The following is a 223,561-nucleotide window of genomic DNA, read 5'->3' as shown; positions in this document are numbered from 1 at the left end:
CTGGGTCCCTGCGCAGCTGGATCCTGGTAAAGGGGATCCCTGCACAGCTGGATCCCTGTAACATGGGGCCCTGCACATCTGGATCCCCGCGTCGCTGGATCCCGGTAAAAGGGACCACTGCGCAGCTGGATTCTGGTAAAGGGCATTCCCGCACAGCTGGATCCCGGCGAAACGAACCCCTGCGCAGCTGGATCCCCGCGCAGCTGGATCCCCGTGACATGGGACCCTCCACAGCTGGATCCCCGCACAGCTGGATCCCCGTGACATGGGACCCTCCACAGCTGGATCCCCGCACAGCTGGATCCCCGCACAGCTGGATCCCGCTCACTCGGGTCGCGCCGCCCCTCCCCCGCCTCCGTCACGGCGCGGGGAGGGCGGGGCCGTACGTGCGCGCTCCCGCCGGGCCGGGCCGGAAGCGGAAGCGCGTGGGCTCGTGCCCGGAAGTGTGTGGGCGGTGGCGGCGGTTCCGGTTCCGGCGGCCGTGCGGGGGAGGCAGCGGCGGCGGCGGCGGCAGCAGCGAGGCGAGCGGCGCGTTCCCCGCATCGGCACCGCGGCCCCGGGCGCGCTGCGCCGGCCCCCCCCCCCCCCCCCCCCGCTGCACCCGCCGGACCCGGCCCGGCCCGCGCCGCCCCCGCAGGTGGGTCCCGCCACCGGGCGCGGCCGAACCGCCGCCGACGCCGCCCCGTACGCGCAGGCTCGGTCCCGCCGGGGCCCGGCTGCCGGCGAGGCCTTGGCGGGTGGGGGGGGGGGGGGGGGGTCGGTTACCGGAGCGGGGAGGCCAACCGGGAGGCTCTCGGTCTCGGTTAGCGCCGCGGCGATGCTGCGGATGGAGGGGGGAGGATTAACGGGGAGCTCCCGGTTACCGGGCAGGGTTAGGGCGAACCGTAGCGGGAAATCCTCCCGGTAAACGTAGGAAGCGGGTCGGGGGAGGGGGGGGGCCGGGCCCGGTAACCGGGAGGGGGCGGGGGGAGGCCCGGGGGTGGAGGGAGGGGGCGGGCGGCGGTGCCGCGGCTGCCCCGCCCGGGGCAGGGGCGGGAGCGGCGGGCAGGCCGGGGCAGGCCGGCGGCGGGGGGGGGGGGGGGGGCTGTAACGGGAGCCCGGGCCCGGCCGCCGCCGCGGCGCCTCCATCTCCTCCCGGCAGCCATTTACATACTTTGAACATTTCCAAGCAGGAAAGGCCGGCGGGGCCGCAGCGGGGCCGGTTCCTCCGGAGGAGGGTGGCTCGGGATCCCGCTGTTGCTCCCGGAGCCTCTTTTTTTTTTTTTTTTTTTTTTTTCTTTTTTTTTTCTTTTTTTTTTCGGGGGGGGGGGGTTACAGACACGCGCACCCCTTGCTCCGTTTCCGCGGCGCTGCCAGGTAGCGCTTCCAGCCGATCCCCCCCTAAAGCGATTGGAATCAGATGTGCCGCCTCCAACGGGGATCGGGAACCGGGATTTTCTCTTCCCCCACCCCCCCCCCCCCCGTCCCCCCTTTTTTTTTTTTCCCCTCGCTGGTACATCTGGGCGAGCTCAGCAGCTTGTGTATTTTGGCAGCGGAGCCCGTCTAGGAACAGAAGACAAACTGTGTTTGGCTTGTTTTGTCTGTCTGACGGCCCCGCCGCGCTGCCGCGGTTCGTTCGCGGGCTTTAACGGCCGGGCAGGAGGGAGGCAGGGATTAAACGCCGGCTTTTTGGAAAGACAGACGGGGCTGATTATGGTCCCGGAGAGCCCGGGCGGCGTCTCTGGGGACGGGCAGGGTTACGGCTGGAGGTGGCCTCTCCGGAGAAATTCCAAGTGCCGCCTGCGATAATGGCGTGTCGATGTCGCTGATGCCGATTTCCTTCTGTTTTGCAGTCAGCAGGAGGGAGAAAATGAAAGCAGGCTGCAGCATTGTGGATAAGCCAGAAGGAGGAGGAGGTAAGGAAGTCTAAAGGCTGAGTTGTTCAGCTGTTACGAATTCTTTTCCCAGGATAAAGGAGCTCAGGCGGGATTAATTCCACCTCTCCCCGAAGCTCTCGTACGTGGGCAAAAGCCGCGTGCGAGCGAGGGTCGGTCAGATGCCCGGCCGATGGGTTGTCAGCGCGGGTTTAAGAGCACTGGGTTTAATATACAAATAAATCTCCCTGGGGCTGTTCTATTCGTAAGGATTCGGGATCTCTGAGGTGGATCCCCTCCAGTCTGGCAGAGCTCGTGCCTGGTTTTGTCTCCCTCGCAGCCTGCGATAGCGGGGTGGGTGGCGTCGGAGCGTGATGCGACTTCTTCCACGCTGCTGGAGCCTGAAATCGTGGCCACGATGATTTGGGGGGAGGAGAGAAGGGGGTGGGGGGGGAGGGGGGGCGGAATTAAAAAAAAAAAATATATATATACCCTTGCGTTAGTAGTTGTGCTGGGAAACTATTCTGAGAAAGCCGAACTTGGCAGTCGCTCAGAAACATCTGCCGACGCAGGCGAAGCTGGAGCGGGCTGCCGTGCTCTGAAATAAGGGGAGCTGGAGGCCCTGAGAGCCCCCCGCCCTCACCCCCCCTCGACATGGGCGCACCGAATGCTCAAATCGGGATTCTTTGTGTTATTTCAGCCACCTGGAGTCCAAATTGTAGCAGCGTCTCAAGCTTTTGGGCTCCTTTCCACTGCTGCTCACGCTTACGGCCCTTTCGGTTTTACCATTTTTTTTTTGCGGTGTTTGGGGATTCTCCAAGGAGAGGGGGCTAAAAGGAGTAAGAAAATGAGCAGCTAGAGTAGGAGAGCCAGGTTTCTCTGCTTCCACACTGAATGTTTAATAGAATTACAGCCCCCGGCGATGCTCTGTGGTCTTGCTCTGGAGAAAACATGATAAACACCCAGTAGAGCTTGGCAGTTGTAAGCTTCTGTTGCTGTCTGAATTACTTTTTATTTATTTATTTATTTATTTTTAAATTTTTTTTTATTTTTAATTTTTGACCCTTTCCAAGGTTATCATTTCCCAGAGTGGGCTTACAAGACCGAGTCCAGCCCCGGCTCCCGGCAGATCCAGTTATGGCATTTCATCCTGGAGCTGCTGCAGAAGGAGGAGTTTCGCCATGTCATCGCCTGGCAGCAGGGCGAGTACGGGGAGTTTGTCATCAAGGACCCCGATGAAGTGGCCCGGCTGTGGGGCAGAAGAAAATGCAAACCCCAGATGAACTACGACAAGCTGAGCCGGGCGCTCAGGTGAGCAGAAATTTCCACAGAGGTGAGGGGCTGGTAACGAGCCCTCCTTCCCTCCTTCCCTGCCTCATTTGGGGAACTGATTTAAATATTCAGACCCTTTTTCGGTGGCATCTGCATTTCTGGGGGGGGGGGGTTGTATCAAATTTTGAGCTGTGGGATGCCGGATTGCTCGGGTAGGTCTGACTGTACCAGGGTGTGATTAGAGACACGGGGGAGGGAGTCCTGGGTTCACCGTGCCGTGTTCTGCGTCACCGTGTAAATTTGCACCTCCAGTTCAGGTGGTTATTATCAGGATGGCTTCCTTCCGGGGAGCTTTTCTGTCTCTTTTCTCAGCTTCCATTGCTGCTGCTGGCTTGAGCAATGAAGGTGTGGGAGGAAACCAGAGGTGTTACTCTGTTATCACACCATCAAGGGTACCGTTTCAGAGAAAGCAACTCCCCTTTCTAACATAACTTGTACTTGGCCTCTCTACCACTAAATCTGTGCGAGGCAGAGGTTTGGTGCCAGTCCCATGGCGAGGGCCTGGACTGGGTGTTTCCCGAGCCCCGATGACACGAATTTGGGTTAATCTTAAGGATGCACCTTGTGCGAGACAGGGGCTTGCGCATTCCTCGCTTCACAACTCCACAGCCTCCAGTACAACTTTGCCCTCTTTTCTTTAGACCCTCCCCTAGCTGGTTTTATTTTTCAGTTATCTCTGTGTATTTTGAAGTCGGGCAGTGGAAAACTAGCGTGACCCTCTGAAGTATTTCAGCATTTCAAGCCTGTCACCTGCAGGAGTGGCTGGGTTCCCGACAGGTTCTGGCATTATCAGTCTGTAACGTGGACTTCGCTGCCTTACGCCCTCTGATACCTCCTGGGTGGAGCTGACAAAGACAAACAAGGCAGCAAACACCAGAGCCTGTGCTGGAACAGGAAGGAAACAATAAATTGAATGGCACCGAGGCTGTAATTGGTGCATGGGAGGGGAAAAATAGCCTCCACCTGCCGACACTGATCATGTCTTGGCATCTGGGTGCCGGGGGTGACAGCGGCGGGGCGAGAGCGCTGCGGGTACCGGCAGCTGCTTCGGCTCGGGGCTGCCTCGTTGGGTTGCGAGCTGTGGCAACGGGGCAGCATGTGTGTGTGTTAATCTGCCTCCCGAACACGGCGTGTGGTGGCGATGAGCCGCCCGTAACGCCTTTGTTTGTACACCAGGATGAGGAGGCTGAGGACAAACAGTGTCGGCGTAAGCGGGGAGGAGGCTGCGGTGGGGATTATACCCCGCTGTCTCCGTGGCCGAGTTTTTTCTGCCGTGTAGGTGAGGAAGGGAGGCTGACCAGCGACCAGGGCCGGCTCCGAGCGCCTCCAGCCCTGCCTGCAAAAGCGAGGGAGTGTTTTTAATCCGAAGGGGTGAACAGAAGGGAAGGAACTTGCTCGCAGGCATGGGAACAGCACAAACCAGCTCTCCCGATTTCCAGCCTGATGCCCTGTGCGCTGTTACAATACCCTGGGTCTGGAAGATTGCAGAAATAAAAAACAAATCTGAGGCTATGGTCCCTTTTGCTCAGCTCTGCCATCGCATTGAGTTTTCTTCTGCCCCAGCCCGGGTACACGTTTCCCTCTTTCAGGTTCTGTGTCTTAGCACAGGTCCACCTGAATTTTCCCCTCTTGTTTTGGGTCCTGTAATGCTCCCCTGGCAGTCACAGCCCACGTGGAGTGACCGTGCGTGTGTCACTGGCTGTGGGGCACTGGGGCAGGTGGGAATAGGGAGGGAGCGCCAACACCATGTGAGGGGCTCGTACGAGACCCCCCCAGCCCGTGGCACCAGTCCCAGTTTGGACAGGGGTAAGAACAGCATGTACAGGCTTGGCCTGTTGTTCAGCTTTCACTTCCCTTCAGGATCTCACCTTTTCCCACATGTTCTAAGGAACATAATGACCTGTAAAATGGTTTGAAACCTGCTGCTGAAGAATGTGTTATAAAAGGAGTGGGTGTAATTTGGAAACTTCCCGATTTTCTTGTATTAATAACATAAATTCTCTGGGCAACTTCATTTTTGTAGCTACGGCAGAGGTGGATGTGGATGGCGCTAAAAGAAACACGAGGCCTTTTAACAGGTCACCACGTGCTTTGATCGATCTCTAACTTTCCTTAACAGATACTATTACAACAAGAGGATTCTCCACAAGACAAAGGGCAAAAGGTTTACCTACAAGTTCAACTTCAACAAGCTGGTGATGCCCAACTACCCGTTCATTAACATTCGCCCTAATGGTGAGTTGGGGGGGGGGGGGGGTCGGGGCTGCTGGTTTTAACTGTGGCTGCTCCTGGAACGGGGGCAGCCCCTGCAGCTCCCCTATCACTCATCTACACTTGAAAGACCGCCGGGGCAATCAGCGCTGCTGTGGTGGGAATGGCTGGACAGTGATAAAGCCTTATCTGGAGCGTTCTTTCCCTGGGGTTTGTCTTCAGGGGAGACTGGAGGCATTTTGGTTTCCTTTTTGAGCTCGCTTGTTGGACTGTCTTTACAAGCGCCGTGGGTTTGCTCTGCTTTGCTGTTGGGGGGGGGGGGGGGCGGGTGTCCTTGGGATAAGAGGGTTTTAGCTCTGTTGCAGGGACCTTGCCTCACTCACATGCTTGTAACGTAAGTTTATGGTGCCATATAAATGTGACCCTTCTCGACAAGGAGCTTAGAGGTGCATGCATGTGAGCACTATCAGAAAGTTCGCAGCTTAACAGCAGTTTGCTCTCCTCCCTGCATCTGCAAAGGCCCCTTGTTTGCTTCAGTTCTGCTCCTTTTACATCAAAAAGAATGTCCTTTTCTCAACCGACTTCTATCTAGAGTTCAGAGGAACGTAACAGCCAGCACAGAGCAGTTTTCAGAGCGTAGTAACTCATCTGAGTTTGACTAAAATCACAGGTATTTCTCGATTCTCCCTGTGGCAGAACAGCGTGCTGACGTTCAGGATAAGGAGAAAGAGTTTGGGAACGGAGCGTAATTGTTCCCTTCTCGTCCTAAAAGGCCTTTGAGTCTCTTGCCAGGAGCAGTAGCAGGAGTTCAGTCTGGGTTTGTCCCAGAGTCAGCAGTACTGCTGTGGTTTCTCTGGAAGAGGGTCCTTTGTTCACAAGATCCTTTTTGGTGGAGTTGAGTACCCCCGTAGCTAGATTTCTACAGCTGGGGTGATTGCCTCCATAACTGCACAGCCACCACGCAACCAGGGAAATTAGCGGCCATCGAGTCCATCAAAAAAAAAAAAAAAAAAAAAAAAAAAAAAAAACCAACAAACCTTCTGGAAGTCATTACGGCGAGGCCCGAGACTGCAAACTCTCCACAGCAAAGAAAGCGCGAACGCAGAGGCGCCTGAACCAGCCTTTCTCACAGCACTGTGCGCTTAGTTCTCACCTCATGAAGAGTGCCCCAGGGGAAGCCTTGAAGATTCGTCTAGCAGGGAGAGAGCAGGGGAAAGTGGGGTTTGAATGTTGACTCTGAAACCCCGGCGGCTGAGAAAAACAGGTTACGTGTGGGCAAGAGTATTTCTCATCGGTGCGGTGCTCGTGTAGCCTGTGCCTACGGTACGGCGGTGGCTGCTCGTTGATCTTGGCAGTTGAAGCGACCTGCATCCCTCCCCGCCCCTGGGGAGTCCCAGCCCGGCTCGAGCACAAATGTGATTTCAAGGCATTGTCTTCGAAGCAAAGAGTAACCCCCAAACCGGGGCTGGGAGAATAGAAATACTCATCAAGGCGTTCTGCTTCACCTGAGTGAGACACGTTGCCTGTGTGGCAGTGGGGAGAAGGAAATGTATTCTTCAGGAGTCCTTAGCCAAAGCATGGGGGTGTAAGATGTAGTATGAAGCTGCACTGCAGATCTATAATTACTTGCAGCAACGAGTCTGGGCAGTTCCAGCTCAATATTGCTCACTGCTGTTCCTTTTCCCTGTTTGCAGCCACTCCCTCCTATCTCTGGGGCATGCATTTAAAAAAAGAAGTTTGGAGAACTGGAATGCACTTGTCTAATTACAACCTGTTTTCTTTCCTTCTGGCTGGGATGGGGGTTGGGATATCAAACCTGTTTGGGGCACTGGAATCAGGTTTCTTCTCTCTCTCGCGCAGTTTTGAAGGGAAGGGGCGGGGGGGGGGGGGGGGAAGAGGAAAAAAAAAAAAAATCAACGGGTGTGTTGTGGAGGTGAAAAAGCGGGTGGCAGAATTTGCCTCAATATGGCTCATTATGGCAGGAGTAAGTTGTAGACAGGCGGCTCCGTAGGCACGGAGGTGGAAGAGGAGCCAGCGAGAGCTGGCAGCGTTACTGGCAGGAACGTTGGAGAGGAGACATCTTCCCAGAAAAGCACAAATCGGTGCCTTTTCAGTCAGCCCCGAGAGCTTGAGGTTTACCAGCAGCGCTTCTGCCGGTGGCGTTGGAGCGCGATTGCTTAACCAACCGTGCTCCTAACGCACCAGCGTCGAGACGTTTTCTGGTTAAACCAGAGCGGGGAGGTCAGGGGAGGGCATCCGAAAGTGGAAGTTGTTTCAGTGGCACTGGAGGTTCACGAAACCTCAGCCGGGGCGGCGAGAGGAGCTTCACCCCCAGCAGTGGCGAGGTTTTGAGGTGGGCAGAGGAGACTGGAGCTATGCAGGGGAAGGGAGCAGATGGGGAAGGCACCTCCCATCTAATCGTCGTCTGCCAGCGCGTGGTATTTTTGTGTTACTCTTCCAGACGCCTGCGGGTGCAGCCCTCTTTACCTGTGATTTAACTCCCTGCGCTCTTAACTCGCTGGTGCTCTTTCTCTTCCCACCCACCCCCCCATCCCCCCCCCCCTTTTCCCTGTCCCAGGTGTCGTGCCGCAGAGCGCTCCTCCTGTCCCCACGGCTTCGTCCCGTTTCCATTTCCCCCCGCTGGACAGCCACTCTCCCACCGAAGATGCCCAGCCCGGCCGGTTCTCCGGCGGGTCCCTGGTCCCATCCAACCCCGAAGCGTTGGGTGACGGCGGCGAGAGGAAGCCGGACATGCCGGAGCTGGAGGACGGCTCCTCGGATTGGCGCCGTGGCGTGGATCTCATGGCCTCGCGCAACGCCGTGGGCGCTGGCAGCGTCAACCACCAGAAACGCAAGCCCGACATCATGCTCCCGCTCTTCACCAGGCCCGGGATCTACCCGGATCCTCACAGCCCCTTTGCCGTGTCCCCTCTGCCGGGGCGCGGCGGGGTCCTCAACGTCCCCATCTCTCCTGCGTTGTCCCTGACTCCCACCCTTTTCTCCTACAGCCCTTCTCCGGGCCTCAGCCCCTTCACAGGTAGCAGCTGCTTCTCTTTCAACCCCGAGGAAATGAAACACTACCTGCATTCGCAAGCTTGCTCCGTCTTCAACTACCACCTGAGTCCGCGGACTTTCCCCCGCTACCCGCTCATGGTGCCACCACTACAGTGCCAAATGCCCCTCGAGGAGCAGCCCCAGTTCCCCATCAAGCTACAGCCTCCGCCCGTGGGGCGCAAAAACAGAGAGAGACTGGAAAGCGCTGAGGAGCCGGCGGCCCCCCAGCTAGCTACTCCTCCTCCCAGGGTCAAGGTCGAGCCCGCGATGGACAAGGAGGCAGAGTCCGAAGAGCCACCGCTGAAAGGAAAAGACAAAAGTGAGAGAGAGGAAGGCTCCGGAGTGGCAGCCAGCCTGGAAGAGGAGAAGGGGCCTGTGTTTGCCCGCCCAGCTGCCCCGTCGTGGCACCCAGCCCCACCGGTGCCCAGCCAGGCTGGCTTCTCGGCTGAAGAAGCCCAGGAGCAAGGGGAGAGCAGCGGGGAAAAGTCATCTGCCGGAGAACCGGGGGCTCAGGAGAAGAGAGAGGACGCCCTGATGCCTCCCAAGCTGCGTCTCAAGCGCCGCTGGAACGGTGACCGGCAGGCCGACGGCCCCGAGGAACGCCCCAACGGCCGAGTCCACTGGAACGGGGCGCTGGGCAGCCCGCACCTCGCAGCGGGGCCCAAGGCCGTGCCGGCCACGGCTGCCTCCGACACCTAAACCCGGGGGGGGGGGAGTGGGGGGGCCTCGCCGGCCGGCTGTGCTGAAAACATCTGTGTATTTATGTAGCAAGGTTGCAGAGCGTGGGGGGGGGGCGGGCGGGGGGGGGCTGGGGCTAGCCTGGTTTGGTAATTCTAGAAATTAGGGGGGGAGGGGGGGGGTTGGGGGGAGGGGGGGTGTTGGGGGGGGGGTTGTGTTCTTTGTTTTCGTTGTTGAATTGCAGGTGAGACGCGGTTGTCTTGCTCCGATCAGGAGAGGCGAGGGAAGCCGGCCGCCCTTGCGCGCGAGCTTCAGACCTTGCACGAACTCCAGCGGGGTCGAGGCCTCCACCGGGACGGAGGAACTCCAGACACGGTCTATTTTATATACGCTCTAGTATTTATAGAAGCAGGAATCTCCAAATTCATCTAGTTCCCTTTTATTTTTATTTTATTTTATTTTTTTTTTTGGTTATATACGGAGCCTGGTGCGATGGTGGGAGAGGATTTCCTGCCCGTTCGCGGCGTGCCGTGCGTCAGCCTCGGAAGCCGTCTGTATTTTTGGGGGGGGGGGGGGGGGGTTGTGGAGCGGTTTGTGTGTGGAACGGGAATTTTGCACCGTCTGCGGAGCGGGGAAAGTTGCAGAAAGACACAACCCGGCAAATCACCGGCGCGCCAGCGAGGTGGGACGCTGCTGGAGAGGGCGCCGCGTTCCCGGCCGGCGGATCTCGGTAGCGCTTCGGGATGCGTTAGTCGTCCTTTTCGCCTTTCTGAAATACTGCAGAAGCCATGAGCAAAATATTAAAAAAAAAAAAAACAAAAAAACAAAAAAAAAACTTTCAGGGAAGGGAGTGGGGTGGGAAAAAAAAATAACCTAATGCCTTTAATATACGCATTAAAATGTACCCTAGGTTTTTTTTTTTTATTTTTATTTTTATTTTTTTCCCCCCTAATTGTATGGGTGGAGTTGGGAGTGATTGGAAGATTAACACTGAACTGATTGTGGTGAGTTCATAGAGAAGGAATGACAGGAGCTTTGTTAAACCTTATTTCCCTTTGTTTGGTTCCCCTATCACTTTGACTCATGCCTTAACTACGTGTACACTTTATGCGAGCGGGGTCTGTTGACAGAAGCAGCCTGGGCGAGGGCCGGGTGCGCTGGGCCGAGGTTGGCTGTCGCGGAGGTTTGGGATTTTGCCCGGTGAGACGGAAGGAGCGACGGAGAGCGCGGTGGTTGCAGGAGGGGCGGCCGTGCCGGCCGGGCTCCCTTTCCCCACGCCGGGTTCGAGGTGTAAATCTCGGCTGTGTTTTTGCTGTAAATCTGCCGTTTCCCTCCGCGGCTCCGTTTCTCATTAGGCTGATGAACTTTCGGCTCCGGATTATGCCGAGGGAAGCGCTTGTCTCCCGCTGCGTCGGGATGAATCCCGAAGGAACGATTCCTTGAAAGGAGCTTGGAAACAACCCACCTCCACGGGGTTGGAGCTGTATCCAGAGGGAGCGGCTGATTTTTTCAGGCGGTTGTAGGCGAGGGGCCGTGCGCGGGCAGATTTCTCCGGTCGAGGGCTCGGTAACCGTTGGAGGAGGGCAGGGAGCGTTGCGTGAGCACAAGGTTATTTGCAAACTCGATTAGGCGGGTGGTCGGGCCTCGCCGAATCGAGCTGTCATACCAGGAGCGATCCCGGGGGGGGGGGGGATGCGGGAGCTGGAATCTGTTTTCATGGGTGAGCGTGGGGCTTCCCCTCCTCAGCCCGGCACCTGGATGTATCCCCCCCCCCCGCCACGGGCGGAGCTGAGCGCGGAGTAAAGTGTGGGGGGGGGGGGGAAGGAGCCCCTCGATCCCGGCCCCGGAGAAGGGGAGGGGGAAATCAGTGAGTGAACTCAGGAATTAGAAACACGAGGCCTTTCCCATCAGTAATGCATATCGTCACCCCTCCAAGTGCCGGAGCCCGCGGGCGCCGCTCCCCGATGGGGAGGGGGGCTGAGGTTTGGGGGGGGGGGGGGGGAGCCGCCCTTCTCGCCCTTCATTTAAGGCAAAAAAAAAAAAAAAACAAAAAACCAAACCCAAACCACAAAACAAACAAACAAAAAAAAATGGAACTGTTGTTTGGCTTTAAAAGTTTGTAATCGGTTTGGGGTGGGGGGGGGGGGAAGCTGGGGAGGGGGAGGGAGGGAGGGAGGGGGTGTTGTCTTCATAGCCATTGCACTGCAAACCGGGAGCTCCGCGTTCAGGGATAAAGGACTCAGGTTCTCAGGACAACGGACCAGAGAGCGGCTGCGGGTGATGGGCTCCGCTTCGGAGGGGCTGGGGGGCTGGGGGGGGCAACAACTGGGGCGTTTCTGTGTGTGCACGCGTGTGTGCACGCGTGTGTGTCCCCCGCCACCGTCACCCGCGTCCCCGCCGGCTCAGGGGGTCCCCTCGGTGCGAGGCAGGGGCTCCTCCCGACCAGACTTCACATTGCCTAGCAGCAGCCTCGGAGGAGGGCGCTTATAAATACATTTTAAATAATAAATGAGAAGAAAAAGGAAAAAAAAAAAATATATATATTCCGATGTGCCAAAATATTTAAACTTGTAAAGTTTAAATGGTTGAAATCTCAACGTCCACCTGTATTAATTAATCAAGAGCATGTTAATGTTTAAACCATTTTTTTGCTTTGTTTAGTCATAGAGAATCTGTAGGAAAGAGACTTTAATCGGACAACCAGCAGTAAGCCAAGATTTGGGGGGGGGGGGGGGGGGGGGGGGAAGAAAAACAAAAAAACCCCAAACCAAACGATGAAGACGGGGCGGGGAGGGTTAGCCACCCATCTCCCCGCAGCGGTGAGCGAGCCTGGCAGAACTTAACGAGCTGCGGAACTTAACGAACCACCGTGCCCGTCCCCTCCCCAAATCCAGGGGAGGAGGAGGAGGAGGAGGAGGAGGAGGAAGAGCCCCTCTCCAGAAGCATTAACCTCGGCGCCCGATCGCGTCGCCCTCGTCGCCTGCGGGAGGTTCTACCCGTTGCTCGGTTGTCCCTTGTTTTTATTTATTCCATAATTATGTTTTTGTTTTTAAAGTAACTTTTTTTGTTGTTGTTTTTTTTTTCCTCTTTTTGTCTTCTGGATCCTGGTGGGTTTAAGAAAAAAAAAAAAATGAATTTCTTTTGGTTTGAAATAATCGTAATCAGATTGTTTTAACAAAAAAAAAAAAAAAAGTTCGATTTTTTTAGAGTGCTTTTAAGGAGAAAGTATTTACTGATAGAAAGTTGTTTTTTCTTTTTTAAAAACAAATCACTTTTCCTGAGGCATGTTCTTTGACTTTACTAGAATTGATTCAGCAGGGATTAGTGTGGATGCATACACGTACGGCGGGGACGTGGTTAGCTTGGGCTGTCTGTCCAGGGAGAGCAGGATTGAACGTGTGTGTATATGTACATAACAATGTAAAGTAGTCTTTAAATACTCCATTGTGCAGTGCCTTTAGACGTTCCACTTTCTATAAAGTCTTCAAAAAAAAAAAAGTTTGCATATATATATTATATATATATGATGTAATGTTATAGAAATATATGTATAATATACATATTTTTTCCAGGGGTATCTGATAGCTCTGTATTTTGTTATGGAAGTCGAAACTAAAAAAAAAAAAAAAAAAAAAAAAAAAAAGTATTTTACCTCAAATTAAAAAGTTAAATAAACCTTTTAAATAAGCATTTCTGCTGGTAGCTCGGTTCTTGGCGGGTTTCACTCCCCGAGTGTTTCCTGGAGCTGAGGCTGCGTCCGGAGCCAGCGCGGATTGAGATGCTCCCGGCTCGATGAGCGGGGACAGGCGGACAGACGGACAGACAGACAGAGCTTTTTGCCCGGGTTTGGCAAAACCTCAAGTGCCGCCGAGCGGGATGGGGGGGGGGGGCTGGGACCGCCCCAGCCGCGCTCTTGTAAAGTCAAGTTTAAATGGAATTCACCTAAAGCCGGCTTAAATCCCCACCCCGAGACCAGCACAGCTTTCCCCTTGGCCGGACCCGCTACCGCCGGGGCCTTTTTTACAGGATTTCTCCAGTGGAAAGGGGCTGGGATGGAGGGGGACGGGGACGTGCTGGCGTGGGGGACCCCGCTCGGGGCTTTTTTTTTTTTTTTATTTCTTTTTTTTTTTATTTTCTTTCCGAGCGCGGAAAGGGAGAAGATCAGAGGATGGTGCCCCTGGCGCTCGGCCATGTGCTTACACCACGGGGCTCTGCTCCACGGCCATCGCCTTTCCGGACCTTCCTTAGTAGTAGTAGTGGTATTATTATTATTATTATTATCACTATTATTATTTTATTATTCTCTTGCAAACAGGGATGGCTGGCACAGGGTGGCTCGAGCCCCCAGCACCCTCGTGTTCAGGCCGTGCTTTTGGAGGGACGGAGCTGCCCGGCGAGAGCTTTCCGCTCCCTTCCTCAGACACACAATTAATCTAACAAGAAGGATATTTAATTAAACACCCATTAATTCCAAGGACGCGTGCGCGCTAGGGTCCTGACAGCTGGCTAATCCCCGCGGAGGATTATTTTTTATTTATCAATCAGTACTTCGCAACTAGGTGTGAATTCAAGACCCTGGTTTCGCTGTTGCAGGTGGCCGGGCCGAGCGCGGTGGTTCTGGTGGGGCAATCCCAGGCCCATCTTCGGGGGGGGGGGGGTTGGATTTTGAGACAATCTGGGGGAAAACCAAGGTCCTGTTTGGAAGTTTGCAAAACGGTCGTTGCAAAAAAATAATCCCGTTGCCCAACGAGGCACCGGGCGCAGGAGCCGGAGGAGTCGTGTTCCCCTCCCTGGGGATGCTGCCAGCCCCTGCGCAGGATCAGGCCCCTCCTGGGGAGGGAGCAGCCAGGAAAATAAGGGGAAAAAAAAAAACGCACTTTTGCAGACGCTGTTCCAGCTTCTTGATTAAAAGGGAAAACTGCGAACGCCCTTCCAACTTCATGATGAAGACGAGCCCCCTTCCCGCCCCGCTGCGGATTCCTCTGGAGCAGAACGCTGTCTGCTTTCCAGGGAAAAATCAGAGAGATTTGAGCCCAAACTGGAAAAACGAATCTTCAGAAATTTCCAGCGACGTCCGAGCGGGATTTTTCCAAAGCGGCCCCGGCAGCTCGTGCCGGGAGCTGAGGGCGAAGCTGACGAAGAGCCTGACCCCGCTCAAACGCCGGCACGGCCGGAGAGCCCAGCTCCGAGCCTCGTGCTGGGGGAGCGATGCGGGGGCCGGGGGAAGCATCGCTCGCTTCGCACCCCCTCCCGGGGCGGGGGCGATACCGCAGCCTCTTGGGGTGGAGGTTTTGAGGGGTGGAGGTTTTGAGGGGGGGGGGGGGGTGGGGTGCGGGCAGCTTGTGATTTGGGACTCCCCAGCCTCATCCCAGCCCGTTTCTCTTCATCTCTTTCCCCTCCTTCACCCTCCTTTTCCCTCCTCCTCCTCGCTTGCCGGGGGGGGGGAGCTGCCAGCATTGATCTGTGCCGTTCCTCCATTTCACCTGCATTTGATCAGGCTTTATCTCTTATTCGGCCACTGTGTTATCTGCTCACACTTCGGCTCCCAGCCGGCCCCCCCCCCCAGTTCCCTGGGTGGGGGGGGGGGGGGGGGGGGGCTGCAAAACCACGCCAGGGGTCGTGTGCCTTCATCTCTTGCTCCCAGCATCGGGCCTCGTGTCGTCGTGTGTGTCCCCCCCCCCCCCCATGGTTACGCCAAGCCGACGGCATCCGCTGTGACCCAACGGGAGCGGAGTCTTCCTCCCCGGAGGAGCTGGTGAAGGCTCCGGCCCCTCAGCCCCTGCCCGCGGCCGCCTTTCGCCTGCGCCACCCTGCAGCAGGTTTGGGACGAGGCGATCCGCGGGGACACAGGACAGGCGTCCCCACCGCACCCCCCTCGGCTCCCAGGGCTGATGCGCCGGGAACCTGCAGCTCCAGCTCCTCAGGGCGTCAAAGAAAAGGACAAACGGGTTTAGAGAAAGAACCCCGCAGGGTTTTCCCTTCGCCGGCGGGGTCTGGGATGGGGGTCCCCAACTCCCCGTCACCCCGCGACCAGTGCTGGCCCCACGCTCGCCGGCGAAGATGAACTGGGAATGGGGGGGACGGGGCTCTGCACCCTGTGGCTGTCGGGGGGGGGGGGGGGGACCTGGACCGGCACAACCAGCCCGGGAGCCGCTCCCCACACGCCGTGGCCGAGCGTGTGTGTCCCCCCCCCCCCGATGCCAGGGTGCCCCCCCCCCCCCGATGCCAGCGTGACCCTCCACCATGCCAGAACATCACGCTACCTGGCTCACGGGAGGCTGGATAACGCAGCACAGGCCGGGCGAAATCTCTCCGGGACTTTCCAAAACCTTTTTGGGGAGGGATGCCCAGCTCGGCGGGGCGGGGGGGATGCTCGTGTGCAGCTGGGCGCGTGGGAGGTTTCCCCCCCCCACACACCTCCCCGAGGGCAGCGAGCCTGCAGACCCACTGGGGATTTCCCCACGCTCACAAGTCCCCTTGGTCTCTTCTTGGCATCTCCACCCCCCCACCCCCCCCAAATTTATCGCGGGGGTCTCTGCTCCCCACGGGGACCTGGCCGGGAGCAGCCTGCGGCTCAGCGGGAGCCTGCTGCTGTTGGAACCACCCGAATTCGCAGGTGCAATAAAACCCCAGAGCTCTTTCATCCAGTCCCAGCCTCCTCTTAATGGCAATTAAAACCACCTCCAGCCCCATTCCTGCCCGGGGTGCTGTTAATCCTCCCTTGGCACCCGAAAAGCACCTCGGAGAGGCAGAGCGAGCAGCTCCCGCCCGGCCGGGAGGAGGGATGAGCCGCACAGCCCCGGCTCTGCAAAGCCCCAGGGCCCGATCCTGCCCGGCACGTGGGCTTTGCACGACATGGGCTGCAGGCAAAAAGGGGCCTGGAGGCAGCCGTGGGCTGGGGTGGGGTGGGGGGGGGCTCGTGGGCGCTGGAGGGGGCTGGGGCATGTGAAAACGTAATAAATGGGTTTATTACTGGGAAGCTGTCAGCGCGATTGCTATCGATCGGTAGCTGTCACCTTCCATCCCCACTAATGGGACCTGAGGAGGCTTTGGGAGCCTGCACCCGCACGCCGGCCTCATCCTGCTCCCGGCACGGTCCCCCCAGCACCCCTCGCCTGGCTCCTGCCTCCTTCCTCCCTCTTCCTTTCCTCCTCTTGCTCGTTGATAATTTTCTACCAATTCTGCCCTCCCTCCTCTCTCCCCGTCTCCGATTTACCGTGTCCTGTCACTCTTCATCTCCCCTTCACACCCCGTCCCTCATCCTCATCTCAGATGAGCGTCCCGCATCCTCAGCTGAGCCCCCTCCTCTTGTCCCCTCCATCCCCCTTCCCTTTTCAACCCTTTTCTCCTCTTTTATTCCCCTCCCCAATCGCTCCCCAAGTTTGGCTGCTTCCCTCCACTCCGACCGATGCTCAGCCGCCGACGTCCACGACCATCCCTCAGCTCAGCTCGCCACTCCTGCCCCACCGCTTGCTTTTACCCCCTTCCCTCCCAACTTCATCAAAGATTATTTTAATTCGCGAGGTCTCCTGGCAGGGTGGGGGGATTCGTCTGCGAGAAATGCCTTTTCGATCCCAGCTCATGCTTTGTGGGTCCATCCCGGGGGGGGGAAGACGGGGATGTCTCGGTGGGTTATCCACGAGATGCCGGGGCTGGACCGGGAGCATCCCCCGGCTCTGTGCCGGTGCAACGGGCAGGGCAAAGCCCGGTGGGACGCGGGTCCGGCACCACCGCTGCCGCCTCCTCATCCCGCTCGCTCCCCGGCGCGCTCCAGCCCTTCAAGTCTGAACAGATACGGAGCCGCCTGGGCCTTTCCTCCCCAGTACAAGGAGGGAAAGCAAAGGAGCGGGAACTCGCCCGGCGCTTTGGTAGGCAAAGCGCTCGGCGCCCGGGGCCCTGGCACCGTGCCGCCGCGGCTGACGGTGTCGCAATGGGTGGGCAGCCGGCTACACCCTGCGGGATTCGCAGCGAGCTCCTGGATCGGCAAGAAACGTTCACCGGCTCCACCCGGCCTCCGCGCTGCCGGGACGCGTCTGGCTGGCTCCGGCTGGGCTCGGGCCGCGGGCAGGACCGGTGCCGGCGGAGCTGTGCCGGCTGGGAGCGGGCAAAGCTCGGCCTGGGTGCCAGGGATTTTTTGGGGAGGGGGGGTGGGAGGTGGGGGGGTGGGTCACGCTTGCCGCCGGGGGGTTGTATCCCAGCGGGAACCGGCGGAGAGAGATGGGTGGCTGGCTAGGGTGGGGGTGCTCAGCACCGGAGATGGATGCGGCACGGAGGGCCGGGAGATTTTCACTCCAGCTTTGATGCCCGGGTGATTCGGACCCGGCTAATTTTGCAGCATCCCTGTGGCTTCTGAGGGGATGAGCACCCCCACCATGAACATCCCACCCCCCCCCAGCTCTCGCACACCCCCTTGCTGACCCGCACCATCCCCACCCCCATCCATCAGTCACACACACACACACACACCCCAGCCTCTATCGCTTTCCAACGCATTGGCCTCGCTTGATTTAACCAGCAAACAGCCCCGGGTTTTAATTCCCTGGCAGCGGGCGGAGCGGGGTGCGCGGGGAGGGATGCTGCTCCCCTCTATCACCAACCGACTCCCCGGGATGGTTGAGCTGAGTGGGGCTCGTCCCCACGGCTGACGTGGGGGCATGTGGCTCTGTGCCCCTTTCGGGTCCCGGTTTTGCCCTGTGGCCAAATCCCTCCCGGCTTGGATGTGACCCTGCGCCACTGGAGGAGATAAACTGGGGAGGATCCCATCACCTTCCCAACTGCCCGGCATCACCTGCTCCTCACGGATCACGGGGACGGGCAGCGCAGGCAGGGACGGGCTGCTGGCCCTTTTGGTTCCCCTGGGCTTCGTGGGTGGCTCCGGGAGGGTTTTCCAGAGGCCCCCCGGGGCTGGTGAAACCCCGTCCTGACCAAAACATCCCCCGCCACATCCCTGCTTCTCCAGTGGGACGCTGCTGGCAGAGAGCTCGGTGCCCGTTCTGGCTGTCCCCATCCCTGTCACCAGCCGGTGTCCCATAGGGACCAGTGCACAGGGAGCTGCATCCCCGCCGCTCGCAGGGACCGGCTGCGAGGAAGAGGAGGAGGAGGAGGATGGCGACGGCAGCGGCCAGCAGCCCGCAGTTGGTGAGGGGTTAACGCAATTGTCTGTGCAGCCACGGCAGCAGGACTGGGGGTTTCATTTGAAGTGACCCTAAACGCATTGAAATTCATCGGGCCGGGTGTGCCGGCGGCGAGGAGCGCGCGGGCGAGACGGACACCGGGCACCGGCGGGAGGTGGGAGACCCCTGAGCGAGCCGGGAGAGGCAGCGTGAGCCCTTCCCTCGCAGGGACCCGGGGATCCCAGCACCCCTCGGAGCCCCTCTCGCTCCCAGTGTGGGTCGGATGCCCACCCTGACGGCACCGGCGCCGGCACGGGGCAGGGCCGGTGACACCCCGCTTGCCCCACAGCTCCCACCCATGTGCTGGGTTGTCCCTTTGCAGATGTTCGGGGCAGGACGGGGGGGGGTGACTCGCTGCAGGCAGGGCCCGGCGCGGGCAAGGAACGGGGGTTCGATTTCCATTTTCACCAATTTCACCAAAAGCAAGGGTGGCGTTTCACCCTGTTTGCTCAGGTTGGTGCCCCTGCGCCAGCCCCGCCTTGCCGCCGGCTCCAAAGAGGATTTAGGCAGCGAGGGAAAACCCCAAAGAGCTTTGAGGATTAGGGCTGGGCTCAGGGGATGAAGCAGACGATATCCCAGCCCAAATTCCAACCCTGCTCCTGGCGGCGGCTGTAAGAGCTTCATGGTCAGAGCTGGATCCAGTGCCCTCCTCTCCTCCAGCACCCAGCACGGCCAGCCCCGGAACAGCCGTATCCAGCCCAGGATGGATGTACCCGACCCTGAAATGGCCATATCCAGCCCCAGGCTGGCCATATTCAAACCCTAAAAAAAACATATCCAGCTCTGGGATGGCCGTATCCAGCCCCGAAATGACTGTATCCAGCCCGGGAATGGTCGTATCCAGCCTCAGGATGGCTGTACCCAGCCCTGGGATGGATGTATCCAGCCCTGAAATGGCTGTATCCAGCCTCAGATGGCCATATCCAGCCCAGGATGGCTGTATCCAGCCCCGGGATGGTCGTACCCAGCCTGGGAATGGCAATATCCAGCCCCAGAATGGATGTATTGAGTCCTGGGATGGGCTGTATCCAGCCCTGGGATAGAGGAGGGGACCAAGAGGGGGACAGGGGATGCCACTGTCCCAGGACACAGCATGCCCAGGGACCAGCCCAGCCCCCCAGGAACCCCCCTCAGCCCCTCTTCTGGCTGCTTCCAGGGCTGTGACTTTCCGATGTGACCTTCACCCCCTTGTCATCCTCTCCCCCCGCCACCCCAGCCCGGTTAGAGTTTCTGTTTGAAACCTTTTAAATCCCACAGTCCCGGGAGACCGAAGGATGGGAATGAGCGGGGCCAGGGAGGGAGGGAGGAAGGAAAAGCACCGTGAGCATCGGGGGATGCTCTGAGCCCGGGATGGGGGTCCCCGATGGGGTGCAGGTTAGACCCTCCAAAACAAGGAGGGGGCGGGGGGGCTCCCAGCCCCGGGAAATGAAGGGGTGACGTGCCACCGAGGGTGGCTGCAGTGATGCTCCTTCCCCATCCCTCTGCCCCATACCTGGGATGAGCCCCGGGATCTGCCCCCCCTCCCTGGGGTCCCCCCTGGCTCCTGGCTGTTCCGATGTTCCCTAATCCGCTTGTTTTAATAGCATTAAATGCTTTTAAACAAACAGGCCCTTCACCTCTGCCTGCCCGGGGTGGGGGGGGGATGCCCCAGCAGGGCCCGGGGGGGGGGGTTGGGGAGGGAGGGAGGCAGCTAAGGAGATTGAAGCGAGATTTGGGAGAGATAAAGGGGCAGGAACCTGGCCAAAACTCACCCCTGTGGGATCAGCCCCAAATTCTCCCCCTGCGCCCCGCTCGCTGTCCCCCTCGCCCCATCCTGGGGGGGACTCGGGCATGCTGGCTCCCTGCCCACCCCCAGAGCAGGGCACCAGGGACCCCCTGCCCCAATTCGGAGCCCCCCCGCCACCGCCTCCATGTTTGTGGTCCCCACTTGGCTCCTCTCCCCCCAACACTTGGGGGTCCCTCACCTGGAGACGGGGCACCCCGGGGCTCAACAGCCCCCGTAGGGCTCACAGGGACCCTGGCCCCCCCCCCCTCATAACAGAGACTTGAACAAGGTGTTGAGGCCCTTGCTAATGAGAGATGGAGAATAAACAAGGAGAGAAAATGGGTATGGAGCTCTTCCATGGGCGCCTGAGCCCTCGAGGGGGGGTTGCAGCTTCCTGCCCTTTGGATCTGCTGCTCTCGGAGCCCTGTTTGCCTTCCTGCTCCAATCCAAATATCCCAAATTGCCCCATTTGTATTTACCCGGCTGGGACACGGGGCCAGGGAAGTGCCTCAGGCGAGGGAGAGGAGGGAGTAGGGAGGGACAAAGGTGCCATCACCCTGTTCCATCCACTCCCATCTCTTTTTTTTCCTGCTTTTTTTGGCTGAATCTGGCCTCACACTCAGATAAAACGGAGGAGGAAGGGGGGAGCACGGGGGATCACTCACCTCCGGGCACCTGCAGCCAAAGGGGCAAAAACCAGTCGGGGTTTTCGGCAGCGGCTCCTTTGCCACGTCGAACGGGGACCCCCCAAACCTCCACCCTGAACCCCAAACCTCCTCTCGCCCCTCTCCCTCCCAGCCAGGTCTCGCTCCCTCTCCTCCCTGCTGGGGTGTAAGCAGATTTAAGCTCCCTTTATATACCCAGGTGATGCTCCCTAAGACCCTCAAAGGGTTTCTCCTGCCCAGCACCTCCCACTCGGGAAGACCCCCCCGGCAGGGCCACACGCGAGTGGGGTAGGGGGGGCTGGGGTCCCCCCCACCCCAGGACCCCCCGTGAAGCGGTCACGGCTGGCGGGTTTGGGGTTTTTTGGCGATGCTGAACCCAGTGTGAGTGAGGACGCGACTGTCCCCATGAGTGGTGGTGGCGTGGCCTGTCCCGGCCGTGGCGGGGGGGTCATGGGCAGCATCATCCTCTGGTGCTGGGTGCATCCAGGGGGTGCTGGGTGAATCCAGGGGGTGCTGGGTGCATCCAGGGGGTGCTGGGTGCATCCTGGGTGCTGGGTGCTGACCACAGGGCTCCTCTGCTTTCTGCTCGCAGGCTGGAGGATGCAGCGTGGCCGTCTGTCCCAAGGGCTGTCCGTCCTGCCCGGCTCCTCCTGGGTATCTTGTGAGCACCCAGCACGTGGGGGCAAAACCTTGGGGAGGGAAGGTCCCCCCTCAGCCCCCCGCTTTCCTCCCTGACTGCCCCCCGGCTCAGTCCCCCCTTTGCAGCCCCACAACCACTCCGGGATGGGGCACAGATCTCATCACCATCCTCCCCGGAGCTAAAAATCAGCTGCCTTTGAGGGGGAGCAGTGATCTTGGGGTGATGTCCCCCTGGTCCCCCGAGAGCCCTAAGAGTGCCCCGCTCGCTCGGCGTACAAAGCTGAGTCCAGCCCCGGCTCCCGGCAGATCCAGTTATGGCATTTCATCCTGGAGCTGCTGCAGAAGGAGGAGTTTCGCCATGTCATCGCCTGGCAGCAGGGCGAGTACGGGGAGTTTGTCATCAAGGACCCCGATGAAGTGGCCCGGCTGTGGGGCAGAAGAAAATGCAAACCCCAGATGAACTACGACAAGCTGAGCCGGGCGCTCAGGTGCCGCAGGGGATGGGGGGGCGGGGACGGGACAGGACAGGGGGACAGAGCCCTCGCCGTCCCAGGGGACCCCACGGGGTGGCATCTGCAATCCCAGTGGGACCCCTCAGCTCCCCCATTAACACACACACACACCCCCCTCCAGGTACTACTACAACAAGCGCATCCTGCACAAGACCAAGGGCAAACGCTTCACCTACAAGTTCAACTTCAGCAAACTCCTCTTCCTCAGCTGCCCGCTGTGGGATGCTCGCTGCCCGGCCCACCCCCACCCCCACCCCCCCCTGCCGTGCCCCCCAGCAATGCCAAGCCACAGGTAGGGGGTCCTGGGGACCCGTGGGGACAGGCTGCCCTTCCCCGGCACTGCCACATCCCCTTTTGTCCCCCCCCAGTTGGTGCCGAGCGTGCTGCTGAGCCGGCGAGTGCTGGCGGAGCCGCTGGCCTGGCGTTGGGGTCCCCAGCACCCCGACATGCTGGAGAAGAGCCTCACTAGTAAGTGTGGGGGCAGCGGGGCTGGTGGGCACGGCCAGTGCCAGCATGCGCTGGGGACAGGCAGGGCAGGGAGGGGGCTGCAGGGAGGTGGGGAGCAGTGGGCGCCAGGGTTTTTGTGGGTGCCGGGGCTTTTGTGGGTGCAGGGTACGGTGGGGTTCAGGGGCCCCCGGTGCTGCCTACGGCCCCAGCGCAGGCAGGGACGCGGCCGTTGCTGGTCCCACAGCAGCACCCAGTGGCTGTGACTGGGAGGGAGGACGGGGCACCCACCCGCAGGGTGCTGAGCCCACTGGAGAGCACCCCGGGGTGCTGCCCGCACCCCTCAGCCTGACCCCGGCCGGGATGTGCCGTTGGCCCTGCTCACCGCGCGTCCCATCTCTTGCTGCCCGCAGGCCTCGGCTCCTTGTCCCCCCCAAACCTGGGGGGGGTCCTGTTGCTGTCTGGGGGTCCCAGAGGAGCTTCCCCATCTGGCTGCCATCCCCCCACCGCTGCCAGCCCCGGGCCTCCCTGGCACCTGCCTGGGCCACCTTCCCCAGCCACCTCCTGGCCCCCCCAAACTGGGGGTCCCCGGACACGCAGGGCTTCTGTACCCCGGTTTCCCCCCCCCCAAACCCTTCCCCAGGCTCCCGCTCATGGTCGAGGGGCCGGTGGCGGAGCCCCCATCATCCCAGCCTGGGGAGGAAGGCGAGGAGGAGGAAGGCCGGCGTGATGCCACCATTGCGCAAAGCTGCCTCAGGGTGAAGCTGGAGCTCAAAGGCGGGGGGGGGGGGAACGGGCAAAAGTGGGGTGCTCCCAGCCACAGCAGCTTCGCACCCCCCCCGGCTGGTCCCTCCAGCCGCCCTAGGGTGGGCTGTGCATCGGGGCAGGGGGGGTGGGCAGCCGCGACACCCCCTCATCCCCCCCATCCCGCCCCTGCAGCACCCCTGGATGCGGCCGACATCCCCAGCGCAGCCCCCGGGGTCTGGCTGAGCCTCCCGCCCGTGGTTTGGGGTGCCCCCCATGGCCCCCAGGCTCAGCCCTTTGTCCCCCCCCTCCCAGCCATCGGACCCTGCCTGCACGCAGCTGCCGGTCTCAAAGGGCAGGAACCAGCTCACACCACACACCCCCCCCCCCAAGATAAACCAGTTTGCAGAGAGGGGTCTGGCTGTGCTCGCCCCGGGTGGCACCCCAAATCCAGTGGCACCCCAAAGCCACCGTCACCGCAGAGGGGAGGCTGCGTCCACGACCCCAAAACCGCCCACCCCCAGGGGTACGTAAAGGGGATTTGGGGGGGACGGCAGCGCAGGGGAATGCAGGTAGGACGGGCTGGCCCCCCCAAAAAGCCGATTGGGTCCTGGGGGCAGTGGGGGGCTGGGAGCTGGTTGGGGGGTTCAGGATTTGGGGTGAAGAGGAACGAGCCACGCAGCCGCCGCTCACTTGCAGGGATTCCCAGAAAACGGCCCATTTTCATTTTCGCTTTTCCATGTTTTCCATGCTGGGAAATCTGCAAGGGCAGGAAGAGGGGGGGAAAGCACCTCGCTCTCCTTTTTGGGGACACCCCCCCCCCCCCCCCGCCCTTACCCTCATGGCACCGGACACCCGTGGGGGCTCAAGGGGAGGCGGCGAGGCTTTGGGGGGGCTCCTCGCAGGGCACCCCTCAGTGGGGTGCCAGGGGGTGAGCCCCCCAAATCCCCGCTGCGGCTCAGGACCCCCCCATGCCTGGGGTACGGCTGGGACCCCTAAAACCGGGCTGTGTCTGTGGATCCCCCCCCCCCCCCCCCCCCGCCCCCAGCCAGGCTGTGCCAACGGGTCCCCCAATACCTCTGTCTATAGATCACCCCGTCTGTGGGTCCCTCCCCATACCCGCGCTCTGCGTCCCCAACACTGCGTGGGTGTGCGTGTGCGTGTCCCCCCCCCACCAGCCCCGCCCCACGCTGTCCCCCCGTGGGTCCTCTATACCCAAGTGGGTCCCCCCCCTCCCCGTGGCTCCCCGTGGCTCCCCCCCATCCCCACACATCCCCCCCCCCCACCCCACCCGTGTCCCCTCAGGCCGTGTCTGTGCGTGTGCGCGTCCCCCCCCGCACACACTCTTCCACCACCCTCCTCCCCTCCGCCGGCGCTGCCCCCACCGGCGGCGGCGGCGGGGGCCGGGCGAGCCCGGGGATTGGGAGCGGGCGTAGGCCTCTCCCTCGGCCCGGCCCCCAGCGCTGCCGGGCGGGTCGGGGCCGGGGGGGGGGGGGGGGGGTTGTGCCGGGGGGGGGGGGCAGCCGCCGCCGCCGCCGCCGCCGAGCCGGGATCAAGGCCGGAGCTGGGGGTCGGGCCCCGCCGCCGCCGAGGCCGCCGCCGGGGCTCCCGGGGATGGTGGCGGCCGGAGCGGGGCGGCGGCTCCCCGCGCCCTGAGCGCCGAGGGGCCGCGGGCGAGGCACCATGAGCGTGCGGCCTCCGCAGGCCCTCGACAGGTAGGTCTGGGGGGGCCGGGGGGGGGTCCCCGCCGCAGCCGCTCACCGCGGCCTCCGGGTGGGTGTCAGCCGAGGGGAGCGGGGCGGTGGGCGGCAGGGAGACCACCCCCCCCCCCCCGCGCTGCAGCCGGAGGGTCCCCTCTGAACGAGGCAGCGTTTTGGGGTGAAACTGTGGTTTGGTTTTTTGTTTTTTTTTTTTTTGGGGGGGGGGCGTGGGTAGCGCAGGCCGCAGGGCCTCCAGCTCCGTGGTGGAGGGGGGGGGTGGGGGGGTCCCTGTCGTCCCCCCCCCCCCCCCCTTTGGCCCATCCCTCCGTTACCCCAAGGTGGTCGCATCCCGCCACGATGCTCAGGTTTACGCTGGTGTGTGTGTGTGTATCCCCACCACCCACCCCCCCCCCCCCCAAAAAAAAAAAAAAAAAAAAAAAAAATCACTACCCCAAAACCAGCCCATGTGTGACCGGTGGGAAAATGTGGCCGAAATTAGAAATGGGGAAGCACCCAGGCTCGCTCCTGCGCTGTTAAATCGCTTTCCTCGGGGCGCAGCGGGAGCGTTTTGCCCCTAACAGCCTCAGTTTTAACCAGAAATCTCTTCAGGTGGGCTTTTGGGGGGGGGGGGGGGGGGCGTGCCCCTGGGGTGGATGGGGCGCCTCACCGCCCTCCTATCCTCTCCAGAGCTCAGTCCCTTGCAGGCAATTAAGCTAATTAACCCCCAGCGGGAGGATATTCCCCCTTCTGCCGCAGGAATGGGGGGGCTGGTGGGGGTCCCGCTTGTGCGTGTGTGTATCCCCCCCGTCTTTGGACAGCGTGGTCCCGGGTAGGCAGCGCTGTCTGCATCTTCCCCGCTCTGTGCGTAGAAAGATGGGAGACCTGCTCACATTCGGGAGCTGGAAACGGGCATCTTGCTCCTCGGCAGCCGGCTCAGACCCCTCTTGGCACCCATGTGCGGGGTCCGAGCAGACCAGCATGGCAGAGGGATGGGAGCCAAGGGAATAAGCCCCAGAAAAACCCCATTTGCTTTTGGGGGGACTTGAGGGAACGGAGGCGGATTGTGACTGCTGTGTCTTGGGGCGAGGAGCTTCCCGGTGTCCCTGGCACGGCCAGGCTCGTGGACTGGGACACCCCCCCCCCCCCCCACCCCGTCCAGCCGTAGGGATGCGACAGCGTTTATTCCACCTGGAGCTCGCCCACTCGTGCCCCTGGCATGGCTTTCTGCTGAAAACAAGGTTTTGTGGTCGCTCCCCATGCTCCAGGAGAAGCCGATTCAGGGCGTTGGGGTGCCGTGGCCGCTGGAGGCGTCCCTGGCCGACGGCGTTGAGGATGCTCAACGTGGGCTCCCGGCGCATCGGCACACGCTGCTGGCCCGAAATGTGGTTTGGTGCGTTCGTGGGCAGGGTGGGCGACGTGTTTCCACCTCCTTCGCCAGCGAGCCCTTTGCGCGGCTTTCTCCTGGTTTGGGGGAAAGATCGGGTGGGCGAGGCAGGGGCTGGGGTGGAGTACAAAACCACCCCGCCACGCTTTCCCTCTGCGTAACTCTTAATTAGGCAGAGAACCCGGCCACGAGGCCAGCGACAAGGCTCTGCCTGTTCACAGCTAGCCCCCCTGGAGCAGAAATTAAGGAGCTGCCGAATTTTGCTCCCATCCTGGGTGGGGAAGTGCCAGGACCAGGTCCCGGCAGCGTGTCGGAGCAGGGACGCACCGCGTGAGCCTGGCTGCCCGACTTCCCCACCTCGGGGAGCTGCGGGGCGTCATTACCGGGCTTAAGACTTCTCTCTGCTCTTTAAATAGCCGCGGTCTCCTCCGCTCTTTAAGGTCAGGCGCCTGAAGTGCCCTGGCAGAGCTGGGAGTCACTCGTTGCTGGGTGGCACGGCTCTGCAGCAATAAAAATGACTTGAAAATAGATTAATGTGAGGGCTCTCCCGGCCAAAACACCCCAGCAGCCGCCACCACTGAGCAAACAGTGGCTTTGGGGTGAGCACAGGGCTTCTGCCCGCTGGTCCATGCAGCCCATCCCAGTCCAGCAGGCTCCCAGGAGAGGCAGACCAGTGCAAACCAGTACAGATCCTCCTCCTCCAGTGTTAGGAGATGCAGAAGGAGCTGCGCATTGATCATCAGTGAGCACCGTCCAGCCGTAGGGACTTGACTTGTCCGTGGCTTTAGTCATCCCTCTCTAACCTCTTGTATTGCCACGGTTTTAATTGCGGAAGGAGCCCAGGGGAAGGCTGGAGGAAAGCGTTTCGAGAGCGGCTGTTCCTGAGCTGCACTGGTGGAAAGAGGCGCGATCTTCCCCACTCTGAGGTGTGTGGCTTTTATTTAGGAGGAAGGTCAGGGAGAAAACGTCCCTTCGGGGTAGGTTATTCCGTATCTCACTCGCTGCTCCAGATCTCGCACCCCAAAAGCGCCGTGAGTGCCGGACAAACCAGATCTGCCAGTCTGTGTTTTCCAGGAGATGAGTGGCACCGTTAATGATTACACCGCCCTGCACGGGCAGAGCTCGGGAGCGATTTGAGGTTGCTCACATCCTTGCTGCACGCTCCGGCACCATTCCTGGAAAATCTGGGCCCCGCGCTGCGTGTGAACCGCATCTTCCTTGGCGGGGAATTCGGATCTCGGCTCCGCTTTCCCCATCGGGCTCCCTCCACGCTCCCATGCCGTGGTTTTCTTGCAGGCAGGCAGGGCAAGGATGGCACACACTTTTGAAAACAAAACTTTGTGGGAGGAAAGGGCTTTCGGTGCGCAGGATTGCTGCTGATCCGGCCTAACTTTGTTGGTAACGGTCGTGAGGCTTAGCATTTATGCAGCAGAGACTGTGTGCAAAGTGCTTTGCAAACATGATCTAATTAAGATGTAAATACTTGCTGGCCCCTTCCTCGGCTCCCTCCTTGGCTCCCACAGCCCCTCCATGCTCTTCCCCAGCTCTTGCTGGTCTCTACTGGGCAGAGAGCTCCACTCTGTGTCCCTTTTTGGGTCTAATCCTGCTGTGGAGCTCCCACAGCCATCTCTGGGAGCGGAGCTGGGGTTGTTTAGGGTCTTCTTTCCCCGGCTGCCCCCTCGTAGAGGCTGCGGGGGGTGTTTCGGGAGGGAGCGGTGCGGGAGGGCCCCGGCCCAGTGAGCCGGGCAGGCATCGCGACTGCAAAACCCAACAAATTTTGCGTAACCGACTGGCTGCCCGAAATCGCAGCTGTCCCCGCGCTCAGCCTCCGTTCCTCCCCGTGGGGAATTGGCATTGCAAAAATTTGCAGCACACAGACAATTAGAAATGTGGGGAATGGAGTCTGCTGCGCCATTAAACAACCGGGGCTGCTGTGCTTGTCGTGTTAATTTTTATTTTTTTTTTTTTTTTCCCCCCCCATTTAATTAAAAGTCTTAATTTAAACAAAGCTTTTGCAAAATCCCCTGTCTGCTGCAACAAAGTTGCTGGAGGAATCCGGGGATTTAAATTCAGTTTGCTGTGGCGCGTACACGGGACTTTGCATCTGATTTGCAAAATGAAATTTGCTACCAGCCGCCTCCTGAGGGCTGAGGCTTTGCTTTGCTTTTCTCCCTTGGAGAAAAAAAAATAATACCCAAAAAAAAAAAAAAAATGCAGAGAGAGAGAGAGAGAGAAGGAAAAGCTTTGCTGCATAAAGCTCAGATGGATCCGGGATGACTCCAGCCTCGTGGATTCGCGGGCGGCCGGGCAGCAGCTGCGGGGCGGCTTGGCAGTCGCGCGTAGCCCGCGTGCCACGGGGACGCGCCGGATCTCGGCCGGCTGCCGCGGTGCCGGCGGTGTTGCCGAACCGCCGGGGTCGGAAGCCCGCTGGACGGTCCCGGCTCCGCTGCCGGGAAGAAGGAGCTGGGTTATACAAACACACCAGGATCGGCACGGCGGGGACGGAGGCGGCGGGTTCTTGGCCAAAAGTCCCCGGGGAGCTGCCCTCGTCCCGCGCTTCAAGTGACGTGCTTCCCCGGCTGGGAGACGGAAACTTGTTGTGCGTTCTCGTGTGGGAAAAGATGTTTTGAAAACCAGATCTCGTCGGGGATTCGGGGGGGGGGGGGGGCGTCGTCACGAGCTGCGTCTGCAGGCGGCCATAAATGTCGAGAACTGATTTTTATATTTTTTCCCTCTTTCTTTCATTTGCTCGCAACACCCTAGCGAGGTTCAAATCTGCCTCGCCGTGCAAACTTAGACGCAGACGCGTAATCACAAGCTTCCCCGATGCGTCATGGTGCAGCGGTGGATGGCTCGGCCACGGAGGGCAGGAGCGGCTTTGAGCCTCGAGCCCTCCGTCCCCTGCGGCGGAGAGGCGGGAGGCATTCCCCGGGGGGGGGACACACAGACACACACGGGGACACACACACCCCCCCCCCCTGCTCCCGGGGAAGCGGGGAGCGGGGCGGGGGGATGCGGAGGGACATCCCCGTTTGCGGCGCATCCTCGGCACGGCCGGCTTTCCGCTGCGAGGCTGGAGCCGCTCCAGCGCGAGGAGCGTCGGGGCTGGACGCAGCCGATTTCCCTCTGCCCTGCCACGGGGAGGGGGGAAGGGGAGGAAGCTGAATCATTTTTATGTTTGGGGGTTTTTTGTTTGGTTTTGGGTTTTGTTTGTTTGGTTGGTTGGTTTTTTTTTGTTGTTGTTGTTGTTTTGGTTTTTTTTTTTTTTCCTAGCTGAAATTCCTTCCTTCCTGTCCCCAGAATACCAGTATGTGAGGGCTGTGGCCCGGGAGAGCGGCCGGCGGCAGGGTTTGGCACGGGAGGTGATCCTGGTGCTACCAGCAGCTCAGACCGTTAACGTCAGGCTGCAGTGGAAGCAGTGACTCAATTGCGAGAGGAATCCCACCAAGACACTGATTTCCCTTTTCATGTCGTTGGTTTTCTTGTTTGTTTGGCTGTTTTTGTTTTTTTTTCTTTTTGCCATATATATTTCAATTTGTTTGCAACTTTTCCTGCTGATGGGCTGGCTCTGGCCCCACCTGCCTCCTCTCTCACTTCAAAAGGCAGCGGGTTTCCAGGCTTGCCAGCGCAGGCTCCGGCTACTCGCAAAACATTTTCTCTCCCCCGGAGCTGCGATCGCAGGGAGCCACCGTTTGGAGACCTGGGAAGGAAAAAAAAATAAAGCTCCCAGTCTCGGAGAGAGAGTTTTCCAAAGCTCCAGCTGGAGACTGACCCGCTTTGAGGATTTGATCCTGTTCTTCTCTTAATCTTTTAATTGTGGCGTTTGCTCTGCGTGGACTCCCGAGGTGGCAGTGCCTGGGCTGTGCTTTGCTCTTGAGCGTGCGTGTTGGTTTTATTTTTGTCCTTGGTTTTCCTTTTTTTCCCTCTGCTGTGCCCACCTCTGCCTGGCTGGGTGCTTCTCAGGGGGATGCCCAGTGTGTGCTGCCCTCTCCCATCCTGCCCCCATTTACAGGCAGGCCGCGCAGAGCATCTTGCTCCCGTCGCGTGATCCTGAAAAGCAGACAGCCGCGATTTAACTGAGAGTAGCCAAAATCAGGGAAAATAACCTCAGAGCTGAAACATCCGTGGTGTAGGATGTGGCTACAGGTGCCGGTTTGGAGACTGGCACCGGCGCTGGGACTGGGTGAGTCAAGGGCGGTTGGAGGATTTGGGGAATGTACAAGGGCTCTGGAGTTAAAAGTTATAGGAAAATTGGAGGGCTGGTCTTTCCGGGCACCGAAAGCAGCTTCCCCAGCTGGAAACAGGCGTCGGGGTCAGGTCTCCGTCAAGCCGGCAGCGTTTGGTTTGAAATGGCAGGTTTTGGCTCTCCGTAAGTCAATTAGGAAGGAGCTTATGCAAAGCCGAATTAAACTCCTCTTTTAGACAGCAATAAGCCAGCGCTGGCCCGGCTCCTTCAAGCGGGATGGAAACAGGCTCCTGCCACGGGCGTGGGGTTGGCATCTCCCAGCGCGGTGCTGGTGTTGGACTGGTGGCCCCTGGCCGGGCTGTGGGCTCAGCCACGCGTGGTCCCGGCACCGCCGGGCACTGGGGAGCTTGCCCTAACGAAGAGGCTTAACGACTGTCCCGCTGTGCAGCAGCACCTTAAATCCTGGCATCCGGGGCAATGCGGAAAGAGGAGCCGATCCTTCCTTGGCCTGGATAAGCGACGGGTCTGACCTGCCCCGAGCACCCTGAGCCCGGCTGCCGGGTAATCCCGCGGGGTTAATCCTGCGCCTACCCATCGACTGGCAACAGTGCTCTGAAATGGGGAGGGGGGAGAGTGGTTCCAGCTTCGGCCGTCTCCCCCCTTCCACAGCCCCCATCCCAGGCTGCGACCGTGCCTGGGCTCCTTCGCGCCGAGGTCCTGGTTTATCCCTCGCTTCAGCGAGCGAGGGTTGTAGTCGAGTAAATTAAGAGGCTGTGGCGTAACGGTTGTGCAGGTCGGGTCTGGATTAAGATTGTCCAGGCAACCTTAAAGGAGGCGTTTCCTAATATTTGCTTCCTGGATCAGGGAAGGAGAGGGGGAGTTGTTGGGTTTACGCCGCTGCGGGCTCCGACTTTGCATCCCCATGGGGTGGTTTTGGGGGGGACCCTCTTGCTCGACGCCTCCTTCTCCGTGTCGTCCAGAGGAAGGTGTGAAACCAGGAGGAGGATTTGTCCCAGCGAAGGTGAACCCTGCCCCGAGCCTGGTGGGCGCTGCGAGGCCGTGCCGGGCTCGGGGGGGTGTTTTTGGGTCCTGCCACCCTCCCCAAGGGGTGTAAGCGTGCTGTCACCATGCTGCCTGTCACACCTCTGCCTCTTGATCTGTTTGTCTTTCCCCGCCTCCCGCTGTCCTCCCGGTGTCCCTTGTGCCACCTCTCACGGCCACCACCCCTGTCTCTGTCCTCTCCGGCAGCCGACCGGGCAGCAAGAGGCAGCCTCACCTGCCCAGGTAAGCGGGCACAGGGACGGGGCTGCTTGTGCTCTCATCCTGCACCCTCGCTTCATCGCAGCCTTCGGGGTGGAAGGCAGAGACCGGCTGCTCTTCCCAACGGAAGCACCTTCATTTTTTCCCTCTTCCCGTTGCTTTCCAGCCCTGCCCCAACAGGGGAGAGCTGTGGCTGGTTAGGAGGAGAGACAGGGCTTTCATCCCTGGGGTGGCGTGGGATCGTGGAGGGGGACAGGGAAGAGGAGGCAGCACTCCGGGGCCCTCGTTTTGTGGATGGAGCCAGTTTGGAGGCAGAGTCAGGCCCCTGAGGAGGGGTAAAAGCTGAGGGCTGCTCTGGCATGCCGTCCCCTCTGGCCACAGCTCGTGGGTCTCCTGCCCACACACTGAGCCTGCCGGCACCATCTTCCTCAAGGAGTGTTTGCAGGGATGGCTGCCCAGCCTGGACTTCCCCAGACCCCCATTAGCTGGAGAATAAACGCCGGGGCTAGAAAGAGCCGTGCAGATGAGCTCCCCCTTTCAGCACGGCAGCGAGGGGATGCGCTGTGCCCCTTGGATGCACAGAAAGCCCCAGTCCACGTGCCCATCCAGCATCCAAAACCTTCCTGCAGGACTAGCGAAGCTCAGTGAGAGGACAGCACCATAAAGTAACTGCCTGTTGTCTGTCTGTCTGTGTCTCTCACCCATCCTTTGCTGCTTCGTGTCTCTCCTTCCATCAGCCCCGTTGCTGCCTGGTACAGACCTGCCGCTGAGCTCCATCCTGTCCGCGCTGCATGATGCATCCCTCCCCTCACCCACCACCTTCGCCGCTCTCCTTGAGCCCCGCTCGTCCCGGGCAGCCCCCGCCGTTCCTCCCTGCCAGCAAACGCGGGACCTCGGGGTCCTGGCCCCGAGCGGGGTCTCTTTTGGGGGCTCTCCCTGGAGCCCCGTGGTGGTGAAGGGAGAGGAGCCTTTTCCCAAGGCGGTTTGGGGACAGGCAACGGGAGGGATGGGCAGCATTCGCCCGTGCTGGCTGCTGTCACCTCCCAGCTCCGTGCATTTGTTTTTCCGAAGCCTGAGAAGGAGCCGTGGCTGCAGGATGGCTCCGTCCAGCTGTCCCCCTCCCTGAGTAATCTTTCTCCTCCGCAGGTTAAGCAGCCTGTCTTCCTTGGGTGACTCGTCTTCAGAGCGGAGGTCTCCCGGGCACCACCGCCAGCCCTCCGACTCTTCCGAAACCACAGGTAGGGTTTTCCTGCCCCCCTCCTCTGCTTTTCTTGCACTTGAGGACTGCGTTTAGCGCCCTGTCCACACCGGGAGCTTGGGGGCACGTTGCCACCTCCCTCAGTCCTTGCAGCACCCTTGGGGACAGGGCTGCTGCGCCCCTTCACAGCACCCAAAGTCACCCAGCCGAGGCTGCAGGTGTCTGGGGAGGGCAGGGCGCTTCCTCGGCTGCTGGCAAAGCAGCCCAGCGGGGCCAGGGATGATGCTCCAGCTGCCTGCAGCCAGAAGCTACTTCCCACCCTGCCTGTGCTCCCCGGGGGCACCCCGTTTTTAGGAGAAGGGCTCCAAAGCAGGGACATCGCGCGAGGGGTTTGCGGGGTGAGGACGAATTAGCCGTGCCCTTGGGGTCTGGCAGCAGCAGGGGGGGCTGACACCGGGGGCTCTGCACGGGGCTGTGGCTCAGGAGAGCTGGTGGGAGCCGCAGGCCCTGAAACTGAGAGCAGCAGGAGGGGGTCCCCACAAGCCAAGGCTGCGCCCCACTGTTTTTTTCCTTCTCTTCCCCCCCACCCAGGTCTGGTCCAGCGCTGCGTCATCATCCAGAAGGACCAGCATGGCTTCGGCTTCACCGTCAGCGGGGACCGCGTCGTCCTGGTGCAGTCGGTGCGGCCAGGTGAGAGGGCCCGGCGCTGGCGGCATGTGGGGTGAGGGCAGGGGGGGCAGGAGTTAACCTCGGGGCTCCCCTCACCTGCCCAAAGCCACATCCCTTTGTGAGGAAACGTGGGAAAAAGGGGTTTTCCTTCCTAAACGTGGCCAGCTCGGGATCTCGCTACGGCATCACCCAAGGTGGGCAGGACGTGATTGCTGGGGGGGAAGTAAGGCAGTTTTGGGGGAAGTGTTTTGGGGAAGCGCCCCAAAATCACCGTGCTCTCCCTGCTCCTTGTACAACCCGGGGAGCTGCTGACCGTGGGTGGGTGGGGAATTCCCTTTTGGAGCCCTGGGTAAACACAGATTCAGCAGCTCGCTGCTCTTGGCGCTGTGCTGCAGGAGACGCTGCCGGTTTTGCTGTATAATGACTTTGCGGGGTGGCAGGGCTTGGAGCAGCAATTTAAATAGACAATGAGCTGCTTATTTTACAGCGGATGTTCCCACCTCCTCCCCCTTCCCCCCCCTCTAGCCCGAAAGCCAGGAAAAATGAGAATATAGGAAAGGGAAAATGCTGCAAGTTTCAAGGGCAGGTTAGGGCTGGAGTGCCTCTCTCCTGCAACTGGAGCTATGTGGGGAGCCCCCCGCGTCGGCCCCCTCACCCCAGGGAGCATCCCCAGGTGCAGGACAGCCCAGAGTGCTGTCCCCCCTCTTCCCACTCACTTAATTTGCCAATAATGAGACCGTTAAAGCTGAAAGAATCCGAACAATCCGGTGTACTTTCCACTCTCGGAGCTCGCTGCCATGTGTCAGACCCTTGGCTTGAAGTTGAACCTAATGGAAACATTTTCCTCTCGGTTTTGGCTTTAGGAAAAGCAAATTTTTCATGTATTCCAACCTCGGCAGCTTTGTTAAAGAGCAGGCAAGGGTAGAGGCGGCAGAGCCGTGCTGCTCTTCCTGGGCCCCGCTCCTGCCTTTGGATCCAGGCACGTGGTGGCTCTCTGGATGTGTCGGAGCCAACCCGGATGGTGGGATAACAGGTTGGGGCCCCCTCTTCCATCCCCGAGACGGATGGAAAAGGCTGGGGTCTGGCTGGGTGAGCAGAGGAGGGCTTGTCTGGATGAGCTGTGAGCTGAAGGTCTGCTGGGTGTTGTGTGTAAAGCACCCACGGCTGGTCGCAAGCCTCGTCCCGTGGGAAATATGTGCCTGGCCGTCCCCGTGTCCCCACCCTGGCAGGATGAGTGGCACAGAATGTGCCAGGCTGAACTGGGCCTGGTGGGAGCGGAGCCCCTGGCTCGGTGCGTCTCCCCTCCGTCCCTCCTGATGTCTGTCTCTCCTCCCTGTGTCGCAGGGGGGGCAGCCATGAGAGCCGGGGTGCAGGAGGGGGACCGAATAGTCAAGGTGAGCACCCCCCCCGGCTGTCCCCTCCGCTGCTTTTCCACGCAGGGCCGCGTGCCCCGCTCCCCCCCTGCCACCCCTTGTCTGACCCCCCCCCCCCCCCCCGCCCCTTCTCCCCTCTCCCAGGTGAACGGCACGATGGTGACCAACTGCTCTCACCTCGAAGTGGTGAAATTAATCAAGTGTGAGTACGACCGGGGAGCCGGAGCGGCTCCTTCTCGCCCCGGGTGACCAGCAGCCCTGCTCCCCACTAGCCGGCTGCTCTGCCCAGCCACCCCGCTCCATCGTGCCCGGGGTTGAACAGGAGCACGAAGCACGCTTCCATCGGGCTATTAGGGAGATGGCTGGCACCCAACCCCCACCTCGCGCACCCACGGGGTGACGGCCCGCCCCGCAGCAGGGTCCTAAAAAGACAAATCAGTGTTCACAGCCTCAGCCACGAGCCTTGCAGCACGGCGAGGGGCACCTCGTTCATCCCCAGCCTGGGAGGCCACAGCATCCCACCCAAGGGCAGGTCTCAATTCTTGGGAAAAGATGGGGAAAATCTGTCTCGATCCTTTCAGCGTTCGCAGGGGTGGGCCAGCGTGGCACCCGCCACGGCAGAGGGGGCCTTGCTGCTTAGAGGGACGGGGACGTGCCCACCCCGATGCCGTGATGCCCGTCGGCTGGTTTAGGTTCGAAAGAGTGAATAGCGAAAGTCTTTCTCACCCTCCGTTTCCCCGCTCCCCCAATTTTTTTTCCAGCCGGTGCCTACGTCGCTCTGACCCTCCTGGGCTCTCCCCCTCCCTCGGTGGGGCTCTCTGCTTCTCAGCAAGACGTGAGCACGGCGGGGGCTCCCCGCATCACCCCCGCCTGTCCCCCGCCGCCTCCCCCGCCGCCGCTCCCCCCGCCGCAGCGCATCACCGACCCCAAGCCCTTGCAGGTAGCGATTCGCGGGGCGCCCCCACCCAGCCACCCTGCCCTGTCCCCGCTGCCGCCGCTCAACCCATCTCTTTGCACCCATCGGGAATTGCAGGACCCCGAAGTCCAGAAGCACGCGACGCAGATTCTCCGCAACATGCTGCGGCAGGAGGAGGCAGAGTTACAGGTATTGGTGGTGGCACGTTTTATTTTTTTATTTTGGTTTTTTTTTTTTTTTTTCTGCCGCGGTGCTGTTCCTGGCTTCTCAGCCCTTACAGCGCACAGTGGCGTGCTTCAGCCCGTCGTCCCACTCAGCCCCGTTTCCCCGTGGGCGGCGGGATGGGGTTGGGGCCGGTGTGAGCGTCCCCTTTTGTCTCTCCTCTCAGCGCTTCTACGAGGCGTACAGCCGAAACCCTGCCACGGCGGTGGAGGAGCAGATCGAGGGAGCGCGCCGGCGGGTCAGCCAGCTGCAGCTCAAAATCCTCCAGGAGACTGGTGGCTCCATGGTACGTGAAATTAGCGGGGTTACCTCCAGTTCGGGGGGGCCTGCCATCCCTCCTGGCTCCCTCCAAGCCTGGCTGGAGCCTGGGGAGACCCGAGGCGGTGGGCACAGCGGTGGAGATACCCCTGATTTCCCAAACCTGCTGCGGTGGGAGCCGCTGTGGCTGACCCATCCCTGGGCCCGTGGCCGGGTGTCCCCACGTGGCCGGGGAATGTCCCACCGGTCCAACACACCTCCTCACATTGCAGGATTCGGGGCGGCTCTGCGGCGACTCCGGCTTGGCCGGGTTCAGGGTGGTGGAAGGTGAGTTGTGCTGCCGGTTCGGACTGTCCCCTCGTCCCCGTCTCCTGAACACAGGGGTCAATCTCTCTCCTCTGCTCCCAGGACGCCTCTCCCTGGACTCACAGGATGGTGACAGCGGGTTGGAGTCCGGGCCGGAGCGGTTCCCTTCCCTGAGCGAGGTGAGAGCGGGGTTATTGCAGCCGTGGGGAGCCCACCCCAATTTCTGCTGGGCCTTGGGAGTGGGGAGGTGGACAAGTCCGCGCCTCCTTGGGTCAAGGACCTGCTGTTGTAATTACAATTGTTTGTCTGGCGTCTGAACAAACTGAATTTCTTGTCATGCGGCCTCAGCTCTGAATTCGTAACACTTAGCCCGGTGTGACTGCCCCCAAAGTGAAGGCTACCCCAAAAGTTTGTGGTCCTAATCTTAAAAGTTTTTCTGATGACCCTGGGGGGTTTTTGTGGTTCCTGGGCCTGCCTCCCTTTGTGCCGTTCTGACCTGGGAACTGCTCTGGAGACGGCCCCGAGTGCCTCTGCTGGGTGGGTGAGCGGTGGCGGCAGCCCCCTGGCCGTCCCCATGCCCCGTGTCCCCCTGACACCCGCGCTGCCACCCCCAGCAGACCTCCCTGAACCGCAACTCCGTCCTCTCCGACCACGGCCTGGACAGCCCACGAACCTCCCCGGTCATCACCGCCCGCCTCTTCCAGCACCATCGCCGGCAGGGCTCCGACACCCCCTTCACCCCCTCCGCCGACCAGGTGGGCTGGGGCCGGGTGGGGGGGTCCCGCCGCACCCCCCGGGGTGTCTGATGGGGGCTCGACCCGATCACACGTGGTCCGAGCTCCCCTCGGGAGCTGGCGGGGTGGGTGCTGCAGGGAGGGTAGAGGCATCCCCCCCCATCCCAGAGCCGGGTGTCTGGCTCCTAACTCTGTCCCCTCTCCCTGGCAGGGGTCGGACCGGACAGGACGACCCCTCATCATCGGGCCGGAGGAGGATTACGACCCGGGATATTTCAATAACGAGGTAACGGGGTCCAAAGTATTCTTGGCTTTTGTCCCCTCCCCTTAGGGGACGTCCCCTTCCCTTTGTGGGTGCTCCGGCACCTGGCAGAATTCAGAAATCCTCCCAGGGGACATCCAGGGACAGGCTGGTCTGGGGGAGGCGAGTGCCCTGCGGGGGTGAGGAAATGGGGGTGGGAGCTGGGGGTTTACCCCGGTGCTGAGCCGTGGGACGGGGCTGATCCGGAGGAGTTAATTCTTTTCCTTCCTGACTGGCTCTTTCTGCTCTGGTCCCTTCTCTGCGCAGTGCGACTTCCTCTTCCAGGACCTGGGCAAGCTGAAATCCCGACCGGCGCATCTGGGGGTCTTCTTGCGCTACATTTTCTCCCAGGCAGATCCCAGCCCCCTGGTAAGGGACCGGCCGGTGTCACCGACGCAGGACAGGGAGCGGGGAGCCGGGGGACGCAGACGGGGCGGCGTATTTGACACCATCCCCTCCTCGGGCTGAGCGCGGGGTGGTGCTGGTTTGCCGAGCCCATCCGCAGAGCTCTGGGTTGCCCTTCTGCCGGAGGCTGCCTGCTGCTGGCAGCTGCCAGCCAGTGGTTTCCACAGCTGTGTGCGTGTGTGCACGTGAGAGGGAAACACAGCGTAGGGTTACACTTCCTCCCCTTCCTCCCAGGCGTGGCACGGTGCGGGGGGGGGGGGGTGCTGCCCTCCCCAGACCCCAGTGATCGTTTCCTGTTTCATGGCCGTACGGGGCACCACTTCACTGAGCTTTTCCCCTCCCTGCTTCTAAACTTCCCCCCTCCTTCGCTGCCCACCTCTGCTCTCCCCTCCTTGCAGCTCTTCTACTTATGCGCGGATGTTTGCCAGCAGACGACAGCCAAGGATTCCCGGGTTTTGGGGAAGGACATCTGGAACATCTTCTTAGACAGGAACGCGGTAAGGGCTGGGAGCCTGCACCCGAGTCCTTGTCCCTGCAGAGGATCAGCTGGAAAGCCAGCGCTGGGTGTCGTGTCCCTTGCATGGGGGTACTTCCATAATATTTTTTTTTGCCACTGGTTCAAGCGGTTGCGTAAGGCACATACCCCGTCGTTGCACAACTGCAGCTGCCCCCGTGCCTGGAAACTCGGCACAGGCGGGGAGAGGGGGGTCCTGGCAGCGAGGACGGGGCACCAGGCGCTCCCGTTAGTGCTTCTGGGGCTCAGTGCCCCCTCGGAGGGAGTGGGGTCCCGTTGTGCTGCTCCAGAGGGGGGTTGTCTGTTGGGTGCTGGGTGCTCGGTGTGTGACATCCCCAGCTCTGGCCTCAGAAATTGCCGCGGGGTGATGGTGCAGGAGCGCGGGGCACCCTCTCCATGCTGGCTTGAGCGTGGCTCTGGCGCGTGCGCCGTATCCCCAGCTCCTTCCAGCCCTGTTCGCTGCACGGGGAGGGTGAAGCGGTGCTGAGCCGCTCTTCTGTTCTGCCTTCCCTTCCCAGCCTCTCCGAGTGAAAGTGTCTGAGCAGCTCCTGGCTGAGATCGGTGAGTGAGGGGCTCTCGGGTCCTGTGCCTGCTGCAGCAGGACCGTGCTAAATGGGAGACGGGTTGTCCCAGCCTGGACACCGACTAGCAAGGGGACTCTGCGGTCTCCCTGCCTGCCCCGCTCTGCCCAAGGGCCTGGAGCTGCCAGAAGATCCCCTGTGCCCTTCCTTGCAAGCTGAGCGTGGTTGGTGACACCGATCCTCCTCTCCCGTTCCCCAGAGACTCGCCTCAGGAATGGGGACGATGTCCGAGCCACCCTCTTTGAAGCTCAGGAGATGGTGATGCCCGAGATACAGGAGCAGATCCAGGACTACAGGTAACGCAGCTGCCCGGGTGCCCCGCAGAGCGCGACGGGCTCCTGCCTGTCGGGTGGCCCTGACCCTTGTCGTCCCGCAGAACAAAGCGCACCATGGGCCTGGGGAGTCTGTATGGGGAGAACGACCTCTTGGACCTGGATGGGGACCCCCAGAAGGAGCGGCAAGTAGCCGAGAAGCAGCTGGCCCAACTGGGCGACATACTGTGAGTGCTGGGCTGCCGGGGAGGCTCCCTGCCCTGCCTGTGGGGGAGCGCCTGTCTGCCTGGATTTGGGGCAAGGGTGTGGGGAAGGGGTTTGGACACAGGTTTAGCTCCGCTCCTTGATCTTGCTTGATCCACGCATTTGTTATTGGAGGCGGGAAGGAGAGTTTGGAGCAGGCGCTGGGTGCAGTGAGGGGCAGGGGGACGCGGTGGGGTGGAGGGCTTGGGGCTGCGCTGAGTAGAGAAGCCTGTTCCAAACAAGCTCTTTTATCCCTCCCCATCTCTCTCTCCAGGTCAAAATATGAAGAGGACAGGAGGTGAGTGGACCAGGGGCGCAGCGGGAGCACGTCCAGATGCGACTGCCTTACAGTTGTTAGCTGAGGAGGCAAAAGGAGAGCAGTTGCAGGAGCATCCCCTTCCCGCGCTGGCCTCCAGCACGCTCTCCCCGTGCCAGGCGCACCCCCGTGGGCTCTCAGGCTGGCCCTGGGGAAGGTTGAACTGGGTGCAGCCCCCCCCGCCAGCCCCTGCCACCCCAGCTCGCCCTCATGAACCGCCTCTTGCCTTTCTTCCCTTCTCACTTGCCCTGCATCCCAGCCTGGGCATCCTCTCCTGCCTGGGGAGGGATGGACCCTCTCTCCCCTCAGAGCCCTGCGGGGTATCCCGGCCTCCCCCACCATCTCCCCTGGCCTGCTGTCGGATCTCCAGCCTCACGCTTTCCTCTTTTCCAGCTCCCCCATGGCCTTTGCCCTCAGCACGTATATGAACCACACAGGCATCCGCAGCCGGGAGCCCCGGGTGGCCGGCACCAGCGAGAAAGCCCAGTCGCTCCCGGACAGGGACAAGTGGCTGCCTTTCTTCCCCAAGACCAAGAAGGTGGGTGGCTTGCTGGCAGCCTCTCCTCTGCCCCCGGGGCCAGGGTTTTGCTGCTGGAGGGAGGGGCTTCTCCGGAGATCCCCGTCTCCCCCCATGCCTTGGAGAGCCACTTAGTGCCAGGGCAGAGCCGGCTCCCGGCCCCATCCCTCCCCCGAAGGCTCGTGCGGCGGCGGTCACCCAGCGGGGTGAAGGTTGGGGACACCCCCGGGGCCCGCGTGGTGACCTGTGTTTTTATCAGTGCTCCTCTCGGGCGTCCCAACAGAGCAGCAGCACGAAGAAGGACAAGGACGCCATGGAAGACAAGAAGCGCAACCCTATCCTCAAGTACATTGGGAAGCCCAAAATCTCCTCCCAGAGCAGTGAGTGTCGGGACTTTCTGGGGTGCTGTACCCGCCAGCCTCCCTGCTGCCTGGAGATGGGCAGCCGTCTGCGTGGCCGGGGCTGGTGGGGCACCCGTGGGACTCCCGTTTGCCGGGTGGCAGGCACTTCACATCAGCCACCCTCCGCTCTCCTCCAGCTGCTCGTTGGAAACCCGTTGTCTCACCCGTCCGTGCTCCCACGTGGCTTTGAGGGGAGCTGGAAGGGAGCAGAGCCGGGCTCTGCCCCCAGATTTATCTCCTCTACCCAATCCCACAGGCTTCCAGGCTGCTCGATGTGTCGTAAAAGTGCCACAGCCCCTGAGGGGGGTCTGAAGTGGCAGAGAGCAAGTGTGTACACGTGTGTGTGTGTGTGCGCACGCACATGTGTGTGTACACGTGTGTGCTTGTGTTCCTCTTCCTCCCCTTCCGCTTTGAGTTCTCATGCCGTTAGCTCACACGTTCCCTCTTTGCCTCCTTCGTTGCTGAAATGCAGGATTGATTTGACATCTCATTTTTGTTTTTCCTTTCAGCATTTCATGTCCCTTTGTCCCCTGTTGAAGGTAAAAGGCCTCTTCTTTTGTTTGCCATTCACCTCCCATGCTTAGTTTTATTTTCTCCCCCTCCCCCAGCTACCCCAGCGTTGGTTGCACCGGGTGTTGGGGTGGGCTCGGTTGGGTGCCGTGGGGTCTGGGAGGAGGGCTGCCTGCCCTGGCCGTTCCCACCCAGCGCTCGGGCGTCCCGGGCGCCCGCCCAGCACATCTCCCCGAGGAAGCTGCCAGTCCCCTCGGTGAGCGGGCGCGATGCCACTGACACCTTCACCTCCGCAGCCCGGGCTGGATGGCACAGCCCGCTCTCACTGGGGTTCCTTCCTCTCTTGGCGCCCCAGCAGTCAAACCCGGCAACGTGAGGAACATCATCCAGCACTTTGAGAACAACCAGCATTACGAGAGCCAGGAGCCCGGCACCCAGCGCCTCTCCACCGGCAGCTTCCCCGAGGACCTGCTGGAGTCGGACGGGTAAGGCAGAGGGATGCGTGGGGGCCAGCCCGTGTTTTTGAGGGTCCCGCCGCAGGTTTTGGTGGGGTTGTGCGCGTGGGGCTGTCCCTGCCTGTCCCACCAGGCTCAGCCTGTTCTCGGCTTTGTCTCCTTGCCGCAGTTCCCGCGCCGAGGTCAAGCTGGGCCGCTCGGAGAGCTTGAAAGGCCGGGAGGAGATGAAGAAATCCCGGAAAGTGGAAAACGTGCCTCGGTCCCGTAGCGATGTGGACATGGATGCGGCGGCCGAGGCCACGAGGCTTCACCAGTCGGCATCATCTTCTGCTTCCAGCTTGTCTACAAGGTGGGAGACGCCGTCCGAGCCCCGGGCAGGGAGGGCCTGGGTTCCCCTGGGCATGTTTGGCCTCGAAGGAGAGCTGGGACAGCCGCGGGTCTGAAAGCTGAACCCCTTGGGCTGAGACACTCTCTTGGGAAAGCTTTTGCTAAGCCTGTGGCCAAGCCCCAGCCACGCAGAACTGGGTGGTCCTGGCCCCACAGCACCCAGCAGAGCCTCCTAGCCAACGTTTGCCAAGAGAAAAACGGAGAGAATTAGGGTTTAATCCCCATTTGTGCCCCTAACGCCTCTCGCCGCCGACCCACGTCTGGAGGGGCTTATGGAAACTCTGCTGGGTGCTGTCCCGCGGGGTGCAGTGATGGGTGGAGGGGGGGGGTCAGGACATCAGGACACGAGGATGACTCTCCCATCTCTCCCCAGGTCGCTGGAAAATCCCACCCCTCCATACACGCCGAAGATGGGACGCAGGTGAGTGGCCCAGCCCTGGTCTCTGCCGTCTCTACCGCGCCGCCCCGAGCCGGCCGGGGTCCCCGGGGCCAGTTTTCCTTCAGAGCAGGAGCGTCACTGTAGGGGTGTGCCGGGGCTGTGCCCCCCACTTTTGGGGGGGTCAGAGGGGCTCCATCTGTGCCTTCCTAGCTTTTCCTTCCCCGTAAGTGAGCCTTGACAGAGCACAAGGGGAGGCGATGCCCAGGGCTGCCCCGGGAGGGAGTCCCCTGTTAGTTCTTCATCCTCCTGGGGCGAGGGGGCACCTCTGTTCCCTTGTGTCTCACACAGGAGCTTAAAGGACCTATATAGATGTCTGCTGGGGGACGTAGTCTTTTAGCTCAAGAGTCAGAGGCTTGTACTTCTTGTGCTGAAGGCCCCGGGTTCAAGCCGAAATAGGGCCCAGGTAGATATTGGCTGTACTGGGAGCGCTGCGGGGTGGGCTGGCTGGATGCGGGTGGCTGCAGACTACTCCCACCGCCGCCTTTCACCCTCCCAGGAGCATCGAGTCGCCCAGCCTGGGTTTCGGTGTGGACCCCTTCCTGCCTCATCTCCTGGAGGACGAGCAAGGCCAGCTCTCCGACTTAGAGCCCGAGCTGGACTCCCAAAACTGGCAGCACACGGTCAGCCGGGAGCTGGTGGCCAACCTGCCGCAGAAGGAGATCGACCGGCAAGAGGTGATCAACGGTAAGGAGCACGGGGCACCCCGGGGACGTGAGGGAACCACCCCCCACCCCCCCCCAACCCCGGCAGCGCGCCCCAGCACCGTGGGACTCCCCTGGGCACTTCTCCACCCCTGTGCCTTTCGCACAGAGCTCTTTGCCACCGAAGGGTCTCACCTCCGCATCCTCCGAGTCCTCGACCTCCTCTTCTACCAGCGGATGAAGAAGGAGAACCTGCTGTCCCGGGAAGAGCTGGCGCTCCTCTTCCCCAACCTCCCTGACCTGATAGAAATCCACAGTAAGCTTCTTCCCGCTCGGATCCTGCTTTTCCCTGGAAATACCCGCCCTGCGCTGGGGAGCAGAGGGCGGCCCACGGCTGCCCGGGGCTCCTGAGTGATCACCCACGATTCGGACCAGCCGTGCCGAGGGCATCAAACCGCGTTGTCACGCCGGCCTCTCCTTTCCCTCTCCTGGGAGCAATCCAGAGCCTGTTTTTTTCCGGGCTCTGCCCACGTCCCGTGTCTGGGACACCCGCTGCGTACCAGCCCTTGGTGTAGCACACTTTGAGGACACGCTTTTGGTGTCACACTCCTTGACACACTGCGTCCATGACGGCAGCAGTCGAAGCCCATTCAGCTCTTGGCCCCTCCTGCCTGCACCGGTGCCGGAGAGCTGGCAGGGACCCTCCGGGACAGGCTGGGGCTTGCACAGACAAGTGGTGGATGGCCCCAGCACCCCGTTCACATGAATCCTGTCTGTCCCTCACATCCTCATTCAGATTCTCTCTCCGAATCCATGAAGAAGCTCCGGGAAGAAGGACCAATCATCAAAGAAATTGGGGATCTCATGCTGTCTCGGGTAAGGCCGAGGGGACAGGGGTGGTAGAGCCCTCGGGGACATTTTGTTCTCCAGCGTTGTCATCTTTAAGGGGAGGTGGAGGTGACCCCACTGTCACGCTGTCCTCTGGCCGTGGCTCCCCTCGGAGCTCAGGGAGACTCGGGGCTCAGGACTGAGCCCCGGGGGTGCCTGAGCCTCGTTCTCCCCTGCACACCCCCCCCCCAGTTCGACGGCCTGGCCAAAGAGGAAATCCAGCAGGTCGCTGCTGACTTCTGCTCTTACCAATCCATCGCCCTAGAGCTGATCAAAACCAAGCAGCGCAAGGAGACCCGTTTCCAGATCTTCATGCAGGTTTGTCCCTCTCCTGGGCAGTTCCTCGCCCCGGTGCTCCCCGGCTTCCCCCGATCCCACCTCGGGGCTTTCGCCCTCTTCCCTCCACCCCAGGAAGCAGAAAGCAATCCGCAGTGCCGGCGCCTGCAGCTCAAGGATTTGATCATCTCCGAAATGCAGCGCCTGACCAAGTACCCGCTGCTGCTGGAGAACATCATCAAGCACACTGAGGGTAGGGGCTGGGGGGGGGCCCACGGGGGGGGCTTGTCCCCAGGGTCACTCGGATGAGTGCTCCCACCTCCAGCACGTCCTTCGGCTGGCGGGAGGCGATGGCTTTCTGCCGTGGGGCTCGTGCCTCTGCGTTGCCATCCAGAGCAAAATCCCAGGGCGGTGGGGAGGGTGTGCTGCCTTTCCAGCAGAAAGAGCCAGATCAGGGCGGGTCTTGGGGGTGGGAAAATCTCCCCTCTCCTCATCAGGGAGCTCTGGGCCGGTGATGTTTTGTGCCTGGGGTGCAGCTGGGAGCTTGTCGCAGTGGGATGGGGACAGCCCCATCTCCTCTGCGTCCTGCTGACCCCGCTCTCCGCCGTGCCCAGCGGGCACCTCGGAGCACGACAAGCTGTGCCGAGCCCGGGATCAGTGCCGGGACATCCTCAAGTACGTGAACGAGGCGGTGAAGCGAGCGGAGAACCGGCACCGGCTGGAGGGCTACCAGAAACGCCTGGATGCCACCTCGCTGGAGAGGACCAGCAACCCCCTGGCTGCTGAGTTCAAGGTAGCCCCAGCTCCCGAGCAGTCTGGGGGAGGCGGGGGGGCTGGTGTGGGGGGGCTGCCCGGCCCCGGCCCACGCTCCCCACTGCCCTCGGCTTCCCGCAGAGCCTGGACCTCACCTCCCGGCGCATGATCCACGAAGGGCCGCTCACCTGGCGCATCGGCAAGGACAAGACAGTGGGTACGGACCTTCCCCATTGCCTGGTGCTGGGAGCGCTGGGAGACCTGCCTCAGCGTCCCCCCAGGACGTGGGCGTTGAACCCCCAGCCCCAGTGGCATTTACAGGGACCCTCTTAGTCACCTTTTTGCCATATCTGCCAGGTCGTCATCCCCTCTCGAGCTGCAAGGAGGGAGCTTTCCCTGGCTTGCGAGCGCATCCCCGGCTTGAGCCTCCACTCTCTTGTCTCCTCTCCCACCCCCCAGACCTGCACGTGCTGCTCCTCGAGGACCTCTTGGTGCTGCTGCAGAAGCAGGACGAGAAACTGGTGCTCAAGTGCCACAGCAAGACGGCGCTGGGCTCTTCGGACAACAAGCAGACCTTCAGCCCCGTCCTCAAGCTCAACTCAGTGCTCATCCGCTCTGTGGCCACAGGTGGGGAGGAGCCGGGGGGGGGCTGGCAGTGTCCCACGTCACCGGCCGGTGTGACAGAGGTGCCGGTGGGTCGGGTTAAAGCCTTTGCTGTGCTCTGACCTTCCTCGTCGCTCTGCGTCACCCCACACGCAGATAAACGAGCCCTCTTCATCATCTGCACGTCGGAGTTGGGACCCCAGATCTATGAGCTGGTGGCGCTGACATCCTCGGAGAAAAACACGTAAGGCGCGGCGGGACGGGTCCTGGCAGCGAGGGGCAGTGCCTGCCCCGGGGCAGGGGCTTCTCTGGCGGGGAAGCAGCCCCCCCACCCCGCCAGGGAGCTGATACGGGGCTCTGGGCCGGGCAGGTGGATGGAGGTGCTAGAGGAGGCGGTGCAGAGTGCCACGAGGAATGCCACCTTCCCCCCCCAAGCGCCGGACGCCGGAGCCCACCCGCGCAGCACCCTCCGGGTGAGCAACCCAGCCCTCGCTGGGAGCCAGGATCCTAACCCCAGTCCTGTGCTGGTGGGCGCTGGGGGAGGAGAGCAACTGGCTTTTCCTGGAAGGCGTTTGGGCTGGAGACAAGGATCCTCCTTGGTCACTGGGGACCTGGGTGTGGCTGTCGGGGCGCCCAGCACCTTGTGGCGGGGTTTGGGCAACCCCTGGCTCCTGCCTAACACCCCTTCTCCCTCGCAGCCTGGTGTTACAGGACCCCGACGTCTCCCCCATTTTGTCCCGAGGCACCAGCTCTGGAGCGGAGGCAGAGGACTCCTCCTCAGGTGAGCGACACCCCCCCCCCCCCCCCCCGCAGCCCCCCAGCCCTGCCTGCTGCTCGCTGCCTGCACCTTGCCCATCTTTCAGGGCCAGGCCGTAGGTCTGAGCTCCCCGCTTCTCCCCGCAGCAGACGACAATCCCTCCACGCTCCTGGGCAGGGAGAAGCCCCCCACGCTGCTGGAGGAGCCGGTGAGCAGCGAGGTAGAGGAAGAAGAGGAAGAGCTGCCCACAGCCCCCCCGCCCGATGTGGAGGCAGCTGACACCCTCCCAGCCAAACGCCCGGGACCCCCCACCCGCCTGCTGCTCCCGGGGCCCGTCGGCATGGAGGGGCTGGCCGAGGCAGCGCTGGAGGATGGTGAGTGCTATGGGGGGGGGGGGGGGGGGGGCTCTGGCAGGGAACCCACCCCTGCCACGTTTCCAGAGGGGGGAGCTGAAGCCCAAAACCACCTCTTCCTCCCCGCCCCCCCCATCCCAGTGGAGAACCTGCGGCTCCTGATCCTTCGGAGGCTCCTGCCGTGCCGGGACGCAGAGCCTGAGGATGACCTGACGCCCACGCCGTCGGTCATCGGGGGTGCTGGCCAGGCCTGGGACTCGGTGCTTTCCAGTCAGGATTCGGCCTCCCAGGAGGTGCTGGCAGAACCCCCGAGCGCCGCCGAGGACGCCAAACCCCGGTCGAGCCGGGAGGAGATGGACGAGACGGGTCCAGCAGCCGAAGAGCCGAGCGGCTACAAAGTCGTCCGAAAAGGTAGAGGGGTGACGGCGAGGGTCCTCGGCCGGGCAGGGTGGGGGGGCCAGGCGCTGGGGACCCCCTCTCCTCTCCTTGAGCTCCCCCTCGCTGGGATTTGGGGTCTCGCTCCCTGCTTGCCTGCATGAGCTTCGCTGGGTCAGAGCTGGGGGGTTTCATGGGGGGGGGGGGGGCCAAGGGGTGCGGGTGAACACACCCCCACACACCCACCCCCCCCCTCTTGTGTGCACCCCAGGGATCTGGGGGCTCTGATGGGTGCTGGTATTGGGGTGCTGGTGGCAGGATGCTGTTGGGTGCTGGTGATGGGTGCCGGTGGCGGGGCCTGCTCACCCCTTCCCTCTCCCTCCCCCCTCTCTTTTCGGGGTGCACAGCCCAGGCGGAGGGTGCTAAGGAGGCCACGCCCTTGCCAGGCAGCAGCCAATCAGAAACTGAGCTGCAGGAAGGAGGCGGAGCTAATGTAGATGGTAAAGAGTCATGTCCCCCCCCCCCCCATCCCCTCCCGAGACCTCGCAGGGTGTCCCCGTGTCCCCAGGAGGGCCAGGGTCCCTTTTCCCCACGAAGGGGATGCCCTCGTGTCCCTTGAGGGGGACATGTGTCCCTGGCAGGGGGGACAGTGTCATTTGGGAGGAACTGTCCCCGTGCGAGGCGGGTTGGGGGGGCGGGGGGGGGGGACACACCCAGACAGGACCACGTCCCTGAGGACTGTCCCCATGGCCGAGGACACCCAGTGCCACCAACACCCACCCGAGCAGGTCCCTGCGCCACTAACGCTGCTCGTCCCCTCTGCAGGCAACTACTTCTACGTCAGCATGCCGGCGGGACCCCCCCAGCCCGCGGCCCCCGCGCCACCCCCCAGCCCCCCACAGGAGGCACCCGCCCGTCCCAGCCCCACCGAGGGGTCCCCGGACCCCCCAGCTCCCCTCCGCGACGTGGACCTCATCTTCCGCACCATCGAGCAGCTGACGCTGAAGCTCAACAGGCTCAAAGTGAGCACCCCCCACCCCCCTTTTCCCCCCACACACCCCCCCCCCCCCAAATTAGGGGCGGGGGGGGGGAGCCCATGAGGGTGTCGTGGAGGTGGGGGCTGTGACCCCAACCCTGCGCCCACCCCTCTGACCTGGCACCCTTTCTCCCGGGCACCCTCCAGGCTGTGGAATCAGCCCACCGGGAGCTGCTGCGGTCCCTGGGGCGCAGCTCCTCGGCCGACGTCACCCCCCTGGGGGGCTCAGCCCCGGAGGTGGACGGGTGGGCCCAGCGGCCCCCCAGCCCCGACGGTGACAGCCCCTTGTCCCGCGCCCTCCGGACCCTGCAGGGCCCCATCACCAACGCCCCAGGTAAGACCCACACCCACGCAGCGCTCGTGTTCCCCTGCCCCCCCCCCCCAGCCCCTCCAAACCGTGCCCCCTCCAGCCCCTCACCCCATTTTCCACCCCCCCCCCCCCCGCTCTCTTCCAGGCTCCAGAGCCCCCCTCGCCGAGGACCCCGCTCACGACGCCGGCCTTTAGCCACAGCGGGGAGGGGGGGGGGAGGTGGGGTGTCTTCCCCCCTCCCCTACAGAGTCTCTCAAAGCCAGGGAGCTGCCCAACAGCCCCCACTGTGCCCCGGCAGCCGTGGGAGCCTCCCCCCCCCGCCCAAAATCGCTGGGGGCTTCAGCTGGAAGGAGGGAGCACAATCCGGCGGGGCCAGCAGCCGGGGTGTGTGTGTCCCCCCCCTCACTCCTTCGCATGGCAGCCCTGGCTCGGCCCCCCCACCCCACCCCACGCCCCCCCCCACCCCCCCCGGCCGTGAGAGCTGGATCTAGTCTGTATAAATGCACTTTGTTCTGTTCCTCTCCGTGCTGCGGCCCCCTCCCCGCTCCCCGCTGCCTATAAATATGTACGTACGTGCACCCCTCCTGTAAATAACCACCGCCGGCCCCCCCCCCCACCCGCCCCCCCCCCCCCAGCCAGAGACGGGGATGGGGTGGGGGTGGGGGGGGACAGCGAGGACGCCCCAAGCACCGGGCTCTCCTCCCTGGCTGCCGCCGGTGACAATCGGTGACCCGAGGGGGCGGCTGGGGAGCCAGGGCGACGGCCGGGGCGCGTCCCACCTCCGCTCCCCCCCCCAGCCCTTCTCCCCCTCCCAGGGCGTCACGGCGAGGCCAGCGCTGGGGTGTCTGATATATATATTATATATAATAGAGCCAAGACTGACCAGTTGCTGTTCGATGCTGTATAATCTGGTTTGTTTTCCTTCCCGTGGTAAAACTTTTTTTTACGCCCCCGACTCCCGCTCCTCCTCTTGGCTTTTGAGGAGGGGGTCGAGCGGCGGCAGCAGCTCCTGGAGCCGCGCGAAAGCCGGGCTGGGGGGAGGGATGCGGTTTTTCTGCGAGGAAGCGGGGTGTCAGGCCCTGCCCCACACGGAGCTGCCAGCCCCACGGCCGGCCCCACAACTCACCTCCAGCGACAGGCACAGCAGCCCCTCTTTCCCCGGCACTTTCGGCTGCTTCTCCTGCTGCTGCCTCTCCAGCGCTGCCAGGAACGCGCCCAGGCCCCGCTCGGTGATGTGGTTGTCTGCAAAAGGAGGGGGGTGGGGGGGTCACAGACAAGCCCGGCAGAGCTTGGGGGGGGGGGAAAAGGGGGCATTAATGGGGCTGAGCCCCCCACCTCCCTCCCTCACAGGTCAGGTTGAGGTTGAGGAGCGCCCGGTTTCCCGGCAGGACGACGCTGCCCTGGCTCTGCCTGGCTTCATCCAGCAGCGGCCGCGGCGGCGCGGCCGGATCCGGCGCCTGGACACGGGAGGGGGTGTGGGACCCCAAAGTTGGGCACACCCCCCCCCCACCCTCCACCCCATCCCCCCAGCATCCCCCCCACCTCCGGGCTCAGCTTCTCCTGGCTGCTCAGTTTCGCTTCTCTGCCACGGGCGCCTCTCGGCTCCGGCGCTGCCGGGAGGGGGACAGCAGGGAGGGAGCTGAGCCGGGCACAGCCCCCCCTCCATGCCACCCCCCCCAGCCCCTGGGACCCTCACTCACCCTTCTTGGGCTGCCTGGCCTCCTCCTTCCGCGCCGGCTCCTGCAATGGAGGGGGCAGTTGGGGACCCCCTGCCTCCCCCCTCCCTGCACCGAAGAGCTGGAAGGGTGGGGAAACTGAGGCACGCCTAGGGGCAGGCCCCCCCCCCCCCCCCCCAACTTCCTCACCTTCTTTTTGGAGGGGGGTTTGCCAGACTTGGCCGGGGGCAGCTTGTCGTTGGTCATGCTGCTGCGGCGGCTGGAAAATTGCTCGCTCTGGCTCTCGGTTTCTTTTGAGGTCTGGGGGTTGGGGAGGGGGCGGGGGAGAGGGGTGCTCAGGGTGCTGGCAGCCCTCCCCCCCCCCCCCCCCCACCCGGAGCCACCGGCCTTTTCTGGAAAGGAGGGGTCGGGGCGGGGAGGTGGGGGTCTCACCGTGCGGGACCGTCCCAGCGCCTCCGCCAAGAGCAGCCGCCTCCGCTCCACCACTTCGGCGTGCGTCAGCGCGAAGGGGCCCAGCACCTGGCAGGCAGCGGGGCTGGGGTCAGGGCAGGATCCGGCCCCCAGCCCATGCACCCCACTCCCCAGAAATTATTGGGGAGGGGGGGGGGACGACGACGGCACACCCACCTCAGCGAGCTTGATGGCCCCCGCGTCCCCGATGTCGTTGCTCGCCAGGGACAGGGAGAGCAGGGAGCGGTTCAAGCGCAAGCCCTGGAGGAGCGAGCGAGGGGTGCTGGGGTGCTGAGCACCCAGCTGTGCCCCCCCCCCCAGCCCCCCCCCCAGCCCACCTCGGCGATGTAGCCGGCTCCCAGGTCCGAGATGCGGTTGAAACTGAGGACGAGCGAGACGAGGCTGCGGTTGGAGGAGCTCGGGGTGGAAAGGCTCTGCCCGATGAGCCGGGCGGCCGCGTCCCCGATGCTGTTGTTGCGCAGCGAGAGGTGGGCCAGCCTGCAGGACGGGGGTTGGGGGGGGGGGGGGGGGGTCACGATGGGTTTGGGGACCCTGCGGCGGGGGTTCTGGGGTGGGACACACACACACACACACACACGATCTGGCTCTGACTCACGTGCTGTCGCTCCCCATCAGCGTGTGGAAGGCGGGTTCGGGCAAAGGGTTCCCCTCTAAGCTGAGCGTCCTGCGGAGGGAAACCCCGTTAACCATCCTCCCCGGCACCCCCGTTCCTTAATTGGCGCTAACGAGGGGGGCCCCCCCCCTCAACAGGCTGCGTACCGCAGGCGGGGACAACGTGCCAGCAGTGCCACCAGCGCCGGGAGCAGCCGCTCCGTCAGCCCGACTTTCCAGAGGCTGCGGGAGGACAAAACGACCTGGGGATGCGCTGCCGGGGATGGGGGGGGGGACACACCCTGGTGGTTTTGGGGGGGAAGGGGGGGGGGGGGCGCTGCCTGCACCCCCATCCCTGCCTGCACTCACTGCAATGCCTGCAGGCCGGCCAGGGCGGGCAGGCACTGGCTCAGGACCCCCAGCATGTCCTCCTCGATCTTCCAGCCTGCCGGAGACGGGGAGGTCAAAGCCGCGTGTGATGGGATACAGAGCAGGGGGGGAGAGCCCCCAAATATTGCCTCACCCGACGGTGCTGACAAAACCAAGGGGGATCCCCCCCCCCAGGCTGGTTTCCAAGGGCTCCTGGGGTGCCAGGGAGATGGGGGACGGGGGGATACCCAGCACCCACCTCGCAGGAAGACGGCTGCGGACGCTGCGGGGATCCTCGTGCTCCCGCTCCGCCTGGACGCAGGGCTGGAAGTAGCTGTACTTGCGCTCGATGCCAGCCAGGACCTCCGCCAGCGTGGGCTCGGGGGGCTCCTCTGCGGGACGGGGACCCCACTGGCACATTGAGTCTTTCCCCCCCCAGCCCCCCTGTACCCCAGTATCCCCCCCCGGCCCCGCTCACCGTCCTCGGGGAAGCTCGGGGATGGCCGCGGGGTGACTTTGGGGACGGCGGCGATGCCAGCCCGGGCGCAGAGCTCGGGAAAATCCTGCTCCAAGAGGCCGGTGCACTGGTACTCCTCTGCGGGCGGGGCAGGCAGGAGGTGGAGCGGGGGGGACCCTCCCCACGGACCCCCCAACCCACTCCAGGCGCTCACCTGCGCCCTGCTCGGCCTTCCTCCCCGCGCTCTTCATCTCCTCCTCCGCAGCCGCCACCGCCACCTTCTCCCTGGGCGCCCGCTCCCCCCGCCGCCTCATGACCCACAGCTGGGGGGGGAGGTGGGGGGGCTCAGCGCCCCCTTCACCCCCCTCCAGCACCCACCGGACCCAGGGCTGGCCCTACCCGGCACCCCGACCCCCTGCATCCCGGTGGGGTCCCTGTATGGGTGATGGGGGGGGGTCCCAGGGCTTGGGGGCCCTATGGGGATCCCTGTGTGGGTATGGGGGGGGGGTCTCTCTTGGTTGGGAGTGCCTATGGGGTGGGGGTCCCTGGAAGGGGATAGGGGTGTCCCAGTGGCAGGGGGTGATGGAGGGACACCCTTTGGGGGGGGTGTTCCTATGGGAGTCTCCCTGGGGGGTGTCTAAGGGGGTCCCTATAGAGGCCTCCCTGGGGGTTCTCAGGCCTGGGGGCACTATGCGGGGGGGGGGGAGGGAGTGTTTGTCCTTATGGGGGGCCTAGAGGGGGGTCCCGGGCGCGGAGGGGTCCCTATGGGGGGGGTGTCTCCCTTGAGGAGCCCCGGGGGGGGGTCCCGGGGCTGGAAGGATCCCTATGGGGGGGGGGGTGGTTCCCCGGGGGGTCCCGGTCCCGGTTGTACCCTCGGTCCCTCGGGCTCGGCCCGACCCCAACCGGCACCGCCGCGGGGGGGCGGGGCCTGGGGTTGCTGTGGCGCCGGCGCGGGGCGGGGCCTGGGCGGGGCCGGGGGGCGCAGTGGGCGGGGTTATCCCGGAACGGGCGGGGTGTGGAAGAAGAGGCGGGGCCCGTGAGGAAAGGGGCGGGGTCTGCGCCGAAGGGGCGGGGCCTCCACCGCGACCACCCGGGCACTGGGCAGCGATGCGGGGAGCACTGGGACCTTACTGGGGACATCCCTGGGACCTGACTGGGGACATCCCTGGGACCTGACTGGGGACATCCCTGGGACCTTACTGGGGCCATCCCTGGGACCTGACTGGGGACATCCCTGGGACCTTGCTGGGGACATCCCTGGGACCTTGCTGGGGACATCCCTGGGACCTTACTGGGGCCTCACTGGGACCTGACTGGGGACATCCCTGGGACCTTACTGGGGACATCCCTGGGACCTTACTGGGGACATCCCTGGGACCTTACTGGGGCCTCACTGGGACCTGACTGGGGACATCCCTGGGACCTTACTGGGGCCTCACTGGGACCTGACTGGGGACATCCCTGGGACCTTACTGGGGACATCCCTGGGACCTTACTGGGGACATCCCTGGGACCTTACTGGGGCCTCACTGGGACCTGACTGGGGACATCCCTGGGACCTTACTGGGGACATCCCTGGGACCTTACTGGGGCCGCACTGGGACCTTACTGGGGCCTCACTGGGACCTTACTGGGGACATCACTGGGACCTTACTGGGGCCTCACTGGGACCTTACTGGGGCCGCACTGGGACCTGACTGGGGCCGCACTGGGACCTGACTGGGGCCGTCATTGGACTGTCCCTGGATCTTTACTGGGGCCGTCACTGGGCCTTTACTGGTGCTTTTCTCATCCCGTCACTGGGCCCAGCACCGAGTCTGTCCCTGCTGCCACCCCCGGCCCCACCCCTGGGCCCACCCTGGCCCCGTCCCGCTCCCCGGCCACAGGCAGCCCCGGCTCATTCCGCACCGACAACCCCTTTATTCACCGCCCGCACCCCCGAGCTCGGGGACAGGGACAGGCCTGGGGCACCCCGGCCCCTCCCGGGGGGGGGGGGGGGCGGGGGGGTCCCCCTGTCCCTTGTCCCCACGGTCCCTCAGCGGTCCTTCCTGCGCAGCGGGGGGGACGGCGGGCAGTGGCGGACGGGTGGCATGTCGTAGTGGCTGGGGATGTGGCTGTTCTTGGGGGAGTCGTAGTGGCTGGGGGGGGCTGGGGGGGTGACACCTTCGGCCCCGCCGGGACAACTCTCTGCAGGGACAAGGGGAGGCTGCAAGGGGCCGTGTGTGTCGTCGTCCCCCCCCCCCCCAGGGCCATATGACCTCTGGCACTGAGGCCATGTCCCCCCCATGCAGGCAGTGTCCCCCCCCAGGGCCATGTCAACCCCATCACCATGGCTGTATCCCCCCCCCCGTGCCACCACCATCACAGGGGCCATGTCCCCCCCATAGCCAGGGCCATGTCCCCCCTCTCGCCAAGGCCAAGCCCCCCCCATCACTGGGGCCATGCCCTCCCCATGTCCCCCTTGTCACTGTGGCCATGTCCCCCCCATGTAGCCCCCATCACCAAGGCCATGTCCCCCGCCATGTCCCCCCTGTCACTTTGGCCATGTCCCCTCCGTCACCATGGTCATGTCCCCCCCCATATGCTCCCTGTCACTGAGGCTGTGTTCTCCCCATGTCCCCCCCATCATCGTGGCCATGTCCCCCCATGTCCCCTCCCCCCACCGAGGCCATGTCCCCCCCATGTCCCCCCTGTCACTTTGGCCATGTCCCCCCCATGTAGCCCCCAACACCAGGGCCATGTCCCCCCCATATCCCCCCTGTCACTGTGGCCATGTCACCCCCATGTCCCCCCCATCACCGAGGCCATGTCCCCTCTGTCACCGTGGCCATGTCCCCCCCATGTAGCCCCCATCACCAAGGCCATGTCCCCCCCATATCCCCCCTGTCACTGTGGCCATGTCCTCCCCATGTCCTCCCCATCACCGAGGCCATGTCCCCCCCACCCCCCATGTTCCCCCTGACACTTTGGCCATGTCCCCCCCATCACCATGGTCATGTCCCCCATGGGGCCATGCCCCCCCATCACCAGGGCCGTGGCCCTCCCCAGGCCGGGCTCAGGGGGGCCAGGGGACCCCCCCGGCCGTACCCTCCTGGGGCGGCTCCTCCAGGACCCCGATCTCGGCGTAGGACATCTCCCGCCGGACTGGGGATTTCATCTCCATGTAGCTGCCCTCGGGGGCCCTCCCGGGGCCGGGGGGCAGCTCCTTGATGGTGGCGTAGGGGTTCTCACTGGCCAGGGAGCTGGTGCTGATCCCCAGCCCCTCCGGGGAGGGTTCTGGGGGGAGAAACACTTGGGGGGGCTCCCCATGGCAGGGGGCGCAGGGGAGGGAGCAGCCGTGGCCAGCTGTGGCCCAGGCAAGTCCTGGCCCTTCCCCACCCCAGCCCTGTCCCTTCCCCAGCCCACCCCCGCCTCTTCCTCATCCCCATCCCTTCCCATTTTCCCCCTCATCCCACCCCCTAGCCCATCCCATCCCTATCCCCATTCCCTCCGCATCCAATTCCAGCCCAGTTCCATCCCATTCCACCTCTGCCTCTTCCTCAGCCCACCCCCCTCCCTTCCCCACCCCACCCCAAGCCCATCCCCACCCTTTTCCCATTCCCATCCCTTCCCTGTAGCTCCCTCATCGCACCCCCATCCCATCCCCATCCCCATCCCATCCACACCCAATCCCAGACATGTTTCATTCCCATCCTTTTCCCATCCCCATCCCCATCCCTTCCCTGTATCTTCCTCATCCCATCCCCATCCCATCCCCATCCCATCCTTTTCCCATCCCATCCCCATCCCATCCTTTTCCCATCCCATCCCATCCCATCCTTTTCCCATCCCATCCCCATCCCATCCTTTTCCCATCCCATTCCCCCCCCCAGCCCACCCCGTACCTTTGCCCTTGTACTTCCCCAGGCTGCAGCTGTAGCTCCGGTCCAGCTGCCCCCCTGGAACGGGGCACGTTTGGGGTCCCCCCCCCTTTTGCTCCACCCCATGAACATCCTCCACCCACCTCAGCACCTTCCCAGTGGATCCTGCGGGGTCCCAGCTGTGCACCCCACTCCCTCCAAGGTCCCCACCAGCTCCCAGGGAGCTGCCCCCAACTTGATCCCCCCCCCCCCTCCCTTCCCCTTACCCCGGGGGGCCAGAGCCGGTGCCCCGAGGTGCTTCCAGTCGGGAGGCAGCGTGGCGTTGCCTTCGGGGCCGGGGGGTCTCTCTGTGCCGGGGAAGAGCGGGGTGCCGGGTGCCTGGAGCCCAAAGGGGACAGGCTGGCTACGAGGCTGCGGGTAGCCGTGCCGTGCTGCACCGTGCAACACCATGCTGCGCCTCGGTACACTGTGCAACACCACATGCACAGCCATGCAGCACTGTGCTGTGCCACAGCACACGGTGCAACACCACGGCACGCCGCGCAACACCGTGCTGCGCCACGACGCGTTCTGCCAGACCATTATGGTGCACCGTGCAACACCCTCCGGCACCGTGGTGCGCTGTGCAACACCGCGCCGTGCTGCACCATCACGGTGCACCGTGCAACACCATGCAGCACCGTGCAACAACCCAGTGCACCCTGCAACACCGTGCAGCAGCATCACGGTACACTGTGCAACACCGTGCTGCACCACACAACACCACAGTGCACCGTGCAACACCGTGCTGCGCCACGACACATTCTGCCAGATCATTATGGTGCACCGTGCAACACCCTCCGGCACCGTGGTGCGCTGTGCAACACCGCGCCGTGCTGCACCATCACGGTGCACTGTGCGACACCATGCAGCACCGTGCAACACCCCAGTGCACACTGCAACACCGTGCAGCAGCATCACGGTACACTGTGCAACACCGTGCTGCACCACACAACACCACAGTGCACCGTGCAACACCGTGCTGCGCCACGACGCGTTCTGCCAGACCATTACGGTGCACCATGCAACACCCTCCGGCACCGTGGTGCGTTGTGCAACACCGCGCCGTGCTGCACCATCACGGTGCACCGGGCAACACCATGCACCACCGTGCAACAACCCAGTGCACCCTGCAACACCGTGCAGCACCATCACGGTACAATGTGCAACACTGTGCTGCACCATGCAACACCACAGTGCACCCTGCAACACCGTGCAGCACCATCACGGTACAATGTGCAACACCGTGCTGCACCACACACCACCACAGTGCACCGTGCAACACCGTGCTGCGCCACGACGCGTTCTGCCAGACCATTATGGTGCACCGTGCAACACCCTCCGGCACCGTGGTGCGCTGTGCAACACCGCGCCGTGCTGCACCATCACGGTGCACCGGGCAACACCATGCAGCACCGTGCAACACCCCAGTGCACCCTGCAACACCGTGCAGCACCATCACGGTACAATGTGATACACCATGCTGCACCACACAACACCACAGTGCACTGCGTGGCACCATGCTGTGTGATGCCACACCGTGCCACGCAGCACCATCGTGGTGCACTGTGCAACACCATAGTGAACCGTGCAACACCACGACGCATTCTGCCAGACCATTATGGTGCACCGTGCAACACCCTCCGGCACCGTGGTGCGTTGTGCAACACCGCGCCGTGCTGCACCATCACGGTGCACCGGGCAACACCATGCAGCACCGTGCAACACCCCAGTGCACCCTGCAACACCGTGCAGCACCATCACGGTACAATGTGCAACACCGTGCTGCACCACACACCACCACAGTGCACCGTGCAACACCGTGCTGCGCCACGACGCGTTCTGCCAGACCATTATGCTGCACCGTGCAACACCCTCCGGCACCGTGGTGCGCTGTGCAACACCGCGCCGCGCCGCACCATCACCGTGCACCGGGCAACACCTCGGTGGTGCCGGTGGTGCCGGTTCAGGCCGTACCTTGCGGGCGCCGGGGGCCGGCAGCGGGCAGCGGGACAGCGTGGTATAGCTGGGGTTGGAGTAGTGGTGCGCGTGGTGGCTCAGTGGCACGTCTGCGGGGACAGGCATCAGCCCGGTGCCGCGGGGCCACTGAAGCCAGGGCCGCGTCCCCCGCCGCCAGCGCTCACCCGGCACCACGTAGTCCGAGGTGTCCGTCTGTCCTGCCGTGTAGGCCACGGCCAGGTGCCGGCCCTCCTTGCCCTTCTGGCGGTGGCGGTAGCACAGCGCCAGGGCCACCGCGGCCACCAGCAGGGCCACCAGGGCCACCAGGCTGAGCACCACCCCCAGCGAGCTGTAGGCTGCCGGGGGGGCCGGCACGATGGTGTAGGGCTGCTCGGGGGTCCCTGGGGACACACAGACACACACACACACACACACAGAGTCCTTAGGGGGGCACAGGGACACACACCCCCCATGTTGTGTGTGTGTGTGTCCCCCCCCCGGCTCTGCACCCACTCACCGGGCTCGCAGAGGGGCCCGATCCTGCCCGGGGCGCAAGGGCAGGTCCCGCTGGCCGGGTGGCAGGTGACGTTGTGGGGACAGCGGCAGAGCTGGTGACACTGGAGCCCGAAGGTCCCGGGGGGGCAGACTGGGGGCACAGCGGGTGGGGGAGCCAGAGCCATAGTGCCCGCGACCCTATAGCTCCATACTGGGACCCTATAGCTCCGTACTGGGACCATATAGCCCCGTACTGGGACCCTATAGCTCCATACTGGGACCGTATAGCCCTGTACTGGGACTATACAGCCCCATAGTGCCCAGGACCATGTAGCTCTATACTGGGACCATATAGCTCCATACTGCCTGGAACTGCATAGCTCCATACTGGGACCATATAGCTCCATACTGGGACCATATAGCCCCATGGTTCCCAGGACTGTATAGCTTTATATTGGGACCATATAGCTCCATACTGGTACCATATGCCTTCACACTGGGACCGTACAGCCCCATAGCACCCAGGACCATATAGCTCTATATTGGGACCATATAGCTCCGTACTGTGCAGGACTGCACGGATCCATACTGAGACCATATAGCTCCATACTGGGACCGTATTACTTCACAGTGGAACCATATAGCTCCATACTGGGACTACATGGCTTCATAGTTCCCAGGACTACGGAGCCCCATAGTGGGCCACTATAACTCCATACTGGGCCCCTATAACTCCATAGTGGGCCCCTATATCTCCATAGTGGGCCCCTATAACTCCATAGTGGGCCCCTATATCTCCATAGTGGCCCCCTATATCTCCATACTGGGCCCCTGTATCTCCACACCACCCAGAATGGAGCTGGGGTTCCCCATACAGCCCCGGGCACTTCCCTCCATCCCCAGACCCCCGGGCTCGAGCCGGGGGGTGCAGACCCAAGGAGGGGGGTGTGTTGGGGGGGGGGGGGGGGGTGTCCGTGCCAGGCTCTACCTTCCCCGCAGAACGTCCCCGTCCAGCCCGGCGGGCAGCGGCAGGTCCCCTCGGCGGGGTGACACGTCCCCCCGTGCTGGCACAGGCAGGGCTGGGCGCAGGCTTCCCCCCATGAGCCGGGGTCGCAGGCTGGAGATGTTGGGGAGTCGGCGAGGGGTGTCGGATGAAGCCAGCCCCCTTCCCCACATCACACCCCCCCCCCTCAAAAAAAAAAGGGGGGACGGGACAGGATGGGACTCACGCTGGGCGCAGCGGGGGCCGCGCCAGCCCGGGGCGCAGAGGCAGGAGCCGTTGGCGGGGTGGCAGGAGGAGCCGTTGGCGCAGGAGCAGCTCAGGGAGCAGCGCTTGCCGTAGCGGCCGGGTGGGCAGGCTGGGGTGAGATGAGTGCGCCGGGTCTCAGCCCCCGGGGAGGCCGGGGTGGGGTGGGGGGGGTGTGGAGATCAGTGAGGTTTTTTTTTAGGGGGACACACACTTACGGCGCTGGCAGGTGGGGCCGCGGTACCCCGGGGCGCAAGCGCAGGCTCCGTCTTGGGGTGAGCAAGTGGCCCCATTGCGGCAGGAGCAGGGCGTGCGGCAACCCCGGCCCCAAAAACCGGGGGGGCAGCCCTGCTTGCACTGCGGCCCTGTGAGGAGGATGAGGAGGGATGAAGGCCGAGGGCACAGCAGGGTTTTCCCCCCCCCCCCCCCGCCCCATCTTTTCCCTGGTTGCGTGTGTGTGTGTGTGTCCCCCCTCACCCCTTACCCGTCCAGCCGGGGAGGCAGCGGCACGCTCCCGTCACCGGATCGCAGCCGTCGGCGTGAGCGCAGTCGCAGCGCTGCCCGCAGCCCGCTCCGAATGTCCCGTTCTGGGGGGGTACGGGGACAGGTCAGGGAAGGGGGGGGGTGGGGGGGGCAGTACTGGAACTGATTCTGCCCCCCCCCCCCCCCCCAAGCCCCCGGTGCAGGCGGGACTCACCGCGCAGGGCTGCAGGCAGCGGGGGCCCTGCCAGCCCGGCGGGCAACTGCAGGTCCCGCTTTGGGGGTCACAAGCTGCCCCGTGGGCGCAGGCACAGGTCCGGTTGCAGCCGGGACCCCAAATACCAGCGGGACACGGGGTCGAGCAGTCGGGTCCGTGCCAGCCTGTGGGATGAAGGGACAGCGGGGTGGGCGGGGGGGGGGGGGATGACAAGGACAGGGACCACCCCCCCCCCTAAACCCCTGCGTGCACCCACCTTCCTTGCAGAGGCAGGAGCCGTCGAGGGGGGAGCAGGAGAGGGCGTGCTGGCAGGAGCAGCGCCCCGAGCAGTTCGTCCCGAAAGTGTCAGGGGGGCACAGGGAGGAGCAGTGCTCATCCTGGTGGGGGGGGGGGGGGGGAGGAGGGAGGACGGACGGGGTTGAGGGGAGACTTCAGGACAGCCAGGACCCCCACCCAGGGCTGGGGAAAGAAGCCAGGAGTTTGGGGGACCACCCAACCCTCTTGGCATCCTGGGGCTGGAGGGTGAGTGACCCCAAAACCCCATCCTCCCGTGGCACTCCTAAGCCGTCTTCAAGGTTGCCCAGACGCCCCCAATCTGCCCCCCCAAGGATGCACAATACCCATCCCCTCTCCCCAAACCCCCCCCACAAGGGATGCCCAGACCCCAAAACCACCCTAGAGATAACAAGACCCCCCAACTCAGACCCAAGGGCTGCCCAGCCCCCACACTCCCCCAAGGACCACCCAGACCCCCCCAGACCCTCATGATCCTCCAAGGACCACCCAGACCGCCCCCCCAGAACCATTCAGAACCCCATCCTCCCTCAAGGACCACCCAGACCCCCCCTCAGATCCCCCATGTTCCCCTCAGGACCACCCAGATCCCCATCCTCCCTCAAGGACCACCCAGATCCCCCCCCCCCCAGATCCCCCCTGATCCTCCATGTTCCCCTCAGTACCACCCAGACCCCCCCCCCCAGAATCACCCAGAACCCCATCCTCCCTCAAGGACCACCCAGATCCCCCCCCCCCAGATCCCCCCTGATCCCCCATGTTCCCCTCAGGACCACCCAGACCCCCCCCCCCCAGAATCACCCAGAACCCCATCCTCCCTCAAGGACCACCCAGATCCCCCCCCCCCAGATCCCCCCTGATCCTCCATGTTCCCCTCAGGACCACCCAGACCCCCCCACAGAACCATCCAGACCCCCATCCTCCCTCAAGGACCACCCAGATCCCCCCCCCCAGATCCCCCCTGATCCCCCATGTTCCCCTCAGGACCACCCAGACCCCCCCCCAGAATCACCCAGAACCCCATCCTCCCTCAAGGACCACCCAGATCCTCTCCCCCCCCAGATTCCCCCACACCCCCCATGTTCCCCTCAGGACCACCCACACCCCTACTCTCCCCCCAGGGATGCCCACACCTTGTGTGTCCCCCCCCCCCATGTTGCTCCAGGACCACCAGCCCCCCCGTGCCCCCCCGTGCCCCCGCACCGTGTAGCCGGGGGGGCAGCGGCAGTGGCCGGTGGTCCCGTCGCAGACCCCCCCGTGGAGGCAGAGGCAGGCCTGCAGGCAGCCGGCCCCGAAGGAGCCGGGGGGGCAACTCTCGTTGCAGAAAAGCCCGGCCCAACCAGGGTGACACACGCACTCCCCGAGCAACGGGTGGCAGCTGGGGGGGGGAAGGGGGGGCAGGGTACACACTCAGCACACCAGTGGGGTACTGGGTGTGATGGGAGGGGGCTTTGTAAATATGGGGGGGCACAAAGCACGTCCCTTGGGGAGGTGGGGGGCGGGGATTAACCTCTTCCAGGCTACCCAGCCAGGGTCCTGGCTTGCTTGGCAAGGATGCTGGGGGAGGTGAGGGTGTTGGGGGGGGGCAAGGATGTTGGGGGGAGGCGAGAATGTTGGGGGAAGGTGAGGATGTTGGGAGGGAGACGAGGGTGTTGGGGGGAGCAAGGATGTGGGGAGATGAGGATGCTGGGGTGGAGGTGAGGATTTGGGGGGGGGGTTGTGAGGGTGTTGGGGGGCAGGTGAGGGTGTTGAGGGGGAGGCAAAGGTGTTGGGGGGAGCAAGGATGTTGGGGGAGGCAAGAACGTTGGGGAGAGATGAGAATTTGGGGGGCAGACGAGGGCGTTGGGGGGAGGAGAGAATGCTGGGGGGATGCAACGATGTTGTGGGGAGCAAGGATGTGGGGAGATGAGGATGCTGGGGTAGAGGTGAGGATTTGGGGGGCAGGTGAGGGTGTTGAGGGGGAGGCAAAGGTGTTGGGGGGAGCAAGGATGTTGGGGGAGGCAAGAATGTTGGGGAGAGATGAGAATTTGGGGGGCAGACAAGGGCGTTGGGGGGGAGGAGAGAATGTTGGGGGGATGCAATGATGTTGGGGGGGGATGAGGATGTTGAGGGGAGCAAGGATGTGGGGAGATGAGGATGCTGGGGTGGAGGTGAGGATATTGGGGGGGGGATGTGAGGGTGTTGAGGGGCAGGCGAAGGTGTTGGCGGGAGCAAGGAAGTTGGGGGGAGATGAGAATTTTGGGGTCAGACAAGGGCGTTGGGGGGGGAGGAGAGAATGCTGGGGGGGATGCAGCGACGTTGGGGAGGAGGGGTGAGGACGCTGAGAGGATGCAGAGATGTTGGGGGGGGAGGCGAGGGTTTTGGGAAGGCGAGGGTGCTGGGGGGCATGCGAGGACGCTGAGGGGAGGCGAGGGGGTGTGTGGGAGGGGGGGGTCCCACCTCTGGCTGTGCTGGGGGTGGCAGAGGCAGCGGCTCTGGCAGCGGAGGCCGAAGAGGCCGGGCAGGCAGTGGCGGTCCTGGCAGCGGCTGCCCTGGAAGCCGGCCTCGCACAGGCAGCTCCCGTCCACGTGGAAGCACTGCCCGCCGTTGGCACAGTCGCAGCTCTCCCGGCAGTCCTGCCCGTACCGACCCACCGGGCACCTCTCCCGGCACCTGCGTACGGTGAGGGGTGGGGGGGGGACACACAAACACACACAGAGGGGTGACACAGCCCCACCAGAAGCCGAGGTGGCTCCAGGACACACACCCGCCGCAAGCTGAGGCCGGCCAGCTCGTTGCATGCCAGGCTGGGAGAGCTGGGGTGGCCCTGGGCAGCAGCGGGGCTTGGTGGCCCCGTCGCCCTGTACCCCCCCGCTATCCGTTATATCCCCATGTGCGCCCCCCCCCCTCCCCTTCCCGTGCACCCTCAGCCCCATGTATCCCTGACCCCCCAGCCCTACGCGCCCTGTCCCCAAGTGTCACAGCCCCCTGGCCCCCGTCCCCCTGTGCCCCCAACTTCCCACCCCCCCCCCAGAACTGCTCTGTCCCCCCTGTCCCCCCAACTTCCCACACCCCCCCCAGAACTGCTCTGTCCCACCTGTCCCCCCAACTTCCCACACCCCCCCAGAACTGCTCTGTCCCACCTGTCCCCCCAACTTCCCACACCCCCCTAGAACTGCTCTGTCCCCTCATCCCCCTGTGCCCCCAACTTCCCACCCCCTCCCCAGAACTGCTCTGTCCCGCCTGTCCCCCCAACTTCCCACCCCCCCCCAGAACTGCTCTGTCCCGCCTGTCCCCCCAACTTCCCCCCCACCCCAAACTGCTCTGTCCCCCCTGTCCCCCCAACTTCCCACACCCCCCCAGAACTGCTCTGTCCCACCTGTCCCCCCCAACTTCCCACACCCCCCTAGAACTGCTCTGTCCTCTCATCCCCCTGTGCCCCCAACTTCCCACCCCCCCCCCAGAACTGCTCTGTCCCGCCTGTCCCCCCAATTTCCCACACCCCCCTAGAACTGCTCTGTCCCCTCATCCCCCTGTCCCCCCAACCTCCTGTCCCCAGCCCCCCTGTTTCCCCGCCCCCCTCACTGCTCTCCGGTGAATCCAGGGGCACACTGGCACTGCCCCCCCCAGGGGTCACAGTGGCCCCCGTTGTGGCAGCGACACTCGCCCTGGCAGCCGGGGCCGAAGCGCCCGGGGGGGCACGGCATGGAGCAGATCTCCCCCTGCGAAGGAGCACGGGGGTCAGCAGGGGAAACTGAGGCAGGGACCACATTGCGGGGGGGGGGGGGGGGAGTCTCAGCCCACCTACCATCCATCCGTGGGGGCAGACGCAGGTGCTGGTGTTGGGGGGGTGACAGATGCCCCCGTTCTGGCAGGGGCAGGAGGTGTCGCAGGGTGTCCCCTTGGGGCAGGGCACCTCGCAGCTGGTGGGGGGGGTGAGGGGTGAGTGGGACCCCTGCCCAGTGCAGGGGAGGGGGGTGCTGGCGTTGGGGGGGCGCAGAGTGAGGAGCCCCTACTCACAGGGGGCCGGCCAGCCCCGGGGGGCAGAGGCAGGCACCGGTGGAGGCGTTGCAGGGGGCCCGGTGGTGACAGGGGCAGGACAGGCGGCAGCCCGGGCCGTAGGTGCCCGGTGGGCACGGCTGGTGGCACAGCGGGTCGGCAAAGCCGGGGGGGCAGGAACAGGCCCCGCTCAGGGGGTCGCAGGGGGCCCCGTGGTGGCAGGAGCAGCGGTGCCCACAGCCCGGCCCCCACGACTGCTCGTCACACTCTGCACGGGGGAGACCACCGGTCCCTCCCCATCCCACGCCATCGCATCCCATCCATCTTCATCCCCACCCATCCCATCCCATCCATCCCCTTTCCCCATCCCCATCCAACCCCATCCCATCAGTCCATCCATCCATCCCCATCCCATCCATCCATCCCCATCCCATCCCATCCCTCCATCCATCCATCCATCCACTCCATCCATCCCCATCCCATCTGTCCGTCCATCCATCCATCCATCCATCCATCCATCCACCCATCCATCCATCCATCCATCCATCCATCCATCCATCCTTCCTTCCCCATCCATCCCATCCCTCCATCCATCCATCCATCCATCCCATCCATCCATCCATCCATCCATCCCCATCCCATCTGTCCATCCATCCATCCATCCATCCATCCATCCATCCATCCATCCATCCATCCTTCCCCATCCATCCCATCCCTCCATCCATCCATCCATCCATCCCATCCATCCATCCATCCATCCATCCATCCATCCATCCCCATCCCATCCATCCATCCATCCATCCATCCATCCATCCATCCATCCATCCATCCCCATCCCATCTGTCCATCCATCCATCCATCCATCCATCCATCCATCCATCCATCCCCATCCCATCCATCCATCTATCCATCCATCCATCCATCCATCCCCATCCCATCTGTCCATCCATCCATCTATCCATCCGTCCATCCATCCTTCCCCATCCATCCCATCTCATCCATCCATCCATCCATCCATCCCCATCTTATCTCCATCTGAACCCCCATCCCCGTCCCACACATAATCCCATCCCAATTTCCCCATCCCATTCCCCATCCCCATTCTATTCTCCATCCCTCTCCCCATCCCCATTAACCACCAGGACATGCCCCGCCCCCCCCCCCCCCAGGCTACCCAGTCCTCCAAAGAAACCCCTTCCCCCACCCTGTCACCCCCACGTGGGGGTCCCCAGCTCCATGCCCCCCCCCCCCAGCACCCCTACACCCGTCCCTCACCGCTGGAGCAGTCGGTACCCCGCCAGCCCGGCTCGCACTGGCAAAGGTCGGGAGCCACGCACCGGCCGTGGACACACTCGTGGGTGCAGCGCGCTGTGGGGGCACGACCCGGGGAGGAGGGGGGGGTGAGCCAGGAACGCGGCCCCCGGGGGCCCCCCCCCCCCCCATCTCGCCCCACTCACGGATGCAGGAGTTCTGGCTCTCGTAGTAGCCCAGGCAGCACTGGTAACGCCTCCGGTAGTCGGTCCGGACTGCCTGCCGGTACTCAGTGCGGTACACGATCCTGCGCCCCCCGCACCAGCACCCTCAGGATGGGGACACCCCGCCCCAGCCCCCCCCCAACCCCACCCCCCCAAAACCCTGGGGACACCCTGCAGGGGGGACAGCCCCACCCAAACCCCCCCATAACCATGGGGACACCCTGCAGGGGGGACAGCCCACCCAAACCCCCCCATAACCATGGGGACACCCTGCAGTGGGACACCCTGTCCTAGCTCCCCCATAACTGTGGGGGCACCCCACCCCAGCCTCCCCATAACCATGGGGACACCCCACCCCAGTCCCCCCATATCCATGGGGACAGGCCCAGTCCAGCCCCCCCATAACCATGGGGACACCCTGCAGTGGAACACCCTGTCCCAGCTTCCCCATAACTGTGGGGGCACCCCACCCCAGCCCCCCCATAACCATGGGGACACCCTGCCCCAGTCCCCCCATATCCATGGGGACAACCTGCCCCAGTCCCCCCATATCCATGGGGACAGCCCCAGTCCAGCACCCCATATCCATGGGGAAACCCCCACCCCAGCCCCCCCATAACCATGGGGACACCCTGCCCCAGTCCCCCCATATCCATGGGGACAACCTGCCCCAGCCCCCCCATATCCATGGGGACACCCTGCAGCGGGCCACCCTAACCCAGCCCCACCATGGCTTTGGGGGCACCCTGCAGACCCCAAGGGGGGGCCGGGGTTGCTCCCACCTCTGCTGCAGGCAGGGCAGGGGGGGCCCCAGCACCCCGGGACAGGCCTCGGCAGAAGACACAACATGGGGTTTGGTGTAGGATTCCTTCACCGCCGCCGTGAAGCTGCCGAAGGAGGGGACGCGGGGTGACAACAGCTCCCGGGGTGGAGAGGGGGACACCCCACCGCCATCACCACCCAGTGCCCCCCCCCCCCCCCCCCCAAGTCCTACCTCTCCCAGTAGCTGCAGACGTTGGGGTCGCTGGGGCGGAGGGCGGCCAGGAGGCAGAGGTGCGTGGCCAGCGCCGCGGCCCGCAGCACCATCCTGCGCGGGGAGAAGGCGAGAAAACGGTGTCGCCCTCGGAACTCGCCCGCGTTCCAGCTCCCCCCACCCACCGCCCCCCCGGCATAGGATCCCACCTCCTCGGGGGGGGGGCCCAGCCTCACATTCCTCCTGGCGCCAGGAACAGCCTCAACCCCGGCTCACGCTGCTCCCCACCCCCAGCACCGCTGTGCCAAGGGGAAACTGAGGCACGGCCACCCAGCAGCCTGGGGGACCCTCCTGCGTGACCTCTCCTGCCGCACCCCACCCTGGTGTGGGATGTCGGTGTGCTGGGGGGGGGGGGGGGACGGGACCCGGGGTGGGGTTCGGCACGGCGGTTCCCGACCCTGGCGCGGCGCCTCGTGGCCCCGTTTCAACCCGTTTCGTGTTTATTCCCGGTTGAGTTTCCTGGATCCGGCGGCTTCTTGCTCAACTTCAGAGAGGGTCCAGCTTGGCCGGGGCGGCTCCAGGATCCCCGCCAGCCTGGGGGGCTGGGATGGGGGGGGGGGGCAGGGGGAGGGAACAGCGAGCCCCCCTCTCCCCAAAACCTCAGTGCCGCGTTTGCCGGGACGCGGGTTTTACGGTTAAACACACACGTGCCGGGGGGAGGAAACAGAGGTTTCCTGGTCGGCACAGCTGGATTTATGGCTGCTTCCGCGCCACTCCAGCCATGAGACACCCCAAAGGTGCCACCCCCGGCACCCCCCGAGTCCATCCTCCCCCTCGCCGAGGCCTGAACTGCGGTTTGGGACCAAATAAAGGGGTTGAGGGAGGGACTGACCCCCCCACCCCCTCCCTCCTCATCCTGGAGCGGCCAGTTTCAAGTGGAAAAAACAGTTTAGTGGGAAAGTTTCCCCCTATTTCCCTTCAGCTCCCAGCGGTGAGGAATTAATTGCTCATCCGCAGGCAAAATTCCCTCCCCTGGACCCTCCCGGGGGGGCAGAGATAGGGGGACCCCCCCTCAGCCCTCCCCGTGTCCTGCTGCCGGCCCCATCCCCTGCTCCAGCAATGGGGTTGGGGGGGGGGTGGGGGGTGGTCCCAGCGCTGCTGCAAACAACAGGAATCGCTGGGAGATGCTGGCAGGAAAAGCGAGGAGTCATCAAAATGCGCTGGCGGGCCCCATCTGCTCCTCGCTGGGGGGGGGGCCCAGCGGCAGGGAAGAGCACCCCCCCCCCCCTCAAGCTTGCTATAATGGCAAGAGACCCCCCCAAGAGCCGGTGCTCCCCACCCCATGGGGGCCCCTGAGCACCCCCTGAGTGGGATGGGGAGCATCAGCCACTGGTGACAAGGCACAGAATTGAGGGGGGGGGAGGCTGGGGTGAGGGCAGGGGGGGACACGGTGCTGGGCACTCCCCCCCCCCCCGCCCCGAGCCACTATCTCTGTCCCGATGCTTCCTCGGCCGCAGCCCGAGAGCTGACGCTTTTCCTCCAGGGACCACGAACCCGCAGGGATGGGGCTGGGTGAGGGTGAGGGGGGGGAGGATGAAGGTCAGGGTCAGGGTTAGGGTCAGCAACGGGGTCACCGCGAGGTGCCACAGCACCGTCCCATCCCCCATCTGATGTGTCCCCCCCACCATCCCCTCACCTCGGCTGCGGCAACCCGCCAGGTCCCCAAGCCCCCCCGCCACGGCGCTGGGGGACCGTCCCCTCCTGTACCACCCCAGCAGGACACAGCAAAACCCCAACCAAAACCCACCCCCCCCCGGGGAGCCGGGGTGCCCCAGGCTGGGGACGATGGCACTCACCTGGCCGGGGGCCGCGGCGGTGGGCAGGGTCGGGGTGCGACACCCCCAAGGCGAGGGCTCGGCCGGCCGGGACGGCGCAGCGCGGCCGTCGGAAGCGGAGGGAGGGCCAGAGCCACTCTCAGGAAGTTTGGACATGGAGACGACTACGGAAAGGAGAAAAAAAAAAAAAAAAAAAAAAAGACCCGTAGGGTTTTTTTATTATTATTATTTTATTTTTTTCTTTTTTCTTTTCTGGCCTGAAACCAGCTGATTTTGGAACATCGCCGGGGCCGCTCACACACGGTGCTGGGTGGGGAGAGAGTCCATGGGGACGTCCCGGCACAGCCCCTTCGACCGTGTCCCAGTGCTGGAGGGTGTCCCCATCCCCCGGGGGCTCTGTGGGGACTGGTGACCCCCTCGGCAGTGGGGCCAGCCCTGCCCACCAGCCGTGGGACTCTGCGTGGGAGCAGATGGAGAGCGTGGCACCGCCGAGGGCGGGAGCTTTGTGCCCACCCCTGGGTTCTCCTCCCTTGAGGTCCCCAGCCGGTGCTGGCACCCATGGGTGCAGGCTTTGATCCAGGGTGTCCTGTAGGGCTGGGGCGAGTGGACAGGACCCCCAGCCGAGGGGCTGCAGGGACTTTGGGGTTCCTTTGGCTTAACAGCAGCATCTGGTGGCAACGGGGAGCAGAGCCCGGGGCTGGTACCCAGCACCCTGGGCACAGCATCCCTGCATCCCGGTCATGGCATCCCCCCATCCCAGGCACACATCATCCCCGTGTCCCAGGCGCAGCATCCCAGCCTCCTAGATACACTTTGTCCCCACATCCCAGCATCCCAGGCACACGTCTTCCCCACATCCCGGGCACGCCTCATTCCTGCATCCCAAAATCCAGGGTAAGCATCATCCCAGGATCCCAGGCACACGTCATCCCCACATCCCAGGATCACATCGTCCCCACATCCCGGGCGCAGATTATCCCTGCCTCTCAAATCCCAAGCACACATCATCCCAAATCCCCATCCCTACATCTCAGGATCCCCGGCCAGCCGTCACCCCCATATCCTGGGACCCCTGGCCTTGCATCACCCCGATATCCTGGGTTCCTCAGCCATCCATCACTCCCCACATCCCAGGATCCTGACCATATATCCCACTGACATCCCGGGACCCCCAGCCACGTGTCACCCCCATCCCAGGACCCCCGGCCAGGCAGCTCAGCACCATGTGTGTCCCCTCCATGCCCAGCTGCCCCCTGCTCCCAGCGAGCACAACTTACATTAACCGGCCTCAACTGATGTCAAGGCGCCGTTAATTGCCTCTCCTCGTTACAGTAATAGCTCTAATCACTCGTAACGATTTTCACATCCCAGGGTGGCTCAGCTTCCCCCTCACCCCCACCCGCTCCCCACTCCCGGGGGTCCATTAGGATCAAGCCCACCCGCAGTGGGGGGTCCGCTGTGACCACCCCGAAACGGCGCTTCCCGGAGCAGGGATGGGCACCGAGGTCATGGGGCGGCAGGTTGGTGGGGGGGGATCCCCGAGGTGGGGACATGGGGGCTGGGACAAGCCAGGGACATCCAGAGCCAGGGACCTGCTGTGGAAGTGACAGCCCCCCCCCCCCCCCCACCTCCGCCCGCCCCCTCACCTCTGATGCTCTTAAATAAGGTGTCCCCAAGGTGGTGGGGAAATATTGCTCGGGGACATTTCAGCAGCACTTCAGCTGCGTCTCAACGCCGAGATGCCTTTGCAGCCCCCCCGGGACCCCCGTTGCCAGAGGGGATGGGGACCCCCAAGTGCACTTAGGGGCAACCAGGGGCTGCATGGGGTCTGGCCAGCGCTCAGCCCCCTCCTCCCCTGGGAGCCATAGGAGTGGGACGCAGCTGCATCCCCAGCCCCGATGTCCCCCCCAAACCATCCACCCCATCCTTGGGAAGAGGCGGGGGGGGGAACCCTAAAACACACAGCTGTTCCCCTTAGCGGGGACCTGAGGGTCCTTTTAGGGGCTTGCTGGTGGAGGGGTGGGACCCCCCAGGGAACACCCCCAGCCCCACCAGCGTCTCAGCCAGCAGCATTGGGGGAGCACAGTGGGACCCCCCCACCCATGCAGGATGCGGCCATGGACCACCAGCGGCTCTTGGCAGCTGCGTTGGCTGCAAGAGGCAGAATCGGGCCCGGGACCCCAAAACCCTCCTCAACCCCCGTTAGCGGGGCCAGGCCGCGGTGCCGCTGGGGCGGGCGGCTTTGCCAGGGAGCGGAGCCGTTAATTACCTCATTGCCAGAGTCCATTACCGCTCCCCCCGGAGCCGGTGAAATGGAGAAACTGCGGCAGGAGAGGGGGGGAATAAAATCAATCGGGGCTGAACCCTTCAGGGAGAGGGGCTGGGGGGGATTAACTCTTCCCTGACTGTCTTTAAGGGGGGAAACTGAGGCACAGCCACTCGCCCGTGGGGGGAAACTGAGGCACGGCTGCGGGGAAGCCCACCCAGCATGGCGAGGAGGGTCACCACGGCGCACCGTCCCTCTTGGGGCGCTGGGCTGCGGCAATCTGCGGCGCGGGGCTGGAAAAGCTCAAGGTTGTAATCTTGTTCCTTCCTCAAATTAGATAACAGGGGGGGGAAAAAAAAGGTCATAAATCAGCGCGGGCAGCGATTAGAGACCCCGAGGAAGCAGGTGGGGGGGCTCCACCGGCCGGGCTGCGCTCGAGCGGGGCCGGATCCTGCCCATGCCAGCTCGGTGAAGATTTGGGGCCAGACGGAGGGACCGGAGCCGCGGGCTGGGGGCTGGATCCGGCCCCGCCGCGGGGTTTGGGCTGGATTACAGCCTGGGAGCCGCAGGGCACTGGGGACGGCTCCAGTTTCCTCCAGTTCTCATCGTGTCACACCCAGGCCCCGGCACCCGGCACAGCCCCGAGCCCCTCAGCACCCGCTGCAGCTCCCCCCCTACCCCGTCCCCTCGGCCGCTCCCGCTGTGCCTCAGTTTCCCCTACGAGCCCGCTTTCCTCACGCTTATCTCAGGTCACCGTGGGTAACAAAGGAGCTGCCAGGGCCCTGCCTGCGCTGCCTAATTAGCCAGATGAAATCAATTCAGCTCCATTACGGTCAGATCCAGGTCTCAACCATTACCAAGGCGGCCGGAGAGCCCAGGGAAGGATGATGGAGTGGACGCTACAGGGCATGCGATAACCCCCTGGCTCCGGTGAGGGGGTGCGGGGAAGGGAGGGCTTTGCCCTTTGGGGGTGAAGGGGGGGTTTGGTTTTGTGCTACAAAGTCTTACCCTCCCCCCCCGGCACCTTGGCGAGGGGACCCAGGTGTCCAGGCCGGGGTGTGGCATAAGCATCCCTGGAGGGATGCTCAAGGTGGTCTCCATGGCACAGCCAAAAAAATTCCTCTCAGGGATGGGGACGGGGATGTCAGCCCTGCATCTCGGGCACACATCATCCCTGCATCCCAGGATCTCGTCCCTGCATCTCGGGCACACATCATCCCTGCATCCCAGGATCACATCCCTGCATCCCGGGCACACATCATCCCTGCATCCCAGGATCTCGTCCCTGCATCTCGGGCACACATCATCCCTGCATCCCAGGATCACATCCCTGCATCCCGGGCACACATCATCCCTGCATCCCAGGATCTCGTCCCTGCATCCCGGGCACACATCATCCCTGCATCCCGGGATCTCATCCCTGCATCCCGGGAACACATCATCCCTGCATCCGGGATCTCATCCTTGCATCCCAGGCACACATCATCCCTGCATCCCAGGATCTCATCTCATCCCTGCATCCCAGGCACACATCATCCCTGCATCCTGGGATCTCATCCCTGCGTCTCGGGCACACATCATCCCTGCATCCCAGGATCTCACCCCTGCATCCCGGGAACACATCATCCCTGCATCCGGGATCTCATCCCTGCATCCTGGGCACACATCATCCCTGCATCTGGGATCTCATCCCTGCATCCCAGGCACACATCATCCCTGCATCCGGGATCTCATCTCATCCCTGCATCCCAGGCACACATCATCCCTGCATCCTGGAATCTCATCTCATCCCTGCATCCCAGGCACACACCATCCCCACATCCTGAGATCTCTGGGGCAGCACATGCCCTCCAGCTCCTCTTCCCCAGCATAGAGCCTCCCAGGTCCAAAAAAAAACCCTTTTTCTCCCCAAAAACCTTCCATCCTGCCCCGTGCCCGGCAGATGCCCCGGAGCAGGCGGGTCCCAGCAAGGGGGGGGAGAGATGGACAGTTTTATTCTCGACCAGTTTCACTGCAGAGTGGACGAGCGCAGGGTGTCCCCGCCAGCCGGGGACCAGGACAGGGGACAGAGGAGCAGCCAAGCCACGGGGTGCCCCCAACCCCCCCCCGGAGAGCTGATCCCCCCCAGCTCCTGTACCAGCATGGACCCAGTGCTGGGGTGGGGGGGTGTCTCTGCTGTACCCCCCCCCCCCACCCACCCGAGCCAACCCACATCAGCCAAGCGCCTCCATCCTGGCACACGGGGGGAAAAGCCAAGGAGCCTGGGGGCACAGCCACAATCCCGGGGGGCAAAGCCTCGGGGGGCCCCCAGCCCAGCCCTACAGCCCCCTGGGGGGGGGGGGGGGCCGGTATTTTCCACTATAAATAAGATTTCAGCCCTCTCCCCCTATTGCATCGAGGCATCAGTCCGGGGGGGCTCCGTTGGGGCAGGGGGAGCCACATCCCCTGGGGCAGCGGGGAGGGCTGGGGGGGGGGGGGGGGGACACACAACGGGGAGCAGAGGAGGGATGGGGGGGGGGGGGGGGCTCAGCCCAGGATGTCAAGGTAGACGGGGGGGTTCTTGAGGAGGGCCTGGAGGCGGCTGTGGATGTCCTTGATGGGCCGGCGCTGCTGGGGCTCCCGCTGCCAGCAGCTCTGCATGACGGCGTACACCTCGGAGGGACACGTGCGAGGACGCTCCAGCTCCCTCCCCTGCGTGATGCACTCGATGGCCTGCGGGAACGGGGGGTTGGAGATGGTGTACCCCGCCCTGGGTACCTCCCCCCCTGCCTCGAGAAGGGGGTCATGCCCCCCCCCAGCTTTACTCGCTCACCTCCGTGTTGGAAAGCTGGTACCAGGGCTGCTTCCCGTAGGTGAAGATCTCCCAGAGCACCACACCGAAGCTCCAGATATCGCTCTCGGTGGTGAATTTACGGTAGAGGATGCTCTCGGGGGGCATCCAACGGATGGGCAGCATGGTCCTGCCCCCCACCTGCCCGCAGCGGGGCTGTCAGTGGGGCAGGGCCCCCCTCCCCCCCTACCATTTATCCCCTAGCCCTGCTCATTAACACCTTCAGACTAGATAGAACAAAGAAATTTTTGACGCTGGGGCGGGGTGGGGGGGTGAGACACTGGAGCAGGCTGCCCAGAGAGGTGGCGGATGTCCCGACTCTGGAAATATTCAAGGTCAAGTTCAACGGGGATCTGAGCAACCTGAGGTGGTTGAAGATGTCCCTGCTCGTGGCGGGGGGTTGGACTAGATGAGCTTGAAAGGTCCCATCCAACCTGAACCACCCTGTGATTAAATATGGATGGAGACGAGGTGGGAGGCAGCAGCTAAGAGGGAAAATTAAGAGTGACACCCCCACCACCACCCCCACCCCGCAGCCTGCTCACCCGGTAATAATCAGTGCTGTAGATGTCCCGGGACATGCCGAAATCCCCGATTTTCACCACCAGGTCGTGGCCCACCAGGCAGTTGCGGGTGGCCAGGTCACGGTGGACGAAGTGGAGGGAGGCGAGGTAGACCATGCCCGAGGCGATCTGCGTGGCGATGTGCAGCATGTGGCTGAGCGTGAGCTGCCCCCGGGGCTGCCCCTGCCCCTGGTCCAGGATCTTGGCGTCGGGGCCGTGGGACCTGCCGGGGCAAAAAGGGGGGGGGGTGCTCGGAGAAGGGCAGGGGGTGTGCAAAGGCTGGGCACACACGCGGCAGGAAGGGTGTGCATGTGTGTACGCATGTGCATGCGTGCCCGGGAAGGGAGCGCACGTGTGCGTGCATGCAAAGAGAGGAAGGGTATGCACAAGTGTGCACATGTGCCAGGAAAGGGGGGGGGGTGTGCACAGGGGAGGGGCGTGCACGTGTGTGCATGTGTGCCAGGGAAGGGGGTGCACATGTGTGCATGCACACAGAGGAAGGGCACACGCATATGCACACACATGCCAGGGAAGGGTATGCATACGTGCCAGGGAAGCGGGTGCATGTGTGTGCGTGCACGCAGGGGAAGTGCACATGCATACATGCACACGTGCCAGGGAAGGGTGTGCACGTGTGTGTACATGCACGAAGGAAAGGGATGCATGTGTGTGCGTGCATGCAGGGGAAGTGCACACACATACATGCACATGTGCCAGGGAAGGGTGTGCATATGTGCCAGGGAAGGGTGTGCACGTGTGTGTACATGCACAAAGGAATGGGATGCACGTGTGTGCATGCACGCAGGGGAAGTGCACACACATACATGCACACGTGCCAGGGAAGGGTGTGCACGTGTGTGTGTATGCACAGGGGAAAGGCATGCACGTGTGTGCAGGCATGCTAGGGAAGAGCGTAAACATGAATGCATGCACACAGGGGAATTACATGCACATATATGCACACATGCCAGAGAAGAATGTGCACATGTGTGTACATGCATGAGGGAAAGGGATGCAGGTGTGTGCATGCATGCAGGGGAAGTGCACACACGTACATGCACACGTGCCAGGGAAGGGTGTGCACGTGTGTGTGTATGCACAAGGGAAGGGTGTGCACATATGTGTGCACAGGGAAAGGGTGTGCACATATGTGTGCACACAGGGGAAGGGTGTGGACATGTGAGTGCACACAGGGGAAGGGTGTGCACATGTGTGTACACAGGGGAAGGGTGTGCACATGTGAGTGCACACAGGGGAAGGGTATGCACATGTGTGTGCACAGGTACCAGGGACAGGCATGCACTTGTGTGCACGCATGCCAGAGGAGGGTGTGCACATCTGTGTGCACGTGCAGGAGGAAGGCATGCAGACGCACGGGGAAAAGGCATGCTCTTGCGTGCACACATGCCAGGGAAGGGTGTGCACATGTGTGCGTGCCCAGGGAGAAGGTGTACATGTGTGTGCCAGGACGCCAGGGAAGGGAGTGCACGCGTGTGCATGGACCAGCACGCCGGGGAAGCCTGCGTGTCAGGGCGTGCGAGCCCACACAGGCCAGGCACGAAAGCGCGGTGGTGCGTGTGAAATGACACGTGTGAAGCGGCGCGTGCGAGGCAGCACGCGTGAAGCGGGGCATACGAGGCGGGCCGGGGGCCAGCAAGGCTCCAGCCACTCTGCCTTTGATGCCGAGCGCGGCTGACAACCGTGCTGGGGAGGCCGGGATTTTTTTTATTTTTTTTTTTTTTTTTTTTTTTTTTTTTTGCTCGGCAGAACCATTAATGCCAACTCCCATAACAATAATCATAAAAGCCACGTCTCAGAGCTCATCGTGCGGCCACTAAAGCGATGCCTCTGGCAGCGCCCCCCCCCCCCCCCCCCTCGTCTAGCAGCAATACCTGGGGGGGCAATCGAAAAGTCTCTGCTTATTCCAGTTGATGGCCAATCTCTCTCTATTTAAGCCTCTCAGACAGCTAATCTAATCAATATTGCAAGGAGGGCTGCATTAGCAGGGAGCAGGCTGGCTGTGCTGATGGAGCAGAGGGGGGGGCTGGGGCCACAGGACCCCCACCCCCCCCCCCCACCCCACCTGAGGAAGCGGTTGAGGTCGCCGTGCTTCATGTACTCGAAGACCATGATGAGGGGTTCGCCCTCGGTGCAGACGCCGTAGAACTTGACGATGTGCTCGTGCTGCAGCACCGTCAGCAGCTCGGCTTCGCGTTGGAAATCCAAGCGGGCGCTTTCCGTCACCTCCTTCAGCGCCTGCCAGCACAGGGCGTCAAACCACCCCCCCCGCGACATCATCCCCCCCCCCCCCCCACCACCTCCTCCTCCTCCTCCTCACCTTCACGGCCACCAGCATCTTCTCCTGCTCGGGGAGGAGGTTGTAGCACTCGGCCAAGAAAACCTTCCCGAAGGCGCCTTCGCCCAGCTCCCACTTCAGCACGATGTCCCGCCGCTGCACGTGGTGCACGCCTGGGGGGGGGCCCCCACCCGTCACCGCCCCCCTCAAGGGGAGGACGCTTGGGGATCACGGTGGCGTGTGCCGTCCCGTCCTGTCCCAGTCCCAGCACTTACAGGCATCGCAGAAATACTGCGGGTTCTCGATGAAGTTGCTCTTCAGCCCCTCCAGCTTGCTCTCGGCCGAGGAGAGGGGGCTGCTGCCCAAGTTCATGAAGTGCAAGGACATGGCCAGGTCGTCCTCTTGGGCCAGCACCGCCGAGCCTTGAGGGGACAAGGACAAGGCCATCGGGGGGGGGGTGTCCCACGGCCCTCCCCGCCCCCCCCCCCCCCCCCCCAGCCAGTGAAGCCAGTGCCAGGCTCTGCCGAGCATCCCCCCGCCCCAACTGGCCCCCGGGGGGCCAGGCAGCCCGATCAAACCCATTTAGAGGCTGAATCCATTCCAGGAGTGAATTAGCAGCTGCTGCCTGTGCTGCCGGGGGTGGTGATGGTGGGGGGAATCGGCACACCCCCACCCCCCCCCACCCCCCCCCCCCAGTCCCCACTCATTGTCCCAACCTCGGCCACCCCACAGATGCGGGAACCGGGGTGTCCCCGTGCTCGGCTCGAATCCCCCCGCGGCGCCGGGCGAGGCGAGGGGACTCACGGTTAATGCCGAACTTGGACCGGCGCCCGCACTTGTTGAGCACGAGGAGCATGATGGAGAGGAAGAGGCAGGCAAACACGGCCAGCGCCACGGCCACCGAGACCTGGTGACAGCAGGGACGGGGCTCAGGCTGGGGTCCCACCAAGTCCCTTTCCTCCAGCCTTTGGGAAGGGCTGAAGGTGGCCCCAGGTCCCAGGATCTGCCCCGCAGGGGAAACTGAGGCACCAGGGCTCTGTCCTTCATCCCCAGCACATGTCCCCATCCCACTCGGCTCTGGTTCGGCTGTCCCCTGAGGGTCTGTGCCACCCTCCCAAAGATGTCCTGGTCCCCCCCATCCCAATCCACAGAGTATCCCCCTCACCCCAAACGTGTGCTCATCCTTCGTCTCCACAGGGCCCTCCAGCGAGCTGTTCCTGGTGCCTGGGGCAGGGAGAAGGGCACAGGCTGAGCGTGGGGCAGGGGGTCCCCCCCAGCAAGGCAGGGGGGTAACCCCAGAATGTAGGGGGGATGCCGGGGCAGGGGGTTGTGCCCGTGGGGAGCTGCGTGCCCGCTCACTCACCCAGCGGAGACAGAGACACTGGTGCAGCCCAAAGGGAGAGAGAAAGGAGAAACACTCATTCCCCCCAGGCGAGAGCACCCCGTCCTCCCTCCACACCCCTGGGGAAACTGAGGCACGCCGAGGCTTGCTCGGAGCCAGTGGGCAGAGCCAGATCCAACTGGTTTTGCACACCAGAGCGAGGAGAGACGCGGCGCATCACCTCCACCGAGGCCGGGGAGAGCCCCCAGACCCTCCCCACCCCCAACCATGCCCGGCCTTTGTCGGCACCCACCGGGGATGGGCTCCTCGGGGCTGAAGCTGAAGGGGTTTTCCATGAAACGCCCCTGGATGCTGCGGGTGGCGAAACCCAGGGGGTTGTGGACCAGGAGGGTGTAGTTGCCGTTGTTGACGTGCGTGGGGCGGTTGAGCTGGAGGCAGCCGTGGAGGACGGTGGAGTTGTGCTCGTACTCCACGATGCGGGTGTGGATGTAGGGACCCTCGGCCAGGGCCGTGCCGTTGAAGAGCCAGCGGATGCTGGGGACCGGGTTGCCATCCACCGAGAAGGGGATGCACCAGAAGTGCTGGGGGATGGCTTCGTGCAGGAGCAGGATCACGGGTGGGACTGGGGGGGAAGACAGAGCCGGGTGGGTCCCCAAGATGGACCCCTCAACCCCAGAGACCCCCACGCCGGTCCCCTCCGGGCTGCTCACAGGTGACATTTAGCATCACGCTGTCCTCCCCTGGCCCCGCCGTGTTCTCCGCCCGGCACGTCAGCTCTTTGTGGTTGAGGTTGGCGGAGACGTTGCTGATCTCCAGGACAATCTCCCAGTCCGAGAGCTGCAGGTGATGGGGTGAGCAAACAGCCCCCCGGAGCTGAGCTCCCCCACACACACGCCCACTCCACCAGCGAGACGATGCTGTGGCAGGGACGGTGCTGCTGGGAAGGTCCCCGGCCGTGCCCCGGCGAGGCTGAGCTTGCCTTGGTGATGACGGGTGGCTCGGGTCCCACCTCGGGGACCACCCATTCCCCGGTGGCCGGTGGCTCGGCAGCGATGTGGCAGGTGAGGTTGACGCTGTCCCCTTGGCGCAGCACCGCTTCGGGGTGCTCGATGCGGACGGTCGGGGGCTCTACCGAGGAGGAGGAGGAGGTCAGAGGGGGCCACATCCCCCCCTTCCCCACGTCCCACGTTGTCCCCAGCCAAGTGACTCAGGAGCAGGGGGGGGGGGGGGACGGGACACACAAGCACCCAAACCCGGCGGGGTCCCCTGCCACGTACCGCAGGCGCGGAGGGGCTGGCTGCCCAGAGGGACCAGCACGCTGCCCTCCCAGCAGCCCAGCGACTGGTTGCCCAGTTCGGCCCGGCTCCCGTTCTGCCAGAGCTGCAGCCAGCGGAGGCCGCAGGAGCAGTTGAAGGGATTTCCCACCAGGATGCTGAGACGGGGCAGGGAAGGGGACAAGGGGTCAAACGGGTCACCTCGAGCCGTCCCCGCCTCCGCATCACCCCGGGGGTGCATCCCAGGCTGGGGATGCGCCGCACCCACCTTCCCCCCCCTCCCCGCAGCATCACTCACAGCTCTTGCAGGGGCAGATGTTGGAAGGTCTTCCAGGAAAGACTGTGCAGCGCGTTGGAGGAGAGATTCCTGCAAGGACAGTCCCCATCAGCCCACACCCCACCCCCCCTTCCCACTGCAGACCCCCATCCCACATCACCCCACCCTTGCAGAGGGTCTGGCCGTGACACTGGGCAGCACCGGGGCCACCGCTGTCACACCGTGACCAAGCAAAGCCACCTCTGCCAGGGGGTCAGGCACCTCCCTGCAAGGAGGGGAGCCCCACGCACCCCAAGACAGGGTTTTGTGTGTCGTCGTGTGTCGTCCCCCCCCCCCCGCCTTGATTTCTGGGGTCCCTTCCCACACTGGGGGGGGCCAGCAGCTGCCTGTGCTCCTGCCGGTCGATGGGTGATGGGCAGCGGGACACCATCAATCCTGCCTGGGTGCAGGGACCAGCCGCCCTGCACCACGGCCAAGTGCCTGCAGGGATGGGGGGACCTGAACCCCCAAACTGGGGGGGGGGGGATACTCACACATGGCTCAGCCTGGGGGTGTCCAGGAAGGCGTCGGCAGAGACGTGCTGCAGCCCCGACCTGAAGATGGTGCTGGAGAAAGGGAAGGGCTGAGCACCCGCACTGGGGACCCTGAATCCCCATCCTGGGAGCACCACCACCCCCCCCTTTCATCTCCCTGCAGCGGGATGAAGCTCTGGGGTTGCCCACATCCACCAGCGCGCCCCCCCCCCCCCCCCCCCCATTTCCCTGTGCAGGGAACCCCCCCCCCTGCCCCGGGTGCTCACAGGCTCCTGAGGTCCCGCAGCATCCTGGTGTCAGCCCGGGTCAAGGTCGTCAGTGTCTGCTGGTTCTCGATGATGCTGGAAGGGAAACGAGGCGGGGGGGGGGGTGGTCGGGGGAGCAGCCCCAGGACCCCCCATGCCAGGGGCTGCCAGCAAAGCGTGGGGCGATTTAGGAGTGGGGGCCCACGGCTCTTCCCCTCCCCACGCCAGCCCATGGATGGGGACGGGGACAGGGACAGAGCTGAGCTGTCCCACCGTGCCTCAGTTTCCCTCTGGGCAGAGAGGGAGGAGCTGGGGGGGGGGGGAGGGGGGCGGGGGGCACGGATCAGGTGGAGCTGAGGATGGCAGCAGCGGATCCCAACAGTGCGGAGGCTGAGCCGCTGCTTGGAGCCCACAGTCTCACCCAGAGAGCGAGTTTGCAGGGTCTCAGCCCCACGCCTTCATAGGTCCCCACCTTTCCTCACACCCCACAGTGTCCTGCGATGTAACGGGGGGCACCGAGTGTGTGTGTCCCCCCCCACTTCCCCTTTTCCCAAGGCAGGGTGTGAAGGGAAAGACCTTTGGGAGAGGGTACAGGGTTTTCCCACCTGCCCCACCCCACAGGCTGCTCCTGAGAACCCCAAATTGCCAGGGGTTAATTAAGGATTCAGACACACATGGAGGGGGTTTTGGTCCCACCGACCTCCGTGCGGGGAGGGGGGGTGGGGGTGTCCCTACCACCACCCCCTGGATGAGGCTGTGGGGATAGGAGGGAATCCAGGGCAGCAGGATGGCCGGGGGTCTCTCGGGGACCTCCACCCCCCACCCCCCCACCTCAGCAGCCAGCAAACAAAGAGCTGGCAGCGCCCCGCGGCGCAGCATCCCCCGGCACATGGGGGGAAACTGAGGCACAGAGACATGCCGCAGCCAGTCCCCCCCCCCCGGCAATGCGGCACAGCCAGGGCTGTGGCGGGGGGAGGACCCAGGAGTCTGGGCACCCCAACATCACTCAGCACCCCCCACACACACCTCTGCTCACTCCAGCCCCCCTCTCCCCACCATGCATCTTGGAGCAGGAGGATGAGGAAGAACAGAGATCCCCCAATCCAGTAAATTCGGGGTACCCCCCCCCCCCCCCCGCCCTCAGAATGCCAACCCACAGGCCCTGGGGCAACGTGACAGCCCTGCTGGGGTGGGGACGAGGGGGTCCGTCCCTCCCTGCACCCATGGCTTGGGTGCTCCCTGCCCGGGCACCCCGCCGTGCCCTTAGCCCATAGCTCCCACTGGCATCGCTGCGGGAGGGGGCAAAGAGTTGCCCCCAGTCCCTCACTCGCTCCTTGGGGGGATGCAGCAGGGCTCCCCTGCCCCCCGCTGTCTCTGCAGCCCCCCCAGCGCCTCCCACCAAGCAACCCCGTTCCCCACAGAGATCCCAGCCCCACAGCGGATCCCTGCTCCACCACCCCCATCATCACCGTCCCCCAGCCTCATCACCCCTGAGCCCCATCACCCCTGAGCCCCATCACCCCTGAGCCCCATCACCCCTGAGCCCCATCACCCCCCAGCCCCACCACCCTGTCCCTGAGGTCCGTCACCCCCGAGCCCTGTCACCCCATCCCCCAGCTCCACCACCCCCAGCCCCACTGCCCCGTCACCGCGCCCTTCACCCCCCATCATCATCAGCCCCATCACTCCCAGCCCCTCTGCTGGGTGTCCCTGAGCTCCAGCACCCCCAGCCCCAGCACCCCCACCTCCACCACCCTGTCCCCCAGCCCCATCACCCCCAAGCCCTGTCCCCCAAGCTCCATCACCCCCCCCCCCTCCATCACCCTGTCCCCCCCGCCCCCCCCCCCCCCCGGCCCCAGCCCCACTCACACGTCGGTGAAGCCGCCGGTCCCCAGCAGCCGGGCCAGGCTGCCCACGGTACCGGGCTCCCGGCAGACCAGGCTACCGGCCCGGGGGCAACGGCAGGACCGGGGGCAGGGACCGGCAGCGCCCGGGACGGGCAGGGGAAGCAGCAGCAGCAGCAGCAGCGCGGCCAGGCAGAGCCAGGCGGGCAGCGGCGGCATCGCGGGGCCGGTGCCCGGGGCCCGGTGCCCGGTGCCCGGTGCCGCCCTCCCTCGCACTTGCCCGGCAGCCCGAGCACGGGACCGTGCGGGGCTTAAAAGCAACGTAGGGACCGGCCTCCCGGGAGGGGCCGGCCGCTCCCCCCGCCCCGGCACCGCCCCGGCCCCGGCGACCCCCCCAACCCCGGCCGTGACTCACCGGCACTCGACACCCGGGAAGCCCCTGGACCGGGGAGGGGGGGGGGGGGGGGCGGGGGGCTCGGCCGCAGCCTTGCCCGGAACTCCCCGACCCACGGAGAGGGTGTCCCGCCGCACACGGGCACCGAGCAGGGGGCCTGCCTGCACCCCTCCCTGCACCCCTGCCTGCACCCCTGCACCCTGCCTGCACCCCTGCCTGCAACCTGCCTGCACTCTGGCACCCTACACCTGCACCCCCCAGCCCCAAACCTGCCCCCCCAAGCCCACAGAGCAGCATCCTGGCACCCCCAACCACACCGGGACACACACATGTACACACACATGTACACACACATGTACACACACACATACACACGCACGTCCCCGCTCCAGGACCTGGCTCCTGCCCAGAGCTGGCTGCACGTGAGGGACAGGAGCCATCACACCAGCACCCCCGGGCTCAGGGGGGCCACCAAGAGCCCCCCAACCTGTCACACCCCTCCAGGCCTCCAAAATCTCAACACGCAACGGAGCTGCCCTGGCTCAGGCTCTTCCCCCAGCACCCCGTTATTTTGGGGTGCAGAGAGGCTGGAGACGAGGAGGGGGGGGATGTTTGGTGACCAGGACTCTCTTCCTCCTCCCCTGGTGGGTCCCCCTCCCCACCCAGCTGCTGCCTGTCCCCAAAGCACCTCGGGGCGGGGGGGGCTCATTTGTGCACTGAGTTTAGCACGTTCTCAGCCTGCATTCCCCCTGCATGGCTCAGCCCCGGACCCATCTCCCACACCAGCCCCCCAGCGGCACCCAGCGGGGCCACAGTTCCCCTTTGCAGTGACACACACACCCCCCCCACCCCACCTTGAGACCCCTCTGGCCACCCTCAGCAGCCCCCCCTCCAGAGCAGGCCGGTGGCTGCCGCCTGCCACATCCTCCCAGATTCCACTGCTTTGACGTTTTTCCCCAGAAACGCCCCCGGTTCGGGCACCGCAGGGTAAAGCCGCAGCCGGGGCGCGTAGGAAGCGGATGGGGTTGAGGGGGGTGGGGGGGAGTGGAAAGCCCCGTGTGCCACCCCCCCCCACAAACCAGGCACCGCCGCGGCCGAGCTTCGTCCCCCTTTATTCATGCGCGTCCCACGGCCATGGATTAGACAGTGAAGCCCCTTCTGTGGACCAGCACAGCCCCAACGCTGGTCCCAGTGCCAGGGACTGGGGGGAAGTGTGAAGGCAGCCCCAGGTGTCTCCCCGCTGCAGAGCTGCCCCGTGCCTCAGTTTCCCCACCTGTAAAAGTAGGTGGGGGGGGTGGGGGGGGGGTGTCACACTACTGACCTGTTTGCCGGGCAGCTGGGGGGCAGCGGAGGAGGCAGGTTGGTGGGGAGACCCCGAACCCCACTCCCCACCCCCAGAAACCCATTTCCCCCCCCTCCAAAAAAAAAAACAACATAAGGAAATACCAGCGTGGTCTTCTCCCAACCAGCAGCCCTCCCACTCCCTCCCCCCGATTTGGGGCACCCCAATTTATTCCCAGGGGAGATGCACCCTATGGAGCATCCTTGCTTTGCCTGCCACCCCCTTCCCAAGGCGCCCACTCCTCGGCCAGGCCCTTGGAAGCAATAAATAACATGGAGGGGGGGGGGGGGGGGCGGGTCCCGGCGGTGGGGGGGGCAGCCAGAGGAGGGAGGGGGGGGTGGGGGTGCAGAGTCCGGCGCGGATCCGAGGACAACCCCGGGGTCAGAGTCAGGCTGTCCCGTTGGGGAGCCGGCCGGGGCTGCGGTCCTTGCGGGCGGGCAGGGGGGACGCGGGGGGCTCGTCCCCCTCCCCGGGGGGCTGCTCCGTCTCGGCGTCGGAGGGCTCTCCCGAGCCGCGCCGGCGGTTCTCGGGGCTGTAGAAGAAGGAGAGGGTGCGGAAAGCGGGCGCCATGTGGTCCTTGATGCTCTCCAGGAGCTGGACGAAGGAGGGACGCTGGCGCGGGTTCTGCTGCCAGCACAGGCACATCAGCTCGTGGCTGCGGGAGAGAGGGTACCCGCTGGGTTTGGGGGGGGGGGGGGCCTGGCACCCCACGGCCACCCCAACACCGCAGAGACCAGATGCCAGGGTGATGGGCTCGGTGCCAGTTTCCCCCTCCCCAGCCTTTCCCGCAGCGGGGCGAGGGTCTGGGGTGAGGTGGGGGGGGGGGGGGGGAGGGTGTGTGTGGCGGGGGTCTCCCTTCTTCTCACTCACAGTTTGTCGGGGCAGTTTTCGGGCCGCTCCAGGACGCCGTTGTCCATGACGAAGCGCAGGACCTGCTCGTTGGACATGCCCTGGTAGGGCTGCTCAGCCAGCGTGGCGATCTCCCACAGCACCACACCGAAGGACCTGCCAGCACGCCGCTGCTCAGCCTGGGAACAACACCCCCACCCCCCCACCCCCCGGCCCCGACCCCCCCCAAACCCCACCCCCCCACCCCCCTCCCCGCACCCCAACACCCACCAGACGTCGGACTGCGTGTTGAAGATGCCGTCCTTGAGGGCCTCGGGGGACATCCAGCGAACGGGGAGCAGCCCCTTGCCGCCTTTCCGATAATAATCCGTCTCGTAGATATCCCGGGTCATTCCGAAATCTGGTGGAGGAGGAAGAGGAGGAGGAAGGCATGAGCGCGGAGAGGTGGGGGGGGGGGGGGGGCTGGCAGCCAGCCTGCCCGCCGCTGCCCACCCACCTCCGATCTTGACGGTGAAATCCTCGGAGACCATGCAGTTGCGGGCGGCCAGGTCCCGGTGCACGAACTTGTTGGCGTTGAGGTACGCCATGCCGTCGGCGATCTCCCCCGCCATCTGGATCATGTCCTTGAGCGACGGCGGCGGCAGCCCGGGGTTGTTCTGCACCGCGCACAGACAGTCGGGGCTGGGGAGGAAACACCGCGACACCCCCCCACCCCCCACCCCAAAATAGACACCCCTTCGCCCTCCCTCACCTCGGCGTCAGGCCTCAGCGAGCGCAGGTAGCTCTTCAGGTCCCCGCGTGTCATCAGCTCCATGATGACCAAAGCTGGCTGACCCTGGGACACGACGCCGAGCAGACGGACCTGTGGGGACAAAGAGGGGTGGCGGGTGAGTGGCCGGATCCCCCCCCCCACCACCACCACCGTTTTCCCCTCCCTCCCTCCCCCTTGGCCGCCCACCTACCACGTGGTGGCACTTGAAGGCTTTCATGACGGAGGCCTCGTTGAGGAACTCGATGCGTTCCCGCATGGTGGCCAACTCATTGACCGTCTTCAAGGCCACCTTGGTCTCCTCGCCCTCAGCGGCCAGCCCCAGCGCCAGCCCCTCGTACACCATCCCGAAGGAGCCCTGCCCCAGCTCCCGGATCACCGTGATCTTCTCCCGCGACACCTCCCACTCATCGGGCATGTACACTGCGGGGCGAGGGGGAACCACCCCGTCCCCGTCACCATCCTCATCCCCATCACTGTCACCATCACGATCGCTGTCACCATCCCAATCCCCCACCCGCTGTCACCATCTCAATCCCCATCTCCATCCCCGTCACCATCCCCCTCCCACTCTACCCCCATCCCCGCCACCATCCCCATCTCTGTCACCATCCCCATCACCCGCTCATCCCCTTCCCATCTTCATCCCTGTCCCCGTCCCCATCTCTGTCTCCATCATCCTCCCATCTCCATCCCATCCCATCCCATCCCCATCATCCTCCCATCATCCTCACACCCTATCCCGCTTACTTTCCCATCACTTTCCCATCCTCATCCCCATTCCATCCCCATCCCGTCCCATCCCCATTATCCCCACATCCCATCGCCATCACCTTCCCATCTCCATACCCATCATCCTCCCATCCCATCCCATCCCATCCCATCCCATCCCATCCCATCCCCATCATCCTCCCATCATCCTCTCACCCCATCCCCATTACCTTCCCATCACTTTCCCATCCTCATCCCCATCCCATCCCCATCTCTATCCCCATTCCATCCCCATCCCGTCCCATCCCCATTATCCTCCCATCCCATCCCACCCCACCCCATCCCCACCCTCATCTCAATCCCCTCCCAACCCCATCCACATCTCTATCCCCTTCCCATCCAATCCCCATCCCTTCCCCATCATCCTCCCATCATCCTCACACCCCATCCCATCCCCATCTCCATCCCCATTCCATCCCGTCCCATCCCCATTTTCCTCCCATCCCATCCCATCCCATCCCACCCCATCCCCATCCCCACCCTCATCTCATCCCCCTCCCAACCCCATCCCCATCTCTATCCCCTTCCCATCCAATCCCCATCCCATCCCCATCACCTTCCCATCCCCTTCCCACCCCCTCCCCCCAGCACAGCCCAGCAGACCCCCCCGGGGACCCCCCTGCCCGTCTCCACATACTGTCTGAGGCGCTGAAGTACTCGGGGTTGACGGAGGCGTAGAGGGTCCCGCTGGGGTACCCGTCATTGCTCCTGCGAGGGGTGGGCAGCCCTCAGAGGACGGGGGGGGCCAGAGCACGGTGCCACCCCCACCCATGACCCTTCCCCAGCCCTGGCATGGCCGGATCGGGCCCCAGCCCAGCTCTGGGGGTGCAGGGGTGGGGGGGGGTCCCTACCTCTTCTTGTTGTAGAAGAAGACGAAGACAGCGAGGCAGGAGATGAGCACCATGAGGACCACGGGTGTGACGGTGAGCAGGACGTAGAAGCTGCCGGACTCTTCCTCAGCTGCCGGGAGCAGGTGGCCGTGGGCCAGGGCCCACTGGTGTCCCCAGCTCCCCAGACCAGCAGCACCCACTGATCTCTGGGTGTCCCTATCCCAGAGCATCCCCCCTATCCCCCAGCTCCCCAACTTCAGGAGCGCTCCCCGATCCCCGGCGTCTCAGCCCAGCAGCATCCCCCCCAGTTCCCCCAGTGCCCTCATCCAGCACTTCCCCCTGGTCCCCAGCTCCCCCTCCCTGCCTGTCCCTCAGCCAAGGACCCCACTGGTGTTCCCCCATCCCCCGTGGGTACCTGGCCCCAGGATGTAAAACTTGATGAGCCCCGTCCACGAGCCGTTGCCGGCCAGCGAGGTGGCCCGGACTTTGGCCGAGTAGTTCCCCGGCTGGAGCAGAGCCAGGTGGACCCCCCCGTACTTGGAGTAGCGGTGACGGGAGACGCAGACGACGGTGGTGACCTCCTGGGGGGGGGACAGTGTGTTTGGGGGGGGGGGGGGGTGAAGGGGGCTTCATCCCAACCCTGCACAAGACTTGGGGAAGGGGAAGGGTTCTGCACCCCCACAACCAGAGCTGGCGGGGCCGGGCAGGGGGTGTCGGGGGGGGTCCTCACCTCGCTCTCGCGGCTGTACTTGATCTCGTACTTGAGGATGAGCCCGTTGGGGTTCCTGGGCTCCTCCCAGCGCAGCAGGATGCTGTTCTTGCCGGCCGGCTCCCAGGTGACATTGCCGGGAATGTTGTCAGCTTGCACTGGCGGGCGGGAGCACAGAGGGGGGTCAAGCTCCTGGGGGGAGCATCACCCGGACCCCAACCCACTCCCAATCCCCCCCATCTCAAAGACACCAGGACCCCCGAATATCCCAGCATCGCCGGGGCAGGGTTTTGGGACGTACGCTCCGGCATGGTCCTGGCGAAGACGAAGGTGGCGGCACTGCAGCCCACGGTGTGCGCGGCGTGGTTGCAGGCGTGGATGTCGATGCGGTACTCGGTGAAGTGCCGGAGCCGCGACAGCACCGCCCGGTCACGCACCACCTTGTCCTCGAAGATCTGGAAGTCGGGTTTGGGTTCGCCCCCGGCGCGGCTCGGGGCCGGCGGCTCCGCCGAAGAGGCGTTGGCCGGGGATGTGACGGCCACCACATCCCTGCGCCGCTTGGGGGTCCTACAAGAGATGGGGACGGGAGGCGATGAGGAGCCAGCGTTGTGCCCCCCAACATCAAGCTGGGGAGGGGAACCCTCCAGGCTTGTGTGGTCGCCGCTCACCTCTGCGGGTTCTTGTTGATGGATGTCACCTTCCAGGGGGGCCTGAGAAGCGAGAAATCGGTTAAAGGATCTGCCAGGACCAGCCACCGGGTTCCCCCACCCATGGCAGACACACGCACCCAACCTGGGGGACCCGCCCGCCCCCCCTGCCCCCGACACGAAGACCACCCCCTGACGTGGAGACGGAGATGACCTGGGGATGATGATGGAGTTGTGGAGGAAGTTCTCAAACTTCTTCTGGAAGGACTCGGCTTCGCCCTCCATGCGGAGCTGCCCGTCGGCGGGGCGGCAAGGGCAGCACCGCTCCTCCGCGTCCTGCTCCACCTCGGGGCCATCCCCGTCCCCGAAGCGGGTGTCCGCGCTGCTGGTGGGCAACTTCAGACCTGCGGGCAGAGACGGGGCAGGGCTGGCAGCGCCGCCGGAGCCCGGTTCGGCGAGAGCATCCCCCCCCCCCCCCGACGATGCCCCCCCCTGCCTGCCCTCACCTTTGTGGCAGTAGTCGTTGACGTAGAGCTCCATGTCCTCGGCCAGCTGCTGCCACAGCACCAGGTAGTAGGTGATGTTGCCGTTGCGCTGCGTGGGCGGCTTCCAACGCACCACGATGTGGGAGGAGGAGTTGGACATGGAGATGACATCCCGGGGCACCGTTGGGGCTGGGCGGACGCGGGAGTGTTCAGCCCACTTCTGGGGGGACACCACGGGTGTCCCCGGCCCCCCCTTCTTCCCCAGCCCCTTACCCGCCGGCATGGTGCGGATGTAGACCACCTCGCTCTGCGCCCCGTAGTTGCGTCCTTCCTCGGCGGTGGTGAGGGTGATGGCGCGGACGAAGATGGCGTATTGGGTCCAGGGGCGGAGGTTGAGCAGGGTCACCCCCGGCGCCTGCTCGCTGCTGAGCGGCAGCTCCACGTCCAGCACGTTCCAGCTCTGCGCCCCGCAGGCGTCCTGCCCCACGTACTCCGACACGTTCTGGAAGGGTCTGCCCCACACCGGGCACCGGGGAGGGTCCTGGAGCTCCTTTCCCAGCCACACGACCCACCCCCACCCCCGCCTCCCCGAGGTCCAGCAGCCCCCCAGCGCACAAGGACACCACGGGCTGGGGTCCCCAAGAACCTCCGCGATGGGGACAAGTGGGGGATCAGCGACCACTTACGACTCCTTGTAGTAGACGATGAAGCTGAGGAGGTCCCGGTACTCGGGGGGCCGGTACCGCTCCCACTTGAGGAAGATGCGGTCGGACTCGGTGACGTTGGAGATGAAGCGCAGGGTCTGGGTCTTGCCTGCAGGGAGGGTCAGGGTTTGGGCAGGGGGGGGGGGGGTTTGCGGGCACTGCCGGGTGTCCCCCGTCCCTGTACTCACAGGACGCCCGGTCCCCGTTGGTGCGGGGGTTGATTTCGGCCTTGTTCTGCCTCCCCTTGGTGCCCGTCACCTCCTCCATGCGGTAAATCTCAGCCAGGCACAGCTTGGGGTTGAAGGCGAAATACATCTTGCCCACGGGGATGGAGAGGACGTGGTGGCTCCAGTCCCAGAGCTGCTGCAGGTTCTGGTTGTCCAGGACGTACAGGGTGTAATTCCTGGAAGAGAAGACATAGATGGGGGCGGTGGGCACGGGCACCCCTGAAACCACACGTGTCTCTCCAACCCACGCCCCGTCCTCACCCATCCACCATGGAGTCCCCACGGATCAGCTTGAGGTTTTTGAAGAAGGACAAGGAGACGAGGGCGAAGGAGTGCTTGATCTTCAGGAAGCCCGTGATGGTCTCGATGAGCCCCAGGCTGCTCTGCAGCTCCGAGGCCAGGTTATCTGGGGACAACCCGCGGGTGTGAGCTCAGGGAGGGGGGAACCCCACTATTAATTCACCCTGCAAGGGAAAAGACACCCCCCCCTGCATTCCCCCCTCCCACACACCCCGTGACAGCTCTCCCACCCAGGGCAGGTTGTGGGCTGGGGGGGGCGGGGAGCAGATCCAGCACTCACAGCCCCGGCGGATGTTCACGATGAGGTTCCCCTCGACGAGGGTGCAGCCCCCCAACTCCTGCGCCGCCCGCGTCGAATCGATGGTCTTGGTGCCCACCTTGCACTCCTTGGGGCACAGCCCCTCGCACTTGTGGCAGAAGATGCTGCGGGCAGGAGGACGGGGACAACAAGGCATGAGCCGGGCCCCTGGCCACCGCCGCGCCCGTGCCGGGGGGGCACTGGGGACACCCCCCCACCCCCCCCCGCCCCAACCTGCTTTCATTCCTGGTGTAGCCCGAAGGGCACTCGGAGAGGCACTGCCGCTGGTGGATGACGAACTTGGAGGCGTCGCGGGGGTTGTCGGAGACCTTGCGGAGGCTGGCGCAGTATTCGGGGGTGACGCAGCGCCAGCCCTCGTACTCGTAGGTGCGGGGGGGGCAGGAGGGCAGGCAGTGCCCGTTGAAGTGGAAGTGGCGGCAGGCGACGCAGGCTCGGTTGTCGCGGGGTCGCCCGCAGCCCCCCAAGCACTCGGCGTGGCAGCACTCGCCCGCCGCCGTGCACGCCGAGCCCGCGCCGCACGGGCACACTGCGGGGAGGGAGTCGGTGCCGTGGGCGAGGAGAAGGCTCTGGGTGCGGAGAGCCCGGCCCTGGGGCAGCGAGGTGGGGAGGGGGGGACCGGGTTTGTGTGGCAGGGAGAGGGAAGAGGTGGGAAGGGGTGGTGGGGGGCTGGTGACACCCTACGGCTCAGCGGGGCAAGGGGAGGGGTGTGGAGGGCTGGGGGGATGGATGGAGGGAGGGAGGGAGGGATGGAGGGAGGGATGTGGGGATGCAGAAATGGCGGGAGGGAGGGAGGGAGGGAGGGAGGGAGGGAGGGAGGGAGGGAGGGAGGGAGGGAGGGAGGGAGGGAGGGAGGGAGGGAGGGAGGGAGGGAGGGAGGAAGGGATGGAGGGAGGAAGGGATGGAAGGAGGGAGGGAGGGAGGGAGGGAGGGAGGGAGGGAGGGAGGGAGGGAGGGAGGGAGGGAGGGAGGGAGGGAGGGAGGGAGGGAGGGAGGGAGGGAGGGAGGGATGGGGGGGGGATGGGGGGGTGCAGGAATGGAGGGAGGGAGGAAGGAATGAAGTGATGGAGGGAGGAATGGAAGGAAGGGTGGAAGGAGGGATGGAAGGAGGGATGGAAGGAGGGGCGCAGGGATGAAGCAAGGGAGGGGTGGAAAGATGGAGGGATGCAGGAACAGGTCGAGGGACGCAGGAATAGGTGGAGGGATGGCCAAACGGTGAGTGGACAGACGGACAGGTGGGCTGACAGGTGGCCGTGTGACCAGCTGGGGGGCTGAAGGGCTGCACGGATAGACGGCAGGACAGACGGATGGATGGGGTGAGGCTCAGCCCACGTTCAGCCCCAGCTGCCCAGTGCAGCCGGTGCCGGGGCAGCAGCCGAGGTTCCAGCCCCGATAAGGATCGGTGTTTATAGTATATATTTCATTACCAAGTCTCCTGTTTACAGCAAACGAGCCCGGGGGGGGGCCTGTATTTACCTCGCCGCTGGGAAAACACGGCACCCAGGAGTTGGCCTCTCCCCCCGGAGGATGATACAGCGCGGATCCGGTTACCCCCGCCACGCCGCTGGCACGCCACGCTCCCGGCGGCAAGGGAGCGATGGCCACGTGCCGGGGCCTGCCATCCCCTCGCAGCTCCACCAGCCTTCCCCAGCGCCCTCCCGGTCCACCCCACAGCCGCCACGGGGCAAACCGGCCCCGCGCTGGCAAAACAACCGGCACGATCGAGCCCCGCGCGCCACCGGCACCCACCTTTCTGGCAGTAGCTGGATGTCCAGCAGCGATAATCCAGCTGCCCGTTGACGTTGGTTTGGGCACACGGTTTCTCCACGTCCAGGATGCCCGGGCAGACGTCGGCGCACTCTTCGGCCAACTTATTGCCGACGATGTAGGTGTTGTCCACGGCGTCGGGCAGCAGCAGCCCCCAGTCGATGGTGGAGAGGTGACAGAGCTCCTGGTTGCGTTCGATGCGGACCGAGCCGCGCAGGACGTGGCCCAGGCTGTGCAGCCCCACGTCCCGCAGATGCGGCATCTCGAAGATGACCAAGGCGTAGCTGAAGAAGAGGTTGGTGCCGCGGATGACGGAGAGGTTGGGGAAGAGATCCCGCAGGCTCTCCAGCCCGTAGACGCGGAATAGGAGCAGGTACTCGGTGATCATGAGCAGGCGAGGGAAGCTGAGCCCCCGAAAGTCTTCGGCACCCGTGGTGAACATCAGCAGGATCTGCAGGTTGCCCTCGATGATGGAGCAGTTCTCCAGCTTCTGGAGCTGGGAGACGTCGTTGCGGATGTCCATGCTGCCGCAGACTTGGAGGGGGGGGACAAGAGGGGGACCCCGTGGGCAGCAGGGACAGGGCAGCTCCCCCACCACCACCTCCCCCACGCAGGGATCCCCCCCCTCCCCATGCACTGTGCCCATCGCTGGGGCCGCAGGCATGCTCAGGGGACGGGGGGGGGGGGAGTTTAATATCCCGGCGCTGCCTGTCACACGGGACTGGAATTGGTTTGGGCTGTCGGGGAGACGCGAGTGGCTCTGACAGGCAGCCGGCGTGCTGCGGCTCTGCGGGGCACGACGCGTCCGTCAGCGCGGCGAGCCGTGATGTTAACGAGCTCTGGCTGCCCGGGCGGGCGTCTCGCCCCACGGACCACGGCCCAGCCCCACCGCCTGCCCTAGGAGGGGTCTGGTGTGGGGTGGGAAAAGGGGTTTTTCCCCCTTCCCCGAGCTGTGAGGCAGCCATGGGGGGCATCTTTCCCCCCCACGGCTGAGTGGTTCCCCAGCGTGCCGGCAGCTCCCACGAGGTCGTTCCCATTAATTCCCCGGCACGGTGCCCAGGCGGCTAACGGGGCACGCGAGGCTACCACGGGCACCCACAGCCCCGGCAGTGGGTTTGCCATCCCCAGGGTTTGTTTTTTTTTTTTTTTTTCCCCACCCGGAGCCTGGCAGGGAGCGGGAGCACTGGGGGCAACACGGAGCTGAGCATCTCCCATTTTCCCCATCCCGGCGCGGATGCGAGAGCCAGGACGAGCCGGCGGCTTTCCCTGCCTGAAACCTGACGCCGAGTTATGGTGGAAAGAAGCCGCTGAGATCTCGGCAAGGGATTTACTGTAAACACCCGGAGTAAACACAGCCGGCTCGGCGTGTACCCTAAACACCGGGCAACGCCGGCACCCCGGCTCGGCCACCCGTGCCGCGCAGACCCGCCGGCACACGGCTCGCCGGCACGGTCCGGGTCCCGGTGGGGTTGGGGTGCGTTTTTTTTCCCCCTCGTCTGTCTGCAGCCAGCCCGGGGCCTGCGTCTGGTGGCCGTATCCTTGTGACCGTGTCCCCCGCGGCGGTTTTTTTCCCCCCCCTCTCAGTGTCACTCATTAACTGTGGGCACCGCGGCCCTGGCAGCTGCCCGTGGCACCAGGAGCGCGGGCAGGCGCGGGTCGCTTCGGTCCCGCACCGGGGTTTGACCCTTTTTTAGGGGGCTGGTGCTGGTTGGGGGGACCCCTGTGTGTGTCCCCCCCACTCAGTGGGGACAGGGCGGTCCCCTCCATCCTCCCACAGGACAAGCCGTAACGCCAGGGGTGATAGCCCCCCCTGCCACCGCCGCCCTCCCTGACCTTGGGAAAGTCACCCCGTCCCTCCGCTGCACAAAGGGAGAGGGGTCCCCCCGTGTCCCTGGAGGGGACAGAGAGGGGACAGGGGTCCCTTGGGGGGGGGCAGGCACAGGGAGGCACAGCCCCCAGGGAAGCTCTCGGCACAGCCCCAGCACCGGGATGCTTCACCCCCCTCCTCCATCGCTCCCCCCCAACCCCAGCACAGCCCCTCAATGCTCGGGGAAACTGAGGCACGGGGTGGTGGGGAAGGGAGGACAGACTGACAGACCCCGAACCCTCCTGCGACCTCCCCACCCCCAGCCATGCCAGCCAGTGGCTGCACCCCAGCCATGAGAGACGGGACGCACCACCAGCCCCCCCCCCCTCCCTCCACGCTGCCCCCTCCCCAGCCATTTTCCATCCCAGCAGCAGCACTGGGAGCAGCGGTGCCGGCCCCAACTCCCGCCCAGCTACAATTTTCCACCATCCCGGCTCCCGGCAGGGCCCAAGCGATCGATGCCCCCCGGCTCCAGCCGAGCCCCCCGCCACGCTCCCCCTCTTCCCATCCCAGCAGCGAGGTGTGTGTGTGGGGGGGGATGATGTCCCAACGCTCTGCCCCTCCTGCCCTGGATGGGGGGTGGGATCCGCAGCTTACAGGGGGAAACTGAGCCAGGGAGCACCAAAAGAGCTTTGCCTCAGGGTTTGGCTCTTGCAAGACCCCCATGGGCATCACCACGCAGCCCTCCACACCCCCAGAGCTCATACACCCCCCCCCCCCCCAAATTAAGCACCCCCCCACCCCACTCCCAGCCACCCCCTTTCCAGGCACTTACTTTCAGAGGGGGCTCTCACGGGGGGCAGCGGGAGGGGACCGAGGACCAGCAGCGTCACCCCCAGCCGCAGGGCACCCAGCACCCTTGTCCCCATCCCCGAGTGGGACCCCCGGGGTCCCGTTCCCGTCCCGCCTCGGGCGCTGCTGCACCGTGTCCAGCCCCACACGCCGTGTCCAGCCCCACACGCCGTGTCCGGCCGGCACTCCCCGCCGGCACCCGCGGCACGCCGGGATAGGGGTGGCCCCCGCGGCCCTCGCCCGGACCCTGCGGCCCCTTCACTTTTGTTTTCCGCTGCCGCACACAAAATATTTAGCCTGACAACTGTCAGGGCCAGCGCCAAGGCTTGTTTGGGAAATAAAAAGGGGGGGAAAAACAGGGGGGGGCCCCCCCCCCCTCCCCGTGCCGGAGCGGGTCGGGAAGGAAAGACTGCCTCCTGCCTCAGTTTCCCCAGTTGGAGGAAGAGGAGGATCCAGGTTGCTCTGGTGCGGGGATGGCAAGAAAGCAGCCAGGCACTGATGGAGACACCCCCCCCCCCCCATTCCGGAGGGGGTCATCTTCCATCACAGGGTTGATCCGGGGTGCCTGCACCCCACAACCCCTGGGGTCCCCCCCCCCCCCAGCAGCCCTGCCGCGAGGAAGAGGAGGAGGGATGAAGGGGAGACATTTATTTTTCACGCTGGGGCTGAGCACGGGCGAGGGTCCCAGCCGTGGGGCAGCCCCGGCCCCACTGCAGCAGAGACCGGGGGGGGGGCAGGATGGGGTGTTGGGGGGGCTGCTGCCCCAGTGACCCTCCAGCACTGTGGAACTGGGAGCACTGGAGCCGGACAGAGCTCCTGTGCCCTGGAGTGGGGAGACAGGGGGATCCCCAGGGCTCTTCTCATGGGGGGGTCCTGTCTCCTTATTTTTTTTTTGGGGGGGGGGGGTGGGCCTCAGGAGCAGCTGCTTCTCCTCCGGCGCAGCAGCGTGACGGGGTGGCTGCCCTCCTCCTCCTGATCGCTCTCGCAGTGGCGCTGGGGGGGGCACAGGGGGGGCTGGAGAGCAGAGGGACAGGACCCACCCCCCCCGGGGAGACAACCATCCCCCCCGCCCCAGGGGAGAGGAACCCCCCTAGGAGAAAGGAGCCCACCCCAGGGGAGAGGACCCCCCAGGTGAGGACATTCCCCGTTACACAGCCACTGCACAGCCATCCCCACTCCATTTGGGGGGCCAGGTGTGTCGTGTGTCCCCCCCCCCAAATCTCTTCTCTCCCCCAAACCCTGGCCCATGCTGGGGGGGGGTGGGTGGGTCTGGGGGTTTCTGGCTGCTCACCAGCTCCTCATCCTCCTTCCTGAGGCCGCAGAGCAGCCGCGTGCGGCAGAGCCGGTTGCAGGCGGCCACCATGTTGTAGGAGAGCTGGGGTGGGGGGGACGACAGGGGGACGGTGGGGGGGTCTGAGTGTGGGAGGGGGGGTCACTCCCCTCCCCTCCTCTTCCCCCTCCACACCGCAGGGCTGCATCCCCCGCCCTACACACACAGACACCCCACCCCGCAAGACGCAGCCAGCCCTGGGATGGAGCACAGCTCGAGCTCCCCAGGGACCCCACGGGTGGTGGGACCCCACTTCTGGGGGGGTGTGTGGGGGGGTGTGTCCCCCTCCCAGAACGGGGAACCCCCCCCTTCACCTTCCACTTCCTCCGAGCGTTGAACTTGCGGAAGTTTTTCATGTTGATGGAGGAACGGCTCCGGTTCGCCGCCTGCTTGCGGCTCAGGGGCTGCCGGGGGCGAGGACGTGGCGTCGGCATCGTGCCCCCCACCCCGCTCCCGGGGGGCCGTCACATCCCCCCCCAACCCCAAACCCCCCCGGTCCCTCTCACCTTGATCCACGGGTGGACCAGGCACTCGGCCGCTGTCATGCGGTGCCTGCAGCACAGAGGGGTGCGGCGGTGGGGGGTGGTGGGGGTCCCGGCCCCAAATATCCACCACGGGGATGGGGATGATGGAGGTGATGGAGAAGAAGGTGATGAAGATGGTGGAGATGAAGGTGGAGATGACATGGATATGGAATAGGGTTGGGGGTGGAGATGGGGATGATGGAGAGGGGGATAGAGATGATGAAGATGGAGATGATAGAGGTGAGGGTGGAGATGATGGAGACGGGGATAGAAACGGCATGGATATGGATTAGGGTTGGGGATGGGGATGATGGAGATGGAGATCGAGATGATGATGGGGATGATGATGATGGAGATGGGGTTGGGATAGAGAGGGCATGGAGATGGAAGAGGGTTGGGGACGGAGATGATAGAGATGGAGATCGAGATGATGGGGATGGAGTTGATGGAAACGGAGACAGAGATGATGGTGGAGATGACGATGATGGAGATGGGGTTGGGGACAGAGAGGGGGCATGGAGATGGGAGAGGGTTGGGGATGGAGATGGGGATGATGGAGAGGGGGACACAGATGATGAAGATGGAGATGATGGAGATGAGGGTGGAGATGATGGAGACGGGGATAGAAATGGCATGGATATGGATTAGGGTTGGGGTGGAGATGATGGTGATGGAGATCGAGATGATGATGGGGATGATGATGATGGAGATGGAGACAGAGATGATGATGGAGATGACGATGATGGAGATGGGGTTGGGGATCGAGAGGGCATGGAGAAGGAAGAGGGTTGGGGATGGAGATGGGGTTGATGGAGATGGAGCTGATGATGGAGAAGGGGATGGGGATAGAGAGAGCATAGAAATGGAGATAGGGTTGGGGACGGAGGTGGGGATGCTGGAGATGGGGGTGGAGATGGCATGAGGATGGAGATGATGGAGGTGGGAAGGGGATCGGGACTCACTCTGGCTCCTTCACCAGCAGCTGCCGGATGAAGTCCTTGGCTGCCTCGGAGGTCTGGCTGAAGCAGCGCTCCTCGAACTCGTAGGCACCAGCCACCACATTGGAAAGGGTCTCGGCGTCTGTCTCACCCTGGAAGGGGGACAAGCCGCTGAGCCTGCGGGGACACGACAGAGCCCCTGAGTGCCGCGACAGCACCGGCTCAGCCACCCCACAGCCCGGGCTCATCCCCGTGCCTCAGTTTCCCCTGGCCGCAGGGAGCATCGCCCCATACTCACAGGATGTAGGTGATGACCCCGATGCTCCTGAAAGACAGAGGTGGGGGTCAGGCGCTGCCCTCCCTGGGGTCCCCCCCAGTGCCCCGTGGCACCCAGGGGGGTCCCTACCACCCCCCGGGCTCAGCCCCTCACCCCCGGGTCCTCACCACATGTCGGTCGCGGAGCTGAGGGGCTCATAGTTGATCACTTCAGGAGCTGGGGGTGATCGCAGAGCCGGGGTGGGGGACACACACACACACGACATTAGAGGGGACAGCACCATCCCGGTCACCTCCCCGCACACCCAGAGGGTCCCAGCCCCACCCCGGGGGTCCCTACAGAGCATCCCAGCTGCACCCCACGGAGCAGGGCTGCTCGGGGACACCCCCCCCCCCCGGGGATCCCCCCCAGCCCCGTACCGATGTACTGCGGGGTCCCGCAGAGGCTTTTGAAGGTGACACCATCCTCCAGGCGCTGGGCCAGCCCGAAGTCGATGATCTTGATCCGGGGTTTGGGGACGTCCTTCTCCTGCAGCATGATGTTCTCGGGCTGCGGGGACGAGGCCAGGCACAGCGGGGTGACCGGGGGGGGGGGGGGGGTGCCAGGATCTGCCGGCGGGCACTGCCCCGGAGAGGGCAGCAGCATCCCGGGAAGCCGGGCAGGATGCGATCAGCATTTTGGAGACGTGAGCTGAGCGGGGCGGGGGTTGCAGCCCCTGGATCCCCCAGGGAGCGAGGATAGGGGGAGGGGGGGGGTCCCCACGGGCACCTTGAGGTCGAAGTGGGCGATGCGGCGGGCGTGCAGGTAGCCCACCCCGCGCAGGATCTGTCCCAGGAACTCGATGGCCTCCTCCTCCGACAGCATCTCCTTCTCCGCGATGAAGTCGAAGAGCTCCCCGCCGCCGATCCTGCGCGGGGTGAGGAGTTTTGGGGGGGGGGGGGGGGAAGGGAGCTCAGCACCGCACGGCGCAAAAAAAAAAAAAAAAGAAAAAAAAAGGGGGGCGGGGTTGGCGATCCCCACTACTCACAGCTCCAGGATGAGCACCATCTCGGCTCGGCTGGTGAAGAGGTCGTGGAGCCGCATGATGTTGGGGTGATCGAGCTGGCGGAGGATGGCGACCTCCCGCTCCACCTGCCCCCGCTCCAGCCCCAGGCGGCTGCCCCGGCAGCGCCGCGTCTTCACGAATTTGGCGGCGTAGAAAGCGCCGGTGCTGCGCTCCCGGCACCGCTTCACCACGCCGAAGTGGCCGCTGAGGCGAGAGGCCGGGGTTGGGGCACGGCCGGGCTGACCCCCAACACCCGGTTTGGGGGGCGGGGGGGGGGGTGGGGGTGGGGTGTGTCTGTTTTTGGGGGGACCCCACGCGGGCGGGAGCCCCGCCTGCACCCCGCTCACCTGCCCAGTGTCTCCAGCAGCTCGTACAGCTCCTCCACGTTGCCCGGGCTGAGGGTGGCCACTAGCCCCTCGCTCCTCGTAGCCCCCGTATCCTGCGGGGATGCACCGGGACCCCGGCTCAGCCACCTGCCCAGGGTACGGTGACGTGCCCATGCAAGGACCCCCCCATCCCATGGAGAGCACCACAACCTCCCCCCTCAGAACACACACTAGAGGAGATTCTCCGCTGTCTAATATTGTGGCTGAGCTCCGGTCCTGTCTGTGTCTCCCAGCTCGCACCCAGCTCTCCGGCATGTGGGAATTTGGAGACTTTCACCCCTCAATCGGGGTGGGCAGGAGCTGCCCAGTGGGCTCAGAAATCAGGCAAGGGGCAGGCAGGGAGGGGGGGGGTGTCACTGCCCCTCGCTGCACTGGGGAGGACGGGGGGGTGCAAAATGCAGAGAAAACCTAACATTGTTGGGTTGTTTTGTTTTGGATTTTTTTTAAAGAGGGGGATTAATAGTGGGAAAAAAAAAAAAACATCTCCATGAGCTCATCCATGACAGTCCTGCCTGGTCGTCGCCCGCAGCCCCCCGGCAGGAGACCCCACACCCACAGCCCCACAGCTCAGGCTCACCTGGGTGCTGTCAGGGGTAGCTCTCAGCCCCCCCCCAGCCACGGCCCTGGCCTGGCCACCCTCAGCCATCACTGCAAGGACAAGAAGCCATGGGGTGAGGGGGAAAGGAGATTTGGGGGGGGTGGGGGGGTTTAGCAAGGCCCCACGGAGGGCCCTGCCTGCCCTCTGCTCTTGGCAGAGCCCCCCCAACTCATTACACTGATGGGTTTTCGCACAGCATCCACTAAGGGAGAGGGGGGGGGGGTCCTGGTTCTCACCCCCGCCAGCTCCAAGCCACAAACCAGCCTCTTTCAGGTGCTAACTTACGCGGCAGCAGGCAAATGCCGGGGCCTGACACCCCCCCCACCCCCCCCACCCCGTGCCTCAGTTTCCCCAGCTGTAAGATGGGATTAGTGATGCTCCAGCGGTCAGGGCAGTCGGGACCAGCGGCTTCGCAGCGACGCGGAGAAGCGGGGGGACGCCCCTGATCCCCGGCCTTGGGGCCACCTCGGTGTCCCCAGCGCTTTGTCCCCAAGAGCGGGAGGTTTCCTGGGCTGGCGCAGGCAGAGGGTCCTGGGCTGTGGGGTTCAAGGCCACCGGGAAAAGGATAAGGAAGGTGATATCAGCAAAAGGCGGGGTGTGTCCCCCCCCCAGGAAAAAACAGCTCAATAAGGGAGCACGAGACCCTGAGATGTCAACCCCCCCCAGCCGCCTTGGCTCAGCCTTATCTCAGCAAAAAGGACGGCGGGGCCAGATCCTGCACGAGCTCGGCACGCCGGGATTTACCCCTCCAGAAACCGGGGTGCACCCGCTGCAAGGGGTTTAATCCCCCCCTCCTCAGCTCCTGGGGGGCGGGATTTGAGCCTGCCACCGTGTCCCCGTCCCCACGGCGTTGTGCTGCGCCGGTGTTTGCACCAAACAGGGGCTGGGAGCCCTCCTGTCCCCCCCACGGTGGCCATAAGGGACAGCGAGTGGTCCCCAAGCCTGGTGTCCCCCCCCCGCTTTCCCAGCCCAGCTGTAACCCCCTTACCCCCCTGAGCATTCCTCCACACCCAGCCGCGCTCTCCCTCACTCCCCAGCCAGCCAGGACAGGGGACAGCTTCTGCCCATGGTGACGGTCCTGAGGCACCCCCAGGATGGGTGAGGGGACCCCCAGGCTCAGTTGGGGGGGGGGATGCCCCCAGCCAGGCACAGCTCATCCACAGAGCCAGCTGGTCCCCGGGGCTGGTACGTGCGTGGGGGTGGATGTGACTGGAGCCAGGCCACTGTCCCCAGCATGTGACACGGCCGCGGGGCCCAACGCACCGCCCAGGGTCACGGCGCATCCGTTCGTCCCTTGGGGAGGGACACAAGCAGCTGATCCCCCCCCCCGACACACCCCACCCCTCACCGGACAGCCCCCCTGCACCCTGCTGCTTTTGCAAGGAGGGAAACTGAGGCACGGGTGGCACGGCTGAGCTCACGGCAGCAGGGGCTGGAGCCGCGGGGGCTGCGTGCCATCCCACCGCATCCCGCTGCCGGTCATCCCTCTGCCGGGAAAACCAGCCCGGCCTCAGCCACGCCGAGCAAACACCCCGGCCCCAGAAAATGGGCTCCCAGGGAAATGACCTCGCAGGTGGCAGCTGCCAAAAAAAAAAAAAAAAAAAAATGCACCGCCAGGACCCCAAAACTCCCTGACCCCCCTGCACCGGGATAAAGCCCGACCCCAGCATCCCTTACCTCCGCCCCCGCTCCGCCGCACACAGCTCCAGCCTTTCCTCCAGAAAATCCCAGCAGTGCCAGGCTTTTCCTCGAAGTCCCGGCGTTTCCCAGCGAGCCGGGGCCGGATCTGGCCACCAGCCGGCTGCGACTCAGAAGAATAAAAGCTCTTTGCGTTCCTCCTCCCAAGCTCTCTTGAGAAATCCCCCTACGCTGTCCCCGTGGCCGGCTGTGGACAAGAGCTGGAAAAGACCTTTTAGGGGCAATTCCCGGCGTTTCCAGCACCTCGGATCCTCAAGGAGTGGCCCAGACCCAGTGGGATGAGCCGCAGGCAGCCAATGTCCCCCTCACCGATGTCCCCGTGGCTGATGTCCCCCGGCCGCTCGGCACCCGGAGGCGTGAGGATTGCAAACAGGAAACCTGGCTGACAAATAAAAATATTATACAGCGGCCGGCGGAGGGGAAGCGGAGCGGAGGGTGTGAAGGTAGCAGGGAGGGACACGTTTCTTAAGGTGGAGAGAGCCGGGGCTGGCACCGCACCGTGTGCTGGGGGATACTGGGGGGCACCGGGCACCATCGGCACCCAGGGGCTTGAAAAGCCACCGCCGGGTGCACCCCGTCCCTGTCCTGGTGTGACAATGAGCCAACCCAGCCCTAATCGCGGTCCTAATCCCTGCAGATTCCGGGGTGCAGCGGGGTTGGCACCGCTCTCTCCGCGGGGCCGGCCGGAGCCTGGCACCACCAGGAGGGAGAGTTGCGGCTCAGCCGCTGCGTTTCCCAGCTGGGCTCAGCCCCTCTTTGCCATGCCGGTGCTCCCTGCCGTCTCCCAGGATGTGCTCGGGTCTGGCACGGGGAAAGGACCCTGCGCCAGGAACCGAAATCCCAGTTTGTGGCATCAACCTGGGCCAAGCGAGCCCCGCGCCCTGCCAGCGCGAGACCCCGGGGTGCGGATGGGAGGAACAAAGAGCCCTTTGCAGAGCGGGACGGTGCCGGCGGGGGGGTGGCCGGAGCCCCCCACCCCCACTTCCTCGCCGCAGCCCAGCCTGTGCCGAGGGTCCCGGTGCCACCCCGGTGCCACCCCTGCCACCTTCCTGTGACGTCTCCCCATCACGCAAAGGCGCTTTTGCAGCTTCGGTTGCTGCTTCCTGCCCTTCGCAGGCGGCGGAGGCGCGAGCGCAGGCAAAGCAGCAACGCTGCTCGTCCTGCCAGCCCGGCCGTCTGTCCGTCCTGCCAGCCCAGCCATCCCATCAGCTCCGGCCATGGACTCCTGGGTCCCGGTGTGGCCGGGCGGAGGTAGGTGCCGGGGCTTGGGGGATCTGGGCTGGGGTCCGTCCTGGGTTTTATTGGTGCCAGGACGGGAGGAAAAAGGCCGAGGAGCAAACCCCGAGCAAGGGGGTTTGGGTCGGGCAAGCGCCGGGCAATGAGGGGATGCTCCCCCCGTTCCAAAGGCACAATGGAGAAGGGGCAGAGGACAAGGGGGTGAGGAGAGAGGGAGCGGGGGCCCCTGCCCACCCCAGCCCGGTCTTACCCCTTTCGAAGGAGGAAATCCGGCCCCGAAAGGTCTCAGGGAGCAAAAATGGCCCCGTTTTAAATCCGATTCGACCCATTCTCACCCCAGGAGCACAGGGTTTAAGAAGCACATCCCACCCCGGGAAGCAAAGCCCCCTCGAGCCACCGCTCCAAGGCCAAGGTGCTGGGGTGGGGGAGCAGAGACGAGCCCCCCACCTCCGCCCAGGACCTCTGCCCACCCTGCGAGCCGGGGAGAGGGACGTTGTCCCCAGCTGCCTAGCCGTTGCCCAGGCAGGACCTGACCCAAATTTGCCTCCTCAGCACTCCCCGCCTTGGTTTGCTGCGGTTTGGGTTGTTTTGTTTCACTTTATCAACAATCTCCCTGCCTTCCCCACGCACGGGGACCGGCTGGGCACTGCAGCTGGTTAAAGGTGGAGATGAGGTGCTGTCCATCCGTGCCCCCAGTCTCCCCGTCCCCCCCACGTGGATCCCCCCACTCTCAGACAAGCCTCAACCAGCTCCTCTGACTCGGCTTTCCCTCCCGGATCAAACCAGCCCCGGCCTTTTCCACCCCCTCAAGCATCTGCTGGGGATTAATGTTGTTTTGCTGAGTGTTGGCGGCTCAGGGCCAAGTTCAGGGTCCCTCGGTGGCTGCATGCAGAGCCCCACACCCGCCTCGCTCCGCTTCCCGGGGCTGACCCCACACCCCAGGGACTTTCGTGGGGGCGGGGGGGTTCACGTGCTTTCCCCTCTCCTCCTCCTCACCCAGCTCAGCAGTCCCTGGGTCATTGTCCCTTCTTGCAGTGCGGGTCCAGGGTGGTCTCTCTGGGGAGAAGCAGGGTGATGAGCCCTAGGATGGGGGGCACACGGCAAAGGTGCCCCTTGCCCAGGCTGTGGGCAAGAGCAGCACTTGATGGGGGGGTCATGGAACCCCCCACACACACACACACCCATCCCGGTGCCCCATGGGCAGCAATGGGGCACAGGGCCAGCTCAGGGCCCCCAGGGAGGCTTCGCTGCCCTGAGCCCGTTTCTCCCCACTCCCTGGGCCAGGGGAACCCACGGATGATGACAGTCCCCTCTTCAGCACCTTCAAACCCATCGGCAAGGACAACGCAGCCAGCAGCAAGCCGGGACCCAACACGACCCCGGTCCAGCCTCAGGGAGCAGAGCAGCTCCCAGGACACCACAACACTCACAGCAGGGTAGGACATGGGGCTGTGAAGGGTCTGTCCCCCCCCAGCTCCCCGTCCCAGCACCCCCCCCCCAAGCTCACACACCCACAGGGACCGTGTCCTCCCGGGCTGCACCACGAGCTCTGTGCGGGGAGCAGAGCATCCTCAGGGCACCTCCTCACCCGAGCCCCCGGCTGCTCTCCCCTTCCCTCCAGGTCCTGCCAGGCTCCTGGCCAGCCCCACAGGGTTGGTCCTCGCGGGACGGGGACCCACGGCCGGAGCTGGTGGCCCTGCGTGCCCGGACAAGGCTGTGGTTTGAACAGACACAAGCCAGGAGGCTGGGAGCCAAGGGCGAGCTCCCAGCCTGGTTCCACGGCTTCATCAGCCGGAGGTGAGCGGGGAAGGGAAGCCAAGGCTGGGAAACGGGGTGGCCCCTTCAGCATCCCCACCCTTGGGCTCCCAAAGAGGGAGCTGCACCCCTGGATGCCACGAAGGGGGTGAAAGCGAGGGGCTCTGGGCCTCTTCCCACAGGGAGACGGAGGAACTGCTGCAGGATCAGCCGCCGGGCTGCTTCCTGGTCCGCTTCAGCGAAAGCACCATCGGCTTCGTCCTGTCCTACAGGTGAGGGACCCCTGGCCCTGTCCAAGGGACCGGATACACTCAGTCCCCTTCCCACCCGCCCTGCCAACCCCGTTCCCTCTCTCCCCAGGGGCAGGGATCGCTGCCGGCACTTCATCCTGGACCAGCTGCCCGACGGGCGGTACGTGATCCTGGGGGAGCGGAGTGCCCACGCCGAGCTGGCCGACCTGCTGCGGCACTACGCCGTCACCCCCATCACGCCGTACCACGAGTTCCTGACGGTGCCGTGGGGACAGGTGAGGACCCGGCCCCTCGTTAGTCCCGGCAGCCAAAAAAAGCAGAGTCATTCCTGCTGTACGCAATGGGGCGAGGGGAGGTGGATTTCTCTCAAGCTGGGGAAATCAAAGCCAAGCCCAAGCATCATGAAAGTCGGGTTGGAACCGGAGCCGCCCTGGCCTAGGTGCGGGGAGCAAGGAGCCAAACTGCGGGCAGCACACCCGAGGTGGGACCAGCACCCGCGTGGGTCTGCCCCTGACCACGTACCCACCCCGGCACCTCTCTCCTGTCGGCAGGATGACGAGCCCCAAGGAGGGATGCAAACCCCAGCCCGCAGCGATGCCGCACCTTCCCCACGGAGCAAAGCGCCAGCAAACCCCTCGGAGTACAGCACCATCTTCAAGGGGACCCCAAGAACCAGGCAGGCAGCCCCCCCGCTGCCCGCGGAGCCCAGCGCTGAGGGAGGCTCACCCAGGGAGGTACAGGCAGGGCAGAGGGGATGGGATGGGGGGCCATTTCCCCAAGAACAGAAGCCAAAGCCCTCAAGAGGTGGGGACGCAGCCCCACTCCCACCTGTCCCATCTCTTCCCCAGGCTCCCCGTGTCCCCCCACCGCTCCCAGTCAAGACCAGCTCCCTGACCGTGGCTCAGGGGCCGCCCAGCCCCGCCGCTCCGGAAGGTCCCTGCGCTCAGGAGCACAAAGAAGCCGTCCCCCTCGAGCCTCCCGACGCCAAGTACCAGCAGCTCATGTGCTTCCACACCTACGCCGAACCCCACGAGGGCCGAGCCCCCAACCCCCCCACTCACAACGAGCTGGAAGAGCCCATCCCTTTCTACGCCATGGGCCGGGGCTCGAGCCCCAGCGCCGGCCCCGAGGAGAACATCTACTCCGAGGTGGCGCTGGCCCGGCAGGATCAGCCCGTTCCCTTTCCTCGGGGAGCCCGAGGCGCTTTCTCCACGCTGCTCCCCAAATCCCGCCCTCACCGCCGGCTTTTCCGCAGCTTGTCCAGCCAGGCCTCCAAGAGGCGGCAGCTCCCGGCACCTCCCAGCGCAGACAGGAAGGGGAGAGGAGCCCCCAGCCCGGCCGTGGAGGTGCGTTCCTCATTCCGGGCCGCCTTGTAGAGCCTTTCGTTGTGCTTGACCTCTCGTAGAGGCTGCCGGGTCAGGGTTTGCCCCGCACCAGGCTCGTGGGGTGGGGGAACGGGGGGTCCCCTGCCCAGCACTCCACGCTGGAGAGGCGAACCCCGACTCGCAGGCGAAGCGGGAGCGAAGTTGAGGGCCGGGAGGGCGAAGGGCCAAACTTTCAACCACGTCCTGGCTCTCAAGTCAAAACCTCTGCGTGCTGAGGCAGGAGCTCAGGGCTGGTTCCCATCTCCACCCCCCCCCCTCCCCTCCCCAGATTCCCCAGGGCACGACGAACCCCGCGCTGGAGCTTGACGACCCCGTTTACAGCCGGAGGGCGAGCGCTGCAAAGCGAGCCGCGGGCGGTGGGCAGGATGGCCCCAGGAACGTTTATGAGCAGCTCTAAACCCTCCCGCGCAGGTAGGTCTGAGACCAGACCCAGCTCCCAGGCAGAAGGAAGCTCTCAGGCTCCTGCCCCGCCAAAAGAAGCCCTCGAACCTGGGAGGGGAGGTCCAGGACTGCAGCTGGCCCCTCCGCAGACAAGCAGTGCCCTGGCCATACTGGTGCTGCCAGTTGGCTCCGTGCCGGGATTCCCACACCCTTCCCAAGCCCCTGCGAGACAGTTAAGAGGGGGAACGGGTTTAATTTATCTCTGAACGCTTTCAGAAAGAGATTGCTATTAATAGAATGAGGGCGGAAGCAGCTATTACCGTCCAAACAGAGATGGGTTTTGGGCAGGGCTGGTGCATCCAGAGTCAGATATTAAACTGGCCGCAAGCCCGAGCACCACCGCAGCCGGGCAGGGCCACTCTGAGTATCACCAGCCTGGCGCTGACATCTCCGAGCCCTGCCTGTTTCCTCAGCCACAAACCGTGGGAGAATACCAACGCCAAGGACCAAATTCAGCCGCTGGGGCTGAAATGACAGAGCCAACGGCATCCTCGCAGCAGACGTGCTGTGCCCAGCCTTAAAGGAGGCTAAAGCTCCACGCTGAGATGTGACAGAACTTTGAGACAGGGAGGGGAAAGGGCTGTGGGGTTGGAGTTGTTTTCTTTTACCTCTCAGGGAAAAAAAAACAAAAAACACACACACAAAAAAAAAAACACAACACAAAACAACTCTACTTTCGCTTTTCACAAGCCTACATTTTGTTGTTCTTAAACGGCCAAAAGCAAAGCAGAAGTCAGCCACCATTCCCTTCCTCGTAACTCCCCCTCTAGTGCTAAAAATGAGCCATTACACTCCGAAATGGAAAAAGAAAAGGCCAACTCGCGAGCTTCAGCCTCTCGGCTCGCTCCAGGACTCCACGATCCCACCCAGAAGAATTTGGGAGCCCGGAGCCTCCCGCCCCGCCGTGCTGCGAGTGCCACCGCCCTCGGCGTTTGAAGCGGATGAATCCCCGGGGTGGGGGGCACAGCTCAGTGCCGGGGGGGGGGGGGGGGTCGCACCCCAAATGAGCTTGCACGGAGCAAAACTCCCTCGGACAAGCATTTCGTCACCACCGGCTGCGCAAGGAGGTCAACTCTGTGAACAAACCCAAACAGCCACAGCACCCCCACACACACACACCCCACCCCCCCCCCAAAACCACCGGCGGGTGCAAAGGTGCTTCGGCCTTACCAGAGAGGGGAGAAGGAAAATCAACGCCTCCAGCAAGGAGCTGAGCACCTCGCGACTGGAAACAGGTGTGGTTCGGTTCATTTAAAAGTTTATTCCTTTATCAAATCTCTTTTCAGAGGATTTCGCTGTACATATAAGATATGAATAAATTACCCAACAGTAACTTTATTCCGGTCATTCAAATACTCAAAATGGGCTCTGCAAAGTACTAAAACATCCAGGGAACTAAACTAGAAATCAGATTATTTTAAAATATTCTAAGAAAAGACTTCATTCATGGGGGCTTTGTTTGCTTGTTTTTAACAGGTAACATGGGAGAAAAACAACCTCTCGGGGAGTTTTTCTAAATGGAGTAACAAATATTAGCCTTTTTAGCTGCGGTTACAACAAATACAACCCTTAGTGGTGGGAATGTAAGTTAAACAGCCAGACCAGCTCTCTGTCCCCTTCGGCATCTCACGCTTTGGTGAACAACAAACTAAAGTGAGGCCACAGAGATTTGGCTAAAGATACGTGGATCTGGCCAGCAAGGCTGCACATGATTTGCAGTCGTATCGCCTAGACCTAATACCTTAAATAAAAGATTCCATTTTAAAAAGTTAAGGCCGGACACGGTCTCCTCTTCCCAGCCAGGAGGATAAAGTTAACACTTAATTGAAATAAAATTGATATAAACAAGATGGAAAGAAAAAAAAAAAAAAAAAATGTACACTTGGCAGCTTTCATCTGTGTCTGCTCAGAGGAAATACTGCTGCTTCACTCGCCGAGCTCACTGCCAGCTGCACTGCACCGTGCGAGGCTGGGAAAACTCGGTTCAGCAAGTCTGGAGAGCAGGCTGGTACAGCACTGCAGGCCTCGGGTCAGGGGGAGGAGGAGGAGGGAAAAGGGGGGGAAAAAAGGAAGAGAAACGTACATACACACAGCGATCACGTTTATCCAAAAGCCCTCAGCAGCGGCTCACTCATGCTGGGCAAGAGATCCTCACTGCTTTTTGTGCGTTCCACACGCGGGGCGTTTTCACCTCTATTGCAAGCTCTGACCTGTAAAGGAGTTTCCCCTCAGCATGGTTTGAGACATACAGGCGGGTGGAGCTGAGAATAAAAACACTAACTTAGCCACACTTAAAAAGAAAAAAAAAAAAAAAGAAAAAAGATATCGAAATCATTTGCATGAGAGGAGCACTGGATTTACTCGGACTTGAGTAAGCAGCCATGAAAACATGTCAAACAAAAGGACCGAAAGAAAAAAAAACAGCCAGGCTTGCTCCTGAAACTCAGTCTTTTAGAAAGAAAAATTACACTCTCAACGCACCGCGAGTCCAAGAAAGGAGCAAAGTGGGAACTGGAAGTTTATTGAGAGTCAGCCTAAGGTTCCAGTGGCGAGGCTATGTCGAAGGAGAAGTAGCCCCTGTACCTACAGGACAAAAGCTCCGAGCCTTGCACCGGGCACGTTCCCTGCGCTGCCTTGGGACCGTCATCAGTCGTACGAAACAGGCTTGATTGGAACCTTCCGCATTATCGCTTAGGAGGAGGGAGGGGGAAAGATTACAGGTGGAGTTTCAGGACCGGCTTGCATTAAACCTTTCTCCTGCCAGGCAGGGGAGTGCAGCATCCTCCCACCCGCCGAGCAGACCACGTTCTACACGGGGCCTGGTTGATCTCCAGAAGGCCAGGAGACGTCTGACACGGTGAGTCACCTGGGACAACGGCCAAAAAAGTGGGACAGAGGTGTTAGAATCCGTATTTGGCTTGAGTCTGACGTCGGCTGAGCTTGTTTTCAGACCACGTGTTTTTCAGTTCCAGTTCTCTTTCCTTTGCCTGCAGAAATGGAGAGGATTAACATCAGCATCGCCGCTCACTGACTCAGCAGTATCTCACCCTCCTCTGCCCCTGCTGACAGGGATTACAGAGCACTTCAGCGAGAAGCCTCGTTATAGGAGTTAGCACAATTATCTTGACAAGAGGCCTGAATTAAATTGGGGTGCACAGGCATTTCATTCGTGCCGAAACGCAGCTTCTCTTGTGGGATGGTCTCAGCAGCCGCTCAGTAACCACACAGCAGCGGCGCGGAACCGAGACGGGAAGCAGAGAGTCTCGCAAAGACACAGAACCACACACACACTGGAGCTGGGCGGGAGGGGAAGGGTGAAGCAAAGCAAAAAGCAAGCTAGAAGCTCAGTGCCGTGACAGTTTCCACACCGCAGGGAAGCCACTCACCTGATGGATCAGGTATGTGATCTGGTGTTTTCTCCTTTGCTGTCCTGTGGGCTGATCTCCTTTTTTCTAGAAAGCAAAACCAGGTGAACTGTTAAGCCTGGAGAGATGCTGACCCAGACAGCAAAATGACAGAATGCACAAAGCCATTTCAAGAAGCATTTGTTTCCTATTAAACAGCTCTGGGCAGATGCCTTAGGCTGAAGCAGTTCCTGGCTGGTCTTTACCACCAGCACGCTAGGACTGTGTCTTGAGAAGCTCTACTGGTCTCTCATGTGGAATTATTTATACAACACACAACACAAGGGTCTCTGTCACCCCCACCCTGGTGACTGCGTAGCATCTAATACAGCTCCAGCTGTGGCTGAAATGGGAACTGAAGAGCAGCCTCCAAAATCCCAGCCAGCACTCCTCCCTTCCCGCCCGTACCTTGCTGAACGATTTCATGGTCTTCTCCTCTGTTAAGGATTTGGTCAGCCACTGCTGGGCTCCACTCAGCTGATCGTCACCTTTGATATCCACAAAGTTGATCTCTTCCCTCCCTCGGTTCCGCTTGCCTTGCAAACGCTTGAACTGGAAGAAAAACAGAACAACCAGAGTTACACACACACACGTCACACACCAGCGCTTAAGTAAATGTAGATGGGGTCTGAGCCTTAGCTCCCCAATCATGGGACACACCACATCAATAAACATTTTTCCAATCAGGATTTTTTGTCTTTAGGAGAGTTCTGCTTTGCTATAGATCATATCTTAAACTACTTAGCATGGAGGTTATAAGCTCATTTTTCTATGCATTTAAATAGCATTTACTCTTGCCTTCAGTCTTCCTCAGGAGAAAACCCTCGGACCCCTGACTCTCATTTTAAGTGCTCAGGAGGCACCTGCTAACACATCCACCCTCCCATAACACAAATCCACCTCTAAAGTAAAGAGGTCCCTCGAAGGAAGCGAGCACCAGATGGGCCACTGTCTTCTGCAGCACTGAGCAGCGCAGCTAACAAGTCTGGCAGTTTCTAGATTAGATCAACAATGGGAAAGAATTTTTCAAAACAGGGTTTTGAGCATTTGAAATAAGTGGAGAATTCACCACTGTGCTAGAGGACGTACTGTGCAGGTATGGGAATGGTAGCTCATCTGCACCTCAGCAAGCAACGTCTTTGCTCCTACACACCTTGTCTGCCCTAGATGCCCCTCACGAGAACGAGACTGGGCTCAGTGGAAATAACAAACATCACCTGCTTGTAAAGCCAGCAAACCCCTCTGGAGCAGTAGCCCAACAGACACCGCCCACGTCCACACCACAGCACCAGACCCCACGGAACCACCACCCAGTCCCACTCCGCACGGAGCCCAGGTTGTGCTGGTGGGGCAGGACTGTGGCTGTCAAATGGGTCCTATGTTCTAGCAGAGCTTAAACGCAAATTCCGCAGTGGGAAAACCAGTAAAGTGCCAACCGCTTCGTCGTCTATGAAGGAGGAGTCAGTGCTCATCTCCTGTGGTGGTGCCTGGGCTGGTTCCATCTCCTGGTAGTACCCGCCGCTGTAGTAATCCTGTCAGCAAAAGGAAAACCCGTTTTTGTCACGAGAGCAAAGCAAAATTGATCCTGGAGCAACCACACACACGGGCCCCGAGACGGAGCACTGATTCGCGTTCCTCGCCCCGTGAGCTGCTGCTTTTTCACCTAGAGGGATTTCACTCAGCCTCTGGGGAGTACAGCGCGTCCCAGCGCTGGCTGAAGTAGTCACTAATCACATCTCCTTACGCTGGCACTACTGAAAAGTACAGGGCATTTTTTCAGAGGTACTCAACAGCAAATTGAATTACTAGAAACAACCTGGCTTCAGACACCAGCTCTAGCAGGCCCTGATTCTGCACCTTGACAACAACAGGGGCAGCTGCACAGGGGCATTTTAAAATAAGTGCAGCTATTAAACATTTATCCAAAGAGCACCTACAGTCATGCCAGGGGAATTCTGTTCTGCCAAGCGCTGTGGAGCTCTGCTTTTTGTGCTGGCTAACTCAAACGGGGTAGACTCCCCCAAGCCCCAGCCTGCTCCAGTACCTGACTCAGAGCCCCTCATCCCAGACGGGTTTTCAGAGCAGCACTATCAAGTTTCATCTCCGGGTCGGTGAACCCACCTGATAATATGCACCGGCCTCGCCGTAGGCAGGGAACTGGCTGTACGGCTGGCTGCCGTAGTCTTCTCCGGGTTTGGGGGCCCAGCTGTGCTGAGCACCACTGGAGCCCGCGCCCGTCTTGAACTCCAGAGGGGCGTTAGCAGCAGCGTCCTGGAATTGGGGCTCTGTCTCTGTCCCGGGCGGTGGGTCCTCCGACACCACCGTGCCAGAGTACATGTAGGTCTCAGCACCCACGACGCTGGGCTCGCTCCTGTCAGACAAGGAGAAGTAGTTCTCTGGCTCGACCTCTTCATCGCTGTCGTCCTCTTCCTGCGTGATCTGCTTGGTTACCTGGAGGGCAGCGCTCTTCGCCGCAGCTTTGATGGCAGACGGAGAAGGAGTTGTGGGCACCGCTGGCTTGGACAGAGGTTTTGTTTTGGAGGAAGAGGTCGGGGCCTTAGCGGGCTTTGAGTCAGAGGCGTTGTCTCCCGCTTTCCTCGAGAAAGCGTAGGGCAAAAGTAACCGATTGGTCTCTTTCACTGTCAAATTTTTGGGCTGAGGAAGCAAAGCGGACAAGCCAGAGCCCTCGCCGCGTCCCTGGTGAGTTTTCATGAAGGGCAAACGGTTCACAGAAAGAAGAGAAATGAGTGAGACTATTTAGTTTTCCTGACTCCCTGCCAATTATCTCCCTCCGATTCTCACAACATTAATGGGTTTCCCATTGCTCAGCACAATCGTTTGCTCCTTTGAACACGCTGCAGGGCTTTTTCGCACAAAAGGCCAGTGGGACTTTTAAGGGAAATGTGGTACTTGGAAATATCCACCTACTTCCCACATTAATGCCTATTTTCCTGAGATTTAAATTTATGAAATTGCCCCCAAAAAGGGGACCTGACACCCCAGGGGATTTCAGGAATTTTACACATGCTAATCAGAGTGGCTGATTTACACTAGTGGAAGCCCAAGATCTGTAACAGTCAAAATGCTTCTTTCCTATGAAACTTGTTTAATTGAATATCCAAAGTATTTACCTGAAGAGTATTTTTCTTCTTTGCTGGTTCATCTTCCTCTGAATCTGACTGAGAAAGAAAAACAGAGCTTAGCACAACTTGAGATATTAAAACAAAAGAAAAAAACCCACCCACTATGCAATTTATTAATTTTCAGTTTGAACCAGCCAAAGGATCACAGTAACACAGATCTGGATTTATAATCTGCCAAAAGCCAAGCTGAAAAGCAACAGTGGGACGCGGTCAAGCTCTTTTTCACAGTCTTGCTGATGCATCTATGTCAGGGCAAAGAGAGATAAAAGCCTGCCCTGGTTACTACTACGAGAGATAAACAAACTGTCCACAGTACTATTTAGAGATAGCTGGGGCTGCCACAGTCCAGGCAGAGGCAGAAAAACAAGCTGCATTCTGCTGTAAAACCTGAAGCTTTGCAAACAAGTCAGCATCGCCGTTTAAAAACCTCATAAGAGCGATCCATCCACAGCCAAACAATAATCTCTCACTTGAGCTCATTTATGCAACTTCTGGAACAAAAACCAGGATTCGCTAACCCAAAATTCCAAATTCTCAAGGCAGCTTTTTAACGCTGCTCTAAAGCAGAGTGAGTGGGCAGAAAAACTCAGATTCTACATATTTGGCTCCGGCCAGAAATTAGCATTTAGAAAGCCAACAGCTCAGGCTTTTTTTTTTTTTTTTAATAAATCACAGGAAAATAAACCTAAAACAAGGCACAGAACACAAGCTGCACAACATAATGTCAGCGCTCTCTTTCAAAGTAACAGCCAGCATTACATTGATAGAAGGGAAGCACAAAATCACACAAAGCAAGGGTGTAAAAATTCACTGTGGGGATTAACAGGGAATTGTCAACAATAATGTTGCAGTTGCTAAATATCCATTTAGAACTTGAGCAGAAAGTCTGGTCTTCTCTGGCATCAGAAAAGGCCCTTAAACATCTTTATCGTTTTATAGCTTTGCAGAGCACTTTAAAGAGATTACAGGAAACAAGGTCTTCTGCCAGTTTACTATCTAAATTATAAAACAGGACAAAGACAAAGAACATGCATAAATAAAGGCAAGTCAAGAGTTGCCATAAAACCCGCGTGTTACATTTGGGAGAGAGAGGAGATAAAACAGACTGCCCAGGAACTTCTCCACAGGTGCAAACAAAAGGGACAGGAGGTATTTTAAGGAGAAAGAGGGAATGAACAAGGATATCAGTCACGGGCCAAGGGACTTCCAGGCATCTTGAACAGGAACTATTCGGACCAGCCCTGCTTTTGAGGTACTTTTTCTCCCTTCATCGTTCAGTTGCTCGCTTGACACTGTTGACCTGCAGTATTTCTATTCAAAGCCAATACACTGGAACATGGAAAGGGAGATAAAAGGCAGGAACAAATCTCCTTTCATTTGAGCTTATTTCAGTAACCGTACAACCAGCAAGGACGTGAAGACCCCGAACGCTTGCTGTATCACGAAGTGCCTGTTGCAAAGCGTTGCAAGAAAGTGAGTAAGCAAAAAGCAGGTATGAGAGAATGGGATGTCCCTCGTCCGTTCGCCTAAAAGGGGAACCCGTGCAACCCAGCCGTTTGGGAGCTGTGGCACGAGGAGCTCTGGCTCTGGAATTTACCAAACTGGGCGAGCAGCAGAGTGTGGTTCAGGGGCAGGCGGGAAGCCTGCGTCCTCTCACCCGCTCTCCCCGTGCCCCCGCAGACTGCTCTTCCAGCAAAGTGAGATGCACTGACTTCGTTTCAGCTCCCCTAGGTCTAAGATGCTGCCAGACCGCTATTAATTGATGCTGTTTATAAATCCATACAGTCAAACCTCTTCCTCGAGCTACCTGTCCCTGTGGAAATCACCCTAAGCTCCGCAGTTCAGCTGTCCCTACAGCCACATCTCACCAGAGCCAGCGACCAAGGCCAGACACGGCTGCAGCCACATAACCATCACCTCTATGCTACGACAGTGCTGTCCCAGAGTGACTGAGCAGAGAGGGGAGAAGGAAAGCTCATCAATAGAGACACCTAGAAAAAAAAAAAAAAAAAAGAGGGGTAGGGACCTGCTTTTCCCTGCTCTTGCCACGGGGCTGCCTGGATTCAGTGCTTGGGAGCCCCGTAAGGCACAGGGCACTGCCAACACGAAAAAGAACAAGCTAAGAGGGAAATTATTACCCACAGGTCTAGAGAACGTCTGAAGCCTTTAGATAAATAAGCAATAAATTGACAGGAAAAGCTATCAATTGTACAGCAAACAAAAGAAGAGACTTTGGAGGTATCCCCATACAAGGCCACGCAGCTCTGCATCACCAACTTGTTAACTTCAGTAATAAACAAGGGTGAAGATAATCTGGGTTTTGCCGTATTATGATTATAAATAAGGTTTCTATGTCAGTTTAATTCTGCAAAGCACTTTAGGATTAGGGCTGGCAGCTGGGACAAGCCTCGCCATAGATGCCGCAACAATAGGGTTTGGTACCTTGCTGTATTATGATGGGAGAGAGCAAGGAAAGAGATGCTGTGCTTTATGGGCAAACAAATCCACGGGGGGATTGTGCCAGGGAGAGAATTTCACACACGAAGGTGCTCCTTCTCAGGGCTTGAGGGTGGGCCCCCCCCCCCGGCAGAGTTGATGGCTTGTTTTCATACTCACATCTCCCTTGTGCAACTCGGGCACCGTGATCCGCACCGGCTCTGTCCTCTTCTTTGGCTTGGGGAGGCTCAAATCCACCCCAGCCCCGGGAGGAGCAGCGGAGGCCGAGACAGGAGGGGGCAGGTTGAGGGTAGAGGCAGCAGTCGTGGTGGCTGCGTTCCTCGGGGGGGGCAGGAGGAGCCCCCCCAGCCTGGGCTGCTCCCCGCTCCCGTTGCCGCTGGCCGCCGGCTCGGGCAGGCTGCCGGCCGAGGCCTGGCCCGGGCTCATGCCCGGCGGGGGGGTGCTGAAGCCCCTCATGCCGGGCGGGGGGCCCATAAGGAAAGGAGGGGGTGGCGGCAGCAGGGGGAAGCCGCTGCCCAGCGGCTGGTGAGGCGGGGGCAGGGGCGGCATCACGGGGTCTTTGGGGGGAGGCAAGGTGGCGAAGAGCCCGCGGGCCGGGGGCTGCTGGGCTGCGGCAGGAGACGGGGCGGCGGCTTCCTCCTCCTCGCCCGCGGCCTCCTCCGCATCGCTCTCCTCTTCGCTGCTAGCATAGGCCACCAGGGACATGGCCCTCCGAGGAGGGCAGCCCTTCGCGGGCAGGGGCCGCTACGCGAGGCCGAGGATCCGCCCTCCCAGCTAGGCCGCGCCGCCGCCGCGCCTTCAGCGACCGTAGCGGGGAGGAAGGGGAGGGCCGGGGCGAGGCTAAGCCGCCATGGCGGCCCCACCCCCGCGCAGCGGCGGGGCCGCGTGCTCGGGGCGGCGGCGAGGCGGCCCAACACCCGGCTCCGCGCCCGGCGCGCCGCGCTCCCAGATAATGGCTGCCGGCAGCGCCTCCCCCCCCAAGCTCTCCCTTTTCCGCGCCGTCGGACTACAACTCCCAGCGTGCCCCGCGCGCCTCCCGCTGCCCGCCTCCCAGCGCGCCCCGCCGCGGGGCACCACGGGAGGTGTAGTCTGCGGCGCCGCCTGGCGGGACCACCGCTCCCGGCGTGCCCCAGGAGCCGGGGCGGGGCGACATGGCGGGTGGTATGCAAGGGGCAGGGCTGGGCCTAGCGAGGCCTAGCCAAGCGCTGAGGTAAAGCGCGGTCTATATCTTCGCTAAAAGCCGCTGAGGTGGGGGGAACTGGCTCGGTGCGATCCCTGGGGTGCGTGGGAGGGTGTCGGGCAGGACCGACCCCGCTCCCCAGGGCTTGCGGGTCCTCCCCTCCGGCCCAAGGTTACTCGCCCTGCTCGGCTGCCGGGACTGCAGCTCCCGGCCTTCCCCGCCGCCCGCCCCCGGGCCGTTTCCCCGCCCTCAGGCCGCCTAATTCATCGCCAAACCGAACGGCGGAGCGGGGGAACTACAGCTCCCGGCGGGTCCCCGGGCTGCTGTGTCACTGCGGGGGGACAGAGCGACGGCGGGGGTGGGCAGCTAGTGCCCCTCCGCCTGCTTAATTTTAAGGCAAAAGCTTGGCCTAGGCAGTGTTGTCGGTCTCTGTGGAAGTCTTTGCTGGAGTTTTGTCACAGCTGGGGCTCCCTCGCAGCCGGTTTATTCCTTCAGCGCTTCACTCGACTTTAGGTTTGACTCTGACCTCCTTCTGCTCTGTTCTGGCCTTAATAAGAGGAGAGCTGGGTGCTCAGTTTGGGTCCCCAAGGCAAAGCCCACATGGAAGTCATTTGCCAAGCTGCAGCGAAGTACTAGCATAAATAATTAAAGCAAAATCAAGCTCGATGAGGAGCGTATCCTGTGATGCAAGCTCCATCATTTCGAATGGTGTGATACCCAACTAACAGGCCCAGCCCCACCCATCCTATCCTGTTCTGAAGGACTGAAAAATACTAAAAATACTGTATTAAGAATAGGCCTTGAAGCCTCTGGGAGCGAGAGGGAAAGGTGAGTGTGGTTTTTCAGTAGCTGTGATGCTTACAGGTACGTTTTTTTCCCCTGCTCTTCACACATTTTAGACCTGTAAGAGCGAAGCTGAGCAATACTGGCACAAGGATGCTGAGGAGGAGGTGGCTGTTCCTGCGGCCACGGGGCCAGGTGGGCTCACAGAAGGTCCTGTCTCTGTCAGTTTTTCTTTCTGGCAGTGCAGAAACCCCTTTCCTGGGGTTCCCTGTCCACCAGAAAGAGCGAGCCTTTGGCTGTGTCTTGCACGTGTCTGCGGTGACTTGTAGAGTGAAGTCTTTGTTGAGGGGGCCTGAACCTCAAAGGGCATCATGGAGGTGTTTAAGCCCCTTTCTTTTATAGGTCTGCCCACCCGCTCTCCAAATCGACTGGAAACCAAATTGGAGAACAGACATGGTGTGACAGAGATGGGGATTTTTTTTAGATCAGGTCGCCAGCAAAGCACCCCTTGGGCTGAAATCCTGGGGATGTGGTGGGATCTCCTCAGCATTTTTTTTTTTTTTTTCATTCCTTCCCCAAAAAGCACAGAGCAAGCAGGTTACGCTGCCCAGAACTTCAGTGTGAGGCAGGCCTCATCCTCTGCAGAGAAAAATCAACAATAACTCTGTCAGAGATAGAAGGGACTAAGTTTAAACAAGGTCCTGCTCTTGCTGCGTGGAAGAGGGAGAAATCTTTGTTTCTCTCACCCTTTGTTCACCTTTTCTGTTTAAGCTAGAGATTCCTCAGGCCTGGCTCTCACCCCTGTGCAACAGAGTCCTGTTTTCAGCTGTGACCCCTCTGGTTATTTATTTGTGTTACTTTGCGGCTCATTAGGAGAAATTAAGCCAAGGAAAGCACAGGCAGGATGGAAGGAAAAGAGTCCAGCCCAGGAATCCCAGCTGCCAGGTCAGGGTTCTAGTCTTGCAAACAGCTTAATCTGTGCTTAATTTAATCACAGGTGTTTGGTTGGGCCAGGCCTACACCCTGTTGTGGTTTTAGTCTGAAGCCCAGATGCCTTTAGTAGATTTACTCATCTGGTGACTTAGTCACCCCCACGTCAAGCCTGGCCAGGCGGCCCGAGCCTCCTCTCCAGGCACGCAAACATTTTCCTACGTGCTTCATTTCGTGCGCTGTGAGTAATCCCAGTACCTCTGGCCCGGGCCCTGCAGAATGGGGTATTTCTGAAGAAAAATGCTTTGCCTGTTCTGCTTTAGGTGAAGGGGGGAGTGCACCCAAGGCAGCGCGCTGCTGGGGCACAAAATGCTCCCGATTGTTTATTTTCTTTTTATTTTTTAAAGGCTGCTCTCCCTCTCCTACAATGTACTCAGCTGCAGCTGGGATGGGGATTTTTGGGGATGTAGCTACACTGGGTTTATACCAAACCACTCCATCTCCCTCTGAAGTCACGCCAGGGTGGCAGTGTCACGCTGTGTCCCTATTCCTTCTTATCCCAAATTATTCACCAAAACTGGATTCATCCACATTTTTTCACCAAAACTGGATCCATCCACGTTTATTCATCTACAATTATTCACCAAAACTGGATTCATCCACAATTATTCACCAAAACTGGAGGCATCCCCAGCCCGCCCAAGCCACCTGCAGCTGGATAAATTATTATTATTATTATTATTATTAATTGGGGTTTTGGTGGGTTTTTTTTTGGGGGGGGGGTGTTGGGTTTTTTCGGGGGGTGTTTTGTTTTTTTTTTTTTTTTTTTTTTTTTTTTTGTTTGTTTGTTTTTTTTGTTTTTTTAAATTTTTTGCACCACAAGCGTGGCCGCTTCCCTCCAGCCGGGTATTTCGCAGCAAGCCCAACCCGCCCGGGGATCCCTCCTCTCCCCGCTCACCCGTGGGTGTGGGTGGGTGCGCAAGGCAAGCGCTGCCGAGCCTCCGAGCTCATCCACCGGGAGGAGGAGGAGGAGGAAGAGAAAGAGGAGGAGGAGGGGGGGGGGGGGGGAGGGGGGGAGGTGGCGGAGGGAGGGAGCAATTGAATTTCAAACACAAACAACCGCATGGGGCACGGACCCACCGCCGCCGCGCCGCGCCGCTCCTAGCACCGCGGGCCGGGGCCGCCGCCGCCCCCCGCCCCGGGCTCAGCGCCGGGCCCGCCGCGCTGGGGGGCAGGAGAACCCGCTGGTTCCCCTCCTTCCCCCCCCCCAGCCCCCCCCCCTTTTTTTTTTTTAATTTTTTTTTAATTATTTTCTATATATATATATATTTTTTTTTTTTTTTGCTAATCGCTGCCTCGCTGGGGTTTGCCTTCTAAACTTCAACCTTAACCCCCCCCTCTTCCCTTCTTTCCCCTCTCCCCTATCTTCCCCCCCCCGCCCCCCCCCCCCCCCCCCCCCCCCCCTCCGGTCCCGGGAGGAGCCGCCAGCAAAGATGTCCCGGTCCAACCGGCAGAAGGAATACAAATGCGGGGACCTGGTCTTTGCCAAGATGAAGGGTTACCCGCACTGGCCTGCCCGGGTAAGGAACGGGGGAAGGAACGGGGCGAGGGGGGGGGGGTGGTGGTGCAGGCGATGGGACCCCCCCCCAATTCCCCCCCCCCCCGCCCTCACCCCCGCGGTGCTCCCCGTTGCATAACGCGGGCGGCCGCACGCTGCAGCCGGTGTCCCGGGCGGGGAGGGGGGGGAACGACGCCGGTTTTCGTCCGGATCCAACTTTACCGGCACCTTATGTAAGGCCGGGCCCCGCTCCCCGCGGTGGAAAAGTTGGGGGTTATTCGTTCGCGGCGTGGGGTGGGGGGGGGGGCGGCTGGGAAAGCGCTTTCTGGTTATTTTGGTTTGGTTGGGGTTTTTTTTTTGTTTTTTTTTTTTTTTTTTTTTGAGGGGGAATTAATGTATTGGAAACAACGTCCCGACCCCCTTTTGTGCTATTTATTCATTTCCCTCCGTGGCGGGGGGAGGAAGGAGACAGGTGTGTGTGGGGGGGTCACGGGTGGGGGGACCGCGTGGCTTTTGCCACCGCGTGGGAGTAGGGAGCGCCGCCCCCCCCCCCCCCCCCTCTCTGCGTTGCTCCTGCTCGTTCCGGTCCCCGCCGCAGGACCCACGGGGGGGCAGGACAAACCCCCACCACCACCCACGGGGAAAAGGGATGAAGCCGTGACCTGGGCCGCATCCTGCACCGGAGCACGAGGCTGGCGCAGCCCCCGCCTCCTCCCCGGGATGATCCCCCCCCCCCCCACACACACACCACCGGCATCGCCCAGTGTGTGTGGGGGTGTCCCCTTCCCGCGTGGGGCTGCATCATGGGTGTCTACCCCGCCCAGCCCCATCGGGACTCCCCCACGGGGCGTGGGGGGGGGGGGGGCGGCACATCCCTCCCGCTCCGTGGACTTGCTGCTCCGCTTCACCGATGATTTGGGGGGGGACTTAGCCAAGCCAAACCCCCCCACACCCATCCTGGCTTCACCAGTGGGTCCTCGAGCGTGTGTGTGGGTCCGTGTCCCCCCCCCGCAGCTCCGCGTGGCCTTACCTCTCACTGGGTGCCAAATAGGTGCCAGCGCTTGCCGGGCGTTTGGCTTTGAAAAATCAATATAATTGCTGAGGACTTAGGACGGGGGGGGGGGGGGGGGGGACACGGGGGACGGGACGACACACGCAGGGAAGGGGGGGGGTGTCGAGGGGGGGGTGCTGGACCCGCCGCCTCCACCCGGCTCACTCACACCAGAGCAGTGGTCCTGGGTGCTCTGCAGATACGGGGGGTCCCTGAGCATCTGGGGGGGGGGGTTCAGTACCATGAACCCAGTTCGCCCCCAAGGATAAAGCACCTCGGCCGCCCTCACCGAGAGCCATCAGGGCCTGATCCTTCCCCGGAGGGGGGGGGGAAGCTTTGGCTACAGAATACGTCGCTGGTTATTTTTAAGAGGTTGATGATGCAGTTTAAAATTTCCTTGGAGTGTTTCCCCCCCACCACCACCACCCCAGCTCCCTCCTCACCGCCCCCCCCCTCCTCGCCGAGCAGCTTTGCTGCAAAGGGAGCTGGGCCGCCTGCAAACCCCAAATTAAACCAAAACGGGGAGGAATCGCGCCGCAGCGGGCTTTAAAGGCCGAGGATCCCCCCCCCCCCCATCCCCTCCTCCTTCCCCTCCTCGGGTTTGAATAACTTTTGTTTGGTTTGTAGGGTTCTGGCGGGGAGGCCGGGGAGGGGGGTGGGGAGGCGTTGGGATTTGGCACTGGCCTCCCAACGCGCATTTGAAAGCGGCTTTGCAAGGAGGAGCCAGAGGGATCCCTGGGAGCCTGGCGCCTGCTTCCACCACCGCTTCCCTTTTCGGGGGGCAGCGATGCTCCCCTGACCCCCGCCCCCCGACACAGCCCCACTGCTCCGTCTTCCTTTACCCATCCCACCCCGGTGGGGTTTGGCCCTGGTTCCCCCCCAAAAAAAACCCCTTTGATGGGTTTTTCCCCACCCCCTCCCCCCCTTGCACCCCATTGCTCTGGGGCTGGGGGGGGGGTAGGGGGGTGAAGCCAGGTCGGGGTTCACGCGGCCTCGTACCAGGCTGAGCTCCCGGAGACCAAATTAGCGCCTGCGTACGCTGCGCGGGGCCGGGCCCGCTCGGGTTTCACGCCGTGCTCGGCTCCCCGCGGCCGGTTTCACCGCCACCATCATGGCAGGAACGTTTCGGGGCCCTGGGGGGAGCAGGTTTCTCCCCCCTCCAAAAGCAGCGGGAGATGGGGGCAGGCTGCCCTCCCCATCCCGGGGAGGGGGATGCTGGGTTGAACAGAGAGGTTTTGGGGTGCTGCTTTGCAGAGGGGGCCGAGCCCCCCTTCCCCCCCCCCCCCCGGCTTTTGCCCTCCCTCCAGTGACGAATCCCGTCACGGGCTGGGGTGAAGCAGGCAGGGTTTGCCCGTGACTAATCAGGTGCTGTGATGAAACGTTACCCGGCCGCGCGTGGCGTTCGCTGGGATATTTGTTTCCGACCAGGTGTGGCTGGAGCAGAAAGAAACGGCGAGGGAAGAAATGGAGGGGGAAGAACCAGAGGCACTGCGGGGAGGTGGGGAGGGGGGGGAGGAGGTTTTCCTCTTGCTCACAGTTCCCCCAGGGAGACGGTGCCTGGCACCGTCCCCCAACACCAGCAGCTCAGCCCTGTCCTCTGGAAACCCCTCCCCAAGAGGGGCAGCAGTAGAATAGAGGGGAAACTGAGGCACGAAAGCAGGGAGAGGAGGCGCCATCTCCCAGGGTGGGTGTGTGCCTCCCCGCACACAAATTCATCCTTTTCCCCTCGCCGTATCCCCGCTGCCCGCGCCCTCGCTGGCACTTGCCCAGTGGCACCTTCCCTCCTGGGAGAAGGCCACCAAGGCCACGGCGCTGTCCCTTGGGGCTGGGGACAGCCCTGGGTGGGCTCGTGGCTGTGGGGCTCAGGGATGCCCCAGGCCCCCAGCCCCGTGGTTTTTTTCCGCCGTGTGTGACCCGTGTGAATTAATTCCATTCATTCCAACTCCTGATTGCCAGCCTGGGTGGGGAAACTGAGGCAGGGGGTGGGTTGCTCCCGGCACCCCGGTGCTGTTGGGGGTCCCGTGGGGCTGGTGCAGGGTGAGCTGCTCCCAGCCTCGCTCGTGCTCCGAGGACGGGTTGCAAAGGTCAAGTGCAGAGGTTGGGGGCAGAGTCCACACCGGGGTACGTGCCTGGCCCTCCCCTGCCACGCTCCAGAGCTTTCCCTCCTGGGGGGCCTGTCTCTTGTTTTCAGACCCCCCCCCCCAGCCCTGTGGTCTACAGGTCCCCAAGGAAGGACGGGCTGGTGACACCCTGTCACCAGCTGTTGATGGAGCTGGTGGCATGGGGTGGGGGGGGGGGACATGGCGACAGGCACACGTGTACTTTAACCCGGCACCACAGCCCTTTAACACCACCCACCCCCCCCCCTTCTATTGCCACCTTTCCAGTGAGCACCAGGGATGGACAAACAGACGCTGGACAACCAGATGGCAGTGCTTTGAGCCCTCCCCCCACCAGGGTTTTCAGAAGGGCTCCCACCCCCAGCGCCTGCCTATCGGTGTCCCCACTGGGGTATCACCCACCACCCCGTGTCTCCCCACACCCCGCCTGCCCCTACAGATAGAGATGCCGCGTCCTTTCCTCCGGGGACGGAGGTTTGGGTGGAGAAGGGGCAGATAAGGGGCTGGTGCTCGGGGGACGGGCTGGGTGGCGGATCCCGGGTGCTGTGTGGGATCGGCCGTGGGGGAAGACGGGAACTTTCCCACCGCTGCCCATCCCTCAGCTGTGCCACGACCTTGGCCAAGGACGGTTCCTGGTGTGGTGGGCTTGGGGACCACAGGGCAACAGTCCCTGTCCCCAGTGTGTGCCACCTTGTGAAAGGGGGGTTTAAAACCAGCTGGGGGGGGGGGGTGTGCATTTGGGGGTGCTGGATGGGGAGGGAAGTGGGGGGGCTTTGGGGCAGGACGGAGGTGCCAGGAGCCCTGGGAGGTTGGGTGGAGGCACGTCACCGATCCCAAACCCCCCTGGATCCGGAAAGGTGGGTGCAGGAGGGCGGCTGGATGTGCCCCTGAACCACATCTGGGCAGCGGGGATGGCACAGAGGCACATCCCACCCCGGTCCAGCCCTCCAGGAGTGGGGACCGTGCACAGCACATCACACCGAGTGCCCACCGTGTCCCAGTACCTCTGTGGGAGCCCCTTGCCGGCATCCCATCGCACCCAGTTACCCCCCGGCACAACGGCATGCGTTAGTTCCTGGATGCCGGGGAATGAAGCTGCATGGTATTCCCAGCTCTGGGAATGAAACTGGGAGAAACCCTTGGCCAGGTCAGCCGTTGAGCATCGCATTTGAGATGGGTCGGTGACATGCTGGGAGGAAGGGGGGGAAAAAAAAAAAAAAAAACCACAACAAAAAACAGTGGCAGCACTGCTTGCTGGCACCCCAGCTCCATGCTGGGCTGGCTGGCTGGGGAAACTGAGGCTCGGCGAGCTGGGGGGGTGGCAGTGACTTAGCAAAGGTCGTGCCGTGAGTCAGCAGTGCGCTGGGAACGGGACCCAGCACCCCGGCTGTCAGCGCTGGCACCTTTCTGCCCGGTGACGTGCTGGCATCCACCTCGAGACCCCCGCCCGCATCCTCCCTCGGCTCCTTCCACCTCCCTTTGAGGCTTTCTCGGGGAATTTATGGCTGCGCTCCTCGCGCTGGCTGGAGCCGGGGGGGTGTGTGTTATTTTTAGACGCTATAAAAAGCAGCCGGAGTCGCTTTCGCTCTATTCCCGCTTGGCGCCTCGGGAATATTCACGCTCGGTGAAACAGCACCTGCCAGCGGGGTCCGTGCCGGTTGCTCGTGGACCCCCGTGGTCTTTGCCGTGCCGGCCCCGCGGCCGGTCACCCCGTTTTTTTGCTAGGGAAGGAGGGGTGTCCCAACAGCAGGACGGCATCACCCGGCACCCCGACGCCTCTTGTCTTTTCCCCCCCAACATCCCCACGCCCCGACCCCCGGGCTGGAGGCGATGCCTCTGGCTTCACCGGCACCACCGGCCCGCCTCTCGCGCAAATTTGCTGAGCTAAATATGTCTGAGCCAGTCTAGACAAGAGCTTATGGCGGCCGCTCCTCGGCCTTCCCTTCGGGGTGGCAGAAGGGGAGCCCCCGCTGCCCCAGCACTGGTGGGCGCAGCCCCTCGTTTTATTAACCGCTGTTCTTGCCCACCAGTGGGTGAATTCCCAAGGAATAATGTTTTCCTCTCTCCCTGGGCTCTGTCAGTCAGTCGGATGCGGCGTGCGGGACACCCATGTCCCAGCCGGTGGGTGACATCCCGGTGTCGGGGGGAGCCGGGGCTCTGCCATCCCCGATTCTCACCCCGTCCTTTGTGTCGCACAGATTGACGAGATGCCGGAAGCTGCAGTAAAATCTTCCTCCAATAAATACCAAGTCTTCTTCTTTGGGACCCACGAAACGTGAGTGGGGCCCCGGTGCGCGCGAGAGACGGGGACGAGGGGGGCACTGCTGGATCCCGATGGCCCCAGGGGTTTTGGGGAGAGGTGAGACGTGTGTGTGTGTCCCCCCTCAGCTGCCATCCCTCACTGCTTCCCCCCCCCTCCCTCCGAGCAGGGCATTCCTGGGGCCCAAAGACCTCTTCCCTTATGAAGAATGCAAGGAGAAGTTCGGGAAACCCAACAAACGGAAAGGGTTCAGCGAAGGTTTGTGGGAGATTGAGAACAACCCCACCGTCAAAGCCTCCGGCTACCAGGTGGGTCATGAGCCTGGGGGGGAAGGTCCTGGTGCCTTGTGTCCCCCTCCGGTTGCCTCCTTCCAGCCCCGTCCCCACCTCCCGGGTCCCCCTCTGTGAGTCCCCCGTGTCCCCTCCAGCCCACCCAGAAGAAGACCTGCCCTGAGGACGCCGAGCCGGAGCGGGAGCCCGAGGGCGACGGGGAGAAGAAGGGCAACGCGGAGGGCAGCAGCGACGAGGAGGGGAAATTGGTGATCGATGAGCAGTCCAAGGAGAAGAATGAGAAAGCCGGGATCAAGAGGAAAGCAGAAGATGCTTTGGAGGTAAGGGGGGTAACGGGGATGCGGGTGAGGCGGGGGGGGTCCGGGGCTGGGCTGAGCCGAGCTCCCCCCGCCCAGGATTCCCCCAAACGCACCAAGGAGGTGGAGGGGCAGGAAGGGGAGAAGAAAGTAGACAATGAAGAGGCCCCCAAGGAGGAGCCGAAACCCAACCTGGCCGAGGGGGAAAAGGAGAAGAACAGCGACGCCGCCGGCGTGCTGGACGCCAACGAAGCCAAGCAGGAGAGCAAGGAGAAAGCGGGCGCGGAGGAGGTCAGAGACCATAAGGAGAGGTGAGGGTGGTGTGGTGACCCCCATCCCCAACAGCTGGGCTCCTCCCTTGCCCGGCCTGGGCATGGGGGAATGTCCCCGGTAACGTGGAAAAGGGGGGGGGTCTTGGTGCTGTGGGGTCTGTGACCGAGTGCCTGGGTCTCTTTTTGGCTCCCGCAGCCTGTAGCGGTCTCCCCGGCGAGCTGATCTTCCCGCCTGCCCCATCCCCGCTGGGCTCCCCGGGTGCTGACCCTCGTCGGCTCGTCGCGTCCGCAGCTCCGGACAAGAGAAACAAACCGAAAATGGAATTTAAACAAAACAAAACAAAAAAACACACACACACACACAAATAAAAAAAAAAAAAAAAAAAAGAAAAATAAAAGAAAAAAAAAAAAAAAGAGAAATGAAGAGAAACCCGGTAACACGAACCCCTGAACCGACCCGCATCTCCCGGCCCCGCCGTCGCGGGGCGCATGCTTTGTATTAGTGATTTCTAGGGGGCTGATCAGTTGATTTGAAATAAAAGCGATTCATGCCTTTTTAAAGCGCTTCCACCAGCGTCTTCGTGCCCCCGGGGGGGGGGGGGGGGTCGGCCCCTTCCCGCCGTGCTAGCGGTTTTGGGGTGCGCTGACCCCGCAGTGGGGGGGGGGGGCTGCTGCTGGAGAGGGGCTCTGGCATCCCCTGGCAGTTTTGGCTTGGGGTTTTTTGGTGCTGAAGGGGGGACCAGAAGAAAATGCAGGAAGGGATTGGAGCAAACTGGGACTTTTCCTGGGGAGAGAATTGTTGGAAAGAGGGAAAGGGGGTGTGTGTGGGGGGGGTGGTTTTAAGAGGGGAGATGTTTAATAAAGTAGAAAATCAAAGCAGGGAGGTGAGGGGCTGCTTCGGAAGGGGCTCGGCTGTGCCCGGGCTGGTGATGGAGCTTCGCCCCCCCCGGGATCAGCCCCGGGGGCGGCCGGCGGCTCCCGCGGCAGAAAATGGAGCCCTGGCCGTGCGCCAGCCCCGCCGCCGAACTACAACTCCCAGCTTCCCCGGGGCCGGGCTCCCGGGGGGGGGGGCGCTTCCCCCCACCCCGGTCCCGCGTGGGGAGGTGCAGGGCCGAGCCCAGGGAGGGGGGTGGGGGGGGGTCGGGGGCCTCCCTACAGCTCGGCCCCACGCCCCGGGCCTGCGGGGGGTGTGGGGGTGGCGGGGACTACAACTCCCGGCGTGCCCCGCGGCGTGCGGGGCGGCTTAACCCGTGCGCGGCCGCTCCCAGGATGCACCGCGCCAGGGGGCGGGGGCGCGGACTACAGCTCCCGGCATGCCGTGCGCCGCGCTTTCCCGCCCCCCCCCCCCCCCCCCCGGGTCTGTAGGCGCGGGCGAGGCGAAGGTGAGCGGGGGGGGGGGGGGGCTGGAAAGTGGGGGGGTTCTGCCGAGTTCCTGGGTGCACTCTGGGGGGGGCTGCCGGGTGCCTGAGTCCCTTTGGTGGGGGGGGGGGGCTCTGTCGGGTGCTGGGGTCCCCAGTGAGGAGTGGGGGGGCTCTTGTCAGGGTCCCCTTTGATGGCGGGGGGGGGGCGCTCTGCTAAATTCCTGGGTGCCCTTTGCGGGGAGGGGGGGGCCTTGTGGGACGTCTGGGTCCCTTTGAGGAGGGGAGGGGGCTCTGCCGGCTCCCTGTGTCCCTCAGAGACCCTGCCAGGGTCCCTTTTGATGGTGGGGGGGGCTCTGCCGGATTCCTGGGTCCCCTTTGAAGAGTTGGGGGGGGGGGGGAGGGAAGTCACTGCCGGGTGCCTGAGTCCCTCGGGGGGGGTGGGGGGGTGGCTCTGTCGGGGTCTCCTTTGCGGGGTGGGGGGGGGCTCTGAAGGGCACCTGGGTGTCATTCCCCCCCCCCCCCCTTCAGAAGCACATCACCTTGAGGAGCAGCGGGGAGGGGGTACCCCGAGGGGCGCAGGGGGCCCCCCCCCCCTCCATGACCCCCCCACTCCCCCCAGCACCATGCGCCTCTCGGCCCTGCTGCGCGCGGGGTGCCAGCAGCTGCCCCCCGGTTACCGGCACGGCACGTGGCCCCCCGACACCGCCAACGCCCAGCGCCGCAACCCCCCGGGGCTGCGCCGCCGCAAGGTCTTCGTCGAGCCCATCGCCGAGGAGGACTGGAAAGTGTTTCAGGGTGACACGGTGAGCGTGTGGCCCCCCTCTTCTCACACCCCACCCCACCCCCCCGCCAAGGATGGAAGGGTGGGGGGGAGGGGGGGGGCGCTCCCCTTCACCCCCCTCTTTTTGCCGCAGGTCCAGCTCCTCACCGGGAAGGATGCGGGGAAGCAGGGGATGGTGACCCAGGTCGTGCGAGCCCGCAACTGGGTGGTGGTGGAAGGGCTGAACACGGTGAGGGGGCTGCTGGGGCGTTGAGGTGAGGGCGGGGGGGTGGGGACACACACATACAGGGTGTCAATAACCCCCCCATCCCATCCCAGCACTACCGCTACATCAACCGAACCGCCAAGTACACCGGGACCTACATCGCCAGCGAGGCGCCGCTGCTGCTCAACCAGATTTCCCTGGTTGACCCTGAGGACCGGTAATAGTTTTGGGGGACCCTGCTGTGAGCCCCCCCACCTCAATGAGTCCTGTCCCGTCCCGTGTTGTGTGTGTGTGTGTGTGTGTCCCCCACTCCTTCTCAAACGTTTTCTGCCGGCAGGAAGCCGACGGAGGTGGAATGGCGATACACGGAGGAAGGCGAGCGGGTCCGCGTCTCCCTGCGCAGCGGCCGGATCATCCCCCTGCCCCTGAAGCAGCGCAGGGACGGCATCGTCCCCGAGCAGTGGATCGGTGAGTGGGGACATTGAGGGGGGGTGGGCTGCTGGAATGGGGGGGGGGGGGGGGGTGGTGTCCCCCACCCCTGAGGGGCTCAGCGCCATCCCTTCGGCTGCACGCAGATGGCCCCAAGGACACGACGGTGGAGGATGCGCTGGACAAGACGTACCTGCCGTCCCTGAAGACTTTCGAGGAGGAGATCATGGACGCCATGGGGATCGTGGAGACGCGCAGGGCCAAGAAATCCTACTGGTATTAACTGGTGGGGGACGGGGGGGGAACCAGGACCCACCCCAGCGTCGGGGTTTACAATAAAAACACCCCTTGATTTTTTTCCCCGCTGGCAGCGCGTTGGTGCTTTTGGCAGCCCCCCGACTCCCACCAAGCCCTGGGTTGTTCAAATCCCGGTTTTATTGTGGTTTGCGCCCGGCAGCGGGAGCTGGGGGGCTCTGCCCCTCTCCGGGGGGCTCCGTCACCCCCTTCTCCTCATCCTCGCTGCTGTCCTCATCCAGGCCCGACAGCACCGTGCCCAGCGGGGTCCGCGCGGCCACCAGCACCAGGTTGCGGGGGGAGAACTGGGGGTCGAAGAGGGGAACGAGGGCGCACTGGAAACCTGCTGGGAAAAGAAGTGGGGGGGGGGGGGGGGGGGTCGGTACTGAGAGCACCCACCGTGCCCCCCCCCCCAACCCCGCGGCGGCACCCACCTTGCTCCCGCAGGTAGAGCAGGCGGTCGAGGAGGATGAGGGTCTCCACCAGCGGGGCCAGCAGCAGGGTCAGGCTGAAAAAAGCCACCACTTTGTGCTGCTGCTCCAACATGGCCACCACGGCTTCCGAGTCCAACGGGACGGCGGCCGGGTCCAGCCCCACGCGGGGCAGCCCCAGGCGGGCGTACCTGCGGGGTAACGTGTCACGTTAAAAGGGGAAAAAGGGGGGGGGGGGACACACACACGCGCACCCCCCCACAAAAAGGGGTGTCCCACCCCAAACTCACTGGGGGAAGCTGAGGGCGTGCGCTTTCTTCACCGTCTGCACCCCCAGGCGCTTCTTGCCGGGGTCGGCGGCTCGGATGAGGGTCTCGAGGACGGCGCGGTAGCAGTGGGTGCGCAAGCAGCCGCTCTCCCCCGCCAGCCGCCCCGCGTATTCCTCCAAGGCGTGACAGGCACCTTCCCGAGCCCGGTAAGAAAGTTGGTGGCCAGGTAATCCGGCTACCCAAGCGCTCAGCGGGTAGCCCAGGGGCTCACCCCGGGGTTGGGTGGACAGTTTCATGTGGCAGCAGGCTACCGAAGCGACGGCGGCCACGGCCGGGCTGCGGGCGAAGAGGCGCAGGAGGGCTGGGCTGAGGTCCCCGCAGGCGTGCAGCCCCGTCACCAGCAGCCGGGACCCCCCCTCGCACCCCCCCGGACCCCCCAAAGGATTCCGGGCAGCGGGTCCCGGTCCCGGGGGATCGGGGGGCAGCAGGAACTCCCCCCAAGGAATCTTGGGGTCCAAGCGGCCGGCTACATGGCGCGGGCACCGGGGGGTGAGAGGAGCTGGGGGGGGGCAGCGGGGGCGGTTCTGGCAGAGCCGGGGGGGCCCCTCGTTTTCCGGGGGGGCCCCCGTTTTACCCAGCTGCCGTAGCAGCTCCTGGTCGAAGCGCTCCGCCGCGCTGGCCAGGCGGCCGTCACCCTCCAGCGCCGTGACTGATAAACCGAGGCCGAAGGCCAGGAAGCGTGAGAGGTGGCCCTGGGGGGGGGGGGGACACGACACACAGGTGCTCAGCTGGGGGGACACACACACATTTCCCACCCCCCCCCCTCCAGGACCCCCCCCCATCACCCCCCAGTTCCTACCTGCCCCGCTCCGACGTCCACCACGTGGTCGCAGCCGGTGGCCTGGCTCAGCCGCTGCAGCAGCTGTGGGGAGATTGGGGGGGGATTTGTGGGGGTTGAGGGGGGCTGAGGAGGGGTTGGGGGGGGCTGGGGGGGTCAAAGAGGGTTCTGGGGGTTGGGGTTGGTCTTGAGGGTTTTGGGGGGGTGGGGGGGGTGTTTGGGGAGGCTCAGGGGGCCGGGGGGATTTAGGAGGGTTTGGAGGAGCTGGGGATATCAGGGGGGTTCGGAGGGGCTGGGGGGGCTTGGGGGGATTTGAGGGGAATGGGGAAGTCGGGGGGGGGCGGGTCTGGAGGGGTTTGGGGGGTTTGAAGGGGGGTTGGAGAGGCTGGGGGGATTTGGGGGGGTTTGGAGGGGCAGGGGGAGTTCAAGGGGTGGGGGGCGGTTTGAGGGGGTGGGGGTGGGGTTTGGGGAGGCTCAGGGGGCCGGGGGGATTTAGGGGGATTTGGAGGAGCTGGGGATATTAGGGGGGTTCGGAGGGGCTGGGGGGATTTGGGGACTGGGGGGGCTTGGGGGGATTTGAGGGGAATGGGGAAGTCGGGGGGGGCGGGTCTGGAGGGGTTTGGGGGGTTTGAAGGGGGGTTGGAGAGGCTGGGGGGGCTTGGGGGGATTTGAGGGGAATGGGGAAGTCGGGGGGGGCGGGTCTGGAGGGGTTTGGGGGGTTTGAAGGGGGGTTGGAGAGGCTGGGGGGATTTGGGGGCTGGGGGGGCTTGGGGGGATTTGAGGGGAATGGGGAAGTCGGGGGGGGGTCTGGAGGGGTTTGGGGGGTTTGAGGGGGGGTTGGAGAGGCTGGGGGGGTTTGGAGGGGCAGGGGGAGTTCAAGGGGTGGGGGGCGGTTTGGGGGGATAGGAAGGTTTGAGGGGTTCAGGGCGGGTTTGAAGGAGCTGGGGGGGTTCAGGGGTCGGAGGGGTTTGGGGGGGTTCGGGGTTGTCGCAGGGCGGGGGCACCCACCTTCCCCAGGCGCCGGATCTCGTGCTGCTTTTTGGGCTTGACGTGGCGGCGGAGCAGGGGGTGCAGGCGGGCGCTGTGGCAGGGGGGGCGCGGGGCCCCCCCCGGCTGCCCCCGGGGGAAGGCGAGGGCCCGGGCGGCGGCGGCGAAGGCCAGGAGGGAGAGGGGCCAAGTAGCCCCCGGGGCCCCCCCCCGGCCCCCCAGGAGCCCGGCCAGCTGCGGGGGGGCGGCGGTGGCCAGGGCGGCCTGCCAGGGCGGGGGGAGCTGCGCCCACAAACCCTCGGCGAAGAAATCCTGGGGGGCAGAGGTGGGGGGGGGGGGTGTCAGGGGGGATTGGGGGGGTCGGGGCGGGGGGGGGACACGCGCGGGGGCCACTCACGATGACGTAGGCGTCGAGCAGGGGCCGGTAGAGCGTCAGCAGGCGGATGATGTCGGCCGCTCGCTGCCGCTCCTGCTGCAGGGCCGGGCGGGGGGCGGCCGCCATGGCGGAGGAGGGCGGGGCGGGGGGTGTGACGTCAGCCCTGTGACGTCAGCACAGGGTTGAGTCCCCTGGGGTTGTGATGTCACCTCTGAATGTCACACACACACACACGCGCGCGCGTGCGCGCACACACCCCCTTCCTCTGGCTGTGACCTCCCAGGGCTGTCGCATCCTCAGGCCATAACGTCTCTCTGGAGCCATGACGTCACCAGGCAGTGACATCACCCAAGGATGTGATTGCCCCTCCCACACCCATGACATCACCTGGCCGTGACATCACCCAGTAAGACACGCCCAGCAGCCATGGCATCACCCAGGGATGCAATTTGGCCTCCCACGGCCATGACGTCACCAGGCAGTGACATCACCCAAGGATGTGATTGCCCCTCCCACACCCATGACGTCACCTGGCCGTGACATCACCCACCGAGGCACGCCCAGCAGCCATGATATCACCCAAGGAGGCAATTTGCCCTCCCACGGCCACGACGTCACGGGGCCACGGCATCACCCAGCATGGCGCCCCGTGCGGTCATGACGTCACCAGGCCGCTCCCGCGGCCCGCCGCCGAGCCGCGCCACGGGCCCTCGACGTCACCCGCAACGTCAGCGTCCCCCCCCCGCTCCCCGGGCCATAGAGCCGCCCCGCCGGCGGGCCAGAGCGGCCCCACTCACCGCCCGGCCCCGCCGCCTTCCCGCCAACGCGCATGCGCGCGAGAGGAGAAGGGCGGGGGGGTGGTGCCCGCGTCGCTGGTTTATCGCGTCACCACCCTAAGGCGCCGCCGGCGTATTGCGTCATCGGCGCCCGCCGCTCCACGCCGGGGCAATTTCCGCTTCCGGGGCGTTGCAGCAGCACCGGGCGGTGGGGGGGTGGGGGGAAAGGGGTCCCGGTCCCGGTCCCGGTCCCGGTCCCGGTCCCGGTCCCGGTCCCGGTCCCGGTCCCGGCCATGGGCGACTTGATCCTCAACCTGGATTTGGCCCCCCCCGGGCGGCGCGGGCGGGCGCGGAGCGGGAACCCAAAGCACGAGCGGTTCGTGCGGCGGCGGCGGGCGCTGGAGCGGCGGGGCGCGCTTAAGCCGAAGCAGCTGCCGGTGGCTCCGCCGCCCGGGGGGGGCTCCCGGAAAAAACCGGGCAAGAGGGGGGGGCGGAGGAAGGCGGCGGCGAGGGGCGGCGGCGCGGAGAGCCCGGTTTGCATCCGGCTCAACCCGGGGCACGAAGCGAACGGGCCCGCCTCCCCCCCCCAGCAGCGCGGCGGCGGCGGCTCGGCCGGTTCCAAGGCACCGGAGGTCCCCGCCAAACCGCGGCGAGCGGCTCAGGGCGAACAAAGAGCCCCCAGCCACCCCACCCGGCCCCGCAAACTGGTGGCCATCGACTGTGAAATGGTGGGCACCGGGCCCGGCGGCCGCACCAGCGCCCTGGCCCGCTGCAGCATCGTCAGCGAGGGGGGAGACGTCCTGTACGACCAGTACGTCCGTCCCACCGCCCCCGTCGTCGACTATCGCACCCGCTGGAGCGGCATCCGACGGCAGCACCTGGTGAACGCCGTCCCCTTCGGAAAAGCGCAGCGGGAGGTGAGCCCCTCGCCCGTGCGCCTGGAGGGGGGGGGGCTGCATTTTTAATTTCGGGGGGGTTTGTCAGGCTGTGGGGGGACTCGGCGTGGGCGAGCGTTGCCCGTGTCCCCACCTGGCCTTTGCAGCAGAGGGAAAACCTCCCCATGCTGCTGCCGCTCCTGTTCAATCCCACGTTTTCGCATCCCCGGGGCGCGAGCAGGGGTGGAAACCGACCGTGAACCGTCCTCCCTCTTCATCTTCCCTCCTCAGATCCTGCGCATCCTCGCCGGGAAGATCGTGGTCGGCCACGCCATCTGCAACGATTTCAAGGCGCTCAAGTACTTCCACCCCAAAGCGCTCACCCGGGACACGTCCAAAATCCCTTTGCTGAACCGTAAGGGCGGGTTCCCCGAGCACGTCGCCATCTCACTGAAGCGCCTCACCAAGGAGCTGCTGCACAAGGACATCCAGGTAGCTCGGCTGCCTCCTCTTCCTCCTCCTTCTCCTCTTCCTCCCTGATCTCAGCAGCCGCCACAGGGTGCCGCTGCGAAGCTGCCACCTCAGCCAGGGGCTCCCCCTGCTCCTCGCCACGAGCTGGGGAGTGGCGTGGGGATCCTTCTGCTGCACTGGGGTGTCGAGGCGGGGAGATCCGTCCCCGGGGGGGAAAGATTCAGGTTTCACACACTGCCCTGAGACCGGGGCGCCCTGAGTTCGGCCGCTGCTGCCAGTCCTGGGGAGCAAGGCAACCCCCGTGCCTCAGTTTCCCCTTCCCTGGAAGCCAGCCCACGGGAGGAGGGATCCCCGCAGCATCAGAGGGGGGGATTTTTTTCTGCTCAAGCGGTGTCACAGCAGTGGCTCAGGCTGTGTCCACCCCCTGTCTCTGTCCCTGACAGGTCGGGAAGAGCGGCCACTCCTCGGTAGAGGACGCCCGAGCCACCATGGAGCTCTACAAAGTGGTAGAGGTGGAGTGGGAGCAACACCTGATGCTGAACCCCGAGAAGGAGTGACGGCCCCACAGCCCAGTCCTGCACCCCAAAAGGGACCCTGAGCCCGCGGGGAGGAGCAGCGAGGGCCGAGGGGCTGCTCCGTCCGTCCGTCTGGGCAAGGTAGCAGAGACAGACAGACAGTGGGAGCGTGGAGCCAGGCGTGACTGTCCCTCGGCCCCATGCCTCCCGATGTGCCTTCTTACACCGCTGCTGTTTCCTTCCACCTTCCCCCAGGAACGGGGGGGGGGACGGGGGGGAGAGCTGGGACCAACCTGTGCCTTCCTGACTTGGGGGGAGCAAGAAGGGGGGGGTCTGTCTCTGATCCCACGCCCCCAGAGGCGCCGATAACACCCCGAGCCAGAGTGGGGCCGCATGCAGCAGTGGGGCTCTGCCGGCTGCACTCGCCTCAAATACAGGCCCAGGCCCCCAAAGCGGGGGGGGGGGAAATCGGTGCTTGAGGCGGGGGGGGCGGTGTGTGTGTGCTCCTTCCCCTCCCACTCCTTCCAAAACTACCTCTGACAAGGGCAGGAACAGCCAAAGGGCTCCGGGCTGCGGCGTGGGAGTGGGCAGCACCCAGCGGGCGGGATGCAGATCCTGCCGGAAAGTCCCCACTCGGATTTCGGAGCTGTTTTTCCTGCCCCCCCCCCCCAATGATTTAGGTGCCACCTTCCTCATTGTGTAAGTGCTGCTGCAAGGGCGGGGGCTGGGGCGAGCCCGGGCACGGGGAACCGGTGTCACCCCGCTTGCTGATCGGGCGTTTGTTCCCTGAACTCTTGAACGTGCCCCAGAGTTCTCAGGCTGCCCCCGGGGCAGGGGAGGGGGGTGGGGGTGGAGGGAGGGGGCTGCTTTGAACTGAAATGTTGATGTACAAAAACCCCAATTAAAAAGAAGTGATTAACGAGCCCTTCCTTGGAGGGGGGGGTGGGGGTGGGGATGGAGTGGAGCTCCAGGCCCTGGGGTCGGCCCTCGGCTCCGCATCAGATTCCCCTTCTCGTTGTTTGAAATCCAAGCGTTTTTTTTTTTTTTTTTTTATTCCCCCCCCCTCCCCACCTCGCTGAGGCTGACCTCTGAACTGGGCCCAGAGGGGGAGAGCTGGGAGGGGGGGGGGCTGGGGTGTCGCTGGGGAGCAGGGGCTGCAGGCAGCGCCTGGGGCTGAGCTCCCGGGGGACTCGGAGGGGGCTGACGCTGCTGAGCTGGCGCCAGGCTTTGCAGGCCCCTGGGGGGGGGGGGGGGGGGGGGGGGCTGCTGTCAGGCCTCACCCATCGCCTGCCACCATCTGCCTCCCGCTGACCCTTCCTCCCCCTCCTCTTCACGCCAGGTACGAGCGCCAGCTCCTTCCCCCTGCCCAGGGCTTGTGGGGATCCCCCCCCCTCCCCGTAGTTCACCCCTTTTTTATGGTTAAACCGCGGGGAGCCGGCTGCTCCCTGCCCAAACTGCTGACCAGCCCCACGCACGCGGCTCCTCTTCGTCACCGCTGGGGCCCGGAGCGGTGACAGTGACAAGGGCCACCATGGGGGATCCCTCCCTCCCTCCATCCCGCGCTTGGGCTGGATGCGGCCCCAGCGGTCCCCAGCTTCCCCCCCCCCCGGCGCACGTCACATTTTCCAGGCTTTCGGTGTGTTTACGTGGCTGCGCTCGGCTCCCAGCAGCGGAAACTGAGGGGGGAGTTTTTTGGGGGGGGGGGGGGGGGGTACGACACCCCCGAATCCCCCACAGTCAGGCAGCCGTTCCCCTTTTATTTGCAATTTAAGCACTAAAATCTGGGTTCCCCCTGCAGCGTGTCAGGGAGGAGATGCCTGAGCACCCCATGGGCTGGGATTTTGCAGGTTTTTCCGGGGGGGGGGGCAGCTTTCCAGAGCTCTCCCCTGCTCCCAGAGCCTGCGTGTGCACCCGGGTCCTGCGTTGCACATTCTGGGATGGGAAAGCTGTTAGAACCCCAAAAATCCAAAGGAAGGTGAGAGCGGGGAGGAGAAGCCGGGAGCCTTTGTGTCTGGGCTGGGTTTGAAAGCGATTGGGGTTGGGGGGGGCGGAGTTTTATGAGCTGGGTTATAAATGGCCGGTCGTTAAATTTCTTTTTTTTTTTTTTTTTTTTTTTTTTTTTAAAATGTCTTTGGAAATGAGAAGCAGGCGGCCGGGCCCCAGCTTGTCGGCAGATGCTGGCTGCAGCTCGGGGTCGGAGGGGGGTTTCACATCCACGAGCCGGGGGCCGGGGACCCGTCGTGGCGGCAGCCGCCGGCGCAGCGGTGGCCGTGGGGCGCGTGGGGTCCCTCCCCACCCCACAGCCGGGGGTCCGGGCTGGCTGCTGGGCCGGGGCAGGGCACGGTCGCGCCGGCCAGCTGCGTTTCATTTCCGCAGCGGCCGGGGAAGGCAGAGAGGAGGAGGAGGAGGTGGGGGGGGGGGGATTAGGGGGGGGCTGCACCCCGCCAGCTGGGATGGATTTGCAGGGCGACTCAACCCCACGCCACGATTGCAGCCACATCCCCTTCCCCCACGAGGGACTTGGGAGCGGTGACAGCATTTGGGGGGACACACGCACGCACCTATGGGGGTGCTGAGCAGGGGAGGGAGCCGTGCCCAGGCTTGGGGGGGGGGTGGGGGGGGTGGGGGGGGCCCAGCGCTCAGGACTTCTGTGGTTTGGGAGGATTTTTGTCGGGAAGGGGGGAGCGGGGCAGCGGCGGCCGGTGCCAGTTGTTTCCAGAGGCCGAGCCAGCTGCTGCCGCCCGGGCACCGCGACGCTGCTCCTCGCCTGCCTCCGCTTCTCCCGGGGTTCACCGGCTTGCCCGGGGTGTGTGTGGGGGTGTTATTTGGTACCATACCCCCCCCCATCCCCCCCCCCCCCCCCCCCCCCCCCCCCCCCCCGGGGCTTTCCCGTGATGGGAAGGAGGGAGAGGAGGGTGGGGTGCGAAGGTTTTATCCGCCCTTCCCGGCAGAATCCCTTCCAGATGTGGGGCTGCCGGGACCAGCGTTCGTAACCCCGCCGGGTCACCGTGGCCAGCGCAGCCCCAACCTGCCAGAACAAGGGGGGGGTCCCCGTGGGGATTGGGGTGCCCCGAGGGTGTGGGGTACAGCCAAATCCCCCCAGCCCCCTTCCACCCACTTCCCCTGCAAAATGAGGCTTTTTTTTTTTTTTTTTTTTTTTTTTTTTTTTTTCCCAAAAAAACTCGGAGCAAACATGTGGCATCGCCTCTTTCTGTGACTCCGTGATGGGGGTACACAGCTCCTACGCCCCTGGGGTGAAGGGCTTGGGGTGACCCTTCCCCTGCACCCCCTCCCCAAACCCCTCTGGCTCTGCTGGGGGGGAGGGTGGGGGGGTTGCAGAGATCCCTGTCCCCTCTGGCATCCCGTCGAGCATCGGCGTCGCTGTAGGTAAGGTTGTGTCAGCCCTTTGTTATAAATCCTGTTCTTCGGGGGATTAGAGACTTGCTGCAAGCCAGAACTTGGCTCACCAGCACCACAGCCGGGAGATTTTTGGGGGTGAGGGGGGACGTGGCCGGGGGTGACAGTGGATCTAATGGGGCGTTTCCACCCCAAACTGGAGCAGAAATCTTTCTCCTTCCATTTCAGAGCTGATGATGAACCAGAAACGCCATTTCTTGCTCACCCGCTGGGTTTCAGCCGGGGCCAGCACCGCGGCACAACCTGCCCCACGCGACACCTTCCTCCGGCTGGTTGAGGAGGAGAGAAACCCCAGAAAATAATTCATCGCGCTTTACCCCGGGCCCAATTTATCAGGGCTTTAATCTAGCGTTAGCACTTCATCTTCTTGCTCTCCCCCAGGCCCGCAGCCAAAGCAAACCTGACGCAGGTCACAGAGCTGGGGGGGTGGGGGGGGGTGTGACGCAGCCCCCCCCGCTCCCTGGCCGTGCACACACATGCGTGTGTGTGTGTGTGTGTGCAGGCGCCCGCATGCCACACGCGTGTGCGAAAGCACGGCCAGGCAAATCGCCCGCCCGCGTGTGCTTACGAGCACCGGCGGGCACACGCGTGTGCAAACGGCGTGCGGGCGTGTGCGCAAAAACACGCGTGCCGAATGCACACGCGTGGGCTCCGGGGGTGTCTCCCTCCCGGCGTGCGCACGCCCCAGGGGTGCCCAGCCAGCACCCAGTTTGCTGCTGGGGTGTGAGTGGACGCGGGGCCGGGCAGCTCTGGGGGTGCAGGGCAGGTCTGCGGGGTGTGCAGGGAGATTTGGGGGGGGGGCTAGGGAGCTCATGAGGATGCAGGTAGATTTGGGGGGGGGGGTAGGGAAATTGCGGGGGTGCAGGCAGATTTAGGGGGGTGTAGGGAGCTCAGGGGGGTGCAGGCAGATTTGGGGGGGTGCAGGGAAATTGCGGGGGTGCAGGCAGGTTTAGGGGGAGTGCAGGGAGATTGGGGGGTGCAGGCAGATTTGGGGGGGTGCAGGGAAATTGCAGGGGTGCAGGCAGGTTTAGGTGGGGTGCAGGGAGATTGGGGGGTGCAGGCAGATTTAGTGGGTTGTAGGGAGCTCAGGAGGATGCAGGTAGATTGGGGGGGGGTGCCAGCAGATTTATGGGGGTGTAGGGAGCTCAGGAGGATGCAAGGAGATTGGGGGGCTGCTGGCAGGTTTAGGGGGGTGTAGGGAGCTCGGAGGGGTGCAGGGAGGTTGGAGGGGTGCAGACAGCTCAGGGGCGATGCAGACAGTGTGGGGGGTGCAGGTGCAGGCGGTGTGGGGCGTGCAGACAGATTGGGGGGGGGCTCAGGCATCTCGCGGGGGGGGGGGGGATGTGTGTAGTTTAGAGGGGGTGCAGGCGGCTGGGGGGGTGCCTCCAGCCCGCACCCCCCAGGGGCAAATTGGGGCGGGGTGGGGGGAGGTGGTTGGGGGGGGGGGTGTCCCGCAGGTGAGCGCAGAGCCCCCGGGAGCGGGGCCGGGGCCGGGGGCGGAGGGGGTGGGACCAGCCCGGCGATAAAACGGCGGGCGCGGGCGGGACGGGCCGGGACGGGAGCGCGGCGGGGCCGGGGCCGGTGCCGGTGCGGAGGTAGCGGCGGGTCGCTCGGTGCCGCTCGGTTCCCGCTTTGGTTTCCACCCCCCGCCGCCCCCAACCCGGCCCCGCTCCCCGGTAGCCGCGATGCCCAACTTCTCCGGGAACTGGAAGATGAAGAGCTCGGAAAACTTCGAGGAGCTGCTGAAAGCGCTGGGTGAGTGCGAGCCCCAGCCCCGGGGTCCCCCCCCCCACACACCTCGGGGTTGGCTTGGGGGGGACAGAGGTGCCTGGAGGGGGTGGGGGTCCTGCCCCCCCATCTCCCCTCCAAACCTTTCCTCCAGCTTGGGGTGGGGGGAGCGGATCGCAGAGCCCAGAGCATGTGTGCTGGAGGGGACCCCCCCCTCCGCTCCCCCCCTTTTCACGAAGTGTTGCTTCCGCAGTGGGGAAACTGAGGCACGGGGAGGCGGGGCGGGAGCAGCGTGCCTTGCTCCCGAGGGGTGTCGTGTCGCCCCCCCCCCCCCCCAACCTGCCTCAGTTTCCCCACCATGGTGGCCTCTCCAAGCGCATGCACCTCCAAACTCCTGCCACCCTCACAGTCCCCGTCGCACCGAGGGCTCCCTCCCCCCAGCACCCCGCTCCCGTCACCCCAAAGGCACCCACACCCCTGGGTGCAGCCGGTGTCCCCAAACCCACAGCCCAGATGATGGGACCTTGCCGCGGGGGTGCCCCATCCCCACAGGGCTCGTTTCGGGTCCCCTCCACCTCCCACCACGGTGCTGTGTCCCATGAGTGGGGTTCAGGGGAGGTGGGATTATGGGGCCAGAACCCATCGCAAGGGGGAAAAGTGGGGGGCACAGGCTGTGGGGGTCCCCGGGACTTTGGGCAGGGCCGGAGCCAGCCCCCCCACTGCTCCCCTCTGCCTGACCCTCTCCCCGCCTGCCGGGGAGCTGCCGGAGCAGAATATTTTCCAGGTTAGGGGATACGTAACAAATATTTCAGTATAATTATCACTTTCTTGGATTTCACTCCCCTCGCCCCCCCCCTCGCCCCCTCTCCCCCTCCAGCCCCGCCGGTGAAACTGGCTCAGAGAAACCTCAGCAGGAAAATAAATCTGCCAGCCCGCAGCGAGCCGCTCTTCCTTTCCCACGGCGCGAGCGGGGGGCTCCTGCCCTTTGCCACCCCCCCCCAGTCCCCCTGGCCTTTCAGCAGCTTTGGGGGGGAAGCCGATACCTCCGGACCCCCTGGGCGGAGGGGCTTGGGGGGGGGGGCGGGGCGGGGAATCTGCTCAAGACCCCATGTCTGGTTGCATTGTGCCCCTTCTCCAGCTTTTGCTCCCTTTAGGGGCTGTTTCTCCTCGGGGCCCCCCCCCACCCCCTGAGCATGATGGGCGGGGGGGGCAGATCTGCCAGCAGCCGGGTTTTGGGCACCCCCAGGCGTGAGTCAGGCCTCGGAGGGAGGGAAGGGACTTTGGGGTGGCTGTGGGGGCCCCCAGCGCCCCGGCCATACCCCACAGGGACGTGCCTGTCCCCCAAGTACCCGCATCCCACCTGTGTCCCCGCTGTGGGGCTGGGACTGTCCCTGTCCCCGTCTTTGTGCCGCTGGGGGGTGGGGGGGGAGCCCCTTTCTGGGGGTGCAAGGGGTGGTGACCGGGGCACGATCCCTCTCCCTGGCCGGGTGCCCACCCGCAGCTTTTGGCTGCCGGAGGGTGACACGGGAACAATGTCCCCAAAGAGCAGCTCCCCGGGGAGCTGGGCTGGCCCCGGTGACAGCGGGGGCTCGGGGACGTGATGGATGAGCCGCCTCCGGGAGCGGGGACAAAGCCCCAGCTGCCCTGTGGTTACCGGGGGGCTGCAGGGGGGGGGGGGGCACACACTCACACACACCGTGGGGGGGGTCACGCAGGTCACTCGGCGTGGAGCTGCTCCTCCCCGGCTGAGCTTGTCCCCACCGTCACCCCGTACTGGGGGGAGCCCTGGCCCCCACACACCCTCCCTGTCACACTCATCCATTCCCCCGGGCGCATCCGGAGCTGGCCCCGGCATCGCCCCCCCCCCCCCCCCCCCCGCCACCAGGTAACAAGAGCCAGATGTGGCCCAGATGTGGCAGGAGACGTGGGGGACACACACTCATACATCCCCCTCCTGGGTTGCCTCGAGCTGCCTGCAGTGCTCGGGGTTCCCCCTGTGATGTGGCACTGCCAAACAAGGGGGGGGTCACTCTGTGTGTGTGTGTCCCCCATCATGTTCACCCCCTGCCCCGTCCCTCCCGGGGGGGGGTGAGGGGACCACAGCCAGCCCCGAGGGCCACTTAACCTCTCTGGCTACGGGTCACCGCAGGGAAGGGGCTCCCCCCCAGTGCTGGGGGATGCTGTTGGGGGGGGGGGGGGGGGGAGGAAGGGGGGGGAAGCTCGACGCCGCCGTCCCCTTCCCCAGGCGTCAACATGATGCTGAGGAAGATCGCGGTGGCGGCGGCCTCGAAGCCGGCGGTGGAGATCAAACAGGACGGGGAGACCTTTTACATCAAGACCTCGACCACCGTCCGCACCACCGAGATCAGCTTCAGGATCGGGGAGGAGTTCGAGGAGCAGACGGTGGACGGGCGGCCCTGCAAGGTTGGGGGGGGGGGGGGGAAGACCGCCCCCCACGCGAGTGGGGCAGGCACGCTGGCTCGCGCGTGGGCACGCGTGTTTTTGCGGGAGGGCAGGAGCCATCGCGCGTGTGCGTGCACACCTTTTGCACGAGGGCGGGAGCGCTCGCGCGGGTGCCCACGCGTGTTTGCGCGCCCGTGGCCACGCGCTTCCCCCCCCCCCGAGCTGGGGGCCGGCCCCTCTCCCCCTGCACACCCCCCCACCCCCCCCCCCCCCGGGTGACAGACAAACCTGAGCAGCCACTCGCGCAGGGACAAATGGCCCCATCCATCTCTCGGTGGGTGGTGATGGATTGGGGGGGTGCGTGGGGGGCTTCTTGGGGGGAGTGTGTGTGTGTGTGTCCCCAGTGTCACCCTCTCCCCCCTCTGCAGAGTTTGGCCAAGTGGGAGAGCGAGAACAAGATGGTGTGTGAGCAGCGGCTGCTGAAGGGCGAAGGACCCAAGACGGGCTGGTCCAGGGAGATGACCAACGATGGGGAGCTCATCCTGGTGAGGGTTGGAGTGGGGTGGGGGTGGGGGGGCAAAATTAGGGGGAGGGGGCTCTCTGCCCCACTGCATGCTGGGAAACACCCGTGGGGTGGGGGCCATGGCCGTAACCGTGCCCCTGCTCCTCCTTGCAGACGATGATGGCCGACGATGTTGTCTGCACCAGGGTCTACATCCGGGAGTGACCCCCCCGCTCCGCTGACCCCCGGCACCACATCAGCATTCCCACCGCCCCCCCCCAGCCCTTTTGCCTCCCCCCCATCCCTGTGTGTCCCCCCCCAGCCCCCATTACCCACCCTGTGTCCCCTCCGCTCACCCCACAGCCACAGGGAGGGGGTTGCATCTTCCCAAGGGGCTACATCAGAGCAACCCCCTTTTTTGGGGGTAAACCACAGCTTTTTCGTCCGTCCCCCCACCCAGCACAGGGTTTCTCTAGGGGCAGGAAAATCTCATTTTCTGGCCCCGTTTCTGCCGCCCTCGCTGCAAGACAAAGCACCCGGTTTTTGGAGAGGCGCCGGGGCCGCAGCGGGGGGTAACGCAGACACCTCCCTGGGTCTTTGGGTTGGTTTTAACTGTTTTTGGTTCAGTTTGAATTTTTTTTTTTTTTTTTTTTTTTTTTCCTGAACGCAGCCCCTGGCCCTCACCCTGCCCCGGGGCCGTGCTCACTCTCCCCCCCACCCTGCTCCACGTCCCCCCAGTATTTATTTGTGAATATTGTATCGGAAGGAAACACCAAACAACCCCAACCCATTCAGCTTCAGGTCTGAGCCCCTCCCAGGATCCGAAACCCCCTCCCAAGGATCGTCCCGCCACCTCCCTCCTCTTTTCAATAAATGTTCTACGACCCACCCCCCCCTCCCTGCGGTGTCCCTGTCCCCCCCTCCCCGCGTCCCTGTCCCCTCCCGGCTGGCACCTACAGGGATCCTGGTTGCGCAAGGGGCCGGGGGCGAAGGCGGTGGCCGGGTTGGCACATCCCAGCGTGGGAAGCGAGGGGCAGCCGTGGGGCGGGGAGGGCGGCGTGGGGGCTGGGGTGCAAGCTCACCCTTCGGATTCAACAGCAGCTCCTGTGCAGGGTGGGGGGGGGGAGACCCTTTCCCGGTTCGGCCAGAGGAACCCGGGCACCCATGGGTGCTGCCTGCCAGGACGTGGCTCCCCGGGCTCTTCCTGGGGATGCTCCTTTGGGTGCTGCCTGCTAATTGCCCTAAGTGAGGTGGGGTTAATTACCCCGGGGAGGATGGGTGGGCTCTGCTCGGGGCTCCATGCCCACCCCAATCTTGTCTCTCTTCCTCCCCCCCCACTTTTGGGAGATGCAGCAAAGCTGCTCCCCAGGGTGGGCTGGGACCCCTCAGCTGCAGCAGCCCCAGAGCCACCATGGGGCAGGTGGGGGGGCACTGACACCCCCCCACACACCCCCCCCCGCCAGCACTGGGAGTCCTGCTGAGCCAAAGAGGTGCCTGTGGCTGCCTTTGGGGTGATGGAGGGGGGGCGGAACAACAGCCCTGAGACCCCAAGACCCACCACTGCCTCCTGCCCGGCTGGGGAGGGGCAGCGGTGAGGGGCTTGGGGGGGGGGGGAGGTGATGCAGAGGGAGGGGGGCTGGGATTTGGGGTTTGGCGTCACCCCCCGTGCCCCGGGTGTGATGCTGCACTGCCGGGGAGCGTGTTCAGCTGCAGGAAGGGTGTAATTACACCTTCCCTGGGGAGGAGGAGGAGGAGGGGGAGGAAGGGCTCCGGTATCTCCAGGTGGACACTTGGCAGACGCCCATCGCCCCCGTCACCGTTCCCAAAACGCTGCCAGGGCCACGTCCCGGCTTTCCCAACACCCCCCACCACCGTAACCGGGAGGGGATGGCATCACGGGCGGGACGGGTGCCAGCGGACGGGGTGGGCGCTGCCCCCGGCCCCCTCCCCTCTTCACCAAACCGCTCGTTTTTCTCCCCAAAGACCTCGCAAAAGCCACGACTGGGCAGGAGCAGCCGGTAATGGAAACCAGCCGCTCCCGCTTCTCCCCTTCGAGGAATATCCTCTTTCTCCCCGGTCACCCTGGGGACGGCTCCGATTTGTCTCTCTTCCGAGCCCCCGGGTTTTGGGGGGAGCCCTGGTACCCCAAAAACCGGGGCAGCACATCTGGATGTGGGGCAGGTCCACAGAGCCGCCAGCTGCCTGCACTCCCCCCCCCCCCGCCCCCCCATCCCAGTAATGTCCAGCTACACTGGGGCCTAACTGGGGATCTGGGGGCTCCATCCTGCTCTGCGGGTGCTGCCCCCCATGGTGATGGGGGGGTCGTGGGAGGGATGGGCTGGATGTGCCCCCCCCCCCCCCCCCCCCTCCCGCACGGCCACCCCAGCGCTGAGCCTTGGCTGCTGGATGGCGGCTGCTCCTTAAAACAAAAGCAAATTAATTCCTCCTCCGGCCGCTGCTGGGGGGGCCCCGAGTGGAGTTGGGGGGGGGGGGCCGGGGGGAAGGGCGAATGACCCCAAAACCTTGCGGGATGCTCTGGGCAGTGTGTCGTGTCTTTCCTCCGTCCCCCCCCCCCCCGTCCCCTCCTCCCACGGGACTGCGTGGGTGGTTTCGGGTGCCCCCAGCACCTCTAATCCAGCACTAATCCTCCCCAGTGACCTCGGCGGCCCCGCTGCCCGCCCCCCCCCCCCCCCAAACGCCCACCGCCCTCCCCCCACACCCCCGGGCTGGGGAGGGGGCTCGGGCTGGCCCCTCGCCTTTCATCTACCGGAGACAAAGCGGGGCCCCGGCCCCCCGCCCCGCTTTGTGCTGCGGGTAATGAATGTCCGACCCCGGGCGGGGGGGGGTGGGGGGCTGGCCCCTCACCCCGGCATTTTTCATGCATTTTCTGGAAGCGAAGGCGCGACGGGCCTGGCCCCCCCCCCTCCCCCCGTCCCTGGCCCCCGACCCATGCTGGAACCACTGGGAGGGAGCAGGGGGGGGCTTCGCCCCACCCGTTGTGGGGGGGACACGCTGGCTCTTGTCCCCACCACGGTGAATACCTGCCCGGGGGGGGAAGGACACGACTTGTTGGGCAGGTTTGGGGCTGGGGGGGGGTGTGGGGGAAACATCCTCATCCACTGGGCTGGGATGCTGGGGCGAGGGGGGGTCCTCATTTAGGGAGGGGGGAGAGACAGGGGGCTTGGCCTTAAACCCCCCCCCAGTCTCCTGGTGCTGGGAAGGGGCTGAAATGGCAGCAGCCAAGCTGTGACACCACCACCACCCCCCCCCGGCTCCCTAACAGGGGCCGAGCAGCAGCCGTGTCCCCCCTCCTCAAAAAAATTAGGCTGGGGTCACCCCCTCCACCACCCCCAGCACCCTCCGGGCTGGCTGCCCACCCTGAATGGGCCGGGGGGGTCCAGGCCGGCTGCCAGACACGCCCTCCCCCCAGCAAAGCCCCCCCCGCCCCGTACCCCTTTGTTACGGGTCTCTGGCTGACGATCTGGGGGCTGAGAAGGTGCCAGACTTGGGGGGGGGGGGGGGAGGGGGAGTGTGTCTTTGCCCCTCAGCCCCCCCCGCACCCCCCCCCGGAAAGGGGTTCGGGTAGAGAGCGGTTGGGGTTCCCACCGTGGTGGGGGTGTGTGGGGGGGTCCCCTTCCCCGGGGACGTGGTGACAGGAGGGGACACTTTTTTTTTGAGGGGGGGGGTGACCGACACTTCCCCTCGCCCCGGGGCCGGCTCGTTGCGCTGCTGCAGCACCCAATGCCCTGGGGGGGGCTGGGGGGGCCGGGGAGGGAGCCCCCCGCCCCGCTCCCCCGCGGCTGGCGGCCGGCCAGCATTGTTCTCGCCTCCTCTTCCTCCTCCCCCCCCCCCCCCAACATCTGGCGCCGGACGCTTTCCTGGGAGCCAGGATCAAACCGGGGGGGGGGCGTGGGTATGTGTGTGTGTGAAGCGGGGGTCCTGCTGCAGCCCCCACTGACACCCCCAGGCGAGCGAGGGGCTGCGGGGTTTCACCCCCACCCTATTGCGGTGGGGTGGGGGAGGGTGTTGGGTGTCTTGGCATGTGGAGTGGGGGGGGGCGTGGGGGTGTTTTATGGGGTGTAGCAGCTTGATCTCCAGTGTTTTTTGGGGGGTTCCCCCCCTCCCCCCATTAGTCTAGCTCTGCCCCATAGCGCAGACCCCCGACTCCTGTGCCCTCCCGTGGGGTGAGTGCAGGGTTGAAATGGTGGGGGGGACACACACGACTGTGGTTGGTTTTTTTTTTGGGGGGGGGGGGGGGGTGGGTTTTGCCTCACTTGTGAGGGGCTCCAGGGATGCTGAGCTGATGTGAAGAGTCCAGGGAGGGCAAGAAGGGGGGAGAGGGGGGGGGGGGGAGGTCTGGGGGTGACGAAACAGGGCAGGGTGGGGGTGGTCTGGGGAGGCAGAGGCGACGCAAAGGGTCTAAGGATTATTTGGGGGGCTGGGGACGAGGGGTTCTGGTGAAACAGGGTGAGGGGGGGTCAGATATGGGGTGCAGGGATGACAAGATGGGGAGATTGGCTGGGGGGGGGGGGAAGGGGGCGCTCCAGCTCACCCAGAGCAGGAGGGGAAAGGGGAAAAGCCCCAGCTGGAAGGGGGCAGGACCTGTCTCCCCGCCCCGTGGGTCACCTCCCTGTTGTGCAAAGCCGGGGAAACTGAGGCACGCCCGGCAGATCAAAGCGGGGCGCAGGAGTCACCGCCCGTGCCCCGGCGGCCTCTCCGCGGGGCGCACGGCCCCGCTGCGGGAACATGCAGCCACTCCGCCCCAGGATTTGCTTTTAATGCCATGTACAAAGTCTCCCCCCTTTCTCTCCAAAAAAAAAAAAAAAAAAAAAAAAAAAGAAAATTCTTCCAAAAATAAATTAAAGGGACCAGTCCCCCCCCTCCCCTTACCCCCCACGCGCCCAACCCCATTCTGTTCTGTGCAAAGAGAAAAGAGAAACCCCCTCCGCTCCCCAGGCCTGACCCAGGCTCCAGCAAGGAAAGAAACGGGCAAAGCAAGGGAACTCGGGGGGCCGGGCAGCGGCACCCCACGGCGTGGGGCCAGTGGGTGCCGTGGGGCAGTGGCAGGGACCCCGGTGGGGGCCGGCAGCTGAGCCGGGCACTTCCCATCCTCACCAAATCAGCTTTTGCGGAGGCTTTGCCCCACCGGCTGGGGAAACTGAGGCAGACGGCGAGGCCACCCTCCTCGGTCTGGGACTGCGCTGTCCCGGTGCGGGACATGCCCGCTGGGCTGGCAACGGCCGGATCCGGCCACCAAGCCCACGGCCAGCACAGCAGCAGCGGCTCCTCCGCCAACACGGAGCCAGGATCTGGCTCCCTCTCACAGGTCAAAGAGGGGCCTCGTTCCCCACCTCTTCCCTTGGTGGGATTTTGGGGAGGTGGTGTGGGGGGGGGAACCCCCAGAAGTGGGGCAGCCCCGTGCCTGGCTCCCCGGGGAGGGGGGCGAGGGAGGTTAAGTGCTGTCGGAAAGGCGACCTATGTACATCCCTGAACGTTGACGGCTCTCCGAGCCCCCCCACCCTCCCCAGCCCTGCCCCCGTGAGACGAGCCCCGCTGCCACCCACGGAGGTGTGGGGGGGGGGAACGGGGACGGGGGTGGCTCCGGTTCCCCGCACCCCCCCCCCACCCCCCACCCCCAGCTACGAGGTCTGGCACTGGACGTGTTGGCGCACGCCGTCCTCAAAGTCGTCTTCGTGGTAGGCTTCGCCGGTGTAGGGCCGTCGGCCCGAGCCGCCGTGGGACGTGTAGTCGCTGAGCTCTACCTCCTCCGTGTCCTCGGTGGCCATCACCTCCTCCTGGGGCGGGAAGAAGGCCTGGAGCTGGCGCAGGCGGTCGGTGGGGAGCCAGCCGGGCTCGGGGAACTTCACCTGCGACCGGGAGAGAGGAGATGGAAGCGTGGGATGGACGCGTCGAGGATCCCCAGGGATGGAGGCTACCAGCTCCTGCTCCTCACCTGGAACTGCAAGATGAGTTTTCCCTTTTGGAAGGGGCTCCTGTAGACGGGCATCCCCTCGTTGGGGACACACTTCAGGTCGCCGGGTCGGATAACGTCACCTGAGACGGGGATTAGCGTCACCTCACCGCACCCGGCAGGTCCTGGCACCCCGCCCCCGGCCCCTCGCAGGGGTATCACAGAGCCCCCCCCACCCCGTCCCAGCCCACCTGGCTGGGAGGAGATGAGCAGGGTCCTGTTGTCCAGGGTGCGGATGACCTGTCGGCAGCCGCACAGGGCGTCTGCCAGGCTGATCTCCCTCTTGACGATGAGGTCGTCACCGCTGCGTCGGAAAACGGGATGTTCCTTCTGATCCAGGACGATGATGATGTCCCCGGGCTCCAGGCCGGGAACCTGGTCCCCTTCCTCGTGGAAGGTGATCTTCTGCCCATCCTTCATACCTGTGGAGGTGCGTGGGGAGAGCTCAGGGCGTGAGGGGCCGTTTTGGGGGTGACCCCACTCCCCCGGCAGCCCTGTCTCACCTTTATCCAGGTGAACGCTGAGGATCTTCTTCTCCCGCACGACCTTGCGGCCGTTGCAGGTGAGGCAGCAGTCCCGAGGCCGGATCCACTCGCCCTGGCCCTGGCACTGGGAACACACTGTCTGGATCTGCTGGATCATGCTGGGCCCCAGCTGGTGGATACGAACCTCCATCCCCGAGCCGTGGCACTTGGGGCATCTCCTCTGGGCTCCCTCCCGCACCCCGCAGCCTGCGGCGAGGGAAGGCAGAGGGGTGAGCAGCAACCCCCCCCCCCCAACCTCACCGGGGCACCCCGCAGCCCGCCCGCTCCGGCGCTCACCTCCGCATTTCCTGCAGATGATGTTCTTCTGCAGGGACAGCTTGCGCGTGGTGCCGTTGTAGAGGTCCTCCAGCGACACCGAGAGCTGGTGCACCACCGTCTTCCCTGGAGGGATGGAAAGGAGAGCCTGGACCGGCGCCCGGCCGCACGCCGCCCCCCCTGAACCGCGACCAGGCGGCCGCCGGGGCTCGGCGTCACCGGTTCTCCGCGGGGAGCGGTGGCTGACAGCTCCCCTCCAAAGCCAATCTTGCTTTATCCTCAGAGACGGCAGCAGGAACAGAAGCAGCTTTAAGCCGGGCTTGGCGTGAGGGCTCAGAAGAGCCTCTAGCAGGGATCTCCTCGCGTCTCCAAGCCTGGAACCTGCCAGCTGCCCCGGGGCAGCCCCAGGTCCCCAGCGTGGGTCGGGCACAGCTCCTACCCCAGGGCCCTCTGCCACCCGGCCACCCTCCAACTGCTTAATCACCTCAACCCGGCTGGAGAAGCTCTACCTGGACTAGCCGAGACGCTCCCCTCGGCCTCTTAAATTGCCCTGCTATTAAATCGTGTCACTTCAGCAAGAAACGCCGTGGCGAGTCACCCTCTCCCCGTGACCCAGGCCGAAAGCATCCGTACAGTCACCGGAGCAGCCCTGCACGCCCTGCGTCTCGCTGCAGCCTCCCCCGGGGCTCACGGGGAGCCAAGGGCAGCGCTGGGCTGACTCAGCCCCAGCCCTGGGGACAGCGGGGGAAAGCTGGGACAGGGACAGGGAAGGGCCCTTTGAAGAGGGGCAGATGGAGAAAGTAATGAGGATGACGAGGTACCGCGTCGGGCTGTGCGCTGCGGGGAGGGAGGTGGCCCACGGGCCACCAACTAGATCCTGGCACCCCCCCCGAGCCAGCACTGCGCCGCGCCTGGGTGTCAGGGCAGTCAGACCCGGGGTCCCCAGTGGGTCCTTTGTCCCCCGGTACCTCGCCTGTCCGCCCGGCCACGCATCCGCACTCCTCCACCGAAGAAGAGGTCGAAGATGTCCATGGGGGAGCCGAATCCGCCGCTCCCTCCTCGGTTCCCCAGGCCGCCCTCCTTCATGGCCCGCTCCCCGCCGCGGTCGTAGAGCGCCCGTTTGTGGGCGTCCGACAGCACCTCGTAGGCTTGGGAGATCTGCTTGAACTGGGGAAGGCCGGGGGGGGGGTGTGGGGTGTGGGGAAAGGGGGTGAGATGAGAAGGAAGCGAGCTGGGTGGGGGTCAGGGGGGGGCTGCACCTACCCGCTCGCCCTCGCTGGGGTTCTTGTCGGGGTGGTAGCGCAGCGCCAGGCGCCGGTACGCCCGCTTGATCTCGTCCAGGCTGGCTCCCGGCCGCACGCCCAGCAGGTCGTAGTATCCCGTCTCCTTCACCATCTTCCTCGCTGCCGACGCGCTGCGAGAGGAGAGAGCCGTGAGGCCCAGCCCGGGACCCCTCCCCAGCCCATGACACCCATCCCAGGACGTCCCCCCCCCAGCCCCCCTCCACCCGTGGGACTCACCAAAAGCTTTTATCCCTGTTCTCCTCCCCGCGCCCGGCTCGCACAGCCCTGCCTCAGTTTCCCCACAGCAGCAGCAACCACCCGTGGGGAGGTCCCACGGCCCGGCCGCTCTCCCCCCCGCACTGGGCAATGTGCCGGGAGGCGATAAACCCCACGTGGGGCGTGGACGTGTTTATCTTGCGACACGGGGAAAGGGGGGGAACGCCGGGAAGCGCCCGTCCTCCTGCACCCTGCGTGCTCCGGGTTCTCCCGTGGCAGGGGGGGGCACTGGGATGGGCCCCCCGCCCCCCCACCGCGGCTGGCAGCCCCCCCGGGGCCGGGTGTGGATCCGTCCCGCGGGGACCCGCCACGGGCCGCTCCCCAGGGCCAAACCGGGGATTTGGGGGTTCGGGGGGGGGGTGATGCTGGGCCAGAGGGGGGGTGGGGTGTGTGTGTGTGTGCGGGGGGGGGGGCTGTTGGGGTGTCCACGGGCGCTGGGACATCCCGGTCCCCAAGACGACCCAGCGCGGACTGGGCAACAGCAACCCACCCCGCCCCAGGCACCCCAAACCCTGTCCCCGTGGGGCAAGGCCCCGCCGTGGCGGAGGGGGCACCCCAAAACACGGTGTACCCCCACACACCGGGGGGGGGGGGCCTGGGCCGTGTCAGTGCAGGCGGGGCCCGGATCCCCGTTGCTGACAGGCCCCGGAACCGGGTGCGATCCCGCTCCCCCGGGGTCCCCCTCCTCCCCGCCGCCGAGGAGGGGCAGGGAGCGGGGTGTCGGTGTCGGTCCCGGGGGGGGGTCCGGGGGATCCGTGACCGGGGCCGCCCCCACTCACCGCCGCCGCCGCCGCTCCGCTCCCCGTCTCCGAACTCTCTGGAAGCCGGGGACACGCCCCCCGTGCTCCCCATTGGCTGGAAACTTCCCCTCGGGCACCGCCCCCTCCACCCTTCGCCCCGCGCCCATTGGCAGCGACGGCCTCACCAGCCCGCCCACCTCCCCGCCCCCTCCGCCCCGTCTCGATTCTCATTGGTTTCAAGCTCTTCCGGGGCGGGTCGGGAGGAGGAGCGTCTCGCCGGTTTTGGATTGGCTGTGATCCGCGGTCGGCTCCGCCCCCCCTCCCTGGCTGATACCTCCCTCTCTCATTGGTTTGAACCGAGCGGCCAATCAGAGGAAAGAGTGGGAATTCCGAACGCCGCGGCCGTCCTGCAGGGGGCGGTATGGTGCGCGGCGGGCCCGATCCCGCCGGCGGCCGGGGGGGTCCCGGGGCGGGGCGGGGCGGGGGGGGTTGGGGGGGCTCCTGCCCGGTGCCCTGCAACGGGGGAGACTTTCGGGGGTGTGCCGGGCCTGCCTGGCAGTGCCCCCAGCCGGGACCCTTCTGGAGAGGTGTCCCCCCTCCTCAAATTGGCTTTTTTTTTTTTTTTTTTTTTTTTTTTTTTGAGGGGGGGTGTGTGTTACTAATAGCAGGGAGGGGTTTTGGGGTGGGGGGGGGCATGTTCCCGTGTTTGGGGGCTGCCAGGAGCAGTAACCGTGATGTGGGGTGGGGTGTTGCCCTCCTGGGCTTGGCTGATTTTGGCGGGGGGGGGGGGGGTTTGAGGCGGGGGGGGGCACTGCTGATTGTCCCCCCCCCAGGCCAGCAGCGATGTCCTCCCCCAGCGGCCGGGGGCCCAACCCTGCCCTGGGGAGCTGGAGTGGCCCCCAGAGTCCACCCAGCGGTGTTTGTGGAGGTGGGGGGGGGGGCATGATCAAAAAGGAGGGGTGGTGCTGCCAGGGTGGTGGCGAGGTTTGGGATGCTCAGGGTGCCCCCCCCTCCATGGCCACCCCCTCCACCAACTCCGCCGCCGCCCTCCAAACTCACTGGCCATGTTTGGGCAAGCAGCCGAGCTCGTGTGGGGGTGCCCCGGCCCCCCAGCATCTCGCAGGGGGGGGTGGCAAAGCACCCCAGGCAATGCTTGCGGTGGGGGGGTGGGGGGGGATCCCACAAGCCTGGAGGTGATAAATCTCCCCACCCCTGAAACCCAACCCTGCCGGGCAGTTGTCACCCCACTGGGGTTTCAGAGACACCCCCCCCCCCCCATCCCAGCTGCCGGGGGGGGGGGGTGCGGAATTTGCTCCGAATTCCTGGGAGGAGCTGCCGCCATCGGCTGCTCGACGGGCTGGGAGCAGGGTCTGACACGGAGTCCCCAAACTGGGCAGGCTGTCCCCCAAACTGGGGGTGCGGTCTCCAAACTGAGGGTGCAGCCTTCCAAACTGGGAAAGGGGGGGGGTGTGGGGGGGTGGTCCCCAAACTGGGCAGGCTGTCCCTCTCGAAATGGACGTGTGGTCTCCAAACTGGGAAGGGGGGTCCCCAAACTTGGGGGGGGGGGGGGGGGGTCCCAGGCCAGGCAGAGCTGGAGCCGAGGGACCTTCCTGGCCCCTTCCCGGGGCCGGATCCGGCATCAGCTGCCGGCGGTGACTCGGGACTGGCCACGGTCACATCCTGTCCCCAACAGCGGGTCCTTTGCCTGGCACCGTGCCCCAAAACTCCAGTGGGCTCCAGCTCTGGATCCACGGGGGCTCAGCCCTGTTTCTCCGTCCCAGGTTTGGGGGTTGGATCCGATCCCATCAACCCCTGAAGCGGGGGGGGGGGACACACACACACACACACGACACCCCTGTTTGTCCCAGTGCCACCTGTGTGCTGGGGACCGGCTGTGCCGTGAGGAAGGAGCTGCTTTGTCGGCGTTTCCTCCGGCTGCCGTGTCCGGGGGGTGAGTCACCTCCTGTGCCCGCTGTTCCCCATCCCAGATGCCCCCCCCCAGCTCACGTGGGGTGGGTGCAGCCAGGTACCCAAGAGTAATGGGGTGCCCTGAGGGGCGTGGGGGGGGGGGGGGGAGCTTCTCCACTCCCCATCATTGGCTCAGCCCCTTTCTGCTTGTGGCTGGATGAGAAGGGAAACTGAGGCACGGTGCTGGCACTCACGTGTCGGGAGCCGGCCGGGCTGCTTCCCACGCCCCAGCCATTTTCCTGTACCGCTCCCACCCCACGCCCCCCCCCCCCACACACACACTTAATGACGGGTGGGTGACTGAGGGCTGCGTGCCGCATCCTGCACCGTGTTTACAGGTGCTGGGGCTGTTTGCGGCGCTTCTGGGGCTGGGGGGCGGGGGGGGGGGAAGAGGGTCTTGGGGTGCTGCTTGGTGGGTGGGTGGGTGCCATGTTCCCTGTCTTCCCCCAACCGTTTTGGTGCAAAGGAATATTTTGGGGAGGTGACGGTGTGGGGAGGGGGATCAGGCTGTGAGTGTGGGATTCGGGGAGGGAGGGGGTTGATATCCCAGGAATAGGGGTGCATCCCCCCAGTGACCCCGTCTTCCTCCCTGATGCTGACAGACGGCCCCAGGCGCGCATTCCCGACGGGGCCCCAGCCCTGGGGCTTGGCTCCAGGCATCCTTCCCCCCCCCCCCCCCCAGCCCCCCTCCCCCCCTCCCCCCCTCCCCGATTTGGCAGCAGCTGTCACGGTGCTGCAAGGGGGGGTCACGACCCGGCAGCTGGGTGAGCCCCCGAAACTGGGGACAGAGCTTATTATAGCTGCTGAGAGCTATTCCCGGGGCGGGGGGTCTGACCTGGGGTGAAGGGCGGGTGAGGGGGTGGCCAAGTGACCCCCTCCCACCTCCCCGGCACATCGGGAAGGGACGGTGCTGGCTGGGGGTGGCAATGCCTCGCTCGGGGGGGGGGCACCCATCGCCCACATCCCCACCCTGCTCTCGCGTGGGGGACCAGCCCGCCTCTTCCGCGGGGGGGGGTGTTTTTGGATCCCCATCAATTGTCCCCACCATGCATCCCCCTCGGGGACGGCACCGTGGCCCCGGCGTGGCTCCTGCTCGCCCGCATTTAGCATCCCCAAGGGCTTATTTTGGGGAGGGGGAGCAGGGGCTGCCCCTGCCCCTCTGGCTGTATTTTTAGTCCTTTCCTTATAAGGTTCCCATGATTTTTGGGAGCTGCGAGCGGAATGAAGTCATCGCTGAGGTCATCCTGCTTCGTCCCCCCTCCCCGCCCCGGCGCGGGCTCACCCCACAGGGAGTTTTTGTGTGGGCTCCATTGAAATCCCCCTCTCGCCCAGCCTTAAAGGAAACAAAACCCTTCCCTGGCTGGCAGGGGGCCAGGCTGCGGGGGGCTCTGGGGGGCTCAAAGCACCAGCCCGGCCAGCCCCACGCCGCTCCCCCCATCACTGCGGCCCCCCCGAAGCCCCCCCGCACCCCTCCCGCCTTTTTGCAACGCGCGTGTGCACCAGCACCGTGCTTCCTCCGTCTGGGTGTGCGAGCAGTTTTTGGGTGCGGGGTTGGCACCTCCACTTCTCTTTCCTGTCCCTGAAAGCAGCCTGGTCCCCAAAATCAGACTGTGGGTGCTCAGCTGGGGGGGTGTGGTGTGTGTGGGTGGAACCGAGTGGGTGCTGCCTGTGGGGCCCCGCAGCCTCTGGTTGGGTCCGGTGGCTTTTGTCTGGGGTGGGGGTGGGTGCCTGGTGGGTGTCTGAGCTGCAGCCCCATGCCGGGGTCAGGCATAGGGGGGGGTCCAGGCATGTTTGGTCCCACTGGGGACACGCTCGGTCCCTTCCATGAGCACTCGCTCGTGCATTTCTTGCGCCTGCAGCCGAGCATCGCTGGGGTTTTGCTCTCCAGGCTGCAGCCCCCGGGGTTTGCAAAGCACCCAGCAGCCGTCCCCCACCCTGCCGGGTGACCCCCAGCCCTCAGCAGCCTCGTCCCATCCTCCTCCTCCTCCTCAGGGCGAGGAAGGGGCTCGCCCTCCCCCCCCCCCGCCCCCGCCATCTGTCCCCCCTCATCGCTTTGTCAGCACTGGCTGGAATGTGGATTAATTTCGGGAGGAATGTCACCCCCTGCCTTGCGAAGCTCCTCGCCCGGCCGCCATCTCCTCCCCAGCATCCCGCCACTGTCCCTCCTCGCCCGGGCAGCCCCACTTTTGGGGCACCGCTCGAGGGGACACTGGGGGGCTGGGGGGGGCATTACTGGAGCTGCCATCGGCTGCCGACGGGCTGATGCTGCCCAGGCCTCGCTGGAGGGGTGCGTTCAGGCCAAAGGCTGATTGAACGCAGGCTCGGCGCCTGATTAAACTAATCGGAGGGGTTATTTTTTTTTTTTATTACGGTGTTTGGATCCGTTGGAGTTTAGCCTTAAAAGGAAACCGTCGCCTTCGGGCAGGGGAGGGGGCTGGGGGCTTCGCAGAGAGGAAGGCAGATAAATGTCGGGGCCTTATCGGTCCCTGGCTCCGAGCATCCCCGGGCGCTGGCACGGGGACGGCCGGGCTAAATCCGGCGCGTGGGCAAGCGGTGGGGCCAGCCAGGCGGGCAGCCCATCCCTCAGCACCCGAGGAGCGATGCTGAGCGCACCCGTGGGTGCGAGGCTGTCGGTCCCCAGGGATGCCGTGGCCGCCCGGGTCCCCTCATCCCCTTGCCCGGGGTGACTCAGCCCTTTGCCCGGCATAAAGAAGCCCATTCTCTGGCCGGAGGCTGATTTATGCGGCTCTTCCCGCGCCGTCCCCACGCCCGGTCACACAACGGGGTGATTGAGCCCCCCTCAGCTTCTTGCAGACCCCCCCTGGAAGCCCAGCACCCTGTGGAAGAAGGGGTAAAGCCACGTCTGCCGGGGTGACGGGATCCCCGCCTCAATACTCGGGGTACCCGACAGCTCCCGACGCTGGGCAGCCCGCCCGAGCCGGGCAGGAGCAGCGGCTGGTTTTGCTGGCTCATCGCTAAAGGCGCTGGCACGGGGATGGGGGGGGCTGGCATCCTGTCCTGCTCCCTCTGGCCAGCCAAGGAGGAGGCCGAGCACTTGCCCGGCCAGCAGCGAGTCCTGAGTGGCATCTGCGGGGCTGTGGGGATGGGGGAGCGTCGCCCCAGGGGGGTGCATTGTCCTGGGGATGGGGCAGCATCGCCCCAGGGATGGGGGGAGCATCATTCTAAGAGGGGTACCTCAACCTGGGGATGGGGGAGCATCGCCCCAAGGGGGGGTGCATCACCTCAGGGATGGGGGAGCATCATTTCAGGGGGTCACCTCAAAGGGCAGCATCGCCCCAGGGATGGGGGGAGCATCATTCCAAGAGGGGTACCTCAACCTGGGGATGGGGGAGCATCTCCCCAAGGGGGGTGCATCACACCAGGGATGGGGCCAGCATCGCCCTGGGGTCCCTGTCTCCAACCTGTGCTGACAGACAGCCCCAGCCATGCTTTCCTGGCAAAAAGCAGTCTGCAAGTGCATCCCCCCCAAAACCGGGTCCCCTTCTGCCTCCCCTAGTCCTGCCCTGGGGCTGCTGCCCCATCCCATCCCATCCCCCCCGAGCCCCCCATCCGTGGGAATGAGGAGAGTCGGGCTGCAGCGGATCCGTGTGGGAGGAGGAGGCTTTATTAAATTAACGTCAAGGCAGAGAATACATCCGGCGTGGGTCAGCCCCGCGAGCGTCGGCGGGTCGGGGCTGGGGACCCCGGGGTGCCCTTGCCCCGAGGTGCTGGGTCCCGGGGTACAGCGTGTGGGGGTCCCCAGCCTCCAGCTGGGCTTCCTGGGGCAGATGCACTGGGGGGGCGAGGGGGGGGAGATCACAGGGAAGGGGGGAAACATGGGGTTTAAATTAAATATAGCCACGGCAACCCACCCAGAGGGGGCACAAAATGAGGCTGGGGTCCCGGAGCAAGCATGCGAAAACTGGGGGGCCAGGGCGGGGAATGGAGCTTGGTGGTTCTTCACTCTGAAAAGGGGTGCAAAAAATCCACACAAACATGTTAAAAATCATAAGGAGATGGAGAAGTGTTAGGTGGGCGGGTGGGTGAAGTGAGGGTGCTGGGTTTTGGCAGGGAGGGGGCTACTGGAGGGGTCCCCCGCCGCCGCCGTCACTCGTCCCCCAAGGACCAGGGTTCTTGCTCGGCTCTCAGCCGGCACGCCGGCGGCTGGTCGGGCGCGAGGCACAAGACATCGTCCCCCAAAGCGGAGGGGACGGGGACGGTGTCGGCTCCGCCGTGCTTGCCACACGGGGTGGCATCGGCCAGCTTGGCGGCGGTGGCATCGCCGGGAGCGGGGGGCTGCAGGGGCATCACCGCGCCGGGGGCCGAAGGCTCCGCGGGGAACTCCTGCGCCGGTGGCACGCCGGCGATGCCGTTCAGCACCTCCTCGGTGAATTCGGCCAGGTCCTCCAGGCTGGCCTCGCGGTGCAGCCCGTTCTCGGCCCGAAGCAGACCCTCCGTCCCCGGTGCCGCATCCGCTGGTGCCTCCTGCACCGTCGGCTCCTCCTCGCTGGACGAGGCAGGTGAGGAGTCTTCCTCAGCGTCCTGGGGGAGCTCGGTCCCGCGGGAATCCCGCTGCCCACCCTCGGCCGCCCTCACCCCCATCACCAGCTCCTGGTTGAACTCCAGGGCTTGCTCGACTATTTCCAAAATATCCGAGTCCTTCATGACGTCCACCGGCACCTTTGCAGAGAGATCAGCAGCGCCTGGGCTTTCTTCAATCATCTCTGGGAAACCTCCCTGCTCCGGCGCAGAGCCCGGCTGAGGTGGGTCGGCCTCGGGGGGCTCCTCGTCCCCAGCCGGGAGAGGACTGTCACCATCTGGTGCTTCCTCCTCCACAAATGGCTGCTCATCTGATGTCTGCTCCGCTTGGTCGGGCAGCGGAGAAAACCGGCATCACCCTGGCCTGCAGCTCTGCCGGCGGGATGGGCTCGGCCGTGTCGTGGTGAGCCGTACCGGGCTCCTCCTCCTCCTCCTCCTCCTCCTCCTCCTGCCCCACCAGCCCCAGGTTGCAGCCTGGGAGCGTTTCGGCTGTGCCAGCATCTCTCTCCGGCTCCACCGTGCCATCGAGCTCCTCGATCGATTCGGCAGCCAAGTCCTCTGAGCACCCTGGTCCCTTGTGTGCGCCGGAGCCTGCGGCACCCCGGGCTGGTTCATCCTCACCTCCGGCTAACAGCCCCACGGCCCTGGGGGAGCCGGGGTCTGCCTCGGGTTCAGCCATACCTTCCTCCAGCTCAGCAGTAAAACCCCCATCATCGTCCTCATCCTCATCCTTTGGCATCTCAGGTTCTTCTGGGGGTATCTTCATGTCTTCATCTGCTTCACCAACAAACGCCTCAAAGTGCCCTTCGTCCTCTGGCACTGGAGATGCTTCTCCAGGAGCTTCCAGATCATCTTTGCTGGCTTCGATTGCTTCAACTTTAATTTCTTCAAAGTCCTCAGAGATCTCAGCTTCCTCCGAGCTGGACACCTCTTGGTTGGGAGCAGAGACCATGAAATAACCTTCCTCCTCCTCAGCACCCTCTGCCACAGGGGCTACCTCCATCCCTGCCTCCTCATCATGGCTCTCTGGCACGGTGGGAGTTGGTGGCTTGTCCTTCCCTTCCAGCCATCCTTCATCCTCCGGAGCTATTTTGGATGCAGGGGCTGTCTCTGTGGTCTCCTCAGTCTCCGGAGCGTTTTGGTTGGGTTTCACCTCAGCCAGCATCTCCCCTTCGTAGAGGTGCAAGGGCGTGCTGTCGGGCAGCGTGTCCTCCAGCTCCACCCTCCTGCCCACCCCCGGTACCAGCTCCAGCTCTCCTGGTCTCCCGGCATCCTCCTCCGCCGCCTCGCCGCTCTCCGTGCCGTCACCGGGTACCTGCTGAAGTGCCGCGGGGCTGGTGCTGCTGCTCTCCGGCTGTCCCGGCTCTGAGCCGAGCTCATCATCAGCATCCTCATCCTGCACCTCCCCTGGCTCCTCCGGAGCCTCAGCTGGCTCCTGGCTGTCCCCTTGCCCGGGGACATCTGCGGGTGCCTGGGCAGGCTGCCCTGTGGTGCCATCCTGCTCGTCCCTTGCCAGCTCCAGGGCCGGCTCAGCCTCCGGCGGTGGCTGCTGCTGGCTCATCCCCTGGCTCTCAGCATCTTCTTCATCATCCTCCTGGGTTTCCTCCAGCTCTGCTGGTGATGTGCCACCTCTCTCCTCGCTTTCCAGCCCTCCTGCGCTTGTTGGGGTGTCATCTGCCCAGGCTGGCTCCTCTGTCCCCAGAGCCCCCTCTGTGTCCTCTGCTGTCACCTCCCAGTCCTCTGGACGGGGCTTTTGGCCGTTGCCATTGTCCCCCTTGCCCCAGGGCTCCTCTCCCAGCTCTGGCTCCAGCTCCTGCTCCAGTACCTGTTCCTCAAAGCCATTTTCCTGCAGGTCCCCAGGCTCCTCCAGGGCTCCGCTCTTGTGTCCCAAGGTTTCAGGTCCTGCAGCCTCTCCTGCCCCGAGGTCTTCTCCTACCAGCACCTCCCCAACAGCCTCTCCCTTTTCTCCCTCACCATCTTTTGCTCTGCCTGGGTCCTCCTCTCCCACGGCATCTTCTTCAGCCCCTGATGAAGCCCCTTCTGTTGGGATGGCCTCATGGATGCTCGAGGGCTCCTGCCCCAGGCACGTCTCCTGCTCCCTTTCCTCCTCTGCAGCCAGATCCATCTCACACATGGGCATTTGCCGCTGCTCAGACTTTTCCTGCTCTCCATCAACAAAGTCCTCTTCCAGGTGACTTTCTGTGGGCAAAACCAGGTGGCTTTCCACGAGGACAGCATGAGCAGCTTCGACTTCCCTTTGCGGGGACTCCCCCTCTCGCACATCCATTCCTTCGCCCTGGAAATCACTGTCCTCCCCGCAGGGGCTGCGGGATCCCCTCTCCTCTTCATCCTCCGAGGGGTGCGATGCCTCTGTGCTTGGGGCCTCGTCCTCCTCTTGCTCTGGCTCTTCCCAGGTGGTCCCCATCTGACCAGGGTCACTCGTGTCCTCTTCCTGGGCCACCACTTCTGGTTCCCTTGAGCTCAGCACACTGGGCATCTCCTCCTCCCACACTCCCAGCTCTTCCTGGCTCGCCGCGGCACTCCGGGAAGCAGCCGTGCCGCAGGGATGTGGTCCTGGCGGGGATGCAGCTCCATCCCGCAGGGCTCTGCTCTCTGCACCCAGCCCCTGGACCACGGCTTCCCCAGCCCTCTCCTCCACTTCGGGGGCTTCCCCATCCCTGGCACCCTCAGAGGGGTCTTGCCCTTCCCCGTCCCCCGCTGCAACATCCCCTCCACAAGCCTCTATGGGGGGAACGGGGCTGGGGGCACGGGTGTCCCGGAGGCCCCACGCGGCGCTGAGCGTGGGCTCTTCTTTGGGCTGAGCATCGTCTTTCATTTCCTTGAGAGCATCCTCCAGCGCCTCGCTGACCAGCTGGGCTGGGTACCGCAGGCTGCGGGCGGGCGCCGTTCCCAGGGGCTCCACGCTGGCATCGTGGGGCTCCGCCGTGGCTCCGGGTGGAGGATGCTCCTTCCCTTGGCTCATCTCACCCCCGGCTCCCCCCGGCCAGGCAGGACCCTCACCCCCTGGGCTCCCTGGCTCCGGTGGCACGTGGCTGGGGGGCTCTGGGGAGAGAGGAGGGGCAGTTTTGCCAGGCTGCGAGGGGCAGATGGGGGCACCCAGCTCCCTGGTCGTGCTGGCAGTCTGCGGTGCCGTGGCATGGAGGACTGAGCTGATTTTCTGGAGCTCTCTGGTGCCAGAGCTCTGGCTTTTGGGTGTCAGGGAGTCGCTTTGGGTTTTGGCTGGCTGTCCCCTCCCCTCTGCCCTGGAGAAGATGGAGGGGCTGGCACGGTGGTCCCAGGGCAGCAGCCGCCTGGCGTCGGTGCTCGCCGGTGCCAGTTTGCTGCCGCTGCTCACCTCCAGCTTGAGATCTGCAAAGAGCGAGGGGGGAGCGCCGTGAGCGCGCTGAAAAGCCACTCATTTGGCTCCCCCGTCCCTCCTCTGCCGCCTGGGTGCCTCTTGCTGTCCCCTCTCCTATTTTTAAACAGAACGTGGGAAATTCCTCCCTCGAGTGCAGCCTGTGCCGATGCTCCTGGAGGATTCGGCATCGCGCAGGGATGATGCTCTGCCCGGCTGCAGCCGCAGTCCAGTCCTGCTGCTGGGGGGAAGCGTGCAGGCAACAGGCTTTCCTTGTTATTTTGGGGGAGGAAAAAAGAAATGCTCCGCTTTTCACAACAGCCCACAGTCCCAACTGGGCACAGGGATCTGCTCCTGCTCTCCCTGTGCCGGGGAGGAATTAAAAAAAGAGGCGAAGAAGCAGATAAGCTGTTATCTGCACCGCGACGGCTGCAAGCCCCATGCCAGGAGACCCCTGGTCGCCGTTTGCACCTTCCTATCACTCTGAGCAACTGCTGCCAGGAAAATGCTTGTGTCTATATTCAGCCTCATCCCCCCAACCCCCCCTCCGGGGTGCCGTGGCGGCAATGCCAGGGCTCTTGCCGGGGCTCCCTTACCTCGCAAACCGTTGGCCAGCTTGTATTCCCCAGCTGGCATTTGCAAGCGGGTGCTCTCTGCTTCCAGCAGCGTCCTGCAAGGAGAGGAGTGGGGTGGGTGCTACAGGGTGGGTGCTACGGGGCGGGGGGGGTGTGTGTGGGGGGGTGTGGGTGTCTGCAACCTGTGCACTCCAGCACACCCCGCTGGGCTACGGCCGCTGTTTTTCAGGTAAACTGAGGCACAAAGGGGCTATGGATGGGTTTGCTGCCCTGTCCCGGCTTGGCGGGGCGACTGGGGGGGCCCAGAGCAGCCCCCCTTGCTCCTGTCTCCCCTCCCATCCCCCTCGCCCCCAGGATTAGTGTCCATGACGGGTGACATCATGCTCTGCCGGGGAGGCCCCTCGGCTCAGCCGGGGACAGCCCCTATTCTCATGCTAATTGTCCCCCCCAGTCCCCTGGCAGCCTGCCTTTGTCTGGGGCCATCTGGAAGGGCTGGAAGAGGGGCACTACTGGGGCTACCCCTATGTGAGACCCCCCCCTCCGCCTCTCTTGTACCCGAGACCCCTCCTGTGCCCACAGCGGTGCAGGGTTGGGGTTCAGGGAGTGTCGGGGAAGCGGCGGCTTCGTCCCAGCCCTGTCCCCTGCATCGGGGACCTCACCTGTAGGTCGCCACTTCCAGGCTGAGGGACATCTTGAGGTGCATGAGCTGCTGCCTGTCCTCCAGCACCTGGGCGATCTGCACCCGCAGGCTCTGCTTCTCCTGCTCCAGGGCCTCCATCGCCAGCTGCGGGCAGCACGAAGGGGGGGTCAGGGAGCCCTGAGCCCTGCCTGAGCCCTGCCATAACTGGGAGCACACAGGTGGCTCTCGCTTCCCCCCCACACCCCCCCACACCCCGGGGATGCTGCGAGAAGAGAGGTCCTGGACACTCAGTTTTACTGGAGGGGGGTGGGGGGGCTGAGGATGCGGACAGAGGGGTGAGAAGGGGATTGGAGCTGAAAAGCGAGGAGGAGGAGGGAGAAAAGGCCGAGGAGGTGTTCAGGACTGTGGGATGCCGGTGTGGGAAAGAAGCATCTTTCGGGTGAGCGGTCGAGGCCGCTGCACCCTCTGCTCCGCGGCACCCGTGGCCGGTCCCCAGTCCTGGAACAAAGAAGGACCCTTCCCCGGGCGGTGTCTGCGTGGTCCCCAGCATTTCCAGCCTCCTCCCCCCGCCCCCGCCGCCTCCCTCCGCTGAATTACTTTTGCAGATGTTGGGTTGCAGCTGCAGCAGAGTCGGTCGGAGTTTATCCACCCTGCAACAGCCCCCCCATCCCCCCCCCCCCCCGCCCTGCCGCTGCCTGCACCCCCCTGCCTGCACCCCACTGTCTGCACCCCACTGCCCGCACTCCCCTGCCTGCACCCCCCTGCCTGCGCCCAACTCTGGGGGGGCAGCGGGCAGGGGCTGCCCTCCCCTCAGCACACCGGCTCTGGAGCCCAGCGGGACGTGGAGCAGCAGCCCCGGGTAGGGTGCTGGGGGAGGACCCAGTATCTGGGTGCTGCTCCCCTGCAGCGGGGTGGCCCCCGGTGCCTGTTGTGATGGGGACAAGCATGTCCCCAAGCCGCTCTGCTCTTCCTCCTGAGCTTCCTCTCCATCTGCAGCTCATCCAGGGCCACCATCCACCCCTGCCCTGGGGCTTGCTTCCTCCGCCTTGCCTCCCCCTGTCCCTCTCCCCCATCCTTTTGAAGTCCCCTGAGCACCCCCCCAGCCACCCACAGCACCCCGATCTCCCCTTCCCCAGGGCACTAGCACCTCCCCACCGCCTTCACCCACCTGGAACTTCTCTGCCTCCCCGCGCTGCTCCTGCCACTGCCGAGCCAGGTTCTCCTCCAGCATCTCCTTCCGTGCTTTGAGCCCCGCCAGGTCCTTCTCCAGGTGCTGCAGCTGCAGCTGGCTCTGCTGGTTGTCCTCCACCGCCTTCCAGAGGTTCTCCTTGGCCTGGCAGAGGGAACCCTCCAGCTGCGACACCTCTGTCTTGTAGGTCTCCACTGCCCCTTTCCAGATCTCCGAGAGCCTCTTGGAGTAGTCCTCCACCTCCACCGGCTGGAAAGCCACCGGCGCGCAGCGGAAGCTCTCCAGGCTCTGCGAGAAGCTGGCGATCTCCTGGTCCAGCCCTGCTTTTTCCTCCTCGTGCACCTCCAGCAAGGCTTCCACCTCCTTCTCCAGCTGCACGGCTCTCTCCTTCAGCCAGATCTGCGCTCTCCTCTCCTCCTCCAGCTCCTTCCTGCTCAAGGACAGCAGCTTCTTGGCTTCTTCTCGGGCTGCTTGCTCCTTCTGGCACCTGCTTTTCACCTGCTGAACCTCCTCGTAGAGGTTGTCCCTGGCCAGCTCGGCCGTGCACTTCTCCCTGAAGGCATGATCCAGCGCATCGCGCAGGGCTCGCAACTCCTCCTCGTACTTTGCCCGCCACGAGTCCCCGGCGGGGCTGCCCTTGGCACTCTGGATTTCGGCTCGCAGCACCTCATTCTCCTCCTCCAGAAACTTCACGCGGGCCAGGTACGCCTCCAGCCGCTTGTTGAGGTCCCACATCTGCAGCGACTCCTCGCCCAGGGCTCTCGCCCCTGCGAAACTTTCCGTGCTCAGCATCGGTGCTGCCGGGGGATGCCGGGGCTCTGGCGCCGGCGCTGCCGGGGGATGTCGGAGAAGGCTGGAAGATGCCGGGGAAGATGCCGGGGCTCTGGAGGAGTGGGAAGGCAGGGAGGGAAGCGAGTGGCTGGGAGCGGAGGGGAGTGCAGCTATTCATACTCCACGCCGGGCGAGTGGGAGGCCCCCGAGACCGGGGTGAGCAGCGGGGCTTAACTCTTCCGCAGCCAGGCCGGCTTCAGCCCACGTGGGCTCGACGCCGGCTGCGGGAGGGCTGAGCCCTGCTCCAGCAAACACCGCCAGGATTTCCCAGCCCTGGGGAAGGGCAAGGTGTTTCTTTGCGCTTTGGGAGAGTGGCTTGAAGGGTTGGAACTCCCTCCCCAGCATGGATCTGCTGGGAAAATCCCCCACCCACCCCCCCCAAGCTTGACTGCCATGGCAGGGTGCTGGGGGGCTGCCGTGGGGCTCAGTGTGGGAGATGTCCAAGGGTGGGTTGGCAGATGCCCAGCCCTGAGGGCTTGGCTGTGGGCAATCCTCTTCGGTGGCTCACTGGTCCCGTGCCACTCCAAAACCCGGGGCCCAGACGAGGCCCGTCGGGGGTGTCACAGTCCCGGGGGGGTGTCGGCTGCACTGGGGTCACCAGTGACCCTTGGTGACTGGGGCAGTTTTGGGCTCAGCACAAGCCACAGCTGAGCCAGTGCCCTGGATTTGGCCATACAGGCATCCCTTGGGGGCGGGAGGAGAGCGGGGGGGGGGGCGGGAGGCACAGGGCATCACCCCAACCGACACCCCCCCCCCCGGGGGTGCTGCATCCAGCTGTGTCCAGCTGCAATCTTCTTCCTCTCCAGATGTGCTCAGCGGGAAGTGCTGAGCCGAGCTGGGAGCCCAACGGGGACTCGCGGCTGCGGCTGGCCGCCGCTTTCGCCGGCAGCCTCCGAAACTTGGCAAGCGCCGCCTCAACATTTGGTTTCGCTCACAGCTTTCACCCGCCGTCACGGTGGGGTTATGAATCGCTTTGCAGGGAGCGTTTGGGGTTTATTATTTTTTATTTTTCTTCCCTCCCCCCCCCCTCCCCCCCCAGCTGATTTATCTGGGGGGGAGGGCAGCAGGCTGGCAAAGGGAGGAAGTTTAAAAATTCAAACTCGGGAGGTTTCTGTGAACAAAAGAGGCAGGAAAACATCATTTGGGGAGAGACTTGTTGCCAGCTTTCCCTCCCGGTCCTCCCTCTCCCAGAGAGACGGTGGTTTTCCCATGGGAGGGTCCCTACTCTGTCCTCATCAGGGCAAGGAGAAAAAGAGTAAATGTCCCCTCCCCAGCTGTCACAAGGGCTGGCTCCAGGCGAGCTCCTCTGGAGAGACAAGCAACAGTCCCCTCTGCTGGCAAAGGCCACCCAGAGCCACCCAGAGCCATCCCTGAGCTCCCTCCAGGAGCTGGTGGGGCCCCCACGTCTCCCCCCCGCCCCATCTGGGAGCAGCAATAACAGGGAGCCCGACCCCCCCTTTGCCTGGCAGCGATCGGGTTTTCCCCCCGGGTGCTGCTGCGTCCCATCCCGGTTCCTGGCTGGTGGGGATGGGGGGGGATGCCCCAGCTTGGGGGTCCCCGAAGACATCGGCTTCCCGGCTCATCTCCGGCCAGACATCCTGTCTGGCTCCCTGGCCCCGGCTCTGGTTTGCCTCTCGCAGCCGGGATTGAAATGCCATTAAGCAGCCCAGGGAGCGCTGAGCTCGGGTAATTCATCTCCAGGTCCCCGGAGCTCCAGGCAAGCAGGGCGATGGAGCTTTTTCATGCGCCTTCTTCCTCCTCCTCCTCCTCCTCCTCCTTGTTTCCATCACACAGCTCTGGAGCTGGCGGTCCGCCCTCCCCTCTGCCTGGCTGCTTGGCTTTTCCACCAGCTCCCAGTTTCCTCCTCCCATGGGGTGGCTGGGTGCCCGAGGGCGGCTGGTCCCCGATATTGGTGCCTGCCGCAAGGCGGCCCTCGGTGCCCGCGGCTACGCCGGGAAGTGCCAAGGAGGGAGCGTTTCCTTCCTCCCTGCCCTCACTCCCCTCTTCCTCCCCCATGCCTTTGCTTTGGCTTTCCCCACCGTGCCCGGTCCCCTGTCCCACAGCCAGCACTGGGGCTCAGTGGGACAGCCCAAATCCTGCACCCTTGGGATCCCCAGATGTGTTGAGGGGTCTCTGCGCTTCCCTATTTGGGGGAGGCTGGGGACAGAGCTGGGGGGACACCCCGGAGTGGGGATGCCTGTGTATCCCTTCCTTCTGCAGGGTGCTCGGGGTTGGGAGTCACTTGGGATAGGGACATCTGCATCCCTGGGGGATGCTCGAGGTCAGGATCCACCTGGGGTGGGGACATCCGTGTCCCTGGGGGGATGCTCTCCAGGTCAGGATCCCCCCAGGGTGGGGACATCCATGTCCCTGGTGTGGTGCTTGGGGTCAGAAAGCCCTTGGATGGGGACATCTATGTCCCTGGGGGATGCTTGGGGTCAGGATCCCCTGGGATGGGGATGTTTGTGACCCCCCTGTCCCCACGGGGTGCTGAGGGGCAGCTGCTGGGCAGCAGCAGAGGTTTGTGGAGGCAGCAGGTTTGGGGGTGCCGCAGCCCCTCAGCCGTGTCACCCCTGGGTGAGGGTCCGGGGGGTGCTGGTGACCTTGGCACGGGGTGCTTGGCAGGCAATGCTATGTGACTTTGAGCAGGGCTGGAGGGGGGGGGAGGATGAGGAGGAGGAGGAAGCACAGCTGGGCATCAGGGCCCTTCCAGCCTGGACACAGCTGGGGGCTGCGGTTGTTGTTGGGGGTCCCCATGGGGCTGGACCCCTTCCCTCGGCTGCTGAGGCTGGTCCTGGGGCAAGTGGGGAGAAGTTCTGAGAGGCTGCAGGCAGGGATGGGGATCCTCTGATGTCTAATAAGGGTTGTGCCCTGCTGCCTCCTTGCTCCTCTCCCTCCTCCACTGCCTCTTCCCGGAACTGGATGTCCCAAGGGCTTTGTCCCACCGATGTCACCAGCCAGAAAGGACTAGGAGCTGCCCTGGGAAGGGGCTGGCGGAGCGGCAGCCCTGGAAGATTTGCTCTGAGCCGGCAAGGAAACCCCAGCCAGGCTGGGAACATTTGTTCCCAATTAGGATGGGGCACGCTCCTTGCTGAGCCGGCACTCTGCGTTTCCCCCAGCCCTGAGCTTTTTGCCGCAAAAGTGCCGGGTGCAGGATGTGACCTCACAGGTCGGGTATGGGGGGGGTGGGGGGGGGGTGGGATATGATGTGTGTGTGCAGAGTTTGGGGCAGCCCATGGGTTTCACCCCTGCCCGTCCCAGGGTCCGTCCTGATGCCTGTCCCAGCGTCCGTCCCGGCCCCCACCGCGATGCGGCTGCCTCGCGGGCAGAGCGTTGCGGCGTGCCTCACCCGCCGGACTGCACCGCTAACGAGACCGTCTCCGCCACCCGTAATTATTTCCCAGGGTGACGAATGATTAATTCTGCTGAGGAGCTGCGGCTTTCTGCAAACTCACCCCAGCAATTATCTGGCAGGCTCCGTGCTGGCCCCCCCCCCCCCCCCCCCCCCCCCGGGAAGAGGATGCTCCACGCCAGAGAACGTTTGAGTGAGATCTGGTTATAAAAAGCCCCGACGGTGGCTCGTGGGGGCTGCCTTTCTCCCGAGGGGCTTGGCTCTGCAAAGAAGGGGCCCTGGCTTCACCCCAGCCCCCCCCCCCCAGGTCCCGACATGTCCCCCCCGGAGCAATCTGCAAGCCATCAAACCTAAAGATGCATTAATTATCCTGGGTCCGTCGTGAGATGGATGCAGGTGGGTAAACTGAGGCACGGCATGTGCTGTCCACGGGACCGGGCTCGGCTGTGAGTGCTGTGCTGGGAGGTCGGGTCTGGCTGCTCCCACCACCTATTTGGGGCTGGGGGAGCCTCTGGGTCCCTCCAGCCCCCCCCCAGACGCTGCCTCTACCCGCATGGGGACCCGTTGTGGCCTCTCCAGCAAAGGGGGTTTTGCATGACAAAGCCTCCGCTGGCTACCAGGACCCCTGCCCACGGCCCCCTCCCTGTCCAGCTGAAGCTGCCAAATACTGGAAACAACCATCCAAAGGGCATTCCCGTGGGGTGGGGGGCTGTGGCAGGGGGGGGTCCCCCTTCTCTGACCGGGTCTGGGGGAGCCAGCACCGGCTGCTCCTCCACTTCTGCTGCATTGGGTTAAATAACGTGCCCGGGTTGAGCATCCTCCTCTCCCCACACTCAGCATCTCGTGCTGGGTTTGCCAGCTGCCAGGAGGGAGGGAAGGGGAGGGACGAAGTGCCTGCCAACACGGTAATAATTTTTTTTTTTTTTTTCCTTAATTAGGGGAAGGAATAAATATAAAAGGAGGAGGGAAAGGGGAAGGAAAAAAAAAAAAAAAAAAAAAAAAGAAAAGAGACGAGGACACGGACACACACAGAAGACTCCTCTTTTCTCGGTGCCTGCACTTATGCCTGCTGGAGCTCGTTCCCAGCCGTCCTGCCAACCTGCTGCCGCCCACTGCCTGCGCTGCCCCGGAGAAGCCGCAGCTCAGCCCCGCACCGGGGCCCTGGGCACGGGGAGGCCCCCCCAGCGCTGCCGTTCCCCCCGCCACCGAGAAGGGCCCCCGCGGGGCTGCCGCCGCGCAGCGAGCAAGGTGGGATGCGGGGAAAGCGTTGGGCTCGGCCGACGGGCAGCCACGGGGCGCTGCGTGGTCCGGCTGCCGTACTGCGCTATTAATTTCAATATCTCGTTTCACCTCCGCGCCGGCGGAAAGTAAGAGGAGAGCTGATCCAGCGTGGGGATGCCGAGAGCTTTCCCGGTGTTTTTTTCCCCCGTGGGATGCAGGCACGGGGGGGCACAGGGCATCCTCTTGCCCTGCAGTGGAGGATGCTCGAAGCTGGCGGTCCCCACGGTTGTGCTTTGGGGAGGTTTGTCCTTGTCACTGACCCCCCCCGGGAGGACAGCATCGCTCTGCAAGTTCTTTTTTTTTTTTTTTTTAATGGATCAGCTTGTACCGATGCTGGCTCTGCAGCGCTGGAGTCAGAGTAGGGGGCTGAAGTGTGTGTGGGGGGGAGTTCTTGGAAAAAATACTTCGGTGCTGCCCGGCCAGCAGTTGGGCTTGAAGATGTTGGGGATAAGGGGGATTTCTGGGGTTGTTCCAGCAGCTGCTCCCATGGGATTTTCATTTGGGAGAGCTGCCAGAGGGGCCGGGGGTCCAGTGTGTGTGTCCTGTCATGAGGGGAGCCCTCCCCATCCACCCTGCAGAGACTCCGGACAGGTCCTTGTCCCAGAGACGCTGCAGTCAGGGTAGCAGTGGAAAGGGAAACTGAGGCACGGAGTTGGGCAGGGGGGTTGCACCAGGGGTCCGGCTCCCCCCCTCTCCTGCCCGGCTGCATCACTGGAGCTTTTCAGGGACAAAGCTGCCTCATCCGGAGGGGTTGGGACAGATCCCAGGGTTTGGGGTGGCTGCAAGGTGCCGCTGGATGCCCCCATCCCCCCCCAGCACCGTCCCCTGGCTCTGCTGGTGTCCCAGTACAGGGGACAGAAGGGGCTGGGGGTAAAATGAAACATTTGGTGGGATTTTCACGGCTTTTCCCTACCGAGCAGCCCCAAGCGTGGACCCCAAGTCCCCCATGGGGTGCCCCAGACTGGGGTAGTTTGCTGCAAACCCCTTCCCCTCCCAGAACGTTTTGTCCCTGGGATGAAGGGGCTGCCCTTGAGCATCCCCCCCCTCACTGGGGACCGCTTTTGGCCGAAGCCGCGTCCTCTCCCGTCACACCGACTTCTCCCGTCTCAAACCAACCCAGAACCTGTTGCTCTTCCTTTCAGCTGCCGGAGGGGTGGGAAAAACTCCCTCTGCCCCAGCTCGGAGCCTTTTCCAGCTGCAGGACGTGTGCGTGGCAGTGTGAGGGCGGTCGGGGTGCTTTTAGGGCTGTTTTTCAGGGAACGGGTTTAGACTGGGGAAACTGGGAAAGCGGGTGAGCTTGTGCTGGGAGCGAGGAGCTGCGAGTCCACGGGCGAGTGTGCGGAGGGGCCGGGGAGCTCCAGCTTTGCGGGGTCCCTCCTGAGCAACAGCGCTGAAATCTGGGGCACACCCCCCTCCCCCCCCTGCCTCATCCTCCACCCCACACCTCTCCCATCCCACCTCGTGCCTCAGTTTCCCCACTGGAGCCCCGCAGCCGGGAAAGGCGGGGATGGGTGTGCAAACCTCCACGTGTGCGTGCGACGCGCTCACCCGGGCGTGCGTGTGCCCACGTGTCCCGGGGTCTGTGTGTGTGTGGGGTGTCCTATGGGCTCTGCTTGCACCCCCACCCCACCCCGTGGGACTCCCCAGGGACCCTCCCTGGGCTCCCCCAGCCCCTCTGCTGCGGGGGGGGGGGGGGGTGGAGCAGGCACATCCCTGTGCACCAGCCCTGCAACAAGGAGCCCCTTTCTCCCTGCTGGGATAGTACGGGGGGGTGGGGGGTGAGTTGTTCTAAAGGGGGACCCCCCCCAGCATTCTCCCCACCTGCTTCCGGATTTTTAAGCTTTGCCAGCGGCTTCTGCCAAGAGGCTGCCGGGCGTTTCATGTCCCCTGCGCCCCCCCAGCCCCCCTCCCAGGGGACCTGGCATGTCCCCCCCCAGCACTGCACCGCTCCGGGGGACCCCTCTGAGCATGACTGCACCCCATGCACACCCTGCGGCGGGGGCAGATCCTGGCTGCAGGGCCAGTTTGCAGCGAGGGGGTGTGTGTGTGTGTGTGTGTAGGGGGGGGGACACCCCAATACGGAGGCAGCCACGTGCGTGGCCGGGGACGCGGGTGCGTCGGGCTGACTGGGGTGACAACGGGGGTGTCCGAAGCCCTTTGCTGGGGAGGATGGGGCTGCTGGCTTGTGCCTGGAGCTGGGCCAGACTTTGCCCGTGGCTGCTGACTCATTCTGCAGCTGAGCATCCCTGGAAAGCCACCACGCCGCTGCCTGCCCTCCCCCCGGCTCGCTGCGGGCTGGCAGGGCACCTTGTGAGCCAGGATGAGCAACCGTCACGTGGAGGGGACAAGGGGGCCGTGGAGGAGAAAGCCCCTCTCTGAGGACACGGAGGGATCCAGCCCTTGGCTCTTCCCTTTCCCAGCATCTCCTGCCCTTCCCCTTGGATCGGGTGCTGCAGCCCCGAATCGCCCCGGCCCCGTGTTCAAGGAGCTGCTTCCAAAAGCAGGGCCGAGCTCAGGGGAGAAAGCAAGCTCACTCCCATCCCAAAATAGACTTCAGCTCCATTTTCCACCTGGTTTCCCATGGAAATGGAGGTTAGCCGGCCCCGTTGCGCGTGTGCATGCCCGTGTCTCAGTCTGTCCCAGTGGGTCCTGAGCTCCAACGTCTCGGAGGCGATTGAGCCCCACAGGCTTCTGCCATCCCCCCCTCTCTGAGCTTTTGGGCTGCTTTAGTCCAGCTCTCAGCTTTTCCCTCCCGACGTGTGGGCTGAACAATTTTCCATTTGTGGCAAATTGGAAAAAAATAAAAGCCCCAAAAATCCAACCCCAAACCCCAAACATGATGTCTCTGGTCATCAGGAGACTCCAGGACCTCAGGGCATCGCCCATGGGCAGGGTGAAATTAGGTTTAACCCTCTCTGCATCTCATTCCCAGTGCTCACAGACTGGTCCCAGCCAGGGATGGGCACGGGAGGGGAGCAGACACCCGCTCACCCCAGCTTGCCCGGTTCCTGCAGAGTTTTATCACTTGAATTTCCTCCCCGGGGCTTCACGGCTGTTGCTCACGCCACTGCGGCGCCTTGGGAACGGGAAGAAAAAGGTGCCCGTGACAAAAGCCTTCCTTGCTTGGCCCCCCGGGGGGACGGCAACCAGCCCCCGCACTGGAGCCCAGCCACGGCCGCCGAGCAGGAGGGTTTTGTCCCTCGCTCCAGAGTCGTGGGGCTGAATTCAAATGATCTGGCCGGAGCAGAGAAAGCTCCTGGCTTGGCTCTGGCACCGCTGGCCGGGTCCTGGGCGATCGGGATTTGGCTGCCAGTGCTGAGCTCCTGCTGGGCAGGGGGTGGGTCATGGGCTGCACATGATGGTTGACGGCCACGGTGTGTGGTGCCAGGGGCTGCACATCCATGGTGTGTAATGCCAGGGGCTGTACATACAAGGTTTGTGGTGCCAGGGGCTGTATGTCCATGGTGCGTGGTCCCAGGGGCTGTACGTACATGTTCTGTTGTGCCAGGGGCTGTTTGTCCATGGTTTGTTGTGCCAGAGGCTGTATGTCCATGGTTGTGTTGTGCCAGGGGCTGTACACACATGGTACATGGTGCCAGGGGCTGTACATACGTGATTTGTTGTGCCAGGGGCTGTATGTCCATGGTGTGTGGTGCCAGGGGCTGTACATACCTGATTTGTTGTGCCAGGGCCTGTGTGTCCATGGTTGTGTGGTGCCAGAGGCTGTACACACATGTTGCATGGTGCCAGGGGCTGTACATACAAGGTGTGTGGTGCCAGGGGTTGTGCATCCATTGTGCATGGTGTCAGGGGCTTTATGTCCATGGTTTGTGGTGCCAGGGGCTGTATGTCCATGGTTTGTGGTGCCAAGGGCTGTATGTCCATGGTGTGTGGTGCCAGGGGCTGTACACACATGGTACATGGTGCCAGGGGCTGTACACACATAGTCTGTGTTGTGCATCCATTGTGCATGGTGCCAGGGGCTGTACATACATGGTTTGTGGTGCCAAGGGCTGTATGTCCATGCTGCGTGGTGCTGGGGGCTGTATTCACACCCTCTCCCTGGTGCATTGGTCCCACAGGTAAACTCGGGGAGCACTGTTTGCAGAGGGATGCGGGTGACGAGGACAGCCTCCCGTCAGGCTGGCCCTGGCAGCCAGCGACCTGGCCCAGAAAGCACCGCGGAGGTGCCAAATCCGCTTCTGTGGCTGCCGAAATCAATGCAGCACAAAGAGCTCATAAATTAAAAAACCACTTTGAGTCTCAGGGTCACTGTGCTCCCGTCCCCGGGGAACCGGGCAGTGCATTTTCAGTACGGGGGCGGGTGCTGAGGAGACCCCCCCCCCCCAATCCCCTGAGGAGCCTTCGCAGAGGGGGTGAGGGAGATACGGGGTGGGGAGGATGCGCACCCCTGCACTGCGCAGCATCTCCCCGCACCCCCAGCGTCAGCCTCCTCCCCGGACGGCTGCGAGAGGCCGCGGGCAGCCGGAGCCCCTCCACGACATGCCCGCTGTCCCCAACAGTCCCCTGTGCTGCTCCCCGGGGAGGGCCGGGGGCTGGCGACGGCCGTGCTAGCCACTTGGTTCTCCTTTCAGCACCGGTCCCCAGCCCGCCGGGGAGAGCCCTTTGTGCCAGGCAGCCTTGAGAGAGGCCTGGGACATAATGGCTGCTTTGCTCGGCCCCGGTTTTTCCCAGCCTGCGCGCGGGGAACCTCCGGCGTGAGCTGAATGGCAACGAGGAGAAGCCCTCCTGCTCCTTCCCTCCCCCTCCGCCCCGCGCTTTGTGTGCCCTTGGCTGTGCCCCCCCCCCCTTTCCTTCCTCCCCATTCCTGGCTACTCGCTGACCTCAACCCCCCCCACCCCCCCCACCTCCCACCGCCCCGCAGAGCGCACACGTGCACGAGCGCACGCACACGCATGAGCGTGCACGCTGCGACATGCGTGCAGAAGCACCAGCGCACACGTGCGCGCCTCGCTTGCACGCTCGCCTGCCCAGCCGGGACTCACTGCCTCTTCCCTGCTCAACACCAGCTATTAAAATACCCTCTTCTGAGGTTTTTCAGGGCGGCCCCAGCTCTGGCATCACCTCCCCGCCCGCCGGGGCCAGCGTTTGGGCTCAGACTTTCCGTGCTGTCGGGGCCAGGCTGGGCTCTGCTGTCCCCAGGGGACCCGGCTCCCTGGGAAGGCTGGTGGGGCTGGATGGGACCCAGTGGCACGCAGCCAATGGTTCCAGTTGCTCATGCTATCTCTTCCTCCTGATGACCAGGACATGTTTCCTTCTCTTCCTTCTCCTCTCCATCATCTGAGGGTCCAGGTTACCCCGTGGCCATGCCGGTGTCGGCCTCTCCCTCTGCGCCCCAACACATCACCCCATCCCCGCACACGCGGGCTGGGGACTCTCCCCCACTCCTCCCCCCTCACGTAGGGAGGGGATATTTTTGCTCCTTCTTTGGTTTTTAAACACAGCTGGTGGTTTGTCCTCCCCCCTTGCAGGGCAGAGGATGGCCTCAGCCCTCCGGCTGCTGCTGCTCTGGGTGTTTGCCCCCACGGTGGTCCCGGAGGTGTTTGGCCCCGGAGATGGCACAGGTAACTCAGCATCGTGCCCTGCGCTGGGGGTCTGGGGGGGCCACCCCATGCTGGTCCCGCTCATAGCTCCTCTCTTCTCCCACCCAGAGGACCTCAAGGCTCTGCAGGTCTCCATCCCACGCCACCCAGCCCTCGACGCCGTGCTGGCAGGAGACATCACCATCCCCTGCCTTATCACCTACCTCGGCCCCCAGCCCACCGCCGGCACGACTGGGCGCCGGGCAGTCCTGGGAACCCCCCGGGTCAAGTGGACCTTCATCTCTGAGGGCAAGGAGGTGGAGATCTTGGTAGCCCGAGGGGACAGGGTGAAGGTGAGCGAGGACTATCGCCTCCGCGCCTCCCTGCCCATCTTCCACCAGCGCTACACCAACGCCTCCCTGCTGCTCACCGAGCTGCGGCCCAACGACTCGGGGATCTACCGCTGCGACGTGCAGCACGGCATCGAGGACGGCCACGACATCCTCGATGTCAAAGTCAAAGGTACCTCAAGGTGGGGAGTGGTGGGAACTGGGGCGGGTGGGGAGCTGGGGTTGGGGGGGCAGAGGTCCACCCTGCCCAGGTGCCCTCTCCTGGCTCAGCAAACCCCTCCTGCACTCAGGTGCAGATGCACCCATATGGGAGGGGGCTGCTGCAAAGTTGCACCAGGGTGCAGATGCACCCATATACGTGGGGGCTGGTGCAAAAGTGCACCTGGGCGCAGATGCACGCATATGGGTGGGGGCTGCTGCAAAGTTGCACCCAGGTGCAGAGGCACCTATATACATGGGGGCTGCTGCAAAGTTGCACCCGGGTACAGATGCACCCATATGGGAGGGGGCTGGTGCAAAAGTGCACCCGGGCGCAGATGCACCCATGTGAGCGGGGGCTGCTGCAAAGATGCACCAGGGTGCAGATGCACCCATGAGGGTGGGGGCTGCTGCAAAGGGGCACCCAGGTGCAGATGCACCCGTATAGGAGGGGGCTGCTGCAAAAGCACACCTGGGTGCAGATTCACCCATGCGGGTTGGGGGCTGCTGCAAAGTTGCACCAGGGTGCAGATGCACCCATATACGTGGGGGCTGCCGTGAAGCCCCTTGCTCATGCCCCTGTCCCCCCCCCCCCCGTCCCCCCCCGCCTCTCAGGGGTGGTGTTTCACTACCGGGAGGGCTCCATGCGCTACGCCTACACCTTCGCCGAGGCACGGGACGCTTGCGCCCGGATCGGCGCCCACATCGCCACCCCCGAGCAGCTGTACGCTGCCTACCTCGGCGGCTACGAGCAGTGCGATGCCGGCTGGATCGCCGACCAGACCGTCAGGTGGGCATCGCCGTCCCCCAGAGCATCTCCCCCCCCCCCCGCCTTCCCCCCCTCCACCCCTCCGTGAGTCGCCAGCCCTCCCCTGTGCTCTCCTTGCCCCAGGTACCCCATCCACACGCCCCGCGAGGCCTGTTACGGAGACATGAACGGCTTCCCCGGGGTGAGGAACTACGGGGTGGTGGACCCAGAGGACATGTACGACGTGTACTGCTACGCCGAGGACCTCCCAGGTGCCCGTGGTGCCACCACCCCCGTCCTGCCCTCCCCTGCTTTTCCGGCCGCGCTAACTCGCCCCCGTAACCCCTTGTAAATCCCCCCCAAAAAGCCGCCCCGAACCGCAGGCGCTGGCTCCGAAACCTCTGAGCTCTGCAAAGCTTTGGGCTCGTCGCTGCACGCAAGCGTGGGGGGATGTCTTTGTGCGGTGCTTTCGGTTTGCGGGGCGCGGGGCGTTCTCCCTCCCCGCGGCCGGTGCCCATCGCCGGCCTCAGGGCTGGAGGTTGCCCAGGGATGCCCCAGGTTGGCAGCACGGCGCGGGTGCAAGCGCTGCGTGGTGGTTTCAGGGGTGGGGTGTGTGTTAGGCAAGCACTCCCCGCGCTTTGCATGCACTGGGGTGCTGCGTGTCCTGGCTGGGTGTGCGTGGGGGGTGAGCCGGTCCCTCCTTCGGGCCCCGACGGGGCTCCCCGGCTGCGGCTGCCGCGGGGGTCGGTTGGGGTGATGGCAAGCGGGTGGCAGGGATGGGGTGCGGGTCGCTGGTGGGCGGGGTTGCGACGCGCTGGGTGGGGGGGGAGAGCGGTGCGGTCGTGGGTGGGGGGGGGCTGGCACGCAGCGCGCTTTAGGGCAGCGGTTTCCAGCTTTTCTCAGCACGAAGCCCCACCGCGGCGGCCGCCGGGCTTGCAGGTCCCCTTTAGGAATATCCCGTACGCGGATTGCGCCGTGCAGGGAGCGGATTTGCTGCTCCTCCTCAGTCCCTTTCGTGGATGTGTAAAGTCGCAGCTCCGTTTGCGAGGGCAGGTATCCTGCGTGGCACGAGAGCTCCAGCCGTGCCTGCGCCACGGTTGCTGTGTGCAGGGAGTCCCGAGGCAGGCAGGGCCCCTTCAGCCCCCCCGCACTCCTCCTCGCGAGGCCCACGCCGGAGCTCCCCATCTCCAAACCAGCTCCTGGGGTCGTGCAGAGAGCGGAGGAAACGAGGGGTGTGTGTGTATGTGGAGGGGGAGCTCCCAGAGCCCACCCGCCCCCCGCTCCCTCGGCTCTGACGCCCCGTCTCCTTCCTCTCTTCGCAGGGGAGATCTTTTTGGAGACGACCCCAGAAAAATTCACGCTGGAGGAGGCGGCGGCGCGGTGCCGGGTGCTGGGTGCTGAGCTGGCGAGCACGGGGCAGCTCTACGCGGCGTGGAGCGCGGGGCTGGACGCCTGCAGCCCCGGCTGGCTGGCCGACGGCAGCGTCCGCTACCCCATCGTCACCCCCCGGGAACGCTGCGGCGGGGCCCTCCCGGGCGTCAAAACCATCTTCCTCTTCCGCAACCAGACGGGATTCCCCGATGCCCGGAGCAGATACGATGCGTACTGCTTTCGAGGTAAAGAGGGGCAACCCCCCCCCCCCCCCCCGCCCCGACCCGCGGGTGCTCCCCGGCAGGGATCAGTGGGAGGTTTCGGGGCACCGGCTCCAGCCCACCCGCGTGCTGAGAGCCGGGCTGTTCTGCAGGGTCGGGATCCCTGCGTGCTCTCCGTGCTGCACGCCGCGCTGTCGCGATAGAGGAGGGGTGGTTTGTACCGTCTCAGTCGTGCGCGTCAACCTGCCGTGGTAGAATAGGGATGCCCTGCATGGTTTTTGTATTGCACGCCAATATATCGCGATAGGGAAAGGTAACCTGCATGGTTCTGATCCTGCATGACGATAAAGCATGATAGAGGGATGCTCTGCACGGTCTCAGTAGTGCATGCTGATATATCGCGATAGAGTAGGGGTGCCCTGCACAGCCTCAGTACTGCACGCCGCTATATCGTGACAGGACAGGGATGTCCTGCGTGGCACGGTGGGTCAGCGCGAGCTGCGTGAGCAGGGCTCTGGGACGGTTCATCCCCTGGCCGGGTGGGGGACATCGCTGGGTCCCTGTGGGGCGCTGGGCGCAGCCTGCGAAGGCTGGTTTGGGGCGATATCGCACCGTCGTGAACGGGAAGCGAGACCAGCGGAGCTGCCGGCGCTGCAGGGGTGGCCTGCGAGCTGGCGGGTGATAAATCAGGAGGGGACGAGCAAGGACAGAGGCTGACAGGGATAACAGGCATGGAGGGAGGAAGAGACACCCCTCCTCTCCTCCTTCCCGGTCCCACATCTCTGTGCAACCCCTCGGGCCCACGGGGGCTCATGGGATGGGGACACTCTCCCCACGGATCAAGTGGATGCCGTGCATCTCCGTGCCTCAGTTTCCCCACCTCTTGGTAGGGAAACCCATGGGTTAGGCAGGATGGACCCGTCCCCTGAATCCGTGACCCCTCTAACCCACTAACTCCCCACACACATCTGTGTTCCCTGGGGGGGGGGATGGGGGCGTGGAGATGGACCCCCCACCCCTTACTCCGGGTGTGGGGGGGTGTCGGCGTCAATCGAGGTTTAGGGTTTGCTGGAGCGGGTGGAGGACAAGCGGCGAGAGCCGCTGTTGGGAAGGGCAGGGACGAGCTGAAAACGCTGCGAGTGCAAAATCCAGCGCTGCCTGGACGCCTGCCGAAGCCACGCGCTCCGGCAGCGCCTGGGAAGGGCCTAATCCTGCCCTGCGCTGACCCTGTCTAGAGGGGAAAGGGAGGTCAAGGAGAGCTGGGTCCCCGCCGGGGTGCCAGGCTGTCCCCAGGGCTCCAGCCCCATGCCGGGGCGAGGGCATCTCTGCCTGCCGCGGGGCCAGGACAGGGGAGTAATATCCCACTTTCTTTCTGCCCACAGAAGGGACAAACTCTTTCCCTGAGGCTGCAGGAAAATACCGAGCCAGAGAGCCCGAGGGCTTCCAGGAGATTGTTACAGTGGCAGAAAAGCTGGAGGAGCTGCAACTGCCCAAAGCGCAAGTGGAGATTGAGTCGCGAGGGGCGATATACGCCATCCCTTTCTTTAAGGATGCTGAGCTGGAAAAGCCGAGCCCGTCCCCCGAAGACGCCCGGGGGCCAGGGGCCTGGCACCCCCCGCTAGATACCTCCATGTCCTCAGGTCACCCAACCTCTGCCTCCCCTTTCCCCACGGCCCCGGCCGTCCTCGAGGCAGGCGTCCCCCCTTAGCTGTGGTGCAAAACCGGGGAGCCCGTCCCCCCACGGAGGAGGCTGGGGTGACAGGGACAGTTGGGCAGTGCGCAGCGGCCGGGCGCGGGCCATCCCGCGCGGGTAGGTCGGTGCCAGAGCTGGGGTGCAGAGAGGAGCGGAGGCGCCGGGATTGCAAGGAGAGGTCGGCAGCACCCGTGGGTGCCCGGGTCACCCCAACCATCCCCATCCCTCCCCTGGAGGGAGCACCCACGGCCGGGGCACCGGTGTCTTGGTGTAGGGCTTGGTGCACAAGTCACCGGCGTGGGGACATCCGTCTGTCCCTCCCTCGGCTGGGGTCCAGCGTGCAGGGTCAGTGCCAGACAGGGGTTTAGCAGCACAAAAAGCCGGAGAAGGGTGCTGGCGGCTGGAGGGAGAGGAGGCCAGGCGCAGCGGTGAGGGGCTGAGCACGGCCCCTGCTGCAGGGAAGCCTGTGCCGGGGCTGGGCTTGGCAGTGGCCGAGCCAGAGCTCGCTCTGCCGTGCCGGTTCGGAGGGGACAACGTCACAGAGGTTCGGGGCCGTTTCCATCTCCCTGCGCATCGCTGTGCCGGCGTCGTCCCCCCAGCTCTGCTCACCGCGGGCAGGACCAGCAGTGCCGGCGGGCGATGCCGGTGCCTGCAGCCCCGCGGTCTGGCTGGCTCCCCGGCGCGGGGCCTCACTGATTTTCTGCCTTGCCCTTTGCAGAGGAGGAGCGGGGAGCAGAGCCGGGCAGGGACCCCGGCAGCACAGCGGCGGAGAGCCCGGGCAGAGGGCGAGACCCCAGCCAGCCCATGGAGGGACCCACCGGCGCCCCGTCCCCAGTGGGGTCCACAGCAGGTGACGCGGAGCCTCCCGAGGGGTTTCCTCAGCCACCAAGCCCCACACACCGCCCTGACCGACCGCGGGATGCCGTGGGGCGGCCAGCCCACGCTGCCAGCCCTGGGGCACCTGGGCACCGGGTGCCATCGCCGACCAGCACCGCTTCTGCCACCTTGACAGATAGCCGAGAGCCTGGCGGGACCCCCCCAGGTGGCCACGAGGCTGGTGGGGCGAGCACCCCCGTCCCCACGGGTGAAGATGCCGAGCTCTCGGGAGACGTGGTCGAAAGCCCCGGGGCATCCCCGCTGCCCCCCGCGCCCTCGCAGCCGCAGGAGGAGGGAGAGGAGCAGTCGGGGGCCCTGTGGCTCCCCTCGCCCACGACCCTGGGGGACGGGAGCTCCGTCCCTACGGTGGAGGTGACAGCGGTCACACCGTGGCACGTCGAGGTGCCTGGCAGCAGCAGCAGCGTGCTGGCCGCGGGAGGCGAGGAGGCTGTGCCGCGACCCCCGGGCACTGACCGCGGGACACCGGCTGCATCTCTGGAAGAGGAAGAGGAGGAGGACGAGGAGGAGGAGGAGGAAGAGCAACCCGCTCCCTCCGTTGCAACCGTGGAGGGTTTCCTTTCAGCCGTTCCCGGAGAACCAGGTGGGACCCGCAGGGATGGCTTCACCTCTCCCCGTACCGGCAGCTCCGGGGTGACCCCGGCCCCCAGCACGGCTGCCCCCCTGCCCGCCCTCCCCACCGAGCGGGCCAGCGTCGGGGCGGGTGCCCACCCGGCCAGGGGTCCCCGCCGTGCCACCCTCGCCCTCGGGGCAGCCCTCCTGGCCACTCTCTGGCACTAGAGAAAGCCAACACCTTTCCTTCACGCTGTGCTTCCCTCTGTCCGTCTGTCTCTCCTCTCTCTCTCTCCTCCTCAGCTGGGTAAGGGAAGGTTACAGGTCCGGAGAAGCACATATTTGTCAAACAAATTGGTCCGAGCTCTGCATGCACTTAAATCTCTTCTACTTCTGTGAAGTGTTTTAATGACTGTTTCCATGAAAAAAAAAAAAAAAAAAAAAGAAAAAAAATCAAAAGAAGGCCCCAAACCCTACTCTGACTAACAGTGATACTAATAAAGGGAATTAAAAGCTTTCTAGAACAAGCATCTCGGCTAGCTCTTCCCTTCGTCCTTGCGCCTGCTGCCTCGCTCACCGCCCGTGCGCCTCTCCCACTGACGAACTAATCCCCCGGCCCCCCCCCCAGCCCCGCGAGACCCCAGGGAGAGGGGTGGGTGGGACCCCGTGTGAGGTGGGGTGTAGGCTACACCTGCTTTGCACCCTCCGTGTGGCCCCCCCGGGGCTGGTTCACCCCGTGTTGCTCTGGGTGGAGGGACAAGGGCTGGAAGCGTGAAGGGGGGTTGGTTGGGGGGGGGGCTTCCTACCCCTGGAGCCGTGGGGGGGCAGCGGTGGGACATGGGGTGCAGAGCCCCGCCAAGAGAACCCCTCCTCGTGTAGCTCTCGATGGCCAAGCACCCCGAAGTCACTGCAGTGCCCCTGGGGAGCACAGCCCCCCCCCCCCCCTCCATCCCCGCTCCCCCCGAGATGGGCGAGCGGTGGGTACGGAGCTGCTGCGGGTGGGTGTCACCACCCCCCCCCCGCCTCTGGTCCCCACGCCGGGATGCTCCCAGCTCTGACGCCGCTTTACAGCAGCCCCGTCTGCCCCCCTGGCTCCCTGCAAGGGCGGGGGGGGCTGCAGCGGGGGGGGGACCATGCGGGGTCCCGGTCCCGTGGCACGGAGGATGCGCCGTGGCAGGTGGCCAGACCTTGTGGGATGGCTGCCTTCACCCTGGCAAGGAGAGATGCTGAGAAAGAGCCGGGTGCAAGGCGGCAGGGCCCTAAATAGCTCACCCCGCTCCGTGCCTCGGGCTGCTGGGGATGAGCTGGGTGTCCCGAGTGGGCCGGGTGGGAGGTGATGGCTGCAGCATCGTCCTCAGCGCCGCTCCACGGAGCCAAGGACCATTAAATGGGCATCGTTAGGCTGGAGGGTGTCAAGGACTTTCAGTCTCCGCTCCGCCGGCGCTGGTGACAGCCCTTAATCACGCTCTTGAGCCGGGGCTGGGAGCACACGATGTGCTCCGGGAGCCTTAATGACCGTAACGGGCTGGTGGGGACATGTGGATTGGGGACGGCGCTGGCTGAGCTCTCAGCCCTGGTGTCACCGGCTGAAGGTGACAACAAGGGGACAGGCGCGAGGCTCACCTTGCCGCCAGGCTGAGAGGATGCTTGGCCGGGACGTGCCGAAGGCTTTATCCTCTGCGCCTCCCATCCCAAAGCGCATTCGCTCCGTCGCTCCAGGGGAAAGCAGGAGCCGTCCCCGGGCCAGGGGCTGGCACGGCAGCGAGCCCACTGGTGTGGAGGATGAGAGCGGCCAGTTTGTGTCCCCACGCCATGGGGGGAGGCCAAAGCCCAAAGCTCTGTCAGCTCTTGGCCGGGGCGGCTGAGCCAGGACCTTCCCGTGAGCCGAGGGCAGCGTGGGGCAGACGGGATGGTTCCTGCCACGTCACCGTGTCCCCAAATCCTTCTCCCGCCCCAGATTTGGTGCCCGCAGTGGCCAGCTCAGGCACCTCCTTGCTGTAGGGTGCTCGCTGCAGGGCTTTACCGCTGCTGGGCACTAACGAGGTCCTCCCCATCGCTGAGCTCCCGTGGTGAGGAAGGCTGCCTCTGCCTTGCAGGTGGCTGCGTCCCCAACCCCTGCCTGAACGGAGGGACCTGCACGGAGGACGGCGCCCGCCTCGCCTGCCTGTGCCTGCCCGGCTACGGAGGCACCAGCTGCGAAAGACGTGAGTCCCCCCAGCTCCTGCCAGCGGCCCAGGAGAGATAAATGTGGGGAAATCAGGTTTCTGGGGATTTTTGCTGGGCTCCGTCACGCTGACCCTCTCCTCTCTCCCCTCTTGCTCCCCACTGTGGCTCAGCGCTGGAGAAGTGCAGCCCGGGCTGGGACAGCTTCCAGGGAGCGTGCTACAAGCACTTCTCCACCCGGAGAAGCTGGGAGGATGCGGAGACCCAGTGCAGGCATTACGGGGGGCACCTGGCCACCATCCTGACCCCCGAAGAGCAGGACTTCATCAACGGTATGTGGCACCACCCGGGACCCTATTGCATCCCCCCGCCCCCGGAGCGCTGCCCCTCTGCCCAGGGGACCCTCAGCATCCCTCAGCCTTGGGCTTCAAGTTTTAAACCTTTAGCCAAAACGCAGCCGAGAGCCGAGGCAGAGACCTGGCGCCGCTGTGCTGAGGGGGAGGCAGACACGGTCTAGGGAAGTCAAAGAAAATAAAGAGTAAAGGGAAAATAAAGAGTAAAGGATATGAAGCCAATATGCTGGGTTGACCAGAGTGTGGTTGGCTGCTCACCGGATTCTTGGCTAGGGAGAGGTTAGGGGAAGCGTGACAGACAGCAGGCTGGCTGGGATGATGGAGGAGGAAGGGATGAAGGGATGGATGGATGGATGGATGGATGGATGGATGGATGGATGGATTGATGGGTTGACAGGTAGATAGATACACTGATAGAGATGGGAGCAGAAGGATAAATGCGAGATGGGTGGACAGACCGGCAGAGGGTTGGACACGTGCAAGTAGATTTGAAGGCAAAGCAATGACCTGCCTGAAAGCAGACGCGGAGGAAGAGTGTGGGGGGGAAGGCGGAGGGAGGCAGAGCAGGGGATGAGAGCGGCAGGGACGGGGCAAGGAGTGAAGAGGCCCGGAGGGACTTGAGGGTGAAGGAGGAAGGGGCAGGGTGAGACCTGGCAGGGACTGGCAGGGACAGGTAGGGACAGGCAGGGACTGGTAGGGATGGGCAGGGACGGACAGGGATGGGCAGGGACGGGCAAGGACGGACAGGGATGGGCAGAGATGGACAGGGACGGGCAAGGATGGACAGGGATGGGCAGGGATGGACAAGGATGGACAGGGATGGGCAGGGACGGGCAAGGATGGACAGGGATGGGCAGGGATGGACAAGGATGGACAGGGATGGGCAGGGACGGACAGGGACGGGCAAGGATGGACAGGGATGGGCAGGGACAGGCAAGGACGGACAGGGACGGACAGGGATGGGCAGGGACGGACAGGGACGGACAGGGACGGACAGGGATGGGCAGGGACGGGTAGGACCGGGCAGGGCCGTGGGGACACGGGGTTCTGCCGCCCTCTCCCGGCCGGCCCCGTCCCGCCGATCCCCCGGGGGTGCAGGAGCTGGGGGGGGGGGGGGTCCCGCTGTGTCCCCTCCGGGGCTCCCCTTGTCCCCAAACCTCCCAGCACCCTCCTCTAACACACACCACCCCACCACCCCCCCCCCCGCTGCAGGGCTGGGGACACCTCCACCTCCCCGCACTCACCTCCAGACCCCAAATCTCAAATTCAGCCTCCAGCTCCCCTCCTGACAGGGAGTGCTGGGACTCCTACCTGTGCCCCCCCCCCAACACCCTCCTTGCCCCCCCAGACCAGTACAGGGAATACCAGTGGATCGGCTTGAACGACCGGACCATCGAGGGGGATTTCCAGTGGTCCGACGGGAGCCCCTTGGTAAGTTGGGCTGACAGCCCTTGTGTGCGCCCCCCCCGGAGGTGAACCTCCGACCCCCCACCCCCCCAGGCACCTCATCATCCTTCTCCATAACTTGGGAACGTGCCTACTGGATGGGACCTATCCCGAGATCAGACTTTGAACCACCCCAAGAGCCTTTTGCATCCTCGGGGTTTGCCATGGGTGAGCCAGACCCCAGGATTTGGGGTCCCAGGACCATGCCAAGGGGCACGGAGATGCGACCTCATTCCCGATGGAGTGGGTGTCCCAGCCAGGAGGATGCCTTTAAGCGCCGCCCCCCCCGGCCTTAAAGGGTGTGCTGGGGTGCACCCTGTCCCCCTTGTCCCCCCAGCTCTATGAGAACTGGCACCCCGGGCAGCCCGACAGCTATTTCCTCTCCGGGGAGAACTGCGTGGTCATCGTGTGGCACGACGGGGGCCAGTGGAGCGACGTGCCCTGCAACTATCACCTCTCCTACACCTGCAAAATGGGGCTGGGTAAGCCGTGCCTGCCCCCCGCAGCCCTGCCCCGGGCTGGGGGGTGGGGGGAGGCTAGGGCTGCACCCCTCCACGACCCCAAAGTGGGGGTTCCCCACCATCCCCGCAGTGGGGAAAACAACTCCTGGGCGTGGGACCTTGTTTGGGGTTTATTGAGGGCGGTTTGCTCCACTTTGGCCGTGCCCATCCGCAGCTGGCTGCTATGAACCCCCCCCCCCCCCCCTTGCCCCTCTCCCTCGCAGTGCAGTGCGGGCCCCCCCCCGCCGTCAGCAACGCCCACGCCTTCGGCAAACCAAAGCAGCGCTACGAGATCGGCTCCATCGCGCGGTACCAGTGCCGCCGCGGCTTCGTCCAGCGCCGCTCGCCCGTCACCCGGTGCCGGGAGGACGGGACGTGGGAGCCACCCCAACTGACCTGCCGCCCCGGTGAGCACAGGGCCCCCCCTCCGGTTCCCTCACCTCTCCCGCTCCCCCCCCCCCCCCCCCCCCTTCAGAATCTGCCTTTGGGGCTTTCCCTTCACCTGGGGCTTCTTGTGTCCCCCCCACCCCCAGGCCTGGCTCAGCCCCCCGACGACTGAGCGAGTCCCCAGGGCAGAAGCCACCACCTCCCCGAGCCCTGGAGCTGGTGCGGATGGGGACGGCACTGGGACGCCAGCGCGGACCCCAGTGGGGCACGAAACCTCACTGTTGGGCGTCCACCTCCTTGTTTGTTTTATATCTGTACAAAAAAATCCTAATAACTAAAGATCCCCTCGGAAGGAACCAACAGCGACCCGAAATGTAGCACAAGAGGAGTTTTGGTCCTGGAGTCACACCAGAGTCGAAATCAAGGTGGGGACTGCGGGGAGGTGACGGCATCGACGTGCCAGCATCACCTCCAGCTGCTTTCTCCCACTGTCCTCACGCTGTGACACCGTGCTGGGGGGTGACATGGGGACATCCAAGCCGTGCTGCGGCTCAGCACCTCTCCCGGGGTGCAGGGGGGCTTTTGCGCTTCCCAGGAAAGGCAGAAGCCGCTGCTGTGGGCTCGGGGTGAGTTCATGTCACCCAAACCCCCTCTCTGTGCTTCTGTGGGTATTAAAACCAGTAAACGGACAGTGCGGAGCGGTGGCCTGGTCATTTGGGGCAGCCCCAGTGCAGAGAGGGGGGGAAAGGCAGCCCCAAACTGGGGAGCGCGGCAGCGCCCACCAGCACCGTGAAGCCGGGGAGCCCCTGGCACAGCGACGTCCCCAGGGACCACAGGAACAGGGAGGCACAGCCCAAAGCGTCCCCGCATCCCGGCGGCATTGAGGAGCGGTCAGGATTCAGGCTGGGATGCTGCTCCCGGCAAAGACGTGGGGGGGGCACATCGCAGGTACCAGGGGGGTGCTGGCATCCCCCCACGCGGTTTTTCCCCCTGCACTGTGCCAGCTCCGGTGCTTTTTATAGCTCTCCCTGGCTGTGTTGAACAGCAAAACTCAGAAATCCCCCGTGTGCAGTGCCAGGAACACTGATAACCCCCGGGACAGGGTGTCTGGGGGGCCCCGAACTGGCTGCCCCCCTGCTTGAGACGGAAAGTCCTTGTCAAATTCCCCTCATTGAGGGGCCAGACGGTCCCGGGGGGGCAGAGGCCAGGCGACAGCGTGGCTTTGCCGTGCAGCTTTACCGTCGCTTTATTAATTGAGAAGGCGAAACTCCATTAGTCACACTCGTTAATGCCCAGCCCTCCCGCGCGCTTGCACCAGCCAGAGTCCTTGTGGGGAGTGAGGATGGGGCGAGGGACGCCCTGGGGTTGGGGAATGGGGAGCCTGTGGTGCCTACTGGGGGGGCTGGATTCAACCCCCCTTCCTGCCCCAGCAACGGGTCTGGCTTTCTCCAGCGAGCCCTGAACACCCAACAAGCCCCAAAGCTCCATCAGAGGATGCACCAAGCACCCAAACCCGGCTCTACCGCTTCTGTCGGAGGGTGCACTGAACCACCCGAAAGCACCAGGAGACCCTCCCCTGACCCCCCCCCCCCCTCCACCCTTCAAACCCTGCCTCAAGCTCTCTCTGCCTGGGTGACGAGAGCCAGCGTCCCGCCAGCGTCCCCTCCGCTCAGCCCACCTCTCCTCCCGGCGTTCCTACTTCCCCGCGAAGCAGTAGGTGCCGTAGCTCCTCAGCTCCTTGCTGGGAAAGCCGAAGCTGCGGACGCCGGGGTCGGGCAGCCCCCCGCAGCGCTCGCGGGGGGTGGCGATGGGGTACCGCACGCTGCCGTCCGCCAGCCACCCCCCGTCACAGCGATCCAGGTGGGAAAACTTCCAGGCCGAGTAGAGCTGCCCCACTTTGGCGATGGCAGCCCCGTGGTTGCGACACGCTTGCCCGGCTTCCTTGAAGTTCAAGTGGCCCCGGACGAAGTAAACCTGGCCTGGGGGTGAACGGGGACATGGTGGGGTGACCAGCCACCACGGGTGGCCCCCTGGGGACAACCCCAGCCCTGATGTAGAGCTGGGTGGGCATCGGGGTTCGGAACCGCTGTTGGGGGGACGGGAGACCCCAGCGCTACCTTGAAGAGCAGAAGTGAAGCAGAAAGCATCGAATCGGTCCTTCTGCTTGTCCTTGGCCCCGTAAGTCCGAACGCCCGGGAGGAGGAGGCGGCCGCCGCAGGGCTCCCGCGAGTTGATGATGGGGTAGTGGACGGTCCCGTCGAGGATCCAGCCGGCGTTGCACCAATCCAGACCCTCCGTCCAGGCTGCGGGGCAAGAGACGGCTCAGCACCGGCACTTCCCTCCTCCCCAGTCCCGTGCCCAGCGAGGTGCGCTTAGGGGTGCACAAAAGTTTGGTTTTTTGGTTGTTTTTTTTTTTTTTTTTTTTTTCAGATGCTTCACCTTTGTAGAGCTGCTGGTAGGTGGCGAGGCGGGAGTCCTGCTGCTCGCAGGCTCGCTTGGCTTCGTGGTAGTTGAATTTGTAGCGCCCGTTGCTGGGCTGGTAGGGAAAGACAACGCCTGGGGGGGACAGGGACAGGGGTGGAGGGTGAAGGAGGTAATCTCCCCGAGGCTTTGGCTTGTTATCCCCAGGGATTCAGTGCTGAAGATAAGGCTGGGGCACGAGGCGTTGCAACAGGGGACACGACGGGTGGAGGCACCCAGCCGTGGACCCCCAGTCTAGTCCAGTGTCCCCTCTCCGCTCTCCCCGACGTCCCCTTGGAGGGACCCCCCCCTCACCTTCGAGGTGCAGCGTGAGCGAGACACTCTCGTCCTCCAGCCCGTTGACGAGCTGGCAGCGGTAACGTCCCTCGTCCTCCAGAGCCACGTCGGTGATGGTGAGCGAGGCATCGTAGCGGTGGCTGTGCCGCAGGCGCACCCGCGGGCTCAGCGGCCCGTAGTTCTTGTGGTACAGCCCGTTGGTGATGATGATGATGCTCTCCCGGTAGTTGGCTGGCTCCACCTTGCTCCACTTCACCCGGTAGTTGCGGGGCAGGGCGCGCAGGACGCAGGGCAGGGTGGCCGTGGCACCCCGCTGCGTGTGCACCGTGGGGTGGAGGGGCTCCAGCAGGTACTGCAGGCGGGGGGGGGCTGCGGCAACACCCCCGCAGCCTCAGCGCCGGCTCGCCATCCCTCCAACACCCCCCCCCCCAGACGCCCCTTGACCCTCATGGGCATCTACAATCTGGTTTCCATCACTCATCTTGGCTCCTTTTCCCCCCTCCTGCAACCCCTGGGATGCACAGCTCAGCCCTTGCCTGGGCTGGACACCCCCCCCCAGCATCATTTCCCTCCTCCCCTTGGATCCTGCTCCCTACCTGGGCTCCCCGTCGGCCGCTGCAAGATGCTCAATGCCGGGGATGCCACCAAGAACCAGAAAGAGCCGAGCAGAAGAAGCTGCTGCATCCTCAGAGCTGGGTGCAGGACAGTGCCTGGGGGGGGGGAGCGCAGGGGTCAGGGAGGTGCAGCGGGACCGTACCCCAGCTTCAGGGGGGCCCGGAGGACGTGGTGGGGGGCACCTGCAGCGCTTGCTGCTGTGGATGCCATGGGGCTGCCGGGTGGCCCTGCTCTGTTGGGGACACACCGACGTTTACCGTGCGAAGCGGGGGGGGATGTCCCCTCACCTCCTCCCCGGCACACCAAACCTCTTACCGTCCCCAGCCGTGTCCCTTGGGGAGCCGCCGTTCCCATCCAACGCCTCCAGCGCGCGTCCTGCCCCGCCGCCCGCCGTGTCCCGTCTCCGTCACAGCCGCCCCATCGCGAGGCCGAGGGCTCCGGAAAGGACAAACCTGTGTCACGGTGCTGCCGGGGAAGAGGGGACACGGGGACACAGCGGGGGGGGGGGTTCCTCCCAGCCAGCCCCTGCCCTGTCACCGTCCCGGGGCGGGCAGCGTCCCGGCAGCCCCACGTCCCCGCGGGCCCCCCGTGCCGGCTCCCATGGTGCGTGGGACCGGCGAGCACCGGCTGTGCCCTCGCTCCCTGCTCCGCCGCCGTCTCTTCCCGCTTTCTTCTCTCTTTTTTTTTTTTTTCTCCTCTCTCCCCACACCTCCCCGAGGAACGCACGGGGAGGAGGAAGCACAATTTCCCATTGTGAGCGTCTTTCTCTTTATTGTTCTGCTCGGCAAAAACACAGCGCGCCCGGCTAACAAACATCCCTTTATTTGCTGGCCACAGTGTCGGGGAATTTGGGGAAAATGCCAGCACAGGGCTCCAGCAGCCCCTTGGGCTGGCAAAGCCTCCCCTCGGCATCGGCCCCCAGTGCCGGGACGGTGCTCACTGCTCCCACAGACAGCAGAGCAATGGTTTATTTTATGCCCCTCCCCATCAAGTCTCCGATGGGGAGATGCTGCTCCCATCCTTCGGGGCTCCGACAGGTCGTCCCTGATGCTCTTGCAATCTCACCAGCCTCATCCTGCCCTGCAAAAAAAGCATCGGAGAGGCTTCCCCATCGTCACCTTGGGGCCGGGATGCTGCCGGGAGCAAAAACCGGCCGCACAATGGGGCTGTGTTCTGGGCTCCCTTATCTTCTCCCTCCCCCAGGGTCCATCTCCAAGGGTGGAGGAAGCTCTTCGCGAAGGAAACACAAGACAAGCAGCGTCTGTCCCCGGCACCAAAGGACACAGTGATCCTGGCTTCGCCGTGGCACGCACGGCACAGAAAACAAACCTCCCCGGTGGGGAAGCGGCACCAGGGCGCGCGCTGGCTCCCCGGCCCCTTGCCCCCAGCCCCTGTTTAAATGGAGTTGCTTGTGCAGAGGGGTTAACGCTATAACCTGCCATCAATTTGATGCCAGCAGGCTGGACTTAAAGCCTCCAAGGCTCTCCCAGCACAAACTGGTCGGTGCTTTGGCTCATTTTAATGAGCAAAAAGAGGCCAGAGCTTTGCTCCCCCCATGCAGAGAACAGCTAAACCACAGCAGCACTGCACGCTCCGCTCCCACACCCCCCCCTACGGTTATTTTGTGGGTCCGTGGCTGTTCAGAGAGCACCCGTGATCTCCCCCACACACACTTCCCATGCCCAGAGCTGCAAAAGCAGATCCTGATCCCCAGCAGCAGCGCCCGGCCCCGGGGCAGCCTCTCAGGGCTCTTTGGCAAGAGGATGCTGTTTCCCAGCTCTGTGGTACCACTATCGAGCTGAGTCATTTCTTGCATTTTTCCCAACTGAGGGCAATAGCTACACCCCTCGCCTCTCACAAAACCACAGCCCGAAGCAGGACACTGGCTGGGACCTCCAAAAGTGACTCATTCCCCTTCCTCATCCCATTGGCGTCAGGGCATGACCCCAACCCGATGCTGCTTATCTGAGATCATAGTTTGGCCCGCCGCTGTGGAAAGGAGTTACCCGAGTCACTTCCCAAACACACTCTGTGTTTTATTTCTCGGCTCCTTTTCTCTTCCTTTCCCTTTTTGGGATTTGTACCCGCTCTCGGTGCATTACAAACACCTCTCTGCAAAAGCAGAAGCAGCCAAAGAAAAGCAAAGGAAACCCTTGCGTTCCAGCTCCCCCCTCCCACCTCTCCTGGCACAGGTTACAAACAGCTCCTTGCCTTTGTTTTTCAAGGCTCAGCTTCTCCTCCTCCCCACGCAGCCCCACAGGTAACCTCTTCACCAACCCCGCCCCCCCCCAAACCATCACTTTTCTTACTGACCAGGGAGTTTAAACTTGGCTTTGCTGTACTTGCCGGAGCCTAGCACCACCGCAGCGGGTCAGTCCCCCTGCGCTTGCTGCACCACGCTCCGTCTCCTCTGTCTGATCCGATCCCCCCAAACCATCACAGTTCTCCCGTGACGAACCTCCAGAAAGGCTGAAACCTCAGGCATCCCCAAGCCCCCCCCCCCGCCGCCTCCAGCACCCCAGATCCCACCCTGACCCTCTCACACCCAGCCAAGACAGACGCTGACGTTAAAAGCCCGGCGTGTTTCCCCAGCACAGCAGCCTGAGCAGCCTGATGTGGCAAAACCAGGTTGCCGAGGCGTGCCAGGGCGGCCAGCCCGGGGTTTCCGTGTTGGCAGCACCGTCCGGCTCTTCCGCCCGTGGGAAGGACCGAGGCGAGGGCAGGACCTGGCAGCCGCTCTGGCAGGCGGAGTTTGCAGCCCCAATGCATCTCTCCTCGTGTCTCCCCGGTTTCGGGAGGGTTTATCTGTCCCGAGCACCCCGCAACATGCCTGAGCACACGGCCGCCTCGAGGCTTCGGCTCTCCGGGCTGTGCTTCCTCCTCCAAATCCTCACCATCCTCCTCTTCGCCAGCTTTGTCCGGTACAGCCCAGAGAGCAGCCCCAGCCTCTGCTCCCAGCAGCTGAACTGCAGCTGGAGAAACCAGGACTTGGGTTTTCAGCATCCCCGTGAGTACCCCCACCCCGGGTGGGTGCGGAGAGTGGCTCTACCTGGTCCCCAGGTGCTGCCGAGGGGGTGGCAAGGGGTGTCACCATGCTGGGTCCAGGCTGCAGAGCTGTGACACCATCCAGCTCCAGACTGGACTCCAGAGTAAAACGGAGGAGGGGGAACATCAGGCTGCAGGGTTGGGGTACCGGTGCACCCCGCTGAGGAGGGGTTGGTGGGTGGAAAGGAGACTTTCTGCAAGGATTTCCCACATGCTTGGACAAAGCCAGGCCCTAAACGGGGATATTTGGGTCTAGGAGACGCTGGAACACGGAGAGGATCACTCTGTGCAGGGGTTGTCCTCATGCGGCAGCTGCTCCGGGCACTTTGGGGTCCGCCAAACTTCCCACTGACCTGCTGGGGTTTTGCAGTGCTGAGGGATTCGCACTGATCCCCTTTCACGGGGGATTTGGCTCCCTCGGGGCTGCCGCAGCATCCAACGCTGGGCTGGGGTGGGGTACCCCACTGGGAGCATCCTCCTGCGTGCTGTGAAACTCATCCTGGGCTGGGGACTGAGGGACCCACCCCGGCTTTTCCAAGGCAAGGGAGGGGAGCTGAGAGGAGCAGAGCCACTGAGCAGGGAGCAGGCAGGTTCTCCCGGTTTCACCTGCCCACGTAACCCCACCCAGGCTGGCTGTGACTCAAGGGAAGGACAGACACAGCTCCCGGCACAGCCGGGGGTGCAAAGGGCATTTAATCCAAGTGAGAATCAGGTCATTTCTCCTCTGGTTTGCCACCAAAAGGTACCAGACTGGTCCCATTTCACCCTCCTAGTCCTCTTGTCCCGTGAAGTGGGACGGGATGTTTTCAGGGGCAGCAGAGAGGTCCCTGGGGGTGGGCTGGCATCTCAGACCCACCTTTGCGCTGGTGTGATGGGTGCAGGTGGCTCTCGGCCACCCCAAGAGGTTTATTGGGGCTGCAGGGTGACCCACATGCATGGACTGGGGTGTCTGCACAGCGTGGTTGCAAACGGGGTGGCCAGGAGCCACCTCAAAGGGTGGTAGGGGACACATCGTGGGGGGGGGGGGGTGTGGGTGTGATGGCTTTACCTGTCACTAGCACAAGCAACAACCGCTCGTGGTCTCTGCTGGAGGTCTCCAAGGGAGATCCAAGGCCAGATGCACCACGGTTCCAGAGACATGTAGGTGGAGCAAGGCTGATTTATATTGCCTGAAGCCTTCAGCTCCCCAAAACCGGGGGAGCAGGGGGTGTCTGAGCCCCCTTTGGGTGACCAGCAGGCAGGAGGGGGGTTGCCTGCCCTAGATACCCCAGACCCATCCTTCTGCCTCTCCTCTGCCAGGTTTCCGGGATGTCCATCTCCAGTCTCTCCTTGGCTTCGGGCTCCTGGTGGCCTTCCTCGGCCGTTACGGGCCGGGCAGCGTGGCCATCAGCATCCTCATCGTGGCTTTTTCCATCCAGTGGGCTGTACTGATCCAGGGTTTTTTATACTTCTTCCTGAATGGCAAAATTTACATGGGAGCTCAGAGGTAAGGCAGGCGGGAGCTTCTGCTGCCTGGCTGCGATCGTCCCAGTTCCAGCCCTGGCACACTGGCTCCCTCCTCTGTAAAACTCACAGCTCTGCTTTGGAGGAGGATTATGAGGACAAGTAGGACCAGGCTGCTGGGTTATCTGAGTACCACACTAGTTAGGGCCATGTAAGTACCGCCAATTTTACAGCCAGGTATTTAGGGGGGGCACGCTGGCCCCCGCCTGCCTCAAGCCCAGCTGTCCCTTTGTCACCAACATCGCAAGGCTCGGGCTGTCCCTTCAGCTTCCAGGAGTGGTGGGATGCAGGGTCCGGGCTGCAGGCTCAGCTCCCGTTCCCCCCAAATCTGCTCACCCCCCAACAGCGTCAGGTCCAGCCCCACACCTTCCCTCTCCTTCCCAGCATGGTGAGTGCCGACTTCTGCACCGCAGCCATTCTGATCACCACCGGAGCTGTTCTGGGCAGGGTAAACCCTGTTCAAATGCTGCTGCTGACCCTGCTGGGAGTCACCCTCTTCACCCTCAATGAATACGTCCTGCTCAGTCTCATGGGGGTGAGTCACTGATGAGGGGGGGCCCACCATAAAGGGCATCACCATGGGTTTAGGCTCCCTAAAATCCATGTCAAGTCCTGCCTTGTCTGTAGAGACAAATCGCATATCCCTCCTTCCTGCACGGTGTTTTTCTGTACTCACCAGGTAAGAGACAGCGGAGGCTCCTTGACCGTTCACACTTTTGGTGCTTATTTCGGCTTGATGGTTTCACGGATCTTGCACGAGCCTCAGATGGACAAGAGGAAAGAGCAGCAGGACACGGGGCACCAGCCAGATTTCTTTGCGGCGGTTGGTACGGAGCTCGAATCCTACAACACCGGAGTCATAGACACGGTGGTGGTAGGATCATCACCAACACTAGGACAGTGTGGCTGTGGCTTTGATCAACAGAGTCCTGCAAACCATCAAGGACAGATGTCCTCTACCTCCCTGGGGACTTGTCCTGGGGCTGCACCACCCTCTCCTGGAAAAAGCTTTCCCTTTTCTAAAACCTGAACCTCCCACACTGCAAACTGTGGCCACTTCCATCTCGGCTCTAGCAAGAAGCTTCTTTCCCATGAGGGATCAACACCAACATCAAAACCTGCCTGTTCCCCTTCCCTGCAGGAACCATCTACCTGTGGATCTTCTGGCCCAGCTTCACTTCAGCCACCACTGTCCGTGACAACGCCGAGCCCTGGGCAGTGCTCAACACCTACTTCTCGCTGGCGGCAAGCACCTTGGCCACCTTTGTCCTCTCGCCTGTCCTCCACGAGGAGGGCATGCTGCCGATGGTAGGTCCTCTCCTGGGACAAACCCAAGTCTCATGCACTGCCCACGTCCCGTCCTACAGGGACAGCGAGCATGAATACACCCAGGACAAAAGGGGATACCCGTTAGGCTTTCTTAGGTTTGTTAAGACCCAGTTTGATCCCTGAGGAAGTCCAAATCTCCCCAGCCCCATGCTGATGTCCTCCATGAAGCCAATTCCCCTAACCATGTCCTGCTCCATCAGGTTCAGATCCAAGATGCCACCCTGGCCAGCGTGGCTATGATGGGTATGGCTGGGGAGATGCTGGTCACCCCTTTTGGGGCCCTCATCGCGGGGTTTCTGGCTGGCCTGATCCCCCCCCTTGGCTTCAGATTCTTCACGGTGAGTCATCTTGGGACAGCCGAGGACACCGGTCCCAGGTCAGGGGACCACCCCGCTTTTGGGGGGAGGCTGCATTGCCACCCTGCAGCTCCCAAAGCCCCAAACCCCGAGATGCAGCGCAGCCTCCCTGGGCAAGCATCCTCCCTCTGAACCCCGGATTTTCCCTAACGCTCTCCCCAGCCCGTCCTGCGCTCCAGGCTGAAAACCCAGGACACGTGTGGGGTTCACAATGTCCACGGGCTGCCGGGGATCCTGGGCACCTTGCTGGGGACGCTGCTGACAGCACTGGCCACCGCAGATGCTTACGGTGGCAGGTGAGAAGAGCCAGAATCAGCGGTGCCAGTGAATCCGTGCACCAAGCTGGGGCCACCACGACCCCTGAAATTGGGGATGCTCCATGCATCCCCTTATAGCAAAACAGCCAGAGCCATGAGAAGAGCCCCCGCCTGGGTAAACAAGCTCCCCAAAACCCCCGTCCCTGCCCCGGCTTGCAGATTAGAGCTCGTGTTCCCGCTGGTAGCCCAGGGCAGCCGGACGGCCACCGACCAAGCGCTCCTCCAGCTCTGCGCCCTGCCCGTCACCCTGCTGCTTGCCACGCTCGGGGGCTGCCTCACGGGTGAGTTTTTCCTCCAGTGGGAGGGTACGAGGGTCAAGGGAACCGATAGATTTGGGGGAAAAGCCCAGGAGCAACCCCAAAGTGAACCCTCGGCCGTGGCGGGCAGAGCCCAGCGGTGCTCGGCGCTGCGCAAAACCCCCGGGGCCGGGGTAGGGGCTGTCCCCCAGGGTTGGGGTCGGGGCTAGGGGTGCCCCTGCGGCTGGGGGTGCCCCCGGGGCCGGGGTTGGAGCCGGGGGGGTCCCCGGGGCCGGGGCTCCGCGCAGCCCAGCCCAGCGCTGCCGCTAGATGTCAGGGGAAGCCCGGCTAGAGGAACCGGGCAGCGCCGGTCGCCCGGCTCTCAGACGCCCTCGCCCGGTTTTTGGCATCCTCAGGAGCCGTCCTGAAAATGAAGGGGCTGAGGGCTCTCCCGGATACGCAGTGCCTAGAAAACACGGTCCTCTGGGAGGTAAAGCTGGGGGTTTGCTGGTTAAAAAAAAAAAAAAAAAAGGGGTTTACGGAGCTCAGGTAGCAGCAGAGGTTGGATGCTTCCCTGGCTGCCGATACCCTCCCTCCTCCTGCATGGCCTTTTTAGCGTGGGAAACAGCTTCATTAAACACCCCCAGCTCCCCCCCACCCAGTCCTGATTTGCCCCGAGGGCCCATTTCCACCCCTCTCCATGGCTCTGCGTTGGTGTAGGTGACCGAGGAAGGATGTGACCGCAGGGCAAGGAGAAAGGAGCTGGGCGCCAGCACCTTGGTCTAACCCTGACCCCGCCTGGTGAGGTCCTGCAGCATCAGGCTCGACCCTCTGCCGGCGTCGGGCAGCTTCTGGCAGCCTGATTTTCCCAGCAGCCTGATCCAGAGCCAGCCAGGCTTGTCCCCATGTGGGAGCCAGCCCCTGGTCCCAAAGGTTTTGGGAGCAGTCGGGTGCCCACGGGCCTTTGCAGGGTGAAGAGATGCTGCAGTGATACGGGTGCTTGCGGTGGGAACGACCTGGCTTGCTCCAGGGACCCCTCAGGCTGTCCAGACATGGCTCAGCCATTTCCCCTCTCTGCTCCATGCCTCAATTTCCCCATCTACTGCTCTCCAAAGAGAGGAAGGCAATGAGGGGGGCTGTGTCTTGGATGGGGAGTACCAGGCTCCACAGAAAGCAGCAAAGACTTTCTACAGACAATTTTGCACACAACAATTAAAACACGGTGATGTTTTGTAGCTTCGGGCTTTGCCAGTGAATTCTCCCAGTGCCTGCCCAGCTCTGCGGGCTGAATTCCCTTCAGGTTTCTTTCCTGAAAAGCAAAAAGCTTTTCCAGGAAAGCAAAGCCCCCAGAATCCCCCCTTCACCCTAACAACTGATGCCCATGCGATGGGTTTCATGGGTTGCTCCATCCCTATCGTGTCCCCCCACCCCGAGGGGGGTACCCTCCTAGAGCCTTGGCCACCAGAATGTGCCAGCACCCGGGAGCAAGGCCAGGGTGACACTGGGGTCCCCAGCACAGGGGTGACCCCTGCCTTCCCTTTTACCACTCATTGTCTTGTACTGGGGACTGGGGCCAAGAAAAACGCCCCCTCCCCAAAACCTGAAAGTGCCTCCCAGCACTCAGCCCCACTGGGAGAGGGATGCTCCCCAGGCCATTGCAGCGCCCAGGTCCCCCTGTTTTCCAGGACACCCCCAGTAGCTCCCAACACCCCATCTCCACGTGTCCCACCACCGCCACCACCCTGTCTGCCTGCCCCATGTGCGGGCAGCACCCCCCAAACCAGCCCAGGAGCGGGTTTGAGCACCCCGGGAATACGGCAGCTCGAGTGAAGCCAAGGGGAGGGAGGTCCTACAGCACCTGGAGTGGGGGCACAGCCCCAAAGGGCTCCTGGGGGGGGTAATGGTGACCGTGGGGGGGTCCCTGGTGGGAAGAGGCCTGGGGGGGGACCCACCTCTCGCGAGACCAGGGGCGGCTGCCAGATGCTTTCACGCCTCCGGTGCCAGACTCTGGCACTCACCATGTGGGGTTCCCACAGGCGCAGTGTCCCCAACTGCCAGCACCATCCCCCGGGGAGGGGACACAGCCCCATGCCACGCAGAGGGGACAAGGGGTTCAGGGCCAGCGTACCAACGTTTGGGGTAAGCAGTTTGCTACCCAAAGTGGCCACATTTAGGGCCGTCTCATTTTAATACCTGCTGCTGTTGAAATACCTAGATTTTATTTTCTTTATGTGATTGCATCAAAGATGCAAAAAAAAAAGAAAAAAATGACTCAGTTGCAGGCTGGCCACAAAACGTTACTTTTAAACTGGGCTCTTTATCCTTTCTAAAAGGAATTAAATCAAATTAGAGGGAATTTGGAGCTGGAAGCATTGCTCCACAGCAGAAATTCGAAGCTTCTTACTTTGATACAAGTCAAACCATCGCTCAAAGTTTTCCAGTTTCAGTTGTTCATTACAGGAAACCTGATGAAATCAACACATTTGCTAAATGCTTCGGTGCCACTGAATTTCTACGACAAAACACAGGGAAGTGGGCCACGTGGCTCCGTTCCTGCTGCCACCGCAGGCGCTGGGGCGGGGGGGGGGGTTCCTGCTGTCCCTGCTCCATGCAGAGACCCCAGCCCCACTCCACGCTCCGGTTGTAGGGGAGGACACGTCCCACGTGCCCACCTCCCCGTGGCACACACCGCTCCCCGGTGCCGCCTCGCAGAGGAGGGATGCAAGAAGCAGCAGCACAAGGGCTGGTGCCCCAACAAGGGGGGTGCCGGGCTCCAGTCCTCACCCCCAGGCTTGGGGCGCAGGGCTCACCGCCAGCCCCGCGCCCCCCGCTCCCACCTCGCCTCCTTCCCAGACCTCTCCTCCCCTTTCCCAGGCAGCCCCTTTCCCCTTTTTGATCTCCTCGCCGCACGTTTCAAAAGCAACCCACTGCGACGGGAAGAAAAGCCCCTCCAGTGAGATCATTGCGAGACCCCCAGACGTAGGGGTCGGGTGTGAAATGGACCTCCCTCCTCCTCCTCCCCTCCCCCGGCCCCCCGGCCCCTCTGAAAGGTTGTTATGTTTTGTAATCGGATTAGGGGAGCCCTGCGCCCTCCCCGTTCCCATTTACCAGCACGACCAGCTTGCGTGCCACCACTCTCCCCGCAGATTGTTTAAGCGAGCCGAACGCGAGCGGAGAGCTCGCCCGTGCAGCGGCGAGGGTAGGTTCGGACGGCGAGAGCCTGAAAGGTTTAGTCAGCGAACAAATTGCTTCTCTGTAGGGGCCGTTTTCTTCCCAAGTTGAACATAATGATGGCAGTTTGGCGAACAGATGGTGCGGCTAAGCAGATAATCCCGCCGGCCCCGCTAGCTCGGGGAGAGGCAGCGTCGGCTCTGCCCGCAGCTCCGGGGGCCCGTCCCGGGACGGGTGGGTCACGGCGGTGGTTCGGTGATGATCGCACCCCGGCAGGGCACGGGGAGCTTGGGCGAGCACCCCACCTTCACACCCCTTCTGCTTCGAGGGTGGTTTGGGTGCCAGACGCCGCTCGTGCCTCAGTTTCCCCAGCCCTGCGGGGAAGTCTCTGCTCCGTCACTTTTCAGAGCAGGGCTCACCCTCAGATCTCAGCCTGACACGGGGAGGTGTACCGCGAGACAGCGCCGCTCTCCCTGCACAGGAGCAAAGGCCAGCTGAGAAAAGCTCATTTTAGTCTCATTTTCTCTTTTGCCTTTCTCTCCAACCAATATTCAAGATGTGGAAAGAGCCGGAGAAGAAATTCTGCCAGCTCACAGGGGTTGAGAGCACAGCGTGTGTGTGTGGCAGGCTCAGGGATGCTGGGACCTGCCTGCTAAACCAGCCTTTATATAAAATACATCCACAGGAAAAGCCCAAGCCCCCACCAACACGACGCAGGCAGGGGAGGGCATGGACCCAGCTGCGTGGAGCAAGCCCTGCCCGTGCCACGCTGGCACCGGGGACCCTTTCCCCACGCCACGGGGCTCTCGCAGCCGGCAGGACACGCTCCAGACACACCACACCACATCCCTGATTCCAGGGGGTTCATTTAATTCATGTGTATCTCCCCCCTCCCTGCCTCTCCCCAGCCTTATCCCCTGAGAGCCCCCAACTCTGACAGCTCCCTTGCCCTCTCCTGTGGCAGCCCAGCTGCCTAAATCACCTCTTGCTAATGCAGGAGCTCGATCAGCTGCTCGAAGGGTGTTTTACAAGGAAAAGCAATAACAACATCTATCTGTTACAGCTGGGGAAACTAAGGCACACAAAGAGGTGCCGGAGAGTCCATTGGAATTAGAGGCAGGACAAAGCCCGGGCTCCCAGTGCTCCTGGCGTACGTGTCCTTACACATCCACAGCCCCCACCACCTCCCCACCCCCAGGAACAGCTGATGCCGTGTGCTGTTTGATAGAAAGCCAGCTAATCATCTTTCCCACCTTCGTTAGAGTGTGAATCGTTATCCGAGCGACACCTGTAAAGCTCCTTGTCAGACGAGGCTGGTGCACGCGTCTAATAATGGGCACCATATGGGAGAGGGAAGGCTCGGGAGAGGAGCAGGGGCCCGAGCATCCCCGTGCCGAACAAAGAGCAGCGCCCGACGGCTTCCCATCGCGGCGCAGCATCACCAGCACCGGGCCGCGGCGAGGGAAGAGCCGCTGCTCGTGGTATTAAACGTCTCAGTAACTCCCCGGGCAGCCCCTGCCCTTTGGAAAAGGTCCGGGCAAAAGCAAATCACAGCTTGAGCCTGCAGGTTAAAGGTGGAAGAGCCATTGTAGCCCTGCTCCCCGCAGCGTGCCCAAAACCTGGGAGCGGGCACCCCCAAAATCCACCACGGCCCATCCCGCCGTGCCTCGGAGCATCCTCTCACCGCCAGCCTGGCAGAGGCCACCCATGGGTGCAGACAAAGCCTCCCCACGATTATATGGCGACAGGGAGGACGTGGCATGAATTAGAGACGGGTCCGTGCATTGAGGCTGATCCAGAATCCCCCCAGACTCCCTCCCTGACCCCAAACTTGGGGGGCAGAGCTCAGCCCCTCTGCCAAGCCACCCCCCCCCCACCAATGAAATCCCCCACCGCCTTCACCCCACCGCAATTACGAAGCTCCGTTTTCAGGCCCTCATTCATCGCCAGCAGCGTAATGAGCCTCCGGACACCGTCAGTGGGGGCAAAGCAATTAAAATCGCTGGCATGGCAGCCGTGTGGGTGGCTTTGTTGCTCACTGCTGCCGGCGCCCGTTTCGGGGCGAGCGGGCAACGCCAGGCCGGGCAGCTCCTCAAAGCGCCGCATCTCCCCGCGGGCGAACAATTGGCTCGTTCTTCACCGGGTTAAAAGAATAATAAAATAAAATAAAGAGGGAATAAAGGCCCCAGTAAAACTGGGAGTCAAGTTTATTTACAAACTGAATATGAAGTGAAGGGCCTGGAACAAAGGTGTTATGTAAGGGACAGTCACTAAGGGGCTCTTTACCCACGCTAATTGCCACTTGCTCCACGATATCCATTTATCTTGCAGCTGAAACGGCCTCCTCAGCCTTGCAGGTTCAAGCACTGCTTGTTTGCAACGCTGCCCGGCACAATTAGCACGCAAGAGCTGCGGCCGATGTGGTCCCACCGCCCAAATCCGCCAGGAAATCTTGTCCCTCTCCAAAAAATGGGATCGTGTCCGGAGCGGGTGGATGCACAGGCAGGCACGTGGCTTGGTAGGGAGAGACGCTGCCCTGCGTGGGGCTGCGGTGTTGATGGTGTAACGGGGAGGGATAACGGGGCTCAGTTCTGCTGGAGAAGAGACCTCCAGGTCCCTGCATCAACCCTACCCGAGCGGTGACGAGCAGCAAACCACCGTGGGATGCTCATGGGAGCGGCTACAAGAGTGATAGCTAATGGCCTTGAAAGGAGAACAAGGTCTGGAGAGGACAAATAATCCTGGTGTTTCCGAGTGGTCCAGCTGGAAACCGCCCTCGGATGCAAAGGACCGAAGGGTAGAGACTAGTAATTTAAAAAAAAAAAAAAAAAAGAAAACAAAGCAAACCCACACAACACGGGGAGAAGCAGTTGCCACGATCGCTGCTGTGCCCTGCAGCACGTGGCCTTTCTGCTCCCCTCCCTGCTCTCGCCTTCAGGGTGCGAAGACCACGGAGGGACCGTTAGCTCTGCTCTGGCCAAACTGGTGGGAAAGGGAGGAAGAGGAGGTGGAAGCATCCCCAGGAGCTGAGAGGTCGATTTTTATTGACAAACTGCCTTTTGAATGGAGCGTGGGGAACAATGCCGGCCCTCAGCCCGGGTCAATTGGGACTGTGTAAAGCGAGGGGCCGGCACCAGCGGCCCCGGGAAAGCCCTCCAGGCGAGTGGCCTTTACCACCGTGTTTGCATAACCCCTGACCCCTCCTTTTGGGGTTTAATTGAAATCCCAGCTTTGTGACAAATTGGCATGACCAGCGGGGCCGGAGGGTGGGAGGGCAAGCGTGGAAGCGATGCCGGGAAGCCCCTCTCCCTGCTCCGGCAGCGACCGTCCCCCTGTCCCCCGCGGGCGGGCTGTCCCTTCCCGTCCTGGCACGGGCCACTTGCAAAGCAATTTCCACCCAAGTTGAGTGTTTTAATCGCAGCTTGCTCCTTCCTCTCCTCCCACGTCACTGCCCAAAGGCTGCCACGATGGGCTTTAGACAGGCAACTGCCCAACTCCACAAGCAGCTCCGGCTCGACGTGGGCAGGAGCAGGCAGGCACTGCCTGTAGATGTGTGAGGCTCCTTCAGAAAAGCCCGTTTGGGCTGGAGTCTCCTTGGACTGAGATTCTCCTATGCTTCCTTAACCACAGAGCTCGTTAGCCCCAGGCAGAGGCATTTGCAGTTTGCACCCTGGCAAACCCCCACCACGCAGACCCCTCTGCTCTCCTTGTCCAAAGGGAAGGGTCACAGCCCTTCACCGGTCTTTTGCCTTTAAGTAAAACCCACTTTTTGGAGCCAATAGTAGAAATGAGCTTCTCAAAAACAAATATAACTAAAGCCCCAAAGCAGTTCCCGCAGACTGGGGATCAAAAACTGACACTGAGCCAAACGGGACTGAAGTCATCCCGTTTCAGAAGTTCCTGGGAGAGAGGCGAGAAATGACAGACGCAGCCTTGTGATCACAGAAATCTCATTTTCTGTCTAAACCAGACTAAAAACAAAGAGGAAAAAGCCCCAAATCAGCCACCTCAAAATCCCCATCCCTTTTACAGAGCATTAGCAGCATTCCAGCTGCTCCACGCGGTACGTCAGTGATGCTGAGTTGCGCTACACAGAGGTACCACTGCACCTGAGATGGATGTCAAGGTGGGTATTACTGCTGGCTAAAGGGACTCTGCGGAGCTGCAGCATAATCCTCCAAAGCACTCATTTTTCCCTTCATTTTTTCCCCCCGTCCCACAATACTGTATTCATCAGACGCCAAGATTAGACTGCAGAGTTTTCCTGCCCACAGGTAGATATTTAATATTTTACATTCCGTAGATCATCCAAGATGAATCCCAGCTGCACTTTAAAGGGGATGGAGTAACGTCTGGTCCCATGTGCAACCAGAGCCCCAAAGCGCAAACAGCACAAGTGGGGCTTGAACCAATTCCAGTCAAAATCCGTGCAGTTTCCACGTGCAAGGAAGAGCCCGTGCACCACCGAGGCTCCTGCCCACCGTTTTGCTGGCCCTGCCCTTGCAGCCCACCCTGCAGGACTTTGCCGGGGCTGGTGAAGCATCAATCATGTTTTTACGGTATCAAAAGGAGACCTTCGCTCGGCAGCAGATGCCTGTAGATCCAACTTGCACTAAATCACCTTAAAAACAGAGTGGCCCCACTTTGAGGCAAAACCCAAAAATATCCCCATTGCCGCCTGCTTTGCCGTCTGCACCTCATTTGCAAATCATTAACAGAGATTTTTACATATCCTAAAATACTTTTAACTGCAGGTTTCATGCCTGTCATCCATCACTGATTAATACATTTCATTGCTATTATTGTTATTATTACTATTAAATGTGCACTCAATTCAATTCATAAATCAGACACCCTGATGACTCGGAGGGAGCCAGCAATAACCAGGGTTCGTTTGCAGGAGGTGCAGCCATCGGAGGCGATGAGATTCCCCCTTGCCCCCTCCATTAGTAGATCTCAAACTGGTTTGAAGAAGAGAACCAGATCACCCATTCGCAGGAGAGGTAGAAGGTGGGAGGCGACTTGCCTCCGGTGACTCCAATAAACTGGGGGCACTGGTGGGGACTGGACTGGCCGATCCCTCCACCCTCCTGCCTCCCCGCACAGCCTTGGAGTTGGCCGCTTTTCAAGGGAGAGAAATGGACTGCAACTTTGCGTTGCTTAACCTCCTTGCCTCCCAGCCCCACAGCCCCTCGTGAATAAACCCGGGATGCTTTCATCCCCCCAGCTTCTCTCCCCACCTCCCAGGACAACCAGGTCCTTACGCTCTGCTGGCTGTCACTTAGCCACCTCCCCCGTACCCCACGGGTCACTGTTCCTCCAAACAACCTTCGGTTTCCACCAGATGAGGTTCTTAGGGGCTTCTTGCACAAAACCCTTTGAGGTATTTCATGCAGGGCTTGAAAAGGCTCCTGCTTCCTCTGGGGGGCATTATCATGACAACCAGCTTTAATTCAGCACAGACCCAGGCTCCCAGCTGGATCCTCAGCCACGCCAAGTCCCCCCGACACCCTTCGGCTGGCACAGAGAGGCCAAAGGAGCGCGCGGGTCCCAGGATCACGGGGAACTGGCCCAGCCCCATTTCCCAGTCCCCATCCTCATATATATTCCCTTCCAGTCGCCCCGCGCTTTTCTCTGCGTGTTCTTTTGCGAGAGCTGCCCTCCTCTTCCCCACTCCCACCGGGCGCTTCCCCCCTCCCCGCGGTCCTCCTCTGTCCCCGGCATCCCCCTTTCTCTCGGCTCTCTATAAACAAAGCGCCTCAGTGTCTGGGGGAAGAAAAGTTGCATTATGCAAATGGGAAAAAGCGAACAGGAGATTTCTCACTCCGAGAACCCCCATTCCGGGCCTGCACCTCGGTTTCCATGGCATGACCAAAGCCTGCTGGAGGCTGGTTTGCATACGGATGAGAGAGGAGATGAAATCAGCACGAAAGCCCATCGCTGACAGAACACCATTGTTTAGCCTGTCTGATTTGGAGGCTAATGAAACGCCATTAAAAAAAAAAAAAAGAAAGAAAGAGGGAAAAAAACCCGCCGCTTTCATCCTGGCTTTGGTCAGTGACAGGGAGGGGGGGTTAAATATGACGATGGAAGATCGTCTGCATGATCGGGCTTGAGGTGAAGGTATTCTGGCACTGCGGAAGGAAATTCCCAGGATGCACTGGCCCTGCGAGCCAGAGCGATGCTGACGGGAGATGGTGCTGTGGGCAGGGCGCTGGGCTGAGAGAGGCTGCGAAAGAGCCATCAAAATCATCCCTGCTCCTCTCGAGGAGATACAGCAGCACCCGGCATGAAAATACCCCAACCGACCAAGGCTCAACAAGCAGCCACGAACCCGTCTGGCCCACAGCTTGTCTCGGGGAGGGTATTGACCCAATTAAAAAACAAACCAAACCAAAACGACACTGGACCAAGTGCGTGGGCTATGATCAGGCTCCCCTGGTTGCAGGCTTTCAGCATGGAATGAATTAAAAACTGTGAAACCAAAGGCTGAAGTGGGAAGAGGGTCAGTGAGCAAGCACGGTGCATTAGCACTCCTTCACCATGCAAGCTGCGACCATGCTGGCAGAGAGCGAAGAGCCTTGAGCCTCCCAAAGGACAACACAAAATGCAGAGAGAAACACCCATGGGTGCCCCATCTCCCCCAGCCCAACAGCCTCCTTGGGCTATTCCTGATGCAACGGGCTAAGGAGGTCCCAGCACCTCTCAAAGTGCTCCGAGGAGGTGGGATGGATGGAACGGGAGAGCAGCCACCGGCTCGTGGCCCCGGGTAGCTCTCCTCCCCTTGCCCTCGCCATGGCCACCCAGTCCCTTTCCCCTTGCCAACGGCACATTGTCTCCAGTGTGTGCCTTCGAGAACAGCATGATTGGCCTTGAAAGGGCTGATTTGCTTTCCCCGGCCCATTGAAACGCCGGAGACCAAAGCCTGTTCCCTCCAGGCACTCGGAAACCTGGCACCCTTTCCACTTTGCTTCCCCGTGCCCCTCAGCCCAGGGGCTCCTGCTGAGATTTTGCTGTCAACAGAGTTTTGTTCCCTTTCTAGGGCGGCGCAGAAGGGACACAAGGACCTTGAAAATGGCAGCTTCTTTGACACCGCTATTCTCCTTCGACCCCCCTGGCTGAATAAACAGCTCACAAAAATGGAGTTTACTGTATTTCCTCCTCAGGGGGAAAACACTGCATCTTGGTCCTAATTAATTTACCTAATTAACATTATCTTCATTGGGTCTGTATGTAAAGACCTCTTTCTGTACTGGCCGGGACAGAGGCAAAAAAAGGAATAAAATATATTCAGGCATCTCCCAGCCCTGACTGTAAAAGGGACATCGCAGAAAGAAGTGCGCTGCCCTGATCATTTCAGCCTCGAAAAAAGCGGCCGCAAGAGAATCGCCTCCGCCTCGACCTCCTCTTTTGCAAACAAAGCATGGGATGGGGCCGTATTACTGCACACCAGCCCCTCGATGCTGTGCTGGAGGTGCAGTGCCTGTCCTTGGGGAATTAACTGCTGGGACGGACGTGCCTAGGAATGCTCGGGTGGATGAAGCTTACGGCAGGAGGGAGACCAAGGGATAGGTACTATGAATGGGGGCAGCCAGGAAGACGGCCACGAGCAGGCTAAAATTCAAGCTGCTTGGCTTCACCGCAAGCAGCAAGCTCTGGGCCAGTTTATACCTGCCAGGGCACCTGCCCCGTGTTGAGACCCTGAATTTTCTTGGGGGTTGCCCAGGTCCTGGGCGGTCGCTGCCGGTGAGGCAGAGGGCCCTGCAAACCATCCGCCTTTACTGCTTCTGCCTAGCAAAGCCCTGCTCTGCTATTTTGTTCTTTTCCCTGCCAGATGCCAGCTCTCTTCAGCCTCTTTCTTCTCCCCACGCTTTGCTTTGCCGCATAGTTCCGGAAATCAGAAACAAAAGGAGAGGAAAGAAAATAGGCTGGATCTGGATTGGGGAGGGGGGGGTGCGGGGGGGGGGGAGGAGGGGGAGTTTCCCTTCCGTTAAGCTTTTTGCAGCTCTCCCTGCCTCCCAATATGAGACACTATATGGCATCTCACATGACGAGCGCTCGCGCCCACGTGCGCACCCACGTGATGAGATGCCCGGCTATGCCAGGCTGCAGGGATGGAGGCGAAAGAGGAGAGGCTGGGTTTGCAGCCCGACCCCTTCGGCCAGAGAAACCGGAGGACGCAGAAGAGAGAAGCTCCTCTCCGCTCCCGACCTGCACGCCCAAAGCTGCCGTGCGCTGCCGAAACGCACACACTGAGGGAAAGGCACTCCCAGGCCCCGCACTTGCGGGCTTTTGTGGTTTAGTTTATGCTGTAAGATCTGTGCTTTTAGGGCAGGACGTGGACTCGGTCCCACTGTTGCTGTCCGGGCCCCTATAGATCAGATACCGGCAGCCAAAACATCCTAAGCACCGTGAATTGCAGAGTTTGAGCCACACATCGCTGCCTCCACACTTTCCCGTCATCCCCCTTTCAAACGTGGTTGTCAGCACAGGTTTAGGTGTCCACATCATCAGAATAATTTGATTTACAGACATTTTTGTTTTAGAAAGGGAAATCCCCCATCCCAGGCTTCATAACCATTGGCTGAAATGGCCAGCAATCATCCTAGAATTTGTTTTCCTTCCCCAGATAATGTCCCAGCTTGGTGTGAGTTTCCATGTGGAAATGTCAGCTCCCCACAGAACCCCGCTCTGAGCATTCTGCCTTTCCCACCGCCCCTTATTTACGACAGCGCTGAATTTCAACAATGTGATAAGCAGCTCCCATACTCAGGAGCCCCGTCAAGATTCTCCATGCCAGAAGAGGAATGGGCAGAAACCTTTGTGTGTCCTGATGGACAAGGAGGAGAGGGGGAAGGTCTCTGTGCCACAGGCATCACCCTCTGCTTTGCTTCATTTGGGGAGAGTTGGAGCCCACCTCCAGCCCTGAGAATCACGCCGCAGCCAGCACGAAGCCCGTCAGAGCAGCAAGGCAGGGTCTGGTTGGCTCCAGCCACTAGTAGGAGCTGAAAAGTGTGAGTCCGAGCAGCAATAAGAGCTGAGAAAAAGGGCCACAGAGCCATGCCAGAAAAAGGATGCGCCGAAGCAGAAACGACGGCTAGCTCGGCTCTGAAGCTCCAGCGCTGGTTTTGCACAGATGCACCTCGCAGGTTTTGCGCTCCGGCTGCAAATCTGCTTTAGGCTGTTGGAAGAAGAGCATAGCAAGCCCGGGCTCTGCTCTCCCCAAAGCAAAGCCCTGCGTCGCCTCGGCGGAGCACAGGGCTGATGAACACTGTGGTGAGCACCAAGCCCGCATGGCAATCACCCAAAAGCAGAATTTTCCACAACCCATTTAAAACTCAAGTCATATCCTGGAGCAGAGACCTCAGACATCTTCACCTGCCTGCTGGACCAGGCAGAGGGGAGATACTCCCACCACCAGAAACCTGCTATTAGCAGCAGGTGCTTTGTCCACCCTATTTCCAGCTGCTGCTAGACTTTCAGTAATTCTCAGTGACCTCATTTTCACTTAATTTTGTAAATCATTTTTGGGTTGTTGTTTTTCATTTTACTCTTTTTAATTTGTTGTTGTTTCCCTCTGAGCTGGAGTTTGTCATTTAATCAACTTAGACCCAGATAGCCTGGAGGGTGTTTGGGGAAGGGGGGTAGTGGGGGGAAGAATGAAAACGCTAATGTCACATCACCTCCCTAAAATGAGTTTTAATTGTAATCCTTTAATCCCTCTCAGATGGCCCTCTCTCCACTGATGTTTTTCATAATTATTCCTTGCCATTTTCCCATCGGTCTAAGGAGTGTCTTCAAGAGGGAGGGGGTGGAGAAAAGGCCCTTTTATAAAATAATAATAATGGGCCAAATTAAGACACAAAGAGGGAAATAACAAGGGGGCAAGGGCTGCAGAGACAGAATGGGGATTATTAATGCCTCCCCCCTCAGAAATTTCAGTGATGGTGCTCTCAGCCACCCCAATCAGTGGGCAATTGAGGCTTGTTTGCTCGAGTGGCTGCACCCTCCTACAATGACCCACATTTAGCCAAGTGGCTGCATTGACAGAGTACCAGGTGCGCAGGATTGGGAAACCGCCTCAAGGCAGCGTCTCGCCAGCCCACCCCGCTCAGCACAGAGGGGTCTGCACAGCGCCCGCTGTCTCCAGGACGGTTCCCACCTGCCCGAGCCGCGGGCGAGATGGTCAGTGGGAACATCCCCTCCAGCACTGCTGAGCGCCCAGGGCCCTCTGCCACCTTGGAGAGCTTTGAAGGACATCGCTCCCGCTGCTGCTGCCAGCTATCAGCCCCTTCGCCCTCTGAAATGAGTTGTAACTCGTGGTCTCACTCAGAGCCTGAAGGATGCTGAAGAGGAGAGGGATTGCCTTCCTCATGAGCAGCAGAGGAGGATAAGGCTGGCTGGGGGAACAGGTCAGAAAGGGTCATCGTGACAGTCTCAGTCCTGCCCAGGGGCCACCGAGCCCTCAATGCTGTCTCTAACCCTGCACCAGGACCAGTGCTCCTCGGCACCCGCCATCAGAGACACCCCTGCCCCTCTGCAAATCTGGGCTGGCAGAGAGCAAAGTGGCTCGTCCCTAACTGATTTACTTGGCTCTGAGCAGCGCCGAATTCCACGCGGCACCCCAGGGTCTCTGCTGCTGCAGAGTGCCAGGCACATCACACCAGTGTCCAGTGCAGCCTTTGCCCCCATGCTGCCAGTGCAATACAGATGGAATTGTCACCCAAAACATGCTGGAGGGACCACGAGCCCAATAAATGTTCTCTCGCTGCTTCCGAGCAGCTTGGAAAGCTAACAGGAGCCAAGTAACCAGGTTAGTCTGGCACTTGGGGGCTCAGGTCTCTAAAGACACAGGGGTGTTAATTCATGGGATTTAAGCCCAACCTCCCTTTGAAAGGATGTGGGACCACGAGCACAAGTGGGAATTGAGATGCTGTGAAAGTCTGCTCCCTGAACACAAGCTGCAGAGCTTTCATTAACTCCAGAGTTGCTCTGGCGAAGCACCCTGGCGAAAGGGGAACGTTTACAGACCACTGAACTTGTACTTAATCTGGGAAACCTCTTGTACAGGTCTGACGGGGGTTAATCCACCCCTAACAACTCTTTCACCCTCTCTCCCCCTCCCCAGCCATAAAGCTCAACCTATCATTGCTAATCATCCCATTACTTCAATGAGCCTGACCCAAAAGGCTCCACCAATGCCTCCTCCTGCCCCATCCTGCTCCCCATTTCAGCTTTCTCCCCACAGCAACCTGCATCATCCCACCCTCCGCCACAGTGCAGGGATCACATTGACAGTGCATGTCGGCAGGGCGACCCTTGGGGAACGGCGGGTCGTGGCCACAGCGACCCTGAAGGGCAAGTGATTCTTGCAGGAACAAAGAGCCCCTGTGTGCCGGCAGGCCGGAGTTTGTGTGCAATTAACTCTGGTCAAACCAAACAGACCGAGTTCATGAGCGTGGAGTCTAAGAGCATCGCCGGGGTTTATAGACTCCCAGCTCCAAGGGAAGGGGGACCGGCGACGTCTGAGCAGCGGGAGCTGCAAAGTGAGAGGCGAAGAGAGCCCTGGACATAAAGCAGGGCAGAGAGGGGGGCAAAAATAGGATTACAGCAGGGGTACGGCTGACAAATTGTGTCAGGCACAAGGAGCATTTGGGGAGGAGAGCTGCAAAGAAAAGGATCCCTTTAATTATCAACGGTTGGGCACTAGAGGAAGAAGTGCCTCGCGGCTGGAGGGGAGAGGTGGGATGGCTGGACACAGGGCTCCCACCCTCAGCCTGACTCATGGTCAGGACCAGGGAGGGGGGACAAACCCTGGCTCTGCCGTGGGCTGGTCGGGGTGCTGAGCATGGGCACAGAGGGGCTGCTTCACCTCCTGCCTCGCCTGGCACTGGAAGGATGCAAACCCCATCCAGCCAGCGGGAAAAGGGCAGCTCAGCATCACAAAGGGTCCTGTGTACCCCCCCCTCCACCCTAATGCATCCTGCCCAAATGACACCTTTTCCTCCTAACAAATAGGGATGAAGAAAAGAATTAAATTTGCCGTGTGGAATTTCTCAGTAATTCCAGTGTAGGAGCATCAAAGCGTTTTGGTTTGAATTGCATCGAAATATGACAATTACGTGCAGAATTTTCAATTACATAGTACAGTCTCACTAGAGACACAATGCACAGCAAAAGTTTACTGAAATGAACCAACAAAAGTAAAGATACTTTATGGTGGTTTATGTTACCAGCCCTCAATAAAAGCGTAAGAACAACGTATCAGCAGCATTGTTCTGCTGCTGACAGGGAAATATTCCTGTAGAATGTGTTGATTTCAACAAAACGGCATTCTCCCATTGACAGATCACCAACGAACTGAACGTACCCTCTCCCATTGACCCTAAGCTGCTCCCAGGCTCAGGCACAAACGAGCCCAGAGGCTCCAAACCACAAGAGTGACCACAAATCCTGCTCTTCCTCTTCTCTCCCACATTAACCTCATGCCCCAGCAGCATCATTGTCCATCCCCTGCAGCACCCTGCTTTCAGGTGAGACTTTTGGACAAAGCCACGACAGCCAACGCTAGTGATTTCAATCGCCAGCCTCAAATACCCACGTTGAGCTGCCCTCCTTCAGGAGAAACATCTCTTCCGACTTGTAAAAATTAGATGTATCCCTGGAATAAAGCCAGAGGAAAAGGGAAGGCTGGAGAAAGCAACCCCCCCAACCTTTGCTTCCTTTTGAACCAATTTTTATTTTTTTTCAACCCCTTTTCTGGGTAATTCGGGAAGTTTGGAAACGCGGGTCTAGCTGCAGCTGCCTCCAAAGCGATGCCACGTCCCTAAGGCAGCCCCCCACTCCATTGTCTTCCAGCCCCTCCGCAGCCCCCCAAATTCCTGACCCCTTTCTCCCAGCCCCGTTTATTGTCCTTCGCGGGCAGACGTGGAGGCTGGCACCGAGTCGTGGGAAGCAAACCAGCAGCTGTGGGTGCTGGAGCGGGGCGGCCGCCCTGCCAGGCCCCTTCGCCCCCAAACCCAGTGCCATCCCCACCCCACGGCGGGGGGCAGCTGGGGAGGCTTAGGGAAGAACTGGGGCGGGGGGGGTGGATAAAAAAAAAAAAAGGGAGAGGGGGAAGAGAAAGAAAGGGAAAACAGCCCCCCTTTAAAATAAAGAGGAGGAGGAGAGAGCAAAAGGGGTGTGTGTGTGTGTGTGTGTGTAAAAATCGTTAGCACTAATTATCAGGCACAGGGACAAACGATTAATTTGCAAGTCAATTAGTCTCAGATAGGTTCACGTTTCCTGTTCTCAGCCACTGAGGGGGAAAGAAAGAGGGAGACACAACTGCGGCCTTAATCCTCCTCAGAGGCGGCCATGGCGGGGCCGCCTGCCCGTGCCAAGGCGGAGGGAGGGGGGATACAGCTGGCACCGCCGCGGTGGAGGGGCGGCCGCGGCGAGGGGCCGTTATGTGCCAGTCATTGTGCCCTCCGGAGCGGCCCTGGCACCGCGCCGGCGCCTTCCCCGCCGGGCCCCCGCAGGACGGGCGCCGCCATTTGGGAGCCCCTGCCGCCATTTTGTTGATGCCCAGGGAAGGCGGCGGCTGCTGCGGGCTCTTCCGCACACAAGAGCCTGCAGCCATGCTCTCCCCTCTTGCCTCCTCTCCGTCCCTCGGTCACCCTGCCAGGCCTGTGGGGAGCCAGCAGGGCCCGAGGGGCTACTGAGGCCTGTGGGCGCCATCAAGGCCCGAGCGGTTGCTAGGAGACCAAGCGGCCTGGCCAGGCCTAGTCCAGCCTGGGGTCATGGCTTTACCAGGTCTAGTCCGGTCCGGGGTCATGGCAGCACCGTGGGGGCAGAGAAAAAGCCTCCTGTCATCTGGGGAGCTAGCAGGGACCGTGCCATGAGGGGCCAGCTGGAAAACAGCCCCAGCTCAGCAGCCGAAAAAAAAAAGAGCTGCCAAGCCCCCCTATGTGGGTTCCCCAGCCCTGCCCGGTGCTGCAGAAGCTGGCGGAGTCCCCAAAAGGATAGGTTTTTAGCCCAAAGTTGCCCTCTGAGCTGCAGCAAGCTGGGGGCCCAACAGCAACCGCAGGACGGGGGGGCTCGGGCAACTGAACGTGGAGAGGAGCCCAGGAGGCAGGGAGGGGAAGGGACATGCAATGGGTGTTCAGGGTATCCCCCCACCCTGGACCTAAATTACGGTTTCTCTGTCACCTGAGCACTAGTTACATGAGAAGTCGCAAAAAGAGCACCATAAAATATATATTTTCCAGGAACAACTTAATGAAATGTCACCCTGTGCTTGAGAAACATGGAGAAAAAAGTGAAGACAGCTCAAAGCAACGGATGGAGAAACGCAACGGCAGGGAAAAACTCGAAGCGAGGGAAAGAAGTGCCAGCAGCCCCCTGGCTCCATCAAGCAGGACAGACAGCCCCCGAGGACACACGGACAGCCACCACATCACCTGGAGAAGGGGTACCCTCATTGCTTCCTGCTCCAGCCACCCCTGAACCACGATTCCAACCACCCCGGGGAGGACCTGGCAGCTCTTTAACATGCGTGTGCACCCCACGTGTGTGCATCCATGCACGGGAGGGTGCAGCGCACGATCTGAATGTGCGCCGCGTCCCCCCACGCTCTGCGCGGGGATATTTGTGTGCGTGTGGACACAACATGTCTGGGACCTGACAAAAGCCATCTGATTGACACAGAAAAGGGGGCTGACAAAAGGCCAAGCGGGGCTGGAGAGCGGTGCACAATGCTGGTCGCCGGTACCACGCGCAAGGGTGGGGGAATTGAGGGAAGCAGGGGGGAGCAGGGTGGCTTTTAAGGACACCTCTGCCTTCCACATTTGAAAAAAAAAAAACAAAAAAAACAAAAACAAAACCACAACAACAAAAAACCCACCTCATTAACTATCCTTCAGCTTCTCTTTTGTGCAAAGCTGGGGTGTTTGCACCTAGCTGGAGGGATTTTTAACAAGCATCCTCAGTGGGGGCAATAACAGTTTCGCTGCCGTCCCACGGCCACAGCTGACACGGGGACTCTTTGTGCCAGGTGAAATACATAACCAGAAACAACTGGAAGCCACCATCTTTTGCCCAAAGCCCGGTGAAGCTTTTATAACCCTTCACAATGGTAAAACCCAACAAGCTGTGAAACACCAGGAGAGTAGCCTGAAATTTGGTTAAAGTCCTTGTAGAGCAGAGGGCAGCTGAGCTCCATCCTGGAAGGGGCTGCAGCTTCCGAGCCCATCACCTTGCCCTGCCTGGGGGAGCAGGCACCAGCACCCACCCCTTCAAAAGTCCCCCCATCCCCTCAAAAGGCCCTCCACGGTGCTGAGGTGTGAATAAAACCACGTATTTTTCTTGTTCTAGGTAGCTAATTCCAGCTGGAGCAAGGACCCAGCCAAATCCCCAGGAATACTTGTATTTTTTTAAGAAGCGTCCTCAAAATCCATTTGTTTTGGTTTTGTTGTGGCTTGCCTTTTTTGTTGTTGTTTTTTTTTTTTTGTTGTTGTGGGTTTTTTGGTTTTTTTTTTTTTTTTTTTTCCCTCCTCCCTTGTCTTAACAAGAAACAAAAGTGTTTGTGATTTAAATGGCTCCAATGGACAGGGAAGTCCTGGAGCAGCAATTGCACCAGCCACACTGGCTCTGAATGCCTCTGAGCAGGGAGGGTAAAAAGACATTTATCTTTAAAAAGTGAAAACACACCACATTTGTTATTCTTTTGCTTTAATCATATTCTGAAAATTTTGACCAGCTTCATAACCAATTAAGCTTTTGTACCTTGTCTCAAGGATTGTTTTTCAATCCAAACTAGCTTTGAGCTGACCCAAGTTTAAAAACTCTTGTTCTGCCACACACCATCACTTGTATTTCTGGGTATTGAATACGTCTGAAAACACCTACTCTTATTTTGATACATTTTCTTTAGGGTTTTTATTTTTTTTTTTTTCCAAGAGAAAAAAAGGGAGCTCTAAGAAAATGTTTAGTTCACAATAAAAAAATCAATCCAAATTCCTAAGAATAATAGGAAATACCCTGGGATGATGTTATACAATGGAGCTAAATTGGTTCCCACCAGCTCAGGACACTGTAAAAGCCTTACTAAGATTTATTTTTTAAAAAACACAGAAATTTTAAATTGCATCTTAAAGTACACTATTTTAACAGAATAATTTCTAATAAAATGCTGACACTTTAAGCATGTTTAAACATTTATCGAATATTGTTCATTATATAAATGAACAAACATTATTTCTAATGGCAGTAATAACAATGTAGCTAAAAATCTCCTTTTTTAACTTCTGGGGGCAAACAATCACTACAATTTATGCCCCCAGTAGAAAAATTATTTTTTCGTTTGCTAAATTGAGAGGCAAAGTGGGAGAATTACATTTAGTAACTGGCTTAAAACGGGATCCTGCTTGACCCGACAAATCCCGGGTAACAAGACGGCTTTGTCTGAAACGTGTGGCAGGCGAGATTTCACACTTCCTCCCGCACAGCGCTGAGACCAGACCCAGAAACACACGATATTACCCCAAACTTCCCCCTCCTGGGTTTTAAGGAGCTAATTCGACTTCAACGATTTTTTGGGGAAAGAAAGCTCAACTGAGTCAATTTAAAGAGTTTTTTTGCCGATTTGCTGGCACGGAAAAATGCTAGGAGAAACGGCAGAAAACGAAGCTGAAGTTTGGCGGGGAAGGAATGGGGGGAATTCGGGGGTATTTGGGACTTTCCCACGCCCCCACCCGCGGGCAGCACCGCTCGCTCCTACCCAGCCCTCGGGGCGGGAGGGGGAGCAAAACCCACCCGGGACTAAACAGGGAGCGTTTCTCCGTGGAAGGAAAAAAAAAAAAAAAAAAAAAAAAGGAGGGGGGAAAAAAATAAATGCCAATTAATATTTTAAAACGAGGGAGAGTGGGACGAGCCGGTGCGATCCGGGCTCTGCACTTTTAGCCCGAGGTGCTAAACCTGGGGGCGGCATTTCGGCGCTCCCCCCCACTTCAAATGACCTTTTTCTGCAGGTTTGGGGCTTTAACCCGGGTTAAAAGAAACTCAGCGCCTGCGAGTTCACCGCGGATCTTTTAGCTGCCGGCAAAGCCCTGTTTTGCAAACGAATTATTTGCCCCAGGTCGCCTGTTGCCAGCCGGCTGCCCCCCGCACCCCCATCCCCGGCTCGGCCCCCCCTCCGCGACCCCCCCCCCCCGGCAGCCCCAAAAACAAGGGGAGAGGAGTTAACTTCGTGTCCTCTGTTATTTCGATTTGTTTGTTAGTCCTGTTTACTTCGCTCATAATCTGGGGTTACTCTGATCAACTGCGCATCAACTAATTTAATTAAAAAAAGCTTATTTTATAATCTGATTTGGGAGGGGGAAATCTCCGTTTATGATTTTTTTTTCCCCCTGCCTGCTGCATGCGATCATTATTCTTGCATTTTCTAATGAAATGTAAGATTACAAATTAATTGAATTGCTTTCCCCCCTTCAATCTGTCATCTTTGTTAAATTTGGGGCTAATCGTAAATAAATTGCAAATATCCAAAGCGAGCATGGAGGGGGTTTTGTTTGGTTTGCATTGTGCTTCACCGGGGAAGGGGCTGGTTTGGGGCACCTCTTTGCAAAGAGAGGAGAAATCCCTGCGTGGAGGGTCCCACTGGGGCCCCCACAAGTCCCCCCCCTTCCCAGCCCTGAGCTGGGCTTCCCCCTCCAGTCTGCGTTCCCATAACTTCTGGGGAGAGAAGTGATTGGGGGGGGGGGGGGGGGGGGCTGGAAAAAAACAGCAAGAAAACACACCACGGAACAAAAGAGAGGTTTGAATGGCTGGGAGACTAAAAAAAAAAAAAAAAAGAGTAATTTTTTTTTAAAATAAAAAGTACAAACCCACTGATTTTAGCTGATTACATAGCTCGGCAGAAAAGATCACCGAAGGGAGCCCAGTGCAGCAGCTTAAAAAGTGTCCCCAAACCCGCGAGAGCCCAGCGCTGGAGCCAGCGCGGCCGCACAGGGGTCCCGCAGGAGCGAGCGCTCCGTCCTTCCTGCGCTCTGTCCGTCCATCACCCCCGGAGGCTGCGTCCGAGCTGCAGCCCCCGGCAAAAACTTAGAGTCTAAACAAACAAACAAACAAAAAAAAAAGGCATTCATCTTTTGAATGCACATCAGTTTGTCCCAGCTATAGCGGTACAGAAGTACTGAAAATCCTGGAAAATAATGAATAAGTGATTTATGTAGTTTAAGCTTTCCACTTGATCCTCTAATATTAATTTCATTGGTTTTAATGATTTTTTTTTTTTGCATATCTAAACATAGCTCCTACATTTATAGCCATAGAGATTAAATATTGTATTTTTTTAATTTAAAGCACAGTTCTGTTAGAAAGCACTGCAACTAGATTTATTTTAAAAAAAATACCTTTAGATTTGTCCTTTTTACCTGCTGGCATATTCAGTCACTATTTGATTACATTAATTGTAAGCAGGGCACAAGCGAGCACAATGTATATCACAAATAATTTTTAAATTTGATGAAACATTATTCTTCCACAAAATAAAACTGCCACTGAAGCGAATGCAATTGTGTTTGCCTCGTGGATGTGCATATATATGCTCACGCATATACATGTTATAGGATTTTGTATTTGTCCCAGACTGATGCCATTTGCCAAGCATGGACAACTTTTCATCTTCAACTCAGAGCCTTAACCAAAAATCAAGGTGCTCCACGATACAAAATACCTTCAGAAATATATTAATTGCTGCTTATGACTGCTGCTGCTTCCCCAGCAGCCACGGCCAAGAACCGAGACCCTCCCGTTTTCACTCTTCTTTTGCAAACTGCAAAAAGAGAAGATTTGTCCCCGGAACGCTCCGCTCCAAGAAGCGGTAAGAGGTGCCCTCGCACAGGAGGGTCCCTTGGGTGGCTCCTCACCCCTTGTGCCACCCGGGCACGCTCCGGCCAGGGCACTGGTGCCACCGCGCAGCCGCTGGCACTGCCACCCGGTGTGACCCAGCTATCCAGGAGCCCTGGCAAGCCCAGCACCAGGTTTTTGTCCCCAACCCTTGCTCTCTCCCTGCTGCAAATCTTAAACCAGCTTCTATTGTCACCAGCGCACAGATTTATTTTGTATTTTAAGGGTGGGAAGCAACAACAAAAAAATTTAGATATTCCAGGTCCTGCCATGCCAGGGGCTTCCCAGCACCGGGATGGAGAGACCACTCTCCCAGCAGAGTAATTTTACAACAGAAAAGTCTTAGATCCCACATAAATTACACATAATATTTGTTTTCAGAATAAGAGGGTTTCACTGGAACTAAAAAAAAAAATCAGTGTCATTCAAGGGACCACCAGAAAGAACGTATGTCCAAAATTTCTAGCAATTTAAACCTGTATTTTAGTATTTGCTTCAGGAGGTTGAAGCTCTTTTTTTAACCTAATGAAACCCAAAAGTGGCTTTCAAATCCAAGCATTGCTCTGAGCTGAGCTCAGCCAGGTTGGGGGTTGTGTGCTTTCCTCCAAAGCAGGTCCCCTAAAAAAAAAAAAAAAACAACCACAAAAACAACAACAAACCCAAAAATAAAATAAAATTAAAAACCAAACCAAACCAAAACCAAAACACCCCAAACCCCCCAAAGTGTGTACACTCCCTGGCTCAACCTGAACCCTTTTTCCTCCCACTCCATAAAATGCTGCGTCCCAAGGAAAATGTTTTGACTTTGTGGTGAATAACGATTCCCCCTGTGCAGGTACTGCAGCGGGCCCTCACTGCCGGGCGCTGTGCAAACCCACCCAAGACCGTGTATTTCAGCCCACCACCTTCAACAAGAGAAATCTCAGGACAATATTTATTACCTTTGCAACCACAATAACAGCCCAACAATATGGTATTGTTCTCTTATAAAGCAGACAGGACTATTTCTCTGCTGTTGCTTGTTTTATGTATGCCATACCCCATTTCTTCCTAATCCCCCATTAGAAAGAAAATAAAAAAACATTATAATTTAGAAGACGATAAAGTCATACATACATATCCTTTAATTATATATAAACAACTTCTGATAACACTGTCACAGCTTTTCATTTCTTTCTAATCCTGATAACTTTTATTCAACCTTTATCTAAGGCATCGCCTTCCACCGCAGGAACAGCCAAGGCCTGATCCTTCCTTTGCATCGCTGCAAGTAACGGGGACAAAACCTGCACTTTTTGGTGCACGCACAGTTAAGCAACAAGGCAGACGGGATTCTTGTGCCCACCCTCGCTCGCTCCAGCATCGGCATCGTAGGGAGGGCTGCGATTTCTCCGGCTGCAGCAGCTCGCTGGTGCGAGGCAGCACCAAGACAGCGGTTGGGTAATGGATAAAGCCAAACCTATGATAATTTACACCAAAACACAGCTCCAACTGGGGTGGTGTTTAACCTGATATTTCAGAGGGATCAGTTTAGCATTCTCTACATGGGGTTTTTTTTCCCCCCTTAGCGCTCCAATTCCAGCAGTAGTTATGGGATTTAGCACACAAGGGCTTCTAAGATCACTAATCCTATTAAACTTCTGCAAACAGGCAGGGTAATAGCCATTGGCTGCCCAGGGCCGAGGAGAGGGGGACACGCACAACAGTGATGACCCCAAATCCTTGGGAAAGACGACGCGCATGTGCGTTGAGCCCAGAGGAGCCCTCTTCTTTATGCTCACCCCGATGATCCTCCCCCAAATCTGGCCCACCGAGCCCCCCTACCCACGGGCTGGGACACGGGTGCAAATCCGCACCAAGGTCCCTACGCTCAGCTGAGCAAAGGGCACGAGCAAGGTCAGGGGTTGGGAAGGAGGGTTGTACAGTGACACCCCACCCCCCCCCCCCCAAACCCAGGGTCAAGCCACATCCATCCTCCCTCGGCTCTGTCCCCACCAGACAGGGACGGGGGGGGTCACCCCCCAGGGTGCCCGAGGATGTTGTGTCAAGCCCTGAGCCAAACTGGCCGCACAGCCAGGCCAGTGCCCAATTCCTTGGGGGGACCCTCCCTCCACCCTCCTCCTTCCCTCAAGGACACATGCCCCTGCAGCCAGGTTCCCCCGAGTCCCACCCATACAACAGGGCACCCCGGGAAAACCCTAAGAGCCCAACGGAGGGGAAACGGGTGCAGCCACCACCCTGAAACCCCAGCTAAACCATTTTCTTCCCCCTAAAACCCACCAGTGTTTCCCAGTGCCAACAGCAAGCTCGCGCCCTGGCACACACCACGGAGAAAAGAGGGCAGCAGCTGCCAGGCAGTGCTGAAGCAATGACATTTATTTGGGGGGGGGGGGGGGGGTCGATGGGGGCAGCTGGCTGCTGATTTTTTTTTTTTTTTTTAATTCATCTTCCTTTAAATAAGATTGTTCCAATTAACAAAGCACTCGCCCAGAACAGGTTTCAGAGAGGAAAGAAGCAGGCACAGGATGCATGACAGCCACACACACACACAAAAAGACTAAAAAAAGAGGAATCCAAATCTATTTATATGTGTATGTCTCTCGTCTAAGCTGATGCAAGAGAGACGGGTGTGGAGGCCATGGGGTGATATTTATGATTTTATCTAAGGATGTACCCAGCTGGGGCTTTATAGGAATCAGGTTTTATCTGCCCCCAACTCACCCGGAACAGGAGCAGGGTCTGTGGGGTCTCTCCTACACAGCATCCTCTTCCCAAACCCAATTCACCTGCACCACCACCCTCCCGGCCAATTTGGGATTTGCACAGGGACCCATTTCCCCCACCTGCCTGCCCAAACACCCAGAAAACATTGGGAAATGCCCTCCAAACCCCAAAAACAAAACCCCCCTCAGGCTCGAGCCCAGCCCATTTGCAGGGTGATGCCGGGGATGGTTCACGGCCCCAGACCCGTTTCCTATCCCAACTTGCCATACCTGCTGCCACACAACAGCCCTTTGTCTCCCAGCCCGTTAGCGGGGGTGCCCTGCGTTTTATTGCCACTAACGTCCAGAAAATAAATGGAAAATAAACAGTCTCTTCACAGCTGAACCGCCACACTTCCCACCCACCCACCCCCCACCCCCCCCCCATTAATACAACATCAAGCCGCTCTGACAAATATTCCTTTTTAAAAATGCCAGCACAGTTGAAAAGGGATTTGTTTTCATTTAGGGGAGATGGGTAATTTTTGCCTTAATAAATGTTTTTCCTCATTTACGCTGCAATAGTATATTTATGAGGGGTTCTTTTGACATTATAGCCACGGCAGACAACAGCAGCACACGCTACAGACACTGGCATCAGGATTATCACAACAAGGCGTCACTGCCCTCTGCCACAATTTTAAGCCTGGAGACCAGCTGAACTCTGTGATGCTTAACTTGATGATTTGTTAATATTTCATCATATCTAAAAATTCATTAAAAAAAGATATCCTACCTATAGAGGACAGGGGATTGCACAGAAATTGCCTAAATTCAGATCTGGTCAAAATATTTTTAGCATACATTTTTGGTGATTTTTTGCAATATTTTTGTCAAATGTTAACTATAACTACATGGATGCCTCATGCCAAAAAATATGTTTTGCTGAAAGACTGTTTTTTCTGTTTTAAATAGAAGAATCTATTGATATTTGCTTGTCAAAATTTTAAAGAATTCCCATGTTCCATTAAAGAAAATTTAGCAGACATCCCCTCCCGCCCCACAGCACTTTCTTTTGCCAAAATTTTCACAGGTGAAGGCAGGGATCTTCTCACCTGCCCAGAGCAAGGGATTTCAACAATTCCAACAAGAAACACAAACCAGCCCTCCCACAGCTACTGCCCATCTCTGCTGAGCAGGGTCCTCCCTCCTCACTGCTGTGGCCAGAAGGTGACAAATAAATATATTTAAAAGTATTTGAGTCCTTGTTGACAGCTACAGGGTCCCTCAGCTGGTTCAGAGCCACATGGCACTTCCCACCCTCCAAACCTCCCTCTCCACCGTGGCCAGGAATGAGAGGAAAGGAGCAATTTGGGGTGGTTCCACTGATTTTGCAAAAGCAGCTGGTGGCGTACAGGGAGGGACGAGATTTGCAGCCCCCAGTTCAGGGGATGCCCTGCACCCCCCTGCCCAGGGGATGCCTGTCACAGAGCCAGCGCACCCCCATTTCCCACCCAGGCACTGCAACCCAAAAACAAATCCTGCTTTCAACCGTTTAACCAAGCTTTTAACCATTAAAACAGCCACAGTTTTAACCCTTTTCATTCTCTTGCAGCACCTCGTTGCAACCCAGGAGATGGCTAGTGCTGAGCGGGCCCGGCGAGGGCAGGATCTGGCCCCCAGCTCATCTCTCCGAGAGCATCACAGCCCATCCCGCCCTGTGTCACTACAGCTGAACGGAGGCTGCTCATCCCTGCTGCCTGACCCACTGCCACACAGGGCTGACATTTGTTTTTTCCTCGCGTTTTCCGTGACGGGGACCAGGGGCTGCACTGCAGTTCCAGGGCCGGCGCCGGTAGAGGCTCCCGGAGCTGCTTTCAGCCCTGCCTGATGC

The 223,561-nt window shown here is 62.6% G+C and overlaps 19 protein-coding genes across 49 annotated transcripts; 9 read left to right on the top strand and 10 right to left on the bottom strand.

Annotated features, from left to right (window-relative positions):
• Window positions 1–599: 599 nt before the first annotated feature.
• ETV3 (ETS variant transcription factor 3) lies at window positions 600–9,231 on the top strand. Of its 2 annotated transcripts, XM_042785498.1 has the most exons (5): window positions 600–637; window positions 1,833–1,895; window positions 2,927–3,164; window positions 5,305–5,420; window positions 7,975–9,230. In XM_042785498.1, the coding sequence occupies exons 2-5, from the start codon at window positions 1,850–1,852 to the stop codon at window positions 9,147–9,149; spliced, it is 1,575 nt and encodes a 524-aa protein (XP_042641432.1). In that variant the 5' UTR covers window positions 600–637; window positions 1,833–1,849; the 3' UTR covers window positions 9,150–9,230. The 2 variants fall into 2 exon arrangements, with proteins under 2 accessions (XP_042641432.1, XP_032849871.2); XM_032993980.2 differs by lacking the exon at window positions 600–637 and having other exon boundaries at window positions 1,653–1,895; window positions 7,975–9,231.
• A 15,365-nt stretch (window positions 9,232–24,596) lies between these two features.
• On the top strand, window positions 24,597–49,504 carry ARHGEF11 (Rho guanine nucleotide exchange factor 11). The gene is given in 43 exon segments (XM_042784945.1): window positions 24,597–24,785; window positions 31,589–31,624; window positions 32,747–32,838; window positions 33,390–33,488; window positions 34,812–34,861; window positions 34,985–35,042; window positions 35,602–35,780; window positions 35,874–35,945; window positions 36,145–36,264; window positions 36,509–36,563; window positions 36,645–36,721; window positions 37,160–37,297; window positions 37,488–37,562; window positions 37,845–37,946; window positions 38,381–38,479; window positions 39,015–39,057; window positions 39,277–39,373; window positions 39,454–39,576; window positions 39,867–39,890; window positions 40,302–40,446; window positions 40,685–40,805; window positions 41,336–41,365; window positions 41,692–41,821; window positions 41,961–42,140; window positions 42,552–42,599; window positions 43,114–43,301; window positions 43,428–43,574; window positions 44,055–44,134; window positions 44,339–44,464; window positions 44,558–44,675; window positions 45,037–45,215; window positions 45,317–45,392; window positions 45,635–45,802; window positions 45,935–46,022; window positions 46,149–46,203; window positions 46,205–46,251; window positions 46,477–46,559; window positions 46,682–46,909; window positions 47,030–47,299; window positions 47,671–47,763; window positions 48,089–48,285; window positions 48,447–48,633; window positions 48,755–49,504. Coding segments are annotated over 43 exon segments (4,605 nt in total). The 5' UTR covers window positions 24,597–24,753; the 3' UTR covers window positions 48,805–49,504.
• LRRC71 (leucine rich repeat containing 71) lies at window positions 49,496–53,217 on the bottom strand. Its single transcript, XM_042785037.1, is given in 17 exon segments — window positions 49,496–49,663; window positions 49,736–49,851; window positions 49,958–50,066; window positions 50,152–50,219; window positions 50,310–50,349; window positions 50,475–50,585; window positions 50,718–50,804; window positions 50,913–50,996; window positions 51,074–51,233; window positions 51,352–51,420; window positions 51,516–51,590; window positions 51,717–51,792; window positions 51,976–51,994; window positions 51,996–52,108; window positions 52,195–52,311; window positions 52,388–52,496; window positions 53,045–53,217. Coding segments are annotated over 16 exon segments (1,455 nt in total). The 5' UTR covers window positions 52,488–52,496; window positions 53,045–53,217; the 3' UTR covers window positions 49,496–49,552.
• Window positions 53,218–54,073: 856 nt separating this feature from the next.
• On the bottom strand, window positions 54,074–69,181 carry PEAR1 (platelet endothelial aggregation receptor 1). Of its 7 annotated transcripts, none has more exons than XM_042784975.1 (23): window positions 69,046–69,181; window positions 67,211–67,303; window positions 66,999–67,103; window positions 66,199–66,271; window positions 66,017–66,109; window positions 64,763–65,009; window positions 64,551–64,665; window positions 64,328–64,464; window positions 63,203–63,415; window positions 61,967–62,141; window positions 60,726–60,846; window positions 60,470–60,633; window positions 60,257–60,359; window positions 59,991–60,137; window positions 59,756–59,884; window positions 59,515–59,643; window positions 58,549–58,677; window positions 58,217–58,432; window positions 58,050–58,141; window positions 56,300–56,411; window positions 56,058–56,198; window positions 55,261–55,449; window positions 54,074–54,360 (listed from the first exon to the last, which is right to left on the bottom strand). In XM_042784975.1, exons 1-23 carry the CDS (start codon window positions 69,178–69,180, stop codon window positions 54,209–54,211), a joined length of 3,210 nt encoding a protein of 1,069 aa, XP_042640909.1. In that variant the 5' UTR covers window position 69,181; the 3' UTR covers window positions 54,074–54,208. The 7 variants fall into 7 exon arrangements, with proteins under 7 accessions (XP_042640909.1, XP_042640910.1, XP_042640913.1 ...); XM_042784976.1 differs by having other exon boundaries at window positions 56,058–56,111; XM_042784979.1 differs by having other exon boundaries at window positions 66,199–66,299; window positions 69,046–69,137.
• A 4,080-nt stretch (window positions 69,182–73,261) lies between these two features.
• On the bottom strand, window positions 73,262–82,735 carry NTRK1 (neurotrophic receptor tyrosine kinase 1). Of its 2 annotated transcripts, XM_042784997.1 has the most exons (17): window positions 82,520–82,735; window positions 80,672–80,746; window positions 80,406–80,477; window positions 79,894–79,962; window positions 79,599–79,753; window positions 79,301–79,449; window positions 79,032–79,158; window positions 78,614–78,943; window positions 78,343–78,360; window positions 78,145–78,203; window positions 77,784–77,886; window positions 77,255–77,401; window positions 77,022–77,152; window positions 76,767–76,939; window positions 74,666–74,906; window positions 74,103–74,261; window positions 73,262–74,002 (listed from the first exon to the last, which is right to left on the bottom strand). In XM_042784997.1, the coding sequence occupies exons 1-17, from the start codon at window positions 82,711–82,713 to the stop codon at window positions 73,817–73,819; spliced, it is 2,388 nt and encodes a 795-aa protein (XP_042640931.1). In that variant the 5' UTR covers window positions 82,714–82,735; the 3' UTR covers window positions 73,262–73,816. The 2 variants fall into 2 exon arrangements, with proteins under 2 accessions (XP_042640931.1, XP_042640932.1); XM_042784998.1 differs by lacking the exon at window positions 78,343–78,360.
• Window positions 82,736–83,981: 1,246 nt separating this feature from the next.
• INSRR (insulin receptor related receptor) lies at window positions 83,982–95,340 on the bottom strand. Its single transcript, XM_042785085.1, has 22 exons — window positions 95,247–95,340; window positions 92,587–93,138; window positions 91,054–91,366; window positions 90,802–90,944; window positions 90,483–90,627; window positions 90,183–90,397; window positions 89,977–90,103; window positions 89,564–89,802; window positions 89,312–89,479; window positions 89,020–89,209; window positions 88,827–88,868; window positions 88,460–88,725; window positions 88,180–88,316; window positions 87,865–88,030; window positions 87,471–87,579; window positions 87,257–87,327; window positions 86,042–86,271; window positions 85,831–85,941; window positions 85,576–85,735; window positions 85,350–85,479; window positions 85,101–85,235; window positions 83,982–84,885 (listed from the first exon to the last, which is right to left on the bottom strand). The coding sequence occupies exons 1-22, from the start codon at window positions 95,338–95,340 to the stop codon at window positions 84,618–84,620; spliced, it is 4,011 nt and encodes a 1,336-aa protein (XP_042641019.1). The 3' UTR covers window positions 83,982–84,617.
• Window positions 95,341–95,896: 556 nt separating this feature from the next.
• Window positions 95,897–102,647, bottom strand: LOC116961344 (death-associated protein kinase 2-like). 7 transcript variants are annotated; one of them, XM_042785054.1, is made up of 15 exons: window positions 102,558–102,642; window positions 102,369–102,437; window positions 102,039–102,259; window positions 100,341–100,897; window positions 99,725–99,816; window positions 99,360–99,581; window positions 99,101–99,239; window positions 98,752–98,881; window positions 98,500–98,548; window positions 98,354–98,380; window positions 98,080–98,232; window positions 97,100–97,145; window positions 96,908–96,997; window positions 96,555–96,638; window positions 95,897–96,256 (listed from the first exon to the last, which is right to left on the bottom strand). In XM_042785054.1, exons 4-15 carry the CDS (start codon window positions 100,407–100,409, stop codon window positions 96,176–96,178), a joined length of 1,182 nt encoding a protein of 393 aa, XP_042640988.1. In that variant the 5' UTR covers window positions 100,410–100,897; window positions 102,039–102,259; window positions 102,369–102,437; window positions 102,558–102,642; the 3' UTR covers window positions 95,897–96,175. The 7 variants fall into 7 exon arrangements, with proteins under 7 accessions (XP_042640988.1, XP_042640983.1, XP_042640985.1 ...); XM_042785049.1 differs by having other exon boundaries at window positions 102,039–102,441; window positions 102,558–102,647; XM_042785051.1 differs by having other exon boundaries at window positions 102,039–102,437.
• Window positions 102,648–102,776: 129 nt separating this feature from the next.
• On the top strand, window positions 102,777–109,538 carry SH2D2A (SH2 domain containing 2A). Of its 4 annotated transcripts, none has more exons than XM_042785041.1 (9): window positions 102,777–103,310; window positions 104,580–104,731; window positions 104,917–105,092; window positions 105,233–105,322; window positions 105,411–105,576; window positions 105,853–106,035; window positions 106,150–106,449; window positions 106,557–106,647; window positions 106,955–107,092. In XM_042785041.1, the coding sequence occupies exons 1-9, from the start codon at window positions 103,277–103,279 to the stop codon at window positions 106,990–106,992; spliced, it is 1,230 nt and encodes a 409-aa protein (XP_042640975.1). In that variant the 5' UTR covers window positions 102,777–103,276; the 3' UTR covers window positions 106,993–107,092. The 4 variants fall into 4 exon arrangements, with proteins under 4 accessions (XP_042640975.1, XP_042640974.1, XP_042640973.1 ...); XM_042785040.1 differs by adding an exon at window positions 107,898–109,538 and having other exon boundaries at window positions 102,779–103,310; window positions 106,150–106,647; window positions 106,955–107,097; XM_042785039.1 differs by adding an exon at window positions 107,541–109,538 and having other exon boundaries at window positions 102,779–103,310; window positions 106,150–106,647; window positions 106,955–107,097.
• A 76-nt stretch (window positions 109,539–109,614) lies between these two features.
• Window positions 109,615–117,084, bottom strand: PRCC (proline rich mitotic checkpoint control factor). The gene is made up of 7 exons (XM_032987795.2): window positions 116,291–117,084; window positions 113,663–113,710; window positions 112,653–113,228; window positions 111,968–112,063; window positions 110,940–111,083; window positions 110,514–110,579; window positions 109,615–110,114 (listed from the first exon to the last, which is right to left on the bottom strand). The coding sequence occupies exons 1-7, from the start codon at window positions 116,834–116,836 to the stop codon at window positions 110,028–110,030; spliced, it is 1,563 nt and encodes a 520-aa protein (XP_032843686.2). The 5' UTR covers window positions 116,837–117,084; the 3' UTR covers window positions 109,615–110,027.
• Window positions 117,085–120,053: 2,969 nt separating this feature from the next.
• On the top strand, window positions 120,054–127,432 carry HDGF (heparin binding growth factor). 3 transcript variants are annotated; one of them, XM_042785075.1, is made up of 6 exons: window positions 120,289–120,604; window positions 125,952–126,028; window positions 126,183–126,321; window positions 126,441–126,623; window positions 126,699–126,890; window positions 127,068–127,432. In XM_042785075.1, exons 1-6 carry the CDS (start codon window positions 120,518–120,520, stop codon window positions 127,092–127,094), a joined length of 705 nt encoding a protein of 234 aa, XP_042641009.1. In that variant the 5' UTR covers window positions 120,289–120,517; the 3' UTR covers window positions 127,095–127,432. The 3 variants fall into 3 exon arrangements, with proteins under 3 accessions (XP_042641008.1, XP_042641009.1, XP_032843685.2); XM_032987794.2 differs by having other exon boundaries at window positions 120,295–120,604; window positions 126,699–126,910; XM_042785074.1 differs by having other exon boundaries at window positions 120,054–120,604; window positions 126,441–126,910.
• A 765-nt stretch (window positions 127,433–128,197) lies between these two features.
• MRPL24 (mitochondrial ribosomal protein L24) lies at window positions 128,198–130,010 on the top strand. The gene is made up of 6 exons (XM_042785076.1): window positions 128,198–128,253; window positions 128,852–129,035; window positions 129,147–129,242; window positions 129,332–129,435; window positions 129,556–129,686; window positions 129,794–130,010. Exons 2-6 carry the CDS (start codon window positions 128,856–128,858, stop codon window positions 129,928–129,930), a joined length of 648 nt encoding a protein of 215 aa, XP_042641010.1. The 5' UTR covers window positions 128,198–128,253; window positions 128,852–128,855; the 3' UTR covers window positions 129,931–130,010.
• Window positions 130,011–130,064: 54 nt separating this feature from the next.
• On the bottom strand, window positions 130,065–133,707 carry METTL25B (methyltransferase like 25B). Of its 6 annotated transcripts, none has more exons than XM_042785011.1 (7): window positions 133,640–133,707; window positions 132,864–133,005; window positions 132,488–132,778; window positions 131,501–131,563; window positions 130,663–131,393; window positions 130,376–130,563; window positions 130,065–130,287 (listed from the first exon to the last, which is right to left on the bottom strand). In XM_042785011.1, the coding sequence occupies exons 2-7, from the start codon at window positions 132,966–132,968 to the stop codon at window positions 130,082–130,084; spliced, it is 1,584 nt and encodes a 527-aa protein (XP_042640945.1). In that variant the 5' UTR covers window positions 132,969–133,005; window positions 133,640–133,707; the 3' UTR covers window positions 130,065–130,081. The 6 variants fall into 6 exon arrangements, with proteins under 6 accessions (XP_042640945.1, XP_042640943.1, XP_042640944.1 ...); XM_042785009.1 differs by having other exon boundaries at window positions 132,864–133,033; window positions 133,640–133,679; XM_042785010.1 differs by lacking the exon at window positions 133,640–133,707 and adding an exon at window positions 133,393–133,602 and having other exon boundaries at window positions 132,864–133,033.
• A 112-nt stretch (window positions 133,708–133,819) lies between these two features.
• On the top strand, window positions 133,820–136,401 carry ISG20L2 (interferon stimulated exonuclease gene 20 like 2). The gene is made up of 3 exons (XM_042785057.1): window positions 133,820–134,535; window positions 134,785–134,985; window positions 135,408–136,401. Exons 1-3 carry the CDS (start codon window positions 133,912–133,914, stop codon window positions 135,519–135,521), a joined length of 939 nt encoding a protein of 312 aa, XP_042640991.1. The 5' UTR covers window positions 133,820–133,911; the 3' UTR covers window positions 135,522–136,401.
• Window positions 136,402–140,458: 4,057 nt separating this feature from the next.
• On the top strand, window positions 140,459–144,417 carry CRABP2 (cellular retinoic acid binding protein 2). Its single transcript, XM_042785079.1, has 4 exons — window positions 140,459–140,651; window positions 142,870–143,048; window positions 143,456–143,572; window positions 143,704–144,417. The coding sequence occupies exons 1-4, from the start codon at window positions 140,582–140,584 to the stop codon at window positions 143,752–143,754; spliced, it is 417 nt and encodes a 138-aa protein (XP_042641013.1). The 5' UTR covers window positions 140,459–140,581; the 3' UTR covers window positions 143,755–144,417.
• A 4,017-nt stretch (window positions 144,418–148,434) lies between these two features.
• LOC116964149 (dnaJ homolog subfamily A member 1-like) lies at window positions 148,435–151,840 on the bottom strand. The gene is made up of 8 exons (XM_042785048.1): window positions 151,821–151,840; window positions 151,564–151,714; window positions 151,269–151,467; window positions 150,322–150,426; window positions 150,004–150,231; window positions 149,692–149,922; window positions 149,483–149,583; window positions 148,435–149,396 (listed from the first exon to the last, which is right to left on the bottom strand). The coding sequence occupies exons 2-8, from the start codon at window positions 151,693–151,695 to the stop codon at window positions 149,169–149,171; spliced, it is 1,224 nt and encodes a 407-aa protein (XP_042640982.1). The 5' UTR covers window positions 151,696–151,714; window positions 151,821–151,840; the 3' UTR covers window positions 148,435–149,168.
• A 6,330-nt stretch (window positions 151,841–158,170) lies between these two features.
• On the bottom strand, window positions 158,171–165,774 carry NES (nestin). The gene is given in 5 exon segments (XM_042784944.1): window positions 158,171–159,460; window positions 159,462–162,475; window positions 163,058–163,131; window positions 163,696–163,820; window positions 164,845–165,774. Coding segments are annotated over 5 exon segments (4,812 nt in total). The 5' UTR covers window positions 165,658–165,774; the 3' UTR covers window positions 158,171–158,674.
• A 4,259-nt stretch (window positions 165,775–170,033) lies between these two features.
• BCAN (brevican) lies at window positions 170,034–187,439 on the top strand. Of its 5 annotated transcripts, none has more exons than XM_042784984.1 (15): window positions 170,034–170,296; window positions 175,822–175,914; window positions 176,002–176,394; window positions 177,036–177,210; window positions 177,313–177,440; window positions 178,491–178,784; window positions 180,143–180,400; window positions 181,172–181,303; window positions 181,466–181,930; window positions 183,996–184,103; window positions 184,236–184,394; window positions 185,764–185,846; window positions 186,199–186,343; window positions 186,591–186,768; window positions 186,895–187,439. In XM_042784984.1, the coding sequence occupies exons 2-15, from the start codon at window positions 175,830–175,832 to the stop codon at window positions 187,124–187,126; spliced, it is 2,835 nt and encodes a 944-aa protein (XP_042640918.1). In that variant the 5' UTR covers window positions 170,034–170,296; window positions 175,822–175,829; the 3' UTR covers window positions 187,127–187,439. The 5 variants fall into 5 exon arrangements, with proteins under 5 accessions (XP_042640918.1, XP_042640920.1, XP_042640919.1 ...); XM_042784985.1 differs by having other exon boundaries at window positions 170,035–170,296; window positions 186,586–186,768; window positions 186,895–187,009; XM_042784986.1 differs by lacking the exon at window positions 180,143–180,400.
• A 530-nt stretch (window positions 187,440–187,969) lies between these two features.
• HAPLN2 (hyaluronan and proteoglycan link protein 2) lies at window positions 187,970–190,833 on the bottom strand. Of its 2 annotated transcripts, XM_032993971.2 has the most exons (6): window positions 190,436–190,827; window positions 190,102–190,215; window positions 189,524–189,874; window positions 189,188–189,304; window positions 188,866–189,051; window positions 187,970–188,727 (listed from the first exon to the last, which is right to left on the bottom strand). In XM_032993971.2, exons 2-6 carry the CDS (start codon window positions 190,187–190,189, stop codon window positions 188,444–188,446), a joined length of 1,026 nt encoding a protein of 341 aa, XP_032849862.2. In that variant the 5' UTR covers window positions 190,190–190,215; window positions 190,436–190,827; the 3' UTR covers window positions 187,970–188,443. The 2 variants fall into 2 exon arrangements, with proteins under 2 accessions (XP_032849862.2, XP_032849863.2); XM_032993972.2 differs by lacking the exon at window positions 189,188–189,304 and having other exon boundaries at window positions 190,436–190,833.
• A 2,034-nt stretch (window positions 190,834–192,867) lies between these two features.
• RHBG (Rh family B glycoprotein) lies at window positions 192,868–198,141 on the top strand. Of its 2 annotated transcripts, none has more exons than XM_032993967.2 (9): window positions 192,868–193,127; window positions 194,465–194,651; window positions 195,053–195,203; window positions 195,348–195,495; window positions 195,810–195,976; window positions 196,198–196,335; window positions 196,516–196,649; window positions 196,830–196,951; window positions 197,627–198,141. In XM_032993967.2, exons 1-9 carry the CDS (start codon window positions 192,884–192,886, stop codon window positions 197,644–197,646), a joined length of 1,311 nt encoding a protein of 436 aa, XP_032849858.2. In that variant the 5' UTR covers window positions 192,868–192,883; the 3' UTR covers window positions 197,647–198,141. The 2 variants fall into 2 exon arrangements, with proteins under 2 accessions (XP_032849858.2, XP_042640976.1); XM_042785042.1 differs by lacking the exon at window positions 197,627–198,141 and adding an exon at window positions 197,323–197,539.
• Window positions 198,142–223,561: the final 25,420 nt, after the last annotated feature.

This window comes from Tyto alba, unplaced genomic scaffold (genome assembly GCF_018691265.1).
Source record: "Tyto alba isolate M040663 unplaced genomic scaffold, T.alba_DEE_v4.0 Super-Scaffold_8, whole genome shotgun sequence".
Taxonomy (NCBI): domain Eukaryota; kingdom Metazoa; phylum Chordata; class Aves; order Strigiformes; family Tytonidae; genus Tyto; species Tyto alba.
The sequence above is the reverse complement of the archived record's forward strand: the minus strand, read 5'-3'. Positions and strand labels throughout refer to the sequence as shown.

Bases quoted from the DNA above. Each gene is read 5' to 3' on its own strand.
- NTRK1 (XM_042784997.1), bottom strand. From the start codon at position 82,713: ATGCCGCCGCTGCCCGCCTGGCTCTGCCTGGCCGCGCTGCTGCTGCTG. The intron at 79,963-80,405 runs GTGAGTATCCCC...CTGTCCTTGCAG, and splicing joins ACCCCCAGGCTGAGCCATGT to GAATCTCTCCTCCAACGCGC. The intron at 79,159-79,300 runs GCAAGCTCAGCC...CATCACCTGCAG, and splicing joins AGCCACCCGTCATCACCAAG to CTCTCGGACTGGGAGATTGT.
- CRABP2 (XM_042785079.1), top strand. From the start codon at position 140,582: ATGCCCAACTTCTCCGGGAACTGGAAGATGAAGAGCTCGGAAAACTTC. The intron at 140,652-142,869 runs GTGAGTGCGAGC...CCCCTTCCCCAG, and splicing joins GGAGCTGCTGAAAGCGCTGG to GCGTCAACATGATGCTGAGG. The intron at 143,049-143,455 runs GTTGGGGGGGGG...CCCCCTCTGCAG, and splicing joins TGGACGGGCGGCCCTGCAAG to AGTTTGGCCAAGTGGGAGAG.
- METTL25B (XM_042785011.1), bottom strand. From the start codon at position 132,968: ATGGCGGCCGCCCCCCGCCCGGCCCTGCAGCAGGAGCGGCAGCGAGCG. The intron at 130,564-130,662 runs GTGAGTTTGGGG...GTTACCCCGCAG, and splicing joins CACGCCCTCAGCTTCCCCCA to GTACGCCCGCCTGGGGCTGC. The intron at 130,288-130,375 runs GTGGGTGCCGCC...TTCTTTTCCCAG, and splicing joins GCTCTACCTGCGGGAGCAAG to CAGGTTTCCAGTGCGCCCTC.
- ISG20L2 (XM_042785057.1), top strand. From the start codon at position 133,912: ATGGGCGACTTGATCCTCAACCTGGATTTGGCCCCCCCCGGGCGGCGC. The intron at 134,536-134,784 runs GTGAGCCCCTCG...TTCCCTCCTCAG, and splicing joins TCGGAAAAGCGCAGCGGGAG to ATCCTGCGCATCCTCGCCGG. The intron at 134,986-135,407 runs GTAGCTCGGCTG...TGTCCCTGACAG, and splicing joins TGCTGCACAAGGACATCCAG to GTCGGGAAGAGCGGCCACTC.
- MRPL24 (XM_042785076.1), top strand. From the start codon at position 128,856: ATGCGCCTCTCGGCCCTGCTGCGCGCGGGGTGCCAGCAGCTGCCCCCC. The intron at 129,036-129,146 runs GTGAGCGTGTGG...TTTTTGCCGCAG, and splicing joins AAGTGTTTCAGGGTGACACG to GTCCAGCTCCTCACCGGGAA. The intron at 129,243-129,331 runs GTGAGGGGGCTG...ATCCCATCCCAG, and splicing joins TGGTGGAAGGGCTGAACACG to CACTACCGCTACATCAACCG.
- HDGF (XM_042785074.1), top strand. From the start codon at position 120,518: ATGTCCCGGTCCAACCGGCAGAAGGAATACAAATGCGGGGACCTGGTC. The intron at 126,029-126,182 runs GTGAGTGGGGCC...CCCTCCGAGCAG, and splicing joins TTCTTTGGGACCCACGAAAC to GGCATTCCTGGGGCCCAAAG. The intron at 126,322-126,440 runs GTGGGTCATGAG...TGTCCCCTCCAG, and splicing joins TCAAAGCCTCCGGCTACCAG to CCCACCCAGAAGAAGACCTG.
- PEAR1 (XM_042784975.1), bottom strand. From the start codon at position 69,180: ATGTCCAAACTTCCTGAGAGTGGCTCTGGCCCTCCCTCCGCTTCCGAC. The intron at 59,885-59,990 runs GTAAGTGTGTGT...ATCTCACCCCAG, and splicing joins CGGCCCCACCTGCCAGCGCC to CCTGCCCACCCGGCCGCTAC. The intron at 59,644-59,755 runs GTGAGTCCCATC...CAACATCTCCAG, and splicing joins CGGCCCCCGCTGCGCCCAGC to CCTGCGACCCCGGCTCATGG.
- INSRR (XM_042785085.1), bottom strand. From the start codon at position 95,340: ATGGGGACAAGGGTGCTGGGTGCCCTGCGGCTGGGGGTGACGCTGCTG. The intron at 90,945-91,053 runs GTTGGGGCGGGG...TCCTGCCCGCAG, and splicing joins TACACCAGGAATGAAAGCAG to CATCTTCTGCCACAAGTGCG. The intron at 86,272-87,256 runs GTATGTGGAGAC...CTCGCCCCGCAG, and splicing joins GTACTTCAGCGCCTCAGACA to TGTACATGCCCGATGAGTGG.
- RHBG (XM_042785042.1), top strand. From the start codon at position 192,884: ATGCATCTCTCCTCGTGTCTCCCCGGTTTCGGGAGGGTTTATCTGTCC. The intron at 195,204-195,347 runs GTGAGTCACTGA...TGTACTCACCAG, and splicing joins TCCTGCTCAGTCTCATGGGG to GTAAGAGACAGCGGAGGCTC. The intron at 195,496-195,809 runs GTACGGAGCTCG...CCTTCCCTGCAG, and splicing joins AGATTTCTTTGCGGCGGTTG to GAACCATCTACCTGTGGATC.
- SH2D2A (XM_042785040.1), top strand. From the start codon at position 103,277: ATGGACTCCTGGGTCCCGGTGTGGCCGGGCGGAG. The intron at 103,311-104,579 runs GTAGGTGCCGGG...TCCCTGGGCCAG, and splicing joins CCCGGTGTGGCCGGGCGGAG to GGGAACCCACGGATGATGAC. The intron at 105,093-105,232 runs GTGAGCGGGGAA...CTCTTCCCACAG, and splicing joins CACGGCTTCATCAGCCGGAG to GGAGACGGAGGAACTGCTGC.
- PRCC (XM_032987795.2), bottom strand. From the start codon at position 116,836: ATGTCCCTGGTGGCCTATGCTAGCAGCGAAGAGGAGAGCGATGCGGAG. The intron at 113,711-116,290 runs GTGAGTATGAAA...TTTCTTTCTCAG, and splicing joins CCGAGTTGCACAAGGGAGAT to TCAGATTCAGAGGAAGATGA. The intron at 110,115-110,513 runs GTGAGTGGCTTC...CCATTTCTGCAG, and splicing joins TCACATACCTGATCCATCAG to GCAAAGGAAAGAGAACTGGA.
- ETV3 (XM_032993980.2), top strand. From the start codon at position 1,799: ATGTCGCTGATGCCGATTTCCTTCTGTTTTGCAGTCAGCAGGAGGGAG. The intron at 3,165-5,304 runs GTGAGCAGAAAT...TTTCCTTAACAG, and splicing joins AAGCTGAGCCGGGCGCTCAG to ATACTATTACAACAAGAGGA. The intron at 5,421-7,974 runs GTGAGTTGGGGG...TCCCTGTCCCAG, and splicing joins CATTAACATTCGCCCTAATG to GTGTCGTGCCGCAGAGCGCT.
- BCAN (XM_042784984.1), top strand. From the start codon at position 175,830: ATGGCCTCAGCCCTCCGGCTGCTGCTGCTCTGGGTGTTTGCCCCCACG. The intron at 178,785-180,142 runs GTAAAGAGGGGC...TTCTGCCCACAG, and splicing joins CGATGCGTACTGCTTTCGAG to AAGGGACAAACTCTTTCCCT. The intron at 186,344-186,590 runs GTAAGCCGTGCC...CTCGCAGTGCAG, and splicing joins CACCTGCAAAATGGGGCTGG to TGCGGGCCCCCCCCCGCCGT.
- HAPLN2 (XM_032993971.2), bottom strand. From the start codon at position 190,189: ATGCAGCAGCTTCTTCTGCTCGGCTCTTTCTGGTTCTTGGTGGCATCC. The intron at 189,875-190,101 runs GTAGGGAGCAGG...GTGTTGCCGCAG, and splicing joins GCGGCCGACGGGGAGCCCAG to CCCCCCCCCGCCTGCAGTAC. The intron at 189,052-189,187 runs GTGAAGCATCTG...CTTGCCCCGCAG, and splicing joins CTACCAGCAGCTCTACAAAG to CCTGGACGGAGGGTCTGGAT.
- LOC116961344 (XM_042785049.1), bottom strand. From the start codon at position 100,409: ATGGCTGAGGGTGGCCAGGCCAGGGCCGTGGCTGGGGGGGGGCTGAGA. The intron at 98,381-98,499 runs GTGAGGACCCGG...TCTGTCTTTCAG, and splicing joins AGCTCCGCGACCGACATGTG to GAGCATCGGGGTCATCACCT. The intron at 96,639-96,907 runs GTGAAGGGGGGG...CCCCCACCCCAG, and splicing joins ACGCTCGGAGGAAGTGGAAG to CTCTCCTACAACATGGTGGC.
- LOC116964149 (XM_042785048.1), bottom strand. From the start codon at position 151,695: ATGGTGAAGGAGACGGGATACTACGACCTGCTGGGCGTGCGGCCGGGA. The intron at 150,427-151,268 runs GTACCGGGGGAC...CCATCCCTCCAG, and splicing joins TGGCCGGGCGGACAGGCGAG to GGAAGACGGTGGTGCACCAG. The intron at 150,232-150,321 runs GTGAGCGCCGGA...CCCTCGCCGCAG, and splicing joins CATCTGCAGGAAATGCGGAG to GCTGCGGGGTGCGGGAGGGA.